The sequence below is a fragment of the Eretmochelys imbricata genome, chromosome 1 (assembly GCF_965152235.1).
Source record: "Eretmochelys imbricata isolate rEreImb1 chromosome 1, rEreImb1.hap1, whole genome shotgun sequence".
NCBI lineage: Eukaryota > Metazoa > Chordata > Testudines > Cheloniidae > Eretmochelys > Eretmochelys imbricata.
In genome coordinates, this window is record NC_135572.1 from 29962310 (window position 1) to 30207720 (window position 245411).

Here is a 245411-nt window from a genome sequence, read left to right on the forward strand (position 1 = left end):
AGGCACCTTCATACCAGTGTAACTGCATCCACCATAGCGGCTTGTACCAGTAGAACTATTCCAGTCAGTAACAAAAGACACCCCTGTCTGACATAGTTATACTGGTACAATAACTGTGTGTAGACCAGGTCTAATTCTAATATATGCAGCATCCACACTGCTCCCACAGGCACAAACACTATGAACCATAAAGAACCAGAGATTGTGCATGGAGGAGATGAGGGTACAAGGCGTATTGCTGCTGTGCAACAGCAGGGCAAAGTTGCAGTCTCTGTGCTCGGGGGCATGCAAGGGCTGCTCCTTGGTATTCCCCTGGGGTACAAAACACCCCAATGGGGTGGGAAGGAGGCAGGACAATGGTCATGCTGAGGGGACCTATGTGGCACTCCTTTAGGCTGAAGTCTGCCTGGAACTCCCCTCGGGGAAGTGTGGGCTCACAGAATACCACAGGCAGGGCTGTGCTACATGGCAGCCTGAGCCCAAAGGAGGCTAACAACATATTTAAACTCAAGCATGGCTTCTGTGTCTTCCTAAATGTGGCGGGTGACTTCTGAGCTCTAGTTGGCTGCATGCATTCATTCCCCTGAGCCACTCTGACACTGGAGAGATCCATTCTCTTGCCCAGCATCTCATTAAAACCCCTTGCTACTGACAGCGCTACTCCCACAATGTTTCTTTGATGGTGGTTTTAATATAACTCCTAAATTATTTTGTACATAAACATCTGGATGGAATAAAAAATATCCAGTAAATTTCACATACACAAAAATGCTTTTCACCAAAATTTCACAATTTTTATTTTTTTACTACAGTTCCAGAACCATAGGAAAAAATTCTCTCTGGTCTCTGTTTTACATTTCGTACACAGCTCTGAAAACAGGAGTCTGTGTCAGATTCACTCTCCTTAGAGGCATGTGTAAGGCCAGTTTGAAAGTGTTTATTACCAAGAGCCAGGGAACTCCTGGCCACAGTAGCAAATTCTAGCCCTACTCTACATCCTGGGTGTAGCAAAGACCCAGATGTTCGTATGAATAGCTGGTTGTGGGTGAGCTTGGAAGCCAGAGGAAAATGCTCACTCTCCCTGCATGAGATGGCTTCCTTACATTGTCAGCCTTAAATCTGGGGCTGGCTTCCAGTTTAGTACTCTCTGAATGACTGGACAGGCTCCTGCATATTGGAGAACATGCACAGAGTATAGCTCATTATTAAAGGAGTATGTCCTTATAAGCCCCACAGAATCCACAAAGCAACCTGATGTATAGAACAATAGAAGTATTGGAGAAGGTATTTTCTGTTCTATTCCTCTGACCCATTGCTCACTTCTGGGCTTGTCACCTACAGTACTGTAGGCAGAGTAAGGGCATTCCTCCTCCAGACGCTACCCACTTCAACCTATGTTCCTCCCTCCAGATTCTTTGCACGTTTCTACAAACTTCCTCTCCCATTTTCAAACACCTAAGAACTCAGTGGTCACTACAACTACCGCTCACAAGGAAAAGTGATATTAGCAGAGTACTGAGGTATTTTCAGCTTTTTTGTCTTTAGTGGGGTGAGTGGTTTTGAAGAATGTTAATCACACGGTTTACTTGTGCTCTTCATTTCACACACACACACACACACACCCATTATCACCTGTTCTGTTACTTTCATCTGGCACAATCTGATTACCAGCTTTTCTATGAAGAACAAGCATTCCAGACCTTCCATAGGGAACCTCTGTTTGATAGTACTGCGGCTCTTTCAAGATATTTCCCAAGTTTGCCTTCAAATACTAAGTCAGGGGTTATTTGCATCACACCCATTCTTGGAATTTTTTTTTTAACTTGGAGCCTCCTCATTCCCCCTAATAGCAAGAAGGATACTACCACCTAGCATTGCTAATGTGTTGTGCTAATACAAGGCAAATTACTCAAAATGAAAGTCAAACGGTACTATAAAATCATCCCTTAATCTATATTAGTGCTTCTGATGTCAGTCAGTGAAAGATTTGGTTTGGTACTAGAAAGCAGGTCAACATGAAGCTTTGTGTTTGAACTCTGGTCTAAGTTTATGTATTGCCAAGCTCAAGCTTTCAAGAATCATGAGCCAGGCCTCCCAAATTCATGAGATTAATTAATGAGGGCTTTTTTGTTTTTGTTTTGTTTCATTTAAGACTGTATTTGTGATTCATTTTGTTTACTTTCCAATGTCTGGGTCTTTGGATCAAATTTTTAGAGCCCTGTGCAGATACAGAAATGTGTATCCACATCCAATTCGTGAGCCACAAAAATTGTCTGAAGATATCCACGGATTTGCAGGGCTCTAAACAACTCCACAGGTCACCGCGCAACAGTGACGCAGGGCTGTGCCAAGCCCCCTCCCCCCTTCTCCCCAGAGGTCTCCTGCCCTACCGCCTACTCCACTCCCTCCATACTTCCTTCCTCACTCCGGGTAGGAAGGCTACAATCCTGGGCCCTTGTGTGCAGCGCCGCCCTCTGAGCGGGGGGCTTGGATACTCTTGTGCAGCTGCGGCAGCTGAAATGCATGCAGACCAGGCCAGAACAGAGAGTGGCGACAACTACTCTCATCACAGAACCCACCATTGCTGCCCGCTATTTTAAATTACAACCACACCTCTTTCGAAATGACGCTTGGCTCACTCCCTTTTAGGAGTTGTAGTTTACTTCCTCTGTCCAAGCAAGCTGGGGACTAAAACTCCCAGAATGCCCAGGAGGCTATCCCTGCTGCTTCGAGATTCAGAGAGCCAAGCTTGAGCCTGCGGGATGGGTGACAGCTACTTCATTCAGGTGAGTGTATGCTGCAGATCCCTGTGCAGATACAAAATTTGTATCCGCATGTGAGCTGCGATCCGCAGAAATGGTCCATGGATATAAAGCAGATGCCCGCGGATTTGCAGGCAGTTACAAATTTTCAAGCTTTTCTCTGCAATCAAACCCCTTTTTTAAAAAAAAGTAAAAGCTGAGATTCTCATAGAATCCCATGATTTCAGGAGCTTGGACTTTAAGAAAAATCACCAGATATCTAATGAGGCTCATGATAAATTCTTGAGAGTCACCAACAGTGAGCTAATAATGTTAGCAAAAATGACCAGTAGAATTGTCACAGTTCTGGCTCAGTGCTACACCTGGACCACTCTGAACCTGGGCCTGAATCCATCCCCTAAGTCAGAGGTCCCCAAACTGTGGGGTGTGCCCCCATGGGGGTGCGGAGGAACATTCAGGGGTGCACGGCTGGTGCCAGGGCCAGCCCCCACAGAGGGTTGGGAGGGAGCACCACCCAGCTCTGCTCCTGGCCCAGGCCCTGGCTGCTGGCTCTGGCTGCTGGCCCCACATCCAGGACTCCGCTCCTGAGCCTGGGACCCTGGCTGCTGGCCCTGTGCCCACAGGCCTCGGCCCCTGGCTGAGGCTCCATTCCCAGCCCTGCCTGCCTCCATCCCCAGCTGTGGCCCCAGCCTCGGTCCCTTTACCCCTGTCCATGTCCCCCCTCCTCGCCCCAGCTCTGGGGGTGGGGGCACAGACAGAGGTAAGGGGGGGCACAAGGTAAAATGTTTGGGGACCACTGCCCTGAGTATAATTACCAACTGTAGTTAAACAGGAATATGCCTCTTGTATATCTCAAGAAACATACTTTGGCCCATATGCACTTGTAAAAGCTATTTTCCCTTCTCAAAAGCCCACAGATAATTATCTATCTTCCCCTGCTATTAGCTATGACATTTTCAGTTACAAATAGCTTATGCTTTTAATCAAATTTGCATGGCAAGTAAGGCAGAAATGACAAACCTGTCATACCCATGGACTCCTCACCCCACTCTATCTGACCCCACAGCCTTACATGAACAGCCCTTACTCGCATGTATAGTCCCATTCAGTCAATGGCACTACTCACATGAGTAAGAGGTTGCAGAATCCGAACTAAAACTTTCCAATTACTCCATGCATAGACTGTACTTAACCTGCACATATAATTCAGTGATATTAACCAAGACTTGCTTTTCTCTCTTATTGCTAATAATTACATTGACTAATGCCCCCCGTGACAGTGGCATTTCTTGAGGTCTGTATTTGAAGTTGAGATCTCACTCTGCAAGCTCCGAGAATAATGTTTGCTATTTAGTCAATCAGATTCTAAATTGAATCTGGCATGCTGATTTCGCAACAAGAATTCTAAAGTTAAAGTTACCTGAATGGCCATGGAGAATGAAGATAAATGGAAACAGATATACGTGGATTTATTGTGTTGACACTGCAAAGAAATAACATTTAAGAAAGACTCCTTTCCTCTGATCCCCATTATTATTTGAGCACAGTTAGTGCTTTACAGAAGCAGAACTGTTACTGCAGTAAATATGGTAACAGGTAATATCTGCTATCACATACTAATATAAACGATGCCCTTCATGCATTGGCTCTAAGGGACAGGGACAAACACCAGAACTTGAAATTGATTGCTGATATCAACCAATGAGAAGCGTTATCAAATCCTATTGATAATGGTGATGGATGTCTAGATTTGCCTTTTTCTAGGCCACTTGCAGTTAGTGATGGGCTAACACTTAGATTTAAGATTCACATTAGATAAACTCCTAAAAGTCTGTCTATTTGCAGTGAAGTCAGCAGTGTCAAGTTGTTAGAGCCAGGAGATGAATGTTCCATTACCATCTTTACTACTGATTCAATGACTGACCTTGAGCAAGAAAAACCCACTGAGTAGAAGCCTCTCTTGTTGTGGGGGGAAAGAGTTGTTCCTCAGCTCCTCACTGGAAGGAGAAGGTTAGAACTGGGATCAGGATAGTATTTCCCCTGCTCTTCTCCTTTCAAACAGGCACAGTTGTGGATCCATGTAATTTGCTATCACATTCCGGGATGCAATCCAGACTAGAGAGGGGTTGTGTCATCCTCTGCCCTGCAACCTGGAGTGCCTCACAATGCTTTGTTGCTGTAGCTCCCAACCTGGGCTCCTCACAAACAGCATGTTGGTCACACCCTGAGTGTCTGTGTATAGCTGCAGCCTGCCAACAATACTCCAGTCAACACTGGCTTCCGGCAGCCTTGGTTACCACTTGCTGGGTGGCCCCAACACACTCCCAGTCCTGAATTTCCCCCCAAAATGTGTGTTCTGCACTCTCCTGGACAGTTCAGCTATTAGAGCTCCCATTGGCCCTGTACTAGTTGGCTACTTAAACTGGATTTAGCACACACTTTGGTTTAAACACAACACTGGATTAGTTTTGATTAAAGAATAAAACAAGTTTATTGAACTACAAAGAGAGAGATTTTAAGTGAGCACAAGTACAAGGTATTAAAGTCAGAAATGGTTACAAGTGAAATAAAGATAAAATGCTTCCTAGTAGCTAAGATTTAACAAAGTAGACTTCAAGGTAAAATCCTTTCCACATGTTCCCAGCAACACTGCTGACCAAATTCTCAAGTTAGCATCTGTCCCCCGCCCCCAGTCGATAGGGCTGATTCCTTTGTCTTCTTAGGTGAAAGAGTGAGAGAAAGAGAAAGAATACCTGGGGTGTTTTTGCCTCTCACTTTTATAGTCCAGTCACCCTTGAAAGTAATTTTTCTGTGGGTCACCCCTAGATAAAGTTCATTCTCATTGTGAGGATGGAGACGTGGAGTCTCTTGGTGGAAAAGGTTCCATGATGTTGTTTGTTAAAATGCAGATTGATCTATTCCTGCCCCCACTCCATTGCCAAAGAATGGCCACTTGACCAGTGACTGCCTATCAACCCTGACACCTGACTAGAGGCGTTAGCTTGTCCTTTGTCTTTGAGGAACAGGTTTTCCGCCTTCCTCAGACTTGTCTGGTAAACTCATTTCAGTCATAATTTCAGCTGATGTTTATAACTTTATGTATAATGTTGCTACACACACTTCACCATGATATTATTGACCAGCAAGTTATTAGTTTTCAAGTGATACCTCACAAGACATATTTTTTACAAAGATTATTACAGTGGTGTGTAGGGTGTGAATTCAGGGGGCATTCAGTCACATTTGCCTCAGATGAACTTTACAGGCTCTTCAGCTGCCATGCATGCTGCTTGTCCTCTGAGAGGGAGGGTGGGAATATAGCAAAACTGGGCTGGTTTGATCAACGAACTGAGATTGCGACATCACTGACAGTCTCTAACATGCATTCCACTGTGTGCACAACGATATGTCACTTAATTATATTGTTACACTTTTAAAGGGGAAAAAATGTGACTTCCCGTTAACTGGGGATATTTTAGTGTGCCAAGAAGATCAATACAAGACAAAGGACACTGCTCTGAGATTCAGGACAATCCCTCAAACTTCAGTCCCATTAGGAACCCTGTTAAAAAACTCATCTTTATGCATTACCTGAGACTGAATATAAAAACATAGTGCCCTTGCGAATGGCACTTCCAGGATCACATTCTTCAGTTTACAAAGCTGCATCAGTGTTTCAAAATGGCAGATTAATTTACAATGAAAATGGGTCAGACAAGCCATCAGTCAACAGCCTAAGTGGATGATGGTCCCATGTTTGCTGCAGTATCTGCCAAGTAGAGGGAGCAATGCTGCAGTTGAAATAAACATCTTTGAAGGCTGGCATCTTCTATGGTAGGACTGTGCATTCCACTCATGTGCAACCAGGCGGCCTCAGTTGTTGATGACGCTGTTGGAAGTACCGGCTAGGAGACTGAAAACTGTGTTGCAAAATATAATTAGTTATTTTGCCGCACTCAGCAGAAACACAATACAGAGTGCCCCTAAGACACAGTATCATAAAACACTTTGCAGGAAGAATGCATTATGAGCTCCGGAGAGAAGGAAGGTTTAAAAGGCAAGATTTAAAGAGAGGTGTATTCAGTGGTTGAAAACTAGGGGATGGTGAATGAATGCCAAGTAGGTCTCTGGGAGAGGGACTTGTCTGTACAACACCAGCACAACTGGAGTTCCAAGGTGCTACCATAATATACAGAACAATAAGGTATAGTGAGGGAGGAAGGTAAGTTTGGTGGTAGAGTTGATAGATGGAAGATTATTATGAGATCAGGTATGTAAGATGGACTATAGAGGGCCAATCTTGAATTCTATTCAGAGATAACTAGGAAGCCAGTGAAGTTCATGGAAGATAGTGAAGGACATGACTCCATTTCCTAGAGCTAGAGTTTCAGAGTAACAGCCGTGTTAGTCTGTATTCGCAAAAAGAAAAGGAGTACTTGTGGCACCTTAGAGACTAACCAATTTATTTGAGCATGAGCTTTCGTGAGCTGTAGCTCACGAAAGCTCATGCTCAAATAAATTGGTTAGTCTCTAAGGTGCCACAAGTACTCCTTTTCTTAGAGCTAGAGTGTGATCTGCTGGAGTATTGTAGACCTCTAAAGTTTAGAGTAAGAAATTAGGAAATCCCATCATGAGGAAATGTTGGGCTTGACTACACGGTGAGATAAAGTACTCTACGGGATATGATTTCTAAAGTGCACTGACGTGTTGCACATTAATTGGTCTGTGTAGACCCTGTTGGTGAGCTTTAACGTAAGGCTGCTTGAAGCAGAACTATGTTAAAGCGCACTAGAGAACCTTTACAAAACACCAGCAGGGTCTACACAGACCAATTAATGCACAACACATTAGTGATCTTTAGAAATCATAGAGTGCTTCACACCACCGGGTTGACAAGCTTTTTGTTAGTTAATGCAGGAAGACATTGCTACCCACTGCTACACATTTTGTAACTGATTTCTCTTGGCAGTGAACAGTGTTAATAAAAGATCATTTTAAAAATGTTCTGAATCAATGTTACACCTTAAACTTAAATTTTGGTAACTAGAAGAAAAATAAGGAAAGCAAAAACAATTAACATCATTAGGTCTTTTGTAGACATAATAATTTCCCTGGTTTTAAAGGTTTCAGAGTAACAGCCGTGTTAGTCTGTATTTGCAAAAAGAAAAGGAGTACTTGTGGCACCTTAGAGACTAACCAATTTATTTGAGCATGAGCTTTCGTGAGCTATTTTTTATTTCGTGAGCTGGTTTTAAAGACATAAAGTGCCAACAATTCTAGTCTCCGAGCCTCTGGAATCACTTCTTAATCCCTGAAGCCAAATCTGGAACATAACATAGCTGATGTTATGCCAATTCCCATCTTATTAATAGTTTCTTTAGTTGCCTTACAGTCTAAGTCTGTCTGTGTCTGCAGTCTTCTGTGAAAGTTTTGATTCCTGCTGCTCCTCAACCTCCAGCTTTATATCTTTTATATGCAAATAAAAAATTATCTGATTGGCTGCTGAATAATCCCCTTTAGTTCCTACTGTGTTTTTCAGAATCCTGCCCTACAATTCAGTTATGTTTAAGTTATACAAAGTTTTGAATAGGTAGCGCAAAAGGGAACCAAAGCTTAATTTTATGTTACTTTAATCATATAAAATTAATATAATTAGGCCTTATTTCCCACTGACTTAAACAATACAATTACATGGATGGAGTCACACTAGTTGACTCAATCGTCATAAACTATCACTAAAGGTTATGGGACAGATTTCCAAAGAGGAGGTGCCTAACTCCCACTGACTTTCAATGGTAATTGAGCCCACAACTTCCCTTTGTGCCTTTGGAAATCTCTCCCTACAGTTTCAGTGACCAAAAGCAAATCAGCCCCAAGGTGCTATTTAATGATGTTGACAGAGGTTTCATACAAACAGGAGTAAAGACCTCTGGGTTTTGGAGCAGTAGGTATTGGAACATCAAGCTGTAATTAACAATCAAGACAGGCAAAAAAAGACTTTGGAGACTGGGGTCAGGTCTACATTAGGAAATTATAGTATGTATAACTATGTCACTTGGGTATGAAAAATCCACACCCCTGAGTGATGCAGTTAAACCAACCTAACCCACGGTGAAGACAATGCTAAGTTGATGGGAGAATTTTCCTGTTGACATAGCTCAGGGTTGGGCAAACTACAGCCCGAGGGCTGGATCCGGCCCCTCAGGGCTGTGGATCCGGCATGTGGGATTGCCACCCCCATGGCGCCGTGGGCCCCGCGCCGCTCCCAGAAGCGGCTGGCACCATGTCCCTGCGGCCCCTGGTGGGGGGTGAAGAGCAGAGGGCTCCATGTGCTGCCCTTGCCTGTGGGTACCTCCCCCGAAGCTCCCATTGGCCGGGAACGAGATTGCCTACTGTCAAGGTTCCTCCCCCACTCTGAACTCTAGGGTACAGATGTGGGGACCTGCATGAAAAACCTCCTAAGCTTATCTTTACCAGCTTAGGTCAAAAACTTCCCCAAGGTACAAAATATTCCCCCCGTTGTCCTTGGACTGGCCGCTACCACCACCAAACTAATACTGGTTACTGGGGAAGAGCTGTTTGGACGCGTCCTTCCCCGCAAAATACTTCCCAAAACCTTGCACCCCACTTCCTGGACAAGGTTTGGTAAAAAGCCTCACCAAATTGCCTAGGTGACTACAGACCCAGACCCTTAGATCTTAAGAACAATGAACAATCCTCCCAACACTTGCACCCCCCCTTTCCTCGGAAATGTTGGATAAAAAGCCTCACCAATTTGCATAGGTGACCACAGACCCAAACCCTTGGATCTGAGAACAATGAAAAAGCATTCAGTTTTTACAAGAAGACTTTTAATAAAAATAGAAGTAAATAGAAATAAAGAAATCCCCCCTGTAAAATCAGGATGGTGGATATCTTACAGGGTAATTAGATTCAAAAACATAGAGAACCCCTCTAGGCAAAACCTTAAGTTACAAAAAAGATACACAGCCAGAAATAGTTATTCTATTCAGCACAATTCTTTTCTCAGCCATTTAAAGAAATCATAATCTAACACATACCTAGCTAGATTACTTACTAAAAGTTCTAAGACTCCATTCCTGGTCTATCCCTGGCCAAGACCCAGCATACAGACTGACACAGACCCTTTGTTTCTCTCCCTCCTCCCAGCTTTTGAAAGTATCTTGTCTCCTCATTGGTCATTTTGGTCAGGTGCCAGCGAGGTTACCTTTAGCTTCTTAACCCTTTACAGGTGAGAGGAGCTTTCCCCTGGCCAGGAGGGATTTCAAAGGGGTTTACCCTTCCCTTTATATTTATGACACCTACAATGGCATATTAGCAAATATCTCTAACAACCAGAGATTGGAGACTAGACGGGGAAGGTTCTGAGTTACTACAGAGAATTCTTTCCCAGGTGTCTGGCTGCTGGGTCTTGCTCACATGCTCAGGGTCTAACCGATTGATACACTGGGGGTTGGGAAGGAATTTCTCCCCAGAACCCTGGGCATGGGGCCAGCAGCAGAGTCCCGGGTGCAGGGCTGGCAGCCGGGGCCAGCAGTCGGGACCAGGGCCAGGAGCAGAGCAGGGTGGCACTTGCCCCCTCACCTCCCCATGGGGGCTGGCCTAGGCCTCAGCCACACAACGGATGTTCCTCCATGCCCCTGAGGTGGGCATGCCCCATAGTTTGGGGACCTCTGCCTTAGAGACAGCACCTGAGAGCACATGGGCATGAGGGTTTTAGAAAGTATCACAATATCTGCTACTCGTCTGACAATTTCAGCCAATGATCACATGTGCCCCCGCTAAGCACATATCACACACACAAGGAGTGTCCTCCCCACTGAAACAACACTATGGCTTTGTGTCTCAGATCCACAGGTCTGGTACTCTTGAACAACTCTGGGACAGGCCCTGGGAGGACCCCTTCAGAGTGCCAGCCCCCTTTGGGTAACACTCTTTCACTAGGGAGTCAGCCACTTGGCTTCATTGCCTCCATAGACCGAACCTTAGAGCCTTCAGCACCCCTGCTTCACACTGTGAGCTTCCTCCAGCAAGTCCATCTGAGCTGGACACCTGAGAGAGAGAGATGTGTGTACACCCAAAGGAAGCCATACACCCCCAACATCCTTAAACTGGAGTGACTCTCAGCTGGTGACAAGCGTTGTAAAAGCAGAAGGGTTTACATGTGTCTGGAACACAGCACAGAAAGTCCTTGGTTAACACAGAGAACAGAAAGTCACAACATAGTCCATATTGGTCAGCCCAGCCCTCTGACCTTTCTTTAGTCCCCGTCCAGGAGCAACTCCTGCTTCCAGCAGTTCACACTTAACAACCCACCTGGCCCCTCCTCAGTGCTTTGTCCTTGTTCCCACCTGACCCCCCTCCTCAGCCCTTTGTTCTCCAGCTGGTCATACTGGCTGGCTTCCTGCAGAGGGAGGGCCATCCATAGTCATTAGGTGCTAAGTGCCAAATGTCCAGGCAATTGGAATGGTCATTGTGTTCTTGGATTGTCCATGGCATGGGGGATCTCTGGGTCTGTCCTAAGAGTAAGTGACCTTTTCCCACTGCCTAATTAACCATGCACCACATAGGGAAACTGAGGCACATACCCTATTCATACAAAATATTATGAAAATATCCCAACCCCATTTCACACTTTGTGAAAGCAATGCAAAATGACAATACGATCAGTAGTGGCTGCTCATGGCCAAATTAGTGCAGTCACACCTGTTTGGTAGAAGGATGCTTCATCTCTTACAAGCTGTGTCGGGGACTCTGTCCCAGTGTATCTCACTTCAACTCTTCCTTCTAGGGCAGCTTTTCTCTCCTTCAAAGTTGTAGTCCCTCTGGGGTGGGAACATCATTTTTAAGAGCTCGCTGACGTGCGATCTCCATTTCCATTGTGGGATGGCTTCATTGATTTTCCATTGAAATATCTTATCTTTAGAGTTCCACAGCAAGAATCAAATGAGTCATAGACTGTAGTTACAAACACAGGACATTTTTTGCCACCCAAATGATTTCTTCAATGATATTCAGGTACATGAATTAGAAAACCCTCATAAAATTAGCAAGCAAAGCAGTATAATAAAGCATAGTGATGGTACGCTTGGACATACCCTTTATATCACTGGGAAAGACTGAAAGACTGCTAGATACAGCAGCAAAATCATAAATCAAGTTTGAATAAACACACACAACCATTACACTGACCTTATGTTGAGTTGTACTGTTTCTGCCATTAATATCATTGTTGACTTGTCATGCCACTGCAGAATAGGATTTGCAGAGGACTTTTCTAGCTGTGGTAGAAAATAATAAAGTGATACAACACGCGCCTGCATTTTAGAAATAATGGTCCAGACATTGCCATTTGAGAGCTGTACAGAATTCCTTGCTAGCTTCACAAATGAAAGCAGACACGAAAGGCTTTACAAAAAAATCAGACCATTGAAGGGAAAAGCTCTATGTTTTTTTCTTCCGTTTTTTTCTTTTTAAATGAACGTGGTGTTTTTAGGAAGGAGAGTCTTGTGATTAAGGGACTCGGGCGAGAGAGGGGGGCAATCCCTGGCTCTGTCACAGATTGCCAGCGTTCCCCTGGGTAAGCCACACAGCGCTGGATTATCACTACCAGTCCAGCCTGGGTGAGGAGCGGCACATACCTGCTGTGCTCCAGGAGCGGGGAATGCACTATCCTGTGTGAGCCGAAGGTGACAATCTGCTACTCTTCCCTTGTTCAAGGTGCTGTCTTTTTACTGTCGGGGCATTCCCCCTACTCCTGAACTGGCTGGGGGAAGTTGGAGGGAGAGAGGACACAGCTAAAGGCAGGCCCACTACACAGCCCTGGTCACCCACACCCCATCCACCTGCCCTGGAGGGGGAGCAGCAGCTTGGTAGCACTACTTTCCTCTCCACCCCCTGTAGGCTCCAGTGAGGTGGTTAAGCCATGCAGGGGAGTGGAGAGGGTTGCTTTCCTGCACAGCCATGTAAGAGGGCTCTTGAGTGAGCCCTGAATCTCTCTATGCCTCAGTTCCCTCAGTTCTGCCCCATTTCAGTCCCTATCTCTGGAATCTCTCCTTCCTCAGTCTCCCTCCCCATGGCTATTCCTGCTGTCTCTCCTCCTCCTCCCCCGCATGTGCTACCACCTTTCTGAAGGCCTCTGGTTGGGTCCCACCCAGAGACTTCTCTCTCCGTCATGGCCTCTGACTCTCACCCCCTGTAGGGGATTCCTTCCCCTCTCCTCCACAGCTCCCCTGCCCCCCTCATACTTTGAGACTCTGTGTGTTAAACCGCATAGAGGGAACGGAGGATCTCCCCCTGCCTTGGGAGGCAATCAGGTGTTGAATCCCCTGGGCCTCTCTGAACACTCCTAGCTGGGGGAAGGAGGAGTTGGTGGGGCAGAAGAGAATCAGTCACCTGTGCCAGAGCAGAGGCAGCGGCCACGTGGCGCCCTCCATGTTGTGTTGGGATTCTGAGCTGGCAGCCTGCCATAGCCAACTGGGCTGTGAATAAAAGAGAAGAGGCCCAAGCAGAAAGATGGTGAGTACAACTGAGGACTCAGAAGGTCCTAATTCTCTGGTGACCAGCCTAGCTGGTTCCCATTTCAGTAAAAAATGCATTCAGCTGTCTCAGGCTGGGGGGGTGAAAGGCTGCAGAAGCAGAGGACTGGGTCCCAGCTACTCAGGATTAGCCTGACTTGACAACCACTGCTTTCCTTTGCCATGTGTGGAGCTGTCTGTTACACACACAAAGGTGGTCCAAGTGGGCAAGGAGAAGGAGGAGGAAGGTTAAGTACAGTTGCCAAGGCCCAGAGCTGTGCAAAATAGCTATAATTAACTTCCATGGAAGGACTCTGTGTGGATTGGCGGCAGTGGTAGCTTGGTCCCCTCCCTCCCACGTAAAGGGAGCAGGATGTAGTGTTTCTCCTTTTAAGTTATTCAGGAGGGTGCTTGCACATGTTCTACAGATTTGCTTTTCTTCTTTCCATTCATCCAGTGGTGGATGTAAAGCTATTGAACTATTAGACTGGGGAGGGACAGTGGATGTGAAAGCTGGCCACAGTCCCACCAAGCCAGCCCTTACCACTGAGCTTCAAACTAATGGCAAAAGACACGGTGATGGTCACAATGAGAAAACAGTATCATTCCCACCTCATTCTGAGCATGATCTCCTTGTTGGTAGGCATGCACATGAAAACAAGAGCGGAGGGAGTCACGATGGTATCCATTTCCAATTAAAAATTTAGCAAGCATTTTAAAGTCCCTCGAACAAGTGACTATGTTACACATGGATGAACATTGTCAAGTTTTATCAATCCAGATAATATGTTTTAGCTGAGTTTTCTCTTGCTCTTAATCCAGAAGAGAATTTAGAGATTTTTCAAAGGGTGCAACTATTGGTACTACACTGGTTTACAGTGTTGATCTTTTTGAAATAAAAAAATACCACTGAGAAAGGGAAGTGTATGGGTAAGCCACTGGCCAGTGATTCTGGAGATCAGGGTTAAATTCCTAGCTGTGCTACTGACTGCCTGTATGACCTTGAGCAAGTCACTTCCTATCTCCCACCATTAGTCTGGTGTGTCAGTAGAGTGTAAGCAGTTCAGGGTAGGGTCTGCCTCATATTGTGTGTGCGTGCGTGTGTGTGCACGCCACATAGCATTTTGTGTACCTACACACAATTGGGACAGTGGCTCCTGGTTATCAGTATAATGTAAACATATAGTAACACTTCTGAATAATGGCCCAAAACACTTTAGTAACTTTTAAAATGTATTTTTAGTGCCCATGAAACATGAAATCCTTCAGCAAAGCCCTGGAGACACTGGCCAAATTTTTCAAACCTCCTGAATCCACATCTAGGCACCAAACTAGAAGTGGCTTGATTTCAGTTTTACGACTGTGCATTAAATGGTTTTATTGTTCAATAAAGGGATTTTACACCTTCCTGTGAGACCACTGAAACTGGCCTCAGCTGGCGACAGGAGACAGGACTACGTGGACCGTAAGTCTAATCATAGAATCATAGAATATCAGGGTTGGAAGGGACCTCAGGAGGTCATCTAGTCCAAACCCCTGCTCAAAGCAGGACCAATCCCCAACTAAATCATCCCAGCCAGGGTTTTGTCAAGCCTGACCTTAAAAACTTCTAAGGAAGGAGATTCCACCACCTCCCTAGGTAATCCAGTCAGGCAATTCCTGTGTGCCTTGCTTACTGAGAAATGAACTAAGACCATCAGCTCATTTCACCTAGGTCATGAATAGCCACCAAATGGTAACAAATTGTGATCATTACCAGCTTAGACTGGTTTTCACCAAATGATCTAAAGATCACGAGTAAAGATCTTCCAAATTGTGTGTGGGGGGGGGGGGGGATGGAGGGGGTTTCTGTGTAAAATTTCAAGTTGTGGGCAAAAAAACAAACCCCCAAATATTTTGATTCTGAAATGCCACTGTGGTACCTCATAGAAGTTGTAGTTTGAATGCCTTAAGCTCCCATTTGCTATGATAAGCCAGACTCCCTGGTTGGACTACATCTCCCATGATGCATCAGAGTCTTTCCTGTTAGTAAGAGGGGGTGGTGCATCATGGCAGTTGCATGGCTACAGTACTTTGTGGAAGATGAAGCTGAGCTGGGAAGCCTGGCCCATAAAGGAGCATAAGAGTAAAAGTCTACCACGCTACAGGTCTCAGGTTTTCCGAAGCAAGATTTCAGAATTGAAATGGTTTGGTTAAAGGGCAAAATATTTTGGTTTTCAGGCATTCTATTTTTCAGTGACAAAATGAAAATTTCTGCTGAAAACAGATACTTTTCACAAAAAGTTCCATGTAGTTGAAAACCTAATTTTCTGTCAAAAAATAGTAAAGTCCTGATCATCCAGCTAGTCCCTTCACTGTGATAAGTTCTATTGGTTTGGACCATCACTGCAAAACATTGTCTTTTTAAAAAAAAATAAAATAAGGATGAACTTTATCTGTACAGTTTGGAAATCAGCTGTTTTCTATTGCATTTACACTTCTTTCACCATCCGCAATAAGTGCTTCATGTTATGGAATGTGTCTCCAGATTGGTTTGCGGTTTGAACATAGATACCTATCATTACAAGGATAAGCACACACTGCTCTGTGATCTATCTAAAGAGTTATAAAGTGCCCCAAAAACAGTATTTAGCCACCAATGAAATGATAATAGTACAGGAAGCTATTACATGCACTAGACAGAGATAATTTTGTAATATAAGTTCCTGCTGACAAGGAAACTTTCAACAGAATTTGTAGCCTATGTAGATTGTCAGGTTTGGGGCAGGGACTGTCTTCTTGTTATGTTTGCACAGTGCCTAGCAGTGCTTAGCACAACTGTTATGTTTCATTACATACAAACAGAGAAGTTAGACAAAAACATAAAATACTCTTGCCAAGCTTGTAATGTAACATTGTTTTATTTCTTGGAATTCAGAATAACACACAAGAACCCAAAACAGCGAGGGTGGGGGGAGAAAGATCAGGTTGTTTCCTAAAACAGAGAGGCACAACTCATCCCTTCTTTGTCTAGGCTGGCTGGCTGGCTGCAGACTGACTGCTGCTAGGCTCTGTTTGCACATTTCCCAGAGAGTTCCCTATCCTGAAAGTAAGACCCTGAAAGAAAAAAAACACCCGGAGGATGTAAAGTGACAGGTTACAATTTCACTATACCACTACAGTGGGGTCCTGGTCCATAAATAACAATAGCCGGTTACTGGGAAGTTTGGCTCTCAACATGGCTTGTATCAGTATGGGACAGAATGCACTGATGAGATGAACATGGATAGGCAGTGGGGTAGGTGCATAAGCACAAGCACAATTGTGATAGGATGGTGCGTAGATGCAAATTGAACAGTCTTTCATGTAACCGGTTAAGGTGATTGTCCTTCCAATTGGCTGCAGGAACCCAGGTCATAGCTGTAATGTGGACAGGGTCTTTGTTCTCTATTTTTCTTGCATTTTGCTCTGACAGAAAACTAACTCAGTTCTTCTGAACTGCTGCAGATTCCCACTGTGAGTGCTGGAAGCTTTGCCATTCCACTGGAAAACAGGCCACCATGACAATAAAGGGCAGCGCTTAGATACGGGCCAATGGTTGCTCCCATTTTGGACTGACACCAACCAGTGCAATTTTTTCTTTGAACTTAAGTCCTTCTTTAGGGTATTCTATTTTGCATGTAGTTATTTATCTGCAAGTGAACCCCACTAGGGACAGGCAGAGACACCGACTCTAAACAACTACAAAAAGCACACTTAAATGCTTAATCTTTTTCTCTGGGATATTTCTTCACCACTTCAGTTGAATTTACCCCATGTTTGCAAGCTTGGCGATCTGGCTAAATCAGCAATATTTGTAAAGCTTTCTTAGCTCACAACGAATGCATTCTTTGCCCTGTTTGTCAGAGTAATGGAGCGATTATTACTGAGATCTGAGATGTGATTGCACATTATGCGGAGGAGGGTGGGTGGGGGTTGGAGAAATAATGTAATAATGAAATTCATTGTCATGGATAAATCTGTAGGCACACGTAGATGTTTTTCCCTTTCTCTGACCTACTTGGTCCTCACATGTCTGGCTCTGCTGAGACGGCTGTTTATCCTGAGTCGAGGTAATGCAGGGGTCATGAGCAGATCACACTCACTTCATGCCACAAACAGGTTGGCGTTTGTACATCTGTATTTAAAAATAAACCCTTTTTGATTTCTTTCTGCTTCAGCGTGTGTGGAATGTTCACAAGGACTAGAAGCTGATGTCCTTTAGCAGGGGGACCTGTACATTTCTGCAATAGAAGTAGGAGAATTTGTATGGAGCAGCTCATACTTGCATAGATAAGAAGTGGGGGAGGAAACAGAAGAGGTATTTGTCCCATGATCCCAGAACAGAACCCAGAACTCTCCAAAATGCCCCTCATTGCCATATCTAGCCATCCAGTGCCCTCTGATTGCAATGCACAGAAGTTTGACCAATGCAATGCAAGCTATTCATACATTTTAAATATTGATTTTCCTGTCCTTCTATTCTAAATCTTTCCACTTCTACCATTTACTGTTTCCAAATGTTAGATATCTCTTTGTTTTAGGGACCTATCCTGGTCTGTTGCAAATTCGCAGTGTTGGCACACTTCTTACTTTATTTTAACTCTCTTTATATTTTTGTTTAAGTATCACAGTCATTTTGGCCCAGATCTTCAAAAGCATTTTAGGCTCTACTGAAATTAACGGAAGTTACATGTCTAAGTACTTCTGAAGAACTGAGCCTTTCTTCCTAACTGTGGGGCATAGACTCCCTGAACCTTGAGAAGAAGAGAAAGGAAATTCCTTTATACATCCTCTCCATCTAGATTTCAATATCACTGACTCTATAGTTCTATAGTTCCTCTGACTCTTCAAGATGCATGTTTAGAGCCCATGGACCAAGCTGATTTTTTCTAAAACTCCTGAGTGCCTTGTATTTACTACACTTTTGATGAAAGTGGCTCACTGATAAATCACTGGGGGAAATCCTGGAAGGAAGGTCACCTTGGGATTCCTGTTTTTGTGACAAATCCTGAAACCAGGTGAGGTTTACTTGCTTTGGTATTTCTTTCTATACCCATCGGGTCAGGCTCATCAAGGTTTCATGAGCCTGAGCTGAGCTATGCCATCCAAAACTTGAAACCAGGCAAAACACACCAGTTTAGTCTGTTTTGCTTTCATTTTCAAGGTACTCAAAACTCAAAATGAACTCAGTGGGGATCCAGAGTCGTGCAAACCGAAATCACGGAGTTTTGCACAGCCCTAGTGGAAGGGCTCTGCAATGACAGAGACCACCAGGCCAGCAGAGGAGTTTCTATGAAATGGCATTCAATGCTAAAGCCTACTCCAGAGGGGAAAGGCAGGGTAGAATATACAGTCCCCCTATATTCTAACTGTTACTAGAGCCAGGTATTCTCCTTCTGAGGGTACGGAAGCTCTGGACACATCAGAATCTGAAGCGTGGTGATACACAGAGCCTGTTCAGAAGTTGAAGTCCTTGTGCCACAAGGCATAACTCTGCAGTGACTCACTATACCCAGACCTCAGGGAGGTTTTGGAGGCAGAGTGATGGAGAAGCTGGTGGATCCAGCAGTCTTTTTCCTCCCCTGGGCAGAGAGGGAGTTTATCAATTAGCATGCAATGTAGCCCATAGGATAGAAGGATTCCGCACTCCTGTGGAGATTCCAGCCCACAAGGCCATCAGGCATGCTGTGAGGTACAGAATTTAGCTCTCTGTTAAAAGAGAAGAAATAGTTACTTATTACCTGTACAAATATAGAGATGGCTCAAAATGCTAGGAAGAAATGAAGGAAGTAATGAACATTCAAGAAAGCAAAACAAAGCGCCGGAGCTGAGGTTCAGATGGGGCTTTTTTTGGTGTGGTGGGAGTAACCACTGGGTGGAAAAGCAGAAAGAAGCAAACAAGGATTCAAGATGAGTTCATCCCTGCTAAAATCCTACCTCATTGATACACATCTGCGTTTCCATGGCTGTGCAGAGCTGAAACTGCCTTCATCAGCTCTTGTTGTTTTAGGCTTTGTTCGGGGCTATTTGTGCAGTTCCTCTCCCTCCCCACCCCCCCAGTCAGACTCTGTGGTGCACAGGGTCCAACTCAGCCAAAGCTTTATCCAGAAAGCTGCACCCAACACTTCCTAATCTCATAAACAAGAAAGAGATGACTTAATACCCTGGAGCAGAAAGAGTTTTGCAATAACAGTACAGAGGAGGCAATCTAAAAACATCGTTTGTTTCAGTACCAATGCAGAGGCTGTAGATAATTGACAACAGAATGGTATTTTCTAATCCAGTGAAATTACATTTTATTGCAAACTGGCATATACCAGTAATTATTGTATTTGTATAGTAGTTCCAGCCAGCATTTGACAGTGAGCTGATTAAATCACCGAGGTGGAACTGAAGGGTATGATTGCAGTGCATCTAGGCTGATCAGCATTAGCATTATCTGTGATGTCAGCTCTTTTAAAGGTTGGAAGTGCAACTGTCACTGCCATGGTGCTCTCACCCCTTTATGGTCCAAGGAACTACAGTCCAGAGGTGACCACAAAAGAGTCATACTGGTCATAGCGCTATTCACCAATGCGTGTTGCTGACTCTCCTGAGTCTTGTGATAATTGGTGCTGTTTCTTAAAGCCCCAGTTGTCTGAGTCATCTGAATACATGAGGATCTCAGCTTTCATTTACCAAAAAAAGCAAGTTTTAGTCCACATGGCTGCTGAGAAAAGCTGGAAAATGTGACTCCAGCATATCCAAAAGCTCAAAAACCAGAAGACAAATAAAAAGAACATTTCCCCCTAATTTTTTTTAATTTCATGGTTTTAAAAGCCCATTTAATGATTTTAAAACTTTTGGGGTTGGCAATAATGAATACATTTATGTTTGTAATAATATAAATGCATTTTCAAGGATTATCCATTTGACACCTCGAAGAAACCAACACCAGCTGAAAGGACTTTGCTGCCCTAGATGAACTGGAAATGTCTCTTCTACTCAGTCCAATCGACTACTGCACGCTAAGGGACTAAGTACTTCAGCTGGGACCAAGCCTTCCAGCTCAGGTAGCCAGACTTGCAGAGTTGGAGGTCGAGCAATGTGGACATTGTGGCTCAGGCTGGAGTAGGGTGACCAGACAGCAAGTGTGAAAAATCTGGATGGGGATGGAGGGTAAGAGGAGCCTATATAAGAAAAAGACCCCAAAATCGGGACTTTCCCTATGAAATCGGGACATCTGGTCACCCTAGGCTGGAGTTTGGGCTCTAAAGCCTATAGGGTTGGGTTAGCCTGGGTGGCTGAGCTTCTGCCCAAGCCAGAACATCCACATTGCTGTTTTTAGTGTTCTAGCTTGAGCCCTGCTATCATAGCTCTGTCTACCAAGGCTAGGAGGCTTGCTCCCAGCTGCAGTGTAAACATTCCTTCAGGGCCCAGTCTTGGTCCTGCTGACATCCATGGGGGTTTGGCTATCAGCTTCAATAGGAATTAGGTTCAGGCGCTGAATAGTGTATCTGAGCACATAGTGAAAACCTTTCCACATGAATATTCATTTGAATTCTGCGATGAAGTGGGAATTTCTTGAAATATTTTTATGAAGCCTGTGTGTGCCTCAGTTTCCCCTGTGTGCTGTATTGATACCTAAGGGGTGGGAAAGGGCTGTTTGCTTTCAGGGTAGGTGAAGAGCCATAGGTATGGGTGTCATTTGACTATATAGGTCTTGGTCCCCATACTGATGGAGCATCTGAGAAAACAATGGCAAATCCAATTGCCAGGACATTGATATCTAGCAACCAACTACCCAGAGAAATATGGACTTCCCTGCTTCTCAGCAGGGGGGCTGAGCCACATCTCCCCAGCTCAGGAACAAGGGACTGGAGCGGAGTGAGATGGGGAATAAGAGTTGGCTGCTGGAGGTAGCTGGGGTGGGGTTTCTAACCTGGGATTCAGACCAAGGAGGTCGGATGGACGGAGAGACAGAGCTTGGACAATGGCGTTCACTACAGCTTGGCTGGGTGCTGGGCTACCCAGAATGGACTGTGCTTTAACCTTCATTCCTCTGTGCTAACCTGTGGACTTCCTATGCTGTGTTTCAGATGACTAATAAACCCTACTGTTTTGACAATGCTGTGTGAGTGTCACTGCGCACGCTTGGCGAGGTGCATTAGTCCCTGAAGAGTGTACAAGTCTCCACTGGGGTCTGGCTCAGTTGGACTCACTGAACGGAGCTCACAATGCAAAGCAGGAGTTCTGAAGGCCCAAAGGTCTAGTCTAAGAAGGCAGGGAAGCCACATGGCTTATCCTGGAGGAAGTGTGAGATGCCTTGGGGGTCTGAGACACTGAAGGGGGTTCTTCCTAGGGGCTGTTCCAAAGCTGAGGCCATAGCATCGATCCTGTGGATCTGTGACAAATTCCAAAACAAAAATCAATTTAGTCATGTCTGTGGCCATTGTGTTTTCAGGTGTCAATACTTGAGAAAAATTGATTTTGTATTCAAATAGTTGTCAGATACATTCAGTTACAATACTAGGCATTTTAATTTTCACTGCCATCCAGTCAGGGAACAGACTTTATACGATGTGATTTTGCATATCAACCAACACAGTGTGAACTTTGAAATTCAGATACTGAGTATCCCCAGAACTGTCTGACAGCTATTTGTAGAGGGTGAACATCTCCTCAGAGCAGAGAGTCTGCAGCAGGCCTACGCACTGCTTAACACTATTTTGAGCGCTTAAATTGGACAGTGCATAAGCCTTGTATGAACTTTTTGCAGTTGTTAATTTCACCTACGAGGGGGGGAAAATGTGAAAAAAATACGGAAATATTTTCAAATAACTGGTACATTTGAGAATCTCATGATGTATTGATGACTAAAAATTGGAGGTGAAATTTAAAAAAATTAATTATGCACTATGAATTATTCAGTCAGAAACACTAGTCTTTTTGTGGTCTCAGGCAGCTACTTGTACTGTTGACAGTATATCCTATAGCTCTAGAAATAATATATAATCTCATTAGTACTTTTAGAATTTTAAAATTCATATCCCTAGATCTCAAGTTGTATATTCAACTAATTTAAAATATATTAAAAACACATACAAAACATACAACACTCCTACGATTCAGCATACCACACGAGAAACTTGTCCTATCAAAGAATGCCTCTGCTTAAGACAGGCCTTCCAGCTGCTCTGAATGTCAACAATTCAGGCTGTGACATATCAGCAGGAAGAACAAATCTGAAGGTAGATGACTCAAAAGTAGATGACCCCTGAGAACTCTAGACCCTTCTTGTTTACAACAGGACAGGGATGTTAGCTTGAGTTCCTCAGCTGATCTTAATTGTTGTGATTAGCACAAGTAGGGAGAAGGGCTTAGAAGTAGCAAAGACTCAAACCACACAAGCAGCACGCTGAATTTCACCCAGAAATTAACTGAGAGCCACAGAAGAATACGTTAGGTGCCAGTGTTGACACAAGAACAAATGGATATAAACTGGCCATCAACAAGTTTAGGCTTGAAATTAGACAAAGCCCTAGTCTACACTAGGAGTTGAGGTCGAATTTAGCAGCGTTAAATCGATTTAACCCTCACCCGTCTACACGACAAAGCCCTTTTTTCGACTTAAAGGGCTCTTAAAATCTATTTCCTTACTCCACCCCCGGCAAGGGGATTAGCGCTGAAATCGGCCTTGCTGGGTCAAATTTGGGGTATTGTGGATGCAATTAGACGGTATTGGCCTCCGACAGCTATCCCAGAGTGCTCCATTGTGACCACTCTGGACAGCACTCTCAACTCAGATGCACTGGCCAGGTAGACAGGAAAAGGCCCACGAACTTTTGAATTTCAATTTCCTGTCTGGCCAGCGTGGCAAGCTGCAAGTGAGTGCAGAGCTCATCAGCAGAGGTGACCATAATGGAGTCCCAGAATTGCAAAAAAGCTCCAGCATGGACCGAACAGGAGGTACGGGATCTGATTGCTGTATGAGGAGAGGAATCCATGCTATCAGAACTCTGTTCCAATTTTTGAAATGCCAAAACATTTGTCAAAATCTCCCAGGGCATGAAGGACAGAGGCCATAACAGGGACCCGAAGCAGTGCCGCGTGAAACTTAAGGAGCTGAGGCAAGCCTACCAGAAAACCAGAAAGGCAAATGGCCACTCCAGGTCAGAGCCCCAAACATGCTGCTTCTATGATGAGCTGCATGCCATTTTAGGGGGTTCAACCACCACTACCCCAGCCGTGTTGTTTGACTCCTTCAATGGAGATGGAGGCAACACGGAAGCAGGTTTTGGGGACGAGGAAGATGATGATGATGAAGTTGTAGATAGCTCGCAGCAAGCAAGCGAAGAAACCGGTTTTCCCGACAGCCAGGAACTGTTTCTCACCCTGGACCTGGGGCCAGTACCCCCCGAACCCACAGAAGTCTGCCTCCCGGACCTGCCAGGTGGAGAAGGGACCTCTGGTGAGTGTACCTTTTAAAATACTACACATGGTTTAAAAGCAAGCAAGATTAATTTGCCCTGCCATTTGCGGCTCTCCTGGATGTACTCCCAAAGCCTTTGCAAAAGGTTTCTGGGGAGGGCAGCCTTATTCCGTCCACCATGGTAGGACACTTTACCACACCAGGCCAGTAGCATGTACTTGGGAATCATTGTAGAACAAAGCATTGCAGTGTATGTTTGCTGGCATTCAAACAACATCCGTTCTTTATCTCTCTGTGTTATCCTCAGGAGAGTGATATCATTCATGGTCACCTGGTTGAAATAGGGTGCTTTTCTTAAGGGGACATTCAGAGGTGCCCGTTCCTGCTGGGCTGTTTGCCTGTGGCTGAACAGAAATGTTCCCCGCTGTTAGCCACGGGGAGGAGGGAGGGGCTAGCCACATGCCGGGGGGGGAGGCAAAATGCGACCTTGGAATGAAAGCACATGTGCTATGTATGTAATGTTAACAGCAAGGTTTACCGTTAAAGAGTGTACCCATTGTTCTATAAAATGTGTCTTTTTAAATACCACTGTCCCTTTTTTTTCTCCACCAGCTGCATGTGTTTCAAGGATCACAGGATCTTCTCCTTCCCAGAGGCTAGTGAAGATTAGAAGGTGAAAAAAACACACTCATGATGAGCTCATGCTGTCCTCCTACACTGACAGAGCACAGACGAATATGTGGAGGCAGACAATGTCAGAGTGCAGGAAAGCACAAAATGACCGGGAGGAGAGGTGGCGGGCTGAGGAGAGTAAGTGGCGGGCTGAAGAGAGGGCTGAAGCTGAAAGGTGGAGGCAGCGTGATGAGAGGAGGCAGGATTCAATGCTGAGGCTGCTGGAGGATCAAACTAATATGCTTCAGCGTATGGTTGAGCTGCAGGAAAGGCAGCAGGAGCACAGACCGCCACTACAGCCCCTGTGTAACCAACCGCCCTCCTCCCCAAGTTCCATAGTCTCCTCAACCAGACGCCCAAGAACGCAGTGGGGGGGGGGGCCTCCAGCCACGCAGCCACTCCACCCCAGAGGATTGCCCAAGCAACAGAAGGCTGGCATTCAATAAGTTTTAAACTTTTAAAGTGCTGTGTGGCCTTGTCCTTCCCTCCTCCACCACCCCTCCCAGTGCTTCTCTCCTCCACCACCCCTCCCGGGCTACCTTGGCAGTTATCCCCCCATTTGTGTGATGAATTAATAAAGAATGCATGAATGTGAAACAACAATGACTTTATTGCCTCTGCAAGTGGTGATCGAAGGGAGAAGGGGAGGGTGGTTAGCTTACAGGGAAGTAGAGTGAACCAAGGGGCGGGGAGGTTTCATCAAGGAGAAACAAACAGAACTTTCACATCATAGCCTGGCCAGTCATGAAACTGGTTTTCAAAGCTTCTCTGATGCACACCGCGCCCTCCTGAGCTCTTCTAACCGCCCTGGTGTCTGGCTGTGCATAACCAGCGACCAGGCGATTTGCCTCAACCTCCCACCCTGCCATAAACGTCTCCCCCTTACTCTCACAGATATTGTGGAGCGCTCAGCAAGCAGTAATAACAGTGGGAATATTGGTTTTGCTGAGGTCTAACTGAGTCAGTAAACTGCGCCAGCATGCTTTTAAACGTCCAAATGCACATTCTACCAGAATTCTGCACTTGCTCAGCCTGTAGTTGAACAGCTCCTGACTACTGTCCATGCTGCCTGTGTACAGCTTCATAAGCCAGGGCATTAAGGGGTAGGCTGGGTCCCCAAGGATAACTATAGGCATTTCAACATCCCCAACAGTTATTTTCTGGTCTGGGAATAAAGTCCCTTCCTGCAGCTTTTGAAATAGACCAGAGTTCCTGAAGATGCGAGCGTCATGTATCTTTTCCTGGCCCACGCTGACGTTGGTGAAACGTCCCTTGTGATCCACCAGTGCTTGCAGCACTATTGAAAAGTACCCCTTCCGGTTTATGTACTCGCCGGCTTGGTGCTCCGGTGCCAAGATAGGGATATGGGTTCCGTCTATGGCCCCACCACAGTTAGGGAATCCCATTGCAGCAAAGCCATCCACTATGACCTGCACATTTCCCAGGGTCACTACCCTTGATATCAGCAGATCTTTGATTGCGTGGGCTACTTGCATCACAGCAGCCCCCACAGTAGATTTGCCACTCGAAATTGATTCCCGACTGACCGGTAGCTGTCTGGCATTGCAAGCTTCCATAGGGCTATTGCCACTCGCTTCTCAACTGTGAGGGCTGCTCTCATCTTGGTATTCATGCGCTTCAGGGCAGGGGAAAGCAAGTCACAAAGTTCCATGAAAGTGCCCTTACTCATGCAAAAGTTTTGCAGACACTGGGAATCGTCCCAGACCTGCAACACTATGCGGTCCCACCAGTCTGTGCTTGTTTCCCAGGCCCAGAATCGGCGTTCCACGGCATGAACCTGCCCCATTAGCACCATGATGCCTGCATTGCCAGGGCCCATGGTTTGAGGTGTCCATGTCCTCATCACTCTCGTCACCGCGCTGACGTCGCCTCCTCACCTGGTTTCGCTTTGCCAGGTTCTGGTGCTGCATATACTGCTGGATAATGTGCGTGGTGTTTAATGTGCTCCTAATTGCCAAAGTGATCTGAGCGGGCTCCATGCTTGCCATGGTACGGCATCTGCACAGAAAAAAGGTGCGGAACAATTGTCTGCCGTTGCTCTGACGGAGGGAGGGGCGACTGACAACATGGCTTACAGGGTTGGCTTACAGGGAATTAAAATCAACAAAGGGGGTGGCTTTACATCAAGGAGAAACAAAAACAGTTGTCACACAGAACGGCCCCCTCAAGGATTGAACTCAAACCCCTGGATTTAGCAGGCCAATGCTCAACCCACTAAGCTATCCCTCCCTCTGGTATTTCAGGCAGGACTTCACGGAGGGAGGGAGGAGTAAATGAATACAAAACAAATCTGGTCTATTTCTTGTTTTGATCCACTCCATCTGTCTTTTACATCTTTGACTGGCAGCAGACGGTGCAGAAGGACTGCAAGCCATCCACATCTCATGGCTGCTCGGCAGAAGACGGTGCAATACGACTGCTAGCCATCCACATCTCCTGCCTGCTCACCATAAGATGGTACAATAGGACTGCCTGCAGGACTAAAGAGAATGACCTGGTTGAGTCCCTCCTAATTTAGTCCCTGCACCCATATCTGCCCAGGCATTCCTGACCGACCTTACCGAGGCGGCCAGGAGCACCTCGGACATGATGAGGATGGTTTTCAGGCCTATTGTACCATCTGCTGCCACAAGGCAATGGGTTGCTGCTGCTGTGTAGCAATGCAATACCACGTCTGCCAGCACCCAGGAGACATACGGTGACAGTGAGCTGAGCGGGCTCCATGCTTGCCTTGGTATGGCGTCTGCACAGGTAACTCAGGAAAAAAGGCACGAAATGATTGTCTGCCATTGCTTTCACAGAGTGAGGGAGGGAGAGAGGGCCTGATGACATGTACCCAGAACCACCTGCGACAATGTTTTTTGCCCCATCAGGCATTGAGATCTCAACCCAGAATTCCAATGGGCAGTGGAGACTGCAGGAACTGTGGGATAGCTACCCACAGTGCAACACTCCGGAAGTCGACGCTTGCCTCAGTACTGTGGAAGCACTCCGCCGAGTTAATGCACTTAGAGCATTTTGTGTGGGGACACACACAATTGACTATATAAAAAAGATTTCTAAAAAACCGACTTCTATAAATTCGACCTAATTTCGTAGTGTAGATATACCCAAAGGTTTCTAACTATCAGAGGAGTGAAGTTCTGGATTAGCCTCCCAAGGGGAGAAGTGGGGGCAAAAAACCTAACTGCCTTCAAAACTGAGCTTGATAAGTTCATAGAGGGGATGGTATGATGAGATTGCCTACAATGGCATGTGGCCAATCCACGACTGCTAGCAGCAAATATCTCCAATGGCCGGTGATGGGACACTAGGTAGGGAGGGCTCTGAGTTACTACAGAGAATTCTTGCCCAGGTGTCTGGTTGGTGGGTCTTGCCCACATGTTCAGGGTCTAACTGACCGCCATATTTGGGGTTGGGAAGGAATTTTCCCTTGGGTCAGATTGGGAGACACCATGGGGGTTTTCACCTTCCTCTGCAGCATGGGGCATGGCTCACTTGCAGATTTAAACTAGTGTAAATGGTGGATTCTCTGTAACTTGAAGTCTTTAAATCGTGATTTGAGGACTTCAGTAATTCAGCCAGAGGTTAGGGGTCTATTACAGGAGTAGGTGGGTGAGGTTCTGTGGCCAGCAATGTGCAGGAGGTCAGACTAGATGATCATGATGGTCCTTTCTGGCTTTAATGTTTATGAATCTATGTTGAACAGGTGTAATATGCTCCCACCGAGAAACTCTGCTAAATAAGTAGGTAACAGCATTCGGCACTAGCTGAAGTTCCAGTGTGGTCCTCAAGGACAACTCTAAGTAGAGCGATATTCCAGTCTGGAGGTGAAAAAGTCACAGGTGACGGTCATGAAGACCTCATCTGAGAGAAAAGACTACAATCTTCTTGTCAAATGCAGCTGGAGGAAAGTGCACTTATTAGGACATTCACAAGCAACCCTACATCCTGTGAACTATCTACATTGCAAAATTATAATAAATATTAAGTGCAAACATGGTGAGAACCTGGAGTAAATTCAATAATTTGTTACCATTTATATGGCAGCTGTGACATACAGTACTAATGGGAATACCATAATTAAGTCAAGGGTGGATAGCCGGTCATATGACTGAAAAAGACTTTCCATCAACACCAGTGAAGAAGTGAGTTTTAAGTAGGGACTGAGTGGTAAGAGGTAGCAAACAGGGATGCTTGCGCCGAACAACCCAGGAAATTAGTTTCATTAGTGTGGTAGCCAGAAGAGAGAAGATGAAGATCACGTGAGAGAACTAAGAGGTAGAGTATATATAGAATAGTGATTTTATTATTAACAGGAAAGATTCATAGATAATACTGGTGTAGGGTTGAAGGGCTCAGGTGAGAAGGAAATATGGGAAAGGCCAGCTGTGTGCAAAGGAATCTTTTCCTGAGATATTGATAGAGATCAAGTAACTTGCAAAGATGCACTGTTATTATTAATACAAGGGGCTTTCATGAAGGGGAGCCTGAGGGAGAAAAACAGCATTGAACCCCTGCTGACAATGTAACTGGATATACTAAAAGGAAGAGAGAAGAGACCACCTTAAAATTGTAGACAAGGAAGGTCAGATTCTAATTTCAATTAGAGTTAATTTAGTTAATTAATTTCAAGTCAGTGCATTTCACTTGACGTCAGTGGGAGTTTTGCATGGCTAAGGATGGCCGGATTTAGCCCAGTAACGATCCCTATGAGGTAATTTACCGGCCAGTTTGTCTGAATGTACTTTGGGATGGTTGATGAGAGTTGATTTCCTGCTCCTGATATAAGTGCGCTGCAGGGCACTTGAGGGCCATTCCTGCTCCCTTTCTCCAGCTCCAGACCCAGCGTAACCAGTGCCAGTGCACTGCCTTGCAGATGGGGCAGGATTTGGGAAGTCCTGCATGCCCATGTTTTGGGGGCAGGGTAGGAATCTGGGCATGATCAGTGGCTCTGCTACCTATTGTCCCATGACGGATGGGGCTGAAGGAGCAGCAGGGTCTACTACAGTCCTGGCATAATCCCCTGCACCATGATTGGCTGCTTGGGATGCAAGAGAGAACTTAGACCGTAATTATTCCTTTGGTAAAGCCAGTGAGCCCTTTGTGAAGTTGACAAATCTGCAGTCAGTTGGCAAGAGAGTTGTTGCTTGTGGATCACACCTTCCTTCACATGCAGACGTAAGCCCGAGGAGAGCAAGTGCTAAAGATTCGGAGGTGCAGATTGCCTTTTGCTCCTGCCAGTCCTTAGATTTAGTTTAATTCCACTGCCAGATGAAAACCATCAAAGGCAGAGTCTAGCAAATTGTCTTGCTCCCCTCCTGTGAAGGGCTATTTTACTCTACTCACAAAATACAATTTATTTTTGTAGTGTAGCATCAGCTAGCACTGTATAGAGCACTTACCCTTGCTCTTGGTAAATGGAGCAGAAGGCAGGTTGGTTTAGAGGTGAGTTTTAAAGAGAGGAAGGAGCTCAAGGAAAGGAAGCAGTCCCAGAGAGGTGAGGCAGCCTCAGAAAAAGAGCTCTGATTCTGCAGTATGTGGTAGGGAAGGTCAGAACTGGAGGAGTGGAGTGAGTGGTTAGTAGAGGATAGGAACCAGAGATGAAAGCAACTGGTTTATTCTGCAAGCAAATCTGGGGAAGAACATACACCATGATTAAAGGCTGATCTGGCTCTCATTGAGGTCAATGGGGATTTTGCTGATGACTTCAGCAGAAGGAGAATCAGGCCCAGAATCTGGAAAGAAAAATGCATTCACCATTAAGCATACTCCCCTGGGACAACTGGGACAAATCCTGCCCCCTATGCTGAGCGCAAGTAAATGCTCTGATGGAGCGGGTCCTGTGATGACTGGAGTGGAGGATCAGAGTGGAGAATCAGAGGCCTCCTTCTGCAATTGCTCCATGGGTGCTACTGCAGTCTCAGAGCTACAGAAGCATCCACACTCCTGCATCCTCCCCACCTTACAGCGGGACTTGGCTGATGGATCTGCATAGTCATGGATACATTATGTTCTATGTGGCCATGCACTCCATGCATGGGGTACCCATGCCCTGTCCCCCTTGGACTGCAGTCTGTGACCTCTGCATCAAGCGAGCACGGTCAGGATTTATTCCAATGGCCGAGCGTCTCTAGTGTATTACGTAACTCATAGGCATTTTACCATGACATTGATTGGGCTGCAATTCATCCCATACTAGATCTTTGTCATTGTTAATCACACACAAAAAGAGAAATTGAAAAAAAATCTGTTTGGTCAGCAATGTTTTACATGGAACTCATCCTGAACAGCTACTGTAAAACTAGAGGAGAGGTAAGAAATGTAACTGGAGCAAGGGCATTTGTTTGGTCTCGGCACAAAAACAAATGGGCACATCTCTGCTCCCTTTGAAGTCAATGGGAGTTTTGCCGTTGATTTCAATAGGAAAAGCATCTGGACTAGTTTCTCAAACCTGGGATCAATTTTCAATAGGCAGTGATTATGCTCAGAGCTCTTTTGGGTTTCTTGCAGTGGGCGCTTTAAAGTCTGTCCAAGGCTCTATGAGTCCCACCACTGGAGACAGCCCAGAACAGACGGTAAATCAACACCTCTCCCAGCCAGCCTGGCATCAGCCCCCACATAGGCCAGCCCATCTACTTCTGGGGGTGTGCCAGCTGGCTAGCTCTGGATCCCCTACCATAAGCTGGCAGAACCCAAGGGGTGAATCAGACTCCTAGAACATTCACTGCAAATATAAACAATTCTAGGGTTAGCGAAGACTAAATTAAACAGCTGAAAATTAATGAAAAAGAAACTGCAGGAGAAAGTCTACCAGCTCTGTCTCTACTAAACCTTGTAAAATGTTACAGTAATAGTGATAAATATTGCAGCTTACAATACTGTTACTGCAAATGAAGAAGGCCAGAGAAGAAACTAGACAGACAGAAAAATTCTCTGGTGTTGGGGTTTGTTTGCAACTGGAGTTGTGGGTCAGCTCATTAAGGAAATAAAGACCAGCCATGAAGGTCAGATCCAGGTTTCAAGTTCCTCAAAGGTTATGATGTTCAGATCTGGGGTTTTGTCTCATGCCCATCTCTACTTTCTTTATTTGTGTCTGAATACCTAAGACTAGATCTTCTCTGTAGGTAAATCAGTGTAGGCCCGTTGAAATCAATGCAGCAATGTTGATATAAATCAGCGGAGGATCCGGCTCCCTGTTCTTAATGAATCACTCAACCACTCCACAATAACAATGAAAACAGACTTGAACAAAAACATAAAGTAGCACTTGGAGCTTCTGTTGCCTTTCCTTCTGTAAAGTATATGTTGGTTTGTCTTTTCATGGCAGTACACACAGCCAGGGTCCTGCACTCGGGTAGAGCAACCTTTTGTATTTTCATGATTCCAAAAAATAAAAAAGTTGAGGAAAGAAAGGGACTTGTTTACTATTAGCTGCCATTCATGCTTGACATTTGGCCTAATTTTCAAAGGTGTTTTGCACCTACAGCTACCGCTGATGTCAGTGAGATTTGTGGATGCTCAGACCTTCGAAAAACTAGGCCAGCTGTGGGGACATTGTATGTATTTCGTAAAGCTAAAACAATTCAGGTTAAACACTGTACCACCTGGCACAGACACCCTTTGTCTAAGGCTTTTCAGCAGGGCACAGTGAATGAAGTTGGTGGTGTTATTGCTGAGCTGCTCACTATTCTGCACCAGAATGTCTTGATGGCATGCAAGATTGTATAAAGAGATTTCTCACAAGAGAGACCAAGCCCAGAAGCGGCTGTCAATAGAAACACTCGCGGCAGTCAGCATACAGTATATTAAATACTCAAGTTGAGGATTGACAGACTGCTGACACTGGGAATAGTTAGCAAGCTCCTGCTACAGAGACAGTTGTTGTGCTTTGCAACCCTTTAAAAAGCACACACAGAACAAATATGACAGAAGCTACAGCAATTTTATTTGTTTCTCACCCACATCAGTAGTTGTCCTTCCTCTTCTCTTCCAAAAAAATCAGAACAAAAAAACCCCAACACTAGACAGAGATAGTTCGTAGTTATCTGTGTCTCCCACAGGAGCGTCATACATTTAGATACCACCTTCAATCCTGAAAGATCTCCAAGCATTTTACATACTGTGCATGGGGAATGCTCTATCACCAACAAAACTCAGCCACCCCAAGGGTGGGACACAATTGTGCCAATTAGAAGGGGCTGGGGGCTGAATGCCCCCACTCCAAGGTTTTTGCACTTACTCAAAGTCCCCATAGGCCATGGAGCCAGAGGGGCCATGGCTCAACCACTGTTAAGTAGTGTTCCCATACCAAATCAGTACAGATGCTGGTCGAGCAGTGCAGAGCATCGAGTGCGTGGTCACTACACCACTGAAATCTGACCTGGCCACCTCTCGGCACAGGCAGAGGGGCAGCCAAGCCAAACGGTGTTGCGACCTGGCATGGGGGGGTGTCTGTTCTTGTACAGCCGTGCACAGGGGAATCTGCAGAGCACTCGACTCCTGGCCGCACCAACCCATGCATTGTGTGGGTAACAGAGAGGGAGGCCCTGGGTCCAGGAGCGGGGGAAGCAGGAACTGGAATGGGGTCCTGTCACAGGGCAGGTTCCATTCCTGCTGCACAGTCTTGTATACTTCTTGTTTGTTAACACCCCTACGGGATTTATTACTATTATCACCACCATCACAATCCAGTGCAGCAGCTCTATCTATAACATTCTTCAGATGTCAGCCCTTTCTCCAGGGGCAGAGAGAGATCTCACCCACCTGAAATCCCTTGACCCTCAGCTCTATTAGCCTTTTCTCCTCTGTACTTCCTCCTGTGCTTTTTAACTACCCTCCCAGCTGATGGGACAATTATCTCCTTAGTGCCCCTATCCCACAGTCTGCTAGGTAATTAAGTAATCCATTCCCCAATCAAGTCTTCTCTGGGGGGAACTAATCAGAGCTTATGTGCCGAGAGTGCCAGGACAGCTATTAGCTCTCAGCACTGTGTCACAGTCCCCCCAAGAAATTCTGAATTGGTACCACTGGTGGGACAGTGCAGCTACTTACACAAGTTTAGGACAGGAAGTGAAGAAGAAGACCATTTCCAATTGAAAGTGCAGGGGGGCACCTACGGAGGTAGAATATGCCAGCTTTGCCAGAAGCCTGTGACCAACACCCTTGCTCTTGTGGAACGTTCCGTGGGCTCTTTAATACCATAAACCATTAGGAAATATTTCCCCTACCTTTATGTTGTCAGACTTGATGAGCATAATGGTCCCTTCTAGCCTTAAAATCTAAGGGTGAAATCAGTGGGATTTTTCTCATTAACTTTAATGGGGCTAGGGTTTCAGTCTATGAATCTATACTATGCTTGGCATACGGGCAAGTACCCTTTCAAAGGGAAGTATTCCACCTACTGAATCACCAACACCGTTCCAAGTACTCCACGACTCCAGGTATTTCCGACATGCTGGCAATCAGGCAGTCAGATGCCAGGCTGATGAGTGGGGAGAGGTGTTTGAGAGCACTGACCCAGCCTGATGCCGCTGACTTGGTGAGAAGCGAGGGGAGCCCAGCATAATGCGTGTCCTCATTTTTCTCCTTAGCATAATTAATCTTTAATAATTCAAGCAAGTTCCCACAGATGCTTTTTAATTTCACTTTCTAAATCTAAGCTTAATAAAATCCTAACTTGCTTTCAAAAGCAAGTTGGTTTAGGGTGTGTCAGAATTTGTTCAGAATGTGTTTTCTTCCCAGTAAACAAAGTTTCCTTTTATTATTAGCCAGGATTGCCAGGCACAGTGTTCAGACATCTGCGTTTCCCAGTAAATCCTAACGTTGGGTTTGCTGCGGGTTTCCATTAAAGTCAATGGCTAAAGTTTCCACTTACTTCAATGGTGCAGGATCTGGATCTTCAAAAGCAAAGACTTTCCAAGTTACAGTGTCCATATGTTCTATCCTAGTGAAAGTAAATTGAGATCCTTTTAAAACAACTCTACCTTGCCAACTGTCAGCAGCTAATATCTTTGGTCTAGATATTTGCTGATGCCAGCTGCCACACATTGGTCTTGCACAGGTATAACTGAAGATAGGCTCGTTCCAGGTCCTCCATCATTGCCTTGTCCTGTTTCAGTCCCACAACCCTCAGAGTTATCACCTGCCCCAAATTTAATCTGTCTGCCCCAGTTCCAGACTCTCTGCAGAACCCCATGGAAACTATTCTATTGTCACTACTTTTTAGGCACTGTGTTTCTTTCAGGCCAGGATGGTGAAGTGAAATTTTGTAAAAGCTACTCTCAGTTCTCCTTTCAAAAAAGGAAACACATCAGAAGCTCCAATGGCAGAGACAGAGGCTTATGGCTGATGCGTTCTCTCATGCAACAGCAAAATATTTAATTAGTGTTCAAGTAAAACTTAAATTTTCATGTAAAACTGCTACACAACGTCCTGGCTCAGTATTTTGTTGGAGCTACAGCCTTGTTTTTATTTGAATGTAGAGAAAACATAAACCCACATATCTCCCAGTCGTGATCACATTTCATGGCTGTGTATTGTGCCTCTGAAACATTAACTTACCCCTTCCTCCCCACAGCGCTCGGTTCATACCCACTGCTGCTGTTGACTTTGACTTTTTATTAGAAAAGTTCAGTGGTGAACTAAAAATTCCTGAATAAGCTTTTTAAATACGAGGAAAGCTATGCAGCTTAGGGGGTTGGTAATGGGCTCGGGAACCTACATTTATGCAATTAACATTTGTCCATGGTTGAGACCAAGTGCTCTGTGTTTGATGGGTGTTCATTAGTGTCTGTGAAATATGTTAATAATTATGAGGATAGTGATATTAGGCATTTGTTTAGTGCTTTTCAGTGGCAGACCACAAAGTGTTTTACAAAGGTGGGTAAAGTGTAGTTATCTCCAATTTACAGATAGGGAAAAATGAAATATGGAGAGGTTAAGGGTAAAATTTTCAAAAGTGCATTAGGAGACTCAATCCTTTTTCAAAAATGACTTAGGCACTTTGGAAGTTTTCAGTGAGACAAAGGGCTTGTCTACACAAACATTTAGTTCGCAGCAAGCTGGGGCATGAATCTGCCCTGTGCTAGCCTGCCATGCTTCAACTGTCAGTGAGGACTCTGCTGATCCACATTAACAGTTCAGTCATGTGTTTTGCTCTAGTCCCCTTTGAAACAGGAGTAGATCCCATATGACATGTTAATTCATGTCAGCAGGCTCCACATGAACAGTTGAAGCATGGCAGGCAAGTGCGGGGTAGACTTTGCCGTGAGTGAAATGTTCATGTAGACAAGCCCTTAGTCTCACCAAAAGCCTCCAAAGTGCTTAAGTCATTTTTGAAAAAGGATTTGAAAATGGGATGTGGGCACTTTTGAAAATGTTACCCTAGGTGACCTGTCCTAGCTTACATACCACCGCCGAAATTGGATTCACTAGCAAGGAGCCCCACTTCAGAAAGGTTCTGCCTGGATGCACAGGTTTGCCAATGGGAATGCAACTGCAGAATTAGGGCTCAAGTCAATGGCAAAGCCAGGAATAAAAACCTACACCTCCTGACTCCTTTGCTGGTGCACTATTGTCTGGACCATCCAGGCCCTGAGCTAGTAGGCTAACTTCTTTTCCTAGAACACAACCCGTCACCACAACTGACCACATGTGTTAGGAATTTTAACAGAGGTGGCGGCCTGGATGTGCAATGGAACTACCCTCTTATCCACAAGTAGTGATGCACAAGCTGCACGGTGCATGCATAAACAGAAGCTCTAGGTTTCTAGTAGCGCTGACCAGAAACATGGGAGCTGGGACACAACAATAGCTAAAAACTGCATTTCCATTTTCTTGGGCACTTTCCGAGCAGCACTAGTTTCTATGCTGTCAGTAAGCACCCAGCACCTGTCAGGGGCACTTAATGTATTCAAAGCTTTTAAAATTCAAAGGAAAGAGTGGAGCCCCGCATTAACAACCCGCAAGCGCTCGGCGTTGCCACACCAGAGCAGACCAGCAACCCATTGAGCATGGCAGCCTGTCTCTGACAGGAGCTAGTAGCAAATGCTCCAGAGGCAGATGCAAGAAACCCCATAATGAGCAATTTTGCTGCCCATGGGGGAGGGGATTATTAGCTGCCTTGTGGTGGGAAGCATGAGGGTTTATATTCCCTGTAAATGTTTATGCTACGTAATGTGGCTCTGGAGGCCCATCTAGATATAAGCAATACCACAGCACAGACTGCTTTTCAAACATTGCTCACTTCTTTCTTTCCCTCTCCTCATCTCTCCACTGATTCTCTTCAGACCCTTTCTCTCCTTCACACTCTCCCCCCCTTCTCTCCTCCCACTTCAGAGGATCAATCTGAACCCAGGCTGCCTGAATCAAAGCATAACACATCACACATAAGTAGAAGGGATTTCTACATCTGGCTGTGTCTGTAGTTACCATTGGCTTGGGCCCCTTCTGAAGAGAAACAAGACAAACGCACAAATGGAAAAGAAGCAGAGATCATTTCTTCTGGCAAAGGGGCGGCTGCTTGAATTTTCTGTACCTTTGCCCATACTAAAATTTTTACCAGTCGTTTTTAATATAGTTTTTCTCCTGTGATTTCCCATTTCCCCTTCAGTATCATATTTCTGTTCCCTCCCCGTTTTTTCTCCTCTTTTTTTCCCTTTAGCTTCCCTTCCTCCATGCATTATTATTTATCTTATTATTCTCTTCTCTCAGCTCTGGCAAGCTACTCCAAGCCAGCTCTCTCCCTGCTAAGGAGTGCTCTCTCTCTTTTCCACTTTCAGCATTCACCAATATGTCCTCTCTCCCCACCCAGGCCCTCTTGCAAACTGCCCAGCTCTTTACCTTCTCATTCTCTGTCTTCTCATTTACACCTCCTGCCCTACATCTCAACCTCAGGACCCCCCTTCTCTGTACTTTTGCTAGCCCTTTGGCCTAGAATCTATTGTATTAGTCTGGGCCTTAGAAAACCAGAATTCTATTCCTGGCTCTGCCATTAGCCTGCTGGGTGACCTTGGACAAATCATTTCCCACTCTGTGCCTCAGTTTCCCCATCTGTAGAATGGGAATAACAATACTGCTTTGAGATCTACTGATGAAAAGTGCTACATAAGAAAAAAGTAGGGGCTCCCTCTCCCCCTTCTCCTCGACAGCCTGCTAGCACGTACTGTATCTTCCATTCAGGCCCATCAGTAGCAACTAGAGCTGGTTGAAAAATTCCAATTATTTGCATGAGAAATTTCAATGGTTTTTCTTTTTAAATTTCCTGCAAACATTTTTCTTTTTTTATGAAAAAACTGAACCCCCCAAAATGCTGCAGTTTTCAGTGGAAAATTTTTCCCCAGAACACTCAATTTTTTTGAACCAAAGCCAATCAATCTTCATGTTTTTTTCTCATGTTTATGCTCCTCTTGCCTGCGCTGGAGCTCTGGCTGGAAGTCACACAGATGGCTGCCAGTGCTGCGGAGAGAAGTATTCTGTAGTGTCAGCTGGCGGGGTGAAGAGGCAGTCCCTGAACATTCGCTGCCATTCATGCTTGACATTTGGCCTGATTTTCAAAGGTGTTCTGCACCTACAGCTACCGCTGATGTCAGTAAGATTTGTGCTCGGGGTGGCTCTGTCTGCCTTGAGCCAGCTCACCACCGTAACTGTGAGTCCCCTGCTGTGGCTCAAAGGGGAATCTGTGCGGGGGTGGGTCTCATGGGAGAATCTGAGAGCCATCCAAAAATTAGGGAAACAGCTGTGAATTCCCAGGTTTTCATGAAGGTTGGCAGGTTGAGGGGCCTGTCCTCTGTGAAAAACATTCACACACATTCTGAACAGAGTAGATCTGGGCTGAAGAGAGAGCCCCGGATGCCATCTCCCAACCACTACAGAGGTTAGGATCAAACTTTGCAGCGGACTTTTCTCCAATGGGCTGAACTGGAACCCTGGATCTGAGGATCACCAAACTTTTCAGGAGATGTTCCTATTTTGGAACCAGATTTGAATGCAAACTAACTGGCTTGAGCAACCTTCTATTTGAGACAATTCTGCTCCTATGTCAGCTGCTTGCTGTATTTCTTTCTCGGCTGGTTTCTTTTTGCCTTTTTTCTTTGTTTTAATTTCTTAGGACTCAGGAGTGGGCATCTGAAGATGTAATCCACCATTTGTGATATCACTGCTGGCTCCTATGAAATATCATAGCGAACAATATCATGGAAGAGATTGTTACTTTCTTCGGAGCCAATCAGTTGCTGCCCATTGACACATGCAGGATCTCTGCTGAGATGGGGTATCAACTCCCACAGTATTTTATTGCTTTCATTATTTGTATTAAGCCCCAAATAAGATCGGACCATTGTGCTAGGTGCTGTACAAAAGACAGTAAGAGACAGCCCTTGCCCTAAGGAGCGTATAATCTGAACAGACAAGGCAGACAAAGGTTGGGAAGAGAAAAAGAGGCACAGAAAAGTGAAACGGTTTGCTCAGGGTCACACAATAATTCAGCTGAGACTACAGCCCAGGACCCACAGCCCCAGTCCAAAGCCTTAATGAATGGATCGTGCTGCCTTTCAATGTCATACATGTACAGTACCTATGAAATGCACCTGGAGGATCTCTAAATAAGATTCTCCGTGTTTTCCATGAGACATCCAGCAGGGTTTCTAAGCTATGTGGGATGGGTAAATCCAAGGCTAATCATTTTGTTTTTCAATGTGTTTGTCCTGCTTTTTAAAATTTGTATTTCATGCAGACGAACAGCGCTGGACTGACTGCACCAGCAAGAGAGGATGTTTTCTTCATCCATAGAGACAGTGCAGCAGTGGCAGGACAAGCTTCCCCATAAAAGCCTCTGCTAACTTGCTGAGCCACCAGGGGATTCTGTCTGGAGTGGGGGGTGTGGGGGGGTTCCATACCCACTCGGTCTTTAGCCACCCTCTGCTGAGCCTTGCCAGTGAGGAGGAGGATTTTTAGCAGACGGACAGCCTTGTAAATGGGCGCTCCCGGCCTTTTGTTAAGTTGCTGTTTTGCCGAGGGTAGTTGAAAATTCCCAAGGCATTGTAAACACATCACTGACACGAGTTCTCTGGTGTAAGCATATTGCAGTGCCTTGACATTTTCGTTCGTTTCTTGACATTTTCAGAAGGGCACAAAGGGCCTAAAAAAAGAAACAAGCCTGCTCCCAAGGCACCATATGTTTTCAGTTCCAGCCTGCAATGGTATCCTGCATGGTCTTGTTATACATACACAGCAGCTTTTTCCAGTCTTTCTCTCTCCTCCTCCCCCTTTCAAATTAACTGGCTATAACAGCACAAAGCTGCAATGGTCAGAAAAAGGGAAAAGAAAAATGGGCCAGGGGATGCCCTTAGAGCCTTTAGGCTCTGAATTCTGAGTGTGCTGATATATCCCATTAAAATTCCAGTTATCACCTAAGACGGATGCTGAAAACATTTACAGAGGTGAATCACTTTACTCAAGTGAATAGTCCCCTTGCTATAGCTTGGCAGAGGTTGCCAGTCTGGAACAGAAGAAATTTTGTACAATCTTTTCCCCTGCAGCTGTTACTTTATCTTAGGCATTAAGCTGATTTTATAACTCGCTCAGTAAATGATCGTTTCTGTTTGAGGCTTCTAATGTGTCATGAAATTGCTCTCAGCAACTGTTATTTATCACTGATTTTTTTATACAGGTTCTCTTGGCAAATGGCCAGCCTTCTTGCCACTGTTTATTCTGTTCTTAAAACAGTCATGCAAACACAGTAGGGCTAGTATAATCTTCCCTTGATCGGCTAGATCAGGTGTGATCACGGCCTGGCCTGCAAGCCAATGGAGCTGTGGCAAGATGTAAAGGTGCTCCGACTGGGTTCCTAGCTACCACATAGCTGCTTTGGGTGAAGTTATTACAGGCAGGTTGGTAGCACCATCTTTTATTAAGGTTTCTCAACACTCAATTATAGGACCCTGATTTTAGTTGTTTATAACTTAGCCAAACTTTAACTGTTTCGGCTGCTATTTCCTGTGCTGGGTATCTGCCCGCATGATTTTTTTTTTAGAAAATTTCACATAAAAACAGTTCAGCAGATTCAGAGAACAAGAAAATTACGTTATTTTGACCATGCTGAAACAATTTGGCAACCTTTTCTTCAAGAAGCTCCAGCATCCCCACAAGCAGGGACGTGAAATGTGATGGGGAGGGGGGTGGCCTTTATGTCAGGGACGTGCCTTTTGCCATCTTTGTGAAAATCCACCCAAATTAGAAGCCTTTGCACATGCTCAGTGGAGACTTGCTAGAGCTTTGCAGCTAAACTCCTTGAAAATTCTGTCTGCAGTAGGTATGCTCCAGACAAGGGCTGAGCAGGATTTTCTACAGTCTCAGCTCTTGGTTGCTGCAGGAAATTTGAAGTTATTTACTTTGTCTATTTTGACATGTGATGTTGACTGTGTTATAGCGGTTATAAAGCTTTAACTTTTTATCTCTCAATGATAATCTCTCGGGCGGGAGGGAGAGGTATAACTCGGTGGTTTGAGCATTGGCCTGCTAAACCCAGGGTTAGGCGTTCAATCCTTGAGGGGGTCATATAGGGTTCTGAGGCAAAAATTGGGGATTGGTCCTGCTTTGAGCAGGGGGTTGGACTAGATGACCTCCTGAGGTCCCTTCTAACCCTGATATTCTATGAATGTCTACTGTCATTAAATAATTATTGTCTGATCCTCCCTCAATACATTCCCACAACCATGAAAATGTAAATAGATAAAAAATTGAAAAAATACTTAAATAAACAGATTTTATCCATCAAAATTATAAAAAAGTAAAAATTGAATTCTTCCAAGCCTAGTTATAAATTATAAAGGTTGATATACAAACTAAAGCATTGGAATCGCCCCAACAAAATGTATGTTTATTCTATTTTGTTCCTTCAGGTTCATAAGAAAATGAATGTCATTTTTTGTCCAATAATACTTTAGGAATAATATTTTTGGTGATAAGTAATAAATTAAACAGTCTTCAGAGTCTGGTACAGCATGGGATTTACATTTGCCATACAGTTTAGTTTTCTGTTTCCAGTTTTATAGATGTATTCTTTTTTCAGCCAGTTAGACACCTTTTATAGCAGATTTTTTTTATACAGAAGAGGCATAAAATGAATGTCTCTTCAGCGGAATTTATGAAATAGCAGTATTTGTCAATATGGATCATTCAAGGAAAAACCTTAAAGGAACAAAGAACCAGGATGAATCATGGAATCATAGGACTGGAAGGGACCTTGAGAGGTCATCTAGACCAGGCCCCTGCATTCATGGCAGGACTTGGTATTATCTAGACCAGGGATTGACAACCTTTGGACGTGGCCTGTCAGGGAAATCTGCTGGCAGGCCAGGATGGTTTGTTTACCTGCAGTGTCCACAGGTTCAGCTGATTGCAGCTCCCACTGGCCGTGGTTCGCTGTTCCAGGCCAATGGGGGCTGCAGGAAGCGGCAGCCAGCACATCCCTCGGCCCGCGCCACTTCCCGCAGCCCCCATTGGCCTGGAATGGCGAACCGCAGTCAGTGGGAGCCGCGATCAGCTGAACCTACGGATGCTGAAGGTAAACAAATCATCCTGGCCCACCAGCAGATTTCCCTGACTGGCTGCGTGCCAAAGGTTGCCGATCCCTGATCTAGACCATTCCTGACAGGTGTTTGTCTAACCTACTTTTAAAAATCTCCAATGATGGAGATTCCACAACCTCCCTAGGCAATTTATTCCAGTGCTTAACCACCCTGACAGTTAGGAAGTTTTTCCTAATGTCCAGCCTAAACTGCGCTTGATGCAATTTAAGCCCATTGCTTCTTGTCCTGTATTCAGAGGTTAAGGAGAACAATTTTTCTCCCTCCTCCTTGTAACAACCTTTTATGTACTTGAAAACTGTTACCATGTCCCCTCTCAGTCTTCTCTTCTCCAGACTAAACAAGCCCAATTTTTTCAATATTCCCTCATAGGTCATGTTTTCTAAACCTTTAATCATTTTCGTTGTTCTTCTCTGGACTTTCTCCAATTTGTCCACATCTTTCCTGAAATGCAGTGTCCAGTTGAGGCCTAATCAGCATGGAGTAGAGCGGAAGAATTACTTCTCGTGTCTTGCTTGCAACACTCCTCCTAATACATCCCAGAAAGATGTTCACTTTTTTTGCAAAAGTGTTACACTGTTGACTCATATTTAGCTTGTGATCCGCTATGACCCCCACATCCCTTTCCACAGTACTCCTTCCTAGGCAGTCCTTTCACATTTTATATATGTACAACTGATTGTTCCTTCCTAAGTGGAGTACTTGCATGAGTGAACGGGACTGGTATGGCCAAGTAAAATGTAGCAATTCATGGACACGAAAAAGGGGAAATATTTTTATAAAAATGGTGAGTGCACAAATTTAAACTAGATTCCAAAAGAGTCGGTCTTAAACAAATGGAACTTATGCAACCAGCAGCCTCAGCTCTCAGGGATCTTGTCAGTATGGAGAAGTAATATTTTCACAAGGAAGAACTGTTTTTGAACTATGTACCCAATGTGTTTGACAGACATATGCGGTCCTTCCAACAGCAAGCATTGCATGTTGGCTTTCTCCATTTGTATTTTTTTCCCTTGAAGACACATTTATTGTGGTTGCATCAGGGTTACCTCTCCACTTTTTTGATGCTTGTCTCCTGTATCCCACTGATATAAGGCTAATTTTTCAAATGAAACTTCCCCCACAAAAACCTACATTTGGCAACTGTGTGCACATAAAAGCTCCTGGCTAATTGCATGCACAAACTAGAAGACATGCAATTACCCCACTGTGATTGTGTAGATGCTGGTTTTTAAGCCACAAGGGGTAAACACACTTTTTGCTGGTGCACCCTGTGCCCCAGCTATAAAAATGATGTCCTACAAAGTCAGAATATTGATTTGTCCCACTGTGATGGGGTGTGGTTCCCACACTGGGCTTGCAAGAGCTGAATTAGGCCAAGTGGGCCCAATCAGCTAATTAGGCTGCAAACAAAGGAGCTTTAGGCTGGAGGCAGCTAATTAGAGAGAAGCTCACCTGCAAGGTGCAGGTGGGGCTTCTACAAAAGACAGGAAATGGGAAGTAGGGATGGTAACAGGGCAAAGTCTGCAGTAGCTTCCTGAAAGAAGGGAAGAACATTTGGGGGCTGCAGTGATGAGTTACCCACAGCTCCTCCCTGGGAGGAGGGAGTGATGAGACTGGCAAACCTGGAGGTGTGGGGAAGGCCAGGAGCTATGGAAGTGGTTCAGGGAAAGGCAGCAAGGTGCAGGGAATGGACCTTGGCTATTGCGTCGAGGGTCCCGGAGCCTGGAATAGAGGGTGGGCTGGGGTTCCCCTGCCTGCCACTGCAGGAGTGACACTGTAAGGCAGTGAAGCAGAAGACTCCCTGAGACTGCTGGAGAGCAGGAACCTTGACACACTCCCCCTGGAATGGGAAACCACAATAGCGACCTAGCCAGGGGGCTTAGGGTAGCTGTGGCTCCTGAGAGCGAGAGAGGGGCTGCAGAGGAGAAACTGACAGGGCATAACCGCAGGAAGGGGTATTGGCCTCACTGAGCTAATCCCCAGAACCGCCAAGAGGTGGTGCTATCTAGCAGTGAGTAGAGTAAACCTGTCACCCATTATGGTAGGAAATTCTCGTATGACTAATTATTATTTGTTCCTGTTACCTAGAGGCCCATTGTGTTAGACAGTGCACCAACACACTGTGCAACTGTTCCTGTCCAGAAGAGCTTACATTTTAAGTAGACAAGACAAAGGCTGGGAAGGGAAACACAGGCACAGAGAAGTGAAGTGCCTTGCCTATGGTCACTCGACAAGTCAGTGGTAGAGCTTGGAATCCATGTCCCACTTCAGAGGCATCTAAGTCCCACTTCAGAGGCATAACTGGCTCCCCTGATGCCCTGTTCCCTTCAACTGCAGGGGGGAAATCTAGCCTATTGAGCTGATCTGGTCAAAAGAGTGTCCTGAATGGGACTGCAGCTATCATGCAAGCATCATTGTGTCAGGAGGGATAGATTCCTACCACTGTGACAGAAATTGCTGTACAAACTCCCTGGAAATGTTCCGTGTATCACTTAGAGAGAACAAATGCTGTAAACTATATCTTCTAAACTTCAGTGGCAAAGAGCAACAGGTAGCCTCCCATGACTGATTGTACAGTGGTAATAAATCTTACTGCACTTTCCCCCTATACTTGAAATAGCAAATAACTGTGTGGTATCTGTTAGTAAATGTTGATTAGGGAATGGCAACCACCGTTCCCAGCACTCCTCTCTATGGCCAAGTGAAATGTTTTTTCCTCCTCTTATCCCATGTAGATCCAGAATAAGGCCAAACTTGGCTCCTTCTCTGAGTGCATTCAGGCAGCAGTTTTTATGTCTGCAAAACTAGAGTCATCAGTACGAACCAGACTGGGATTAGACCCTTTCTCTTATATGGTAAAACAAACAGGTCTCCTTGAGGTAATAGTCAAAATGACAGTGAAAAATGTAAAGGGGGTGGGGGAGAGACAGTACTGGCCAAATGCCAGTAGCTGTTCACGTCTTTGTTTTTTGTTGATGAAAACCATACCTATCCCAAGGCTGACATTCTTGTAGGCCATATGCATGTGCATATATAAACCATGTATATCCATTCAGAACAGCACTTCTAAGTCAATTCTCCACACTGCTTCGTGACATCTCCCTGTAGGGATGGGTGAGAACCGTGCTGTGTTTGACAAGAACTTGATGCTGTTAGCTCATTTCCCTCACTCAGCTGGCTTTACTGCCACCACTAAGGATTTTCTGAGGTGCTGTTGCTCAATGGTTCTTTCTCAGACTGAGAAAAGTCACTGACCCAATGACTTCAGAGGCGTGTCTCCTTAGGGGGAAGAAATCCTTTCATCCTTTCTTTCCCTTGTGGGCATTTGGCTCTCTACACTGGCTTCAGAGGAAGGTGCAAAATCAGGCTAAGGGTTTGCTCTAACAATATTTCTGGTGATTTTGGTTCTCCTCAAAGGAGCTGGCTGTTTTGTCTGTCCTCTGGCTTTTAAAGAGAAGTTTGATGCCAGCACAAGAGATTCCCATGGATCGACCCCTGTCTGCCACCTGGGGCCAAGCTGGATCTGTTTTCCCCCTGGATGCCCTAGCCTGGGATATCAGTAGGGAACCCTAGAGAGGCCTGTACAAAGGTGACAGCAGCTGGGTGGGAGCCAGGCCCAAAGCCCCTCACTGCACTCTCTGTCATTGACCATGCTCTGTCCAGTGACCTCCATGTGGGGCCTGAGGGGGGAAACAGGTGGGGGAAGTGGCTGAGCTCTGCAATCTGGAGCAGTGGCTGCTGGTGTGGGCTCTAGGACTTGGATGCAGTCCTCCATGTGGCATGTTCTTTATGGCATTGTTCCCCTCAGGGAAAATAGGGACTTTAGGGAGTTGCTTGCTGCTGGAGCTGGCTTTTCCAATCCTGCCTGGTTCCTTTCCTGCCCAGGCAAGGGGAGCCAGGGTGACCCCAGCCTGGACTAAGCTACTGAGACAGTGTCTGTATCTTGACCCTCAGAGCCAACTTCTCCTGAGAGCCAACCCTCTTGCCCCTCAGAGCCAAGCCTGCCCTGAGTGGGCTGCTGAGACAGTGCCTGCATTTTGCTCACCAAAACTGGCCTCCCTAAGCCTGCCTGAGAGAGGGGTTTTTGAGGACATCACACTCTTGGCTGGGCTATGAGGGGGAAACTGTATTCTACCAACAGAGAAGGCTGAATTCTCTGTTGAGACATTCAGCAAAGGAGGGAAAAGTAGGAGACACGGACTCTTGCCTTTTGCCCTTGGTTTTCTCGGTCTGTTTTCTTCCCTGAGTGGCTGCAGCTCACCAGCTGCTGCAAATGCTTCAGAATAGGAAGCAGAGCCTAGGGGGAAAACTTCCCAAAAGGCAGACACAGCTCTGGCACACAGCTGGAATTTACCCAGCCGGATCATTGAGCTGAACAGCTAGTCAGAACTCGAAGTGAAATTATTAGGGTTTTCCTCAGAAGGGCACTGGCCCAGATGTCTGGTGAAGCCTGCTGCCACAGTGAAGGCAAAACAAAACTGGCCCCTCCTTAAGATTAATGGAGCTACACCAGCATAAAAACGGAGTATTGCAATGGTGAATCAGGTCCAAAGTCTATAAGAAAAGAAATGAGAGGATGAATGTTTGTTTTAGTTTCTTGCTAATAAGTGCAGGGAAGAAAATATACATCTGAGTGCTATAGAAACATTCTAGGTTGCTTGGGTTGTATCAGTGAAAGGGAAATAGTTTATCTGGTTTAAAGTTTAGTACAGCAAAATGAAAACATCTTTGTGCTGCTCTCGGAGATTGTAATCTGGGCTCCAATATTTAAATATTTAAACAAAGAACACCCACTCCCTGCTGTTCTCTTCCTGCATGCATTCAACAAATTGCTTCATATTAACAAGAGAATATGAGCCCTGATTAAATCAGTTGGGCCCTGATTGAGAGAGGTGAATGCAAAATCAAATCAGTTATACATAAAGTTTTATATCTACTACCATTTTAAGTTATATCCATTGCCAGCACTATTAAAGGTCAAATAATTACTTCCAAAAGAAACTTTATATTTTGGTTTTACAGACTGCATTTTATGACACATAGGTTCATAAATTTCCCTCTTCCCACTCACCACTGACATGTTTTGCATTTATTAAAAAAAATATCTCAGGGAGATCAATCAATATCTCCGATGTTTAAAACTTGCAAAATAGTCTCCAGTTACATTTTAAAAAACGATTTCTACATTTAGAATTCCTTCAGCTAACCTGAACTTGCAAACAAAATGTGGTCTCATCTAGAGCTGTTTACTCCACATAACACAATTTAGCTGATTCGTCTTTCGTTGCGGTGGTCACTGCCTTCTCCCTTTTGGAGGGCTGAGGTAGGAAGCAGATGGTTTTCCACTGGTGATGTTATTGCCTCACTCCCAGGCTAGTTGTCCACTAGGGAGGTCCCTTTCCAGATGTTTGCCATAAAACCACCCACAGAATCAATCTCTCCCTTCCTCGTTCAGCTTTTCTTAGGCCCTGATTCAGCAAACATCACTATTCAGCGAAGCCTGTTTTAAGTCTCATTAAGTGAACTCCTGGCCCTATTGAAGTCAGTAGCAAATCTCCCAATGACTTCAATGGGGCCAGGATTTCACATATTAATTTTAATGAAAGGATCTGAGGGTTATAGTGGATCACAAATGGAATATGAGCCAATAATGGGGTGGTGGTGTGAAAGAGTCTAATATAATTCAGGGGTATATTAACAGGAATGCCATACGTAAGACATGGGAGGCAATTGTCCCACTCCACTCAGCACTGGTGAGGCCTCTGCTGGAGTACCATGTTCAGTTTTGGGCACTACCCTTAAGAAAGATGTGTACAAATTGGAGAGAGTCCAAAAGAGAGCAACAAAAATGATAAATCCTTTAGAAAACATCACCAGGACAGGTTAAAAAAAACTGGGTATGTTTAGTCTTGAGAAAAGAAGACTGGGGGGCACCTGATGATAAGTCTTCAAATATGTTAATGGCTGTTCTAAAGAAGACAGTGATCAATTGTTCTCCATGTCTTCTGAAGGTAGGACAAGAAGTAAGGGGCTTAATCTGCAGCAAGAGAGATTCAGGTTAGATATTAGGAAAAACTTTCAAACTATAAGAATAGCTAAGAACTTGGAACAGCTGTAGAATCCCCATCACTGGAGGCTTTTAAGAACAGGTTAGACAAACACCTTTTGGGGATGGGCTAGATATAGGTTCTGACTCAGTGCAGGGGGCTGGACTAAATACCCTTTTGAGGTCCTCTCCAGGCTTAACTTTCTCTGAGTCTAATGGGACTTAAGCATATGCTTATATTCTTTGCTGAGTAGGAATGAAGTTAAACATGTGCTTAAAGTTCTTGGCAGAACTGGGACCTAAGTGCAGTCACCACAATTAGCAACAAGGAATAAGATAATTGGAATGATATGTTATTTCTGGTGACATACATTCAGATTCTGTCATTTGCTAATTAAAAACAAATGCTTTTTATAGCTAATATTCCACATCATCACTGCTGTTTTAAATGTCAAAACCAAACCATCTATCAGCTGGTGATAGCACTTTAATGATAATGGAAATAAATATAAGGGACGTTATTCAGAGACATTGACTTTTAGGGGTTTGCATTCACAAGAACATTTCGGGGCCAGTTGTTCCTTTATGGGACTGATCCTGTGCAAGGGCTGAGCATTTCCAAGTGGTGGTCAGTACCTTCAACACCCACAAAAGTCAGTGAGCCTGATTCTCCACTACCCTGCACTCTACGTAACCCTCCCATGCAAACAGCATATTAAACACAACTCTTAATTTTAACATTTTTATACCCACTTGGCAGGGATGTAGATGACTGCACCAGGTACAAAGTGGTGGGGAATCAAGGCTCAGTGGGAGTCGAGGGCGCTGAGCACCTCTCAGAAGACCTCAGGATTGCAGCATTAGGCCCTATATCACTAAACCTATTTGCATAGGCCTAGATTCACACAGAAATATGTAGGTGTTGTGAGGCTGAGTATCACAACACTTAACTTCTAGGTACAAATCATGGGAACACCACTACAATTCAAGCCTGAGTCGCTGTGGGGAGCTCGAGATCCTCCACCTACCCTTGGTGGTGTGCCCTGGGGCGGGGGGGGAGGCAAGGACCCAGGCCAGGGGCTGCTCTGTAACCCCGTCTCCCACCCAGGGCAGGTGGAGGGTCCAGGGCTCCCCACAGCAGCCCAGGGTTCCTGGGCAGCTCTTACCACAGCTTGGCCCTGGCTTCCGGCATGACCAGGAGGTGGGGACCTGGAGGGCGGGAGGAAGAGAAGGGGCAGACGGCGCCCCTTCCCCCCTTGCGGGGGGAGTACAGAGGGGAGTGGGGCTCTTGCATGTGTCCTGCTTTTGCCTTTTGAAAAGGTGGTCACCCTAACCTAGGCACCCTATACAATGGATGGGCAGAGACAAGCAACTTAGACTGTGATTCACAAAAGTCCACATGCCAGGCAGGGAGCTGCCAACAAAAGAGATGTGTGCTAAGCCCTGCCCCCCTCATGGCTATAGGCACCTGTCTCTGCTAGCCACCCACAACTGGGGACCCCTCGCCTAGAGTTGGGGGCCTGTGGAATTTCTCACAAAGATCGGGGGGGGGGGAGTATAAATGTTATATTTTTAGCTCAGTGTGCAGGTACTTACCTGGGAGGTGGGAGACCCCAGTTCAGTTTCTCCCCCTGCCCCCATACGATGTGGAGAAGGGATTCACAGAAGGCTCTGCCACCTCTCAGGTAAGTGCCCTGACCACTGGGCTGTGGGGTATTCTGATGCTGGGCTCCCTCAGTCTCTCCTGTTGAAGCTGCTCCACTGTGGCTAAATAAATGGTCATTTGAGCCAGAGAGAGAGAGTGATTCTGCAGCCTGGTGGTTAGAGCACTCATGCAGGAACCACTTCCCTTTACCCCAGTGGCTAATTAGTGAGTCAAAGTTCAACACCTTCAACCTGAGAGAATGAGGGCAGAATAGCCCCTAGCCCATGGCTTAGGGCACGCACCTGAGAGCTAGCGGATCCCAGTTCAAATCCCTTCTCCTAATCAGATGGCGGGGGAAAATAGGCTATGGGAGGCCCCCAGCTTAAGTGAGTACCTAACCACTAGGCGTCCTTCACCCCTACTTGTTTTGTGTGAACTCACCTACAGGGCCCAATCTGGTAGGTCGTCTCTGAACACACCTACCGGATCATGCCCTGCATGTGAGTCAGATGGCTGAAGAACTATCTTCCCTGGTTTGTGAATCCTTCTGGGGCTCAGGTGGGAGTTAGGCGTCTGGACACCTAGAGAGCGCCAGCAGAGCAAGTACACAGAGATAGAAAATATAGGTGCTTAGGGAACTTTTTACTCCAAAAACTAAGGTGCAGAGTGAATTTAGGCAACTTCAGGGTTCAGCAGGAGTTTTGTGACTTGCAATGGAGCCTAAAACTGGGACTGAGGTGCCTGAACGCCGAAGTACTTTTGTGACTTACCTTACTGGCTAAGGTGTTATGTGTACAAACAAAAGTGTGCATGATTATCACTACTCATTTGCATAAAAAGCTTTAGCCCTCCAGTCAGGAAGAAGAACAATACCATCTAACTTATGTGACGAGTCACCTACCACGAATAGCAAACAGCTGAAGTGCAGAGTTTGCAAACAACCCACTCGCCAGAAATTTGTTCCTACACAATTCAGCAAATACCAGGGCCTAGCTAATTCAAGCGCAGTTCACAAACAAGTGGTGTGAACCAAAAGAGGGTTAGATGTGTCAGATAACTGATTTACAATGAATAATTCTAATTATGCCTTTGTAAATCTAAGTACGCTTTGCTAATAATCGGTATGAAGAAATATTGCGACCCGGTTCTAACTACAGATAGCTGTTTACATTTAGTCACATTTTTGAGTCATAGAGCTTTGAGATACATGAGATCCTGAGAAGATTTCTTTAATGGGAACATAGGCATCTTGACAACACAGCTTGTGATCTTTGTTCAAGTCATTTAGCACAGCATCAGGGAATCTGGTCCAAGCTGTTCATGATTGGGGGTTGGGGCAGATCCAGGACTAGCGGTCAGGCCAAGTTCACATTCATACATAATGTACGTTGTGCTTTAATAAGGGCCTTTTCATACTTCAATCTGCCTCGCTTTGTGTGAAGCTGTAAAGCCACAAGCAGTACTATTTAAAATGAAAAAGGAACAAATAAAATCTAAGCCTCTTGCACTTTTAAGTTCCATCTATTTTTCCAGGTCACTTCATCAAGACCCATTAGAGCTGTAAGTCAGATGTGCAGTGTGCTTATCCTGTGCTGGAGGGGAACTCCTCCCCCCCGAGCGAATTATCCAGTTCTTGGCTTTAGTTTCTCCATTTGCTGAAGGCATATCAAGCCTGGGAAAATCCAACAGCCTTGATTTGCTGATAGTGGAAACACTCTATTTTATTTTTTAACACACAGCTTAAGCCTTTAAAAATGGTTATTAATACCCATCGACACGGGTGGACACTTCTCACTGTAGGATACTGACAAGGGAAACTTCATTCTCTCTCCCAACTATTGAAATGGTACCATCATGGGGTTCAGTACTGCTGCGGGCAGCGACACTGCTCTTCAGAGCTGGGAGGCTGGAGAGCGGCGGCTGCTGGCCGGGCGCCCAGCTCTGAAGGCAGCCCTGCCACCAGCAGCAGTGCAGAAATAAGGGTGGCAGGGTATTGACCACTGAGTTGCTGAAAGGGATCCTGTGTGTACAGTACAACTTCAGGCACGCATCTTGCAAAGACTTCCATGGCTACTTGATGAGCAATCACACTCTATAGAGAAACATGCGTGGGCACAACAGGAAGAAGCGCAGTAGAAAAAGACTGAATGCATGTAAAAAGGTACATTTAAATTAGATTTACATTTATTTTTGATGCTATTACACTTGTTATTTATAAATGTTAGACATTCAAAGTAGAAAGAAACCGTACCTGCCCTCCCACTCCAATTCCCCCTTCCCTCAGCAGTGTCCTCTATTTGGGAACTTGAACTATGGTAATCCTACACTAGCAGAAGTCTGCAGATCTGGGCTGGGAGGCTTGCTCCTAGATGTAGGGTAGCACTGCCCTTAGAGGAGTCTGTGTGTAATGAATTCAAAGCTCAGGAAAGGAGCCATTAAACCTAATCAAGTAACTATTCTAATACTTCACACCTCAGTTGTGCCCCTCTATGCAGAGCTGCACTCACTCATAAGAATATCCAGAGTTTTCAGAGTTAGGATTTAAAGAACAAAATCCCCAGGAGTTTAGAAGCTCAAACTTCAGGGCTTAAACCAATTTCTGACTGATGAGGATTAGGAAGAACTTTCCCTGGGCACAGGTTATCCTGCATTTTCCTCTGAAACATCTGGTACCAGGAGACAGGATACTAGACTAGGTAGAATTGGGTCTGATCAACTACAGAGATCACTATGTTCCATAAATCAATTAAAGCCCCTATGTGATAATTAAGTATTTTCTCCATTTTATAGATGGAGCAGTGTGGCAGGAAAGGGGTAAGTGACTTCCCTAAGGTCACAAAACGACTGGAACTCGTATCTCCTGAACTTGTCCCGTTCCTTGATCAGTCATGCAAACAGGTGACCGAGAACAGATAATAGCATATTTAACTGATTATCTGTATTCACAGTTGTCTGGGGAGAATGTGACTGTCCATTCATGGATGCAAATACATGGGTGCAGTGTATGCACCTGCCATTGAAAGTTTTTTAGTGGGGCCTTTTCTGTGATAAACTATTGTCCAATCCATTCACAAATGAAAAATCAGTGGCATTTTATAGTGAGTGTCTAATAAACTATAATAGGAAGTATACGGCTGGATAACTACAGTATATAAGCACACAGTTGTTTCATATCTTTAAAATGTAACTGCATGCCAAATACATATTACATGAATGTACCAGACACCTGCCAAGCTCATAAACTGTTACAATTTCTTTTTAACCAAGGGCAATATTGCAGTGTCCTTCTCTATAAGGCACTCCTATTATATAGCAAAATATGCACAAAGATCAGAAGAAGATAATGGCTAGGATCCTAAATGTGCTTACAGCATTTGAAAGCTCATTTGATGTTTACTTGCATTGCATAGCTACTGTAATTGTACCTCACTAACTGGGTCTTGTGACCATATCATACAGGTTCTTGCACGTCTACTTAAGTGATTAATGTACTTTCATGTGGCCAAATCCCAAAAATTAGCACACAGGCAGAATAAATGGGCTACACGTAGAGAAGATGCATGGGAATGAAATACAGACTCCTCTGGCTCATCACAAAACCTCCACTGAGGGAGGAGCGGAGATGGTCATGCCTGAACTACACTGAGAACTTTTAACTCTTGCATATGATGGCTGAATACCATGGTGAGCTGCACATAGATTTGTGTTATGTTTTTCCAGAACTAAAGAGCAGCCATGTACATAAACACCCAGTCTGAAATAACACCGAGCTCCAACAGAGCATTTTTGTAATAAAACAAGAAAGAACAAATGCTGAGTCTGCATGTGAGAGCCCAGCAAGCGTGAGTCACTCTGCGCCACTAGACACTTTGAAGTATTTTCCAAAATAGAGAGCCTAACAGCAGCCTGCTTGGAACCTTAAAGCAGTAGTGCGCAAAAAGAGACAAACTCAGTTACATAACTATATACACAAGATATAACACGCAGTGGTCAGTAGACAAACAGGGTATGGCACTACTAGAGCAGTGGTTCTCAAACTGTGGGTCAGGACCCCAAAGTGGGTTGCAACCCTGTTTTAATGGGATCACTAGGGATGGTATTAGACTTACTGGGGTATGGGACCGAAGCCCGAGCCCCACCACTCGGGGTCGAAGCCCTTGTTCCTGTTCAGCTACACTGGCTGGCATATAGGGCTGGGAGACCCAAGGCTTCACCTATTTCCCTGCCTCTGTCCACTCACCTGCTTAAGCAGGTGCACCCCACTTAGGCAGGTACATTGCCCACGTACTTCTGTGCCCCCAGATCCAAAGTCCAGGGAGCTGTGAAGGGTAATTCTTATTCCCTTGTGCAGGCATGTAGCCCAAGTCACAATCTAGACCCATGTAAACATAACTTAATTTCAAAAGTTAATTCCAAGGCATTTGCCATGTGATTGAAAAGATAATTCCCCCAAATAAGATTTTATAACTGCTCCCCAGTCTCCCATACAAGATATGTGATCTAGTGTGATGTGCTTATATTGCTAGTCACATTACTTGAGACATTTAAAACTAACTTTTCCAAAGCGCTAAAAAACAAAGAACAAGCCTTCACTAGACTAGACGATTTAATGGGTCTTTTCCATTTCTGACTTCTAAAACTCAAAGGTCAGCAGAGCTCAGAGTGAGGATTGCTTAATTCATTATAACCACAATGAACTGCCTTTAAGTCCCTAATGATGATGCACCAAACACCAACACTAAATCCTCCTTGTTTACAAGAGCTGAACTTTTCCAGCTATTCCCTTTTTGAGAGGATGTTTCTTTACAGTTGTGGTGCATGACTGACATTTTCGCTGTTTCCGTAAAGGTAACAAACCTGTTGAGTCTCCCAAACTTAAGGGGGTGGATGGGGAAGCAATTTTGTTTTTTGATAAACAAAGCCCTTTTATATTTAGGTACTGCTTCCCAGCAGCCCTCTGCCTCCTCAGGCCTTATTTGCATATTCTTGCAACATTTTCCAGCAGTGCCACCAGTACCATATTGTTGGCTCCCAGACTGGTTTGTGAGAAGCCAGCAACATTAACTTTTGACAAAGCCTTTTGAGGGTGGGAAATCTTTATGCAGCGGCTTTCATACTGGGTAAGTGTTTTGGATCCATCTTATTTCAAACCTAAAACTACTTACCATTGAAGGATTTTTAATTCTTCTTCCTTTCTTAAAGCAATTTGCTTTTCTTTTAACATCAAAATCATGCAGATTATTTTTAAATCCCAGGTTCTCCTCTTTCCCGGGCCTGCTCTTAGCACCACAGCTGCTGCAGTGACATTACAAACCCGCTATGTAATGTCACAAATATTGCAGATGATGTCATCAACACAGGACTAAGACTTCACTGCTGGCTTAAGAGGAAACATAGGCTGGAGTGGTAAATACAAGTTTGCCTAGGGCACAATTTTCCCTAAGGCCAGCCATGCCAAGGGGAGGGGCAATTGGAGGGGGAGGAGGAGTATCATTTCTACTGCACGGTTTCTTTCTACTTTGAATATCTAACATTTATAAATAACAAATGTAATGGCATCAGAAATAAATGTAAATGAAATTTAAATGTACCTTTTTACATGCATTCAGTCCTTTCCTACTGCGCTTCTTCCTGTTGTGCCCATGCATATTTCTCTGTAGAGCTTAGCTTTCTCAGCAGTGGTTGATTGCTCATCAAGTGGCCATGAAAGTTTTTGCAAGATGTGTGTCTGAAGTTGTACTGTACAAGTAGGATCCCTTTCAGTGACTCAATAGTCAATACCCTGCCACCCTTACTTCTGTACCCGTGGTGGGGCTGCCTTCAGAGCCGGGCAGCCGGCCAGCAGCCACTGCTCTCCGGCCTCCTGGCTCTGAAGGCCATGCCATGGCCAGCAGCAGTGCCGAAATAAGGGTGGCAAACCAGTAAACATGCATGCTGCTCTTAGGGCACTCCAGGAATTGCAGTTCTACCAGAGTCGATGTTGGAAAAAGGAAGAGGAAGGAAAAAAATCATGGACATTTGTTCCTGTATCAAAAATCCCTCCAGATGGAGATCAGAGGACCAAGAAAAGAAGTCATGTCTGGGGAAAACCCAGACACATGGTAACCCTACTCAACACCTAATCTCAGCATCCCTAGATTGGGGTGTGGGGGGAGGAGAGTCTCTAAATCCCGGCCCAGATCCCAATGTTGTGGCTCCAGACCATTTCTAATTTTAAAATAAAATCTCTAGATAATAGGGTGGAGGGGGGAACGATTAAAATCCCCTTTTCAACTCTCAGAGGCTTGGAAGTTTATCACAATACAAAAGGAGGGAGGGGCAGGTTAATCGTTCCTTTCTGAGACTTGCATTTGAAATACACATTAACCTAATGAAGTTGTTGGGCGAGATTGTGCCTTTAAGTCTACACAGAAAAAAGAACACCACAGCAGCAAGTCTCAGAGCCCAGCTCAACTGACTCAGGCTCCTGGGGCTTGCAGTAGGCTTAGAGTGACTTCTTTCAATGATAGATGGGAAACAGCACAAGTCGTAGTACCTACATACTTTACATACATACTTTTGGGGAATTCTGCACCAAAACATTGCATTCTGCACCAAAAAAATAAAAATTCTGCACCCAGTATTTTAGAATTCTGCAAATTTTATTTGTCAAAATAACACTACATAATCACACCAGTTTCAATTATTTTGGTGATTTATTTCAAAATACCTGTCAGCAAGTATGTCTGTAACAATACAGACACACACAAATTCCCCTCTGGAGTAGAGAGTTAAAGAAACCCCTACAACAACCCAGTTCCCGCTTCTCTGCTCCCCAGAGCCCAGCCAAGGGGCCAGACACCCACAACCCCTCTGTCCCCAGAGCACAGCTGTGGGGTCCCCCAGCCCAAATACCTGCACCCCTCCCCCGCAGAGCCCAGGGATCCAGAGGGAGAAAAAGCCTGATGCGTGATCCCAGGCTTGTATGGAGTTTCTTGTGCACTGCCATCTCCTTCCCACAGGGCATGCTTGTTCCTGCCACACTGATAAAATTGTTCGAGTCAGTTTTAGGACACAGAGTTCATCTGTGAAAAGCTGTGATTCCTTTAATACTGCTGTAACGCTGCACTGAATCTGGGGGACACTTCTGGATATTATGAATACCAATATTGTAAAATTGCCATGAGTTATGACAGATATGCCATGTCAGATATCTGCAAAAATGTTATAATTTGGCAGATATGATAATCTGTCTTATATATTTGTATCATCTTTGTATGATGAGTTATGGATATGTATGTCTGTATTTCAAACTTGTGCTATGCTTCTGGGGGCAGGGGTGGCGAGTTATATGGGCCCGTGCTCCAGTAATACTCAGGGCAGCGCCCCCCCGCCACAGCACCCACCAAGAGATGACTCCGAATCCGAGAGGGCTTTCTGGAGTCTGGACCTGAGCAGCTGGGGCTTGAGTGAATGTCGGACTCGTGACACCCTGCGCCCCCCCACCCGCAGTCACCACTCCTGCCCCACACTTGGCAAGGGGCAGCCCCATCCCCCACCCCCAGTGAGGCTACAGTGAGGGGCAGAAGCAGGGGAGGAGGCACACACGTGATGGCACCCTCCCCCCCGGCACCCACCACAGGGGAGGCGAGGGGGCTTCCTGGACCTGAGCAGCTGGGGCCTGGGTGAGTGTAATGACACCCTGCCCTGCCCTGCTGCCCGCAGTCACCGCTCCTGCCCCACACTAGGCAAGGGGTAGCCCCCTCCCACACCAAACAATGACAAAAAGTGTTTGCTGCCTCCTGAAGAACATCGCAAAAGAAGGGGCAACATTTTGTTTTAATTTTAGAAAGTATTTGCTTTTGAGGGTTATTGATGCAAGAGTGCTTCGTTGTTTCTATATTCAAAAGAATATTAATAAAGTTGATATTCTTAGTTAAATACATTTTTCTTAATGACAGTTATATTGTGACATATAGGGAAACTGTTAAATGCTTACTGTTTCCAGTCCATTTTAACATTATTTTTAAAAAAATATATTGGCTTACAAGGCAGGTCGGGAGGTGGGAGCAGGACTTGGACCCGTTCTGGGCACCACCAAAAATTATACAAACCTACCGCCCCTGTCTGGGTGACACCCCCAGACAGTTTGGCATCGGCATCGCCTAGCCTGCTTGATGGCCCATTAAGGACCATCAGCTATACAATTGACCCACTGAGAGAAAGTAAGGGATATACCTTATGGTCATGCTTATGGATGGACAGAACTCTACGTTTTCCAACCCATGTGCTGGGCAGCTTGTGTTTGGGACAAAGGAAGTGCAGGCTGTATGAACTATAAAAGGCAACTGTATCTTCTCCATTTTGTCTTCAGTCCTGTTTCGTACCTCTGGAGGAACTTTGCTACAAACTGAAAGTCTGAACAAAGGACTGAATGACCCACCCAAGCTGTGGATGTACTCCAGAGGGACTTTCAATCCAGCAAACTCACCAATACTGCTAGGAACCTGATATATGGACTTTGAAATCTTTGTATGTATGTGACTGCTTTACCATTTAACATCTTTCTTCTTGTTCTTTCTTTTTCTTTATAATAAACCTTTAGTGTTAGATACCAAATGATTGGCTGGCAATGTGGTATTTTGGGTAATCTCCAAACCTCTACTGATTTGGTAATGTGGCTGACCCTCTTAAAGAATTCTAGTAGATTGGTGAGGCATGATTTCCCTTTACAAAAACCATGTTGACGCTTCACCCAAAGAATTATGTTCATCTATGTATCTGACAATTGTGTTCTTTACCATAGTTTCAACCAGTTTGCCTGGTACTGAAGTCAGGCTTACTGGCCTGTAATTGACGGGATCACCTCTGGAGCCCTTTTTAAAAATTGGCGTCACATTAGCTATCCTCCTGTCATTTGGTACGGAAGCTGATTTAAATTACAGGTTACAAACTACAGTTAGTAGTTCCGTAATTTCACATTTGAGTTCCTTCAGAACTCTTGGGTGAATCCATCTGGTCCTGGTGACTTATTACTGTTTAGTTTATCAGTTTGTTCCAAAACCTCCTCTAATGACACCTCAGTCTGTGACAGTTCTTCAGATTTGTCACCTAAAAAGAATGGCTTAGGTTTGGGAATTTCTCTCACATCCTCAGCCATGAAGACCAATGCAAAAAATTCATTTAGTTTCTCAGCAATGGCCTTATCATCCTTGAGTGCTCCTTTAGCATCTCAATTATCCAGTGGCCCCACTGGTTGTTTAGCACAGTGGTTCTCAAACTAGGGCTGCCGCTTGTTCAGGGAAAGCCCCTGGCAGGCCAGGCCAGTTTGTTTACCTGCTGCATCTGTGGGTTTGGCTGATCACGGCTCCCACTGACCGTAGTTCGCCGCTCCAGGACAATGTGGTCTGCGGGAAGCAGCGTGGACCGAGGGATATGCTGGCCGCCTTTCCTGCAGCCCCCTTTGGCCTGGAGCGGCGAACTGCAGCCAGTGGGAACCGCGATCAGCCGAACCTGCAGACGTGGCAGGTAAACAAACCGGCCCGGCCCTCCAGGGACTTTCCCTGAACAAGCGTCGGCCCTAGTTTGAGAACCAGTGGTTTAGCAGTCTTCCTGCTTCTGATGTACTTAAATATTTTTTTGCTATTACTTTTTAAGTCTTTGGCTAACTATTCTTCAAATTCTTTTGGCCTTCCTAATTATATTTTCATACTTCATTTGCCAGAGTTTATGCTCCTTTCTGTTTTCCTCACTAGGATTTAACTTCCACTTTTTAAAGGGTGCCTTTTTGTCTTTCACTGCTTCTTTTACTTTGTTGTTTAGCCCTGGTGGCGCTTTTTTGATTCTCTTACTATGTTTTTTAATTTGGGATATTGAGCCTCTATTATGGTGTCTTTAAAAAGTTTCCATGCAGCTTGCAGGGCTTTCACTATTTGCGCTGTACCTTTTAATTTCTGTTTAACCACTTTCCTCATTTTTGTGTAATTCCACTTCCTGAAATTAAATTCTACAGTGCTGGGCTGCTGTGGTGTTTTCCCCACCACAGGGATGTTAAATTTATTTATATTATGGTCACTATTACCAAGCAGTCCAGCTATATTCACCTCTTGGACCACATCCTGTGCTGCATTTAGGACTAAATCAAGAATTGCCTCTCCGCTTGTGGGTTTCAGGACCAGCTGCTCCAAGAAGCAGTCATTTAAGGTGTCAACAAACTTTATTTCTGCATCTCGTCCTGAGGTGACATGTACCCAGTCAATATGGGGATAATTGAAATCCCCCATTATTATTGAGTTTTTTATTTTTATAGCCTTAATCATCTCCCTGAGCGTTTCACAGTCACTATCACCATCCTGGTCAGGTGGTCGGTAATATAGCCCTACTGCTATATTCTTATTATTAGAGCATGGAATTGCTATCCATAGAGATTCTATGGTACAGTTTGGTTCATTTAAGATTTTTACTTCATTTGATTCTACGCTTTCTTTCACATATAGTGCCACTCCCACACCAGCACGACCTGTTCTTTCCTGATATATTTTGTACCCTGGTATTACTGTGTCCCACTAATTATCCTCATTCCACCAAGTTTCTGTGATGCCTGTTATATCAATATCCTCACTGAATACGAGACATTCTAGTTCACCCATCTTACTATTTAGACTTCTAGCATTTGTATATAAGCACTTTAAAAACTTGTCACTTTTTAGCTGTCTGCCATTACATGATGTAACTGAATGGGACTCTTTTTTTCACATGACTGTTTCTCATCAGATTCTACCTGTATTTTATCATCTTCCATCCTCTCCTCTTTACTAGGACATAGAGAATCTCCATTAATAGATCCTCCCCTAAGGGATGCCTCTGTCCGAACCACGTGCTCCTCCGCACCTGTCGGCTTTCCCCCAGCCCTTAGTTTAAAAACTGCTCCATGACCTTTTCCATTTTAAGTGCCAGTGATCTGGTTCCATTTTGGTTTAGGTGGAGCCCATCCTTCCTGTATAGGCTCCCCCTTTCCAAAAAGGTTCCCCAGTTCCTCATAAATCTAAATCTCTCCTCCCTACACCATCCATGCGTTGAGACCTTGCAGTTCTGCCTGTCTAACTGGCCCTATGCGTGGAACTGGAAGCATTTCAAAGAATGCTGCCATGGAGGTCCTGGACTTCAATCTCTTACCTAGCAGCCTAAATTTGGCCTCCAGGACCTCTCTCCTATATTCGCACCAGGCAGGCAAGTCACCATGAAGTTCTCTGGTCATCACAAACCCAGCTATCTATGTTTCTAATGATTGAATCCCCCATAACTATTACCTGTCTCTTCCTAATAACTGGAGTTCCCTCCCCGGGAGAGGTATCCTCAGTGTGAGAGGATATCACATCACCATCTGGAAGGAGGGTCCCAACTATGGTATGATTTCCCTCTGCTCCAGTTGGATGTTCTCCTTCCCGGAGTCTTTCATCCTCCTCCACAGCACAGAGGCTGTCAGACTGGGGCTGGGACCATTCTATTGTGTCCAAGAAAGTCTCATCTATCTTCCTCTCTGTCTCCCCTAGCTCTTCCAGCTCAGCCTCTCTGGTCTCCTACGCCCATACATGGTCTCTGATGGCCACAGGCTCCTTGCACCAAATGCACACAAATGCCATCTGCCCATAGGGCAGGTAGTCATGCATGCTGCATTGGGTGCAATAACCTGGATAGACCCCACTCTGTTGCTGGACTTCTGCCTGCATTCTCTTTATATTCCTGCAGCTCGTTCCTTTGTTGATTTTTTTTTTTTTTAATCAGGGGGTGTTTTTGGCTTTAAGATTAAAGAATGTTAAAATGTATCTAGCCCCTCCCCCCACACACACTCTCCCTCTAAACTCTCTCACAAAACTCCCCTGTTAGCCATTCCTGTAAATCACCACGCCCTTTTCCACTCTGATCTAGGGGCAAGAGAAACTAGTTAGGTTCTCTGCTTCTGAAGTGAATATCAGTATCAGTGAAAAACTGCTGAAAAAATTTTACATTAGTAAAGGATTTTTCCACTTTTGTGAACACTCATGGATGTAACCTTCTGTTCTGATTTTCTCTATCTGTCTGATCCTCCACTTTGGCTGTTCTCCATCCCTCTGAAAGACAGACTTCATTTTCTTTTGTGAATTTTCATTGTCTCTCAGCGTTGTCTCTTCTTTGTTGTTTTGCTCTGAATTTTATCCTGTAATTCATCTAAAAAGAACTAAATTAAATGTTTGTTTGAAAAGTACTTTGCTTTTTACCATGCTGTATCTACTGAGATCTATACCTGCAGTTAGCTTGGCCCAGGCTGTGATCCTGTCAGTTCTCCCAAACTATGCAACACTGGACCAGCATAGGATGGGAGGGTTCCAAGAAACACCAGCTTGTTTCTGGACGTGGTGCTGGGGATTCAGTAGGAGGTGCTCTTCTCTCTGAGTCAGCATTGACCCAGTGTCCCAGCGTGCTGCCAGAGAGCCCCTTTCTACCACTGGAGGGGATATTTTAGGTATAGTGGGGTGTTATTAAGATATTGGGTAAGATTTTCAAAGGCACCTTAGAGTTGGATGCCCCGTTCCCTTTGAAAATCCACCTAACTGCCCTAGTGATTACCTGGGCTGGATTTAAAGCATAAAGGAAAAATTTACATTGCCTATTTAAAACAACAAATGCAAAGCTACCATTGCCCATTTCAGAGGAGAAGAGCAGGTAGAAAGTAGTGATATAATGTATCTGTCCTCCCCAACCTCCTCCTGTCCCCCATTCCGGCCACCCGCCTCCCTGTTGTTCACGCCTGTAATCTGAGTCATTTGACTCCTCCCTCTCCCTTGCCCCACACGACCAAGCTGTGTCCAAATCCTGCCACTTCTTGCTCCATAGCATTTCCACACTCTGCCTTTTTCTTTCAGTGTATATTGCTCAACCTCGAGGTCTGGCCCTCCTCATCTCATGCCTTCACTACTGCAACCTCCTCCTTTCTGGCCTTCCCGGTGCTCAATTCACCCCTTCTCAGGTCCATTCAAAATGCGGCTTCCACAATCATCTTCCTGGCCTGTTGCTCTGACCATGTTATCCCCCCACTTCTGTGAAAACATTTTAAATTAAAATGTATTTTTCAGTCCCTTCCTTCCCACCCCCTTCCTACATACACATTTCGGGGGGACTGATCAATAGAAACATGGATACAAAATAATTAGGTGAATCAAATAAAATGTCAAAGGGGAGATTTAAGTATGATCCATGGGTATTTCTTCAGCAATATTAAACGTTAGCTGACATTTTTTATTTCCAGGATTCAGTAGCATCAATACATCAACATAGTGCATAAAGATCATTCGAGATACCTATATGAGCTCCTTGCAATCTTTAATTAATTTAACCTCACAGCATCCCTGTGAGGTAGGGACATGCTATTATTCCCATTTTACAGATGGGGAATTGAGGCATAGAGAGAATAACTGACTTACGTAAGGTAACATTGTGCAAGGAATTGAACCTGGATCTTCCAAGACCCAGGTTAAAACCCTAACTGCTGGACTTCCTCTCAAGAGCCAGTTAATATGCAGCCAAGGTGCAACTAATTTTATCCATATCTGAGTTGCTTGCTTAAATACCTGTGGCCTGTCTGTATACGGTGTTGTTGCAGCTGTGGTGAGTCCCAGGATATGAGAGAGACAAGGTGGGTGAGGTAATATCTTGTATTGGACCAGAAGTTGGTCAATAAAAGATATTACTTCACCCATCTTGTCTCTGTGACCTCTTAAAAAAATCTAACAAAGTGCCCCTGTGGTCCACATGCAAACATAATCCACTTTGGGGTGCCACATTGCAGGAAAGATGTTGACAAATGGGAGTGAATCTAGAGGAAAGCATCAAAAATGATGATAGGTTTAGAAAATCTGACCTATGAGGAAAGATTGAAAAATTAGGCATGTTTGGTCTTGAGAAAAGAAGACTGGGGCAGGGGTGGGGGGGAGAACCTGATAACAGTCTTCAACTATATTAAGGGCTGTTATGGTGATCAGTTGTCTTCCCTGTCTACAGAAGGTAGGACAAGACGTGATCAGCTTAATCTGCAGCAAGGGAGATTGAGGTTAGATATTAAGAAAAACTCCCTAACTGCAAGGGTAGCTATGTACTAGAATAGGTTACCCAGGGAGGTTGTGGAATCCCCATCACTGGACTTTTTTAAGAACAGCCTTTTCAGCAATGTGGACTGCATGCATAGTTGTACAGTACCTCAAGGGGCAACATTCAGAAGCAAAATGATATCTTCCATGTGGCATGACCTCACACATACAGTGTTTGCAAGGTCATTCTGTGCTGAGAGAGCCATTTTGAGAGCAACATGGCATCCTCTGCACAGTGTCACCTTGCACGCACCTTATGTGTGAGGTCACACTGCGTGCAAGATGCCATTTTGTAGAGCAAAATGGTGCAGAGCCAGGCGCGTTCAGGAGCTAGACAGAGTTTTCCTGAGGGCCAGATCCAGACCACAGGCCACCAGCTGGACCAACCTAGATCACTTGTCAGGGATGGTCTACGCATACTTGGTCCTTTCTCAGTGCAGCAGCCTGGACTAGGTGACCATTGGAAATCCCTTCCGGCCCTACATTTCTATAATTCTGTTATGGAGTAAAATAAAAATTTAAATAAGCTGATTCAGTTCATGAAATGGCAGAAAAACCTATTTTAGATAAGATTATAATTGCTGGTATATGTCCTACCTCAGTACTTAGCTCAAGAACAAATTCACTACTGTGCTTCTGAGATTAGAATCTTTGGCTGGATTAGAAACATAGAACTGGAAGGGACCTCAAGAGGTCATCTAGTCCAGTCCCCTGCACTCAACGCAGGACTAAGTATTATCTAGACCATTTATTGGAATTTATTATTAGAATCAGACTTCTTTTTAAGTCCCATGCATTATATTATTGATACAAAAACCCCGATTGCTGCTGTCAGTTCCTCCAGCTGTGTTATAGCTGTTGGGAATGTTACAAAGACACATGAGAAGGAAATGCCTAACTTCAGCATATATTGGTAGTTATGTATGTAGATATCCAATACGTTCAAAAGCACCCATCCAGGGTCCCAGGTGCCTTTGTCATGTTCATCAAAATACAGTAAATACATCAGATAATTGCAGCAGCCTCCCCAAAGCCTGGAAGGGGTGAGAAAACCCCACCCCAGCCACATAATCTCAGCATTCAGTGCATCCCTCCCCAAAAGTCTATGAAAAGAGATGGGATTTTCAGTGTCCCCTCTAGCTCATAGATATGGGCAATTTCAGACCAAAGGGAGAGCATTCCAAAGCTGGGCTATGCTCCCCCATGGAGAACATCCTGGCAGGGTAGTTCCCTCTCTTAAGTTCTAAGAGGCCTCTGGCTCCAGTGTCTCTGGTGATCTCAGTTGCAGCAGGATGGCACAGGGAGATGCTGTCTCTCAGGTAGGCAAATTCTAGGCTATTTAGGGCTTTATAGATCAATATCACCTGATCACATGCCAGGCAGCTCGGGCAGAGGTTGGAGCACTAGAGTCATGTGCTGGCAGTATGAAACTCCAATTTATGAGCAAGTGCTGCATTCTTCACAACACGCCTCCCTTTACTGACCAGCATGGTCTCATTGGTGTAAATGAACAATCCTATATGCCTGGCTATGACAGAAAACTAGCAAGGATCATGAGATGTCAGAGCCAGGGGTTATTTTACTCGGCAGAACCTTCTCTGCAAGGCTCGTGGGATTCCACCATCTGCTTGAGGTTCACTTAAAACTTTGTTTGTGTTGAGCAGGGAGCCAGCCTTGTGGTCTCTAAGGACACTAATGGGCAAAGCAAACACCGTACTTGGCATCGTTCCAGGAACGAGAACAAAGAGGCAGGTTGTAGAGTTGTTTTTGAACAAGAAGATAGTGAGAGACCTAAAACAACAGGAAAGCCAAGTTGTGCAAGACTGTACAGTGCGTCCCCAAAAGCAGTAAACATAATTAAAATGATTTAGCTTGTAGCAAAAAATAAATGTGTTACTTATGTCCACACCAAAAGTCATATCTGTGTTAATGCATCTTCTACGGCATGTTAACCCTTTTGTAACATGCAAGCCATCTCTGCAGGAATAATCTCTTTCTATACACTGCGTAGCCAGTTCAGACTTTTTCCTTTCTTCACCAAAGAAAAATCTTCCTGGCAGTTTCCTGTTTCAACAGATAAAAGCTGAGGAGTAAAAGATGGTTTTCAAAACTATATAACAAATTTTCAGTGACTATTTCAGTTAGTGACTACTGCAAAGCTGTAACCATTTAGCCCGCTAAAGATGTTCCCAAAAACTTGCTCAGCATGATAACACAGGGCTGAGAGCCAAGGCTGAGGTAATACAATAATTACTTTACCAACACAATAGCTGAGCCAAAAGAAAAATGCAGTCCAAATTGCTTTTAATTGAAAGTGCTTATTGAATTTTAGAATAGCCTGACCAGGCTTTGAAGACTTGTTTTCCCTTTCCCCCAGCTATACCTCCGACATGACTATTCCCATTAAAATGGGCTAGGGATATGGCAAAGAAATTCCATGTGGAGATGATTGCTGAAGCAAAAATGAGTAGGAGGTTAGGACACCATACAAATGTTTATTATTTATAGCATTAAAAGCAGGCAGAGAGTACAGTACAAAGACTAACCATGTACTTCAGGCCAGATCAACAACTGGCATAAATTGGCATAGCCTCGTTTACTTCAGTCTACAGCAGCTGGGGATCTGGTCCTAAGAGAGCCACCAAAGAAGGAAGAATGAATGTAAAGGCTGCATGAGAGACAGAGACTATAGTCTGAGTATCCTCTGTAACAGGCACCATCAGAACCGAACACAAAATGAAAGCTGTCTCCAGCAGACTCCTAGAAATTTAAACGCACAGTTCAACTGACAACAAAATTCTTAAAAAGAAAAGGAGTACTTGTGGCACCTTAGAGACTAACCAATTTATTTGAGCATGAGCTTTCGTGAGCTACAGCAGTTTCCACGGTATGCATCCGATGAAGTGAGCTGTAGCTCATGAAAGCTCATGCTCAAATAAATTGGTTAGTCTCTAAGGTGCCACAAGTACTCCTTTTCTTTTTAAGAATTTTGTTGTCAGTTGAACTGTGCGTTTAAATTTCTAGGAGTCTGCTGGAGACAGCTTTCATTTTGTGTTCGGTTCTGATGGTGCCTGTTACAGAGGATACTCAGACTATAGTCTCTGTCTCTCATGCAGCCTTTACATTCATTCTTCCTTCTTTGGTGGCTCTCTTAGGACCAGATCCCCAGCTGCTGTAGACTGAAGTAAACGAGGCTATGCCAATTTATGCCAGTTGTTGATCTGGCCTGAAGTACATGGTTAGTCTTTGTGTAGGCAAAACATAACATCGCCCTTTTGGGTTTCACATCCTTCTCTACTCCATAACTATAGACTCTTCTGTATCCTGTAGCCTCAATTACACAAGTAGGGGACCCACTTATGCAGAGTAAGCGAGAGGACAATCAGACACTTGGTCTTATCTGTAACTCCAAATGCTTTGGTTTATCTCAGGGGCCCATTTCTACTCCCCCTCCCCCCACCATCACTTCTCCAGCAAGATCCAGTAACAATATTACAATAATCTGACGTTCTAGCACCATTCAAGCTCACGGCAGAAAGCCCTTTTTAAACAATCGTTCATTAAGCTGTACAACACCTGTGGGAATAATCAAGGCCTTGCCTACCACTGAAAAACAACTGCTTCTTGGTGCAGCTACACTATCCAAGTTCAGGACAAGAAGTGAAGAACATCATTTCCAATTGAAACCACAGGGGGATACTGAGGCAGGAAGAATGAGTTAACAACTAAGTTAACAACCCTCGTCTTACAGAGAAGTCCTATGGGATCTTTAATGCACACAGCTGGTCTGGGCCTTGATTTTAATCTTAGCGGAAAGACAGCCAGTTAGCTAACACCATGCTGGGACATTGGGTTTGGTCAGGACCAGACTATAGAGCACTCACTGCTGAATCCTCAACACCTCCTCTGTTGTATTTAGATATGCATGCTTGGAGATCTCTCACTCTGGTACTGAGTCAGCACCATGTGGGCTCATTTGTGGGAGCTAACAGGTTCATGGCATAAGTAGAAAGCAATTAACGATACACCAGCCCCTTTCAGGAATCTAGTCCTCATCCTTGCCCATGAAAGATTTTCTCCTACTGAACATTTGTCTGGGCTAGTTTGAAAGGTCCCCAAAGCACTGGAGGCATCCCCCTTATCCCTTGGGTGTCTCCTCCACTGCCTGACACGTTCCCCTGTCTTGCAGCTCTCTTGATAGCCTGCACATTGCCTTTCATGCTGTTGTTCCTCGCATTAGAAGCGACACCCTGCTTCATACGCCCTTGTGGGTAAAGCTTTGGCTGGATCCCTTAAAAAGAATTAGGAGAAAGATCAGCCCCATATGATGTCAGAACACTACAGATGCTGCAGCTGTCAGCCTCCGTGGCTGGAGGGTTGTGATTACAAGAGGATATTTCATTTCATGTGTCGGTACTTACACACACAGTGGGCGTTGCAGTGTGTTTCTTGCCTCTTTCACAAGTGCCGGCCCTACCAAAGCGGCACTGTCAAGGACTAACATGGCGGGATCAGAAATGCAGATTGGCTCTGTTTGTAACGTCATGCCTGGGAGTCCTCACTTCTGGACATGGTATTTCCAGGGAAAATATTGCAGCACAGCTGTTCAAAATCACTGCAGCTAGGTGAGAACATGGGGGATGGGAAGAGATGTCTACAAGTGCTGTGTGAGTACAAGAATCATGACAGTAAGAGGAGATGGCTATTGTCACTGATTATAGGGAGCCTTTGATTAAGATGCTAAAACTCAGTCTTAAATTAGACAACTAGCTTTACTGAATACAACAGATTTACTGCAGGTCTACACAGTACTAACAAACTCCCAATGTATCCAATCCAGCCAGCCGTAGATCTTGTCTTATGTAAAATCCGGGACACATGGTAACATTTACAAAAGCCCCAATTTTAGAAGTGACTTAAGCACTTAGAAGCCTAAGGTCCATTGACTTTCAATGAGATTTGACTCCTTAGTAACTAAGGGCCAGAGCCTCAAAGGTATTTAGGCACCTAACCCCCATTGATTTCAGATCTCCTAAACGCCCCTCCCCCCCAAAAAAGGTTTGTGGGTATTAAATGATCACACACTGAAATGCTGCTGTATTTCTTTGCATTCCTAGGCTGGAAGCAGACAATCTGCAAGTATTCGTTGACAGGTGCCATTCTGTGGATTGCTGTATGGCCTGAGCAGAACAGCTCACATGGTTCCAAAGTCTTGTCTACACTAAACCATGTTCCATGGATTGAGACTATCCCCAGTGGAGGTCAAATATTGACCATGATTCAGCAGCTGTGCTTGTTTTAGCTCCATTTCCCTGACCAGTGGTAACGGGAACCCTATTGGTCCCATCTACACTACAAATACCGGGCTAGGACAGTGGGTAAATCCCTGAGACCTTCTAATAACAGTTTTCTCTTCCTGTGTGGATGGAACCAAACCATCAGATGGCTGGAACCATGCTAAAGCCCTGAAAAAACAGGGTTGTGTTCTTATTGTTCTGTCACATGGTTAGAATACAGTTTGGGCCTATCCATACAGGTAAGGCCAAACCATGTGATAAAACACTAAAGACACTACTACATTTACACTCGGTGATAAAACACGTAGTGCAGTGAGGACTAAGACATGGAGCCCACACGCTGTGCTTGGTGGTTTTCCATTTTAGCATTTCAGAGGGGTTTGTATATTACACTAGAAAAGAGGTGTGGGCAATGCTGTTGTAGCTGGGTCTAAAAGCTTGTCTCTCTCTCCAACAGAAGTTGGTCCAACAAAAGATATTACCTCACCCACCCTGGCTCCCTAGAAAGAGCTGTCAGATGACAACAGGGGTCATCCCCAACATAACCGTTCTCAGTATCTGTTACAGAAAGAATCACCTTCTTCCATACAGCACGTTATTCCACCAGAGGGCCTAGCACACTGTATATGAAAATGGTTTGGCCTGGAGCTTGCACCATCCAGTCCAGTGTGGGGGAATGGCAGCTGACACCTGTTGTCAGTCATAGGGAAGGCTATGTTCATGGAATCCGTGACTTCCAGAGTCCTCCGAGACATTCTCTGCTTCAGCCCCTGGGGCTGCAGGACTCTGGAGCTGACAGCCAGTGGGGCCCCGGCAGGGTTCCAGCGACAGGCAACAGCCTCACGTGGTGGGAGGAGGCTGGGGTGTCCCGTTTTCTCTTTGGAAAATATGGTCAGCCTGCAGCTCCCAGCTGCCGTGGGCAGAGAGGGAACCCGACAGACCCCAGCCACCATGGTGGCTGGGGAAACCATGGAGCCGCAGCAGCAAAAGTCACAGACAGGTCACGGCTTCCGTGAATTTTTTTTATTGTCCATGACCTGTCTGTGACTTTTACTAAAAATAACCATGACAAAATCTTAGCCTTAGTCATAGGTCACTTTCCTTATGCAGACAGGGCTTCTGATGCTGCCTGCGTGGCAGCCACTTGTCACAGAGGGTTGATGACTTCTTGTGGAATTCAAAGCAGAAGGGGCTTTAAAACACAACTTATCTCAAAGGGGATTAGGCAGGCAATTGCAACAAATTATACAAGTTGCTAGTTTACTTGGGTATAAAAGGGTTGTCATTGGATAATTCCCGAACATGGACTGCTGCCTGCTCCCTCAATGCCTTGTTTGATCATCAGGCAGAGATGTCTTTTCAGCTCATTGCTCAACACTGCAGCTGGAGCCATCAAACCTAAGGTGATTGCACTTCCTCTCAGATAATCAAGTCAGTGTTTGTTCAACAGGCACGGGGTTTAGCAAGGGTGCTCCCTGCTCTTCACTTAGACTCACAAGTGAAATGTCCCCTCTCAGCAGACTGAAAAGAGCCCAGTCAGTATTTCCGTGGAGGACCTAAAGTTCAACTCCAAAAGGTTGCTTCATTACTGGAATGCCAGCAACTTCCCAAACTGTGTGTGTCTGTGTGTGTGTGTGTGTGTGTGTGTCTGTGTGTGTGTGTACACATATGCCCACACATATAGAAAGGAGGGATTCTACTTAGGTTTTTTCTTTATACTTTTGATGTACAAAATGAGTGTATAAAAGAGCAACCGTTTTTTAAATGTTAACTCAGTTATACAAGCCAACCATCCAATCAAAATATCAATCTGTCCAATATTACATATACATTATTATTACACATCTATGGGGTTGCCCTCACCATGGTATCTAGGTGATGATTATTACAATGTTGCTGAAAGCCTCATTGTGCTAGCCGCTGGGCATAGGGGTAGTAAAAAACTGTCCCTGCCCTGAAGAGCTTGTAATCTAAACAGACAAAACAAGGATGGGAGAAGGGATCCCCTATTTTCCAGATGGGAAATTGTGGCATGTATTAATAGGGGGTGGCCCCCATCAAAGTCAGTGGAAGTTTTACCATTTGCTTCAAAGGGGCGAGGATTTCATGCCAAATGCCTAATCCAAATCTCATTGAAACCATTAAAAACGCCTAATGGGCTTTGAATCGGGCCCCTTCTTGGTCCATCTTGCAAGGACACATACGAAGTTCATGACAGAGTAAGGACCTGAACCTGAGTCCCACATCGGTGCCATCATTTCTCCAGGTACATTTTAATTGACTCCTAAAGCTAAAAAAACTGTACTCAGAATTTGAGTGAATAAAATAGTTGGTCATATTATTGGGCAGAAAGACAGTACAACTACTGGTTCCCTCTAGCACTGTGATCTAAACCAGCGAAGGGCATCCCACGATAAATGTCCAGCCTTCTGGTTAGGAGGGAAAGGAGTATCGAGTGCAGTGAAGAAAAGCTGGCAAACTCTTTGCTGTTCTGCTGCTCTCGGTATCATCTTCTACCAATCCATCCCCTTCCGAGTGTTTGGACAGAGTGTGACGTCACAACAGCAAGCAGAAGGCACACACAGGGATGACAGTTTAAAAGCAACTAAATGTGAAAGAAGGTGGGGATGATATATATGGAGATTGGGGAAGGATTAATTACAGCAAAGATAAGACACTTGGAATCCTTTCAACTTCTGCTCTGTAACATATAAAGAGGGCTATGCAAAAAAAAAAAACTCAAACAGAGAGAGAAATCAAACGGCACTTTAAACAAGCAAGCGGAAAAGTTGTGGCTGGAATTAGGATTTTTTAACAGGCTGCTTTAAAGAGGGACTAGTAATGGCATGAACCTTTCACCACCTGTTCAGACTGAAGCCAGATCAGAAGGGGCTGAAAGGTGCTGCCACCTGATGGCTGTCCCATAGCACTTTTAAAATGTGATGAGTGACAACGTGTCACCTCCTCAGCAATAAGAATGGACATTAAGGAGGTACTTCCCAGCTGGAAGAGAGAGAGATGTAGCTGCCAGTGGCAAAATGACCACTTTCGGGCTGCAGCTGCTTGGCTCAGCCAAATTTAAAGAGACAGTCCCAGAAAGGCATGCTGGGAAAACAATCCTGTACTGTAGGGAGAGTTAGAATAGCACATGCTGTTGGGATATGGGCTACTTTGCTGTTGTGCCTGTCACTATATAACAGGCTAGTCTAGTTATTAGTGGAGAGGTGGCCACACTATACCCCCAAAAGGACTATTGGTTGGCACCCTGATTGGTTGGATTAGCACCAGCAGTGAGGCTAAGAACCGAACAGGCATGGAGACTTCCATGAAGGGAAAAGGGGTCAGTGGTTTTAACAATTATATATTCAACCACGGCTAGAGGCCAACACGAGAGAGGCCCCCATTGTGCTAGGTGCTGTACAAACATATAGGAAGTGTCAGTCCCAGCTCAAAGAGATGGCCATCTCTTGGCGCTCAGTTATTAGGCTGCTTTTCTTATTCACTAACCACCCATTTCATGTACATATATGGCCCCCCATTGTCATAGTATGTGAGCACCTCACAACCTAGGATGTATTTATCCTTGCAACACCCATGTGGGGTAGGGATGTGCTACTGTTCTCATTTTATATATGGGGAACTGAAGCACCCAGAGACTAAGTGACTTGCTCAAGGTCACAAATGAAATCTGAGGTGGAGGAGGAAATGGAGTCCAGGTCTCCCAAGGCTCAGGATAGCACTCTAGCCACCAGAGCATCCTTCCCATTAGGTTCCTACTGTAGATGGATCTAAAAGACAACGCATACCAGTGGTCATAGGTTGGGGTGGCCAACCTGAGCCTGAGAAGGAGCCAGAATTTACCAATGTACATTGCCAAAGAGCCACAGTAATACGTCAGCAGCCCCCCATCAGATTCCCCATTTCTCCCAGCGCCTCCCACCCACCGCCGATCAGCGCCTCCCTCTCCCTCCCCCACCTCCCAATCAGCTGTTTCATGGCATGCAGAAGGCTCAGGGGACAGGGGAGGAGCGAGGGCATGGCAAACTCAGGGGAGGGCGCAGGAAGGGGTGGAGTGGGGGCAGGGCCTGTGGCAGAGTCGGGGATTGAGCAGTGAGCACCCCGCAGCACAGTGGAAAGTTGGCACCTGTAGCTCCAGCCCTGGAATCGGTGCCTATCCAAGGAGCCGCATATTAACTTCTGAAGGGCCGCGTGTGGCTCCGGAGCCACCGGTTGGCCACCCGTCATGGGTGCTGGAACTAGGGGTGCTGCTGCACCCCCTGGCTTGAAGTGATTTCCATCATATTCAGGGTTTACAGTTTGGCTCAATGGCTCCCAGCACCCTCAGTATCTAGATTGTTCCAGCACCCCTGAATACCAGGTTGACAAGATGAACAAGTGGACCAGTGTGCAGGCAGTAATAAAAATATCAATTTTGTTTGAATTTTAATCCAAATCAGAAGCCATTTTGTATTTAGGAGGCAGCTAACCTACGTGGTTCTTTATCATGTAGCACATCATGCAGCACAAGTAATGCCCTCGCCAGGAGTGGGAGCTGTGGTTCTAACACAATTAAACACGGCTTTAGTCTTCTTACCGCTCCACCAACACACTTTGTCCCTATTACAGGTGTGGGAGTCAGAGTGTACAGGGTTAATGAAAGCCTATTGAGAAACGTGTTAGTGGTCTCACCAGACTGCGCTGGAAAAGGACTGTGGGCATAAGGCTCATAGAGAAATTATGACCATAAATGAAAAATATGGAGTCTGCTCCTGCAAACTGCTCCATGCAGGCAGGGCCTTATTGAGGGCAAGGGGTTCTGCATGGACACAGGAGCGTGTTAGGGAGCAGTTTGCAGGATCGGGGCCTTCGATCAGATTCCCTCATTTTTGCCATTTTGAACATAACCTAACTTTGTTTTTGGAAAATGCCCAGCCTTCCCCTGCCCCAAGGGTAGACACGCTAATCTTCTTGCTCTGCACTTTGCTTAGCTCTTTGCTTGTTAACTGAGTAATCTGTCACCAGCCACTAGACGCACAAAAGATGTGAGCTCCCAGCACGACTCATAGAATCATAGAAGATTAGGATTGGAAGAGACCTTAGGAGGTCATCTAGTCCAACCCCCTGCTCAAAACAGGACCAATCCCAACTACATCATCCCAGCCAAGGCTTTGTCAAGCTGGGCCTTATCTCCTCATCTCAGTGAGATGTGAAGTTTAGAGCCTAGAGTTAGGACCATCTAAAAGATAATATAATCAAACAGTCTAGAAGGAACATTCAGCAGGAATCAGATCTTTCTATTGCACTTTAGGGAGGAGGTTGGGGTTACTCCATCTCAACACACTTCCTGTTTTAACTCCCCACCCCAGGCTGCCTTCCCTGCAGTATCAGCAACATGCTTGCTTGATCTACAACTTTAAAAAGTGCATATGTATTCATTTAACTTGCTGTTACCCAATGAATCCCCCAGCCTGGGATATGTGGAGTGACAAGGTTTGTGCCTGTCCCTCGGAGACTCCCATGTGATGGACGGGGGGATCCATCCACGTTTATCACATGCCTGGGGTACTCCAAGGGATTGCCACACCATCACTATGATAATGATCTGTCACGTCTTATTCTTCATTGCAGGGGCCAGTAAATCACTTCCATGGATGTCCCAGAGTAGGCATGAGGGCAGGTGAATGGGCTGGGGGAATGGCTGATGAGCCACAGGTCCAGGAAAATAAAAAGCAGGAAGGACCTCTCCATAGAACTCCAGAGGAAGACAAAGATGCACTTGGGCCAAACGTTCCAGTGGGAGGGAGAGAAAATGATGCCTGCTTATGAACAGCAGGATTTACCTGTCTTTTTAATACCCATTTTAATTCCTAATGGGTTCTGTTCCCTGAAATGTATGAGCAGAGATCAGTCATGCTTGTACGTCCTGCAGGTCCTGAGAAGCATACAAATACTGCTGAGCTGTCGGATCCAGTCCCAGCCCACGTCACATGCTTTGGTGCCTCCGGGGGGAGACTAGAAAGGATGAAAGGGGATCACGCACAGTTTATTTGTTCTTTCCCAAATAATGTGGTCACCTTTGCAAGTCTTTCAGTTCATGTCATTAATTATTGAGCCTCTCCTTATTCCCTCACCTCTCACCCAGCAGCTTCATTTTATTAGGTGCATTTATTGCTGACGAAAGGTGTCAGATTATCAGCCCCAAAGGCTCTGATTACCCACACAAGTACCATCACACGATACATATGGAGCAGCATCATTTTCCTCTGCCATTGCTAAAGACCCAAACACAAAAAGATACAAGCCCCAAATGACTCCGTCACCCTACAGCAGCATTTTCAGACTCAACAATACTAACCTTCAGAAGAACAGCGCCAACCCGCCCCCCGACCACTACCTACCAAAATCCAAATGCTACTTAAATCTCTAGACAGAAACCTAGACATACAACATGCAAGTTGCTGGAAAATCTGGATTAAAACTCACAACAGTATCCTGCTCCCAAAATATTAAGTAACCAATGGGGATAGTCTCAGTTTTTCATCTAATGTCCCATTGTCTAAGGAACTTCTTCCAGGACACCTGAAATGTCCCAGTTTTTCATTTCAACAATCAGACCATTTTTTTAATAGCTATAGTTTCTTCAAGATATATTTTGAAGAATTTGCTTTGTATTTACAGGAACTAACAGTCCAATGGAACTAGGGTTCAGTAATGGACAATGTTGGGAGTGAAGAGAGAGTTGAACGAATGTAGATGTTGTCCGATCTGTACTTTAGCTCAAAAATGTATGTTCAGTGTGCCATAATAAACTCACTCCGATGCAAGGCTAAGGGGAAAAAACTTCCTCTCTGAGAAATGTGCAGAGGTTGCCATTGAGTCAGAAGCTGCCAGTAGCGACACTCACATGCATTTTTTTAAGAATGTACTTTTGTGGGAATATTTCACAACCTTCAAAAAATGTCACCACAAAAATGACCCACTTTTTGCTTTTTAGGTCACTGTACCTAAACAAAACTTCTTACTAGCAGATCACCATCCCAAACCCTGCAAAATAGGCAGGACGCAGACAAACATTCATGAATCATGACTCCTTGAGACCAGAACACAGCAAGAACATGGTTCTGCTGGCATTGGTGGATGGCTTTCTTTTGGACTTGAACAGAAAACCACCGGCCACGCTGCTGCTAGTTCGGCAGTCAAGCGGCTTGAAAAATTCTTTGTAATAAAGTTTTGTGAGTGTACAATTTAGTGTCCATGACCATCAGTCCTTGGACTTTCCATTGAGACTACCAGCTAGGGTCTCAGCAGTGAAGGTACTTTGGACTGGAGACAGCTAACTCCTAACTCATTCTGCATAAGCCACTGTCTGGCTGTTAACAACTTTTGTCAGTATAGCCCTTGGTCACATTGCAACTGGTAACTTCTAGGTCTGTAAAGACCCATCTAGTCTTGTGCCAGTTGAATAACATACATATAGATTTTACATATCTGGTCAGAATGAGCGTACCTTTATTACACCTCCTAGTAAGTACAGTAGTGGGGATATTTAAACAAGATGGGCTGCTATAAACAGCTAACATACTGAAAGACTCAGTTCTGAAACCAATATTAGCCTGAAAACATTATCTTGACATAAGGAGACATAGTTTATCATTTGTATGGCTAAAAAGGGGATACAGAGCAACATCTGTGTTCTGTTTGCTAATTTTGCTTTGCAAATATATTCCAGCAGTACAAACCACAAAAGAGTCTTAAAGAATAACAATTGGTGGCAAATTAAATACAGAACAAACAAACACTGAGCTATAATTGATTCCACCCTCAGTGAGGTGGAGGGACAAATTCTTTACATAGTTATCCCAAATGTTACTTGTTTATCCAATAATGTTATTTATTGTTTACCTACAGCATCATGGTATTTACTCTGGAAAAAGTCTGCTTTTAATGCCAGAACTGTTTTAGGATATTCAGAAATTAAGGGCTTTATTCTGACCTCATTTACACTACCGTAAATCAGTGGTAACTCCACTGACGTTGTTGGTTGAGCTACACTACTGTAAAAACCATTGTTAATGAGATCAGAACTCAGCGCAGAATGCCTTTCAATAAGGATACTTAGTACTTACATAACTTCCCTGTACATCTTGAAGGTGTTTTGCAAAACACTGGTTGTGTGACGTTGGGAATTTCCCTCTCTGTTCCTCAGTTTTCCCTATCTGAACATTGGGATAATGACACTCGCTAACCTTTTTAAAATGCTTTGAGATTGTGACAGGCTCCATCAGGCCTTCGCTGCTCCATGCTGATGGAACCTGCGCCCTGATATCCCCTTGCTCAAGCCAAGCTACCAACAAGACTTAGTCCTCCAGAAGCCTAGATGGCCAGGAGGAGACACTGACCAATCAGGAGCCAACAGACCAGTTAAGAAGACTTGCTTGCTTTTTCTCAGGAGCAATGCTCAGTGAGACTGGGACACAGGAGGAGATCCTCAGTGCCAGCTCAGAGCCCCAGCCCCAGCCCCTGGTCAAGGCCTGGCCTTCAAGCACTGCAACTAAGCGCTTGCCATTGAGGTTTTGTTTAGAGGCTCAGAAAGCCACATTCTGAGTTTATTTTTATTTAACTGCGTAGAGACTGTCGCCGAGCTTACAGCACATGCCATCCTACTCTAAGCAGGCAGCCACAACTTATGGACTTAGGCAGGGAGTGCCTGCAGTATCATGCTTGGCAGTGCAGGGGGTGCTACAGAGCAGCCCCACCTTGGCAGAGATCCATGGATGAATAGCACCCTGCATCTGCTAAGCATTAGTAATTGAGGCCTGGTCTACACTACAGAGTTAGTATAATCCACACACCTCCTGAGTGTGGTGTTCTCTCCCATCTAGTGGCACCGAGATCACTTAGAGAGAGAGGTACAATGAGTCTGCTCTACAGCCTTAGCTAAGAGTCAGTTGGCTTTTAGCTCATGCAGTAGAGACTCATGCACGAAGCTCCAGAGGTCCCAGGTTCAATCCCGCCCGCCGATGACCGGGGTCTGTTGGCGTTACATTAGGTCGACGTAAGGCAGCTTACGTTGACCTAATTATGTCAGTGTCTACACTACAGCCTTTCTTCCGATGATGTAAGTGCCCCACAACACCGACGTAATAACTCCACCTCCGCAAGAGGCATAGCACTTATGTCAGTATAGTTAGGGTGACCTAGTGTCCACCTAAACATTGTGTTACTTCATCAGCTGTTGGCTGTCATTCTTGTCAATTTCACAGCTCCACTCTGCAGCAGATGGCTCACAGCTGGAGCTTGACGAGAAAGGCTGGTAGGTCCCTACTATGAAATTGAGCCCCAAACTTGGCTCACAGCTGTCTCCCTACCCAGCTGGAGCCCCCATCACCCACCCTGTGGTGACAGCCCCAGCTCTGAGCCTGTTGCAGAACTCATAGCTCAGGCTGTCACCCCAGGGTGGATGGGGGGGCTCAAGCTCAGAGCCTGGCTACCTCCCAGTTGCTCAGTTCCCCACGGAGCTAACAAGCTGGAGCCCAACTGCTGGGGAGTGGGGAGCTGAGAGCCCAGGAAGCAGCTGGGCTTCCAGCTGGGAGCTCCATGCCTACCTGACAGGCTGGACTCTCAGGCCCTCTCGCTGCCCCTCTTAAGTCAGTGCAAGCGCTCCTGGTGAGGACGCACACCACCAACAGAAAGAAGGTTATGTGGATATGAAAAACCACAGTAATTCCTGCAGCGGCTGTATGTCAACTTAAGTTTGTAGTGTAGCCATGCCCTAATCCTCAGATTGCCACTGGGTGAAGGGAAGTTTTATTATCCCCATTTCACAGAATGGAAAGTGGGACAAATTGGTTAAGAGAAAAAATTTCAAATATGGCTGCCTCCCTGTAGGGCTCTAACCCCAGTGTGAGGCAGCTGTGGGGTGATTTTCAGAGCAGGTGAGTTCCTGCACTTCCCGTTTCCCGCACAGTTAAAATGGGCTGAGTCAGTGGTGCTGAGCAGCCAGTTTCCACTGACAAAGTGAGTCAGTGGCATAGTCAGTGTTAGAATGTAGGAGGATTCTGATTCCCCGCCTGAGCTCAATCTGCTCGACCATAAATGAATAGGGAGCTGATCTCACACACCCACTGGAATCAGTGCAGCCAAGCCAGGATTTTCAAAGAAGCCTAAGAGAGTTGGGGTTAGGGTGACCAGACAGCAAGTGTGAAAAATCGGGACAGGGGGTGGGGGTAGTAGGAGCCTATACAAGAAAAAGACTCAAAAATCGGGCCTGCCCCATAAAACCGGGACATCTGGTCACCCTAGCTGGGGTCCTTGGTATCTTTGAAATTCTCAACCACAATGCCTAGCACACCCTGTGGAGGGAAAACAAAGTAGCCTAAATGATCATAGAATCACACAAATTATATATGGAAAAGTGCAGCTGTGTCACAGCCATACCCCCCTGTGCCAGCAGCTTTGTCCCTTACTGTGTGTTTTCTGGGGCTTTGTCCAGTCCACTTTTGAATATCTCAGGCAATGAGCTTCCACCAGCAAGTACAGAGAGTGTCAGTGAAAGTGTCTCTTTTTTTTCCTAATATACATTCTCTGTATGTTAGACGGACACTATTCGGCCACACCCCCAACAGAAATCCATTCCCATGCTGTCGCTCAGAAAAGCAATGAAATTCCCTGCCCCACAAGAGTGGCATGAGATCATATCTTGCCTCTTAAAGGGCACCATACACGACACATTTTTGGTGACAATCACAGATTCTTCCTTCCATAGATGGCTCTCTCTAAAGAAGCCCCACACAATAAAACCCACCAAGAGAAGAGCTGAGAATTCATCTCACTGGGATGATGCTGAAATGCTGAGGTATTTGGTACCTAGGTAACATGGCAACTGGCACTCTAGATAGAAAGAAAATGCCACACCATGTAACTGGTGATAATGACAATGGCTAGTACAACATATGGGTGGAAGCCTACTCCCTCTCATACCACTCACATGGCAACATTTGTCCCACAGCGTGACAAGGCACTCAAACAGAGTGGTGGGATCACTCCAGCACAGGAAGACTCTATCTCTTATTTTTATGCCTCTGGGAAGACTACTTAAACAACATGATAGGAATAACAGAGACTTGGTGGGGTAACTTACATGACTGGAGCACTGTCATGGATGGGGAAACTGTTCAGGAAGGATAGGCCGGGGAGAATAGGTGGAGGAGTTGCACTGTGTGTAAGAGAGCAGTATGATTGCTCAGAGCTTCAGTATGACACTGGAGAAAAGCCTGTTGAGAGTCCTTGGGTTAAGTTTAGAGGCAAGAGCAACGAGGGTGGTGTCGTGGTGGGCGTCTGCTATAGACCACCAGACCAGGAAGATGAGGTAGACGAGGCTTTCTTCGGACAACTTACAAAAGTTTCCAGATCACAGGCCCTGGTTCTCATGGGGGTCTTCAATCACCCTGACCTCTGCTGGGAGAGCAATAAAGCAGTGCACAGGCAATCCAGGAAGTTTTTGGAGAGTTTTTTTTGGGGACAGTTTCCTGGTGCAAGTGCTGGAGGAACCAACTAGGGGCCATGCTCCTCTTGACCTGTTGCTCACAAACAGGGAAGACTTGGTAGGAGAAGTAGAAGTGGGTGGCAACCTGGGCAGCAGTGACCATGAGATGGTCGAGCTCAGGATCCTGACAAAAGGAAGAAAGAAGAGTAGCAGAATTTGGACCCAGGACTTCAGAAAAGCAGATTTTGACTTCCTCAGGGAACCGAGGGGCTGGATCCCCTGGGAGGCTAATATGAGAGGGAAAGGAGTCCAGGAGAGCTGGCTGTATTTTAAAGAAGCCTTTTTGAGGTGCAGGAACAAACCATCCCGATGTGCAGAAAGAATAGCAAATATGGGAGACGACCAGCTTGGCTTAACAGTGAAATCTTCAGTGAGCTTAAACACAAAAAGGAAGCTTACAAGAAGTGGAAACTTGGACAGATGACTAGGGAGAAGTATAAAAATGTTGCTCGAGCATGCAGGGATGTAATCAGGAAGGCCAAAGCACAACTGGAGGTGCAGCTAGCAAGGGATGTGCAAGGTAACAAGAAGGGTTTCTACAGGGATGTTAGCTACAAGAGGAAGGTCAGGGAAAGTGTGGGACCCTTACTGAATGGGGGAGGCAACCTAGTGACAGATTATGTGGAAAAAGCTGAAGTACTCCATGCTTTTTTTGCTTCCATCTTTACAGACAAGGTCAGCTCCCAGACTGCTGCACTGGGCAGCACAGCATGGGGAGGAGGTGAGGAGCCCTCAGTGGTGAAAGAACAGGTTAAGGAGCTGGACATGCACAAGTCCATGGGGCCGGATGCAATGCATCTGAGGGTGCTGAGGGAATTGGCTGATGTGATTGCAGAGCCAATGGCCATTATTTCTGAAAACTTGTGGCAATTGTGGGAGGTCCTGGACATTTGGAAAAAGGCAAATACAGTGCCCATCTTTAAAAAAGGGAAGAAGGAGAATCCGGGGAACTACAGACCAGTCAGCCTCACCTCTGTTCCCAGAGAAATCATGGAGCATGTCCTCAAGGAATCCATTCTGAAGCATTTGAAGGAGATGAAGATGATCAGGAACAGTCAACATGGATTCACCAAGGGCAAGTCATGCCTGACCAACCTGATTGCCTTCTATGATGAGATAACTGGCTCTGTGGATATGGGAAACATGTTGGACATGATATATCTTGATTTTAGCAAAGCTTTTGATATGGTCTCCCACAGTATTCTTGCCAGAGAGTTAAAGAAGTATGGATTAGATGAATGGACTATAGGGTGGATAGAAAGCTGGCTAGATCATCAGGCTCAATGGGTAGTGATCAATGGCTCGAAGTCTAGTTGGCAGCCAGTATCAAGTTGGTCCTGGGGCCATTTTTGTTCAACCTCTTCATTAATTATCAGGATGATGGGATGGATTGCACCCTCAGCAAGTTCGCGGATGACACAAAGCTGCAGGGAGAAGTAGATACGCTGGAGGGTAGGGATAGGGTCCAGAGTGACCTAGACAAATTGGAGGATTGGGCCAAAGGAAATCTGATGAGGCTCAACAAGAACAAGTGCAGAGTCCTGCACTTAGGATGGAAGAATCCCATGCACTGCTATAGGCTGGGGACTGACTGGCTAAGCTGTAGTTCTGCAGAAAAGGACCTGGGGATTACAGTGGACAAGAAGCTGGATATGAGTCAACAATGTGCCCTTGTTGCCAAGAAGGCTAACAGCAATTGGGCTGCATTAGTAGAAGCATTGCCAGCAGATCGAGGGAAGTGATTATTCCCCTCTGTTCAGCACTGGTGAGGCCACACCTGGAATATCGTGTCCAGTTTTGGTCCGCCCACTACAGAAAGGATGTGGACAAATTGGAGAGAGTCCAGCAGAAGGCAATGAAAATGATTAGGGGGCTGAAACACATGACTTATGAGGAGACGCTGAGGGGACTGGGGTTATTTAGTCTGCAGAAGAGAAGAGTGAGGCAGGATTTGATAGCAGCCTTCAACTATCTGAAGGGAGGTTTCAAAGAGGATGGAGCTAGGCTGTTCTCAGTGGTGGCAGATGACAGAACAAGGAGCAATGGTCTCAAGTTGCAGTGGGGGAGGTCTAAGTTGGATATTAGGAAAAACTATTTCACTAGGAGGGTGGTGAAGCACTGGAATGCGTTACCTAGGGAGGTGGTGGATTCTCCATCCTTAGATATTTTTAAGGTCAGGCTTGACAAAGCCCTGGCTGGGATGATTTAGTGGGTGTTGGTCCTGCTTTGAGCAGGGGGTTGGACTAGATGACCTCTTGAGATCTCTTCCAGCCCTAATCTTCTATGATTCTATTATCTGGCACCATGGCGGTGGGCACGGGCTGACAACCAGAACAGAATAGAATTGCTACCTTTCTGAATCATGGTGAAGTTTAGCACTTTGTGTGTATCTCTGTGTGTGTGCACTTACTCATGCTTCTTGAGAGTGGGAGGGGAGTTTGTTAGCCACAATGCCATTCCTTAAAACCTTCTTACATTTGAATGTACAAGTTTTGTGACTAACCAGAAGCCAAGGAATTCCCTTTTTTTTTAACATGAACAAATATCTCATGGTAGTAAAGTTGAACAAAAGCTCCACATTTGTTTCTCCTATTGCGGCAATAAATTGTGCTGTCAAGCTGTCACAGAACCTGATGTCATCACAGACATGAAGCAAGGATGAGTTTTAAAGGTCATCTCTTCTCTTGTCATTCTGGTGCAAATTTTCCCTTAACAATGTAAAAGCACCAGAATGCAATAGGGAAACAAAACACTGACATGAAATGGACAAAGACAACAAAGTTTTGCTCTCTTGAATGAGAAGCTTCAGCAAAAAGGACTGGTTGCAAAGTAATGTCCTTCCTGACATCCCTGATGCCTCTGACATACCCAGGGCACAGCTGCTAATTATGGATTCAAACTTCGCTTTGATTTGAAGAAGTTGCGATTGTTTGTAAAATTGTTCAGGTTAGTCAGGAGGACTTTGAACAACTTCAGACAGACATAACAAAGAGAGGGAAGCAGGAGACATGAGGGCAGATTAAATCCAATGTAGATGGGTGTTTGGTGATGCTCATTGGCAGGAACGACTCAAATTACACATGGATGGTTCCAAATAGCAGTAATTGTGCCTGGGTTGAGAAACTAAGGGCCAGATTTTTAAAGGTATTTAAAAACCTGTGATGAAAGTGGACCTTTTTTGGTAATTTTTTTTATAAAGCCTGTTTGTGCCTCAGTTTCCCCCTATATTTTGCATTGCTACCCATTGCAGGGGAAAAGGATTGTGTTTGCTCTCAGGGCAGACTAAGAGACATAGAATCATAAGACTGGAAGGGACCTCAAGAGGTCATCTTAGTCCAGTCCCCTGCACTCATGGCAGGACTAAGTATTACCTAGACCATCCCTGACAGGTGTTTGTCTAACCTGCTCTTAAAAATCTCCAGTGATGGAGATTCCACAACCTCCCTAGGTAATTTATTTCAGTGCTTAACCACCCTGAAAATTAGGAAGTTTTTCCTAATGTCCAGCGTAAACCTCCCTTGATGCAATTTAAGCCCATTTGCTTCTTGTCCTATCCTCAGAGGTTAAGAAGAACAATTCTTCTCCCGCCTCCTTGTAACAACCTTTTATCTACTCGAAAACTATTATCATGTCCTCTCTCAGTCTTCTCTTCTCCAGACTAAACAAACCCAATTTTTCCAATCCTCCTTCATAGGTCATGTTTTCTAGACCTTTAATCATTTTTGTTGTTCTTCTCTGGACTTTGTCCACATCTTTTCCTGAAATGTGGCACCCAGAACTGGACCCAATACTCCAGTTGAGGCCTAATCAGCATGGAGCAGAGCAGAAGAATTACTTCTTGTGTCTTGCTTACAACACTCCTGCTCATACATCCAGCTGATGATGTTCAATTTTTTTGCAACTATGTTACACCATTGACTCATATTTAGCTTGTGGTCCACTATGACCCCCAGATCCCTTTCCGCAGTACTCCTTCCCAGGCAGTCATTTCCCATTTTGTATGTGTGCAACTGGTTGTTTCTTCCTAAATGGAGTACTTTACATTTGTCCTTATTGAATTTCATCCTATTTATTTCAGAACATTTCTCCAGTTTCTCCATAGGTGTGTGTGTGTGTGTGTGTGACTTCCCTGTCTGGGTGGAATGAACAGAGTCATTACGGAACTGGCTGAAATCAACCCAGATCAACAAGGGAGCCAGAGAGACAATGGAAGCTCTAACAGCTCCTGGATTTTTCCACCTCTCAGCAGGAAGCTGAGCAAAGACCCCAGCTCGAGAACAAATGACTGAGAGATGTAACATGGGAGGGGGGATACATGTGAGCTCTGAGAGAGGGTTTGGAGCTCTCTCACCTGGGAACTGACACAGGCCATGTCTACACAGAACTTACATCCTTAAAAGTTTCGTTGCTCGGGGCAGGGTGTGAAAAAACACACCCCTGAACAACAAAAGTTTTAATGATGAAAAGCGCCAGTGTGAACAGTGCTTCCTCGGCGGGAGATGCTCTCCTGGTGATGAAGCTACTGCCCCACCCATTGTGGGTGGTTTTATTTTGTCGCTGGGAGTGCTCGCTCCCGGCCATAAAGAGCGGCTACACAGCACACCTTACAACAGCACAGCTGCAGCAACACTGCCGTACCGTTGTAATGTGCACAGTGTAGACATAGCCTAAGGAAGGAAGGCAGCAAGAAAGAACCTGAAAATGGAGTTTGCTGGGCTCTGGGCTACCCAGAATGCTACGCTTTAAACTTCATTTCTCTGTGCTAACCTAAGAACTTCGTAGGCTGTGTTCCAGTTGACTCACAAACTCAACTTTTGAAAATGCTGCTGGAGTGTCACTGTAAATACCGGGTGAGGTGCATGAATCCGTGAAGAGCACACAAGTCTCCGACAGGAGTCTAGCTCCATTGGATTTGCTGAATAGAGCTTATGCTGTGAAATAGAAGTGCTGAAACCCCAGAGGTTTAGTCTCAGGAGGCCGTGAGTCCAGGTGACCTGCTCTGAAGGAAGGACCGCTTGGGTGTCTGGCACGGTGATGGGATTCTGCCAAGAGATTGTTCCATGCTGAGGGTGGAGCATCAGTCCTGTGGTTCTGTGAGAACACCTAAAGATGCAGATTTTCAGCAACGCTGTGGTGTTTAATTTCCTTGAAATCAGGTGCCTAGGCATTTAGTGGAATTTTCTAAAGCTTCACTAGACACTTAAATACCTTTAAAAATCTGGCCCTAAGTAACTCAGTTATTTACTTAGTAAGCGAATAACTAAGTTTCAGACCAAAGCATATTTTTTCAGTTCAGTCACTTAGGAGAACGGGGGGTCAGATGCTTGGTTGATGTAAATCAGCATTGTCAATGGAGCGACAGAGATTTACACGAGCTGAGGATCTGGTTTGAAGGTGCCCCTAATGTAATCTGAGGCCACTAGGGCCCAATCCCACAGCCCAAACTCAGGCAAAACTCCCACTGAAGTCCCATGGATTTCATTGAGAAGTCAACAAAATTTTCATGGGAGTTTTACCGAAATAAAGGCTGTAGGATCTTTTAATTAAGCTCTTTAGGGCAGGGACTGTCTTTTTGTTCTGTGTTTGTACAGTGCCTAGCACAATGGGATCCTGGTCCGTGACGGGGGCTGGCAGGTACTAGGATAATATAGATAATAATAATACAGTTTAGCAAACTTCTCTGCTTTAATGAGGTGGAGAAGGATACTCCAAGACATAAATCTGAAATCCCTGCATACTTCTGAAGTACATCTAGCTTATACCTATACTGTAACTATATTGGCTCCTGTATTCCCTGGTATAAATAGCAACGATTGCCTTAACCCCAATCAAGGACCTTCGAAAATACTACTGTTGTTTATTATTAAAAAGCCATCTTCATTTCATTCTCTTTGCTGGCGCTAACCACATGTTTCAAGTTTGGAAAACAAACAGCACATACTTCCCAGTGATGAGTGTTTACACAAGGTCCAGCGTATCTGTGTAAAGAATAATCTGTGAACTCTGTTTGGCCTTTTGGGCAGCCTTGTTTCCCTTCAGTGTTGACTTGACATAATAGCTAGCCTTGACAAAGGTCTCTTCCGTACGTCTCCTGGGGATTTCTGTTAATGACTAAAGGGATCACAGCTATAGCGGGCTGTATCCTCTAATGAGGGCGTCTTTGGCTCTCTTCACACCAAATGCCTCAAGATGAACAGCAATCAGCTTAATCACCATACCTTTGTGCTTAAGCTTTTAATAACATCATCATAAAAATAATACTTAGTACCTTTCATCGAGGCTCTCAAAGCACATTACACAGGTGAGTATTCCTAGCTCCATTTCACAGATGGGCAAACTGAGGTCCAGAGGGTCTGTGACCTTCTCAACGCCCAACACAGCTGGAGTCAGAGCTGGGAATATTATTGCTGTTGTTTATTATTTGTAATGCACTGATGGTGTGCTTGGCACTGTAAAAAACACAGAAGAAGACATGGTCTCAGGAGTTTATAGTCTTAGGACCAGATCCAAAGCCCATTGAAGTTATTGGAATCTCTCCTGTTGATTTCAGTGAGTGTTGGATCAGGTCTCAAATGGACTGACAATTATAACCAAATTCTAATGGATAGATTCTTTGATTTTAGTGCCAGGAAGAACCATTGTGATCATCTAGTCTGAGTTGCAGTATGACACAGGGCTAAGAGTTTCACCCAGTGATTCCTGCGTTTAGCTCAATGCGGTTGAGCTTGAGCCTGCTTTCTAGGAAGACATTCATTTTGATTGAAAGATTTCAAGTAAGGGGGGGATCCACCACATCCCTTGGTGATCTGTTCCAATTGTTAATTAACGTCACTGTTCAAAAATCGCAGCTTGTTTCCAGTTTGAATTTGTCTAGCTTGGAAATGGGTGGTTTCCAGTATTTTGATGAAGCAGGTTTATATCTAGGCTGGACAGAATTCAATTTTATTTTTTTATAGAATTTTAGCAGCTAATAGTGATGTTTATTTTTAAGCATTTTTATCAGTTTGTAACTATTTAAGTTTTCACAGTTGTGGGAAATTATGGGCAGGTCAGGCAATACTTATTTAATGATAACAGACTTTGAGATTCAAAAAGTTAAAGCTTTATGACAGTTAAAACACGAATTATCAACATCATATGTCAAAATAGACAAAGTAAATATCCTTAACTCAAACTCTAAGGAAAATGCTCATTGAGAACTTATTAATTTGCCCAGCTGTACATTTTGATTATTATCAATAGAAACGTGTTTTCATTGGTTTGGATGTGTATGGTGAAATTGACATTTACCAACATTTAACCAATAAAAATCTACTCCTTCCAAGCCTATCTATATCTGTAGGCTTCAAAGAAGAAATATACTTTAAAAATGGGATATGAATGCAGAGGGAGAGAGAATAGAGGGTTAGAATCCAGATATAGAGCTCAAGTCTCCTAGTTCCCAAGTCCCTTGTTTAACCACTGTGTGACTGGTTTGAAAATGCTGAAAGAATTATGCTGGAAAAGATGCCTTAACTGCCCCCCCCATCTTTTTCCACCTGTTGCAACCATCACAATGGCTTCTTTGAAATCCAAATGCTTCCAGTGACTCATTTGGAAATGATGCGTTTCAGCTTCTAAGAGTTGTGCTAAGTGAGAGGAAAAAAATAAATGCTATATTTTTTCCACCTTCAAATACATTTACGTGGTAAATATCAGCAGCAAGGATTGTGTTCTGGTGACTGCATGACTAAAGGTCTTTAGCTTCATCTTTCCACTTCAGCAACTTTCCGGAGAAGTCTCTATAGAAAATCTTTCTTCAACACCATATTTTCCATTTTGCATTGTGGCCACCCATAAGGACCTCGATCCTGCAAATATTTGTGCAATGCACAGCCAGGTGTGCAAGTCTGTTGTGCTCCAGGACAAGTGGAGGCTATGTGTGAGGTTCGGTAAAACTAGATGGAGTGTGAATCTTCACACACCCTCTGCGCTCAATCCCTTACTCACAAGTACACAGGGGGAAAAAAGAGGTGGGGTGTAAGCAGAGAATGGTCTGACAGGGGCTTATGGATGATCCTCATCCAAAGCTCACAAGGTGCTTAGTAACAGATGTGATCCTCCCTTCCACCAAGATGGTGGAAGTCAAGGGAAAGATTCTCATTGACTTCAGTGAGTTGAGCATCTGGCCTATTGGCCTTCCACAACCTGCAGCCATGCAGCAGCACTCCCTTTAATGCAGAACTGGGTTCCCCATGTCCTTCTCAGCTGTTATTACTTTGCATATGCACACACTGACCGATGCAGGAAGGCACCTAGGGCAGTGGTCCCCAAACTTTTGAGGGTTGCGCCCCCCTCCTTATCTGTTTCCGGTCCCCGACCCCGTCCCCCTGCTGCCCCCAGAGCTGGGGCTGGGAGTGGGGCCATAGACAGGAGTAAGGGGGCCGAGGCTGGGGCCGCATCTGGGGGTGGGGCTGGGACTGGGAGCGGGGCCGGGGCCAAGGCTGGGGGGGTGGGGCAGGAGCGGAGGCAGGCCCCACAATCTGGGGACCTCTGGCCTAGGGAGTTACTACAGTAAGTCTCAGCACACCCAGAACCAGTGGTGCCCCTTCTGACTCTGTCAAGGGTCCTTCCCCACTCTGAACTCTAGGGTACAGATGTGGGGACCTGCATGAAAGACCCCCTAAGCTTATTCTTACCAGCTTAGGTTAAAACTTCCCCAAGGTACAAACTTTTACCTTTTATCCTTGGACCTTATGCTGCCACCACCAAGCGTGTTAAACAAAGAACAGGGAAAGAGCCCACTTGGAGACATCTTCCCCCCAAAATATCCCCCCAAACCCTACAACCCCCTTTCCTGGGGAGGGCTTAGTAAAAATCCTCACCAATTTACATAGGTGAACACAGACCCAAACCCTTGGATCTTAAGAACAATGAAAAAGCAATCAGGTTCTTAAAAGAGAATTTTAATTAAAGAAAAAGTAAAACTCTGTAAAATCAGGATGGTAAATACCTTACAGGGTAATCAGATTCAAAATATAGAGAATCCCTCTAGGCAAAACCTTAAGTTACAAAAAGACACAAAACCAGGAATATACATTCCATTCAGCACAACTTATTTTATCAGCCATTTAAACAAAACAGAATCTAACGCATCTCTAGCTAGATTGCTTTTTGCCCTTTACAGGAGTTCTGACCTGCATTCCTGCTCTGGTCCAGGCAAAAGCATCACACACACCAACAGAACCTTCCCCCCCACCAGCTTTGAAAGCAACTTGTCTCCTCATTGGTCATTTTGGTCAGGTGCCAGCGAGGTTATCCTAGCTTCTTAACCCTTTACAGCTGAAAGGTTTTTGCCTCTGGCCAGGTGGGATTTTATAGTTCTGTAAACAGAAAGGTGGTTACCCTTCCCTTTATATTTATGACAGACTCCATTATTACTAATCAAGCACTTACCTCTGTTGCACCTATGCCAGCAGCTCTGTGCATCCTGCTCCTGCCTGCACCACATGGATCCCACTCCCAGAGAGTGGACAGAATAAGCAGAAAATAATAAAGAAACTCTTCAGTAGTGGGGAGCAGGGGTGTCCCCCGAGAACTGACTGTGCTGCCAAAGCTCAACCGAGGGCTTGTCTGCACTAGAAAATGCCAGCTAGTTGGAACACCCCCTTTAGGAGTTATATTAACTAACTTGATGCTAACCATGACTTTGCAGTCAGTCCCCCAACCTCGCAGGCTCCAGTGCAGGTGGTGTGACGAGGCAGAACAGAGCATATGGTGTGGGGGGAGATGTGCCCGTGACACTCACTGCTTTAGGGATTTGGGCTGCAGCACAGCCCATAGATAGCCCAGAGAAGGCTGTCAAAAGTCCAGTAGCTCCTGGGGCTGCTCTAACTTACACTGGAAGCCATATTGGCTCACACCGCAGTCCAGAATCTGGGTGGCACAGCAGTGGTTTAAAGTCATCTTTGCCCTCAGTTCCCCTGGGTCCCTCAGAAAGTGTAGTGCAGAATCTGCCCCACAATCGTGAACACAACTTGTTTCTGTCTCCACTGAGTCAATGTTATGGTCAACACCTTATTTCTCTGCAACCGCCTTCCAAAGGTCTCAGCTTCTGGTTAGGCACCTACATGAACAGGTTTTTCTCAACAGCAATTGTTGGGTATGCACTTTTGAAAATCTAGTCCAATAACCATGGGCTCGGTAGCAGATTCAGCAGAAGATCTGAAAGTCTCAAAGAGGATGGAACTTGTGGTCAGAAAAAGCTGAGTCCATTGGTTGGACAAAAATGGGAGGACTCCCAGAAAATATTTGGGTTTCCTCTTAGATTTAAAATAGTCCAGCTCATTGGAGGGCTTGAGAAATGCTGTCGCCCAAAGTCCAGAAGAATGAGCTTCCTTTCCCCCAGACCCCCGACATCCCAAGTCTGAGGCAGCAACAAGAGCTACAGAGATGCTACTGACAAATCTGAAAGCTACAGAAGAGTTTAGTTGAGTTAAGTAATTCTCAGTCATGAATCAGCCCCTTAGGGGACCCCTGAGCTAGACAAAGTGGAAATCCGCCAAAGAAACAAACAAAACCAAAAATGAATTGCTCAGGAGAAGGGAAAAAGGCCAACCCTAAGGTCAAAGGAAAGAAAGTGAAGATCCAAAGATCCAAGAGGAAAGCAGCAGGTTGCATTAATAGACAGGCTGCTGAATTAGGAAGAACAGGCTTAAAGCCACTTCTAACTAGAGACAGTTCCAGGCTCAGATAGTCTTACCCTACACTCCAGATAAAGTTTATAGTTAGCCTTCCTAGGGCTTTTCAATACACAGATATGGAAGAAGTTGAGGTTCAATAAGGCATAAATGGCCATCGGTTGGAAACGGGGTTTCTAGGGTTAAAAAAAGGGGCAATGTGCTGAAAGGAACTTAGGTCCTAGTTCATTCACGCATTTAAGCACCTGTTTGAATCCATCCCTATTCAGCAAAGCTCTGCAGCCCAGGGGTGGACAGCTGATTGGAGGCTTTAAAGAGTTACATGGTAGGTCTTGCTGCATGCAGAAATTCTCCCTTTCCCAGCTCAAATGCTGAATCCTGTACAAATGCTGTCTTTCACCACTTCATCTGCCCTTTCCTAAGGTCCTTCTCATGGTGTCTGCGAGCAGCTGGCTGGTTAGTTTCGCTGGTGCAAGGTGTTTTGCTTCTGAATTTTCTCGTATTTTTCACCAAACCCACTTGAAAGAACACTGTAGAGATAAATGATGCTTTAAAGGGACTATCATGCAGACATCCAGAGTTATTTTTCTGCCCACATGTTCCCTTTAGGGTCTGACTGCACTGATGTACCGAGTGACTCATCACATCACCTTTCACAAACAGGTTACTGAGGACCACTATCACTGCCTAGCTGCATAGCGCACTAGGTAACAACCACCATGGAAAACTTTCCTTTAAGTAGGTAGCTGCCTGGATGAGGATTCAAACTATTTAATGATACTGCAGTTTCTTTTTTTTCTGCATTCACCAACCCCGTTTGTTCAATAGCTTTCAATCAGTTATTTCAGATTAATCGAATGCTCTCATTGACCTTTACTTTTATCCTTCTACCAGTCTCTGCACCAAGACATATTAGAGGACACAGCCTCAGAACAGGTGTTTTGCATGAAACCCATTTCCAAGTCAGTACTTGTTGGAATGAATGTCGCCTTTTGAAAAAAGCAGCTTTGGGCTAGATTGTGCCTTCAGGAGATCAAAGGACATTGTCCAAGCCACATCATCTCAGGAGTGGCTTAGGGAGGCACTGTACCTTAGTCACCCATCTGAGGCACAATTCCTTTCCTGCTTTCCCCTTGCTCCAAGAGGGCAGCAACAGGCTGCTGGCCTACACTGGCAGAAAATTACAGTATAATACCCACACCTAGAATAGAAATCAGAAGCTAGGAATAGTAGAAAATTGATAAGGGAAGCAAATGGACACAAGGGGAAATCTATGGCCAGCAGAGTTAAGGACAACAAGAAGGAGTTTTTAAGGAACTCAAGCTATTTAGCTTAACAAAGAGAAGGTTAATGGGTGACTTGATTACAGTGTATAAGTACCTACATGGGGAACAAATATTTCATAATGGGCTCTTCAATCTAGCAGAGAAAGGTAGAACATGACCCAGTGACTGGAAGTTGAAGAAAGACAAATTTGGACTGGAAATAAGGCATAGTTTTTAACAGTGAGGGTAATTACCCATTGGAACAATTTACCAAGGATCACAATGGATTCTTCACCACTGACAATTTTTAGATCAAGGTTGGATGTTTTTGTAAAAGTTCTGTTCTATGAATTATTTTGGGGACATTCTATGGCCTATATTGTCCAGGAGGTCAGAGCAGATGATCACAATGGCCCCTTCTGGCCTTGGAATCTATGAACCTACGAACCACCACCACCACTCCCACAGCAACTGCTCAGTTCTGCCAGCTGGCACATAGGGGGCATGGTCAAGACTTCGCCCATTTCCTCACTGACCAGCTCCAGGAGAAGGGGAAGTGAGTGAGCATGTTACTCCTATGTGCTACATCCCAAGATCCAGGTAACCTATATCAGACACATAGATCAATTTTCTAGCAGACAGTTTCACGGGCTTTTTGTACTTCTTAAATCTTCTCATATCAAGTAACAGGACATGCTGTAACCCACACTGCATCATAACAAAGCTTGAATTGTAAGCTTTTTAATAACACCTGATTCTGCTCTCGGTTATATTGGTTGTACACTGGTGTAAAGCCATGGATTGAAGTGGAGTTGCTCCTGATTCACATCAGTTAATGTGAGGGGAGAATCAGGCTCATTATTGCTCCTTGTTTGGTTGTTCCCTCCCTCCCTCCTGCAATTTATTCTTATTATTCTTTTGAAATAATTGAAAACCCAGCAGTTATTTAAGAACTACCCAGGATTACTAACTCATCACGTACACTGCTATTCTCAATGACAAATGAATCCCTGCTATGAAAGTCCACAAAACGATGCCATAGTGAAAATCTGATAAAAAAAAAGCAAATATCACTTAGAAAAAGAAATACATACATACATACATACATCAAATTATCAAAATGAGTAGAGAACAGTGTAATTTGGGATTCTTAGCATATTACTATTATATTTTGTTTCCAACAGAATGTGCTAAGCAAAGTTTTCAGCAAAGGACGTAAGCGCATGCTTAACTTTAAGCACATATAAGTTCAGGCCTGTTCAGCAAAGCACATGCGCATGTCTGTGGGACTTAAACATGTGCTTATAGTTAGCACATGTGCTTTGCTGAATCAAGGTCAGGTGCAGTATTAAAACAAAGGCACAGTTCCTGTCTCAAAGTGTTTATGCTCTAAAAAGACCAAGCTGAACAGAGAAATGGATGGCAACAACTAACTGAGGTGACCACGTGGCAATTGACTCCATTCCGATAATACAAAGTCTGAATTGCATAATGGTGTATGGATTTTGTTGGAGGTCTTTTAAAGAAAAGTTGTATAGACTGTCCCAAGTTACCCTGCATCCTAGTCAATATCAGCTTGTAGGCATTGTGGTAGAAGCAGCTCTTCAAGAGGGATTGGAAAAAGAAACGGGTAGCGGCTTTGTGGATGCGGTTGGCAAGATGTAGGGGGTGATGTGGAAGGAAATGCAGAGGTGTGTTGTGGGAGAAGCAGACAGATGGCATGTCAAGGCTGGCAGCATTAGCAGAGTGGAGGGGACACATGGAGCGAAGTGACTGGGACCTGGATGGACAGGGTAGAAGAAGATATATTATGCAGGGCGTTAAAGGCAAGGACAAGAATGCTGAAGCAGCAGAGGAGGAGGAGAAGGTGAACTATTGAAGAACTAAGGATAATGGTCCACAATGCATCCTTGGTGTAACTCTATAGACTTAATCTGTGATACACACGGCTCAGTGTACACATTCTATGTTCTAAAGTAAACAGAGAGTCAGAAAAACTTGGCTCCAGTCCATTCCACCCTCCCCTTCTTCCCCTTGCCTTGTCTCATTGCTATGTTGCTTTTTGAAGCTAAGTGCTTCTCCTACGTCCTGCTTTCTCCCTCATGCTGAGCTATCCACAGACTGCTCCAAAATAGGCTCCTAAGCCTTCCACCAGCCTGCCCTGAAATATGATTTGCAAAGTGCTTTTTTGCAGCATTTCCAAAGAAAAGATTGGAATTCAGGCACCGACAGCTGAAAGTATTCCAAGGAAGGCCTAACTTGCAGTACTTTCATTTGGCAGAGAAATGACTGTAATTCCTTGAAGCTTGACACACTCAGATACAACAGGGATGGGGCCCACATGAGTAAATACACAAGTAGGTAGGTAGATTCCTCTATTTCTCTGATGGGAAAAGTGATAATGAAATCAGAAATTATTTGTGCTTTTATTTTTCCTTTTCTGTGGAAGGAAATATTTCTTCTTCCACAACCGTCCATTGCTAACTTATATCTACTCAGTGTTCGACAGCACAGCATGAAGACTCTCAGCAAGAGTCCATAATATACTAACATGAGCAGACTGTGTTGAGTAAACATTTCCAGTTATGCATCTTTTTCACGAACAAAGTTCTTGCTACGATGAGCTCCCTTTGGAAGATTTGCTTTCTGAAGAGTGCAAGAATTTGAGACAGGCTGTCACCTCTGGAAAATTTCATGGCAAGTGGGGGAGGGCTGCTTTTCTTCAAATGTGTTTGCTGTAATTGGACATAGGAGCTCCTGCTCAGTTGTGTATGGAAGTGGATTTCATAGCGCCAAAGAATGAAGGGTACTGTTGCAGTCCACATTCTGATCCCAGGCACACCAATGTAGAGACAGAGTAACTCTTGACTGTATGGTAACACCCATTGTTTCATGTTCTCTGTGTATATAAAATCTCCCCACTGTATTTTCCACTGCATGTATCCGATGAAGTGAGTTGTAGCTCATGAAAGCTTATGCTCAAATAAATTGGTTAGTCTCTAAGGTGCCACAAGTCCTCCTTTTCTTTTTGCGGATATAGACTAAGGTGGCTGCTACTCTGAAACCTGTCTTTTGACTTCTGTAATTGAGGTTGTAACTGAGATCAGAATAGGTCCCACACACTGCTGTTTACAGGCAAAATACAACAAGCTACCATTGCCAGACAGTGCCATTAAGTGCGTATGAAAAGTATATATAAAAATCTGCATTAGATTAGTAATTTAATAACTGATTGCAAATTGTGATGGCTGGGAAATAAAGAGAATTTTGGAAAACGTAAGGTTAGGTTGTAACTACAATAAAAGCAGGAAATGAACAACAATAATAGTCTAAATGTTGCGGGGGGGGTGGGGGGGGAAGTGCATGACTCAAAAGTCCTGCACCAGAAACTGCTGTAAGCTTCTACACTTGTTAATATGATTCAAAACAGATTACAAGACACTAGACAAATGCCAAGTTCAAAATCAAGTAAGAGCTCGAGACTAAATATAACCCTGAATTTCCAGACAACTATTGGAAACGGAATTGAAGGACAAATGCTATCCTGGTAGGATTTTCTTTACCCATTCCTCATGAAGGCCAAAGTTATCATGCTTGCCAAGCAGGAAGGCAACGTTTGGACTTGACGTGTCTGCAAATTCAAAGCCTGTCAGTATCTGCCCTGTTGCATCACTGGAATGTTTAAGGCAATTTGTTCAGCACTACACAGCTCATCAAGTGCGGAAAATGTCCATCCACAAGAGCTGGGAGAACAAACCATTATACTGATTGAAAGGGTGGACGTGAGTTTATAAATATCTGTTACAGGGATCTGTTTGTAGGTGGGATTTATTGGCTCGCAGTGAGAGGAAGCATGAGCCATTACTGGGTGAAATTCACCACTGTTCAAAGGGCCTATTTTGAGGTGGTAACATGGGCGGTGCAAAAATAGGCTGGGGAAGGCTGTGCCTCCCCAAACAGCCCCGTATGGCCCCGCCCACCCTCTGCCCCGAGGCCCCCTCCTGCTGCTAGTTGGCCCCAGGCCAGCCAGGCTGCTCCTCTTCCGGGAAGGGAAGCCTGCTGTGGCTGGGGCAAGGGCAACTGGGACTTGGGGTGACTGGGGCCGCCCAGCACTGTGAGGGCCCCAGCACTGGAGCCACGCTGTCAAGTCCTCCAGGGCTCGGGGGTGTAAGGGAGAGGAGCTGTGTACCACCACCCGTCTGGTGCTCCAGGGCTGGGGAGAGGTCCATGCACTGCCCACCAGGCACACTGGGGCTGGAAGCACTCGGGCAACCTGGCGCTGTGGGCGGGGGGGGGAGGTTGGTGGCTGCAGAGCAGGGGCCTCTGGGTTTGGGGAGGAAGAGGGGGCAGGGCCTGGGGCAGAAGGGGTGGGCCGGGCTGGGGGCTAGCCTCCCTGAGTGCGTGGTTCACCACCGCCCATGGGTGGTACATAGGTCATGTGATGATCCCTCTGCATGGGGTGTCTTTCACTCAGGGTGCTTAACCCAAGGATAGGCAGAGAAGGCAGGACCGGGGCAGAAAAAGTAGAGTTGAAATAATCAAGAGCTGTAACTGTTTTTTAAACAAGTTTCAGGGTCAGAGGTTTCCTGAACATTCTGGTGGGTTTTAGATTATTTTTTGTCTTTTTTTGTCTTCTAAGGAGAAAATAACCTACATTTTTGCAGGATGCACATCAAAGCCTCCAGTGCCTTAGGGGCACAGAAGCTCTCAGACCTATGGCTTAGTAGAAAAAATTGCCCTGTGGAACGCACTTGGAAATGCTGAACACTTGAAGCTATTACTGAGGACTTGATCTTGGTGGGAATTGATACAGGTAATGTAACTGATATCCAAAATTCATACCCCAGTAAAAATCAAGCTTGTAAATACCTCTATGCCAAGATATGTTGGGAAACTATCCTGGTGCGAGGAAGAGTGGCAGCCTGTCATTTCTTCTGACAGAGAAAAGAATGAGAGGAGCCCAGTGCTGGTTGAGTTTTCTTCGAGAATGCTCAGCATCTTCCAGTGAGTGACAGCCACAGCTAGAGATGCAAGAACATGGCCCAGGCAAATCTTTAGACGGTCTACAAGGGTGTTAATTCACTGCGGTTTTCATTATGTACCCCCCCTGTGTTCTGAGGACCCCCCCTCGCCCCCCCGGTTCGCTACTTTAACTTTAGGCCCCTGAAGAGCCACTAGATGGTATCTGACTTGAGTTACTACTGATTTGAGTTTCATAGATTCATAGATTTTTGAGGCCAGAAAGGGACCATTAGATCATCTAGTCAGACCTCCTGCATGTCTCAGACCACAGAAGTTCACCCAGTCATCCCGGTAGTGAGCCCAATACAAGTGATTACAAACAAGAGAAATTGAGCCATCCAGTCCCCCTAATAAGTCTAGTTCAGAAAAGGGAGCTGAGCACATAGAACCACATCTGACTCAATTAAGACCCAATCCTGTTCCCATTTCGGTCAATGGGAGTTCAGCATTAGGCCCATAAATTTTAGTAATGGAACAATAGGTAAGTCCAGTATTATTATTATGTATTATGCTGGCAAACTGAGACTCTGTCCAAGACCAGACCCCACTGTGCACTCCTGGGGAAATTCTGAGCCACTACGCATGTGCATAATTAATGTGCTGTGCATATTTTTTATTTTTTTGTGTGTGCCAGAAAATAACTTCAGCTGGAAAGTTTCTGCAGTTCCACCTTTTGCCTACCAGAGGGCACTGTGGTGCTGGAACAGAGCCGTTGCTCCCAGCCGGCTAGGGAAGAGAAAGCATCTGCAGTGTCTTCTTCACAGTGTCGGGCCAGGGGTCACAGATGGGGGTCATAAGGGCTTCTGGGGGAGGACAGACTGGGACAGGGGCTGAATGGGAGTGGAGGCTCAGGGCCACCGTGGGACGGGGAAGGAGGTGCAGGGCCACCTAGGGACAGGAGGTGGCTGAGTCGGGGCACAGAGACACATAAGGATAGGCAGGTGCAGGGACACATGGGCGTGGGGGAGGGGGTGTCTAAGTGGGGGTGGAGGGACACATGTGGATGGGGCACATATGCCTGACTGAATGGGAGAGGCTGGGGTCAGCCAGGCTCTGCATGGGGGAAGCTTCCTAACAATCCCTCCCCACCCCCAAAAAAACCTGCTCCATACTTTTCCCACCCACACCCAACAACCTTCCAACTTCACACCCAGGCTCCTTCCCAGCAATTACTTCCCTCTTCCTCAGCTCCTCCATTACCCCTGAAACCCCCAAGCCTTTGCACTGCTTCTGAGGGGTGCAGGAAATACAGTTCTGTATTGTATTGTAAATGAATTATTACTCAGTGTTCTGTATTAATATGCCTAGTAGGGAATCTATTTGTCAAAAAACATTTCCTGAATCTTTTTTTGTTGTCTGTATTTTTACGGACATACTTGCTGTCAGGTATTTTGAAGTAAATGACCAAAAATAATTGAAATTGGTGTGATTATATTGTGTTATTTTGACAAATAAAATATGCAAAATTTTAAAATATTGTGTGCATAATTTTTAATTTTTTGGTGCATAATTTTTATTTTTTTGGTGCAGAATTCCCCAGGAGTAACCATGTCAAGCACTGTAAAAAGCATAGTAAGCAACAATCCCTGCCCTGAAGAGCCTAACAGAAGAAAGACACAGGGTGGGAGAAAGGGATATTATTAGGTCCGTTTTACACAAGGGAAACTGAGGCATAGAGAGATTAAACCCAAGGTCACAATGGAAGTCAGTGGCAAAGCTGGCAATTAAACCAAAGATCTCCTAAAACCATATCAAACATATTAGGCAGGAAGAGCTGTTTATTCTTAACTCTCTAAACAACCAACTCTGCAAATGTTTCTACAACAATTAAAAATAGTAAACATTTTAATCAGACGTGTTCTCTGATATTCAAGAATGAACTCAAATCTCACAACACAAGAACCACCCATTGTCAGCATATTTCAATAATAAGGCCAGGGCAAGTGAAATGTCTGGTCTAACTTTGAAATGCCTTCCTTCTCCACGCTCTTCTTAGAATTATAGACTTTAAGGCCAGAAGGGACCAGTATGATCATCAGGTCTGACCTCCTGCTCATTGCAGATATGGAACCTCACCCACCCACTCCTGTAATGAACCTATAATCTCTGGCTGAGTTATTGAAGCCTCAAATCATGATTTAAAGACTTCAGGTTACAGAGAATCTACCATTTCCTCTAGTTTAGGCCAGCACATGACCCATGACCCACAGTGCAGAGGAGGCAAAAATAAAAATAAGAAAATCAGACCTCGGAGAAAATTCCTTCCCAACCCCAAATATGGTGATCAGTTCGACCGTAACATGTGGGTGAGACCCACCAGCCAGACACCTGGGACAGAATTCTCTGTAGTAACCAGATCCTCTCCTATCTAGTGTCCCATCTCTGGCCGTTGGAGATATTTTTTCTTCTTTGCAAACACATTGCAGGTGTTAAATGTCAAAGCAGTGATTTTCCATGTGCTCTGTTAAATGTTTTTCCCCACTGACATGAAAGGGAGAAACATGTCCGTCTCTATCGATATCTCTGTTTTCTTTTCTCCCCTTCCTGTGTATTTCAAACAGCTCATTCACATTTCCCAGACCTAGAACTATACAGCAGCACTAAAAAGTATGTTTTTGATGGCCTCTTTCAATGGCCTGGATTCTGTGTGCCTTACGAACGGGCTTTTTTATTCACACTGTGTGCAAGCAGCAATGTCAAACAGGCGTCTGCCAAGGAGCTCTGGTAGTGATGTAATTCACAAGTACAAAGGCTGAGAGGTGTCATGGGAGACTCTCCGGGGCATTGTGTTGCACTACATGTTTTGTGTTCACCACCTAGTTCCTCTTAGTCCTTTAAAGCTGCTTTATCCCATTGACCTCCTCTCCGTTTACTTTGCTAACGAATCCAGAAAGCTCTTTATTTTAGCAAGTTGGTTATAATACTACCAATGCCAAGGCACGTACAGTACTCATAGAGGCAACCTACAGAAAGGCCCAAACCCCAATAGGCTAATATTTGAATGAAGTCACAAATAAATGCAGCACTTTTATCTGGTGTGGAGCAAAATGGCAACATTTTCTTTCTACATACTTATCTGACCCCCATTCCTAACCTTGTGATGCAGAGAAGTGCTGTTATTCCCATTTCACAGACGAAGAATTGAGGCACAAGAGAATCTAAGTGACTTACCATCCAGGAGGTTTGTGGCAGAGCAGGAAATGGAACGTGGTCTCCAAGTTCCTAAGCTAGTGACCAAACCAACGGCCCATCTTTCCTTTCTAGCCACAATTGACCTCAAATTGGCAAAGCACTTAAGTGCAAGCTTAACTTTAGGCACATGCTGAAAGTCAGTGAAGTCAATGGGACTTAAGCCTGTGCTTTGCTGAATTAAGCTATTTAATGTATTTCTAATTATATTCATCTTGTCATATAAGTGTTGTGTGGTATTAACTATTGACCTTTATGCTAAAAATTATGTTAGCAATTGAATATACCAAAGAATTTACAGTAAAGATTTGACTGGCTTATGTTTTCTCATGAATGCACAATACTAGGGTTGTTGTATGAAACAGCATTTAAGACAGACCCTTATGGATGGGTCTAATTTAATAACAGTTGATAAGCTTTCCATAGAAAGTGTAAGCCAGCCTATAGCAAGTAAGAGACAATGATATCCCAGCTCTAAAATTGCTCAGTTCTAGGGTCCAGTTTCACAAAGGTACTTGGGCACCTAACTCCTATGGAAATCAGTGCCTACGTAGCTAACTGAGAAGCTCGCCAACTCCACCTAGATCCTGACAACATCCTGGACCCCTCCCACTCAGATTTCAGGCCAGAACACAAACATGGACTAGGCATGGTGCTGTTGTCCATGGCTAAGAGGAGATCATCATGGAATAAATTGCTTATGGAGTTTGTGGAATCTCCTTCATTAGAGATTTTTAAGAGCACATTGGACAAACACCTGTCAGGTCTAGATAATACTTAGTCCTGCCTTGAGTGCAGGGGACTGGACTAGAAGACCTCTCGAGGTCTCTTCCAGTCCTATGATTCTATCAGTGCCAAGAGCCAAAGATCCCTACTCATGTTGGACCTCTCCACAGCATTCGACTGGCTGACCAGAGACTTCTGCTGTCCCACCCCAGAAGTGGGGAGGGAGAGCAGGCTCATGTGGAGATGGCTGTGACCATTTCTCTCAGACTGCACCCAAAGTGGTCTGTTGAGACCCTGCTCCTCCATCTCCAGAGCTCTCAACTGAGTCACACAGATTCATGCTATCCAATATTCTACATGCAGCCAGTAGGGGAGATTGTGGAACTGCATGGACTTGAATGCCAACAATAGGCCGATGACACCCAGCTCCAAGGGTTTGTCTGAGATCAGCAGCTGGATGTAGATGAGATGACAGAATCTGGAAATACTAGGGTGATACTGGTGCGGAGAGGGAAGCACTTTGAAGAATGCACCACCTCCATGGCATCACCCTCCACCAAGGCAAATGGCCCTAAAATTGTTAAGCTGGTCTACAGCCTTGGTGTCCATCTACATTCTTCATGTCCATGTCTGCTGGAATTCCAAATAGCCACAGCCATGAAAAATGCCCTTTACCATCTCTGGCTGGCAAGGTGACAGTTCCTCCTTCTTTTGGATTCAGCCTTATTCTCAGTGATCCATGATCCCCAGCCTCGCATATTAAAATTCTCCATGCTTAGGAATGAACTCACTAACCCTAAAAAATCCCAGATCCCAGCAACTCAACAGGCTACCAAGAGCACATGAAGCCTGTGTTTCACTCTCTTCACCAGTTCCCTGTGGAATACCGGGTGAGATGTTTTGGTTTTGGTTCTCATCTTCAAAGCCCTTCCTGGCACTAACCCAAGTTACCTGAGAGATTGCCTCTCCCTCAATAATTGTGATCTCCCAGGAGAGCTCTGTTCCAGTGGAATAATCAAACTAAAAGTGAAATTTGTAAGGACAGCAGCCAGGCCCACAAATCTGGAACTCACTCTCCCGAGAGACCAGAATAACCCTGAACTTCACACTTTCGGAGCAAAGTGCAAATCCCACTTTCTTTGGTTGAGTTTTCCCACCATAAATCCACACTGAAAAATAAACAGTTTGACTAAGTCCAGTGCCCTGTGCACTTTATAATTTTTAGACGCACTCTGACAGCACAGTGTTGGAGGCTGTATAAAACTTGGATGTGGCAGATTAAAAAATTATTTGGAAAGGATAATATTCTATTAAATTCTGTTGTTTTTAGAATGGTTTCTGTAGAACTATACTGGCTCCATCCCTATTAATTAAATTCTATAGGATTCTTTCTACAGTGCCATGTATACCTTCCCCTGGTGCAACTTAACCAATGAAACAAGAGGGTTTTCTAGTAAAACTTTATCAAAGTGTTATTGAATGCATGTGAAAGCAAAATTACAATAATGATTGGGTTAAATTATGTACTTTGCACGCATTGGCAATAAATCCAGATTATTGGGCTCTAAAGGTTGCCAGAAAAGGCTTTGTAGAATACCATACTGCTAAAAACTTAATGAGTTTTAGTAGAGAAGAACATAATTCTAAAGTTCAGCAGAAGGTGTATGTTTGTATGCAGTGACTAAGTGTATGTGAGTGGGAGGCAAATGCAGATGGTTGGAAATATGCTACTACTGCTAAACACATATGATGTTTGGTAGTTTATAGCAGAAAGCAGGAATTGTCTAAAATACGGCAATTCAGTTACTAGTTATTGTTGTGATACTGAGTCATGTATCTTCAGAAGCACTGAATCCCCCCAGGAACAAAATTTTCCATTCTTTCTGAAAATGAAAGAGGTCATATTAAGAATTAGGCTCACAGAGAGTTTGCAGAAGTATAAGAGGAACAAGACAAAGGGAAAAAACAGTTCAATAAACCACATTCCGTAAATTTTCCTGTTAAAAGCAAAGGATGCACAAGTTGGCTAGAAAGCAATTTGCTTTTGGTACATAGAAAATGAAACTTAAGTACGTTCCCAAGTGGTTCTCCATTGTGGCTCAGTCCTGTCTTCTCTTTTAGCTGGCTTTTAGACAAGTAGCTAATTAGGGAAATGACTGTCTCACTTTGTGTCTTGTACTGCTCCTGGATTGGTTGTTGCTTATTGAAATTACTACTGATTGGTGAGTGACTGTTCAGTAAATCCAGCTTGTGGAGTTTCTAATTCTAGCCGATATGTTTTCTGGACATATTTTTACCTTTAGTTAAATAATCCTTCACCGTAGGGGTTGAGAAGTCAGTTCTACAGCTCTGCCCAATTAACACAATACCCAGCTGAGGCCCCTCAAGGGGAATGTTTTGGAATAGTTGAGTGGCTGATGCCATTAATGGGAGACCTGTTGGTGTGGAGGGGGAAATGGAGAGCTGGCAATACTTGATGGGAAGAGCAGTGGTCTGGAGTTCTCAAAATATGTTCTCTCACCCCTTATCAAAAATTACACTACAATTAGCTTAAAAACTTGAAAACTTAAAAACTTTTCTTGTATATTACAGTAATTGTTAAAAAATGAATAATGTTAATAAATACATAGGTTTGATGAAACAAAGTACAGTAGTTGTACTTATGTGCCTGTGCTTAATTTGTGTTTTCGATGATTTACCTTCTAAAAAAATCTCGCATGTCTCCCACCCGCAGAAAGGTCACCTCGCACCCCCAGAGGATGTGTGCACCCCAGGTTAAGAACCACTGCACTAAACTGATAAGATCTGCATTTTAATTTAATTTTAAATTAAACTTCTTAAACATTTTAAAAACCTTGTTTACTTTACATACAACAATAGTTTAGTTACATAATATAGACTTATAGAGAGAGACCTTCTAAACACGTTAAAATGTATTACTGGCACGCGAAACCTTAAATTAGAGTGAATAAATGAAGACTCGGCACACCACTTCTGAAAGGCTGCTGACCCCTGGTGTAGACACTTTTGGTGTCACACTAAACATCTTTATTAGCCACTACTCAGAATATTCTAAAGACAAATTAATTTTCTTTGCTCAGTATTTATTAGTATACTAGTGTTGTTCTCTCTCTGGCCCAATGACTCTTTAAGTATTTATCCAAAGTGGAACAACTTTAACAGGAGAGACTGAGGGAACCCCGCATCAGAATATCTCATAGCTCAGTGGTTAGCGCTCTCCTGTGAGGTGGGAGACTGTAGCCAGACAGCCAGCCCCCCACCCCCTCAGACCAGCATTGCTGGAAACACAGGAGGAAGCCGGAACAGGGCACTTAACATATATTCCAGCACAGCCTTTGAAGCTGTGAAAGCACAGGTGTGCTGCTACAGTGTGCCTCTGGGAGCAGATACAACGATTAAGCTCACAGCAGGCAGAGGCCCTGTGACAGACATGGCTTTTAGCCCCTACTAACTAGCGTGATGCACACACACCAACATCCTAGTTGGGAAAATATTTACCCTGATAAAAGAAATGTCCAGTAGTCGACACTTATTGTTTCTCTCCCTTGCAAGTGTAAACTACTCTTGCGAAAGCTGGCGTCACCCAGACAGACCAGCCTCAATTTGGCATAAGAAAGGAGAAAGAGAATAAAGGAGTACAGAGGTATAAGTAGGGGACCTACAGCACCATGATTTTTGAGTGCTTTTCACTATCTATCTGCTGGTCAGATAAGTGACAGCCTCCCAAGGCTTCTGCAGCTAAGAGGGTCCCTACGCCTTGTCCCTTATTCGTCTTTCCGCGGAATTGAGTGACCGATCCTGGCTTGGCACCGCTGGAATCGAGAGATGCAAGGAGGGTAAGAAGCACCCACACCTGATCTCCTATCTTTAGTGTACACATATTTTGAAATAGAGCTCTATACTTTGTTTTCTTTCTTTGGGATTGTGGCTTCAGTTTTGTAACTTGTTTGTGTGTGTAACATCTCTACATTTAAATAAGTAGGCACTAGCAATTTTGTAACCACATGATTAGAATCTAGCTTAATAAATTTTGGTAACCATTTATGCATAAGCCTGACTTGTTTCTCTGGTTTACTGTAAAGCAGCCAACACAATGAAAGAACCTCAGCCGTTTTGGCTCTAAAGCCTGGCTATTAGGTGAGAGTACTAAGAGCCTAGCGTTGAGTTGTGCCGCCTCCACGGGGCAAACTCTTGGGGCACCTGTCAGTCAATCCTGGCTGCCCGCTGCGAAGGAGCTGTGAGCTCTAGCAGTTAAAGTCACGGGTGTGGAGAGGCTCTTAGTGCTGCCATTGGGGCACCTGTCAGTCAGTATTGACTGCCCGCTGCGAAGGAGCTCTGAGCTCTAGCAGTTAAAGTCACGGGTGGTTAGGACCTTGGGGCATCCATCAGCCTAGCCCGGGCTGCCCGCCGCGAAGGGACAGTGCGTCGTAGCGGTTAAAGTCACGGATGGTATAAACGGGCATAGCTGGCACCTCACCAAACATCCTTGGCCGTCGGCTAACAGAGACCCCTGTTCAAATCCCTTCAGCTGTGGGGGAACTGAATTTGAATCTCCCACACCCCAGACGAATGCACTAACCACCACTGGCTTTAAAGTTATGAGCTGAGACGTGGCAGCGGCACCTCCTCTTCCTCCACCCCAGCTTTGTGTGGAGCCCCTGCCTCAATTACGCTCACAAGAAACAACTTAGGTGCCTAAGGCACCTGACTCCAGGAGAGGGGTCCCCCGTTGTGGACTGCTAGCAGAGGTAAGTGCCTCAGTGCAGCCTAGACACACCCTTCTCCTTGGTATCGCCCATTGGCTAACTTAGACAGCTCCCCAACTAGCATGCTGGCTTTGTGGATTCTATTCTAAGGGGCCTGCCTCTCCCCACTCATTGTACGGGGAGTCTAGGCACCTAACTCTGGCTTTGTGGATTACAGTGTTGTTCCTGTAATTTTCTAGGTGCCTGAAAGTTAGGCTTTGCTCAGTGTCACAACACCTAAGTCCATTTGTGGATCCAGGCTTAAGTCACTTTTGAAAATGGAACCTAGGTGCTCTTGAGAATTTTACCCAATAGCTGTCTTAAAAAAACTAGGAAATAAGGTATAATAAACATTGTCAGACTTTTCTCTGCATTTTCATAGTATGAAAATTATCTCACATTGTTAACAGATTAGCAAGGAAGAAGTAGGTGACAGGTCACTGCTTCATGCCCTGTGTACTTGAAGCTTTCTTCCCAAAATAGCTCTTGAAAATGCTTCTTTATGCAGAAACATTCCAATTACAAACCCAGCGACTATAGTTAAAGGATTACTTTCCAATGCTCTCTTTCAAATTAAATCTAACCCCTATATTACATTTTGCTTACTAGTTAGATTGTTAATACAAAAATTACTGTCTCTTTCATAGAACTGAAAACAAGGAGCAGAAGGTATAAAATTGTATGAGTATGGAAGTAATTCCTGACGACACTCAATCAGAAACATTAAAACTTAGGCTAGATAGCAATTCTCCCACAATACAAGCATATATTTTAATGGTCCACATGAACTAACACTATTAATTTTTCATTTACCATGTGTAGGTTCCAGGGTCAGGTCTTCCAGCTCATAAAACACACATACACACTATACAAAAATGCCCTGAACAACATGTGGAGCTGCTGAGGAAAAGGCTTGGTTGTTTAATAATCTGGTTATCAGAATTGAAGTCATTATACCCTTAAAGCTTTAAGACTCAATTCAAGTAGACCCCTGAGTTCTTAAATGATTACCTGAATTATATCCTTTGTTGGCAAGTCCACATGATCTCAAATATTTCTACTACTACAATCAATTTGTCTGGGAGATATCTGGATCAGAATTATGTCAAAGGGAGAAAGAAAGAGGAAACTAGTCAAGCCTAATTAGATTTAGTGCCAAAGGGGTACTGCTTTTGCCTATATATACTGAACCTGGAAATATATCATTTAAATTCCAAAATTATTTATTTCCCTGTTAACTTATATAGAAACTGACAGCACAGTCCAGTGGCTAATGCCATAGCCTGGGCATCAGGAGACCTAAATCCAATTCCCAGTTCTACCATTGCATTGCTGCTTGACAGTGGACAAGTTACCTCTGGGCCTCATAAAAAGGATATATTTTTCTCCAAGTACAATGATTTAAGATCTATGGCTGAAAAAAATCACTATTTAAGTGACAAGGGTTGTTGAATTACTACAAAGATTTTTACTTTGTTATCGAAAATAGCTTTCATATTTTCACTTTATAGATCTACTAAAACAGATCTAGAGAATATGGCTATTTAAGCAGCCAAGGTGTTTTCATTGCGGTGACTTTGGAAGGACAGAGAATTCCTAGTTCCCCAATGAAATCTCTTGTGTAGCTGCTGATGTGTGCAACAATACATTGTACAGCATATGCTTCTGAGAAAGTATGTGGTTTAAGCAACATCTAGTGGTTAATACCGAACAAGCAGCCATTCACATTCAGCTCAAGGCTCATTTTTAAAATTCAGTGTTTAGGTAATAAGGGCAAGGACTTGGGTAAACTCCACAATATGCTTTCTGTAATCAACATTTAAAGGAGAATTTGCTATAAACAAAATTTCATGTGGACATGCTCTCACTGTCACACTGTCTGGAGTGGCTCACAACTCGGAGTGCCTCCGTGAGGCCAAACTGTCAAAAACAGGGTGGACACCCCAAACTGGTGATATGTTCTATTATTAGATTTCACCAACCCAATAATAAACGTGAACTCCCAAAGCACTACAGTAGTCTTATAATGGAGTCACAGACAATCCCCTTAGACACTCCTATCTATCTTGCCACCCAGGCAAGCTGAACTCTCTGATAAATGGTCATTTACACCAAAATCACAACAATATTCAGATTATACCCAGTCCAAGAGACCAGTTACTCACCAAGGTCGATTTGCATCCTCGATCTCACACCAGACAACACTGGTAGCCAATTCTACAGTAAACTAACTAAAGGTTTGTTAGCTGAGCAAAAGGAATGAGAGTTATTGAGAGGCTAAAGCAGGTAAATATATATGTACAGAAAAGGAGTCCTTGTGGCACCTTAGAGACTAACCAATTTATTTGAGCATGAGCTTTCGTGAGCTACAGCTCACTTCATCAGATGCATACCGTGGAAACTGCAGCAGACTTTATATATACACAGAGAATATGAAACAATACCTCCTCCCACCCCACTGTCCTGCTGGTAATAGCTTATCTAAAGTGAGCATTAGGTTAGGCCATTTCCAGCACAAATCCAGGTTTTCTCACCCTCCACCCCCCCACACAAATTCACTCTCCTGCTGGTGATAGCCCATCCAAAGTGACAACTCTTTACACAATGTGCATGATAATGAAGTTAGGCCATTTCCTGCACAAATCCAGGTTCTCTCACTCCCTCACCCCCCTCCAAAAATCCACCCCCATACACACACAGACTCACTCTCCTGCTGGTAATAGCTCATCCAAACTGACCACTCTCCAAGTTTAAAACCAAGTTAAACCAGAACATCTGGGGGAGGGGGTAGGAAAAAACAAGAGGAAATAGGCTACCTTGCATAATGACTTAGCCACTCCCAGTCTCTATTTAAGCCTAAATTAATAGTATCCAATTTGCAAATGAATTCCAATTCAGCAGTTTCTCGCTGGAGTCTGGATTTGAAGTTTCTTTGTTTTAAGATAGCGACCTTCATGTCTGTGATTGCGTGACCAGAGAGATTGAAGTGTTCTCCGACTGGTTTATGAATGTTATAATTCTTGACATCTGATTTGTGTCCATTTATTCTTTTACGTAGAGATTGTCCAGTTTGACCAATGTACATGGCAGAGGGGCATTGCTGGCACATGATGGCATAAATCACATTGGTGGATGTGCAGGTGAACGAGCCTCTGATAGTGTGGCTGATGTTATTAGGCCCTGTGATGGTGTCCCCTGAATAGATATGTGGGCACAATTGGCAACGGGCTTTGTTGCAAGGATAAGTTCCTGGGTTAGTGGTTCTGTTGTGTGGTATGTGGTTGTTGGTGAGTATTTGCTTCAGGTTGCGGGGCTGTCTGTAGGCAAGGACTGGCCTGTCTCCCAAGATTTGTGAGAGTGTTGGGTCATCCTTTAGGATAGGTTGTAGATCCTTAATAATGCGTTGGAGGGGTTTTAGTTGGGGGCTGAAGGTGACGGCTAGTGGAGTTCTGTTATTTTCTTTGTTAGGCCTGTCCTGTAGTAGAAAATAAAAAATAGGTCGCTATCTTAAAACAAAGAAACTTCAAATCCAGACTCCAGCGAGAAACTGCTGAATTGGAATTCATTTGCAAATTGGATACTATTAATTTAGGCTTAAATAGAGACTGGGAGTGGCTAAGTCATTATGCAAGGTAGCCTATTTCCTCTTGTTTTTTCCTACCCCCTCCCCCAGATGTTCTGGTTTAACTTGGTTTTAAACTTGGAGAGTGGTCAGTTTGGATGAGCTATTACCAGCAGGAGAGTGAGTCTGTGTGTGTATGGGGGTGGATTTTTGGAGGGGGGTGAGGGAGTGAGAGAACCTGGATTTGTGCAGGAAATGGCCTAACTTCATTATCATGCACATTGTGTAAAGAGTTGTCACTTTGGATGGGCTATCACCAGCAGGAGAGTGAATTTGTGTGGGGGGGTGGAGGGTGAGAAAACCTGGATTTGTGCTGGAAATGGCCTAACCTGATGCTCACTTTAGATAAGCTATTACCAGCAGGACAGTGGGGTGGGAGGAGGTATTGTTTCATATTCTCTGTGTATATATAAAGTCTGCTGCAGTTTCCACGGTATGCATCTGATGAAGTGAGCTGTAGCTCACGAAAGCTCATGCTCAAATAAATTGGTTAGTCTCTAAGGTGCCACAAGGACTCCTTTTCTTTTTGCGAATACAGACTAACACGGCTGTTACTCTGAAACCTGTCATATATGTACAGGTGAGTCAGTCTATAATTTCAAAAGGTAGCACAGATGTAGTAATCTGCCAGCTTCCCAAAAGTCTTAACTCTGGGGATCTCCATCTTCTAATTCAGTTATTCTGCCCTGTTAGATCCAAACAGTCCAGAGTTGAAGAAATTTGTTCCTTGTGTCCACACTTATAGCTTCTTCTCACAGAACAAGTTAACCCACAGAACATGTGGGCTCTTTGATGATGGAGTGGGGAATGCATTTAGAGTCTTTGATTTCTGATCATCACACACAAAGAGCACTTGCTTTGAAATTGCAGGAATTAGCACCTTCCTGTTATAGTTTGACTTACACATGGTTTCCTTATGTTTGATCAGTCACTTAGGTATAAGGTATATACAATATAAATGTTTGCTATTTCATTCTAAGATGATACAGATAAGTGAAAACAATGCATGCAACATCCCATTAGTTTTCATGAGGTTTAAACACCAAACACATTCTAACATATTCAACAACTACTTTCATCTATACAAATACACAGTGAATTGGCCTGGCATCCAGCTGCAAGTTTGTCAGTTTTTTATTGACGCCTACACCTTGGCCAGACCTAGCACTCAGCTCATCAGTGTCGGCTCATCACTATCTTCAGTGTGACTTTAATACAGAATGGCTGAAAAAGTACAACAAGTGATATTAACAGTCATACTCCACAAACAGGAGCAGTCTGAGGAACAAGATTTCTTTAACCAAAAACAGCAGGGGAAATTCACTGACTTATATTGGTTAAGTCATTCCCTCTTGCAATCGGCACTTCCAGAAGAAAGCTTCTTACACAGGAAGTGGTCACATCTTCCCAGGCAGAGGGCTTGGGTGAGCAAACTCTCTCTGGGTTTGTGGATATCACTATTTCACCAGTAACAAAAGCAAAATTGCTGGGAGATACTAAGCTAAATTAAGGATTCCACTATTGCTGCTACTGATTTTTCTGACCCAGCCAGAGGTGTGGTGGGAAAGATGTCCAAGTTTGTCTACTGTGGACAAGCCTTAGTACATGGTCCCTTCCGGGCCAGCCTTTGTCTACACTAGAACAAGCGTAGTGTTCTACCTCTTTAACTGTAGGGTATCATTAAGTGATACAACCCCCCTAGACATGGTTATACTGGTAAAACTATGCTTGTAGTGTTACAAACTTATACCATCAAGAAGGAAAGAACAATTTCAGAAAAAAAAATCACACTCCTAAGCAAAACAGTTGTATTGGTAAAACTTGAAAGGGAAGACTAAGACTAAATGTGTCAGACTGGAAGAGGACCAGGAATTGGAGAAGTTTAACTCTAGCCTTTTTTGTGGTAGTGTGAAATTTTGAGTGCCTAAATGCAAGAGGGGAAAACTAGAGATGCTGTGAAATGTTAAACTTATGCAAGTATGTGCCTGAGATAGCTTATCTCAAACTACTAAGTCAAGTTCACCAAGCGCAGCTTGCTCTAGATCAGTTGTTCTCAAACTTTTTATTGGTGACCCCTTTTACACAGCAAGCCTCTGAGTGTGACCTGCCCGCCTTATAAATTAAAAACCACATTTATTTATATTTAACTATGATAAATGCTGGAGGTATTCTCCCATTCTGTCTCAATGAAAATGGCATAGATTTCCTCCTACTGTATTTTAGTTTTATCTTCTCTGAACCCTGAGGGACGGCCACAGCTGGAGACAGAACATTGGATGGGGAGGACCAGGGCTCTGAGGTGGTACCAAGCACTCTCTCAGCTTTTTCTGGCTGGTTTTTTGCTCACATGCTATTTTTAACAGATCACACCATATGTAGGGTTGGTAAGGAATTTTCCCCCAGGTCAGATTGGAAATGACCTTGGTGGTTTTTCATCTTCCTCTTCAGCATGGAGTGCAGATCACTCGCCAGGATGATTTGGGTATATCTCAGTTCCCTGCCATGGCAAGGGCCTTGAGGACAGTGCACCTCAGTTCCTCCTATTCTCTGCCTGCAGCACACAAGTCTAATCTCTTGTGGGCTGTAATATTTTGGTCTAATTCTGATTGTGGGAGTTAGTGCGTGGGTGCTGGACAGTGTTGGTGGCCCGTGATATACCTGATCAGACTAAATGATTGGGTTGTCCCCTCCAGCCTTAAAATTCTATGACTCTACAATAATAAAACTAGTGTCTTATTTTGAAGAACATTTGTTGGCCAATGCATAAGAATGCAGGTAGACAAAGTGAGGTCAAGTTACTTGTAAAGTAAACAAACTCCTGTCTTGCCTCAAGTGGGTCAGTGGGATAGAATGCTCTTTTCAAGTGAACATTTATATTTTCCACACAGTTTCTTCTGTACATACATACTAAAGAGTCATGTTTTTTTAAAATACTCCTTTTCCATGATGCAGCTTTGCAGCAGTGCTTGTTCAAGATATATAAGCCACGTGAGTCGTAGCCACGAAAGCTTATGCTCAAATAAATTTGATAGCCTCCAGAGTGCCACAAGTACTCCCGTTCTTTTTGTGGATACAGACTAACGCAGCTGCTACTCTTAAACAAGCCACATTTACTTTGCCCACAGCTGTCAAGTGTTGGGCTCCTTGGTAGAAAAGCTTAAGGTAAAATGCTGCATTCTCCACTGTTACTGTCTATTACACTAGTTTTACAGACCAGTCAAACTTCAAGAACACAATAAAAAGGGACATGTATAGAAAATAAGGATGCTGTACAAAACTTTTTATTCTGCTAAAGATTACAGATCTGACAATTTGCATTCACTATAACTTGTTTTAAAAAAAAGTGTAAATTCAGTGCTTCTTGGAGGTGCTGCAGACCGCCAAGACTGGAGATCTTGTTTATACACAACTTGCGCCAATTTAAAATCAGATTTCATTAAACAATACATAACCCTGTACAGGCACTTGTAATTGGATTTTTTGATTCATCCTGTGACTCAAGTTTACTTATATAAGCTATATAGATATGCCAGGTTTAAAATGAGTCACATCCACACATGCAACTCACTCAGCTTTAAAAAATCACATAGAGACACAAGGTAGGTGAGGTAGTATCTTTTATTGGACCAACTTCTGTTGGTGAGAGAGACAAGCTTGTGAGCTACGCAGAGCTATTCTTCAGCTCTGGGCCTGACCCAAGTTTGCACTAGCCTAAGAGTATTATTCTGTTGAGACTGGTTTCATTGTAGCGATGACAGGACTTGTAATAGCAGTGGTTGGCGCCGGAGCTGAGCCACGCCAAGTAAACATACTGAAGATTGTGAGATTAATATCAGAGTCTTTCCAATGATGGAATGCGGGTCACTTTAAGCAGTTTCAAAACTCACAGGATGACCTCACATTAGTTCCAAGATGCTATACATTAATAAGCCCATCCAATTCGTTTCCTATAATGATGTGGATGGTTCATATATGTAAGAGTTTAGTGTAAAACAGTCTAAGAAAATCATAGAAACACTATTTCGGAAGGCCGATGCTAAAGGCAAAGTAAACTCCAAGAAAATATCTTGTTCTCTCCACAGAGAGCATAAGATGATAAAATGAAGTAACCAGCTTTTTGAAGGTGAAGCATAAGGAATTGAGAAATAGCCTGCAGTTTAATGAAGCCGCTCTATCAAAACTAAGTATGAGGAAATTGTCAATTTGGAAGAGAATCTTTTAGTTAAACATGCCCAATTTTATAGCATCTCTAAGTTTTTGTTGAATGCTTAGGAAGTCTCACTAAGGGTACGTCTACCCTACAAGCATTACTGTGACAACTGCAGAGCAGAAGCTAGAGCCATTGCAGTGCAGACACTTACTTCAGCAACAAAAGGGGTTTTTCCCCTTTGCTGCAGCAAATTCACCCCCTTGAGACAGTAGCTAGGTCAAACGAATAATTCTTCTGTCAACATAGCTACATTGCAGAGGGTGTGCAAACTGCATCACTCAGGGCTGTGAAAATTAAGTTGGCCTAAGTTTTAGGTCTATACCAGGCCTATTTCTCTTGAGTTAGACATGTAGTCGCTCCCCTGAAGTGGCTCCATGCATTATCACATTATAACAGAGAATAGCAATAATATATTGAGTCACTAAAGTAGGTAATTATTCAAAAACTATCACTTGTTGCAATTTGAAGAATGCTCCATGTATGCAATATCTATGGCAGCTTAGTTCTTTGAACAGATCCTTCACAATTCCCCTCAAAAGTGGGACTGATGTTGAGTTCTGGTTAATGTTTGGCACTACGGATGTTTAAAACAAAATTATGACTTTCTGAGTAATATAAAACAGACAACTAAATGTTTTGACAAGCTTTTATTGTGAAATATTGGATTTAGAAAAAGGTACAAAATGTCAGATGTGTGTCAATACAGGATTTCAATAGTCTATAAATGTGGACAACTGAATAGCTTCACTACAGGATGCATATTTAGACATACTATCTAAAAAGAGACTGCAATATTCACAGACTTAAAATACATAAATAACTTGAGCCAAAGTGGCAATCACCTGTCAATGTTAACTGACAACTAAAAACAGGCTAAAAAGCACATTACAGTACAATCAGTTCCTTATGTCAATGCTCTACAGCTCCAGGATCGCATTCGTCAGGACTGGGATTTGATTGGCTAGTTTACAAACTTTAAAAATTAAAGTTAAGTTAGGTTACAGAATAAAGAGATCAAGTATTTAATTATAACTAAATACTGTGAAGCCCCTAAATGTTTTTAGCACTGGGATCTATAAAATTCAAGTATAATATTGAACTTTTTCTTAAAAAAATTTTATATTGCAGCTCAAGGAGGTTTGAATAAGAATCACTTAATGGAATAATTCTTCAATTTGATGTGCATGGTTCTGAATTGGTTTTTAAAATCCACATGCACCATGGACTGGTGGCCAGTAAACTGGAGAGAAAAGCCCCCAGTATCAAAATATTACTCTGAACTAATGAAAGTCAGAAAAACTCCTAATTTTTTTTTTAAAACTCTCTCAATACAACTAACATCCCAAGAGGATAGCAGCAGCATTTTCTACCCTAGCTGTATTAATAAGTTTATTAAAGAACAGTTTTTATAAACTTACAAAGTTGATCTTCATGTACAAAAAAACCAAATACATCTTCACTGTATGAAACAAGCTAGCCTGCTTTTTCCAAATTAAAGTTATTCGTTAGACTAAGTCTGTCTAAACTGCTGAAGTTGTTCACAATTCAGTAGCATCTGGGTAGACAGCCAGAGGACTTTAGATTCTAGTCCTCCAAGCAGCAAGGTGTCACAGACAATAAAGCTAGCTGAAGTGCAAGCAGCTCCTGAGTCACCAAATCAATGTCCACATCTGAACTGGAGCTCCCATCTGACAGACGACTATTCCAAGTATTTGCTTTCCTAAACAGTGTACCCCCAGTTATGCGAAGTTGTTTCATCCTACTAAGACACTTGTACTGATGTCCATTAGGAGCAGAGCTAAAACTGAGCTAACTAAATGTAAAAACAGAAGATTCCATTCGAGGGGTTGAACAATAAGTTTTCATTTGACACCACATCCATTCCCTTTATTTATGTACTGACCATTACAGTTTTGGCTACTGTTTTCTCGATGTATATCTTTACATAAACTAAGTACGTGTCAATCTAGTTACTTAAAAAGTGACCATAAGTTACAACTAAGTACATTTAAAACCAAGACAAAGTGAATATGCAAGTTTTAAAAATAAAGTAGTGAGTATTAACTATACTGCTAATTTTGGGATATAACACTGGGAGTACAATGCTTGCTGTGAAATTAAAAAAATTAGTACTGGGCCAACAGGAAAAATACATAAAGCATTATCGTCTAGTGTGGCAAAAACCATATGAATTGTTTATTTAGGAAGTGTTTGGCATAATAAGCACTAACCAGACTCAACAAACCCCACAGATGCAATCTAACAAGGTTAAAGAAGTCAATACACACTATCCATCAATTAGCTAGTTCTTCATGCTGCTTCAAGCACTGCACTAGCAACTTTGATCTTTGTTTTTGATTCCTCTGTACACACATTTATATATACACAACCATTTATTAAACATGATCTTAAAACAAAAATGTTATGTACAAAATACCAACATTCCTATAAATAAACAGTTGGAGAAAGGCACTTGCAAGAAAAAAGTCTACAGTAAGTCTTACAAAAAAACCACACTTTGCCTCTGGTACTGTACAATAGATAATCTTTCAATAAATTCCAATCACAAGAATGTAAAACACTAGTTACTCACTTGTTATCACTAAGAATATAACTGTTACAATTGTATTTACACATATGTATACATCTTTTGAGTTTCATTTAAGAGCACCATGATTTCCAACCTAAATGTCCTATATTTTAATACAAAGCAAAAGAACAGTTGCCAGAACCCAGTGTCCATATTCCTATTCCAAAAGTGTTGCCCTTGCAGATTTATAAACTTGAAACTGAACTTTTGGCCAAAGTTAGCATAGTTTAAGGGATTCAGTTGCTGCTTTGAACTCTGTAGAAAGTACACCTATTTTGTTATTGCATGATGTGTTTTAAAGAGAGCACTGCTGTATTATCCCTCTGCAATTGTTAAATACTATTGCTGGCAAAAAAGTTCCCAATATAAAAAAAATAAAATAAATTTCTTCAAGCCAGTTGAAGTACTTTATCTGAACAGTTTAACTAAAAAGCTGCATATTAGTTATAAAAATGTGTAGGAAACATGCCGACTAATCTTGTGTGCAAAAATATTTTTCCACTACACAGGATTTTAAGGGCTTCACAGAATTACTCAAATTTACATTGAGTAGTAATCCTCATTTAAGTAACCAGTTCCTCATGGAGATGTTAGTATACTTCCACTTTTATCAAACTTTTTACCCTTTGACAACGCAGCAACCTGTTTGAGTAGTTCTCTGTTTTTGGCCTGTAATATAGATAAAAAGAAAGATTTATAGAAACACTCTCTTCTGTTTAAACATAACAGAAACACTGTTCAAAAGTCCTAATAGTTACTCTTAATTCCAGTACTATATCCATCAGTGACACACTGCAGAAAGATCAACAAACTTCTTGAATAGGAGGGAGCAGTTATTCAACAATGCCATGCACAACTGTCTTGCTGAAGTTATGAAGCCACCCTTGTGTAAAACTTCTATTCCTGAGAATAAATCAACATAACAGCAGAAGTTTTCAGCATAGCTCAGGTATTTAAGCTCCACATCTTCCACTAGCTTTATAAAGGAAGACAAAGCCAAATCACTCACACGGATTTGCAAAAATCAATCTACTGCATTGTAGATATTTCTGTTCATTCTAGAATTTATAAATTGATTCAGGTTTTCCTGCTGCTTAAAACAGTTGTACTTTCAATGTAGGTTACATCATTGCAAGATTAACCTCTTGCACTGCAATAAAATTGTGCAGTTATGCTAGGTCATTATACCACACAGAACAGGTATATCAGTGTTTCTTAAAGTATGAGGTATGCCCCTTGAGAAGGGGGGCATGAGGAACTACCTGGGGGGAGAAGAGAGGATGCGCCTCAGTTGCTCTTAAAAAGTAGCTATCTAGTGGTTACGTTTGAAAAGAAAACTGAAGATAATGCAGGTGTAACTCAGGCAGAGAGAGAGAGTGAGAACCTGAAACAGCTCAGAGAGGGTAACTGATCCATCCATTTCAATGACTGGTAACTCATGCAAGGATGACAGTGCACAATGGTTATATTTAAACTATTTCATTTCTCAAAGCAAGTATACAAAATATTTTGACACCTATTCTATTAAAACTATTTAAGTATTTACCTGCAGTTGTTCCACTGTTTCCTTGTGAGCTCTTTCCATACTGTTCATTTTTGTCCTTAAATTAGACTCCTGGTACTGAAAGTCTGCCTTCAACTCTGTCAACTAAGAAAAACAATTCCTATAAGGATATTTTGGAATGCTACCTCATATGTATTTTTAATTAACTTAGATCCATAAAATAACTTTTTTTGAGGCATAAAAGTCTCTCGGGGACACTGACTACTTTCTTCATTTACTGCTTCTTGTGTTGACAGCTCAGCAAGGTTAAAAATATCTTACAGCACAAGTCAAATATCTCTTTTACGTGTGAAAGTCCCATTTGGGAACTGGATATGGAAGACTAGTCCTTCAAAGTATTTTCAGATGTTGGATCACACTGATTTACAATACTTAGCTTTATTTTCAGCCATGAGACTCATCTGCCAGGCTTTAGCTATGACACTGGCACAAAGCTGGTTTTTGGGCAACAAATCTGAAGTACAGTCCAAAACTGATGTGCCAGTAGAAGAGATTTTAGAACACATTGATAAGTTAAACAGTTATAAGTCACAAGGATCAGGTGGTATCCACTCAAGAGTTCTGAAAGAACTGAAATTTGAAACTGCAGAACTACTAACTGTTGTGTGGAACCTGTCACTATAATCAGGCTCTGTCCCAGATGACTGGAAGGTAACTACTGTAAAACCATTTTTTTTAAAAAAGGCTCCAGAATCCTGGCAATTACAGGTCAGTGAGCCTAACTTCAATACCAGGCAAACAGGCAGAAACCATAGTAAAGTTTTTCAGAATGATCATACATAGATGAACAGGATTTGTTGGGGAAGAGTCAATGTGGCATTTGTAAAGGGAAATCATGCCTCACCAATCTACTAGAATTCTTTGAGGGAGTCAACAAGCATGTGATCCAACATGGGTGATCCTGTTGATACAGTGTACCTGGACTTTCAGAAAACCTCTGACAAGGTCCCTCACCAAAAGCTCTCATGGAAACTAAGCAGCCGTGGGATAAGAGGAAAGGTCCTCTCATGGATCAGTAAGTGGTTGAAAGACAGGAAACATGATAGGAATAAATGGTCAGTTTTCACAATGGAGAGGTGAACAGCGGGGTCCCCCAAGATCTGCACAGGGACCTATGCTGTTCAATGTATTCATTAATAATCTGGAAAAAAGACAGTTAAGTGGCAAAGTTAGCAGATTATACAAAATTATTCATGCTAGTAAGTCCAAAGAGGACTGCGAGAAGTTAGAGGAATTTCACAAAACTGGTTGACTGAGTTAATACTTAATCCTGCCATGAGCACAGGGGGACTGGACTAGATGACCTCTGGAGGTCTCTTCCATTCCTATGATTTGATGACTGGACAACAAAACAGCAGATAACATTTGACATTGATTCGTGCAAAGTAATGCACACTGGAAAAAATACTCCTTACTATACATATACAACGATGCATTCTAAATTAAACGTCACCATCCAAGATAAACCTTGGAGTCACTGGGGATAGCTGTCTGAAAACTTCTGCTCAATGCACAGCAGCAGCCAAAAAAGCTAACGTATGTTAGGAACTATTAGGAAAGGGATAGATAAAATATCATAATGCCACTATATTCGAGGTGTGGGGACACCATGGATTTATACTCTGTCCAGTGCTGGTTACCCCAGCTCAAAAAAGGGCCCAGTGAAAAGTTCAAAGAAGGACAACAAAGATGACCAAAGATATGGAATGGCTTCCGTACAAGGAGAGAAAAACGGTTAAGACTCTTCAGCTTAGAAAAGAGATGACTAAGTCTATAAAAATCAAGAATGGTTTGGACAAGTGAAAAGACAAGTGTTATTTACTCTTTCACACAATACAAAAGCTAAGGGTCACACAATGAAATTAATAGGCATTAGCTTTAACACAAACAAGAGGAAGTACTTTTTCCACACAGTGCACAAGTAACTTGTGGAACATGTCGTGATGGTCAAAAGTATAACAGGGTTCAAAAAAGAAATGGATAAATTCATGGAGCATAGGTCCATCAATGTCTATTAGCCAAGATGGTCAGAGCACAACCCCAAGCTCAGGACAGCCCTCAACCTCTGACTACCAGAAGCTGGTGTGGAAGATGGGTGAATCACTGCATAATTGCCTTGTTTTGCCCCCCTGAAGCTGTACTACGGGCCATTGTTGGCTACAGGATACTGGCCAAGATGGACTATGGTAACAGTTAATTAGCATAAAGCTGTAATTTACATGGCAAATATCTACAGAGACATAATAAAATGATTCTGAAGAATAAGTCTATTATATCTCATTCCTAAACGGAGAGTAAATTCCAAGAGATCTAGAATTGCCACTGCAAACAGTACATTGATTGGAGAATTAAATCACAAGTGAAGTTTATATAGGAAAGTTACTTATCTTTTAATTCTCCTCTAAAGACTAGCTTACAGGTTTCTTGCCCCTGGCTCTCAGATACCAACGATGAAACAGGCAGAAAAATGCTCTAGAGGTGTATTGATCCCCAAAGGCAGTGGGCAGAAGTACAAGCCATGTAAGACCTGCAGTGCCACCCTTGGAGCCTTCTAGTCAAGTCTCATTTATCAGGAAGCGAAGCCTCCCAGAGCCAAACAAGCCAGTCATAACAAAAGGGTTGAAAGAGCAGTAACCTTACAAAGATTCCCTTCCACTCTGAATGGAGCTGGGAAAGAGAAAATTCTGCAAGATGACATCTTCAGGGATGCAGAACTACAAGTAATTCCTACTCTTCCGACATACCAGCTACGTAATATTCTCAGAACAGAATTTTTTCTAAATCTCCTTTTGGAACCCAGATACTTGTAGGCAAGCAGACCTACAGAAATCCATTCCTGATGCAATAGCTCTTGCTACCTTGTCACTTGCATATAAAAGAACACCTGCACCCAGTACTGGCTCAGCCCCACACTTTTATCAACCATCTTTGAGTTCCTGGTATCTGTCCTGTGGACTACATTCAGTCAGCTCCCCAGTAGTTAATATGCCGTTGGGCCATGAAGGCCCAGCAGTTTCTGATGTGTAGAATAATTGTCTGATGTATTCTCTAGCCATGGTTGTCTTGACCACCAAGCTTTTCACTGGGATGGGAGAAACTGCTGGCAGAGTCCTGGGCAATATGTACTTCTCAGCAACATTTGAAGCAAAAGAAGTCGTGTGAGTTGTCTGACACACCTTTGCCAAGTGGTCCAAAATAGGATGCAAGAGCATGGCCACTCAATTGGATGGAGGCTCTTGTTCCACGTATGTACTAATTGTTGCCCTTCTAAATTCCTGGACTGGTGCTAATCCAGATCCCACCAACTTTATGCATTAGAGAAAGTCAAATCCTTACAGAGCATGTCTTGTTACTCCTTCAGTTAATCTGTTCTGCATCCAGGAGGCAGACATTGTATCCTTGACCACCATCATGCTTCTATTAAGGCAGCAAAGTAGTGAGCCAAAAGGGCACTTGGAGCATTAACCATCTCAAAAGGCATCAACAATGGCTGTGCCCAGACTCTCAGCACAGGAGCTGTGGGGTTTGTGTACTGCTAGTAAAGGCCAGTACTTTGTTTGTTGAAAGAGCCAATCCTGGGGTACAGTATCCAATTCAGGCTTATTTTGATGAAGGATCAGAGGCAAGCATTAGTGATGGCACTACACGGTACGAAATCACCAGGAGAGACACGGCTAGGTTGCTGAACACACCATGGAGGCTCCCCAAAGCAGTCTTCCCTGTCCTGAACCAATGTGAAGAGAAGATGCCGTGGTCTTATGATGTGAAGGTGCCCCAAGTCTTTGGAAGTGATGAGTTGGAGGGCAGGTGGCTCTCTTCTGGCGTCTCCTGCTAATTATTTGTTTGAAAGAAAATTCAAAGTCTGATGTGACAAAAGTCAGTACCATAGACATTGAGCACCGAGACCTTGATTTGTGGTAGAGTCCTTGGATTTGGATGGGATGAAACAGAATTTTTTCCCCCCAGGGGAACTAGTTTGCTGGGCTTAGAGGGAAACAAGGCATGGCACTGCAGGCCTAGAGTCCAGGTGGTCAGAGGCTGATTAAGGCTTATATTTTTATATTTTTTCCTTCAGAGCTAACCAGGCTGACCACATGCTGGACTTATGGGAGTCTCTGGAGAGTGCCTTAAGGAGGGCTTAAAGAAATTTCTCAGTGCTTGGGTGCACAAGGCAAATATCTTTAGGCCCTGCACATATTGTCCCACTAGTTTGAATTATTAACTCCCAGGCTGAGGATTCTGTGAATATGATCATTTATAAACAGACCTTTCAGCCATACAGGTACTGTATGGAGGTATGACTGGTCTTCCTTCCCACCCAGGTGCTGAGGAAATGGATGTTATTCTGAAAGAAATTAATACCTAAAAAGCTTTGAAGTTCAGAGAACTATGAGATGCCAAGAAAAAGGTTCTAACAGTAATACGAAGGAGCTGAAGCACAAGTTGCCAAAACAAAAAAAACTCAGACCAAACAGAAGTTTCTCTATGATCCCCAGAGGCTGGCAACCCTATCAATGCTCCTAGAGAAACAGAGGCCACAGGGTAAGAAAAAATTTGAAGACAAAAATATATTCATAACAGTTAGGTACTGAGAAAAAGGAGTACTTGTGGCACCTTAGAGACTAACAAATTTATTTGAGCATAAGACTTTCGTGTAGCTCACGGAAGGTAACGCTCAAATAAATTTGTTAGTCTCTAAGGTGCCACAAGCACTCCTTTTCTTTTTGCGAATACAGACTAACACGGCTGTCACTCTGAAACCAGTTAGGTACTGAGTGTTTAAGAGCTGAAGAGGTGCAGGGCTATCAAGGTCGAAAAGAAACTGAAAGGTTCTGAAAGTAGTGGTTAAGGCATGGGATATCATACCACCACTAGCTGAGGACTGCTTGTGCTACTACTTGCTACTTCTCACCTAAACCTTGGGGAGTTCCAGCTATTTTGCATTAAGGAGCAGAGACCCAGGAATGAGAATCCTGCACAGAGGAAAGTGAATTTACATTTTCAAAAGTAGACTATATTCTGTAAAACATCCTCTGCTCCCTAAACTTAAAAGTAATGAATAGCCATATTTAAAATGGCTCGGCTAACAATTCTGAAACAAGGATTTTGCAATTACAACATTAAGTGACAAATAAAATGTAGCAGAAGACTAATCACTGTCTCTAACGCAAGTATTGTCCTCTGCCTTGTCAATCATTCAAATTGCGAGCTGCATTTTGTCTGTTCTAATCTACACCAAACTGGACCTCCTAGCTAACATGATTAGCAAAACATCAGCTCTATCAAATATCCTCTTGGTGAGTTATGGAGAAAATTGGACAAATGAAGAACTGTATTAAAGCAACTCATAGTGTGTATATATACACACACTGTAAATGTTTAGCTACAATATCTACTCACTGGTAGTCTTAGTTATCTGATTATAGTGCTTATGTAAAAGGACTAATTGCACCAACAATCACTATTCTAGAATTAAAGATAAGTGTTCTGAAAAATGTTTGGAACTCAAATCACCACCAAGTTACAAGGACATGAAGTGAGAACAAAGTGGGACATATGAACATTCACGTTAATAAATGGGACCAGCTAGATTAAGTACTGCATTTGCTTTCAGCCAGTTATTTAATTCAAACTGTACTGCAGGGAGAAACTATGTGCAAAGACCAATGACCCCAGAATATAAAAACAAAGTTCTCAGCTCAAGCAACAAAATTCAGTTTAGTGTTTTGCTTGTAAAAAGGGCACAAATGCATGTCACTGTGTGCCCACTTTAGACTAACAATAGGAGTACAACCTTCCACACACTGCTCTTTTTGTGTTTCACCTAGATCAAATTTAAAGAGAGTCAAAAGGTAGTTTCAGTTTCAGACTGATTTAAGGCCTCCCACTGACTTCAATGGGACTACCAGAAAAGGTAATGGTAGCTTTTGTATTATGAATTGGACTGCCCAATTCATTTCAATTAAGCCACTGAACAGCTAGAGATAAGGACTTTCTAAGCATTCTAAAGTGGTCCAGATTAATTAGTTTAGCCTCAAAGATTCAATATACCAATACAAGAACCTAACATTGCAGTCCCAACAGCACCCATTTACACCAAAGGACACAATCTTAAACTGGTCAACAAATCAGTTGCTTAAGAAATGAGCTTCTAATAAAAGTTTGGCAAAATTAAAATATTTGGGGCTGTTTTTAAGACAGTAGGCTGCCTGAAAGGTGAGTCTCTTGTATACATTTCACACTAGTCATTACGTTCAGGGAGAGTTGCCTTACAGCTAAAATACATCCAAGCTGTGTAAGTCTGCTACTTAACTTTTTAAAAGGACAATTTGGTAACGTTGCAATGTCTAGTCACAACACAAATTTTTGGTATTAATTTTGTTTTAACATTCAAACACAATTTAAGTTGACAGCTCCTTGAGTCTACAAGATACAAGAAAAAATTTAATAAGGTCTTATTAAGCAGCTGTAGCCTTTACCTTTTTATCTTTTTCTAAGATAGTCTGATCTCTTTGCTGCAAAAGACGTTTGAGTGACATCACTTCTTCTTTCAACTGACTTATGAGGACAAAGTTGTCAGTTCCCCCACTGTCTGCTGACTGATTTATAGAGCTACTAAAATTAAAAAAAAAAACCTGTTACTTGTAACATCAACAGAATAACACATTTTTCAAAGTTCAAATTGCTTAAATTAACAATTCCACAAACATCCTTAAGGACTAATGCAAAAAAAGTATGTACCTGACAGAAATGGATGCAACTGGCAAATTACCTTACTAATGGCACACATTACATACACCTGCAGAAATATAATTGAGTATTAGCTTTGAGGGGGTCAAATTCTTCTTAAGTGAAGCAGCCTCTTTGTACATTATTCCAACTGTTGATCAGAGACAGAATAAATTGTTCAGTCTCACACATTTAGGTCCAAACACATTTTCTAGATACTACATCAGTTTAAAGCACCAGATTCAAAATCTGTGTCCTTCTGAAAAATCACTGATGTCAGAATATTCTTTGTTTGATAGCTATGGCCTTATGCTCTACTTTTGCATCCCTTTTCCCAAAGCAGCTAAAAAAAGGGACAGTGTCAGCTTTCTACTGATAAACTCTCAACTGACTAACAGCACTCTGCCATAAAACCCTAAAAGTTACTAGGATGAAAAGTGTAATTTTTCGCCTTTCTAATCTGCCAAATAAAAACAGCAACTGGCAGCAAACTGATGGTCTACTTAGTTCAACTATCTCAGCTGTAGAATATAACTTTACCTATCTCCATTGGATGGCTTGGATTCCAGTTTGGGTTTTTTCTTTGGAGTTTCATTCTGAATAGCTGCAGAGGATTTATGGCTGAAATCAAACAACAAATATGATAAATCAAAAGCAGTAGAATGGTCTCATACTGCAGAACTGAGCAACCTACTACTATTTACATATGAAATGACTCATACACAGAGATTAGTCTTGAACAATCAGAGATGCAAGTATGAAAAAAAAAATTACCTTTCAAATAAAGAATACAAGATTCATTTGCTAAAAAATTCAGAAATGGGCAATGCAATTACCTCTGTTTCCACAGTCCCTGATCTTGTTCTGGACTTAGATTGCTGATTCTGAAATACATGTAATTAATACAGGTCAAATTCCATAACCACTATCTGAAACTGAAAAAGCATCCATATCTAAGTTTTGTGCAGCAGAGCAGCTCAGTTTATAAATTTGTAATTGGATGGATAATTAGCAAGGCACTTAGTAAGCACATTTGGGATTACTCCTCATCAAGGCCAGGCTCATTTGAAAACAGCCTTTAAACTACTGCATGCTATCATAAGGCACAAGGGGAAGCGTTAGGGTTGACAATTCAGCCTTGGTTTTAGTATTTCCCTACTTCTGCAAACATTATTTTAATACTTGGCAATTTTGAACAGAACTTGTTTTTTCAAATACAAGTTGTACCTTAATTCATTTCCAAGGTAAGCTGACCGGAGAGCACAAGTGAAATGGTTATGCTCAACGTATGTGCAACTTAGATTGCATTGGATGAAACTGAACTCCTCAGAGCCCAATTGAATTCATTACACACTTTAAACCTGCATGTGCACTGATCTACCAACAATACTAATAAAATTGGATAGGGCAAGTTGGTGGGAAAACACAGAGGCGGTTTACACAGGAAGGTACCTGTCAATTGAAGTTATCAACTCTGTTTAAGTTTGGAATTGTGCATTTTAATAAATACAAGCAAATCATGCATACACACTGAAGCTCTTTTCTTTATGACACCAGGAAGTTATCTGGAAATGTTTTATTTATTAGACATTTATCATGCTCTCATGAATTAAGATTTGAGCAGTTATATCTTGGGTAAGTCAAAATGGATTTTCACCAGACACTATAAAGGTACCTATCCTTCCTACTATTCACCTGCTTGCCAAAAGTCACTTTCTTTTATAATGGGAAAATTGCAATTTATTCCCCCCTCCCTGGTCTTCATTTTCAAGAGCAGTTGAACCAATTTTCCCCTCAAGCTTTTTTTTTTAAAACGTAATTTTTGATTAGATCAGACCTGCAAAAGTTTCAGCTTAGAAGATAGTAAGAATGTCTTGAGCAACTGAAAAATGAAGTGTATAATAAAAATGTTTAGGGTGGCCTTAGGAATCTATGCACTTCAGCTATAATTTTTCATTGTTTCAATCTAGGAAATACAAAATGTTATAAAGAGGTTCTAAAGTAAAACTATTTCCAGCCTACAGATAACATCTGTATGATTCTTACACAAGCATCCTTTTAACAGAATGGTAAAACAAAACACTAAATCCTTGAAAGCAGCTGCCTACAAAGACTAATAAGTGTTTACAAGTGTACAAAACTAGAGATACATGACAAAAGAAATTGGTCCACTGTTTAAGTCACAGCAAGACAGCTGCAAACACTCTGAAGCATGATTAGAGTGGCAAGTTTAAAAGAAAAAATTAAAATGACAATAGCATTGCCCTGCTACTGACATGACAGCCACCCAATTGTAAGGTCTGAGACCTTTTTCTGCAGCCACATTAGGGGAGCAGCTGACATGAGATAAAAAGCAGAAAAGAAGTCACATCCTCACATTCCATCTAAATTACATTAACAATGAAATATCTGTTAAGATGGAGATCTTGTCCTAATAGTACCCACCACCACCAGATAAAAAAACAGATCTTAAGATGTTTAAAGAAAACTTTGCTTGATAGCATTCTGTCTGTCAAGGAATCACTTAACAGTTGTGACTATGACATCTATATTTATTTTTTGTTTTGCCTTTATGGTCTTTACTTCTCTATTGTTTATCTGTATGGTTTCTGTCTGTTTCTTTGATTGTTTCTGTATGTTGCATGACTAATTTTGCAAGATTTAAATCAACTAAGGTGGTGTGGTGTGGTATGATTAGTTGAAAAATTGTTTTGCAATACATTAGGACTGGTAAAAGACTTATTTTGTAATATTTTAGTTTAAAATGACTGGTTAAGGTATAGCTAGGGCCCTACCAAATTCATGGCCCATTTTGGTCAATTTTACAGTCATAGGATTTTTAAAATCGTAAATTTCATGATTTCAGATATTTAAATCTGAAATTTCATAGTTTTGTAATTGTAGGGGTCATGATGCAAAAAGGAGTTTTTGGGGGGAGGAGGGGTTGCAAGCTCATTGTAGGGGGGGTGTTGTACCACTACCCATGTCTGTGCTGCTGGTGTCGGTGCTGCCTTCAGAGCTGGCTGGCTGGAGAGCGACGGCTGCTGGCCAGGAGCCCAGCCCTGAAGGCAGAACAACCCACAGCAGCAACACAGAATAAGGATGGCATGGTATGGTATTGCCACCCTTACTTCTGTGCTGCTGCCTTCAGAGCAGCCACCACTCTCCGGCCGCCCAGCTCCAAAGGCAGCGCAGAAGTAAGGGTGGCAATACTGCAATCCTCCCACCCCCAGCAACCACCTTTTGGATCAGGATCCCGTTTAAGAAACACGGGTCTCCCCCATTAAATCTGTATAGTATAGGATAAAAGCACACAAGAGACCAGATTTCAAGGTCCGTGATGCATTTTTCATGGCTGTGAATTTGATAGGACCCCAGATATAGTTAAGCAGGACTCAAGTTTAAACTATATAAAGGGGTCCAAAACGAAGTTCTTTGGAACCTAACTCCAGGACACAGCCCAAGATCACAGCTGCCAGACCTCAACACCCTGCCAACCATATTGTGCAGAAGTTGGAGGAGTCCCAGATGACCTGATCCTGACTGGCCACCAGGAAAAGTTCATTTGCCTTATTGGGAGTGGTGAGCACTGTATGGTGTGTGTGTTCATTCTGTTTTGGTAACTATTAATAAAGAAACTAAGAATATTACTATGCAAGGCTCTTTCACTAGTAAAAGGCTCTGCAAACCTGCAGAAGATTACTCCCTGAGCCCTAGGAACAGGGTATGGGTGGCCCTGAACCTTAAGAACTGAGTAAGGGTAGGTGCCTTTTGCCCTAGAACGGGTGGGGGTGTCTAAATTAACCAAGTTACACCTTGAGCCCATGGAAGGGTAAGGGTGGGGTGCCTTAGGGTAACACCATGAATGTCAGTCAGCATTGGATATTCTGGCAAGAATTACATTTACTATAATAATTGGGGAAAATCAAAGGTGACCTGCTTCTATCCCGAAGATGGTGCCATGACATCATTTATCTACTCTTCAGATAAGTAACCCTATCAGCATTTCTAGACTTATGGGCAGTTTCAACATCAGCTGGTAATTAGACTGCCAAAAGGTTTTTTTCTACTAAGTTAACTCTAGTCCATTCCATTTATAGCAGTACTGAGACTCTGCTGGATTTGTGGAATAAATTCACAAAATGTTATTCCGATTTTCAATTCAGTAATGTAAACAGCTACTTTCATTTCGCTACTAACCCTGTCTCATAGAAGTTACAAGATTTTTCAAGTTCCATAAAGTTTCAGAGTACTTACTTGTGATGGCTGCTGCTGTGACGATGATGGTGGTGGTGGTGATGGTGTTTCGAATGATGCTGGTCTTTCTCAGCAAGAGACGAGGATGACGAATTAGAATGTGAAGACCCTAGGCTCTTCCTCTGTTCCTTTGTCTTCTGCAGTACTCTCTTGTAGGACAGTGTGCAAAGCCAACACAACAGCTTCCCATCAACCTTTTAGGAAAAAATTCACAAAAAGTGGGCAACTGTACTTAGTACTAGGAGAAATATCTCTGGAGGAAAAAAATCTTACTTCATCTATTATCCCTGTGTAAGTCAGTCTTAAATTGGTTTGATTAGAATTCTTTTGGCTAGATTACCACTACTGGGACTCCAGAACACAGATTTTATTCTTTAATATACACAAAAAAAAGTTAGAAATATACACAGTAACAGTCCATTTTTGTGCCACAATATTTTTTTCGATACACTGTGGGATGTGGCAATGAAGGCCAGTAGTTACCTTCTACAATAAATGACATCAAATGAAATCAACTCAATATAGTGCATCATTTTTTCTAGTTAAGTTACACTTCTGAAAAGTGAATCCTCTCCTCTTCAGCATTTTAGTTGCCCTGTAAAAATGGCTACAACAACATGTGTTGGACATATATCAAATATTCCTCCCCCAATGCCAACCCCTCTCCCCACCAAAAAAAAAAAAAAGAGGAAAATCCCTACTCCTAAGTAAATTTTTACTTTAGGAATGACGCAGCCACTCAAGTCTTCTTTACTCAGGACAGCATCAGCCAGCCTAAACCAGCTGCAATACAAACCAAGTAAATTATTTTGTAGCAGTTAAGGAGAAAAGAAGTCTCTTGTTGACAGCACTGTTCTGGAGTTCAATTAAAAAACGTGCTCACCCATAATGTCATTTCACCATCACTTTCTGGACAAATGGTTTTGGCAATTGCCCCTCTAAGAAATTAAAATACACAGGTCTGTGGAGAGCAGTCTCTTTCCTCTCTTCAGCTATATTCTATGGTTAAAAGGAACTCTTTCAAACTGAAGGATCGGACAAGGTGGAAGTGACAGATCCAAGCTAAGGAAATTTGTAGCGTTGAAGGTTAGGGTGAAAAAAAAAAAAACAGACTACTCAACTGCCATGGTCAGATTATTTTTAGCTTGTAAAAAAAGAATGAATTTATTCCAGAATAAGTCAATAGAGAAGCATCAAATCTCCATGACTCAGAAGTTTAATACAAAATGCTGTGTCAGATCTTTGTTAGAAAGCCTAATGAAATTCTCTTTATACCACATTGCTATTTGGGAAATTAACGCCTGCTATTTTTGAAGAGGGAAATATTTCAAATTGTATCTTTCGTTTTCAGACCCAGCCTTTACAGTACCACCACAACAAAGCATACCTTCCTTCTTCCCTCCTCTTTGCGATCAAAAGCACATTGCTGCTTGCACTGTTCACATGTCTGAGGTGGTCCATATTTCTTTTCTGAATTTGTGCAACGCTGGCATTTTGTGCCAATAAATGCTGCAATAATATTACAGTACTGACAAGGCTTGGGCTGAAAAACAATGGAGAACTAGAAATTAGTACATTTTAAAATGCTTAACAAATTAGCACTACAATTATTAAAAATAATCATGCTTCTAAACTAGTCTTTAGAACTTGAAGTTAAGAACAGGAGGAAAATTTGATATTTAAATCAATGATGGCCCTAATTTTTTTGGTTTGTTTTAAAGTGATGCTAGCTCAACTGAGACAAAAATAAACAGTGTTTTGCACACAAACTAGCCTACATGCTCTGTGAAAGAAGTGCATAAGTTTTTTTGGATGTTGCCTTCTCCAATTTATAAGGTCAAACATTTTTTCTGTCATTGAGAAATCTACCTAAATCTGAAAAAGAGTAATTAGATCATTTGCACTTCTCTGAAGGTTTCTGAGAACGAGGAAGACCCTTCAAATAGCCAAGAGACTTGAGCACTGCAGAACTTCAGAGCACTGCAGGTACAGGCTTCAGATATAATGCCTGCTCCTACAACCCTATGGGGAGTAAAACAAACCTTCAGCTAACTAAAGGTCAGTTAATGGAGTTTAACCTTTACTATAAAATGAAGCCAATAAAGACACACAATTAGAAACTAAAATTAATCAGTTTCTAAAAAATTCCCTTCTAGTTCATATATGACCTTATTTTGCTTCGAGGCGGTTTCCTTTTTTGATAAAGTATTGCCCAAGTGTTGGTGCATCTATATGATGCTTGGTGAGATGTATTACAATCCTTTAGAACTTCCAAAAAAGATCCTACTTTATCCAGTTTAAGTTTACAAAGAGCTGGGTAAATTACATGCTGGTAATTTTTAAACTGAACTAGTCCAATAAATTGAATCTCGTGTAAAAATGTGTTAATTTAAGGGCATAGTTTACAAGATTTAAGTGCTTCTGTTCACATGAGAAATTGCTATGCATTACCAACACCTTCTCTAAAAGCATACAGTGCAATTTAACGTAAATACTGTTCATTAATATGGATTCTATTATTACACGCAAATCTTTTCTAACACAGCACTAAGTTAGAACTAAAGATGAGGAAATATAAACCATTCCTACAGTAATATTAACCAGCCCACATTACACAATTAGAATTTGATGGCATACTTGACAGCACAGTGGAATCAACATTCCTTCAGGAACCTTCATTTTTGTATTATGTTAATAATGGAACCTTTATAGTGCATAACCAGATTTTCACCTTGAGTCGCTCATTAAAAAATACCAAGGGGACACTAAGTCTCTCGGATAGCTAGCAGCATATCTTGTCAAGTGAGCATTTATGAAAACATGCAGGGATTTACCACGTACATATAAAATGCACACAGACTTTAATTTCTACTACATGTGCAGGATGAACAAGTTTCCATGATTCATAACTATCAAACTTGGTTGTGAATTACCCTGAATTAATGGTTTCAAACTGAACCATTTTTTAAATTTTGTGAAAAAGTATGTTAATTTTTATAACTGGGGAAAAAGACTCAAATAGCTGAGGGTTTTTTCCTTAAGCTTTTCAGAGGATTTTTCTTAGGTCAGAGAGTAAGAACAGAAACTTTCATTCCAAAAGATTAATTTTTCAGAAAGTGTGAGTGTGTGTGTGTGTGTGTGTAAAATAGTGTCTGTAACTGAAAATATTTTACAAACTGAACTAGTAATAATCTAAATAAGTTTATAATACCAAGATACATGCAACTCTTTGTAACGTCTTTTGCATTTATAGACAAACTGAAACTGAAATATGTATGTATATTTGACAATGAACTGCAAACTCACCGTTCCAAACTGCTTCACGTTTTGGGCACATTTCTTGCATATTGTGTTAGTTTTGCTAAAGAGAAGATTTTGCAAAGTTGAATTTAACAACAAGCACAAACTTTCAAATTCTTTCCCATATGCAATTACCATATAATATGCATGCAAATATAAGCTACACCCAATGTCTACTTAAAGACAACCAGGTATGGAAGGAGTCTGCCTTCTTTTATGTTTATATAGTACATTTGGGACAGTACAGAAAGCAAGTTATTGTGGCTGTTTAATGCCAACTCACAGAATTCACTTCCAAAAGCCTAATATTTTCATTGATAATTATATGCATTATTGCAACACGTGATTTAAGACACAGCATTCCTCTGAAGGTATTATTGATAATCCACAGCAATGTTTGTGAATTTGGGATTTTAGCCACACATGAAGGAAGTGTTTTGTGTCAACTGAATACTCCTTCCTGAAGGCTGAAATAGTTTCAGAACACATACATACCTCTCTTGTTGGAATTCTGATCGGCAGTAAGTACATTTTACAATGGGATGTGCAATTCGACATTCCTGAAAGAAAAAAAGTCAGTAACCATTTATCAAAGCGAACAACCATGACATTACAAGTTAGTCTCATCTGACTTCTTAACATACCTTTTATATATTGTTATTGTATACATCCATTGATGTTTGAGTGGTTAAAAAAACTACAGAATAGTTTTTCCTACAACTTGCTTTCCGCCATTTAGTTTTGTAGCAACTGTCTGATGTAACAGATTCAATAAAGAACATACCCCCTTTTTTCCACAGGAAGCAGAATGCAGAAAGTGTGACGGGACTATGAAGTTTATCATAAAATAGAAAATGATTTCTGAAGTATTTTACAAGTAGGGATGTTTAAAACCCACCATTATCATTTTCTTCCAGGTACAGCTAAGCAGAGGATTAGCGTGACTAATGCTCAACACTGGTGTGAGGGTGAACATAAGTGCTAATACATAACCATAGCCCAGAAGTGCCCCTACGCCCTGGCCAGCCCCAAATGGCATTGCATCCTGGCTCACTCAGACTGTAGCTCTAGGCAAGACCCATGAGCAGAGCCAGACACTGGGGGTGTAACTGGTTTTGTAAAGTGGTGCGAGAGCTCGAGTTGGCTCATCCCTTCACCAGGGCAAAAAGGCCCCTTTGGGCATCACCCGAAGCTGGGGAACTTCCTGTCCTGAACAAGGTGCAGCCTCAGCATTACAGACGGGACAGGCAGGGAGCGGATGTGGTAGAGCCAGAAACCCTGTGCCCAGTAACAGCCCCACTCAGCCCCTCTTCTTCTTCCCCCGCTCAGGCCCCCCCTTCGCCTCCAACTTCTCCCCCCGTCCCCAGTGACCCCTCCTCCCCCCACCCTCAACCTCTGCTCAGGTCCCCCCCCTTCTGCCCCACAGCTCCCTCCCCCACGTCTTCCTCTCAGCTGCCCCCGCAGCCCTCTCCCGAACCACCCCTCACGCCTACCTGTCCCGCCTCAGCCCCCAGGCGCACCCCCTCTCCCGTCCCCCCGCCACCCTCCCCGCAGCCCCGCGCGGGTCCCCGCCCCCGGCGGACCTTGCAGAGCTGCTGGCCCTGGGAGAGCTCCTCGAAGGGGTAGCGCTGGTTGCACTTGGTGCAGGCGTACAGAGCCGGGGCCGCCGCCGCCGCAGCCATCCGCGCCGCCGCCGCCGACAGGGATGGCGCGAGCTGCGGGGAGCGAGCCGGGCGAGGCCGACGGCAACGGCTCAGGCGCGCCAGTAACCCTCCGCCCGTGGCCTCCAGCCGTGCCCGCTGCGCCGCTAGGCCCCGCGCAGAGCCTGGGCCGCCAAGCCGCTTCCTTGTGTCGGCATCGGCGTCGCCCCGCTGCCGGCCCCGCCCACGCGCCCCCCCCAGCCAATCGACGCCGCGCGCCAAGCCAACCTTCAAACCTCGTAACCCAATGGCAAACCCCGCCGCTCCTGCCGTAGCCAATCAAAGCTCGGCTTCACGTCCTGCGGCTGCCGTTGATTGGATCTCTTTCTCCCTCCCTCAGTGGCTGCTCCGATTGGCCTGCTCAAGGCCTGTTCTGATTTCTCATTGGCTAAGAGGACACGCGAGCATTCTGACAAAGACCATCCTCTTCCGCCGCCCGCGATATGTGCCTGAGCAAGAATACCTTATATCAACAACAAACCTTGACGTCACTATTCCTACTCGATTCGGTTGGTCGGATCAAGCGATTGCGAACGAGGCTACGCCCCTTCCGTCAAACCTTCGCCTTCTATTGGGCAAACTGCTTTCTTTATCATCTGATTGGATAGCTGACATGTCAATCAAACGGCGGATTGTGACGCACGACGTTGTATTTCATAGGGGGTGGGACCTATGCTGGGCAACCCCATTCTTTCCTCCTCATTGGTCAGTTGCTATGTCGGTCAAGCAGCGCCTTGGTGGCGTAGAGGCGCCTCTGGTCCTGGAGTGGGGATGGTGGCTGTATGGGTGTCGCGGCCTTAAAGGGGCCCGCACCGCTTGTGGCCGCCCCGTGGGGACATGGCGGCGGCTGGTGACCCCCAGCACATGGTGAGACATGGCGACGGGGTGGGGGCGGTTCTCTGTGCACCGGTATGAGCCGGGGGCGAAGAGCTCTAAGGGCTCGCCGGGGGGGCCAAGCTCCTGTCAGCCTCGCCGCGGGGAGAGGGGCGCAGGATTCCCCCCAGCACGGGCCTGGCTGTGGAAGCCCCCCCCCCGGATCACCTGAGAGTCCCCTCCCAGCACGGATCCCGGTGGGAATCCCCCCGTCCCACCCCCAGCACGGATTCTGGGAGGAGTCCCCCCCTGCACCCCCCCCCCGGCAAAGACCCCCCTGGATCACCCCGCCCCGCCCCCTCCTGAGCAAAAACACCCAAATTGCCTCCTGCTCTGTTCCTAAGCCCAGGCCTGGCGGGGAACGACTGCTAGAGTCAATCCCCTCCTTCAGCACAGTTCCTGGATCCCCAGGATCGCTCCCCTTCCCACTCAGGGCAGATCTTGGTGGGAATTCTCCCCACCCCCTCCTGAGCACTGACCTGGGTTGGTTGGAGGGTGGAAGAAGGTGCCCCCGAGCACCTCCATGCCTCCTGTAATGCAAATAAATAATATTCATAGCTTTTGTATATCTCTAGGTCTCCAGCTGTTTTTTACCTGCCCCTCAGCAGCTTGGAGCTGGCTAAAGAATTCCGGGAGGGTAACATCATGGTGATGCTGCATGGAAAGTAATAAACTAATGGCACATGTTTACTTACAAAGGGCTGCAAATTTCTAATAAGAAAACTCGTAATATTTTGTGTGTGTGTGTGAGCAATGCAGAAAAATTTACAAATCTCTGAGTGTAAAACCTCTCTGAGGTATTACTGGTTTTTAGTGGGAGTATCTGTATTGCACAGCACAGTCTGGTATCTGTGGCCACCAGAGAAGTAGTGGGGACCAACACAGTTTGATAAGAAGAGGTGTTTACATTACTAGAAGCTGAAGCCAAAATGACTGGTTTCAGAGTAGCAGCCGTGTTAGTCTGTATTCACAAAAAGAAAAGGAGTACTTGTGGCACGTTAGAGACTAACAAATTTATTTGAGGATAAGCTTTTGTGAGCTACAGCTCACTAGCTCACGAAAGCTTATGTTCAAATAAATTTGTTAGTCTCTAACGTGCCACAAGTACTCCTTTTCTTTTTTTGAAGCCAAAATGTAATCCAAGCAGAATAAATTACTAAAAGATATGGAACATCGAAAAAACATGTTTGCAAGAACAAGTGAAATTTTAAACTCTAAATGTCTTCAGTCTAGTGCATTTCTATGACAGGTCTTCTGATAATGCTTCAGATGTTAAAAAACTGGCCCTTTTAAAAGTGTTGCTGTTACCTCAAACTCTGGTATAGTGAAGAGGGTAAATTCCCATCTAAAGGACTTTTCTATACAAAAGAAATAGAATGTTGTAATAGGTTTTTTTTACATTGAATTTGTATTTTCCAGCACTTTCTGGTGTTTGCCAGGGTTGTTGGTTTGATGATGATTGCTCTAGGGCTCATCAGAGGCTCAATTCTGCACTACTCAATCTTAAAATTAGGGATTTGCTTAAGAACCGGGCTAAATCAAGGCCTAAAACCCAAAAGAATCACAATCTAGGGACCAGAAAGGTATGTCTTCGCTGCAGCTGGGAGAGAGATGTAGGCAGACTTGCGCTTGCTCAGCTCAAAGTAATGTGCTAAAAATAATGATGTAGACATAGTAGCTTGGGCTCTCAAGTTTTCCTGGCCCCCTGGCTCTGAACTTGGAGGTCAGGCTGAGCTGCAATGTTTACACTGGTATTTTTATTGTGCTAGCTTGAGTCTGTCTACCCAGGCTGGGAGGTTGCAGTGTAGACTTACCTCAAATGTCCCCACATGCATCTTTCCCAAGAAGCCTAGCTTAGGGAAGCATAGCAGGACCCTCCCTCTCCCTACTCTGACTTCCATGAGAAGGGGAGAGAAGAAAGCATGACTGTTGAGGGGAACACAATAGGACAGAACTGGGGGTGCTGTACAGGGCCATAGGCTACCAGGCCAATGATCCTAGAGAACTGCCTGGACAGTGAAACTAGAATTGCCATGAGAATGTGGTTTCCCCACATGTTTCTGGTCTGCTGTCTTCATGGCTCTCAGAAGTGAAGTCTGCTCTTTTTGCTAGCAACTGCATTTGTGAGAGGAGGTGCAACTGCTGGGAGGGCGTGGCACATGTTTTCTGAGAACTTCTGGCAACGGGCCATAAACCATTAGATGAAAGCACTATTCCTACTTCCTGGGCCACAGGTTAGAATCAGCTGCCCAGGATGACTGAAGCATGGGCTATGCTTAAAAGTTAGGTTGATGTAGCTACAGTGCTCAGGGGTGTGAAAAATCCACATGCTGAGCGCCAGAGCTATGCTGACCTAACCCCTGGAGTAGGCGCAGTTAGGCCCATGGAAGAATGCTTCTTTCGACCTAGCTGCTGTTGACTGGGGAGGTGGAGTTCCTACAGCGATGGAAAAACCACTTCTGTCCCTGGAGAGAACCTCTACGCTGCGCTGCTACAGCGGTTTGGTTACAGTACTTTAGTGCTGTTGCAGCCCCTGTACTGTTGACATGGCCTAACCCTGCTTATCTTCCTCCGGTTAGTCCCTAGGTGGGAATTCTGAATGTTATTTCTTCTGACGGGACAGAAGTCCGAGCAACAGTCTTGGTCACAAATCAGAGAGAGGATTGAATAATAAGTGTAATCTCAAATATACTGTTAAAATGTGGGTTTTTAAAAGTGAAACCCATCCTCAGTTGGGGGTTTATCTGTTAGAATTTTAAATGTTGGTGGAATGAAAAGTGACAATGCCAGCTCTTCATGCTTTGGAATAGCAAGTTTCTGGATTTAGAAAAGCTCACCCTCAGAGTGTTAGGCCATGTCTACGCGACAAAATTATGTTGACCTAAGTTAAATCGGCATACGGCCACTGCAGTTATTACGTTGCTTGTGCGTGTGCACGCTACGCTCCTTGTGCCGGCGGTGCATGTCCTCACCAGGAGTGCTTGTATTGATGCAGAGGTCAGTGTGGAGCAGCTCCCTGAAACCAGTAACAGTTGATGTAAGTAACAGTGTCTACAGAAAGAAAAGGAGGACTTGTGGCACCTTAGAGACTAACAAATTTATTTCAGCATAAGCTTTCGTGAGCTAGAGCTCACTTCAATTTGTTAGTCTCTGAGGTGTCACAAGTCCTCCTTTTCTTTTTGCGAATACAGACTAACACGGCTGCTACTCTGAAACCAGTGTCTACAGAGACATTGCATCAACCTAACTACATCGACCATGTCTCTACGCTGTTCAGGGAGGTAGTGTTATTAAGTCAGCCTAGCGGGCCAGTGAAATCAGCGGTATTGAAATTTAATTGTAGTCACATCCAAAGGTAGGTTGACGTAAGCTGCCTTGCGTCGACTTAACCGTGTAATGTAGACCAGGCCTTAGTATGGTGCTGAGTGACTCCTCAGTGCTAATGTTTTTTCTCTTGTGAGAGCTCAGTTGAACTCACTATTAGCTGCTTATTCTTAGCTGTACAGATAAATGGATTTAGCAATAAGCTATTTAGAAGCATTCTAAACTTAGTTACTTGTGCACTGCATCATAACCTCTCTGTGCTCCTTTCTGAGTAATAGGAGCATAATTACTCAAACTGTTTTTTCACAGAGTACCTAGAATAGGTGCTTAAACTGAATTGTACACAGCACTATTCAGAGCTGTGGCTAATGAAGGGATAGTAGGATAATTCTTTTCTTTATAGGTTTTTATACCATGCTGAACAATGTACTATCTGAGCACCTTCCAATAGAGCATTAACCACTACACCTCTATCATATGTTGTTTGTTCTCTCATCCTCTCCTCTGAGGGTAGGGTGACCAGACCAAGTGCGAAAAATCAGGACGGGGGTGGGGGGTAATAGCCTATATAAGAAAAAGACCCAAAAATCGGGACTGTCCCTATAAAATCGGGACATCTGTTCACTCGTTGCCCTCCAAGAGGGTGGAGTGTCTTGTTTTGGTAGAGTTGGGGTTGGTTTTTTTTAATGGGTAAATATACCTGTTGCTATGTGTTTCTATTAGAGGAAGCAAGGCCAAACAAATGTGCCTTGCATTTGGAGTGGAAAGCAGTGAGGTTTGTTATGGTTCTTGGGGGTTTTCTTTCTGCAGTCTTGGACCACCCCAGAGAAGTTTTTGTTCCCCACCTAGGTGAGCTTTACTCTTATTGCTGAGAGTTTCGTCGTCCCAGAGGAGCAACAGTTTCAATCGCAGTGTTCATCTTAGAACTTTAAACGGACTCTGAAGTATCCTGGGCCTAAGCCAGGGAGCGCTTTGAAGAGAAGGACCGAGAACTTACACTTGATTAGAAATTCTACTGGAAGCCAGCGTAGAGATTGTGGTGCTGGTGATGTGTGATGGGCTCATGGTAGCCTGTGTTGCTGAGGAGACACACTGCAGCATTTTGTATTAGTTGACGTTTCGGAAGTGTCAAAGGTTACTTTCATGCCAAGGTATATTGCATTGCTGTATTCCAGCTGAGAGATGACAAAGGCATGAATAACTGAGGCCAGGTCTTTGTCTGCTAGGATGGGATGGAGTCTTTTAGCCAGCCGGAGATGGTAGAAAGCATTACTCGCAGCTATTGCCTTGGGAGAGCTCGCATCAGCAAGGAATCCAAGAGGACTCCTAGACTATGGACTGAAGTGACCAGTTGAGGATGTAAACCTTCAATCAAAGGATTGTACAGTGGCTGCAAACTCTTCAGAATACTTTCCACTCCCCACCGGTATCACCTCTGCTTTGCTTGGGTTGAGCTTCAGCCAGCTGTTCTTCATCCATGAGCTGATCTCATCCACGCACTGCTGAGCCATGTTAGTGGTAGTGGTGTGGTTGTATGTGAAGGATAGGTAGAGCAGTGTGTGTGTCATCTGCATGCTGCAAGCACTTGCGTTCATGTAATCTAACCAGGTCACCTAGTTGCTGCACACAGACTGGAGAGAGAATTGATCTTTGTGGAATCCTACAAGTTGAGGGGTCTAGTGGTGAAGGTGCAAGTTTCCCATTATTACTCTTCGGGTATGTCCCTCTAGGAAGGACTCTCACCATTTTATCACATTACTCCTGCCACTTCTCTCAGGTGAAATAGTATCTCATGGTCAGTATCAAATGTTGCAGAGGAGTCCAGGAGGATGAGAATAGATGTTTGTCCTCTGTCCTTTGACAGGAAGAGATCATCCATCATTGCCACACTAAGGCTGTTTTGCTTCTGTATCCTGATTATACTGGGTCTAGAATGTTGGCTTTAGTTACACAAACTTGTAGTTGACCTTTGGCTGGCTTCTCTATGAGCTTGCTCAGTTTTGACACTGGGCAATGGATGGCTAAGACTGAAGTATCCAGGGTGGGCTTCTTCAGTGTTGGTTGGACTTGCGTGTGTGTGATGGAAGAAGGGAAGATTCAGTCTCTGAATATGGTGTTAGCAAATTTTGGTCAGGAATGGTACCTGTTCACGATTCTCTTCCACAAGCCAGGAAGGGCATGGGTTGGATTTACAGGTCTTGCATCGGGACTCCTTTATGGGGTCAAGAACTTTCTTGATGAGTGAATGTATTGAACTCTGGGAAATGCAGGCGGGCTGTTGGTTGGTGGGTGCAGGCAGTGTGGATACATGCTGTTTGAGAGAGCTTCTCAAATGTGCATGATATTTTCAGCGATATGATAGTTCCACACAGTGCTTGGTGTTCAGCTCCAGTCTAGGCTGTAGGCACTCAGGATTGATGAAGTGATTTACTGACCTGGAAAACTCCTTGGGGAGGGATTTGGGAGCCTCAGTGGAGATTGATAGAAAGGGGTGATCTTGTCCTGTAATTAAGGCTACATTTTAGTCACAGGTATTTTTAGTAAAAGTCATGGACAGGTCACGGGCAGTAAACCAAAATTCACGCCCGTGACTTGTCCATGACTTTTACTATATACCCCTAACTAAAATATGGGTCAGGGGGACACAATGCTCTGGGGAGGGCAGTCTAGGGTGTCGCGAGTGCTGGTGGGGGAGTGGCTCAGGACCCCTGCTGGTGCTGGGGGGAGGCGTGCGGTGGGGTGTGGCCTGGGACCCCTGCTGGTGGGGGGAGGGGTGCAGGCGGCATGCAGATCGGGACCGCTGCTAGTGCTGGAGGGGGGAGGGTTGGCATGGCTGGCAGACTCCCTACCTGGCTCTGACCGGCGTGTCCCTGCAGCTCCTAGGGGAGGGGAAGACGGGGGGGTTCTGCACGCTGCTCTCGACCCAAGTGCCAGTTCTGAAGCTTCCATTGCCTGGGAACCGCAGCCAATGGGAGCTGCGGGGGTGGCGCCTGCAGGCAGAGCACGGAGCCCCCTGGCCCCTCCGCCTAAGAGCTGAAGGGACATGTTGGTGGAAGCCAGGGAGCGCCCCCCACAGGTAAGTGTTGCCTCGCACCCCAACCTCCTACCCCAGCCCTGAGCCCCCTCCCACACACCCAAACTGCTGCTGGCCCAGGGGTGCCTGGCTCAGGCAACCCCTGAGCAAGCTCCAGCCACTGCAGAAGTCACAGAGGTCACGGAACCTGTGACAGACTTGCAGCCTTACCTGTAATACAGGCTCAGCATAGGCTTTGAGGGATTTATTACCTTTCTTCCTGTCTGAATCAGCCTTTGTCTTCTGCATAAGTACATGAGTTGCTGCCCCCCTCTCTTCATCTGACACAAGGTGTCAGAAAACTAAGGGTGTCTGTGTGGGTATGAGGAGGAAGGGGTCATTTGTAAGACAGCGTGTTAATGGCAGAGGCCAGTGCAGAATGATGATTATTCCACAGGTCCTTGACTCTTCATCCTATGACTAGAGTACTGCTGCCATTTAGCAGGCTTTGGAATTGGTTGCAGTTCATGAGCCTTCGTGGTCAAATCAGGATGACTGGTCTTTTTTGTTGCCCGAGTCATTGGCTTGCTGAGGCGATGGTCTGTCCAAGACTGTGTAATGTCCTCTATTTTGATATCTAGGCTGAAGATCAGGGTATGAAAATTATCTATGTGAATCTGTCCCACCCTGTATTTGTGCTATCCAACATAAGACAATCCGATTGCTATTTCTTTTCTCTTAAAAGGTACTGTACCTAGATACTGCCTGCAGAAAGAAACTCCACTGCAAAATTCCTAGGCAGCTTTGCGTGTTAGGAATGTAAAGGAGTTGGGTGCCAGCCCATTCATGCCTGGCTCCAAACTAAAAATCTCATGAATCCTTTCCCACTCCACTTCCCTCCCTGCAGACTCTCTTCATCTCGCGCTAACCTCCTCTTGCTGCCTTTATGCAAGCTTACCACAGTTACTATCTGGAAGAACTATCCTTTGCCTTTCTGCCTCCTGGGTTCTCCATTTCTTTATAATCTCATCGAACTTGTGTACATCCTGTACAAATCTAATCTAAAAAGGTGTTTGCTCCCTTTCTTATACCTCTTAATTTTTCTCCTCTTAAATTTAAGAGTATTATTTATGCTATGTCTACACTACGGACCTTACAGCTGGACTGCTGCAGCTGCACCACTGTAGGTCTGCGTAGCCGCCCTAGGCTCTCCTGCTGAGATAATTAAACCACCCCGAACAAGCAGTGGTTGCTATGGCAGTAGGAGACGCTCTCCTGCCAACATAGTGCTGTCCACACTGGTGCTTTTTTTTGGTGCACCTTATTCACTCATGGGGGTAACACCCAGGAGAGGGAACAGAAGCTGTGGTTGGTGAATATGGTCCATGAGTTAGACTGACCTTGATGGAGGTCCCTCCATTTTTATGTTCGTTTTTGTACATTTCAGGTTGCATTTCCTGAAACATCACATGCAAAAGGGGTCCTTCCCATAAGAGTTCCAAAATCAGAAAAAAGATTAAAAAGAAATAATGTTACAAAAAGAATTAAGCCAATCTCATGTTTTTTTTTGTGGGAGATGGGGAGTCTGTCATGATGTTTGAGTTGAGGTTGGCCGTACTGTGATTTATTGGAGTGATGAGTGCTGTCTTACTGCTGTTGTATAAGCTTTTCTTGAACCTTTTAAAATTCAAATATCCAAGTCTGTGTAAAGCTCACTATTTTTCAGTAAATTACAGAACATCTGGAACAGTTCAGTCCTGTCTCAGTTTGTGGAGTAGCATATGAAACTGTTCCTTGGCCACATTCATAAGTAAAATGTACTTGACAGCATGATATTATTTGGACTGTGGTAAGAAATGTTTGTCTGAACTATACAATGGTTAACACTTCAAGCTGGGGGTTGTCAACATTGGTCCAAAGTGGATGGTTATGTTGACTCTTCATTGCAACATTCAAACCAAGATTAACTGAATGAACATAATTTGTAGCCAGATTGTTCTCAAGGGAAATGCAAATAAGTAAAGGGGGCAAATATTTATTTTGCTTTATGGGATTTAATGTCCAAGTGTTTAAATAGACTATCTGAAAAGAAAAATTATGCCTGTTGGTGGCTAGGTACCACTTAAGCAAATAAAGAAAACTGCAGTTGATTATATGTCCCTAGGCTTTTCCATGCAAATATGTTTTTCTGAATCCTGAAAACATGTTTATATATGCTGGGTGCCAGTATGCAACCAGCCTGTCCCCTTCAGTTGTGGGGCGTAAAGGGACAAAAGTCTGAATGCCACTGGTGCTAGGGCAAGTATAGTGAAACAAGGGAATAAAACAAAATAAGTTCTTTCTTTTTCTTATTTATATCAGACCCTATTTTTGCGATGAGTTAGGGTGAAAATGAAGCTCATAGTCCCAGGTTGTGGGGCAGGAAATCTGGCCTTTGCAATGTAATTATATTATTAATCTCTCTTCAGTGCTCCTGAAAATCAAAATGCATCTGAGCACTCAGTCAGTAATTAGGAGGAGCTGGGGAGGAGAAATGTGAACTATAGCTGGAATAATTTGCCATTTCCCCTTCCCAGGCTCTTCAGAGGGCATCTGTTAGCCTCTCCCCATACTTCTGTAGTAGAACCTGAGGGCATAATAAATACCATATACATCTGATTCTCCCTGCTTGTTGCAATTAGTGACTGGAAAATGAGGGTTGCCAGTAACAACTTTGTTTCATTTTTCAGGGTACTCTACGTGGAAGTTGTAAATCTGCATCAGTCACAGATGGACTCTCTGCAGCATCATTTGTAGATTATCCGAAATACAAACCCTTCATTAATGCTGATTTGCAGCGCTCCCCTGAGAAACCAGTAATTCCCTATCCAGAAAGTAACAGCAGAGGTAATATTTTAGTCCAGCATCTATTGCCGTGGGATGTAGGTGCCATGTAACAAGCATAGAGCATGCCCACAAAGGGCCGTAATCTCATTGTCTCTCCTGCTTTTACCCAGGGGAGATGTAGTTTAATCTCTCCTCTCTTACATGTCATTTCTCTTTCCTTAGTTCCTCCTGTTTTGCCCTCCTCACTGTCCCATTATGGATCTGTCTGAGGGTCACAACTCCCAGTTTGAGAACCCCTGCCATAGCTGGAGTCCCACAGCTGAGAATCTTCTACCTCCTGTACCTGAAAGTCTGACCTTGAGCCAGTCAGGCTGCACTGAAAATAAGTGTGATTCCCTGGATGGATGGGTAGCTGGCTAATGACCTTATAAAGTAGCCTCTGATGGACATTTGGTCCTTCCTCCCCAACTCCCCCAGTGATTAGGGCTTTAATTTTTGCTCAGAAGTGGGTTTGAAGGAGAGGGGAGGTGCTCGGTATAGGGGAAAAGGCAGGATACAAAAGGTAGAAGGGGAAGAATTGCCAAGGGAACGTTTAGAGGACACACAAAAGCACTACACGTGAGGGGGGATGAAATGAAATGAGAGCAGAGTTGTATGGAGGGGTGGATTTGTGAAGAGTTTGAGCTTCCTGGGGGGAAGATGGAAGAAAGGGAAGGATTAAGCTGAACTTAAACCATGGGATTCAAACTCTAGGTTTTATAAAGTAGCATAACGTGGTTGGAGTGGCTGTGGTAATGCACGTTGTAGTGCAGTCCGACTTGGGAAAGGCCTGGTCCTTAATGGCCAGTGTGGTAAACTCCTCGCACAGAGTGCTTCTTAAATGTAACGTGCTCTGGCACATAACCTGCTTTCTGCGCTGATAGTGCTGTTGATACATAATTAAAGGAGCAATGTGGCCGAAACATAGGAGTATTCGGTAGTGCAGGAAGAGCTCTCCTTCTAATTATTGATGAAGGTGTATTTTCATATGTTGCCTAGTGGTAAACTGAAGCCAGGGTGTGCATCTGGTAGTAATCCATTTTGGTTTTCATTGTTCAACACTGAAGACCTGTTAACTCCAGAACGTTGAGTTGGAAAATACTCTGGTAGCAAAAATGTGAGAGGTGGTTTTTTGTGTTTAAATTCAAAAACCATGCTGTGTGATCTGTACCGTAATTAAAAAACAAACAAACAAAACTCCAGTCTCTTGCTGTCGCATTGGGAACAGAGCCATGCTGTCTGTAACCCTGTGTGCTTGTGAGCTCATCTGAATATTTAGCTATTTTCCACTGACTGTTTGTGTCCATATTTTTAAATGCTACAGTTTCCGTAGCTGTAATGTAAAAAAAATGTACACCCATGCACTTATCATTCATTTATATATTTATTATTATTTATTAACTAGCTACTTTAAGAGTAACAGTGTTTTTTGTCTGTCTACCATTCTACAATTCAGTGTTTGACGTCTTTGCTTTAGAATTTGCCCACTGTACTGTAGTAACTGTTCTTTCCCTTTTGTGATGTTATACCAAGATGTCAATATTCACCCTTGCATGTATTAATCTTTTTAATAAATGCATCTGCTTTTTCTTCAGTGTGGGTTTCAGTACAGAGGTGTCATGTTAATGTGACTTTAACCATACTAATCTTCAGATGTGGTTTCTGTATAGATGTATTCTGCTTTAATGGGACTGCACGTGGGAGTAAGGGTGTGGATCCCTTTGCAGAATTGGGGCCTGTATTAGACAATACAGTGGAGATCCATAGTACCTCAGATGGGTTTCATCTCAAAATGATGCAATTCCTTTTTTGAGGTAGTTGACTGTCTAAAGATTCTGTGGGATAATTGGTGGTTGAAGGAGGAATTTGAATTAAGAGAAGGGTGCAAGTGAAGTGGGGAGGGAGTTCCAAATCTAAGGGGAAAAGGGGCAAAAACAGCAATGGGAGAAGGATACAGAAGTGGTACCCTGAAGGGCAGCTTAGGAGGAAAATAGAACAAGACTGTGGAGAAGAGGATTTTTGCAGCTCTTCTCACTCGTGTTAGCCTCCCTGGTTGCAGTGAGTATTCACAGTGTAAACTAATGCACCAGTTGAGTCTGTAGCCACGCTAAAATGCTAGCGAGTAATTCTTTATATGGGGGAGGGCAAACTACAGCCCATGGGCCAGATCTGGTCTGTCAGGGCTCTCAATCTGGCCCGTGGGATTGCCAGCCCCGTGGCGCAGCGGGTCTATGGCAGGCTCCCTGCCTACCCTGCCCGCGCTGCTCCCGGGGCAACATGTCCCTGCGGCTCCTGTGGCGGGGTAGAGGGCTCAGTGCGCTGCCCTTGCCTGCAGGCACTGTCCCCTGCAGCTCCCATTGGCTGGGAATGGGAAACCGTGTGGCGGAGCTGCCTGCCCCATCCTACCCCAGGAGCCATTGCCAGACATAGCCACTTCCAGGAGCAGTGCGGGGCCAGGGCAGGCAGGGAGCCTGCCTTAGCCTCGCTGTGCACCACTGCCACCCCAGAGCTGCTTGAGCTAAGCACCCGCACCCTGAACTCCTCCTGCACTCAACCTCCTGCCCTGAGCCCCCAACTCCTACCCTGAGCCCCTGCCGCACCCCTCCTGTACCCCACCCCCCTGCTCTGAGCCCCCTCTTGCACCCAAACCCCTTGCCCTGAGCCCCTTCCTGCACACTGCACCCCCTCCCACAGCCCACACTCCCTGCCTCCCGCACCCCAACCCCCTCCCCAGCCCTACATTCATGGCACTGCATACAATTTCCCCAGCCCTATGTGGCCCTCGGGTCAAAAAGTTTGCCTACCCCTAGTTTATATATGCTGTTGGGCTTATAGTGGGGTATCAGTCTTGCACCTTACTATCACTCCAGGTCCAGCCGCCTTCTACCTGTATGATCGAATGAGAGATGCGGTCAGCAAATCTGTTGTTGATTTTGTTAGTTTAAGGGCAATTTCTGTGGTGTGACTGAGCGCTAGTTCCACTTGTCCTGGATGTCTTCAGCGCAGGTAGAGTTGAAGGAGGGAGGGGGAATCAACCTCACCCAGGAAAGATAGCCAGTGACTCTTGTGATATTGTCAAGGGCCAAAATCAACTTGTGGGTAAAGGGGCCTGGTAGTAGGGGCTGTGCTGTAGAAGTTTCTCCCAAACCTCTAACTGGTTTCAAAACTGGATCGTCTGAAGCAAGTTTGTTCAGGCCAATGCAGTCTGGTTTACCAAGTGCCTCAAGCTCTTTGAAACTATTCAGCTGAGACTGTTTTAAAATTAGTTAGGACCTTGGGGAAATTTCCCCTGTATTGACCAGACTTAAGGGATATGGGTGTTGCATGGGCCTTGGTATGTGGAGGGAGTGTGGGAAGGTGGCAAGAAGAGGGCATGGTTGGCATTTGTTAATATATTAACACATTTTAAAAGAAACCCTTTAATACTCAGTTAGTTATCCCTTACTGGCATGTAATGAGGATGTCTAATTCAATTATAGCAATATTTTCTGCTCTGAAGAATCTTCAGGAGAAGATTCGCCGACTAGAACTGGAACGGATTCAGGCAGAGGAGAATGTGAAACACCTGAGTAAAGAAACATCTGACTATAAGAAAGTGCTAAATGAGCAAATACAACAGAGGGAGCACTCCAAGACGGAGGTGTCCAAGCAAAATCAAGGTTGGTTCGTAGGTAGCCTTTGCATGGTCAGGGTGCTAACCATACAAACTCCACCCAAGGTATCTGACGGGTTTAGTGTGTTGCGTGGGAACATTCTGCCAGGAATGAACTGTTTGTGTATTGCGCCCACAGAGACTTAGGGCTTGTCTACACTTAAAATGCTATAGTGGCACAGTTGCGCCTTCACCGTTGTGGCATTTCAGCACGGACACTACCTACCCAGGAGGGGTTCTCCCATCAGCATAGGTAATCCACTTCAACCTAGCTACCACTTCTAGGGGATGGAAGAATTCTTCCGGTGACCTAGTGCTGTGTACTCAGGGACTTAGGTAGGCTTAACAGCGTTGCTCGGGGTGTGTGGATTTTTCACACCCCAACTGATGTAGTTAAACCAATTTTAATTTCTAGTGTAGGCCAAGCTTTAGGGCTTGTCTACACAAGGAAATTGACTGGAACAGCTATTGCAGAATAAACTATTCTGGAATAGCTCCCTGTGTGGACACTCTGATTCTAGAATAAGAGTGTCCATGTGGGGAGTTATTCCAGAATAGCTATTGCACTTTAAATTTATACCCTACATTATTCTGGAGTAATTTATTCATGGGCTACGTCTACACTACCGCCATAAGTCTACCTACACCACGCAACTCCAGCTACGGTATTCACGTAGCTGGAGTCTATGCACCTTAGGTCGAGTTACCACGGGGTCTATACTGCAAGTGGTCAACATGAGAAACTCTCCCGTCACCTTGCCTTACTCCTCTTGTCGGGGGTAGAGTATAGGGGTTGACTGGAGAGCGATCTGCTGTCTCTTTGGCAGGTCTTCACTAGACCTGCTAAATCAACTGCTGGTGACTCGATCTCAGGGTGTCGATCCTGACTGTAGTGTAGACCTAGCGATATACACACTCCCTTAGTACATTAGGCCTTGTCTACACTGGGAAAAGGTTACCAACATTTTTCTGCATTATTAGAGCTCCGCAAGGGCTGCCAATGGTGGAACATTTTGATCTTGTTATGAGTGTAGCCTAAATTCAGCAGGATTGGAGTGAGGAGTTGAGTGTTCACTAATGTCCTTGGAGATGACGAGGTGAAGTCACTCCCTGAAAAACAAATGGAATAATTCCGTTGTGCTCAAATGAAGCTAGTGGTCTGTGATACATACGTAACGGTTCCTGTTATCGTATCTTGTATCTTATTTGTCATAGAGCAGGATTTGCAGGATTCTGATTACTTGCCTAGTTGTAGAGACTGTACATTGTGAGTGTGAGACAATTTACAGACATTCCAGCAATTAGCACCAGGATTTTTCAGATGAAGTGGCCAGACTGATTTCCTCAGAGTAGGAAAAAGAGGTGTTGGTTGTGCCACTAAACTAGAGAACTGTTTTGAAGATGGGTGTGTGTTTTTGTTTTGTTTTGTTTTTTTTAAATCCCAGCTTACTTTTTCTGTTCAGCTATGGAGGAAGGAGTGATGTCCTAGTTCATATGAAAGCTTCCTACAGGTTTTACTCTATTGTAGAGCCCTGTGTGAGACTCTTTTTTTTTAATCCCAGTCCCATATTGCTCTGCAATACCCACTCTCTCTCCCATCCACTCTCGTATTGTTTCTTACATTTTTATCCCCCTCCCATCTGCAAAAACCTTAAATCCTGTATGAGAGTCAGATTTCCCTCATGCTACAAAAAAAGTCCAGTTAAAATAAATATATTAAAAAAAATATGGAATTCAGATACAAGTTTTACCACTACAAGAATAAAACAAATCTTGCTTAAGCCAAGTAAAAATATACTTTAACTGTTATAATAGACATCAAATCTTCTCTCTCAAATTTAAGCATTAAAAGTTTTGTTTGTTTTTTAAAGTATTTGCTTGCAAATTACCATAGTCTAGTGTGTTTTTGTTTTTTGTTTGTTTGTTTGTTTGTTTTTTGGCTACCCAATCTTGCCCATAACAAAATATGTTTTACCCACTCCCGCTATTATGGCAGCGGGTCCTGTGGGGGACACAGAATCCTAGTCCCACTGCAGGGCTTTGTTCTACTGGATGACTGGTGTCAAAGAAGGACTTTTATACCGTGAGCTCTTTTGGGGCAGAGACTTTTCCTTTGTTTTAGAGCAGCGCTTGGCACATTGGGGATGATACCGGAAGCGAATTAACTGACTGATTTCACATTTCCACTTTCTCTGATATCTTAGAACTATCTTCTCAGCTGGCAGCTGCTGAATCTCGTTGCAGACTTTTAGAGAAGCAGTTGGAATATATGAGGAATATGATAAAGCATGCAGAAAATGAAAAGACAAGTGTCTTGGAAAAACAGGTAAATTTACCTGCTAGTTGTACTAGAGAAGTTAATGAATTAAGGTATGATGTTGAGTAATCATTGTAATTCTGGCACCTTTAAATGTGATTATGCTGCTTTAACTATCTTTAATCTAAATAAATTAACAATAAAATTCTCTGCTCATATCTGCCAGTCATATTGCAACTGATATTTTGCTTTCTCCTTATGAACACCTCTCTTATTGAAGACAGTAGATGTGCTCTCACAGCATAATACTGAACCAATAAATCTTGAGCCTTCGTTCCCTCCAATGACAGATCCATACCTCTGGGGCAGTGCTTAGCCCTACCTGCAACCTCCCAGCCCCAACTCCTTATCTATAAATAATAATTTCCCGCTTGCAGATGTTTACATCCTTAAAACATTTGCAGAGACTTATCCTAGTTTCCTCATTGCATTATGTGATGCATCTGCATGTTCTCAGACTCAAGGTTTGGATGATTGTGGTGGTGCATTTCTAACAGTTTTTTGCTTTTTCCTTTTCTCTTTGTAGGTCACTTTAGAGAGAGACCGACTTCTAGATCAATCTCATGTTCAATCTAAATTGGAAAAGCTGGATTTGCTGGAACAAGAATACACCAAACTAACTGTAATGCAGTCTCTAGCAGAGGTCTGTCTTTCCTCCTGCATACCAGATCAGATTTGTCTTGGTCATGAGTATTGAGCATATATTGGTCCTCCGCCAAAAGATCACTAATAGAGCTGAATGTGTGTCCTGCAGGAAATTCTGATATTTTTAACGCTTTTAATGCAAATCATGTTGTAAAGTTGAATTTTTTTTTTTGGTATGGAACAAATTCTGAAAATTGTTTCAACATTTTCAATTGAAATGAAACATTTAAGCCTTCCCAAAATTGAGAGGTTTCATTTTGATTTGTTTAAAAGACCCCAAGCTCTTCATTTATAGTCATTTCAACATTAAACTGCATTTTCTTACTAGGGCATGTTGCTTTATAGGAGTTGTAGTTTGGGAACCCTCTGTATCCATTCGCTCACTGACCAGACTGATGCACCACTAGGGTTACCACCTGGCTGGTATTTGACTGGCCTGGCCAGGTTTTTTTATGGATTTGCCAGAAAAATAATTTAATATGCCAGGCTTTTTTTACGGTGTGTCTAAAGATTTGCATTATTATCACAGTGCACTGGGATATCTAATCTTAAAAGTTTGTGTTACTTAAAGATGCTGCAGTGTCTGCCCACCAGCACACCATATGCATGTATGAGAGGGTCTGAGTCACATGAGAGTGAGGAGACATGTGATGTTACCAATCTTCTCTATATGTGTTCTCTCTCTCAATACTATAAATGGCTCGGGGGCGGGGGGGGGAATGTTGTGAAGTTGTCTTGTGGTTGGAGTTTGGGGTTGCAGAGGGATGGCCTTGTTGGGGACCCATCATTTCAAAGGTGGTAACCCTCTGTATCACACGCAGCGTTATCAGAGGCAAATCTCCATTGCATTATGGAAGATGTAGTCCAGCCAGGGAGCTTGGCTCATAGGAGAGAATGGGGGCTTGAACTACAGTGCCCAGAAGGCAACACATTGATAGGGAAACAGTTTATTTTATGGAACTATTTGAAACTAAACATTTTGGGTCAGTTCAACACAACACAATATTCTGATTCAGGTCCAAGTGACCCAAAACTGAAATATTTGTTTTCTTGATGAACTTAGATATTTTGAGGCAACATCTAGTTTTTGTTTTTGTTTTTGTTTTTTTTCCCCTGTGGAAAATCTGAGCCAGGAAGTTCCGATCAACTCTAGTGACTAAGGCCTTGTCTAGACTACAGAGCCTTTGCTGGTATAGCAGTGCTGGCATAGCCCCTGCTGGAGATACTGTGTAAGACTGGAGTTTGTCTGCGGGCAGCACTACACTACCTCCCATAAAAACACTAGCCAAGTTGACAGAGGCACTCTTCTATAGCATAGTTGTGTTTGCAACAGGGCTTTGCCAGCGTAACTATCTCAGCTAGTGTGAAACTTCATTGACTTTAATGCATAAAACAGGCTCTTAGTTTTCCAGTGACTTTGCAAGACACTAAAAATCAGACTGAATAGAGAAACTGGATGTGTGGTTTATTACAACAATCTCTAATCCATTAACAAACTCCTCCCCCCACCACAACCCACCTTCTCTCCCATTTCTTTCCCCCTATGTCTGGTGGGGTGCCAAACAACCTGTCCCACCTTGTCTTTAGCTGTGACAGTGGGAGTACCTTTCCCAGACCTGAAGAAGAGCTCTGTGTAAGCTCGAAAGCTTGTCTCTCTCACTAACAAAAGTTGGTCCAATAAAAGATATTACCTCGCACACCTTTTATTCTCTAGTGTCCTGGGACCAACACAGCTACAACAATACTGCATAGACTTAGTAATGCACGTAACTCTGTTGGGGCAAAATGTAATATTTAAAAAAAACTAACAAATATGCTTCCATTTATATACATAGCAATTGGAATACGTTTTTGTTTTTTTTCTGATGACAGTTTGATTTTGGATTATATTAGGGTGCAGTGTTTAATCTTTGTGAAGGTTAGGTCATGTTCTAGAGCAGGGTGAGCAAACTTTTTGGCCCAAGGGCCACATCGGGGTTGTGAAACTATATGGAGGGACGGGTAGGGAAGGCCGTGCCTCCCCGAACAGCCAGGCCCCTCTCACTTTCCACCCCCTGACTGCCCCCTCAGAATCCCCGACCCATCCAACCCCCCCTGCTCTCTGTCCCCTGACCCCTATCCACACCCCCACTTCTAACCACCCCCCGGGACTCCCAGGCCTATCCAATCCTCCCTGTTCCCAGTCCCCTGGTTTTTTACTTAGAAATATCAGGAATGTGAAGTCTGGTCTTTTCTGGCTTTGCTAGAAAACCACTTGGATGTCTCTTATGGATTTTTGACCTCTGTCGTTAATTTATGGTCAGGATGTTCAAAGACCTCCATTGTCACAAATGTTTGAGGCATTTTCATTACAGATGTTGAAAATAAACCCAAAATATGTTTGTCTTCATTCTAACTTGTACAGTATCTGACATAAAAAATTTGTTAGTTCTTTAGCTGTCTCTTTGGCTTGAGACACTGGACAATACTTAAATTTTAATGTAAAAAAACATGTTAAATCATTTTTAGGCCTTTTATGTATTTTTTAAAGGAGGGCAGTCACCTCATTTTTTCCTCTGTGTAGGTTATACCCTTCACTAACTTGCTCTAGACTTTCAAGCATTGTAATTGTCTTATTGAAATAAACATGGGAAAACCCAGTGTGTTCACCTTTAAATATTCAGGCCTGCTTGTACTTGTTAAAGACAGATGAGACTCATCAACAGTTCTTCTGAATCTGAAGGGAATGTTCAGTCTAAAACAATGCACTGAACTATTAGTTTTAATTTTGTTCAAGTTTCTGTTTTAAGACTTCAGAAAAAAGGAACCAGGCATTCCATCAGTAACAACATTTTTCTTATTGAACTTCAATTAGAAAAAAATGAGAGAACTGGAACAGAAGCTCAAAGAGGAGGAACATGCAAGGAAGCTTGTGCAGGACAAGGCAGCTGAGGTAACCAGCACGTAATCTTTCCTGCTATTTTATTGTGTGTTGCAAGTAGCTCGCTCTCTTATTAAACTTTCATTTAAGCTCACTGATAGGGTCTCTAATGTGCAATGTAACGAAGAGCTTGTTGCAGTCTGGCTGGTGATGGAATCCAAGAACACCAAAGGCACCACTTTCTCTTCTCGCCTGTTCTTTTGCATGAAATGGTGGAAAACTTTCTCTCTGGCAGAGCTAGAAAGTGGGGAAGGGTGAAATTTTGTGACTTCCCCAGTCGTGTCAAAAAGAGGGTGTCTGGTAAATTATAGTTTACTATAAAAACACGAACTTAAAGTCTGGTGTTTCCTTCAGATAATCTCCAGATGGTATCCTCATCATCCTATTACCAGATCTGGCCAGTGCACCCAGTTAACTGGATGGCTTTCAACTCCAGCTAAATAAAATTCAATGGACTGGGTGGAGCTTTTCTTCATTCAAAGCTTCCAAATGGTCTACTGTCCCGTTCCTTTCCAAGGCTTCCTCGCATGCTTTTACATGCTTCTTCCTCAAGCCCTTTTTTCCCCTAGGAAAGATCAGGACTGCTGCTCTTCCTGAGTCTCCACATTGGCAGACATTTGAAACACATCCTACCCTCTCCTATCCAGACTGAGGAAGACAGGCTTTTTATACCAAGGGTGCTTTAACAGCCTGCCATTTCCAAGGTTACCGAATTATAAGTCCCAAAGAAAGCACTTTTGTGTTTAGTAGATACCACATCACAGGACTCAGCTGAGTTAGCTCTGTTTGGTTCTGCTCTGAAAAGTTTAATAGAAAATGATTGACTCCCTAAGGGTGACTGTATAAATAGCATGGTGGAGGTTCCATGTTTGTGTCAGAATCCATATGGCATTTGCTCAGTGTCCAAGTAAGAGTTGTGTTTTTTCAACTGCTAACCCTACAGACTCAACCTGGACTCAGCGTAAAGCTGAATTCTTTCCTTTTCACGCATCCTTGGGGGCCATAATAAGCATCAGTTACATGGATACGGCTGTATTTGAAGGCTATTATAGTTGGATGGTTATAACTAAAGGCAGAATTTGGCCTGCATCTTATTAGTGGGACTCGTTAATGGTGATGGGGGGGAGGGAAATCCAGGGCTACCATTCAGCAGTTTAGGGAGATGTTGGCACAGTTAACAGGGAATCCCACCATTCGAAATCTTTTCAGAACACAACTATGCTTTAAGTAGATCAAGGAAAAAAATTGAGTCAACACTTTACAATAACTATCAATGTGTAGAGGACAAAAGGATACCATCAAACCAGTAGTGCCTACAAGAGACATAAACCTCTCGGGCCAATGACCTTTTTAGCTTCGGTGCCATGTACATCATTAGCACGCAGAGGATTATTTATTATAGTGCCACAGAAGCAGGAAGGTGACACTGAATGCCAGCACTGATGCTTGTGGAGAGATTGAGGGGTTCTCACATAAATCCTGCATGTTCACTTGTGAGATGGGAGTGGGTGGCTGGAAATAATGATTTCTAAAGTCACGTCTTAGAGCTTTCGAGGAAAAGAATTAAACTTTTTTACATGGATCCATTTGCATAGTGATCACTCTAAACCTCAACTCTTTCAGTAAAATGTGGAATGTATTCAACACAAATCAACCAGAGTGGAAGGAACTGGGATGTCCTCAGACATGGCATCATTTACTGAATAGGCAAGGCCAATATTTTGACAGTCAGCAGTGATGTAAAGGAAGTGCATAACTGTACTGTTTCACACTTGCCTGCAGGGAAGTGGCTTGTGGCTCATTCAGTCTCTCATTACGACTGGTAATTCTTCTTTGAGCCAGAATCCATGGTGGTAGTTTAGATCAGAGGTTCTGAAACTGATCTGTGAGCTTGATGTTCCATCCATGCACTTTTCAATAACTTTTTAAGGGGGTATATGAACCAATAAAGTTTTGGAACCACTGGCTAGATGTACTTAGTGTCACTACTGTTGCTGAACATTGCAGTAATACCTAGAGACCTCAACCACACGGGCGTACTGTTCTAGGCATGTACAAGACCTACAGTAAAGGACAGACCCTGCCGCAAAGAGCTTACTGACTAAATTGTTCCTTGGCTGGCCAGTCCCAGACTTCAGGGTTTGGTTGTTTTAGGTTTTTTTACACTTTCCAGTTGTTTTAAAAAAAAATAATAATTCCCACTATTCACAGCTTCAGACAGGACTGGAGACTAACAGAATACTGTTGCAGGCAGGAACACCATCAGTTCCTCCAAAGCCAAGGAAAACAAAGAAGAAAGCCAAGCAGCCAGACAAGGTAGCATGCTGTCATTGTAAATTGTATCGGGAAGGAAGGAGAATGGGGTGGGTGGGAGAGATCAGATATCTGGCGATCGCTTTTACTAGAAAGCAGAGGGGGATGGGTTTGACAGCGTCACTTCTAATGACAATTTCTCTCTTCTTAGAAACGCCCTCTTACGAGACATTACCATGCACAGCCCCACTATAGGCTGTGTCTGGGTGATGTGCCATTTGTAGCTGGAAAGGTGAGTGGGATTAATTTTGAATGCCTACAAATAGCAAGCTCTGGAGAATTTTACACTTGGAGTACAAAGTTAGTTCAGAAGACGGTGCTCTGGGTCACAGTTGCCAACGTTCATGTGGACCCCGACTTTCACAATAAGCCAAAAATCAAGCTAATCCCATTTCAAAACAAGGCCAAAATAAGACCATCCCTAAGAACCCCAACACTGTGACTAGATTCCCCCTGCGTGCAGTCTGGGACTGTGGTGGGTCCGATGTGCACCTCTGACTCTCTCCCAGCCTTGCCCCTGCTTGCTGGGAGCTGATTTAAAAAAAAAAAAGCTACTAGCCAACAAGCAACTCACAAGCCAATTAAGCCAAAAACAAGTCCAATTTCTGCATTCTCCCCTCCCCTCCACAGGTTTGGCATCTTGTTTGGTGCTCTCATGACACCTAGGTGGTCAGGCTACTTAACAGTTCTATTTTCCTTCCATTAACTTTTAATTTTCCCTCCGCCTTTCTTGCAATGCTCTGTTCTGTCTTCTGTAACACTGAGCTGGCATGGTCAGAAACATCTCCCCTGCTCTCAAGGCTGCTAGTCAAACACTTTTCACAAGCACTGATTGACTCCTACACAGATCTCTTCTTAAAAATAAGTCACTAGCAACAACAAATCAAGAAAAAAAAATCACAATTAGGACTGTTTCTAAATAAAATGTCCTACAATATCTCTCCTGCTCTAGGTTTGTTAAGAGATCTATTCACATCTACTTTACTTTTTTCCCCTTCAGTCTACTAGTCCCAGCCATTCTGTTGGAGCCAATGTACAACATGTGTTGCATCTAATGAAACAACACTCTAAAGCTCTATGTAACGATCGTGTGATCAAGGATGTTCCAACACCTAAGCTGACTGGCAACTCATCTCACACCAGCAAAGGCAGAAAGTCATCTCTTTCGACAGGCTCCTCTGCATCCCAGGAAGAGCTTTCTGAAGTGTTGCTGACTTTGCAGGATGAATTTGGGCAGATGAGTTTGTGAGTCCTGTGATTAAATTACAAATGTGGATGCCAGTGATTTTGGTTTGGTGTTGAGAATTCTCTGGAGGGAGGGCAGGGTTATACAGCCATTTATCCAAAGATGATGCATGCTTTTAGGCAGGAGTGGATCAGGATTTAGCTCTCTTCAATCATGGCAGCCTTTTTCCCCTGTAATGTTGATTAACATTCAACTTCAGTTATTCCTACACACTAATACTGCATGGCTCTTTGTATTTACAAGCAGCAGTTCCAAGGGGTGCACCTCTGAATTCATTCATAAGACATCAGACAAGTGGGTAAATGTGACTACCCTTTTGTGAGAGCTGCCTTGCTATTCTTTCTGCTAAAATAGTAATCTAGTTATCAGGATCTAAACTGCTTTGCTAGTCTCACATATCATCCATCGTAGGAGCACAGACCTGAAATAGCAGCTAATGCAAATGAACCAAGAAAATGCAGAATGGGAAATAGGACTCTCTCCTCAGACTTGACTGAGCACTAAGACTATGGCTATAGGAGGCCACCCATGTAATCTTAAATTAGTAATATTTAGGTCTAACTAATTTTATCAGTCCTCCAGTATAGCAGCAGAGGCTCCATGTATGCATTTCACATGGACAGTGCTCACGAGCAGGAACGTTACAGACGACTGTTATGAAATATATTGAGACAGTTTCTGGTTACTAATAATACGCCTCCCTGGACATGTAATTTCTCAGGCAAGTGGACAAACATTGTAAAGTGGAGAAAATCATGCCCAAGCTTTTTTTCTGTCTTTATGTGTAAGTGATCACCTACAGCTAGGAAAGCTAATCCAGGAAACACCAACTGGTGGCCTGAAGGAAGACCTGGAGCGGGAACTTGAAGCATTGGTGAGAAGAATGGAGGCAAAGGCAGACCAAATAAGTAAAGTCCGGAAACATCGGACACGGGTAAGTCAGTTGCCTGCAGTTGCGCTGTAAGGCTTCTGTAAAATGATTATTTTGAGGAATCTTTCAATGAAATGCTGCTATAGCTGAATTTGGAAGAAGCAGACATGACCTGCCTTTTGTGCTCGCAGGAGAGCAAACCGTTTGTACATGGGGGAAATCCCACAGAGACATTTTGCAAGTTGTCAAAAGACTTACAACTAACTTATTTTCCTCAGTGTATGTTGGTTTTGGTCACCCAAACTTTACTTAGGAAAAGGTCTGGGTTCCCAGGGTCTATTTTCAGTGTTACACTAAATTTTTGGACAGTCCTCCTCCTGCATATGCTGATCTATCTGGTCTTGCTTTATAATTCACATTTCACAAATATTGGAGGGAAAGTTAAAGATAGATACTTTGATGAAAGATTTAATCCCATATCTGATTGTTCTTTCTCCGCTCTTCCTTCATTTTACTGACGTTTGCTTTGCCCCAAAGGTCAAATGTAGTATGTCAAGCCTATTCAATATACACTGCTGTGAAGCATATCTTTGTGTAGTTTTCAGCCCCCTCATCTCCAGCTTTGACATTGTGTGCTCTAGAGATAGAAACTTCATCTGCCTAAAGTCAAAGTGTTGAAGACTTTAAACTGCAGATGTCCTCTGAAATCAAAGGCAGTTGAGCATGTTTCCCACACATTTACTAGATCAGAGGTTCTCAACTCCATGGCCCACCTGTACCAAATAACTGATTTTCTGCATATAAAAGCCAGGGCCAGTGTTAAGCCCATGCCACAGGGGCCCTCGTGAAGCTACATTGCTCAGGCTTCAGCCCCAGGTGGCGGGGCTCAGGAACCTGGGCTTCAGCCCCATGTGGTGGGGCTTTGGCTTTCTGCCCTGGGCCCCAGCGAGTCTAATGCTGGCCCTGCTTGGAGGCCCCCCTGAAAACTGTTTGAGGACCCTAGGGGGCCCCGGACCCCTGGTTGAGAACCACTGAGCTAGATTTTCAGTCAGATGACTGAAAAATTCATAGCCATTAACCTATTCTGCAGAGGAATGTCCGTGCCAGTGGAAGAAGTTAGTTTATTAGTTACTCCTGTCTAGAAACTGAAGCAGTTGTTGCAGACTGGCAGGCGTAGCAGTGTTGACATTGTATGGCAATATGAATGGTTCTGCATGAGTACTGTATGCCCCTGACTAGTAAAAAATTTTCCTGCATCACTGCAGTATTGAGAGTCGCATACTGTCCTATTTACACATCTTTACAGCTGATGCCAATTCTTCATACCACCAGTCTTTCTTTTTTAGTGCTCTTGAAAGTGATACCTCAGGTAGCTGCTTTCTAAGGACAGTGATTGACCTATACAATCTGTATAGGTAAATGGAAAACTTAATTTTTCAGTAATCTTTGGGAAAAGCTGGGCAGTGACTATGTGGATTGGAGACTTAAGTCAGCTGTAGGTCAGTTCTTACCCACATGTCCTCACGATTGGGAAACTCCCCTAGACTCTGTTAGACGTGTGACTTTTAAAATAGCTAATAGTAATTCAGATCACAAAATCTCTGATTCCACTGGAATCAATCTCCATGTTCTTAAAGGTTTATGACATTGTGCACTTGGCTATAGGAGTAAGTATTCCAGGAGACTGGCTGTCTTGGTTATAGAGCCTCAGCTTTCTATCTGAGTCACAGGCATCCGATGAAGTGAGCTGTAGCTCACGAAAGCTTATGCTCAAATAAATTGGTTAGTCTCTAAGGTGCCACTCGTACTCCTTTTCTTTTTACAGGCACAAATGAAAGAGGAGATTTTAATTCCATTGGGAGAAATGGAAGAAATAAGTAAACTGAAGCCAGGCTGCTCTTAATATTTCTCTCTGGGCTTTCCTTTCAGCTAGAGAAACTCAAGAAAGAGTGTAAGTCCAAAAAGTCTTGTGCTGATGAAACACGAGACAGCCGGAGTGGAGTTAGTGAGGTGAAAGTAACAACCACCGTGACAACCAGGGGAAAGGATGCTGGCCCCATCAAAGTAAAACCGGGAGAGAAAAGCCGGAAAAACCTTCAGTTGTTGCGGGACATGCAGAGTATACAGACTTCGCTTCAGAAAGATGACATCAACTGGGACTACTGATTTCTGTACCGGTCAATAGTTTCCTTAAACTCCACCAGTCTGAACTTTACTTCTCACATTTCAGGTCTAAAAGAGATGCCTTTCCTACTGTGTGAAAGAGACTACTGTATACGAAGTGCACTTTTTAAATGTAAACCCCCCCATTTTGCATCTGTAGTTCTGATTTATTATGGTTCTAATCCATGCACAACACAGATAGGAGAAAGTAAGCCTCATTTCTACTGTATCTAACTACTGAGTTATATACAACCCTCCATTATCTCCCCCTTTGTCAGCTGTACCCTTCCTTCCAGCCTCCTTCTGCCATGCCTGCTGCAGGATGTTTTATTTCATTGTTCACAGGGGTGGCTTGCTAAAAGGTATGTGTGGTTTCATAACTCTCTTCCTGTTGAATTCTTCTGTACGGGGCTGCTTAAAGGCATATCACCATTCGAAAATGAAACTTTAGTCACAAGTCTAAAAGGTGTTAGCAGTTTCTGGAAGTATGCACAGTTGCTGTCAGCACAGCCTTTGAGAACATAAGAAAAAGCAGGAGAACCTCATAAGTGTTTTGTTTAACTATCCAGTTCCTGGTCTGCTGTCTTCCATTAGCCAATATTAATTGCAGTGGACACTTCAACTCACTCACAAAGAAACAAAGTAATTATCTTTTGAAGTAGTTTTTCTTACCAATTGACTCATTTAATAGTAATGAATAGAGAAATGTGCCTTCAGGATACTTTTTCACTTAAGTGTGATGTGGAACATTGGGATAAAATCTATCATTTACTAGTGCACTTTGGCTGGAGCAGTAAAGCGTGGACATTTTTAATTTGAAAGTGCCTCAATCATGCCATTCAATGCTGGCAGCTTGCTTAATTTTAACTTGAAATATTATTCACTTTGACTTGGATATCTGCTTTTGTAATGGTGCAGGTAAAAGTGCTAAATGACTTGCACACCTCAGTGAATGTTATTTATTATATTAATAATGTAAAGAATTTCATAGTAATGATGTGTACAGAAGACAGACTCAAATTACCTGTGTCTATAAAGTTTTTATGATTGGAAACCAATAAAATTAACTTGCAAATCTGAGTGAGGTAAGTTGAAATTTCTCTTTACTAACTATCTAGCTGTGCCTTTTTCCTCCTTTGTAAGACTGATACAATTTACTCTTTGAATTGAATATCAGACTGTTTAAAAAAATCCTGCCCCACTAAAACTCACCTCAAGCACTGCCTGAGCAAAGGTGTTAGGGGGCACTAGTAGAGAGGAAGGATAGGTAAGTAGTGAAGATGGGAGCCTGGCACTTGGAAGACCTGGGTTAAATTTCCTGCTCTGCCACAGGTATCCTTTGTAACCTCAGGCAACTCCTTCACTCTCAGTGCTTCAGTTTCCCTACCTCCGAGAGGTATTGGGAGTCTACATATATTAACACTGTGAGGTGCTCATGTTAAATATTTGCCAGCTCAAAATTAGTTGAGATAATGGAAGAATTACTACTCACAGCTAAAAGGAAAAAATCAGCCCAGAGATTGTTACTGGGACAGTAGCCAAAGGAAAACACTCCCTTTGAGCAGGAAGTTGCTCTGGTCACATACAAAGCAATTATGTTACAATAATTCTACAACTACAAAGCTTGAATCTCATCAGCAAAACCCCTTTGCTTACTGAGAATGCCATATATACGTATCTCCTCCACTGTACTTTGACTTCTGAAATTGTTACTTTTCAGTGATATGACTGACATGTCAACATTCAGGTCTTTTGTTTTATAACGAACAAATACTGTTGGGAGCGAGAGCAGGGCCCCAGGAGAAAAACTACAGCCACTTACCACGTAGTATTAACCTTCAGGAAACAACAATGCATACCTAGTGAAACTGCCAAAGTGAGAGTAAAGAGGTAAATGACTATTCCAGAGAGGTTCTTATACTGCACTGTAGTATCTGAGAACCTAAGACAGACCCATTTTATATATTGATGGCATCTGAGGGCAGGCCAACAGTGTGTGTGTGTGTCTCTCTTGTGAACTTAAAGCAAGCTGTACACTCCCCATACATCATATGGTGCAAAGAATCAATATATCCTGATTAAAAAAAAAAAGTCTCATTAAGGATCATGTTACCCTAACTAACATTCAGTGATGTTTACACTTCATCTAATGCTAGGCCATCCACAAGAGAGAAGACTTCAGCCTAATGGATTGACATAGCTGCGGAAGAGGGAGGCACACAGTAAAACACAAGTAGCTTTCCAAAGGAAATGACACTGCCTTAGAGGCAATATACATATGCTGACTGCACAATATCTGCCAAACTACTCTGATCAAGTTGTGTTTGTCTGTATCTGCAAAAAGAACAGGACTACGTGTGGCAATTTATTTAAGCATAAGCTTTCGTGGGCTACAGCTCACTTCATCATATGCATAGAATGGAACATATAGTAAGAAGATATATATACATACAAAGAACATGAAAAGGTTGAAGTTGCCATACCAACTCTAAGAGGCTAATTAATTAAGATGAGCTATTATCAGCAGGAGGGAAAAAAAAACTTGTTGTGATAATCAAGATGGCCCATTTCAGACAGTTGACAAGAAGGTGTGAGGATACTTAACATGGGGAAATAGATTCAGTTTGGGTAATGACCCAGCCACTCCCCGTGTCTATTCAAGCCCAAGTTAATGGTATCCAGTTTGCAAATTAATTCCAGTTCAGCAGTTTCTCACTGGAGTCTGTTTTTGAAGTTTTCTGTTGCAAAATTGCCACCTTTAAGTCTGGTACTGTTAAATTCCAATTTATTCATGATGACAACAGCACCTCCTTTGTCAGCCTTTTTGATTATGATGTCAGAGTTGTTCCTGAGGCTGTTGATGGCATTGTGTTCAGGACGGCTGAGGTTATGGGGCAAGTAATGCTGCTTTTCCACAATTTCAGCCTGTGCAGGTCAACGGAAGCACTCTATGTAGAAGTCCAGTATGTTGTTTCAACCTTCAGCAGGTCAAACTGCTGAACTGGAATTAATTTGTAAACTAGATACTATTAACTTGGACTTGACTAGAGTCTGGGAGTGGCTGGGTCATTACCAAAATTGAATCTCTTTCTCATGTTAAGTATCCTCACACCTTCTTGTCAACTGTCTGAAATAGGCCATCTTGATTATCATTACAAAAGTTTTTTCTCCTGCTGATAATAGCTCATCTTAATTAATTAGCCTCTTAGAGTTGGTATGACAACTTCCACCTTTTCATGTGCTTTGTATGTATGTATATCTTCTTACTATATGTTCCATTTTATGCATCTGATGAAGTGGGCTGTAGCCCATGAAAGGTTATGCTTAAATAAATTTGTTAGTCTCTAAGATGCCACAAGTACTCCTGTTCTTTTTACTCTGATCAAAACATACAGCTGCATATGGAAATGAGAGCTAGAGGCAAAGCTAAAAAGCCCTTATAAATAGGTTGACTTTTGCTACACCCCCCCAACCTCCTCATTCAAGTGCATATGCATGTATTTGGAAAGACACGATTAAAATGAAAAAAATCAGTTCAACAAAAGTAATCACCAGAAAATTGACTGTTTTCACCCTGATTTCTACAATAAAGTTATTAACATTGATTTTGGACAAAGTTTAATTGATCATTGTGCCGATGACAATGATTCTTTGTTCTAAGTCCACTGTATTCTCTTCTCTGACAGTGTAAAAAGTTATTAAGCTAGTGCTGAAATATGCTAGCAGGCTACACACCTCCATCAACTGACGGCTACTTTTACATGGCGATTGTAATACATGCAGAAAGCTTTCTTTGGTCGATACGCTTACTGTCAACGGAAGAGAAGTAAAACAGTCAGTTTGAATTTTAAGCACATCATCATGATCCCATACTGAAATACGGAAATAACTATTTACACTTACCTAAGCAAAATTAAATTGAGTTGATCCCAGCACGTGTTGCACTTGCCCTGTTTTATATCATTTACTTTGCCAGCTCTTGCATCTGAGGTGCATACACACAAAAAAAAATGCAGAAACTATGGGGATCTGTTTCCCACCCCCTCAGTAATTAACATCTGCTTCATAGTACTGAACTGGGTGAAAATAAGTGACGATTCCAGGTGAGGGGGATGGAGATAAACTTGGTCCCAAAAAGGACAAGCTGAGGGATACGAGGGGCTCATCCACTACCATGTCCTACAGGTAGAAGCTGCCCTTCCTGTAAATAAGGCATCACTTTGCAGTATTGGGTATATACCTAAAAAACAAGTCTGTTTCTTTTAAGTTCCACCTCCATGACAGAAGTAAAGTCACAGAACTTGGCCTAGCTTCCTCTGATGTATACCAGTGATTGGTTCTTTCCTATCTATCTAAATAGTAAAAAGCATTCTATTATTCAGGTCCTATCAGCATCTGTTTTTCAGTGACACGTTGGCAAAACAATTCAACTGATAGTTATATGTATATTGACATTGATAAGTCAAGCTATTCAATGGCTATATTCTAAACGTTTGAGTCAGATATGAATTCTGCAGACTGATTTCTTACTTCAGTCTCTTTTCGTTTCTTTTCAGCAAGGTGGAGAATTTTCATTGTCCTCCTCCTCTGTAGATACTTTGCTTACAGAATACTTCCTTCCAAGCAATAGTTGCTCATTCAAAGCAAAATGATTTCTAACAGCTAAGTCAGTGAGAGCTCTAGGTTTTGTTTTTAGGTGACAAGTGCAATTAGTTTTAGCATCATCTAGCCACCAAGATAATTGCATGGGATCTGCCCTTTTTTTAGCTTAAGCTTCCTCTAGTGCTACAATACTAATAAATTACCCTGGAGAGAAATGTAATAAATAAGGTGGTTGATGTCTCCAAGACACCAGGATCTAAATTCAAAGGGTTTCCTATTAGAGCTGCCCTTTTAAGGTGGTCCTGGGAAATACTTAATAGAAGTCCATATTATACAACTGTTTGTACAGGAGTGACACACTGTGCAGGAGAGCCAGCTCTCTCCGAGGATGAGGTTGATCGGTTGGTAATCTCTCTCTGGAGCTCCTCTACTTTCTTCTGCAACTCAGCCCGTTTGGCAAGAAGTTCCTTGTATCGACTGTGGACAGGCTCCTGCAATGCAAAGGAACGTGCAGCTGAGTGACAATAAAAGGCTGCATAGGCCAAGCCTGCTAAACCACTAGATGTCATTACTGCCTCAGTTGCTCTTTGTCCATTTTTTAGTTTGTAGGGTATAAGGGTTATGCCATCCTCTCCTCTTACCCACAGCGCATAAGCAAATTAATTAGCTGTTCTGACTTCCACATACCTTGCCACTTTTCTGTCACCGGCACTCTCACAGCCTGCTAGTTCCAGGGCCCTGATGCTTCTTGGCCTCAGTGGCTGTATTTTATTTACAAAGCTGATTTGGGAATGAGACAAACTAGCAGGGTAATAACATAAACATTGTGAATTGTAAAAGCTGAGACCTGCAGATCTCTCAGTCACCTCTCCCCTTGGCATCTCAATGCTGCTGATAATTAATTCAGTAGATGTCGAATAAGGGCACTTTGGAGATTCTTTTAAGTATCTCTATCTTGTTCTAAATGCTTAAATACACTGCTTCTGATTTCTAGTGACCAAGATTTTCAGAAGTGAATGCATAAAGTTAGGCCCCAAAGTCTCTCTTTACGCATCTAGGGCAAACATTTCCAAAGTGCCTCAGTGATTTGCGAGACTAAGTCCCATTGACGTTCAATGAGGCTTGGGTGCCTGAGTCCCTCCAGTAAGCGGGACCTGATGCTTCTGAAAATGCTACGCCTGCTCAAGTGATTTGATTTCTCAAAGTGCTGAGCGTCTACAGCTCCCAGGGATTTCCAGTCCACTTACCTGGGAGTCTAAAGTCAGACACCCAGTTTTTAAAATCCTGGCTGATATTTTTAAAACTAAAGTTAGGCACCTAGTTCAATTACACACGTTGCAGGTACATTGCTTGCAATTAGGTTTTGTTTTTAAATTTAAGCTGTGGCAGCTTGGGCTTGGAAGGTAGTGCAGCTCCCAGGTGCCAAGGTGACTGGTTCCTTAGGAACATCAGAGGCAAGATTTTTGACACACACAGTATTTTAGAAACAAAATGGTCACCTGTGGTTTCATCCTTGGATTCCATCTGATGTAATATCCCACCCAAAGCTCTAGGTGGCGCATGCTGGCCACAGGATACAAGACATGGTTGGAGTAGCACACGTACAAGGGATTAGTGAAGTCTTCAAGTTGGCTATTGATGTAAGACCACAATGACAGTGTCTTTTTTGGAAGGTTCTTTAAGGAAAAAAATAAAACCTGTTTTACATACCCAGCCATATGAACACTAGTATTTATCTGCACAGTTTTGACTATTTATACCAGCATATACATATGTTTACTATTAATAAAAATCTGGCTGCCTTTTCATAACTAAAAAAAAGACATTGTATGCTTTTTTCTAGACTATAAACACATGGAGGCAGGCGTATACACACTGTGGCATGCAAACATCCCTTATTTCATCTCAACCTGCAACACAATCAAGGGAATCATCATTGGCACAAAAAGGGGAAGGCTGCCTGGAGAGGAGATGGGGTTTTCTGAAGCTGGAATGACAAATGTTCAAGCCCCATGTACACTGGGAAAACTGGGACACACAATTCACCAGCAATGCGGTTTTAATAGTGATTCTGACCACTGTGTTGTCAAATTCAGCTCAGTGCACATCTATGCAACACAGCGATTAAACACCATAGTCCTGACTAGACTACAACCTCCACTGTTGCCATCCCCAGGGGAGAATTACAGATGCCATTTTCCCTAGTGTAGATGCAGCCTTTGTGTAATTAAATGGTGCTTCCAGCAAGTGGAGACTGAGCGAGCGCCATTCGTTTTCCTTTTGATTTCAGGTTGGGGTTGTACATGTAACTTTGGCTTAGTGTTTTAAGTCATGCAAATGTACCCAACATTCCTCCGCTTGCACTTTGGGTCTTGTAACTGCTTTAAGCTCTGCCAAGGTAGGCCAGGCTAGAGCACGGAACCATCCGATGTAACAAGGTACAGCCACATTCCTCCCAGTAGCCGGCAGTTCCATTCTCTCCAAGGAAAAGGGCACACCTGGCACCCTGTTACTGCCATATGGTCTGCTGGGTGTGACACGGTAGGACTGTGCACACATTTTAGTTTATACAATCAGTGTATAAACTTTCTAGTATTCCTGGGCAGGGAGTTGAAAGGATGATTTTATTTGAACTTTTGATAAACATCTCCTAGGCAAGTGATAGCTGTTAAGACAGAGGCTAATGGTTGAAGGTGCCTTTAGAGATTCTGAATACGCTGAAATGTACACAAGTCTGAAGTACAGAAATTAAGCTCTGAGTAGTTTACACCAGTTTACAGGGGGAAAGAATCCTGAATGCCAGCGTTCAGCTGGAAGACCTGTTAGGGCCAAAACTTGCTCCCACTGGAGTCACTGGGAACGTGAACAATGCCATCAGCATCATTCACCCATTTTAGGAACATTGAGGAATTGCATTATTCTTGGAAAGAGGTGAGCCCTTACCTCCTTCACCCTCTGCTGCTCACTGCTACACAGGAAGGTCCCAAACAAACAGCTGTACAGGTGGTCCAGAATGATCATCAGGAAACAGTCATTGAATTCAAATGCGGTAGGAAACTTCAAACACAACCAGGAAGATTGCGTGTTTATTTTTGTTAGTACATTGCTTGTTGCTAATAAACACACACACCACTATAACAGTCAATTGTGTTAGTTAATGAGCTGAATATACCCCCTATGCATTTCTAATTTCGGATTTGTTTGTGTTATTTGGCTGCCTCTGTCTCCAAAATCATATTACTACTTTCTGAGAACAAACGCTTTGCTCAAAAATCTGCTTTACATGTGCAGTAAGGAATTCTGAGCAAAAGCCAGAGGCCCGAAGAGTCTGATCACTGCATTTATATACACCCAGAGCTGCTTAAACTGGAGCTTGCAGTTTATGCAGGTCTCTAATGCCAGAACTTTAATGAGGTTATGAACAAAAGGGTGCCGCAGATATAAAATAAACAAACTCTAAGTAGGAGTGAAAGCTCTATCTATTTAAATGGAAACAATTCACGCATCCAATTGGAAGTTTTCCATGAGGCTGCAGCAGAAGGCCATGAAACCAGTTCACATGTTGGGAATAGGTCGTGGGAACCTAGGAATTGCCATCACATGCAAGGCCTTAACATTGGCTGAAGCCTCTAGGTGTACTGTAATACACATGTATAACAATAATCTGAGCTGCTTGGAAAACAGATACAAAACTTCACTACATTTTTCCCCCTTTTGTTTTAAAAATAGTTTTTCAAAATTTAATCAGAACTTTTCTGAATATTGAATAATTCTGACTCGCTCTATAGAAGGTGGAAAACCTGGGGGGGTGGGGGGGGAGTTGTGAAAACTGCATCCCCATTTTTTTTTGAGTCAGGGCAGAGCTATGCAGTAAGGAAGGTGGGCCGGATCTGGAGTTGTGTGCGAGCGTGATATGGTGTATGTGTGGGTGGGTGAGGGTGCAGTCAGAGCAGGGTCAGGGGACAGAGAGAAGTGTGAGGGTGGGGTGGGTTGAAACGGTGTGGTGCGGGAAACAAGGGGACAGCAGAAAATCTTGTTCTGTACCCCTTACCATCCTGTCCTCCCTGGCTTCTGAGCCCTATTCCCAAGGCTAGATGATATAACAGGTCTTTTCCATCTCTGATGCCTATGCGTCTACGTCATCAGCTGCCATTCAGTCCATCCCAAACACCTACTCCTCCCAAGGAACTTGATGAGAGAAGGATTAAGACGACCACTGAGAAGGATGCTTTAGCAACATCCAAGAAAGGGACATGCTGCCACCTCTCCTGTTTGGCGACTGAAAAGTACCATCTAAAATGGCATCCCTGTTCACCATTTTTATCATAGGTCGTTTTTTTCAATGGTGTCTAGGCACCTTTGTCTAAAGGATAAAAATACAACCTACAGGCCCTGGCGCAGAGGCCAAGTGCAGAGTGGACACAGCGGCATGGCTCTCACTCTAAGCCCCTGGAGATGTTCCCTCCAGAGCAGAAGAAATTTAAGTGGCCCTGCTCGTACAGTACATGGTCTGTGGGTAAAGGAGACTCCAGTGCATAATCATTCACAATTTAGGAGCAATGCATTCACTTTTAGAACATGTTAAAGTGAAACAAAACCCAGCTGTCTTCAATCCCGTCTCCTCTCACACAATTAATGCCACTTGGGGAAAATAAATTTTTCAAAAGTCACAAAATGATTAAGGAGCTTAAGTCTGATTTTCAAAAGTGTCTTAGTCACTTAGGCTCCTAAATCCCATACGGATTAAATGATGACAGTTAGGCTCCTAACTCACTTAGTCACTTTTGACAATTATACCCAAACAAAAACAGAAAAGAACAAAAAAGCCACACAGAGGATGCTGTATTTTAATTTCAAAGTTGAACAGCAAGATTACTGGCCAGACACACCCATCTAAGTCCTGCATAAAGCATGTTTGCAGCTTAGAAATTTACCTGTCTTGTCATTTGCCAGACACAATCAATGAACTGGAGAAATACGGGAGATCTGTCTGCATCTGCATGATTCTTATCTCCATGGCCAACTCTCTGATGCAAAACAAAAAAAGAACATGAACTAATACAGTGCTTCACAAAAATAGCTTGGATTCTGTGTACCTGGGTTACCAATGCAGCAGCCCGCAATAGCTGTAAGATAGTCTAAAAGTGTCCTGATTTTGCTGTGTTTATATTAGTAAGTGCAGAAGTTCTGGACAGCTAGTCCTCTAGTATTTGAAGTGAGATCATTTCTGAGGGACATATTAAGTGCACTTAAGAAAGAACTAAAAACAAAAGTGATCTGAATAGAAGCTCCAGATGTTATTCCGACATGGATTTCATTTACCAGCTAGAGTTCAAACTAGACTAGAAAAAGTTTAAACTTTTGTTCCTTTCAATTATATATATCATCATCCTCCTCTTCAATCAGTAGTACAATATAATGGAGCCAAGCGTTACACAGAAACACAGCCCCTAATGATAATTATAACATAGCACTTCCTAGCTGCCAAGCCCTGTACAAACACTTGCTCATCCTCACCACCCCATGAGAGGTAGTTATGAAAGTGCCTCTAAGAAGTAGGCCTCTGACACTGACCTGGATGCATGGCCTTGGGCAAATCACTTAAGGTCCCAATTCAGCAAGCACTGAAGCCATAGAGGTCGTAGAAGACTTTTTAAATTAAAGGCTGGGGGAAGGCTGAGAGGTGCGGAGGACCACACGGTCTGGATGGAGACATCCATTAGGGGAGGATTTATTAGAGGCGGATAATCTATATCCCTACTAAAGAGGAGAGGATAGAAATTGATAAAGTACATGTAGGAAGTCCAGAGAAAATTCAGATGAAAAAGAGTCCCATTCAGTTACATCACATGAAGGCACGCAATTGTACCCAACTTAATATTGACAACTTTTTATAAGTGCTTGGATACAAATGCTGATGTCTAAATCCTAAAATGGGTGAACTTGAGTGCCTGGTATTAAATGAGTATATTGATATAATAGCCCTCACAGAAACTTGGTGGAATGATAATCAATGGGACACAGTAATACCAGGGTACAAAATATATAGGAATGACAGAATAGGTCTATGAATGGTGTGGCGAGAGTGAATAGAGAAGTGTTATTTACCTCTTCATACAACACAAGAACAAGGGATCACCCAATGAAATTAACAGGCAGCAGGTTTAAAACAAACAAAGGAAGTACTTGTACATACAAGTACATACAATGCACAGCAAACCTATGGAACTCATTGCCAGGAGATATTGTGAAGGCCAAAAGTGTAGCTGGGTTCAAAAAAAGAATTAGATAAGTTCAATGGCTATTAGCCAAGATGGTCAGGGACACAACCCCATGCTCCGGTTGTCCCTAAACCTCCGTTTGCCAGAAGCTGGGGCTGGACGACGAGATGGATCACTCAATAACTGCCCTGTTCTGTTCGTTCCTTCTGGAGCACCTGACATTAGCCATTGCTGGAAGACGGGATAGTGGGCCAAATGGACCATTGGTCTGACCCAGAAGAGCCACTCTTCTGGTCTTAAGCATGTAGGTAATAATAATACCTCTCTCTTATAGAATACTTTTCATATGTAGATCTCAAAGTGCTTTACAGAGAAGATCAGCATCGTTATCTCCCTTTTATAGATGGGACTAATCATCTCCTTACAGTTTAAGCACATGGTTTACTGTTTTGCTGGATTGGGCCGTCAATCACTCGACTACCTCAGTTTCCCCACATGTAAAACGGGGGATAACATCACAAGTAAGAAGATGGGAAAACTGTTAAGTGACCACCCAAGATCACATAATGAAATCAGTGCCACAGGTAAGTATTAGATACAGTATTAGATCAGATAACATTAACCAACATCAACTGACTGCAATCTAAGGACAATGAGCAAAAATCAACGAGTGAGCTGTAGTTCATGAAAAATTATGCTCAAATAAATTTGTTAGTCTCTAAGGTACCACAAGTACTCCTGTTCTTTTTGCGGATACAGACTAACACGGCTGCTACTCTGAAACCTGAAGGATATAATGCTTTTCAGTGCCATTCACCTTTACTCTGAGCTCAGCTCTGATCAAGTAACATTGATTAAAGGAACATATATAGACCTTTTGCCTATGTCACTAATCCAGTGAGATGCTCTTCATTCAACACCTAGCAACTGAATCTGCTCAAAAGGCTATTGACTCACCAGCTGAAATCTGTGCCCAAAGCTCAGCCATTCCTTCTCCACAAGCACCTCGAACCCCCTTATTGTTCGATAGTAGCCATCGAGAATGAGCATGGACAGAGAAGTGAGCTGAGCTGTTCGGTCCCAGCCGTCGCTGCAGTGCACAACCACAGAGGTTTTCCCCGACTCCACCTTATCAGCAATCCGAAGAGCGCCGGCAAGAATTAGCTGAAACACAGACAGGGCACTAGTGAAGTTTCTCCATAGAATATGAACTACAAGTGGAGAATTGCCGGTGACACCACTAGACAAGACAAGGGCCATGTCTAGGGACTTTTGGAATCAGGCCCAAGGGCCATGTCAACACTTTTGGAATCAGGCCCAAGCTTCACAATTGTAACTGAGACAGGAGCTTGGTTACAGGGTGGTTATGCCCTAGTGAGGTTACAAGTTGTAGGGTAGACATGACTCTGGAAGTGTCCCAGTAGCCAGATGAAATACTTGGACAGTCCAGAATTTAAACCCAGTTCCCTGGACACAATTAAATCCCATCTATGCTAAAATTTTAATCCTGTTTTAATCATGTCAGGGAACAGCGCTGCTGTAACCAAGTCCCTTGTCTCGGCTACAGCAGTAGTGTCCATGGGAAACCTAGATTGGTTGTATTTTCCCACAGGAAGAAACTGTCGAGCCTGCTTTTCCAAGAACAGTTCTGTACTATCCTTTTTTCCTGTAAATGCATAATTTCAGGGAGTTGACCTTTATGTGCTAACCCTGCAAATATAGGTAATCTAATTTTGTCAGATGAGTGAGACTTGGGGCTTGTGTACATAGGGAAACTGGCTGGTATAGCTGGAATAATTATTCCCACTGTAGCTAAACTGGTCAATTTCCCCATGTAGACAAGCCCTTGTTCCAAGTGTTAGTGCAGGGGTGAGCAAACTACGGCTTGCGAGCCAGATCTGGCCCCTCGGGGCTTTGGATGCGGCCTGTGGGATTGCCACCTCCGCGGGCTCCGCGCTGCTCCGGGACGCGGCCACACCACATCGCTGCAGCCCCTGGGGGTGGGGGTGGGGCAGCAGAGAGCTCCGTATGTTGCTCTTGCCTGTGGGTACCTCTCCCAAAGCTCCCATTGGCCAGGAATGGGTTACCGTGGCTAATGCGAGCTTCGGGGGAGGTACCTACAGGCGAGGGAAACACGTGAAGCCCTCCCCACTCCCCCGACTCCCAGGGGCGGCGCGGCGACATGGTGCCAGCCGCTTCCCAGAGCGGTGCGGTGCGGCGCAGCCCCGGGGCAAGCATGCAGGGAGCCGGTCCTGGCCCCGGTGCATGCCGCTGCCACCCTGGAGCCGCTCTAGGTAAGTGGTGCTGAGCCGGAGCCTGAACCCCTCCTGCACACCGCACCCCAACTCCCTGCCCTGAGCCCCCTGCCGCCTCCTGCGCCCCAACCCCCTGCCTGAGCCCCCTCCTGCACCCTAACCCCCTTCCGTGAGCCCCCTCATATGCCCCGCACCCCTCCTCTGCCCCAACCCCTTGCCCTGAGCCCCTTCCTGCACACCGCACCCCCTTCCACACCCCGCACCTCAGCATCCTTGCCCCGGCCATGCAAGCAATTTCCTCACCCGGATGTGGCCCTCCGGCCAAAAAGTTTGCTCACCCTTGTGTTAGTGCATTGGGCATTTTTACATTAATAGGTTATTCACCCCCCCAAAACAGCTATCTATAAACACACGCACCCATAGAATACTGATTTACTCTGGCTAAATATGTTCTGCCAACTGAACAGCTGACATCAAACTATTCAGCTGTAAGGAACAGTGCAGGACAAACAAGATAGTGTACTACTCTTCCCAAAGATTTGGCTTGCTGCCTCCTACTTTTAGACTTGAAACTACTGGCTTTCCCTGGGACAACTGTGTAGTATGTACTCACATACCAAATTCACATTCTGGAGAGGAAAAACCCTTGCTGATTTTCAGTGAAACAACAACATAGGATAAAAATCGTAGGCCAAATCTAGCAAAAATCTATGTTAATGTGGCAGCTGAAAGCTTCTTATTTATACATAAATGGCTTTTTCTCTCTCTCTCTAGAGCTGTTTGCAACTGGGAGCCCTTAATACCCACCTAAAGCAGGGGAAGCTGATGGTACTCAGCACTTTACACAAATAGGCCCCTCATTTCTTTCTCTCTCTTGGTTTATCAGGATTATAGAGAATCTTATTTTAAAAGATTTCCTTCTGGGGGATGAAAACGACTTAATAATTCATCTGGTGCCATTTATATTTTCTCCCATACAAAGTGAAAAACATATATTTTTAGTGCAGATTACTTTTATAGAGAGTAAGAAAAACAAGAATGAAAGAAAGAACTAATATAAAGTCTCTGTGAGACAGAAAACTTGGACTTTGGCCCCAATCCCAACATGTGCTTACCTATATGCATGTGCTTAACTTTACTCATTATGAGTCCCAATGAACTTCCCATTGACCGCAGTGGAACTCCTGAGAGTGCATAAAGTTAAGCACATGTGTAAGTCTTTGCAGGATCAGGGTCTTATTCTGTAATATTCTGAGTCTGAAATGAAACACAAAGTAGCAGCTGCTTCGCAGCTGCCCCAGGAGTAGACAGACTCTTCTGCTTTTATAGAAGTAGAAAGTAGAATGACCCCTCCTTTCAGTTAGATAGATACATACATCACGGATACTAAAACACATGCACACCTTGATATGTTCCAGCCAATGAGTCGATTCCAAATTGGACAGCCAATGAGTCTCCTCAATGTTAGGATATACAATCTCCTTCAGTTTTCTCAATGATTCTCTCATAACATGAATATTGTGAATGTCCAAGAAAACTAATTCTGCATTCTGATAGGCATCCTCACTTTCATAGCCCCCTCCTTTAGCCTGGGAAACAAAAACAAACCCATAGAAAATCATCAACAAAATTGTGTTTGGTCTTTCAACCCAGTAGCATTTACATATCAAATAATATTTGTCCTGTATTATCAAAACAATTACAAATAGGCTATCAAAATCCTGATGAAAGAAAGCAGGAAACAGACCTATGCATTGTATTCATTTTACAAACAGGGACAAGGCTATTCCTGTACATAATCTTTAATAGATTTTTCCTGCAGAAATGGTTTTTCCTTAATACTATAATTTGTACCTATGTTAAACTGCTGAATATCATATACAAAGGTTAATTTTTATTTTTGATAATTATTAGTTACCACCGCTGAAGTTACAAATTCATCAGACTCACTATGCTACAGTCTGGCAGTCCCACTTTGGGATCCTATGGGAAGGGCTGCATTTTTCCCACTGGTAATTGTCCTTTAAAGGGTGATGAACATAGAGAAAATCCAGATCCTAGGCAGAAAAGGGATTCTTGCATGTAAACAAAGCCCGATATCTATTGTATGCTACATAACAACATTAAAACACGGGTCTGGTCCTGGGCTGCTTTATTAGTCATTCCACTGACTGTCTGACTCTGATAAATCACACGACAGGTCATCACATTTTCAAAAGCGACCATGGATTTCAGATGCCCAGCTCGAGGTGTCTCAGGCCCTATTTTCAATGGTCCTGAACATCCACAGGTCCTGTTAAAGACAATATGCACAGAGGGTGCTCAACACTTTCAGAAACAGGCCCAAGCTGCTGGGCACAGAAAAACAGAAGCATCCAAGATTCAAGGTGCCAGAATCTCTGTTCTGAACAAAACACCCTGAACTAAGCCTGTTCTTAAACCCTCTGTGGCTGGCTTAGAGGTCTTTTCTTCCTCTACATTCTGAGGCCCTGATCCTGCAACTGGATTCATGTAGGTGGATCCTTCCACCTACACAGAGTTCCACTGACATCAGCAGGACTCTGTGTAGGTGGCAAGGGTCTTCCTGCACAAATCTAGCTGCACAATTGGAGCCATTGTCAATGCAACAATTCTACCACGGCAACCCCATCTTCGTCCACACGGATAATATTAAAGGAGGGCAGTAGGCTAACTCTGAATTGCAACATCCTCTGCTGCTGAGAGAGCACATCTAACCTTATTGGCTACGGCATTAACGCTAGGCCTCGCGTCAAAGATGAAGATTTTATGGGACTGAGCATTGGAATCCATGATGGACTGAAGATACTTTTCATCCTCTTTGCTTCGCTTTCCACTCACTCCAACCATCGGCTGGCTACAGCGCGTGATCGTAGCTTGGCTTTCGGGATGAATCCATGACAAAACCTTTCACAATACACAGGAAAAAAATGGAGACAGGAATTCAGTAGGATAGTGAAATGATTGATCTGTAACTGATTCTGTTGGATCCATTCCTTGTATTTGGTTTGGTTCCAGAGGATTGGACCAAATTAAGTCATGACTAAATTAAAGTGAAAGCACTGTCCTGTATTTTGTTCTTTAACTTCTGTACGTTCCCAAATCTGGACCCACTTACAAATGTAAGAATATGCTTAAACCTGGCTTTTAAATGTAGTACAGCTAATTCTCCTGTCATTCAGTTATGTGCTCAGTAAGACACACCCTTTTTCACACATGCCCATTGTGCTGAATTTTGTTTTAATTTTCCCCATTTAAACTGTAAGCTCCTTTGGGCAGGGACTTATCTTTTTATATTCCTGTGAAGCAAATAGCATAATATTGGCTTGCTGCTGAAATAATAAAGGTAATGTTTATGGCATTCCTTATTTATAACCTGATGTTAATAAGAGTCTTCCTCAACCGTAATATAAGACTTCAGAAAAAAAGTATTCAGTTACCCCCCAAAAATCAGAAAAGGCAGAAAATTTTGAATTAAACGGGCTAATTTTGTATCCTAGAAAATTAAGTTGTATTGCAGTCTGGATTTAGTTCAATTTTCTTATCTTCTTAGCACTTCAGTTTAGTCTATGTCTCTTTCATGAAAATGCTGCCTTCAAACTCCTTGCAGAAGTCTTCCCGTTGCATTTATTATCCATCAACCATTTGGGTTTGCTCCCTGGCATCCTTTGTCTGATCATTGCATTATTTATGGTACAAAGGTCTTTATAAAACCACATCGACGTTATCTTCCTCTGTTATACTCACTGGTATGCGACCCCTTGATCTGAAAGATGCCACTCTCTTTAATTCTTCATCGGGAATATTCACGGGCACGACTAGAATGGCAGGGTATGTATCACACAGCTCGTAGCGCTCGTTTATCTTGGTTATTCTCCAGCTTTCATTGGGAATTCCCTGCATATGAAACAGTAGTTAAGAAAATCAACTACTACAGGGTCCCCAGCCCAAGGAAAGAGACCAGCGGACTTTGCCGTCACTTCTAAGAATTTAAATTCAAGGGCACATACAAGCGCGTCTGTATTAAGGAAGGAAACGTATGGCAGCAATGCCAGTTGTATGAAATGGCCAGTTATCTCTCTTGTCTTTGTGATGGGGTTGGTAAAGTGCTCCCCTGCAAGAGGGACAGTGATTTAGCTCATGGAGACCAAGCAGTGGAGAATATCAGTGAGGGCGGGTAAAACTACAAGACCCAAATCCACATCACACACGGAAAATACATTGTGAAACAGGTGAGGCAATGCTTTGACAGCAACTTTCTCCCTGCTCCCATTGTGGCCCCTAACGTAACTGGCTGCAGGAACAGAGCACAGGACAGGAGCCGGCCAGCCCAAGCTTCTCTTCTTCTCTGTCACTCAGATCAACCTTGGATGGCACCCCAGTGATGCTCACAACACGCACCCCTTTTTGGTGAGTGGGGATGGGAGCCACCAGACAAGGTGGAGGAGAGACCAGAAGGGAGAAGAGTCAGTAAAGCACATGGAAATGAGAAGGGGGGAGACAGACAATGGAAAAAGGAGAGAGAAAATAAAGGAGCAATGTTAGTAACTGTGTCAGGACATGGTTCAGAGGACGTGGGATTCCCATCAACCAGTCCCCCATGTCAACTGGGGCTTCTCATAAGGAACTGACAAGCTCTGGTTTAGGGTGTCCACACACCAATGCTGTTTTGACACAACTGTTTTGGTATGTGGCTGCACCCAGGAATTCTGGGATCCAGAAGCACTTTTTCCTATAGCACCCTGTGTAGCAGTTGTGGAACTAGTATGTAATAATCTAAGAATACTGAGATGGAAGAATTTTATGAACCCTGAAAGGGACCTGGTCAGCAAGGTGAGGTTACTGTACAACTATGGTGGGTTATTAGAATTTCCTGTATGATTGTACTGATCTAACTTGTACTGGGAGCAGTGGAATGTTTATTATATGCCTGTAATACTTGAATTCAGTGGGGGCTGAGCAGGAAGTCAACACAATGGCTTCCCAGATAAGAACATCCTGGTACACACTTGGAAGAGAACGAGGGAGGCTATGAGTTGCAAGGACCCTTCCTACCTCCTGTCTCTGTCTAGCTACATGCCTTGTTTTCCTAAAGTGGGGCATTAGCAGATCAAAGGGCTATAAACAGTTACAAAGGGACTGGATTCCTGTGAAGGGAGGTGATTAAAGGACTGAGCAAGATTTAAAGTGACACTCCCTGAAGCAGGGAGCAGGTCAATGAGACTTGACAGGGAGACAAGCTGACATACAGAGAGGTATAGATGCCTGGAAGGGAGATGGTTTATCTTCTCCAGGTAGGCTCGCACCACTTGCAGTCCCTGAACTCAGGAGCATAAAGAGCCGCATCTGTGCAGAGTCCCTGCACGAGGGCACAGGGAGGAAAGCAACTTATGCCCCCTCCATTCAGGGACCAGACGCTATCTGCCTCATAGTATTGGCTCATGCTATTCTTTAATCTCTTGTTACTTACATTCACATCATCTAAACATGCAGCATATGGACTTTTAGTCACCTGAATCACGCCCCCTGTTGGTCACATGGTGAAAATGCAGGCATTGAATTAGACCGGATGTGAAGGCCACAATCCCATAAAGCACATGTGCTTAAAGTTAAGCATAAGTACTTTCCACTGAAACCCAAACCACTAGTCTCATGCTTAAAGTTAAGCACGTGCTTAACTGCTTTACTGAATCAGAGTCTAATTGAGGGAAGATTCTACACTAAGCCTGATTTTGAATCGTTTTTCCATCAATTCCTGTTTTCCCTTCCTAGGAAATGTTCCCTTTTAAAAATCTGTTCTCTTTCTCTACCTTTCTGCTTCTGGGCAAGCATTGATGCTCTTCCCTCTCCAGCACCGCTTCAAGTATCTTTTCCTATTTGTTTGTTCTGAAACCTGCATGCTGAGATTCTACCACGCATCTAACCAGAGCATAGTATCATTCCAGCACACCTTCCTTGGGGAAACATCACACATTTCGAGCTTCGAACCCCTTGTAAGATTTTCCAATTGCTCCCCACCTTGTTTGAAACTTGAAAGCTTTACGTTATTCCCAAGTCATCTAGAAGCCTTTTGGGCTTAGCGGAATTTTACTCATTTGGCAGTTCTGTTTCATATTTTGCCAGTCAGCGTGTAATAAAAATCAGGGAGCGATTTCAGTTTGAAATTTAATTTGCCACATATGATCTCAATTACCAACTCAGACCCAAGCCTCTCTCAGGTCCTTTTGTTCTCTACACGTTGTTTATTATTCTCCGTCATTTTATGTGACTGATAATTTTTAATAAGTTACACGCTTCTCTCTTTCCTCAGGGACATTTACAGAGTAGTTTGGGGTTCACTTAGCAGATCCTTCCTCATCTCCAGGATCTCTATTGTAGCCATCTCCTCTAGATCATTTATGCAAATTTGAAGAGATCACATCACATCCATGGTTTCAAACACATCTGGCATTGGCAACCCTATCCTCCTCCAGAAGTCAGACCTTTTCTGAATGCCTGACAGCTGGCTTCTACTTGTTGCCCTCTACTCCCGCATCCAGAGAGAAAAGATCCACTTGGTCTGTGAGATGCCAATTAAGATGCAAGACCATGGGGTCCCTGTAGAATCAATGCACTGCTTGTGCCAAAACCAGCTCTCCCAGAATTTTTTTTAAATCCATTCCAGAGGTTCTCTAGATAACACATACATTTTGCCTCTGTGATTTCTGTTCACACTTCATATGGTCACAGATAGGTAATCTCATTATCGAATTTGCTATATTATCCCAGTTTTGTTATAGTATGCACAAATCCCAGTACCATGCCAGGAACACAATACTGATTTATTAATGGACAGTTATTATTTTAACAAGAATATCATATTATTTACACATTATCCGATGCATTCAATAAGATTCAAGTAAAGATTCAAAACAAGGATCAGACACTTACTTATACAGACCCAGACAATGAGAACATCCAGAGTTACAAACAGCAATAAATAAATAGATCGAAATACCCCAAAGTTTGGCAAGGGACAAATACCCTCATGATTCAGGACCTAAGCAAACCTTCCATCACAGTCAGAATTCAGATCATGCCTTGTCTTCACTGCAAAACCCAAGTGTGTTTTTACACTGAGATAGCTAACTCGATGTAACATCCTAGAGGAGACAAGGCTTTGTAATTTTTACCTTAATGTAACTAGTCAAGGTAAACCCTAGGCTTGAGGGATGGGGGGGGGGGGGGGGAGAAAGATGGTTGATCTCAATTACATATATACCTGTGCGTTGTCTCCCCTCTGATTTTACATTGAGAGAGCTATCTCAATGCAAATAACCCACTTTTCTTGCAGAGAAGACATAATCCTAGGAAGAAGTTGGTAGGGTTCCCCCACACTGCGCCCTGAATGTCTATACTGCAATTTTATAGCCTGGCAGCCCAAGCCCCGCAATCCCAAGTCAGCTGACCCAGGCCAGTATGGCCACACCATGGGTCTTTTATTGCAGTGTAGACGTACCCCTAGAGTTCGTTACCTCAAGTTAACTATTGCCAAGTAACTCAAAGTAGTTAACACCTTTGTAAAGGCCAGTCTGGATACACTCCAAATCTTTGTTCCAGGCTATGGACATTTGTACCTTACCCTGCCTAGGCTGATCCCTTAAAATAGCCCCCAAGACAATGTACAGTATATATTACAATATTTATATGGATTTTCTCCTTCCAACTTCCTACTTAAAACATTTAAAAAAAACTCTTTAAAGAAACATTTTTTATTTAAAAAGAAAAAAACCCTTAGGAAACTGTAAATGTCTAGAAAAAGGATTAAAACTAATTAAAGCATGATGGAAAAACCGTAACACCGATCATTAAATAGGGGCTGATCTACACTGAAAACTTACATTGGTATAGCTGTATCTCTTGGGGTGTGACAAACCCTCTTACCCCTGGTGTAAATAGTGCTAGTTTGAGAAAAGAATTCTTCCATCGACCTAACAACTGCCTCTCGGGCAGGCGCATGAACTACAGTGATGGGAGAACCATGGTCGTGGTTTTAAGCGTAGACATACCCTAGAAAGTTCAATGGGCTTGTGCCTATACTAGCAAAATTAGCACTCATTTCAGCAGCTGCCAGCACCTCTGTAGCCGACAGTGTAGACAGAGGCCACAGGTGTTTTTACCGCGTTATCAGGAAAATAGCAGCAACCTGAGTCCCCTTTACACTAATGTTTAAGGTGTTGTTACTGCCTGTGGGGCTGGACCTCTGCTGTCAGTTACTGAAATATGCTGACCACTGCCCTGACCCTGCAGACACTTCTGAGTTGGGTTCTTCCTCCTTACACACCATCAGTAATTCTATTCCAGCCAAGACCTTACCTTCCAGAGAATAACGTACAGGAGCAAGGATGTGAAACGAGCACCTACCTGTCTTCTGTACTCCAAAATAGGGTCATACATCTTCCAGCCATTTTCAGGGAAAACCTCTCTGTATTCAAATGCAAAAAGGGGCTGAGAGAAAGAACATTTACCATTAAATACTCAAAGTTCATTTTCCATGTTATCTGACATCTCAGATAATAACCGGTGACTCTTCTTTTGTTTCTACGACACTACTTTTCTTCAAGCCTTTGTAAAGTAATTGACACGCCCGCTCTACAGTGTAATTAACACACCAACGTACATTCCTCCATGTTCATTATCACACTGATCTATTACCTCCTACATCACAGGGACAAAAGGTGTTTATTATTAAAAGAAAATGACTTGTGTGGCAAGAAGGCTCCTCTCACACATTATGTAGAAGTGCATCCTTTACTAAAGCAACAACTGCATGGTCATCACATCCTTGAACGGACCAGCTGTTCTGCAGATGCGAGAGTAGTCAGCCAAATATTGACTGTGAACCTCTGACAGATTTCATTGTATCCTGAACATTTTGCTCCATTACAAGCATGTGAGCATCAGTGAGAAAAGTCCCCACCCAAGCTTCTCAAATAATTGTACAGTGACACAGAGGAGTTGCATTTCCTTTACACATGAAGAATATACTATATTTCAGTTACAAAATATGGCATGATCCTGCAACTTCTTGCAAGTGGATGCAGCAATCTGTCTGCACAGAGCCCCGCTGAAATAAGTAGGTCCCACTCAAGTGTGGCACAGGGGAGTTCTCTCACTGATACTCACATCAGTGGGTCTCCACAATGCAGGCACAGAATGAACATGCACACAAAGTTGCAGGATTGGGGAATTTATGAAATTTGCTCAAACAATTTCATGTAAAATGTGACAAACTGCTGCTCTAACTGCCATGAAATCAATGAAAAGACTCCCATTGACTTTAGTAGAGCAGGCTTTGAGGCCGTACGGGCATTTAATAACTATTAATAAATAATAATAATAATTTACACTTAAAGAATACTTTCCATTTAACATCGCACTGCTTTACAGATATTAATTAATAAAGTCTCAGCACTCCTGGGGAGTAAGCAATTTATTATTATTTTAGAAATGGGAAAATGAGACAAAAAAGTGACTTGCCCAAGATCATCTTGGAAGTTTGTGACAGATACAGGAACAGAATCCAATCTCGGGACTCCTGCTCTTGGGCTTTAATCACTAAACCAGACCGCCTGTCGTTTCAACACACCTAGAATTCCAGAAGACCTCGATCTAAGCAGCATTTTGTCCACATAGGGTACGTCTACACTGCAATTAAAAACCTGCAGCAGGCCTGTGCCAACTGACTCGGGCTAAGGGGCTGTTGAACTGCACTGTAGATGTTCAGGTTCTAGGACCCTGAGAGATGGGAGGGTCCCAGAGCTCTGGCTGCAGCCCAAGCGTCTACGCTGCAATTAAACACCCTCTTAGCCTGAGCCCCTTAGCCCAAGTCAGCTGGCACAGTGTAGACATACCCAGAAAGGATTTAATATAAATAAAAATAGTGCTGTGCACCAACAATCTGCATCTTCTGGTAACAGCAGGAGAAATACCTACCAAATTATTGGATACTGGAAAAGCGTATTTCATTAAGTTCTCAAATATGGATCGCCTAGTTCGTCCCTCAGGTTTATGAGCAAACCGTAAGTTTCGAATGTCCTAGAAGAGGATATAAATGGAGACTGTGACATCACCTCTTTGCCTCTTCCCTGCTCCACATCTCTGGATTATGATTTCTAACAAAGGGAAGCTTTGAGCAATGGACTGAGGCCCCCCAATCTTTTAGGTGATGCAGAGAGACTTATTGCAAGCTAGCAGATTTAACATCACTGCTGTTATCTTGGTCTACAAACTCTGAAATCAACTGTGATGTATATGATGTACTTTAACCATTTAATAACTCTCTTCCCTTTTTTTATATTAATAAACCTTTAGTTTACTAAAGGATTGGCTACCAGTGTGGTTTTTGATAGGATCTGAAGTATATTTTGACCTGGGGTGGGTGTCTGGTTCTTTGGAACTAGATCAACCAAACGTGTGATTTCTGGTTTTAATAATCATTTATCACAGAAGTCTGGTTAGTCTTGGTGGTGCATAAGGGGCTAGAGGGCCTGAAGGGAACTGTCTGTGGCTCCATAATAACTAGTATAGTATTTTGGAAGCATACATTTGTCACTGGCTTGCTGAAATTTTATTATAGAGTGTACCACCAGTTTGGGGAACAAGCCCTGTTTTCTGGCAATCTGAGCTTAGCACGCTTAGCTGTGTCCCATACCAGGCAGCGGGACACCTTCTTTAAAAAGGGTTTCAGAGTAGCAGCCGTGTTAGTCTGTATTCGCAAAAAGAAAAGGAGTACTAGTGGCACCTTAGAGACTAACCAATTTATTTGAGCATAAGCTTTCGTGAGCTACAGCTCACTTCGAAATCTTCTCCCCAGGACCACTTACCTTGCATACAATCTCCAGCCCATACGAATTCTCACCACGGCTGGAAGCACCCCCAATTTTCTCCACTCTGTTGATCACACCTAAAGAAGCATCTAGGACAAACGGTGGGTCCTGGAGACAGTTGAAATGTATTAGTTTAAAAGGAAAAAACAAATAAACCAACCACCAAAACATATAACCGCTATTTTTACAGTCATAACGGCAGGTCCAGCGCTTCAGAACATACAGAAGACAAAGGAATCAAATGGTTACAAAGCTTACCCTTTCCATGCTTTTGAAATATAGCCTGTAGTTTGTAACAGTCAGGGTTCCTCTTACAGCTCCAGTGAATGGGCAGATGTAAGTCACATCTTTGGCTAATAAGTGAAAGAAAGAGAAACGCAGCTAGTGCAAGTTTAAGGTTAATCTATGGGAGCAAAAACCTAATAGTAGTAACTTACATTTACAGTTTTGCAACTTTTACTCACATGGGCAGTCCCACTGAAATCAATGGCACTCCTTGCATGAGCAAGTGCTTCCAGGTATGATCAAGGGTTGCACAATCCTGCCCAGATTTATGAGTGCAATTTCCATTACAGTTATAAAATAAGGGTTCAAAGTAAAGGCTATTTGTGCTCTGGTATGAAGCTGAACCTGCCTACAAATACCACCATGTAAGCACATCTCTAGGTTACACACATTGCTTTCAATATCACTGTCTAGTCAATACTTATCCAGAAATAAGGTAGAAGTTTGCAAAGGAAAGAGTCTCTAAGTTTTTGCAAAAATCATGCACCACACTAACACAAACACTGTGGAACAACTGTGCAATTTTAAGAGACATTTGTTTTATTACTAGCATGCAAAAAAAATATCAATCCTTTGATCTTTGTATGGGTGCATATGATGAGATGGACAAAATGTGTTGTAAATTCTATAACTAGAAAAAAGAAGGGGGGGGGGAATAAAACAGTTCACAAAGAGAAGAAACCAGAAGTTACATATGGCTACACAGTTGATTCATAAAAAAAAAAAAAAAAAAAAGATTACTATTAAAGTTTATTAAACTTTAAAAACTTTAAAAACTTTATTAAACTATTAAAGTTTATTAAACACCTTAATCAGGACTGGGGCCCCCGTTGTGTTGGAATGACACAAACATAGAAAAGAGACCATCACCGCCCTGAAGGGCAAATAGCTAATGTTGTGTAAAAATCAGCATGAAACTAAACATTGATCCTGGTCAGTGCTATGATACCAATTCATATATCGTCATAAATGCAAGAAGCCACTTTTCCCACAGCTGCTTTTCGCATGCGTAGGTCCTGATCCTTCAATTAACTCTGAGACAGTGAACTTCTGCATTTGATTGGTACAAATCATCATAGTTCCATTGGCTTCAATTTACCCAGCTGTGGATCTCACTGAAGGAGTTTATTTGCCAACTGCCAATGATTTTAATCTTTAATTCAGCAATAAAGTCAATCTGCCACAAACGATTATTTTTTGGTTTGAGTGATGACTCAAAACAGTCCCCTTCTGAAAAGGCGGTCAATGCTTCTCATTCATTCTAGGCAAGAGGTGCTGCTGGCTCTCTACTGGGAACACTTCCCGTAGCAACCCTTCTGTTTCTTGTCAGTTAAAAATGCCAACAGTCAAGTGGCTTTTTACCCGCCCCCCCACCTTCAGTCATTGCCACGCTACGTCTCGTGTCACTAAAACACTCTGCAGGCTCTGTGCAACAGCACTGGCTTGCAGCACTCTGCAATGAGAGGTACCAGCACTCCTTCACCATCAGAGGCACAAACAATCTTTTCAGAAAAGGCTTATTGACTACAGCTGCCAAATCCAAGCAGTTTGCAAAGAACAGACCTCCTTTAGAAACTCCAGCTTCAAAACCCTACTGGACCCATTTGTCACGGCATGTGACTCCCAGTGAAGTCAGTGGGAGAGCTTGCCTGGCAGTCTGGCAACAGAGCGTGGCTGCCACGTGGGGATCACTGGGTTCCCCAGGGTGCCTGTGTTGGATGCCGGGTGGAATAAGTGCATTCAGCTCAAAGGTCGATGGGGCAGGACAGGGGTGTGGTCTCAAGCAGTCTGTGTTGCTCATTACTGACCCCTTAAGCCAAGTCAGAAATTACATTGATAAGTTCCTATACTGACAGGCTAGACCAAAGGTGGGCAAACTACGGCCCCACGGGCCAAACATCCGGCCCGCGGGACCCTCCTGCCCGGCCCCTGAGCTCCTGGCCCAGGAGGCTTGCCCCCAGCCCCTCCCCCGCTGTTCCCCCTTCCCCGCAGCCTCAGTGTGCCACGCTGCCAGCACAACGCTCTGGGCGGCCGGGCAGCGCAGCTGCAGAGCCACGGCCTGACCCGGTGCTCTGGGCGGAGCGGCTGTAACGCCACCAGCCACCGGTGCTCCAGGCAGCGCGGTAAGGGAGGAGTGGGGGTTGGATAGAGGGCAGGGGAGTTCAGGGGCTGTGGTCAGGGGTCGGCGGTGTGGATAGGGGTCAGGGTGGTCAGAGTGGGGAACAGGGGGGTTGGATGGGGCAGGGGTCGGGGAGGGGCAGTCGGGAATGAGAGGGGGGATTGGATGGGGCAGCAGGGGTCAGTCAGGGGTGGGGAGTCCGGGAGTGGCCAGGGGACAGGGAGCGGGGCGGGTTGGATGGGGCAGGAGTCCCGAGGGAGCCATCGGGGGCAAGAAGCAGGGGGGTCTGATAGGAGGCGGGGGCTGGGCCACTCCTGGCTGTTTGGGGAGACACAGTCTCCCCTAACTGGTCCTCCATACAATTTTGGAAACCCGATGTGGCCCTCAGGCCAAAAAGTTTGCCCGCCCCTGGGCAAGACAAAGTCCTGATTGGTTACTTGAGGGTTCTTGGAGAGGGTGGAGGCGGGGGTTGGAGTAAACGAGGGAGCAGAGAAATTTTTGTGGGAAAAAATTGTTGAAAATTGCAACCTGTTTTCTCACTGAAACTCTGATCAACCATTTTGTTAAATTTGCAAATTTTGAATACTTTTGGCCAGTTCTAATTAAAATAATAAATACTTAGTTCTTACAGAGTGTTTTTCAACTACAGATCCCAAAGGCATTTTACAAAAAAAGAGGAAATATTTGAAACCAAATAATAGGGAGGAAAAAAAGCATCTCGGTAAAGTTTCTAAAATAGTGAAGCAAATCTAAACCATTTACAGGGCAAAAAACATTTTCGAAAATAAAATCTACCCCTATGGAAAACTTCTATACAATGGAATAGGAATGAAACCTATAGGGGTCTACAGAAAGGACTCAAACTCAATAGCACTGAATGGAAAAAGGTATCTCAGCTATGGAATCCTGTAGATTGGTTTAAAAATTCTGTAATTCCCTATTATAACCTTTAGCACATGCCATCTTTCTGTATTTTGTTTTTAATATCTATATACTCTGCAGTATATTTTACAAACAGATACAAATACTAGTGACTCTATATTTAAATGGCTCCCTAGGAGCTCTCCAGAGCATGTCTACTCAGCCAAGAAATCGGAGGAGTTGTCCTTAGATTTCCTAGGAAATGTCTGCAACCCCTCAATAGCTGAAGATATTTAACAACTACCCACATGTGAGAAATAACATGCACCCATGGGGGAACACGCTGGTTTAAATGTCAGTCTCCAGCCACTGATTATTACTGAACGTTTGGAGTTTTTGGGGGAAGGACATGAACTTTTCAGCAACAATCTATTCTTCCAAGACTACATAAGGTCATTTTTTAGGGGAAGGGAATGAGGCAAGGGAAAAGACCAGCATGGCAGGTCAACTATCCATGCTGTTATTTATGAGATGTCCCATTTTAGAACCCCCGAGACAAATCAAAGCATGCGAGGTTTGGTTAGAATTTCATTCCATGGAATTCATCAGCAAACCTACTGTGCTCAATCACATCAAAGAGCCTGAATGAAAAAAGCCAGAACAAAACGAAACCCAAGAACCCTAAGATTGCAAACTTTCCAGTTGTCTCAGTAAAAGGAAACACAGACAGGTCTAGACACCGTCTTGCAGGACAAATTTGAGTACTAGGCACACTGTAGTTAGTTAGCCTTGCCCATGCCTGTGGCTGACAATGACTCCATTCAACACATACTAGGGATTATGGAAATTTGGTCTAATCAATAAAAAAAAGCAATTAGAGCCATGCTCACATACCCATGTCTTTAATGGTTTCTCCTGGCAACAAAGGAGGTTCTTCCATTTCAGCCAATTTATTAGACTCCCTCAGGACCTACACAAAAATACCCCAGAAAAAAAATGAATTAAATTAAATGTTCATATATCAAAAGTACTTACCCTTTTGATGTAATGCAATTGGTCAATAATATCAACAGTAATAAACCCTCAGCACTCTGATAGGACCTTCCACCTGGAGATCTCAAGGTGCTTCACAAATATGAACTGAGTAAGCCTCATGAGATTCCTATGGTAACTATGATTATCCTCACTGTATAAAAGAACTGAGGCACAGAGATTAATGGCGGGATTTTACAAAGTACCTAAGTGACTTGGGAACACATGCTCCACTTTCAATAGGGCTTGTGTTTCTAAGTCACTTAGGCACTTTTGAAAATCCCACCCCAAGTTATTATTATTTATTTGTATTGTCATAGTGCCTAGGAGTCATAGTCCTGCACCAGGACCCCCATTTTGCTAGGCACTGTTCAAAAAGACACAGAACAAAAAGATACTCTTTAACCCAGAGTTTACAGTATAAGACATGAGACCACAGACACACCAACAGGGGAGTGCAAGAAAACAATGAGACAATACTGGTCAACATAACAGGCAGTGCTCATGGCTCACCAGCTGCCTAACTACTGTCAATTTTTTGGTAGGCATCATGGCAAAGGTGGGTTTTGACCAAGTGACTTTACCAAGTCATACACCAGGACAAAGTCCGAGTTTGCAACTCCCAGTCCTTGCTATGTCAGGGGGTTGGAGCCCAGGAGTGAAGGGCAGAGAACCATCTATGTTATCTTTATGCCACCTGGGGGTTCCCCCTGCACAGGAGAATCCCCACTCCAACTCTCCATCCTCTTGGGCACAGTGGGAGCCGCACAAAGGGACCAGAGTGAGAGCTCAGGTCCTGGCCCAACATTCCTTAATTACTTTCCAGCAGATGTGGGGTGTGCATGCTTTTGACCATTTCCCTTTCAACAGAAAGGGACACTTGGTTCCGTGTGATGTCACCATCACGCACTGATGCCTGTGGCATCTGAACCAGGACAGATCTTGTCATCTGAAAAGTTTTGTTAAGACAACATGCATTAAAGCTCACTACTGCAGATTGAGGGGTGGCTGATGTGTCTGTGCAACCCCAAGTAAACTTTAGCACAAGTTAGATCCATTAGCAGGCAGGAGGAGGACTGTTAAAAAAGTTAATGAGCAGCCATACTGAAAGTGGCACGAGAGAGTGGATGGAAACATTTACATTCCCTTTTCTGGAAAATAATTTTCTTGCTATCGGTGATCAGATAGGAAAAGTACAACAGTACCAAGTTATCTGCTTGAGAGACATCTGATAGATACTAGCTGTCTACAGATGCCAGTTTTCCACCTTTTAAATACACTTTTAGAAGGGCTTATTTATCAAGACGACCTGCTAGTGCAGAATTTCCTTTTCCTTGCTCAAGTCACAGTTTTGACAGCCCCAGTGCCTACCCATTCATTACCCTCCTCTCTCCTGGTCCTGCTCCCTTTTGTGCATTCCACTTAAAAACCTCTTTTTAGTTCCTGAGTAGTAGTCTTCATATCACTCAACTCCATTCTGAGTGTTCCAGCAGCAGAGAGAAACCCCCCCTCTGAAGTGTGACCAAGCACTTCAGAAATCTCGACCCACTCCTGTTTCCCTTGCACATCTAGTGGGCCCAGTTCAGAAATGATTTAAGCGGTGGTGATTGTGACAAAAATTGTGTTTAAGCTAACTCCTCCCCCCCCCATCTGTTTTTCATGCCACCACCCTGCTCCTCCTGGTGTATATGTTACATCAAATCAAACCCTTTACCAACATGTGATTTCCACCACCATTTATTTCATCTATAAACATGATCAAATGGACCAAATTATTTTCTTAAACTGATTTTATTCCAGTCCAATGCTATCGACTTCAATGGAGTCGCTTCTAATTTATACTGGTGTAAGTGGGAGCAGAATTAGAACTCCCACTGAAGACAATGGGCATAAGTCTACAAGAAATGCCTGATCTGGGTCAGCGTGATCTGGGTCACTTATTACAAATGCCTTGTCACACTTAAAAGTTTTGCTGTTTTAGCTACACCAGCATAGTTAAAGTGGAAGCCTCTCCCCTCCCCCAGTGTAGACACAGGCATATCGGTATTCTGGTTCAACTAACGCGAAATAAACGATACCAGGATAAAGCACCTTACACTGGTATAACTGCCTCTACAAAGGGAGCTTATCTACAAATGCCTATGCTGGTACAGCCCCCTAGTGGAGACAGTCCAGCATAGCTAATCCATCTCCCTGAATGACAGAGACAAGGTAGGTGAGGTAATATCTTTTACTGGACCAACTTCTGTTGGTGAGAGAGACAAGCATGGCTCCGTATGGGTATCTTTATTCAGGAAATATCTGGAGTATGAGCTTACCCTCAGAAGAACTGCATTTTGTTTTGATATGTGGTTACACTCAGAACTGCAAGCTTGTCTCTCTGACCAACAGAAGTTGGTCCAATAAAAGATATTACCTACCCACCTTGTGTCTCTAATATCCTGGGACCAATATGGCTACAACAACACCACATATCAGCTACACTGACAAGAGAGAGACACGCACACATAGCAAGTGGGGACGGGATAAGGCAGGAGGAAGACTTTTGTTTGTTTGTTTGTTCAAACAGAAAAGAGAAAGAGCTGTTTTTATTTGAGATCAGGAAATCCCTGCAAAGGCAATTCAACAAGCCTGCCTGTAATTGTGCTCTGGAACCTCACAAGTCTGTGGTCAACTTTCATGTAGGATCAGCCAATGGCAGAACTTCAGGAAAAATAACTTTCCTGCATTCTGCAAAACAACACCCAGAAAAAAAAGTATGTTCCAGGATTTTCTGAGAAGAGATTTACGCATGCAAGAAAAGACTAACAAAATCAAAGACTTCTTGGGAAAGAGGCAATTTTTTTTAAAATGCATTAGAATGAGGCTGTGAAAAAAATATGCAGCACTGTCTTTATTACCAGCCAACTCAGCAAGTGCAAAAGTAAAGAAATGCAACTTGTCCTATTATTATGTCCAATTCTGCTCTCGGTCACACCAGAGAAAACTTGCAATAACTTCACTGAAGTCAATGGGTTGACTCTGCATTTACTCCAGCGTGACAGAGCAGCTTTGGGCCAATTATTCTTTATAATTTCGGTATTAATTGACAACTTCATCACGGGAGAACATCATTACAACACAGATCACCACACGTGTACACAACATTATGCAAAACACAGGAAAAGCTCCCCACCCCTAAACAGTTGGCGATTTAAGGGTTTGATGCTTTTAACACTTCTGCCAGAGGCAGTGCTTACTATCCGATGAAGTGAGCTGTAGCTCACGAAAGCTTATGCTCAAATAAATTTGTTAGTCTCTAAGGTGCCACAAGTCCTCCTTTTCTTTATTCTCCCATTGACATTAACAGGACAGTGCCCAGTAGTAAGAATGAGCAGTACTGGGCCATAATACAGGCAAACCAAACATGAAGCTGGGGAGAGCATTTCACAACCCCACACTCATAGAGGAATTGACAATGAGCTCCATGTAAGGAGATCACCCCAAAAAAGTGGATTCTAAACAGGATATTGATGGAGAAAAAGGAAGAGGGCTTAGTACACAGGAAAAAGGAAAGCCTGCCCCAACCATTGGGGCAGAAAGCAGTTACGAAGCTGGCAGTGGGAGGAGACAAAGGGAGGAAATCTCAGTTGTTTATACACATAATTTTTTTGTGTTGTTTCTACCTGACTTCAGAGCAGCAAAATCTGCACAGTAAATCATCAAGAAATGAAACCCAAGGCCACATGGTCTAATCTGGCCTGTGCACTTGAGTCCTGACTCCAACCGTCATCTCCTTGTGTTACACAACTTAAGGGGAGGTTACAGGTTCCCATGTGAAACTGCTATTTAATGGCTACTGCAACATTATGGTCAGGATTAACAGCCTCCTTTTACAAAGCTAAACTTGACCTTTTTGTCGGTTTTCCCATCCAGCTAATCCCCTCCTCACTAAGCCCCCACCGAAAAGGTTTTAAACAACAACAACAACAAAACACACACCAAAAAGGACCAAAATGGTGGCACTAACATGGCATTTGCAAACCATCACTCTGTTCGCTGTGCTTATACATTATACCCATTTCCCCCACCCTGTGGCTGCCAGTCTCAGTTGGCCCTCAGAATACCAGAACAGACATTATAAATAGTAATAATCCCTTTTGCATTCCCAATCTCTAAACTCTCACCCATTCGTTTTTCAGAGCTCCCTGTCAATTTTACATTGCTCAATGGCCCGTCACTGACAGCTGGGACAGTATGTGTGTGGGGGGAGGGGAAGAGGTGAGCAGAGAAGGGAGTGGGCTAAAAATGGATTTAAAAAAATTAATCTTCCAGTTAACAATTTATTTGCTGATAAAACATCCATGGATTCAAAATCTAGTATCAAAAGGCCAGTAACCCTTTAAGCTCCCTCAGTAAACTCTTTATCTAATTAACTACTTTAATGGGTTATGCAAGGAAATCATATTTCTGATTATTACAGCCAAAATGTTTTTGAAAAAAAATGCAGTTCTTCTGAGCGTAAGTGCGTACTTCAATTCTGTCCTGAATAAAGATCCTTCCCTGAATCTGGGCCTTATATCATAAGCTGTTAGGACAGGGACGGTCTCTTACTGTGTGTCTGTGCAGCACCTAGCAACACAGGGACCCAATTTTCTGGATACTACCGTAAAGTACATAATAAGAGAGAGCTTTCTTTTTGCATATGTGATGTTCTTTAACCCCCCAGAATGTAAAAAGCAACAATGCTCTTATACCAAGAATCTAAAGACACTCTCTCCTGACAGAGTCTAAAGCTTCTGTGACCTTAAGAGCCCCTGAACGCCAACTGACAAGGGCTCACCGAACACACTGTTGTCAGGATATCTAGCCAAACAATGTCTTATAAGGTAGCATATAAAAACTGGTGACATGCTGGTCACAAATATCACTGTGGGATGCATGTACGGGTTGTGTATATAGAGTTGTGTATGTGGACTGGAAATACATTTTGAACGCAGCTGAGAAACAAGCCTGCCCTAGACAAAGGAATGTGGATTTACCTGCCCACATGGATCAAGCTGACAGACGGATGAGAAAATAGCATGGCTTGATTACAAGCGAAGGACAATGAACATATATTTGCATCTAAGGTAAACACTGTGGTCAAGCTAATTGAGAAAGCAAACTGACCAGAGGATGAAGGAGGGGCTGGGCACCTGCACCCCGAAGAACAAGCAGCAGGGAAGAGGAACTTTGTCTGGATTTACCCATCAAAGAACACATTTCAAAGATTTTCTGGACTATAAAAGGGAAGAAAGGGGACTCCTTTGTTACCCATCACTTAAGGGACAAAAGGGGCTGTGCTCTTGGAATCCGTGACAGGAGGATCCCCCAACCATGTGGGTTGCGGACGCTGAAAAATGACTGTAGGTGCAAAATTGCCTGAGACCAGGATTGTAATCTGTTAAATTTTAGACACTAGGAAGCATGTTTTATACATAACTATTTTCTGTTTCTATTCTCTCTGCTTAGTATCACTTAGTTTGCTGGTCTTTATTAATAATCTTATTCTTGTTTTATAATAAATCCATCTCAGTGCTATTACATTAAAGTAAGGTGTGCATCCTGTGTCTTTGGAGTCAGCGGACTTGGCAATTTCTATGATAGGGCTGCAGAGGAATGCTCTTTCAGGGTGTTCAGAAACTGGGGTTCACCTGCAAGACAAGGTTAAGACTGACAGAGTCTCAAGGGGTTTGCTGGGGCAGTGGACAGACTGGTGTGACAGGGAGCTGACACACAGAGTTTAAGCTCCAGCAAAGCTCTCTCTTGCTGAGGCAGGAGGTAACACAGGGGCTTACAGTTCTGGACACCGAAAGAGAGTATCACAGCCTCCTCCCCTATCTTCCTCCTTGATCTATCTGCTACCTTTGCACAAAGTTAGTCTTTCCTCCTGAATTTACTGTTCTCCACTGCCTTGTGTAGCTTTTCCATGGCATTTAATCTTTCGAGTGAAACTCCATATGACAATGTTACCACAGTGTATGTATTAAAATCTATTCTTAGCTCAGAATACTGTAAAATGGGTATTAAAGGATCTCGGGGGGGGGGGGGGGAGGAGGAGGAGGAAGTGGGAGTCTCCTTGCCTTCGCTACAATAAATACCGGAGGCCCAATTCTGCACCATTGAAGTCAGCGAGAGCTCTTCACTCGCTCAAATGGTTGCAAAATCAAGCCCTGGATGCTTATTTAAGAACAAAATAATTGATCACTGGTGCATTAATTTCTCCACTAATCAAAACATTTCCTACAGAGACAGAGCAGATTTTGAGGGCATTGTTTTTCTGGAATTTTGCTAGCAAGATGCTTCTGTTTCCTTAATGCTAAATTAGATCAACTATAAAACAGTAATTACGTTTACTAGATAAATCCCACAGTGCTCTGCAAATATTGTACATCTTCGGAGAGATTTTCAGCTGTCATTTAGGACTATTTCAACAGCACTTTGGAAGGATTTTTGTGCTATGTTTCTTACTGAAAATGTAATAAATTATAAACTGAGTGAGTAAATGGGCTTTTGTTGATTACTTTAGAATCACTGGGGATACCATGATCAGACTATCTATGGAGCATAATGGCAGGACAACTGCAGGACTGAGCCATAGGGCCTTTTCTGGGGATTAATGACCAGATGGGCTGAATACAACCATTCAGCCCAGCATGTCATTAATCCCAGGGAAATGCCTGTGTCTTAATCTTTTGGCTGTTACAAGTGAAAATGGAAATTGAACAAAACACCAAAGGCATATGGATCACTTCAAAATGGTACATCCAAGGGATCCAACATTCTGTACAATGGCCAATCCACCCACAGGAATTATCTCACAGCGTTCCATTCAGTTTAGAACAGAACATCAGGCTGTAGACAGTCTCTCAACCTGCTTTAAGATAACAAAACTCTCATTCCAATTATAATTAAGCCAGAGCATATTAGGCTGTGCTTTTCTCTGTTCTGGAGGACCACCATCTGATAAAATGTACAATGCAAGTGCCTTCCAGTGATAGCTTTCCAAGCCTTGAACGAACACAAGCAAGCAAGCAAAGTAAATAAAATTCACCCTCTGTTGCATCTTGTATGTTTCATGTAAGCATAACAAGGCTTTAAAAATCCACTTACCTACTTGCCACTGGTTTGGAGAGCTTTAAAAAGGTTTATGGCCAGAAGATTAGATCCTTTTTAAATAACGAAGGCCACCAAGGAAATGAAGATGGTTTCCAGTGGAGGGGAACATAGTTTCACAGCAGTATTTTCCTGGTTTATTTTTGTTTTGTTTTTCTTGACTAACCTCTCCACCAACCCCCACAGCCCCAGCTGTGCAGGGCACTTCAGTCATTTCTTGGGCTGTAGTAATTTCTGGGCCCTTCAAAATGACATGTGAATGTGAACGGAGGGTTAGAAATTCAAAGGAATTCATTGTTGAGGGCCACCAAATGGGAGCTGAATGGTCTCCTGTTTCTTTCCAAGTTTTTGTGGCTTGGTGCCTCCAAAAATTGTCTCAACAGCCTCCTACAGCAAGCCATCACCTACTCAACACGTCAGCCTTCCCTGGCACAGAATATCACAGAAAATATCTATTCAAACAAGTCCAAGATTTTTAATACAGAGCTTTCTTTAGCTCTAATGGTGTCTTGGGAGACAACTGTTCTGTTCATGAACAACAGATACCCAATATCTTTTGACAGTGCAGTGGCCTTTCTGCATCCACTTTTTAATTATTTTCCATTTGTTAAACAGATTCCTAGAGTGAAAGGTTAAACCATTAAAGCTCCCAATGAAAGAAATAAACTAATCCTAAAAATGCACATTAATGAAGTTCAAAGCTCCAGTCTGAGGCAGACAAGTTTAACTTTTGTGAATGAGCTGTTAAGTAACATAAAATTAAAAGTAAAAATCAATGCTCTGGTTGATTGAGCAGAGTTTATCACATTTGTGATACACTCTGCTAACCATGGCAAATAATAGAAAACTGGCTTTCAGATCAAAGTACTAATTTAACTTAGGAGCTAGTGTTGAGTAAAGTAGGAGTCCCAGATGTGAAATGACAACTATTTGTCTACAATCATGTACCACTCGCAAAAAGAGGAGGAGGAAAAAATAGCTGTCCCAGTGCAAAGACAACTAAACCCACAGAAAATCAAATCTTAGCAAAGTATTGAATGCAGTCACCCTTAGGAAGACTCTTATTAGAGTACACTCCTGCACTCCTGCTGGCTTCTTGCTCCAGCCGACTGAATACTTATCTTCTCTAGTTCTACTGAGCAGAAAGGAGAATTCAGGAACTTTGCAGCTAAGAAAAAATCAGCAGTTGGTTAGGAACTTGGAAATATCTGAGGGCCATTTGCTTATTCTCTTTAGGTTTCCATTCCTTATCGATGACAATCCAAGATTCCAGAGTTTTTTCTGTATTTTACATTAGTTTACATTAAAACATTCAGGTATATTAAAGTTAGCCACTTCTGCTGTCTTCTGACCAGATGAGCGCTCTGGGGATATTATTTTCATCTAACAGACAAAAAACTGACCCCGTCTGGCTTTTTCCCCATCTAATTTGCATTAAATCAATATTCTGCATCCTGAAGTTTGGCTGGTGTATGATGACAGAGGTATAAAAAGAGGGTGGGAAAGACATGAAAAGGATAATCCTGCTCAAACAAGCAAAATCTTCCCCATCACAAGGCAATTGTAAAAAGAGATGCCAACTCTCATGAAATATTCCATATTTATAGCCCTGGAAACTTGAGCCCTATCTCAGCAAAAACACTATTGCATGGGCAGGGGCTGCTCACTCGTCACCAGCGTGCCATTCCAGAAATGAGTGTGCCTATGGGTAAGAGCATAATTCAGTCTCTGTAACCACTCAGTCCTTCGCATCTCTGTTCATCGATAGCTTATTGTTTCAGAGAAGAAAGCACGTCCAGTTCCCACTCCAGCCTGTTCTCCTGCAAGATGCAGGACACAGTTTGGTGGGGGGAATGTCCGTCCCATTTGACCAACTTTATAGTCTATTTAGGAAGCAGAAAAAGAGGAGCAAGAGAAAAACAAAACTGCTGTGACTGGCTGCTTCCCAAAGGCCTTGCCTACATTAAAGAGGCAAGGTAGGTGAGGTAATATCTCTTATGGGACCAACTTTGGTTGGTGGGAGAGAGTAGCACATCTGATGAAGACGCTTTAAGCTGACAGGAGAGCTCACCCATCAACTTAATTACTCCACCTCCATGAGAAACGGTAGTTATGTCAGCTGGAGAAGCTCTCCCGCTGACATAGCACTGTCTGTACTGGTACTTAGGTTGGTGTAACTTATATTGCTCAGGGATATGGATTATTCACACCCCTGAGCAACGTAAGTTATAACGAAGTAAGTGGTAGCATAGACAAGCCAAGAGTTGTCGTCAGGTCTGGGAAAGGTACTCCCAGCACCACAGCAAAATGTAAGGTGGACCAGTTTCTTTAGCATAAATAGTAAGCACATGTTGTAAGGGACTGTTTAAGATAGAGCGACCTGTTAACACCTCTGCAGTCATAGGACAAAAAGAGGGGGTTAGTGGGTTGCAGGTTATTGTAATAAGCCAGAAATGAATTGAAGCTCCACTTCATCACTCTGCTAGGCTACATCTACACTACAAAGATAAGTCGACCTATGTTAGGTAGACTTACAGCTACCACATTAATTACTGCAGTGGCTGATGGCCACACTACTCTCATGGGGTTGGTGGTGCACATCCTCACCAGGAGCATTTCCACCAGCCTAAGAGGGGTCGTGTGGGGAGCTACAAGCCTGGTTTCTCAGCTCTCTACCAGGAGCTTGGCTGCCCCACAAGCTCCCAGTGGACTAACCCCTGCCCCCCAGCTCTCCATTCCACACCAGGGTGGCGGTGGGGGATGAAGTCACTTGGGGCTTCTTGCCTCCCTGTTCCCCGCCAGGAGTGGGGGAAGCCGACTAGGCTTCTCACCTCCCCATTTCCCACCAGGAATGGGAAGTGGGGGAGAAGCCTCCCAGGGCTTCTTGCCCCCAGGGAGCAGAGTGCAGCTGCCCCAGCTTCTCAGACACCCACCCACTTCCTGCCGGGAGCAAGGTAGCCTTGTCAATTTCACGGCTCCAGAGATGTGAAATTCACAAGATAGCCACCTTCCCAGCCAGGAGCTGAGGAGGTGGGGAAGCCACCCAGGGCTTCTTGCCTCCCTGTTCCCAGTTGGGAATGGGATCCAGCCACCCAGGGTTCTCACTCCGGCTTTCAGCAGGAGCAGGGTCCAACCGGCCAGTTCTCCAGGGAAGTGGGGGACAGCTGGGCTCTAGCTGGCTTTCTTGTGAATTTCACAGCTTCAGGGGAGCCGTGAAATTGACAAAAACATTAGCCAACAGCCAATGTAAGGAATGCAGCGTGGTCCTAACTACACCAACATAAGCCCTACACCTCTCATTGATGTGGTTTTATTATGTCAGCATAGCAAGGGTTACATCGGTGGGAGGAGCATTTCAGTGTTTACACCTCCACTGTTTTGCTGACAAAAGCTGACTTTTGTTGACAAAACTGTGTAGTGTAGACAAAGCCTTTGAAACTAAAAATCATGGACTGAACAGAAGCACTGGATTTATGATTTCTCACAACAATCTGTATCCCACTAATCCCTTCTTTTTGTCCTATGCTGCAGAGTTGTTAACAGACCACTCTACCTTGAACCGTCCCTTTCATTATTTGCTAACTAGTTATGCTAACAATCTGTTCCATCTGGCATTTTGCTGTGACACTGGGACCTCTCCCAGACCTGAAGAAGAGCTCTGTCTGGCTTGAAAGCTTGTCTCTCTCACAAACAGAAGTTGGTCCAATCAAAGATATTATCTCACCCACCTTGTCCCTCTAATATTCTGGGACCAACACGGCTACAACTACACTGCCTACATTAAGGCAGGTTTGCACAAGTGTAGCTGCATCAATGTAGTGATACTGGGACAAACCTCTGTGGAGACAGTCTGAGCAGCACAAAGTGCGGGATTCACTGGTGTAACTTAATCTGGGGTAATCCCCACTTTGCAGCATGGCTAACATTCGGGGTCTGCACACTGGTGTAACTACACTGATACATTTACTCCAGGGCACATTGTTTTAATGTAGCTAAGTTCAGAGGGTTAAACAAAAAATCCTTCCAAAGAGCTTTTCCTCCCTCTCCCTTTTCTCTCAACCCGTTATTTAACTCCTCCCATCCACCCACACCTTCATTCAATATCTTTGATGCCTGTCTATGGCCTGGTCTACACTTGGAATTAGGCCCAATTTCCACCACCAGTGCAGCTGCAACAGTGTAAACCTCTAGTGTAGATCAGGACAGTCATGTTTGAAACTGGTTGCGCTTACCCTGGGTTCAACTAAGGTTAAGCTCCGCCAGTGAAAATAGCAACTTTCCTTGTGTATGACTGGAGTTTATAGCAGTGCAGTGTAAATGAACCAACGGCTGCAACTGGGACTAATTTCAAGAGTAGATCAGGCGTCAGTTAGACCATTAGCTCTTCGGGCAGGGACCTTGTCTTTCTGTATATCTACAGAACCCACGTATGGATTGATATAAATAAGAAGAATGATAATAAGAAGGACACCAAATGTGATGTGGACATCTGTATATTAATATATAAGAGCCCAATTTGGTGACTCTTATTCCCATAGAGAAGTACTTGCTTATTCCCATGTGTAGGATCACTGCAGCTGTATGAGTAAAGGTTACTGTCAGTAACTAATGGTTGCAGAACCAGGTTCTGAAGAAATGGAGCCACTGGCATGTGGAGGCATGGGTGGGCAATTCTGCCAACTAATATCATGTGATACTATTTGAGAGGAGTCATCATAAATCCTTCACAAATGCTTCTCTGCTCATCACCAGTTCGCATTCAGCTCAGGTCACTTGTGATCAGTAGTCATCATCATCAGTATCTGATGACTGTTCATAGACTATGCAACATGATTTAACGGTGGTCTTAGTCCAATTCTTTGTGGAGAAGAGTACACATCACAACAATGACCCTCACAGTTAGCATTAGCTGGCTTCTCTTTGGCAGTCTCAGCAGAGCTTTTCGAGGACTGATTTGACCTAAGTCTTTGCGTGTCTGGAGATGTCAGTGCTGAGGCCCACTGGCAGGGCAAAGGACGGAAGCTCGCCCTGCTACTGCCCATGCTGCATCTCTTCTGTGCATAAACAGAGGATTTCACTGTTCTAGGCTTTCAAGATGGCACCTTTCACAAACACTAAACTCCCTTCAAAACTGAAATAAGAGCAAGGCTGGTTATGTGCATATTTAAATGAAAAAAATATGCTTTTTCATAACTCCAACTCTTGTCAAACATATGCTGCACATAACCAAAGCCTTATACATTTCCTGTGTTGGCAGGGAGATGAGTTGGATGATCTTTGTCATCACTAACATCAGTGATTTATAACAAAGGGATGGGGAGATCACATCTTTCTTCTACATGTTTTTCCAACATGTCATATGTTACAATGAGTCACACAAAACTACTAGACTATTATATGCTGAAACTATGGTAAAAGAATGTTAAAGCTGAAAAGTCAGTCTCTTTGTGTTATGGTAGTCTTGCCCAAAATCACATAGAAAATCTGTAGATGACTCTGCCGGGCCCCAGTCTGGTCCTTAAAAAGAAGGAAATACCTTTTTCTTGTCTTAGAAATCTCTCTATCCATCCTCTGCATTGACAGAGGCAGGAGCCCTCTAGAATAAGTCATATGTGATTATCTAATTGAAGACTTTACCATAATGCATACATACAAGGGGGTGGAATTAAGGTTGCATAGGCAACTTTAATTCTGGCATTTTCTAACTTCTGATTGCTTGACTCTGCAACCTTAACGTTCTTTTCATAAAGTGTTTTCTGTGTACATCCACAAAAAAGACCTCCTCCATTTGAGCTAAAATAATAATTAGCAGTGGAGTAGCCTGTTATCCCCTATGTGGACCAGCCAATAGAGGGGAATGGGACACACACTTTGCCAATGACTTGCATAACTGTTTGAAAGACATCAAAGGAATGTTGTGAATAAGGAATCTTGGATCCTATTCCTGACACTGGAGGGGAGTGTGGTCAAGTGGTTGCAGACAGCAAAGCCAAGCACATACATTTGACACATTCCTTTTGAAAGAAGTGTAGCTAAGCAGCTAAGACATGGGTCTACCATACTAGAGTCCTCCTGCCAGATTCTAGCCTCTGCTACAGCCTCTGTATAACACTACAGCCTCTGGGGATGCTCTAATTTATGCCTGGGGTCATCCTGGCCCTCAGATTGGTAACTGGTTAAAAGATAGGAAACAAAGGGTAGGAATAAATGGTCAGTTTTCAGAATGGAGAGAGGTAAATAGCAGTGTCCCCCAGGGATCTGTACTCGGACCAGTCCCATTTAACATATTCATAAATGATCTGGAAAAAGGGGTAAACAGTGAGGTGGCAAAATTTGCAGATGATACAAAACTACTCAACATAGTTAAGTCCCAGGCAGACTGCGAAGAGCTACAAAAGGATCTCACAAAACTGGGTGACTGGGCAACAAAATGGCAGATGAAATTTAATGTTGATAAATGCAAAGTAATGCACATTGGAAAACATAATCCTAACTATATATATACAATGATAGGGTCTAAATTAGCTGTTACCACACAAGAAAGAGATCTTGGAGTCATTGTGGATAGTTCTCGGAAATCATCCCCATTCAATGTGCAGCGGCAGTCAAAAAAGGGAACAGAATGTTGGGAATCGTCAAGAAAGGGATAGATAATAAGACAGAAAATATCATATTGCCTCTACATAAATCCATGGTATGCCCACACCTTGAATACTGTTTGCAGATGTGGTTGCCCCATCTCAAAAAAAGATATATTGGAATTGGAAAAGGTTCAGAAGAGGGCAACAAAAATTATTAGAGGTATAGAACGGCTTCCGTATGAGGAGAGATTAATAAGACTGGGACTTTTCAGCTTGGAAAAGAGGCAACTAAGGGGGGATATGATAGAGGTCTATAAAATCATGAGTGGTATAGAGAAAGTAAATAAGAAAGTGTTATTTACTCCTCATAATACGAGAACAAGGGGCCACCAAATGAAATTAATAGGTAGCAGGCTTAAAACAAACACAAGAAAGTATTTTTTATGCAACACACTGTGAACCTCTGGAACTCCTTGCCAGAGGATGTTGTGAAAGCCAATACTATAATGGGGTTCAAAAGGGAGCTAGATAGATTTGTGGAAGTTAGGTCCATCAATGGCTATTAACCAGGATGGGCAGGAATGGTGTCCCTAGCCTCTGTTTGCCAGAAGCTGGGATTGGGTGACAGGGCACGGATCACTTGATGATAACCTGTTTGTTCATTCCCTTTGGAGCACCTGCCATTGGCCACTGTCAGAGGACAGGATACTGGGTTTGATGGACCTTTGGTCTGACCCAGTATGGCCGTTCTTATCAGACTAGAACAGGGCTGGGCAAACTTTTTAGCCCAAGGGCCACATCTGGGTGGGGAAATTGTATGCAGGGCCATGAATGTAAGGCTGGGGCAGGGGGTTAGGGTGCGGGAGGGAATGCAGGATGTGGGAAGGGTGCAGTGTGCAAGGGGCTCAGGACAAGGGGTTGGGGTGCTGCCCTCACCTGCAGGTACCACCCCCCGAAGCTCCCATTGGCTGCAGTTCCTCATTCCCAGCCAATGGGAGCTGCCGGGGGGTGGTACCTGCAGGTGGTACCCAGGGGCTACAGGGACATGGTGCCAGCCACTTCCGGGAGCAGCACGGGGCCAGGGTAGGCAGAGAGCCTACCTTAGTCCTGCTGGCCCGCTGGATTGCCAGCACTGTGGTGCAGACTGAAAGCCCTGACAGGTCAGATCCGGCCCGTGGGCCATAGTTTGCCCTCCCCAGCCTAGAATCAGGGAGCCATGAAGGGAAACCCGGCCCGAGGTGACTTTGTGCAACTTCTCAGTTACCCTATCTGTAAAAATTATGGGGAATGATACTTGCCTATCTCCTAAAGTAGTCGAGGTATGAGGCCTCTCTCAAGAATATGTGTTGGAATATGCACCAAATTATGCAACATTAGTCAGTGGAGGAGCTGAGACTAAAAGTGTTTGGACTACAGGGGTGTGAATAGCAGTGCGCACCGAAGTGCTGCACTATAATGCTGCAGGTGTGAATTAAGAGGTTCCTACTTCACATTAATATAATCACGTTTGAAGAGGACTACATGGTAACATGAACTAGGAACCTGTTAGTTCATGCCTGCAGCATCCACACAGGGGAGTTACGATGCACCACTGTGGTGCGCACTGCTATTTACACCTCCATAGTCCGACTTGTGGAGCAGTGTAGACATGCCCTTCGTCTCCTCCTAAAGCCCAGCACACCTTCTCCTAAGCCTAAAGGGGAGAGATGGCAGCTTCTGTACCATCCTGGCTGGACTGAGATCTAGCTCTGTGTCTGGGAGTATGCTCACTGCAGTGGGCATATTAAATAGCTCGATGCAGTTGGAGCATGCTCAATGCTGAGGGACTATTCAGAGATTTTGGGAGCAAGACTCCAGCAGCATATACAAATGGTGATTTTCAGAGGCTTGTAACTTGAAGAAATGTAGGTGGTTTTACATAGAGACAGGAAAAGGCACCTCCCCTGAACTCTAGGACAATTCCCCTGCTACATTTCTCAAACCTAATTCTCGGAAACAGTTGAAATAGCTTTTGCTTAAAATAATAATAATGAAAAAAAACCTAGCCTGGAGCAGAATGCAAGTAAAGCGGAAAGCAGAAAAACGCAGGCTGAACAGTTAATGTTTGGCAAAGTCATAAGCCACTGGAAACAAGGGACTGCGATGAGAAAGGGGTCACCAATACAAAAAGTTTGAAAACCACTGCTTACAGCATCTGGCACTGGCCGCTATCAGAGACAACATACCGGATGAGATGGGACTTTGATTTTGAACCAGTGTGGCAATTCCTATGTACCAGTGCTTCTGACCCTCACCTGGCCCCTTTGGCTTCAGAGGAGATGACACTGAGTACTCCCCTGCTACATGTTTTCCCCCTGAACCTGTCATATAGAGAAGTATCAGGTGCATGCACGGTGCGCCCTCTGATGCATACAACATGTTGCATGCACCTGATACCAGAGGTTGCATGTACTTGATACCATGCACGTTGTGGAGCCATGCACTGTGGGGAGACGGCACCAACAAGGCATCTACGGCTGAAAATAAGCTAGGGCTTTAACTCTGGTGCCAAGTACTCGGTTATTCATGGTCAAAAGAACTAGAGCAAACAATTATCCTGGGAAATACTTTGTTCCCCGGATGAGATGCACGCACAGTAAAGCGACTCTTTTCCTGTACTGGCTTCACATTGTGTGACCAGAGGTGGTACCTTGGGAGGTGGTACCTTGGAAGTGAATTCGATCCTTTTACCAAGAACTACTCCAGAGTTTGAATGTGGTAAACTTCAGGCATTTTCCTATGAGTGAAGAGCTAAGTCGAGGTGGTAATCCCTAGGGAAGTATCCGATAAGGGTGACAGAGCACTAGTTACAAAATGACTAGTGAGATGTACAATAGCTAAACATACATGATTGTAAGCATTTGGGGGGATTTTCCAAAGGATCTAAGGGATTTAGGAGCATGATCCCATTATGCTCCTAAGTCACTAAGGTGCTTTTTAAAATCTCACCCTAACTATACAAAACATCATGGGATTTCCAAGGGATTTTCACTTTGAATTAATTCTGTTCCTGTCCAGTAGCAGGTTGACGGCTTATACATGTGGCAGGGGGAAAAAGTGCATTCCCTACATCAGATTCTAAGTTTCTTTAGTCAGGAGAAAAATCCAACAATGCTTGCAGCTTAATACTGCCAACTACAGCAGCTAAACATTACTTAATGTTGGATTTATGAAGTGAAAAATTCTGTAAATTGCAGCGAAAGGCAGATTTAATCTTAGATCCAGGTATCAAAACATTTACTATAAAAACCTTTATATAAATTATTATGAGATGCGTCAAAGACTTAAGAAGAATACTGAAAACGTACACTGTAGGAATTACTAGTAATAGCCTCTCTTGCCCCCTCACTCCCAAGACACACACATACAGCATTAAATTGTTGCCCAGAGGAAGTCTGCAGGCCCAGAGACACCAGAGAAAAGATTTGTGTTCCCCCCTGTGGACTCCTACAATTCTGCTAAAAATTCCCCACAGAAAGCACTAGTGCAAATTGCCTTGCTGAAGGACAAAAGAATGTTTTTCCATTGCCACAGAGATTTAATTTCTAGAATTGAGCTGACTAATACGCAGAGCAAGAGATCAAGCAGAGGTAGGAGTGATAGATCCATATAGCAGCTTATTCTAGCAGTGATGCTTTAGTTACACACCACAAGTGCATTTTCAGGGATTGACAAAATCACTTCAAAATCTGAAAGATGCTTTTTTAAATGCTCCTACAATGCACCCTCTTTATAAGACCATCACAAGCTCCCAAGAATTTTGTGTCTATTGTCTCCCATGTAAACTATTCCCACCACAGAGACAGAAGATTTTCAGAATAGAAAATAAATAAGATGCTCCCTCAAGTTCTGTTCAGATCTCAGGACATCTACTCTGGCTTGTGTGACACTGCACAGCTGTGGCCAAAACAGCAAACAAGATGTTAGGATGCGTAAAAAAATGGGACAGATAATTTTCAAATGCCTTTGTATAAGTCAGTAGTGCAGCTTGATCCGGAATACTGTGTGCAGCATTGGTCACCCCATCTCAAAAAGGATATTGCAGGACTAGAGTGGTTTCAGAGGGTGATAAGTCTGATCAAGGGCCTGGAAAAATTCTCATATGAACACAGATTGAAAAGATTGGAATTGTCTACCTTAGAAAGGAGATGAATAAGAGGGGACATGATAAAACTATATTCAATGGCCTAGAAAACGGAGATCAGGAGCTTCTGTTCTCTCTGTCTCGTAACACAAGCACAAGGGGACACTTGGTGAAATTAAAAGGTGGGAAATTCAAAACCACTGAAAGGAAATACTTCCCCCCCGCCAATGTGCGATTGAACTCATCGCCACAGGAAGTCACCGAGGCCAAGAACTTAACAAGATTCCATAAGGGGCTGGGCATTTATGTGGATATCAAGAACATACAGAATTATCAAGGATAACAAATTTTGTGGAAGGGATATTAAACCTACTGTTTCAGGGCTTATGTCAGTCTCTAACTAATGGCGATAAGGATGGCAACAGATTACCCCACCTCTGCCTACTGTGTAGTGATCTACTCCCATCCTTACACCTTCCTCTACACAGGAGTTCTCAAACTGGGGGTCATGACGCCTCAGGGGGTCGCAAGGTGATTACATAGGGATCATGAGCTGGCAAATCCATGGGGCTGACAGCGCTGAGCCCCGTTAAATTAAATTAACTCTCCCCCGTTTTTAATTTATAAGGGGTGGGGGTCACACTCAGAGGCTTGCTGTGTGAAAGGGGTCACCAATAAAAAAAGTTTGAAAACCACTGCTTACAGCATCTGGCACTGGCCCCTATCAGAGACAACATACCGGAAGAGATGGGACTTTGATTTTGCTCCAGTGTGGCAATTCCTACGTACCAGTGCTTCTGACCCCCACCTGGCCCCTTTTGGCTTCAGAGGACATGACACTGGTTACTCCCCTGCTAAGTTTTCCCCCTGAGCCTGTCGTACGGAGAAGTATCAGGCTGGGATGTGGTTCCAAAACACAGATGGGGAAAGCATGCAAGTAAAACAATAAGGTCTTTCTGGTGGGGTGCAAAGAGAAGGGAGAATGATGTCAGAGAGCAGCAATCTCCCCTTCTCCCACAGTCCCAACTTTTACGGTCTCCTCTCCAGGCACGGAGCCCAAGCATCGGGAATCCCCTACAGAGGGACTGTCAAGTGGTCAGTCAAAGCAGGGGGGGAATAACGCCATGGAGGTTGTCTTCTCACCTTCCACAGGAGATACATCCATGGAGTGGAAAGGGACCGTGTGTGTGTTATAAAGATGGCTGCACCTGAGACTCCAAGCACATCAGAGGAAAGCAAAGCAAAAAAAAATCTATTAAAGTAAAAATAGCAACAAAACCCCTTCTTTTATAGACAGATAGAAAAATCAGTAGCCATGAACAGAACTTTTTCTGTTTTAAGAGACCCCAGATTCAAACAGTAAAAATAGCTGCATTCATACCTTCATCTCTCGTAGAACACCATTCTAAAATCGGCAAATAATGGAGGGTTAGCACTATTTGTTCTATAGCCCTGTGCTACTTGGGCTGCTTATGAAAACGGAGAACAGAAAGGGGAAACATTAACGGTAACAAGAAATGTCCTGTAAATGCTGTAACAAGGAGGTTTTGCATATAGTTCTCTTGACATCTTGGGAACTCAAGACAAGTTATAAAGCTACATCGAGGCATCCTATTTACAACTACTTCTGTTCCATTTGGAGCCAGTGATCAAGGTGGACCTCCCTAATGACTATATGAACACTCTGTATCTAAAGTAACTAAAGTAATAGACTCCATGAGCCATTTGATAACCCCTGAACTGGACCATCCCTTGGGCCCACTGTGAAACATGTCCTCATTCGTTGGCAGAAACGACAAGAGCTGCTAGCATAGCAGGGGGCTAGACAGCCGTGCAGAATGTCCTACCCAACCTCCCTGCTGTGGGAAGGACTGAGCCCCACTCCCCATCCTGAATAGGGAGGAAGTACCTACTGATAGGTTTCCAGAGCATTTTCACCAATTTTAAAGGTGTGCAGAGATTGGTATCTGTGGCTTCTAATGCCTTGTCTACACTACAGTTTTGTCGATGCAAGTTACGCCGACAATCAAAAACCAGTATAATTACATTCACACAACACTCCACCTGTCAGCAGAGCGCATCTACAGTTGGTGTTCTAGCACTGACAGAGAGAGCAGTGGACTGTGGGTATCTATCCTACTGTGCTGCTCGTCACCTTCTGCAGCTGGGAATTGTGGGAAGGTGGAGTGGATCGCAGTGCATCATAAGCATGGGTTCAATGTCCCATGATGCAGTTTTTTCCATCCCATCATTCCACGGGCTTCCAACTGCATTTCACGGCATTTTTCAATGACCCGTTTACTGCATGCCCACCATCTCTGTCCCACAGCTCTCCACTGTTGTTGTCACTGTTATGAAAGCATCACGACTGGCCACACAGTATATCAGGAGCACTCAATCTGAACAGGAATCAGAGTGCCACTGTGTGCCAGAGAAAGAAACAACACCAGATTAATTTTGGCATTCACAGAGCAGCTGCACATGGTGGACCTTCACTTTTGGGCTAGGGAAACAAGCACTGAGCGGTGGTATCGCATCTTTATGCAGGTCTGGGATGATGAGCAGTGACTGCAGAACTTTTGGATGCGGAAAGTCACCTGGAACTGTGTGCATAGCTCGCCCCAGCCCTGTGGTGCAAAGACTCCAAAATGAGAGCTGCCTTCTCAATGGAGGCAATCACTGTGTGGAAGCTGGCAACTCCAGACTGCTACCAGTCGGTTGGGAATCAGTTTGTAGTCGGGAAGTCCACCACTGGGACTGCATTAACACAAGTGTGCAGAGCCATTAATTGCATCCTGCCATGAAGGACTGTGACTCTTGGCAATGTGTGTGAAATAGTGGGTGGCTTTGCAGCATGGGATCCCCTAATTGTGGTGAGGCGACAGATGGGATGCATATTCCAGTTTTAGCCCTGGACTATCTTGCGATCAATAGAGGGCATCAATAGAAAGGGGTACTTCTCTATGGTATTGCAGATCACTGTGGCTGTGTCATTGACTTCAATGCGGGATGGCCCAGGAAGGTGCATGACGCACGCATCTTCAGGAATGCTGGCCTGTATGAAAAGCTGCAAGCAGCGGGTTTCTTTCCAGACCAGAAGATTCCAGTGGGGGATGCTGAAATGCTCAGTGATCCTGGGAAACCCAGTGTCCCACCCTTACTCCCATGGCTCATGAAGCCTTACATGGGAAATTTGGACAGCAGCAAGGAGCACTTCAACAGCAGGCTGAGCAGGTACAGTATGACTGTAGAATGTGCCTTTGGCAGATTAAAAACACCCTGGGGCTGCCTTTACAGCAGGTTAGGCCTAAATGAGGAAAATATTCCCATCATAGCGGCAGCCTGCTGGGCACTCCATAATATTGGTGAGGCTAAGAGTGAAAAGTTGCCCCTGGGGTGGAGCATGGAGGCAGATCACCTGGCAGCTGATTTTGAGCAGCCAGACACTAGGGTTATTAGAGGGGCACAATGGGAGGGGCTATTCGAATCAGGGAGGCTGTGAGGCACCATTTGGACAATGAGCTCCAGTAATGTGTCTTTCTATATAGCACTCTGCCATGCTTTGTTAACTTGCTGTCTTGCAGGATTCCGGACTCAGTTCATGATCAAATTGCCAATGTGTATTAATTCCAGCAGCAACCACCGTGTGTAGGAGACAAATAAAGATTGGTTATCTTTCAGAGAGTATGTTTTTATTAAACACCAATTAACAACACACACAAAAGGCTTGGTGGGAAGGGAGATAACAATAAAGGGCAGTGTAAGCTCTTATAGCTGCATGTAAGTCCAGCTATCATTTTGGAATCTGTCCAAAGGAGTTGAGTGAACAGGGTACCGAGACAGGCTGGGACGTTACAAGGAATTTGTGGGAGGAGTTTGGGCATGGCATGGAAAGCAGTTCTGTATCAGCTGGGGGGGATGGACGGGGGGGCAAGCACACATGAATTCAGCCTGCAGCATGATTAGAGACTTCAACATCTCAGTTTGCTCCTCCTTTCTGTCCTATTTTATAATTTTCTTTTGTTTCTCTCTATGCCCTGCGTTCTTGTTTTTTGGCCTCCGAGGATTGGAGCACCTCTCGAAACATGTTCTCCTTGCTCCTCCTTGGTCTCTTCCTTATCTGTCGGAGGCGCTCCACTGGTGTGTAGGGGGTTCCTATGAAGGCCACATCTGCAGAAGTACAAGAAACAATAAACAGAAGCATGATTGTTAGTGCATGCACAGCATCGAATCATTATAGTCAAATGCACTTTTTTTTAAAATATGAATCAGTTTATCACTGTCCCTTGGCAAGCACACAGCTCGACGAACACCCTAAACATGGTGAGTTCAACCGGGGGGGAGGGAGAGAGCACTGAAGATGGGGCAAAGGATCTTGGTGTTTTTTTAAGGGGATCACTGCAAGCGAGTAGGGACAATATTGTAAATTCTGACACCGTTTTCCATAGGCAGGGGTCACTGAAGCTCATAAGTCACTCCTGAAGTTAAGCAAGGATGCATCTCCTCCATGCATGTGGCTTCAGACAAGGTCCCTATGCCGCCCGCCTCTGTGCCACTTTGGTCCCTGCACAAGTGATTGCCGATTGGTATGGGAAAGTTTTATACAATGGCAGGAAGGAAAAAGGAAGCTCTGCCAAAGAACCTCCAGCAGAGATTGGAGAGTACCTCCAGGAAAGTTTCCTAGAGATCTCTCTGGAAGATTCACATGAAATCTCGGTGTGCATTAACACACTGTTCCACCGAACTGCTTAGCTGCACAGGGAAATGTGAGGCACATAAACACAGCTAATCTTGTATATTTCTATCCCTTTACCCTCTTCTAGAATATATAGAGCAAAGGACAGCTCTACCTCATGTAACCAAGTAACATCAAAAGATCACTTACCAGACCTCTCCTCTCCTGCCTCATGTGCACTAGAGACGGACTGCTGGGACTGACTGGACCCCTCCAGAGTGGAAAAAAGGTCCCGACTCACTGCACCACCAGACGACCCTGCCATGTGCTCCATATCATCCTCCAACTTGACTTCCTCATCCACAACTTTGTCCTGGGGGTTGAGTCCGCTGTCCGCTGTCCCCAGCCCTGCCGAAGTATTCACACGGCTCTTGGCGGCGGAGGTGGGCTTGCCACTGAGGATGGCGTCTGGCTCGTTATAGAAGCAGCAGGCTTTCACCACAGCACCAGATCAACGGTTATCTTCACATGATACCAATGTGTGTCTCATTTGTAGCCCTTATCCAACACGCCACGAGAAATCTGCCTATAGGTATCTAAGTTCCTACAGCTGGAGTGGAGCTGGGACTGCACAGCCTCTTCTCCCCACAGTGCCAGCAGATCCAACAACTTAGGTGTGCCCTAAGTGGGAGAGTGTTTACTGCGTGGATCTGCCATGGTAAGCTGGGAAGATGCAATGTGAGCTGTTCACACTAACCAGAGCAGTCAGGATGGGCATTGTGGGAGGCCATTTACAGCAACATAACCAACAGCAGTGTCTCCACTGACGCAGCATTTGGTCAGTTCCTGGAGAAAGGAATTCGCAAAATTAAGTGCCCAATTAAGAAGCACTTAAGGAACAACGCATCTTGGAAGGCTCCAATCACTCACACCCCCTGTAGTTACTGTCCTTTGTTCCAGTTTCTTTCAGGTATCCTTGGGGGTGAAGAGGCTATCTCCTTAGCCAGCTGAAGACAAAACGGAGGGGTCTCCCATGGGCTTAAACAGACTCTCTCTTGTGGGTGGAGACCCCCTCCTCTCTCATATGCAAAGTCCAGCTCCAAGATGGAGTTCTGGAGTCACCTGGGCAAGCCACATGTCCATGCATGACTCAGAGTTTTTATAGGCAGAAGCCATTGCCCATATGGTATCTTGAACGTCTCCAGGAAGACTTCTTATGTGGATTGGAGCCTTCCAAGATGCTTCTTAATTGGGCATTTAACTTTGCAAATTCCTTTCTCCAGGAACTGACCAAATGCTATACTAAAGTTATTTAGAAATCAAGCCAGTACACGGCCAATATTCATCACTTTGAATACAAAAATGATACATGCATAGAAATAGGATTCATAGATTCAGTAGATCATAACCTTTACATAGATATGTTACATGGCATATGTAGCACAGAACATATTCCAGTTATGTCATATATCCATAAGCATATTTCCATAAAGCCTTATGGGAGGCACCGTCACAGAGGTGATTTTATTTTGTCGGCAAAGTCAGAGTTTTTCGACAGAGGAGTGTTGTAGTCTGTACACCTCTACTATTTTGTCTACAAAAACTCTGTAATGTAGACAAGGCCTAACTCTCTTACTCCCTGCCCCTGGGTTACAGTAGGGGAAGTAGCATTTGGGGGAAATTAGGAATTGTAGTGTGTGTGTGATATAGTTGGTGTGAGGACTGTAAAGATTATTTTGATTTTAAAAGCCATCCCCCATCCTTCTAAATAAGTCTGTACATTTTGGCTGAAGTGTATATAATGTGGCTGAGGTGATGCTGCCATGGTGATCTTATTTTTGAATGTGTGTTTAAATACCCATCCCTAATGTTGCATTTTATGGGGGGAGGGGAGAATCTATTTATTTTTTATAGAAACACAAAAGGATGCAGTTAAGTACTAGCTATTGCAGCAGAAATCATTATGCACTAAAAAAAAAGAAAAGAAAATCTAGAACAAGGCTGGGTTCTTTGAAAATATGCTCACTCTTACTGGCCAAAAACCTAAAAGGGGAGGCATATTTAACTCCTTTGCCCTCTGGTTCTGAATTAATTAAATGAGCCATTGAGAAAACTCTTCTGTCTTTTTTGTGGTCAGCAAAAAATAAAGATAAAACAAAAAAAACCTACAGATGTATGAAACTTGAGAGGTCATATCTGCCAAGACAGCTGCCAATGTTGTCACTAAAATAAGGTAAAGCCACACCACTTCCGGTAAGAAGAGAAGCTGGAAATCAAAAGGTCAGCTAGCAAGGTCCAGGAGATGGAAAAGTACCAGCATACAAACCAGATTTCACAATCTCAGATTTAGACACAGATGCAGAATTCCTTCCATAATAATAATTGCTTGAGAGGGAAATATTGGGAAAATTCATTCTCTGGTGCAATCAAAACACAAGGGATCAAAAGTGGTATTAATGAAAATAAGACTGGCTGTTTAGTAAACTTACTGATAATTTCCTCCTTTCATGACATGGGCTTCGTTAAAGCAGTACCACTAATGGGCCCCCTTCTCTAAGGTGCTGAGTGACCTCAACATCCAATTCAGTGAATGGAAGGTAAAAACACCAGGCACTTTAGAGAACTGGATCCTAAAAGAGCAGTATTTAGTAATCTATTAAGTACTGCTTGATTTTCCATTTGTGGAAGATAATCTCCAAGATAACAGTAGGTGTCTACAGCATTTTCAATGGCAACAATACTTGCTGATCTCCATTAAACTTGTGCATGAGGACAGAAAAGTAGAGTAACCATTTAAAGAGAATTCTTTCAGTTGAGGAAAAGAGGTCCAATAGAAATTTCTTTTTCATGTCCATTACTGCTTTTTCCACTCGTCTCTCAATCATTTGTGTTGTCTTAGCCCAAGAATGAATACATACACACAGAGACATGCACACATACAAATCAGACATTGGTTAATTTAAGTGGGAGTTGTACGCTCTGAATTGAGGGAATGAATAAGAATTTGATATAAGTGCAGATAAACTTGTAACAGAGCTTCCAATCTTAGGCGTGATTTAAGCAACGAGACCAGGAATGTCTTGTGATCTGGTCCCAGTTCTGAAAATGAATAAACCACTTAACTTCCTTATTTCAACATCCCTATTTTACAGTGGGGGAAGCTATATATTTACATATTTATCCGCCTCACCAGAGTGTTGTGAGGATGAATTCATGAGTGTTTGTGTTGCAGATGGGGATCCTCAGATGGAAGGTACTAAAGACATGAAAATCATCATCAGAAAATACGATATGTTTAATATGTTTAATTTTCAAACTGCAGCCTAATGTTTAACTACAAATGGCTGAGAAGCCTCAAAGGGTCAAGCACCTTCTTCAAATGGAAACAATCAAGTCCTTGTAATAGTAAAACTAGGGGATTTTCTGTTAGCTGTGGAAAGATACCAGTCATGGAAAAAATTACACTTGCCAAGACAGCACTGAGACTAAACTTAACACAAGCCACAGTACAAAAAAGACAAAGGCCTGTGTTGCTTTTGCCAACTCTTATGGTTTTATTGTGAGCATATGGTGCTTGTTTTACAGCTCCAGTTCCTGGAGTTCTGTGATTATGAGAATCTCCGCTTTCTTTAAAAAAAAAAAAAAAAAGTTTCTAGACCTTATATTTGCAGACAAGCTTGAGAACATGAAGGCTGAACAGAAAAAAAAATAAAAGGAAATAAGTGAATCCCTATTTTTTAAAAAATCCCATGATTTTTAAGGAGGACGCATGATTTTTTAATGCTTTTGGCTCTTCTTTGGGCAGAGACCATGTCTTCATACAGGTTCGCAGAGCACCTCACACAATGGGCCCATGATCTTGACTGAGGCATCTGCATGCTATTGTCTTATAAATAAATAAATACTGAAAATTATATTAACTGAACTACAAAGTAGTGGCCATACTTTGAAAGCTATTAAACGGTTCTACCATTATAGGTACATGAAAATCTATTTCAAACCAGTACACACTTTAAACAAATGTGTAACCGGTTTCAGGTACCAAAATAAATGGTCTGATTTTCGAAAGTGCTGAGCACCCTGTGATGGAATACACTCCTGTGTTCACACTCTACACGCCATTGCAATAATATTTTCCAAAACATGCCTTGTGAGGTATCATTTGAAAACTAATAACTCACTGGTCAGTAATACCATGATGAAATGTGCGTAGCAACATTATGTGTAAACTCAGGAATTCCCCCTGAATAATGTTGGTAACACATGTTGAAACCCACATAGCCCCAAATAGGCAGAACTGGTCAAGCCAGTCTTAAACAAAGAAATGTGTGTTTACCTCAGTTTGCATATAAGTTGTAAACAGGGTCCTCAGACAGCAAGATGGGGAAGACAGGAAACAAGAAAAATCTACATTTCAGCAAACAGAGGTGAGAAGAAAGAGTATGCGTCCTCTTTCACCCTCGCCTTCTTTACTGTTGGAATGAACTTTAACTAGGGGTAAGGTAACCCTCAGGAAAATGCATTTCAAAGGGTGACTGAACTATAAAAGTGAGGGGCAAAAACACACCAAGTTCTCTCTCCCTATCCATCTCTCTTTTTCACCTAAGACAACAAAAGAAACAGCCATTGGACTTGGGGAGCAGATCTTGGCCTGAGCGTTGGGTCAGCAATGTTAATGGAAGAACGTGGTAAGGGACTGCACCTTGAACCAAGTCTAATGTGTTAACTTTAGAACTAGGAAGCATTTTATATTTATTTCTCTTGTAACCATTTCTGACTTTATGGCTTATATTTTTACTCAATTAAAACATATCTCCTTGTAGTTAAATAAATGTGTTTTATTATTTTATTAAAATAAATCCAGCATTGTGAATTGTTTGGATAATTTCATTTAAGGTAGCAGACTGTTGTATGTTGAGCCCCGCAGAGAGGAAATGGAACTAATATGTCTGGGTTGTCCAGGAGAAGCCTGGACAGTGCAGAACACACAGTTTTTGGGAAAAATTGGAGACGGGGAGTATGTTGGGATCACCCTGTAAATAGTAACCGAGGCTAGTGGAAGCCAGAGTGTGGCTGGTGTTTGCTGTCAGGCTGTTGGGGTCAGAGTTGCTGGACCAGGGCTGTTGCCATACACACACACTCGGGGTGTGATCTCCATGCCGGTAGGCGGTGTGTGAGTGGCCCAGGTGGGAGCTACAGCAGCAAAGCATTGTGAGGCACCCCAAGTTGCAGGGCAAGTGGTGACACAGCCCCTCACTGGTCTGGATACTCCCACAAATCCCACTGGCTTCAGTATGAGCTGCAGGTACATTTCAAGATTCCAGCCATCAGACCACTTATTTAGGTGTCCAGTTATGGATTTAGTTGCCTGGCTCTAGGTACCCAAGTTTGACATTTTGATTTAAGAGGTCTTTATTGGAGGAGAAGTCTATTTTACTGGGAGTACCAGCTAGTATTTGTCAGTGATCATTGCAGCACAGGCTATTTTAAGATAAATGTTAAGAGCCAGGTATTTCAAGATTTCAGTGCTCACAAATGGGGCCAGATTTTCAGAGGATCAGCTTCCATCTAGGCACCAAAATAAGGTGCTGTGGGAGCAGCTGGGTGCTGAACCCTTATTTAGGTAGGCTGAACCCTTGGAAGCTGAACTCTTTTGAAAGTCTGGTCCCAAATGTGGGGCCACTACAAGACTGTTTTTCCAGTAACAAAGGAACCAATGGTGTAGAGATCAAACTAACTCCTATTTCAGTTATTGGGTTCCGTGTCCCTCCCCAGCTCCTGCTAAATAAACTGTGCTGTTAATCTGGAGGCTGAAGTCTTACGCCACCACCAAACAGTAGACTTGGGATCTCACTGTAGCCTCAAAAAAAGGGAATACATACCCTCAGATCTGGAGAAAAGTTGTCTGTGGAGGTGGAGACTGAATCCGATGACACAACCGAAGCAGATTTTGTGTGCGCTGACTGGTCCGAGTGAGAGGTGGAGGTACTACAAAGAGACAAACACACATCAGACTTGTGCATTTCTGAGTCTAACTAAAACAAAAAGCCTCAATTTCAAACATTTATATAAGAGATGTCACTGTGTTACTCCGAGATAAAAAACAGACAGGAACCCGAGTGCAAGACACCCCCTGCCTGACCACAGATTTACCATGGAAGTAGGGAAAATGAAATCAGGACAAATGAAAAGTTTGTTCCATCAGTTGTAACTTTGTCCCTTTGAATGTTGGTATAACTCTCATGCACTAAAACAGGCTCTTCCCCAAGATCCTCGGACATCCCTGCAGCACTATTTGACAAACCATAACATCATGGCATCATCCTGTTTTTCTATATTGCCTCTCCAGTGGCTGTGCATAATTATGGCTGTGCATAATTAAAATTAGTACTGTTGCACTGTATATTCACACTGCAATTTTCCCTATAACCTTAACAGTTTACACCTAGCATCAGCACTCCTGAAATGCTGTGCAACTGTAGCAAAAGATCCTATCTCCAATGGTACTCACAAAGGTCCCAATGCAGCAATGAACTCCATATGGGTAGAACCTTGTGTCCACGTGGACCCCCACTGATGTGGGGCTCCGTGTAGGGAGAAAGAACCTGCACACGTAGCTTGCAGGGGCCAAGCCTAGCTTTGGCCAGGGGCCAAAGTCCAGCCTTAGTGTCACCATCAACTGTTGTATTAGCTGAGCATGTGACATCCCATGCTGGAAACATCTAGGTGTAGGCTTTCTGATAGGTCCGGAGACCTGTTAGTTGTCTCACAGGTTGTTTTTTCCCTGCTACTTGACTCTTTCACTGGTAAAAAACAAACAAACATCAAATTACAAAAACATTCAATTTCCCTGCTTTCAAGTCTGGGGAAATCCTATACTGGTGACATTAAAAAAAAAAAGCAAGGGATTACTACAGCAAATGTGGCTCTGCCTAGGAGTAAATACTTTGGCTACGAGGATAAAAATGCAATGGTAACTTTTTATCCTAACACCAGGTGATGAATACTTATTTTCATCTGAAGTTTCAGAAATGGACTCAAGAAATAAATTATTTAAAATAAAAAGTTAAGACAAACAATTCAATGTGGTTTATTTACTGTAAACCATTGAACTGCCAATCAGTTTGGAAATGAAGTACACCTCTATCCCGATATAACGTGGTCCTCAGGTGCCAAAAAATTTTACCACGTTATCGGTGAAACCGTATTATCTCGAACTTGCTTTGGCCTCGAGCATTTCCGTTATTAATAGTCAGCAAATCATTTTTGTTAGAACTAACACGGTGCATGCAGTAAATAAATCTGTTCTACAATGGTTAAATTGTATCTCCTTTCTCTAATTACAACAATTATTTTATAAGCTTTTTTAAAAGATACAAAGAACAGGAGTATTTGTGGCACCTTAGAGACTAAAATTTATTTGAGCATAAGTTTTCGTGGGCTACATAGAATGCAGAGAATGGAACATATAGTAAGAAGATATATATATATATATTCACATACAGAGAACATGAAAAGGTGGAGTAAGAGGCTAATTAATTAAGATGAGCTATCATCAGCAGGAGAAAAAAAAACTTTTGTCGTGATAATCAAGATAACCCATTTAGACAGTTGACAAGAAGGTGTGAGGATATTTAACATGGGAAAATAGATTCAATATGTGTAATGACCCAGCCACTCCCAGTCTCTATTCAAACCCAATGGTTTAATGGTATCTAGTCTGCATATTAATTCAAGCTCAGAAGTTTCTCGTTGGAGTCTGTTTTTGAAGCTTTCCGGTTGCAAAATTGCCACCTTTAAATCTGTTACTGAGTGGCCAGAGAGGTTGAAGTGTTCTCCTTCCAGTTTTTGAATGTTATGGTTCCTCATGTCAGATTTGTGTCCATTTATTCTTTTGCATAGAGACTGTCCAGTTTGCCCAATGTACATGGCAGAGGGGCATTGCTGGCACATGATGGCATATATCACATTGGCAGATGTGCAAGCGAACGAGCCCCGATGGCATGGCTAATGTGATTAGGTCCTTTGATGGTGTCACTTGAATAAATATGTGGACAGAGTTGACATCAGGCTTTGTTGCAAGGATAGGTTCCTGGGTTAGTGTTTTTGTTGCGTGGTGTGTGGTTGCTGGAGAGTATTTGCTTCAGGTTGGGGGGCTGCCTGTAAGCAAGGATTGGTCTGTCTCCCAAGATCTGTGAGAGTGAGAGATCATTTTTCAGGATAGGTTGTAGATCTTTGATGATGCGCTGGAGAGGTTTTAGTTGGGGGCTGAAGGTGACAGCTAGTGGTGTTCTGTTATTTTCTTTGTTGGGCCTGTCCTGTAGTAGGTGACTTCTGTAAAAGATACAGTGTATTAACAACACAGGTACTACACACTGCTAAATGCAACCATGTGGGCTAGGTTTCATCATACATCAATCGTTTGGTCTGCGTGTAATGCTTAGAAAAATGCAAAGTTCACATAAAATATCAGAAAACGCTTTTAATTACACATCCTTACAAACTGTTGTAAAAAAGGATTTTGGTATTTTAGCAAATAGGAGCAGGGGCCACTTTGTCACTTAATCTACATATATCATAGTTGGCTTAGTAATATGAACTGTTAACTATTAAATAGTTTGAAAACATTTTGGAGATGGGAGTTCTTACTTATAGAAAAGGTTAAAATGAAGCTAAAAAAGTAAAGTAACCAAGTTTTAGAGACATTGATAAAATGGTAAATATCTTTTTTTGGTGTACAAGATGCTTTCTTATTTAAGATGCACCCCTTCAAATTTTTTTAATTTAAAAAAAAAACCAAAACTTGTTATACTTTGTTGCTTCATACTACTGCGAGCCTTCTTCTTCGCCAGGTCAATTATGGATTTTAACTGCAGTATTTGCAGTCTATCCATATCCTGGCTTTCTAGCCACTTAAGACCAATCTCTAAGCCTACAACCGCAACAGCAGCTTTGGGTGGTAGCTCCGAGGGTTCTTCTTCACTATCCTCAGGGTAGTGAGGACATTTTCTGAGGCACCAGCTGGTTAAGGGGCAACATTGTGAATTATATCTACATCTGTAAGTCGTTCATAGGTTGGACACATAGCATCCATCTCCATCCACTCTTTACAAATCCCACTTTGAGCCATAAATTCCCTGTAGACTCGTTCTGCCTCCATGGTCTCTTCTTCTGTAAAACCTTCAAAGTTGTTCTCATCTTTGTCTTCTTCCTCATCTTGGTTGTCATTGTTTTCAGCACTTTTGAGACCACGATGCCAACATTTCTCTATCACTGAGAGAGTGATTCCTAGCTAGGCTGTCTCGCCTAAGTTAAATACATCCAGCAAATTCAATTTCTTGATTACATCCGTTATGCTACTGTTGTCCTCAACAATTTTCTTTACTAAGGCTTTACGACAGTTCATTTTAAATGTGGATATAATGCCTTGATCGAGGGGCTGTATTTTGGACATTGTGTTCTTAGGAAGGTAGCTCACCTTTATCTTCCCGTCTTTGCTGGTTAAGGTCTCAACTGGGGGGTGGGCGGGACAGGTGTCAAGTAGGAGCAATGCCTTTGGCTCCAGGTTTTGTCTGCGTAGGTGGTTCCGGACAAAGTATTCTCTCCCTTTTATTACCTTAAAACCTTCGGCCTTTTGTTCTTCGGTCCTAGAAGCAAGTGTTCTATCCGGCAGCATACGGTAACATAAGCTGGTTTCATCTGCATTATAGATTTGCTCTGGAGCATAGTCACCCTCGATGATAATCTCTTGTAACTTTAGCAGGTATTCGTCGCAAGCTTTTATATCTGCTGAGCGAGTCTCTCCTGAAATTGTGACTTGCTGAATGCCATGACATTTTTAAAAACGATTAAGCCATCCACTGCTAGCTTTAAATTCGTTACCCTGATGTGCAGAAGCATCCTTGCCCAAGCATCTAAAATCAAGATCCTTCTTCAATTTCTCCGCTTGTTTCCTTATAATGTCACCGGAAATTGGCATGCCATCGGAGCGTTCTTGGGTAAACCACGTAAATACAGCTCTATTTAGTTGGTTATCCTGGACAGTTTTTAGGCACTTCCTTTCCAGGCCTTCACTTTCATCCAGTTAAACTAGCATTGATCGTAATTTTTCCTCATCTTTGATCCACCCTCTTAATGTTGATTCCAAACACTCCTAGTTCTTTTGAGACCTTCGCTTGGCTCATTCCTGATTTCAGTCTGTCCAAAGCTTCCACTTTTTCTTTGACTGTCCATGCCTTTCTTTTCTGTGGCTGTGAACTACTTGCCATCACGTCAATGGTATTTTAATATTAATGCTAACAATTTTTTTAATTGTTTAGAAAATGTCAGCACAGAGTTACATTTCCAAAATACAACTAGTGAGACAACTTAAGCTTAGTCTATACTGCACACAATTTAGAAACAAGATTAAAATAGGTGGGAGAGATGAGAATGCCTAATGGGACCATGGGCAGGCAACATATGTTTACCCCTGCCTTCTCATTGTTGCACATTCGTTCCACCACTTTGATACATGCACATTTGTACAGACAATGTACTGTATGTATGTAATTGAATACAAGCCACATTTTAAAAACAGACCATGGATGGTTTTGTAACAACTTTAAACTGGCAAGGCGACAGCAGGTTAGTCAATGATGAAGTTAGACTGAACTCTCCTTTTTGAAAAATTAGTCATGGTTATAAATACAGAGGCCATTTTTATTATAATGGCCGATAAAAATAGCTACCACCTTGCACATGGTTTTGTTGTCCGCAAAACGAATTTAAACTTTCAATGGTCTTAAACTATCAACGGATTTAAACTGTCAACGTTATAAGTTTAATTAAGACTTGCAGACAAGTCTGTTTTTTATGCAATGAAGATCGGAGTGAAAGTTTAAAAATGTTGTAAATGTGCTTTTGATTCAAGGCAGGCTTGTAAAAACATACATACTGAATATGTATGCGGTAATCATTAAATGTATAAACTGGAATTAAACAGAATAAAAGTACTGTATGTTGTAGACGAGACAGAAAACCATTTTTACTTTATCGCGTTATATCCAAATTCATGTTATATCGGATAGTGTTATATCAAAGTAGAGGTGTACTTAGTCCTGGGATACACACTAAGGCAATGCTGTATTTTGGATATCATCATAGAACCACTTGTAGATCCAGTGCTTCACAGACGGTAAATGAAATAAAGTCCTGGAAAAAAAATAATGTAAAGCCCAACCCCACAACACTCCCTCACTTAGGCATGGCCTTACTTGTGCAAGGCCTTGTCTACACAGCGTGCACTGATTTGCTTATACCAGTTTAGTTAAACCACTGCAAAGCTCTTGATGGACCCTCTTAAATCAGTTTCAGCCTGGTTTATATCAGTTTGGCTTGCACCTTGCAAGTATCCACCCAGGGATTTACAAAGATTTAACTAATTTGGCTTAAAAAAATAATCATCATACCGTTAGTTCATCTGGTGCGACTTTGTGTGTGAACAGATCCTGAGTAAAGGTTCACAGGATCAGGTCTTTAGACAGACATCAGCTCACTGGCATTGTTTGCACCTTGGGCACACAATGCCACCTCTTCTAATTCTCCTTTCCCACCACCAATACAGACTCCTCCCCATCAGCATCAACATTTCAGTAATGGGAGTCAACCCATAAAGTGTCACTTACATGCAAAAGTCCTCATCATTAATATCACTTCTTGTTCTCCTTTCTTCAGTTCCTTGCATTTGAGTCCAGACCGACATTGTAGAGGCCAGATTCTCTACTGCCTTGCATTTTGTAAGTAAAATGCTACCAATCTGGCTGGTAGAGTTTTAGACTCATTTTGCACAGGGAAAAATGACTACCTAAGGGATACGGCAGCAGACATTCAGTTGAGTTTGTAAGTGCATTTTCGTATTTGTTCATCATGCTTAGTCCCAAATGGTTTTTAATGCAGAAAGTGAAATGCACATTTGAAGTGAAATTTTCAAAAGTGCCAGTCCATCGTTGGCCTAACACTGCTGACATCAGTAACAGCAGAGCTAGGCCAACGTGAGCACTTTTGAAAAACCTACCCTGCATACACAGGAAACAACACTCATGACATAGCTGGATTAGGCAGCTCTGAAGAGTATACATAGGTTGCATGCGTTTGGCTCAGTGCCTCTATTCTCCTCATCATTAATACTGAACTGAAATGAAACTAAGGAACAAACACTGACCTAACAAAGAATTTAAACTCAGTTGGCTCAAGACATTCTTCCTCCTATCAGTATCTGTCAGGTTTGGGTTGACATGGCTCCGCTGAGCAAACTAATTAACCTGATGTCCCTTTACACACCACATTTATTACCTTCAGTGGTTTAGCTAACCTGGAGTTCTTCTATTGCCAATGTGAAAAGAAACTGAAGCCATGTGACCTAATACTCCTTGAAGGAAAAGATAGTTTTGCAGCTAACACACAGAGCAGGAATGAGAAGAACTGAGATCTGTTCTTAGGTCTGCCACAGGCCTTCTGTGTGATTTGGACGAATCATTTAACCTCTCTGCGTTGTCGTCTCTCCAACGTATCAAAGCCTTTGTCACCCTGAGATTAGACCACTGTACGGCACTCTGCTTGGGCCTATTCAGAAGCTTAGGCTGGAACATGGCAGACTGCCGGTTATCAGGGCCGGATTTCCAATTAGGTACAGTAAGCATGTGCCTAGGGGCGCCTAAAAGTTAATACATACAGCTCCCCTGCAGGCAGCCAGGTTCCTGGCACGGGTTGATGGCTGCCCAGCATGTGGGACTGGAGCAGGGTGAGCGTCCGAGTCAGCCTGCCTGGGGGTGCTGTGAGCCCCGGCCCATCGGGGAAGCTGCTTAAGGTGCTGGGAGCATCCCAGCCCCTTCCCAATCTCGCCCGCCCCCTGCCTCTGCCCCATTCAGGGGAGAGAGAGGGAGGGGTGTGGCCAGCACCCTATTCACCTGCACAGGCACAGCCAGAGCATGGCTGCTGCACCGTGCTGCGTAAGGGATGGAAGACACCCAGGGACCATTTGCCTTGTAGAGAGGTACAGTCCCCGCCTTGCGTCTCGCCTGGGGCAGGTGGGCTGTGCCCCAGCTCAGGCGGGGAGCACTATGCGTGGCAGAGGGTCTTGTGCTTTCCCGGGGAGGCTGTGTTTATACTTCTTTTCATTTAAATTTTTTACAGAAAACACCAAAGTCAGCTGTAGGCAGGGGGAAGGACATGCTGAAGATGCTGTGCCTAGTGGCGCATAAGGTGTAAATCCAGCCCTGCCTGTTATGCGGTGTTTTGCACTGGGAGCACATTATACCAGTGTTCTAGGAGCTGCACTGGCAGCCTGTGGGCTTCTGGGTTGAGTTCAAGGTGTTTGTTTGAACCATTAAATGACATGGGTCTAGGCTACCCAACAGACCCCCTGGGGCTCTTCTTGCTCCACACTACTGCAGTTACAATCAGTGGAGGCACTCGAGGTGGAGATTCCTTAATATGGAAGAGAGAGAGCTGCTGCCCGGGCATTCTCTATGAGGGTCCTTAGCTTCTGCAATGAACCTTCATTCCCAGGGATTTGCTAGCCTTCCAGACCCACTGTGAAACTACCCATTTTTGCAGATATTTATGGAGGGGCTGAGATGAGGATGTCAGGGAGGAATTTGTTACCTGGGGAATAATGGCAATATGGGATGGAGGTGATTTGTGGCTGTGGATTTTAATGGTTCTGTGTAACTGCTGGTTTTGAAAATTGGAAAGGTCACCCCAAAAATGGGATGGCCATGTATGTGTGAGAACTCTAACAGCTAGACCTCAGCAGGTGTAAATCAGCACAGTTCCACTGTAGTCAACGGGGCTACGTCACCATGTGAGGATCTGGCCCCATATAAACAAACGTGTGAAACGGGGATAATTCGATTTCTGACCCCTCATAAGGATGCTGCGCAGCTACATTCACTGATGTTTTCAAAATACCTGGATTTCTTCGGAAGCGCTAAATATTATATTACTGATCCTTTAGAATGCACACCTCAGTCTCCCAAGTACCTCCTAACTAGTGCTCACCCCAAGCTCCAAAACCCAGCTGCTCTGCCTAGTCCCTGTTTTGCTACCACTATTAACTGGGAACAGAGATCCCTGCAGTGATTCAAAGGCACTTTTGGGGAAATGACCAAGAATGACTTTCCAGGGTATTCTTGCTATTTTGATCCTAATTTTTCCCTGCAATCACAATCAGTTTGGGGGTATGCCTACCACCGATGTACAGTCATACTCCTCATCCAGATAATTATATTTTACATTGGCAGAACAGTTAAACGCATTTCTAAAGGCCAGGTTTCTAACTATAAATTAGACCAAGATTTGTCCAGAGGATGGAGTCAGCAATGCCCTCTTCTAATATTTACCCTCATTATTGAGCCCTGGACTATGGGGAGCAGATATATGCAACTAATAAGGGAATTATAATGAGAACTAAATTCAGTGGCTCAGCTGTTGGTAGGGTGCTGATCATTACTAGGATTACCCACAAGAGCCTAGATGCTTTCCAAACATAATATGCAGTCCCTGCTCCAAAGAGCTCATAATCTAAAAAAGCAAGCCGCATAGGAAGGGTGAAGGACAGAAATAAAACATATAGTGATTTTAAAAAAATGTATCATCAGTTATTTGCTTTGCCCATTTATTTGCCCGTTATTAGTTCACATTCTTGTAGAAGGGATTGGAAGGAGGAGGGGGTTTGGGCCCTCCAGACTCGTTCAGTAAGGGCATTCCATGTGTGGAAGAAAGCATTGATACTATTTTGGAAGAAGCAGACGATCTGGCAGTGTGAGGATGGGAAGATGATGCAATAAGGAATAAGAGCAGATAAGGAAGGAAGGGCATAGAAGCTGAAGTTAGTCTAATTATGAAGGACCTTGAAGGCAAAAAAAGGAAATTTAAACTCGATGCAGATTGCCACACTGTTTAAGCAGTAATGAAATTTCACCCCATATAGTACCTAGTACTGAAATAGTCTGAAATTTAGATTTTTCTCCAAAGGAAACAGATATCCTAGGGAAATTCCAGAAAGGTTTCTTCTGTGAAAATAAAACCTATGGGTTTTTTTCACATCCCAAGTATACAACATAACCTTTCCTCGTAGGTCACTGGTTTTGAAAATAAAGTTGTGGCAACAAATTTTAATCGATTTATATGAAGCTCAAGCACTGACACAACTTTTGGCGAGAGTAAAGTCATAACACTACTTTGTCCCTCTGAGAAACTGTGTAAGACGAATCAGTTATCAGGACTTGCAATTACTATAGTGGTAATTTCCTAAGCAGCATCTTAATTGTTTCCACCTCTTGATCAACAAAAACACAGAAAAGCATACATGTGGCAGATCAATAGCCTCAACCAATCCTGGGCAGCTTGGGGTGGGATGTTTCCCAAGGAAACCATCCAAAACTTTATTTTTCTGCTACACTTGTTCGGCCTCTGAAGGGCTAGAGAGGGACAGATGCCTCTGTCTCTCCGGAAGAAAAAATAATGGCCAAAATTTTCAAACTTGGGTGCCTAAAATTAGTCTCTTAAATCCTTATTTATGCTCCTAAATATAAGTTTGACCTGATTTTCAAAGGTGTGGAGCATCTGCAATTCCTAGTATACATAATGGGATGAGTGAGGGTGGTCAGCACTTCTGAAAATAGGGCCACTTTCATTTAGGGTGACTGAATAACGTGTTAGGAGACTAAATTTGGTACCCAAGCTTGAAAATCTCTGCCAGGCTCATTCTCATGCGGAAAGTAAGCAAAATAACCTCATAGGATGCCAGACTGATTCTCCAATGCTTTCTTTATGAATGTTCCTGCCTGCTGCTGCAACAAGCAGCTGCTTTTTGCTTGCAGAAGCATGCCAGCTGCTCAGATATTAATTGGTATAAGCTGCTCACACATTTTCACTGTATCAAACTGTATTATTTCTTTTGGCAGCCACTGAACTGATATGGAAAACAGGTGATAAAATGCAGCACCGTGCTAGGCTGTTTCAGCTGCAGAGGTCACAAAGGAGAGAAGCACTGCAGAATATACTTTCCATTTCCTCTCTTCCTGTTTTTCTCAAAGTTTCTCTTTATGTGCAATCCTGAAAATGCAAGGTGAAAACTGCAAATTAATCATGACTAGTGGCAAAAACAATTTAATTTAGAAATTCCAGATGCCAGAAAACTGGCATCCAATTGGTTTGAATTTTGTAGTCGGGCCATGCATAGGAGCACTTCTAGTACCTCGTGTACTTTCTTTTAAAGCATAAACATACACAGTTATTGAACACTCCCAGCTCATTTTCAACATCCAAGATGGCAACACTTCCCTGTCAACACTCTTCCCTGTTCCTCTCTCTCCTTCACAGAAGGAAAAAGAAATACTGAAGAAAGTTTGGGTCATATCAGAACAGAACCCAGTCCTCTGAGATATCTCTACTCTGCTCCACCCAGCCAGTGCTGGCCTGAAGACAAGAAGTCCACCTTGCTGTTCAATCCAGGTTTCCTATTTAGCAGCTCACTAAGGGCCTAAACCCTCATTCACGCAAGGATCCCAGTGACTACGCAGTAGCCCCTTAATGGCACAATTCTGCAAAGCACTTAAACAGATGCTTGCTTTGCCTATCGGCAGGAGTAGAGTGCTTGTGAGTGTGTAAGGGTTGCAGAATAGGATCCCAAACTACAACGTTTAAAGATTACTATTTTAATTGATTTGTATGACCCGAACACCTAAAAGCCAAAACTGAGATTCAGGTCCCACCGTGCTATGCACTGTACATACACAGTACAACAGACAGTCTGGGCCCCGAAGAACTCTCTCAGCCTAAACCAGGGGTTCTCACAACAAATTTTTTGGTGGCCTCAGAGTGCAGCCACCAACTCTGGCTGTGACAATTTTTCCTAAAATACTTAATTAACTTTAGGAAAAACAAATAAATTTGCACAGGTACATGTCCAAATCATTGTAATCTATCTACGTAGGGTTTTTTTTGTTTGTTTTTTTACATATTCAATAATAAAAATAGTGTACAGTTGTCTCTATTCTTTATTGGACCTACACAGAATACAAACATAAATAAGGTGCTTTGACCATTCTTGTCATTTTTCTTATTGTTTATGTTACTTTTTTTGGTTGCTTTTTTTTTTTAAGACTTGCTAGCTACTAAGTGTGCTATGAAAAGTGATATTAACAAACATACAAATATCACCTTTTACAACAGACTTACTCAGCCCCGGCAAGCCCAGGGACAAATTAAGCCTTGGATGGAGAGGTAGGTACAGAGGCAGCAGGGGCCAAGGGTGATGGGGCACTGGGGGAGGCAGTGGGGGGCAGAGGTGATGGGGGAATGAGCTTAGGACCAGAGCCCGTCACCACACAACCAGGGAATGGAGCCCGAAGCACCGTGGCTGGAGCCTGCCACCCGAGGGCTGAAGCCCAATCCCACTGCCTGCCTGGGAAGGTGCGGAACTCACTGGCTGCCTGTCCCTCCAGCTTGTGTCCCTCCAAAGGGAGACACGGCCCAACCACTCCTGCTGGCCCCTGGGAAGGGGCCGCTGCTTTGCATCCACCCCACCCCCCTAATCACTGCCCAGGAGGCTGTGGCTGCAAGAAAGGCCCCTGGTGGCCGCATTTGAGAAACACTGGTCTAAAAAGAGAAGATGGACAAAGGAAGCATTATCTCCCATTCATCGATGAGTCAGACTTGAATCTTCACAGCAAAATGGACCAGAAAAACAGATTATCCTACCTACAACAGAATGCACATACAGACAGCAACTTAATCTATTATACTTTTATATAAAACGTACACATACAAAAGCTCAGCATACTGTATTTATACTGTACATGTACTCAGTATACAACTGACTACATTTCAGAGTTACCTAGAAGTCATGATTTCTCTGAAGATTGTCAGACACCTACTTTATCTTCTGCTTGACTTACACATCTCAGGAAAAAAAGCCACAGACAAATATATTTTTGAAATAAGAAAGAGCCAATTGGCGGGTGCCCTCTGGCACTCAGAAGAGGCAGACAGTTATATAACATAGGACTGTAACCTTCCCCTTCAAAAGATTTGGCCATGTCACAGTGCTAAACAATTTTAAAAGAAGCCATTTCAGCACACAAATCATTGTGCATGTTTGTGACAGACTTAAAATAGCCCCCGCGATACTTGCCTGAATAAGAAAGATTCACTTCTGTTGCCAAGCAAACCAGGGTTTCAATCTGACTTCAGTGTTCCAAGCAAAGAAAATGTCACTTTCTATAAAGTTGATCCTTTTAAGTAGCATCCTGAGCTGAATATATAGTACATGTTTTCCCATGAGCAATAAAGGGAGTGCCCTATATTTTGACCGTGAACAAGCTTTTCTAGGAATGCAAATTTTGCTCTCAATAGTTACACAATGGACTAGTCTCACCAGCACTGCTCATGGTCAATTAGTCATTCTTTTATTATTATTTTTTTAACCAAAATTCACAAAAGGCCTGCAGCACTTGCTAAACAACAGGCCGATTGTCTGAAATATTAGCAAGGTTCCAAGGATAGAAAGCCAACACCCAAAGCCTAACTGAAAAGCAGCACATAATTAACAACAAGCAACCCTCAGTATCACCCTTTCCTGAGTCAAACAGCCCAGAAGGTAAAAACAGAAGAATACAAGTGACCTAGGCCCAAATCAAAAACATCATGTGGAAGACCGACAACATCATGATCTGTATCCATGAGAAAAACAAAAGAGGAATCCGCCTAGTAACATGGTGCAGGATGGTACTCAGCTGCAAAGGAAAAGCCAAAATAATATTCTTATCCAAAAGATTTTAGACAAGTACTGGGAATACACCACATTTTACCTCTGCATCATCGGTTGAAAGCCCATGTCAGGAGGGATCAAAATTTCTTACTATCTGAAAGCAGATGGATAACCCATGTGAAGTGACTCAGCTGGTCTTGATCCACAAGGAACTGGACCAGTGCCTGCATCACTGATAATTTCGGTTGCAAACTTAGTAGCGATAACAGTGAACAATGGGCAGGGCAAATGAATCGCCATTCCCAAGAAGGAAGGGCGAGAAGGATCGTTGGATGGTTAAGGCACTCTCCTAGTACTTGGGACACCCAGGTTCAATTCCCTGCTTTGCCACAAACTTCCTGTGTGACCTCAGGCAAGACACTCAGACCCAGATTTGTAAAGGTATTTAGGAGTTGCCTAGCGTTGTGTGACCCAGGTGATTTAGACACATAATGCCCATTTTGAAAAGTCACTTAGGCACTTAGGAGCCTAGGTCTCACTGAAAGTCATTAGGATTTAGGCCCTAAAGTCCAGCCCCAAAGTTATTTGGGTGCCTAATTCTCATTGAAATCAATGGGTGTTAGACACGTAAATACCTTTAAGAAACTGGGCCTTCGTCTCTCTGTGCCACTGTTGCCTATGTGTAAATGGGAATAATGGTCCCAACCTCACAGGGATTTTGTGAGGATAAATATATTAAAGATGGTAAGGTGCTCGGATATTATGATGAGGGTACCAGATAATTCTCCCTGCCACCCCAGTAAAGAAGGAGGCACACTGTTGTGTCAGTGTAGGGAAACCTAAGTTGGGCCTGTTTCCCACACTGAGGTTTTCTGTTTATAGGGTTTCCAGTTTGGTCCCATTTCTAATCACTAAAACTTCACTTTACATTTTAAGGGTGGAGGTTCAAAAACATAGACTGGGTATGTAACCCAAATTACAGTCCTCGTACGTTACTGTCAACTCAGACAACACTGCCTGCTAAGAGTTTACTCAGTTCAGTCCTGTCTCACACAGCGGGCCATTGCTAAAAGATGGTGGGGGGAAGGTACTGTAAGGGTGAGAAAATCTATAAGTACTCGGTGCTTTCCAAAGATGCAACGCAGCAGAGGGCAGTACTGAACTCTGAATCAAGGTTCCCCTTGGGAAAAGAAAGTGGAGGTAGTATTTCAGAGTCAAGAAAACAAACACAGCCTATTTAAAAAAAAAAAGAGAGAGAGAGATTGTACTATTTTGCACAGGTTTCTCTGAAGAGCAGGGATAGGGATGAAGCCATGGCCAAAATGCTGATGTATTCTAGTGATTCCCCAGAGAACAGTTTATTAGGGGACCTTATTAGTCAACACGTTAGAACAGCCCAGTGCATGCAAGGGAAAAAAAAAAATTAGAAACTGAAACTAACCGATGATCTTAAATCTTTACCAAGTAATAATTAGGGCAACAAAACTTGCATGAACTGGATCAAGAAAAAGACCAGAAGACTTTGTACTTGTTGGTAGGAAACCAAAGGAAGATCGTCCAAATAGGTTGAACAGATAAAATAACTTCTTATTTGTAGCGCAGTATTACCTAGGAGTTCCAGTCATGGAACAGGACCCTATTATGCTAGACGCTGTACACACCGATTTAACAGTAAGTCTATATACCTACCATAACTCAGTCCTTATCCTGTTGCATTCCTTTCTCTAGTTTTAAACACTCGCGTAAGAAAATAACTTGCCCTGTCAAACATGCTGTTTATCTTTCATTAAAAAGTTAGTAACTAAAAATACCAGCAAATGACTAATCATTGACATTTGTAATTCCAGACTGGGATTAATTAAAAGAAAGAAGAAAATGTACTTTTGAATACAGCACGTAAATACACCCCCATTTGGAGAGTCACCTATTATCTGGTAGAAATCCTCCAACAGGATACCTAGATATTCTCTAGCAGTCAGATGTTGAGATGCAGTGTGCTCTGACTGCAGATGAAGCCTGGAATAGGGATCAGAAGCCTACTTTCTAATCCCAGGTCAGCCACTGAACTGTTACGTGTCCCTCGGTAAATCAATATCTACTGAAGATGTGGGTGCTCAGCATTTCTGAAAATCAGACCCCATAGTCCAGATTTCCAAGTGTTCAGCACCCACAACTGAGACCAGATTTCTAAAAAAGCCCAACTCCCAGAGGTACCTAAATAAAGATTTTTTAAAAAGAGCTCAGCAGCCAGCAGCTCCCATTGTGATGCATGGTCAGGATTTCAAAAGAGTTTAGCACTCGACATACTGGCCACTTCTGAAGGTGTCTAAATGGTGTTTGGAAAATTTGGTTCTGTCTCTCTCAAGGTGGGCACCCAAAAATGGAGACATCCAAAATGAGTAAACGCTTTTGAAAAGGTGAGTCCCCAACCTCTCCATATATCAATTGTCACATCTATATACTGGGGATAATCTTGCAAGATTGCTCGCCTAACAGTTAAGGCTGTTGCATCCATAAATAATGGAAGTCATGTTTGCCCCACCCAGAAAAGCATTTATTCTGCTAAAGAAAATAACTACTCATTTTTCCTGAGCTACCTAAATAAGAAAAATAAAGGTACTTAAATAGTTCTTCCCCGCCTAAAAGAGGAGAGAAAAAAATCTAAGGCCAGGGCACCTCTTCTGCTGAGTGGAGGTAACTTCTTTAGCAATGTAGCAAGGGTTTTCCTTGCTTGAGACCACTTGGAGTCACGGTCTGGAATCAGAACATATTAACCTAGAAATACATCCACCTACTGCACTGGAGTGTAACTGTCCTATCACAACCAAGGGAGAAGATGGTTATGATCCTGCCCCCATCAGATCACCAGAAGCTATATTGATGTTGCTAATGCTGTCCCTAGCCTGAAGGTGGGAATAGGCAAAACGGGATGGATCACTTGATTACCTGTTCTGTTCATTCCCTCTGACACAACTGGCAGTGGCCACTGTCGGAAGACAGGATACTGGGCTAGATGGACCTTTGGTCTGACCCAATATGGCCATTCTGATGTAATCACATAAGTAATGGGTCACAGCTGATCAGCTGCTTGACAGCAGATATTAGCTCATAAGTTATGGCATCCAGCAGGAAACTACTACATTTTCCCCCTCCCATGAAGGGCTCATCCAGCATCACACTGTTCTGGGGACATCCCCTCCAAATTCCTGATTGGGGCTTTGGAACAACCACAGAAGAGACTGCCTGCCCCTCCCATCGTGGGGCTCCCTCCTCAGAAAATTCTTCTGAGGTTTTACACAGCCCATTGCATGCTGGGCCATGACTTTCAGAGGTTAGTGAGGTGCTCTGGGGATACATCTCCAATAAAGCTTATACTTACATAGTTACGGTGGCCCAAATCCACAGAGGTATTTAGGTTCCTACCTTGCACTGAAGTCAATGGAAGTGAAGAACCTAAATACCTTTGAGGATTGGGGCCTTTGAGCTTCTATACATTGATGTAAGGTGCTCCCAGTAATGGGGGACACAACAGCTGTCCAAGGAGCTGAGATCCTTCCTTCTCAATAAAGCTGTGGGACTCCTGTTTTCAATTATAAGGAGAGCCTGAATTTCAAATCTCAGCTTACTCTGAAGAGTGACTTTGTTAAAAAGACATTGCAGAAGTTCTGGATCAAATGTGTTCAGTTTACAAATAAAAAGATGACCTTTGGGTTTGTTTGCATTTCTTCAACTGTCAACCCGGCTAACACAACATGAGGGTCAAGCAAGGTTCTTTCTATCTCGCAAATCATCTCTAGTAAGAAGAGTTCAATTACATCTGTTGAGCACATTGGCTTTAACTTATGTGCTCAACACCACCTGGGGAACCTCTATTTGTCTTCAATTGGTTTGCACAGGTGTAACTGACTAAAACACAATAAAGAAGTCTGTTTATGAGCCACAAGATGGAGTAGAATCCAGCTCCCCCTCTCTCAGCTGTGTTGGCTCTACAGGACTAACAAGTATAAAAAGGAATGAGGATTTATTTTTCTCATCAAAGTCAACAGATGACTCAGTATACAGAGATCTGTAAAATGGTGACATTTTTACATAGTCACTTTATTGATTAGAACAGCACTTCAAATGTTATTTACTGCATCTGGGGGGGTGGATTAGAGAACCACTAGCTCTTTTGCTCCATAAGGTAGGTGGGAGGTTGGAAAGGAATGGAAAAGAATTAATGGAGTGTAAAAGACTAGAGAAAGGTAGGAGAAAGTCCCACCATTACATGGCTAGATAACTAAAAACTATCTGTCAAAAGAAAATAGAGACAGTAGACAAAAGGAGAAACATGAACATCAAAAATTCCACTGAATTTTTTTCTGGGTCTTGTTGAATTTTTTAAACCAACGCTTGCAGAAGTGTAGTGATCATTACAGCAGTTAAAAACAGATCCACCCTTCACTTTTAACTGTCTTAAAATACACTACTGTTTATTGGGAGTGAAACAGCTAATAGGATTCCTCATTTCATTTATTCCCACTTCCCCTCTCACTTCTTGTGCTCTTCCTAAACCACCTACTCCTACTTGAGATTTTCCTATTTATCAATCCAAGTACTACATTAGCTCTTTTGGCCAGAGTGTTGCACTGGGCACTTATGTTCAGCTTACTACACATCACCACCACAAAATCTTTTTCATGTCTCTTTATACAGCACCAGACACACTATAAGCACTGAACAAACAATAGCAGGAAAGTAGGTCAAGAGAAAAAGGATCATGAAGGAGAAGCCAGGAGCTTACAGATCCTGTTGATTAGGCTGAGAGTGTGTGTTCGGCTTTTCCTTATTTTTCAGAATCAGTTCCTGTCTTTGTACAAAAAGAAAAGGAGTACTTGTGGCACCTTAGAGACTAACCAATTTATTTGAGCATGAGCTTTCGTGAGCTACAGCTCACTTCATCAGATGCATACCGTGGAAACTGCAGCAGACTTTATATATAAGTCTTATATGTAGCTCACGAAAGCTCATGCTCAAATAAATTGGTTAGTCTCTAAGGTGCCACAAGTACTCCTTTTCTTTTTGCGAATACAGACTAACACGGCTGTTACTCTGAAACCTGTCTTTGTACAGAAGCTATAAATGAATTAGAAAAGAAGGACAATGATAAGAAAACAGCAGAAGTAAAAGTTATACTTAATTAAAGGAGCACAGCTAACAGGACAATAATTTAAAGGGAGGAAATGATGTAAGCAACTACTTCTGTGAGCAGGACATATACTTGAGATGATGGACCACAGACACCCTTATGGTGTCCAGCCTTGTGTCTGACTAAACAGAAGATGGAGGGATAATGTTAACCAAAACCCAAGAGTTCTTCTTATGAATTACCATCAGTGGGCAAAATATGCCCTTAACAACACAATGCTGAGGCGAATTGTGAGAGCAGCCAAGGGTCTATAGGGCCAGGAAGTAGCAGCAAATTATGTAGTTTGACAATAAAAAAGGTAATTCTGAAGTATAAGAAGGCTGGATAATTATTTTTTTAATTGTAAATCATCTGTAGTTAAGAAAATTGTCAAGCAAACATATTATTAAACAAAACACAAGCATCCATCTCTAAAGAAGGCAGCACAGTTAAGCAAATAGGACTGGGAGTCAGGGACCGGCATTCCAATCCTACCTTTACCCCTAACTAGCTGTGTGTCCTTGGGCAAGTCACTTCATCTCTGTGTGACACTGTTTCCTCTTCCCACCCTCTGTCTACCTTGTCTATTTAGACTCCAAGGGCCACATTTTTAAAGGTGGTTCGGTGTCTAAATCAATGGCAGTCAGGCACCTAGGCACCTCTGAAAAACCCACTAGGCACCTAGCTGGCACATCTGCAAAAATATCTTTAAAAAGCTAGCCCCAAGCTCTCAAGGGCAGAGATTCTCTCTCCCCATGCTAATTATAATACAAGAACTAAAGAAACAGATGAGTGTCAACTGTATGAGTGTCAGTGATTCCCAAACTTTTCAAAACTGTCACCCCCTTTTAGGCTACCAGTATTTTCACAGTTCCCTCCCCAAATCCTCAGCCCCTGATAATGGACTTTCCCTATGATACAAACGAATTATAAGACTTTATAATCCATTCATTATGTTAGCAACATACACAAAAATGTACAGGTGTACAAATTTGAACCCAAATATATTTGTTTCAATTAAGTGTAATAATTTGTCTTTCACATATTAACATTAATGATTAATAAGAATGGAGGCGCCTGTCTGGAGTTGTTAACTGGTTCTAGACACAGAGTGAAGTCTCTCAGACACAAAAGTAGCTCATTCTCAACACTCAGCCACCGACTGTATTTATTTCTAATGGCACGCATTCTTGAAAATCCTGCCTCACATATATATGAGGAATCAAAAGGAAGAAGCATTCTCACAGCCTATGAAAAAAGTGATGGATATTTGTGCTTCACTGACCACCAAAACCGGCAAAAAAATCTTCAATTTCGAATTGTAACTTCAATGAGTCATCACAAGGCAACTCAATCCACCAATGTGACACATCTGGCAGCAATGTGGTTTTGGTGTCTAAAATTCAGAGAGAAAGCCCCCAAGGGATTACAAATTCATCTCCTTCCAATGTCAGCCTCGTCCTCGGAGAAGAATGCTTGAAATAGGACCTTAAGTTGCCGTCAGAGTAGGTGTCCACAGGGCCATAATCAAGATGAACGGGGCCCTTAACACCATTTACAACTATTGTTTCAGCCAGTCTGCAGATTAAGGCAGGCATCACTGCATCTGTTTATGCTCAATTCATGTTATCAAAGTTATCAATGCAACCATAAGAGTAAGTAGTATAATTATTTTAAGAAAGGGAAGAAAAGGGAGAATGATTGTGACTCTCCAGAGGTTGCAATCCCCACTTTAGGAACCCCTGAGCTAAAGTACAGCTGTTAGAACTATTTGTATTCTTCATAAAATAGGGTTAGAATATTAATTGTTATGTGACAGTGCACCCCATAAGGCTTTATGGAAATATACTTATGAATATATATATGACATAACTGGAATATATTTTATGCTACATATGCCATATAACCTTTCTCTGTAAAAGTTACGATCTACTAAATCTATTAATCCTATTTCTATGCATGTATCATTTTTGTATTCAAAGTTATGAATATTGGCTGTGTACTTGCTTGATTTTTAAGTAGCCTTAGTAAAGCATTTGGTCAGCTTCTTTAGAAAGGAATTTGCAACTTAAGTGTCCAGTCAAGAAGCACTTAACACACAATGGATCTTGGAAGGCTCCAATCCATATAAGAAGTCTACATGAGGACGTTCAACATAGCACGTGGACAATGGCTGCTGCCTGTAAAAACTGCGTCATGCATGGACATGTGACTCGCCCATGTGACTCCAAAACTCCATCTTGGAGCTGGACTTTGCATAGGAGAGAGGAGGGGGTCTCCACCCACAAGATAAAGTCTGTTTAAACCCCTGAGAGACCCCTCCATTTGGTCCTCAGCTGGCTAAGGAGATAGCCTCTCCACCCCCAACGATACCTGAAAGAAACTGGAACAAAGGACAGTAACTACAGGGGGTGAGAGTGAATGCTGGACCCAGACTAGAAGGAGGCTAGGGGAGGAAGAGTAGGGCTTTCTCTCTTAATTTTAGAAACAGTTTGTTTTAACAATGGTTAAGCCAAATTCTGTTTATTTCTGAGTTAAAGTCATCAAGAAATTCTGAAGTCAAAACTTCAGATACAAGGTCACTGTAAACTACAGATTCCAGGGCCGTGAAGACATTCCGTGGTGAGCTAAGACACTGCAGGGAGCATGAGACCTAACTTTCGCAGCAGATATATACATTTCCTCACCATTAAAATGACTAGGGTTCTTGAGTGAGCAATAAATCTTTCCACCTGTGGTAGGCCATCCAACATTTTTGGACTGTGCCTCAAAGGCCTTTCATTACAACAAAATGGACTTATAGAAGGAATCAGGATTTTTTTAAAAAGGCTAAATGCAAACTATCCAGTCTTTACAGTTCAAGACAACATCCACAAAAATGAGATGTTCTGAGTTCTAAAGTTATTTCCTTTTGCAGTTAAGCTAGCTTACATGAAGTAGTAGTAAAACAGATCGACATGAAAAGAAAGCAGAACCACCAGAATGAAAGAGCTAAGAATTTAAAGTATCAATTCTCAGAAGCAAGGCAAAGAATAACTTGAACTCTGTAGATACAGAGCTCTAGAATAAAGGAATTGGTGGAGGTTGCTAGCTGGTATGATTCCCCAAGGCACGTGAATGCTCTTTGGTGGGAGATAGTTGAACACTTCCTTCCCCCCACTAGTTGCTAGTCTCACCCCCATCCATCTGGCACAACAACAGAACCCAGAGCTGGAGATCTATTCCAAATACCTTTTAAAAATACTGTGTGATTGTGACGGGTTGGGTCACAGAAACCCCTTTGGGAACTGCCAACTGATGTGCTTTGACTACCCCGAGCCCGCTTTCCCTGCCAGCTTAGGACTTCAGTGCCCTGCCTGGTTTGAGCCAGACCCACTAGCCTGCTGCAAACCCAGACCCAGGTCTGAACTACGTCCCCTGAAAGCTGCAGGCTTAACTGAAAACAGCTTAAGAAGTGCTCCTGTCTCCAACACCCAGATGCCCAGTTCCCAATGGGGTCCAAACCCTAAATCCATTTTACCCTGTACACAGCTTATACAGGGTAAACTCATAAATTGCTCGCCCTCTATAACACCAATAGAGAGATATGCACGGCTGTTTGCCACCCCACGCCCCCACAAGTATTAATACATACTCTGGGTTAATTAATAAGTAAAAAGTGATTTTATTAAATACAAAAAGTAGAATTTAAGTGGTTCCAAGTAATAACAGACAGAACAAAGCGAATTACCAAGCAAAATAAAATAAAACATGCCAGTCTAAACCTACTGTAAGAAAGTGATTACAAATGAAAACCTCACCCTCAGAGATGTTTCAATAAGCTTCTATCACAGACTGAATGCCTTCCTAGTCTGGGAACAATCCTTTCCCCTGGTACAACCCTTGTTCCAGGTGGTAGCTAGGGGATTTCTCATGATTGCAGCCCCCTTGGTTCTGTTCCACCTGCTTATATATCTTTTGCACAAGGTGGGAATTCTTTGTCCCTCTCTGAGTCCCCACCCCTCCTTCTAAATGGAAAAGCACCAGGTTAGAGATGGATTCCAGTTCAGGTGACCTGATCACGTCACTGTAAGACTTCATTACCCACTTGCCAGCACACACTTATACAGGAAGACTTACAAGCAAAACAGAGCCATCTACAGTCACTTGTCCTGGCTAATGGGAGCCATCAAGATTTCAAATCACCATTAATGGCCCACACTTTGCAGCCAAATTCAGTGACATATCATCATGGGAGAAGACACAGGAGAAAGACTCCTCCATAACAAAGAGAAAAATCACTAACTCCTTATCTGTGCTGTTGACAAAGATTCAACCTCACACACTGCAAAAGGGAATAAATTTTTATGGCCATGCTCGTCATCGCCTTCTGCGTGCAACAGAAAGCAAACTGGTTCTTAAATGTTCTTCTAGGTTGTGGTAGAAAATAGGCAACAGATTTTGTTTATCCCCATGAAGAGTTATTTCTGCAGGTTACTCACTGGAGTAAAAGCTGCATGAAATGCACACATAACAGGTTCTATTAATAATAATATCACCTAGCTCTTACAAGGTGCTTTTCATTAGTAGATATCAAAGCACTTCACAATCTTTAATGCATTTATCCTACAAACCCCCCTGTGAGATACGAAGTTTTAATATCCCCATTTTTAGAAAATAAGGGGGAAGGGGGCAGAGGGCTCCCTACATTGCCCTTGGCTCCAGGCACCGCCCCCCACAGCTCTCATTGGCCGGGAACCGGGAACTGCGGCCAATGGGCACTTCGGGGGAGGTACCTGGAGGCGTGGCAAGGGCAGGGCACAGAGCCCTGTGCCCCCAGGCGCCACGTGGGGACGTGGTTCCGGCCTCTTCCCGAAGCAGCGCAGCATGGGGCCAGGGCAGGCAGGCAGAGAGCCTGCCCTGGCCCCGGTACGTGCCGCTGCCACCCCAGAGCCGCTTTAGGTAAGCGGCACCGGGCCGGAGCCCAAACCCCTCCTGCACCCCAACTCCCTGCCCTAAGCTCCCTGCCTGCACCCGACGCCCTCCTTCACCCCAATTCCCTTCCCTGAGTCCCCTGCCGCACCCCATACCTCTCCTGCACCCCAACCCCCTGCCCTGAGTCCCCTGCCGCACCCCTCCTGCACCCCAACCCTCTTCCCTGAGCCCCCTGCCACATCCCTCCTGCACCCCAACCCCCTGCCAAGCCCCATGCCGCACCCCGCACCCTTCCTGCACCCCAACCCCCCTCCCTGAGCCTCCTCATACACCCCACACCCCTCCTCTGCCCCAATCCCTTGCCCTGAGCCCGTTCCTGCACACCGCACTCCCTCCCACACCCCGCACTCCCTCCCGCACCCCAACCCTCTGCCCCAGCCCTTCATATAATTTCCCCACCCAGATGTGGCCCTCGGCCCAAAAAGTTTGCCCACCCCTGCACTAGACCATCCTTCCATTTTAAAGTACATAGAACGTCAAATACCATTGCTGACATATCCCACATACTTCACTACAAAGGAAAAACTAACTCCCAAAAGACTACAGTATCATCCTGATAGCACTTTCTCGTTCAAGTACCTTTACTTATGTGAGTTCTAGGGTATGCACATGTGTTTCCAGAAACACATCTTATGTACTTACAGGCTTACACAACTGACCTAACTTCGCAATCAGATCTAAGAAAGCTGTACGATAAAATTATGTCAGGGTGGGGTATAAATGCATCATGTCTGTCAGGTCATCTTTCACCTTTCCAGTTTTTCTAATTTAATTTAAAATGGATATTCATGCTCCTATAACCCAACAAGTTTTCGTGTTTTCATAGGTAAGAGTTGTGAATTTTGATTGAATTGTATCTGTATTCTGAAAGGGATTATTACTATTAAATAAGAAAGCCAGATTTATAAAACTAATTATGGCACCTGCACAGTACACTGTACTCCCACACCATCCCCATAAACTGCCATGCCATATACTGAGCATGTGGGCAAGACCTATCAGCCAGACAACAGAGAAAGAATTTGCTGTAGTAACTCAGAGCCCTCCCCATCTAGCATCCCATCACCAACCATTAGATTTGCTGCTAGCAGCCACACCTGAGCTTCATGCCATTGTAGGCAGTCATGTTATCCCATCCTCTCCATAAACTTAACAAGCTCAGTCTTGAAAAAAGTTAGGTTTTTTTGCCCCCACTGCTCCCCTTGGGAGTGTGTTCCAGAACTTCACTCCTCTGATGGTTAGAAATCTTCATCTAATTCACCAGACCTAGGGCTGGAATGCCTCCTTAAGGTGGAAATCAAACTCTCAGCTCAAAAGTGTAGATATACCCTCAATGATCAGCGTGGAGGAGAAAGCGTCTTGATTTTAATGAAGAGGGGACAAGAGCTGGACCTGTGGGAGGGGAAAGGGGTGTAAAGTGAGACAGGGAGCCCAAAACTGGCACTGGAGGCTGGCAGGGTATGGAGAGAAACTGGGAGTTGGGTGACTGGGATCCAAGAAGAAAAACTAAGGGGTACACTGGGAGCTGGGGGGAGGCAGGAAATGAGATTAGATGAGGAGCTGGAGAACTGGGACTGGCTGGGCAAGGGGACTGAGAACCAGTAGGGAAGAGGAGAGACTAATTTGACAAGGAGCCAGAGGGGAGGGGGAAGCTCTGTGATTCAGCAAGGGGGTTGACTTCAAGCCAGGGTGGGGAAGAGAGAGCAAATGAGGACCTGGGAGGAGGGAACTGGAAATGGCTGGGAAACAAGATTGGGTGGACTGGAGACTCCAGCAAGAAGAGACTTACGCTCCCCTCCAGAGCCTGGAATGGCACCCAAGATTCCTGAGTCTCACCATTCCTCTGATGTCAGCAAACATCTGTAAAACCCACTGGCAAAGTGTCCCACTCCCTTTTAGTGCTGGTCCACAATAGAGGATGACAACCTACTAGTTCTATCAGTAACTCAGTTAGTTCAAGTGGAAGGGGTCCTTGTGGGAGAATCTAAAGGTTCCAACCTTGCTGATGATCCCTATAAGTGTAAATATGATGCCACATGATAGAAATTCTGTTTTTTTCTACTTGCTTTTTTGAAAACCTAGGAAATTATACAGAAACAATAATAAAAGATTATTAAAGTTGTTACAGAGACAAGGTGGGTGAGGTAATATCTTTTATTGGACCAACTTCCAATAAAAGATGGAATGAAGTTCCAGTGAAGTTGATCCAATAAAAGATATTACCTCACCCACCTTGCCTCACTAATATCCTGGGACCAACACGGCTACAACACTGCAAGCAAATTATTAAGGATACAAAGTCAAGTACTCAAAAGTTAGGAACTGCTACAATATGAATGGTCAAACACCGCTATCAACATATCCCAGAAGCATCATTACTGAGAACTATACAATATGAGTGCAATTTTGTAAACACAAAAACATACACAATCACTTCTTATGGGATCCAATGGATTAACCACACAGATTTTTAAGTGCTGAATCGTATAATTACACAATATTCGTAGAGGTCTTACTGATTTTCAAACAAAAGTTATGTTTTAAAACAAGTGAAAATTACGCATTTTCAAAAAGTCTTTACAAAACATCAAGCAATCACAAAAAATTGGAAGTTTTCCAACTAGTTACGAGGGGATTTTCTTTTTCTTTGTCCATTTTTTTTTAAATCAACACAGATTCAACTGCAAATCACTACATTAAAAATATATGTGCTATGCCTGATCCTCAATTTCAAGCTTCAGTGTGAGCCATCAATCCAGGCCGAATGCTTCAACCCACCTCCAAGGACAAATGTCAAATCACGGAGCCCTGCCCTACATGGGACCTCAATCCCTTTTCCCCTGCTGGGTAAAAACTTGCACCAGTTCCATCGCTTTTATCCACTGTTACTTTGCTTTGTTGGCAGAGGGTTTATTTGAGGTGGTTGGTTTTTTTAAGACCCATCAATCACTGGACGCAAACCCTCCCTTAAGGGCTGTTTACGGGGGACCACCCCAGATCACCAACGTACCCAGAAACCTGATTTCCACCCCCACCTCCCAAGAAACTTCAGCCCAAATGAAGCAGCCCCCGGTGCAGGGATGTGACCGCTGGAGACCGGGCGCCCACAAGCGAAGCAGGGGCGGAATATCCCCAGCCAGCCCCCTGCCTGTCATCTAGCGGGGGAGAGGGGGATCATTACAGGGTTTGCTCAGCAAAGACTCCCCCAGAGACAACCCCGGGAGGGGGGGGGGCGGCTTCCTTCGCGGGGCCACGCAGGCCCCGCGGGCGGCAGCTCCAAAGCCAGGGCCCGGCCCCGCTCCCGCGGGCGGCGGCTGGCGGGGGAGCCGGGGTACCTGGAGAGCGAGTCCACGCTGGGCTGGCGGGCTGCAGCCGGCCTGGAGCCCAGGCTCTCGCAGCTGGAGCTCTTCTCCATCGCGGGCGGCGGCGGCGAGCGGGGCGTGGGGAGGGGCGGGCGCCGCCGGCGGCCGCTCAGGCTCGGGGCCCGGGGCCGGCTGGCTGCCCGCGGGCTGCGGCAGGGCTGCTGTGGTGGGGGCGGGCGGCTGCCATGTCCGCCCGGCGTGCAGCGCGAGGGGGCGGGGGAAGAACCGGCCTGGCCCGACTCGGCCCGGCCCAGCAGCCCCGCCGGTGCGGAAGGGGAGGAGAGACGCCCCCCTGAGCCGGGCCGCCGCTAGGGGTCTGGGACCATCCCACCCCGCAGCCTCCCCGCTCCCTCCCGCCGAGCCGCCTGCCCAGTGCCCTCGGCCAGCCCCCGGGAGAGGGGGCCGGGGGTGAGCCCCTCCATCCCGGCCCTGAGGAGGATGGACGGAGATCCAGGCTGGAGAGCAGCCCCTCCCGCTCCCCGCCCGGCGGAGGCGATGCCCGAGGCAAGGGGCTGGCGCCGCAGCAGCAGAGATTGAGCAGAGGGAGGTTGCGGCTAAGCGGGGTGGGGGGAGGCCTGAGAGAGCAAGAGGCCCCCCTCCTTTCTCACCCCCTGGCCAGCAGTGCAGGGGGGTGGGGGGAGGACGGGGGAAATAATGATGCTTCGGAAGCAGTGGTCGCAGGGTGGGTTGGGACCATTGCAGTGCTGGAGCCAGACCAGCCTCTGCCCAAAGTCTCAGTTTCTGTGTAGGGCAGACCAGGAAGAAAGGCAGGAGGAGGGGAGATGGGACCCCATTCATCCCTGATGCCTGTCATAGAATCCTAGAATATCAGGGTTGGAAGGGACCCCAGGAGGTCATCTAGTCCAACCCCCTGCTCAAAGCAGGACCAACACCCACTAAATCATCCCAGCCAGGGCTCTGTCAAGCCGGGCCTTAAAAACCTCTAAGGATGGAGATTCCACCACCTCCCTAGGTAACCCATTCCAGTGCTTCACCATCCTTTGATACCAAAGGCCTTCTGTCAAGGGATTAACTCGGCCCATGGGGGTGATAAACAGCCGCCATCAAGTTGCTAAGAGGTGAGGGTGGAATGAACACATTGCTGGAGACCACCGGCCTTTCCCCTCTCCCAGCCAAGACAGAAGGCGCAGGGGACAGAGACTCATTGCTGGTGATGACAGCAGGAACTGGGTATGGGTAGGATGCTGCTGGAGGGGGGCCACAAGTCTGGAGACCATTCCCTGTCCAGCAGAGCAGAAAGAGGAGAGAGCCCCAGGGATGAGCCAAAAGATGGATGGATATGGTGGTAACAAGCAGAAGGAATTAGGCCCAGGAGGCCTGTAATTTTCTGCTTGGTGGAGTTGCTGGAAAGCCACTTCAGAAGCATTTCTTGGGGATTTAATCTGTGATGTGTTATAACCTTCTGAAGAGGTTGTGAGCGGGCCATCTGTTTAGCAGGAACTAGACAGCTGACACCTTAAAGAAGAATTTTAACCCTAAGGGAAACATTCAGATCTCTTACCAAAAAAAAAAAAAAAAAAGAAAGAAAGAAAGAAATGAAATGAAACCTAACAGCCAGTCACGCTTCACTCTTGTCTATCATTTTTTGCCTTCCACATTTGTTAACTATTGTAACCCTTCTGCTCGTCAGAGTTGGCAGCAACAAGGGCCGGATTCCATATCTAGGGGTTCCATTCCAATAACACAATGCAAAACCGGCTCGAGCCCCCACCCAGTGACCTGGGATGAATATATACCATGCCCACTGGGCGCGTCCAAGAGGCAATATTCCCCCTCTGGCAAACAGAGTCTGAGTGTAGCAAAAAGCCTTTTAATAACAGAGAGAAACAATGTGGCATTATGTTGGGGAAACACCACCAACAGGATTCATAACACAACCCATGA

At 43.7% G+C, this 245411-nt stretch overlaps 3 protein-coding genes and 1 long non-coding RNA gene across 12 annotated transcripts; 2 read left to right on the forward strand and 2 right to left on the reverse strand.

Annotated features, from left to right (window-relative positions):
- Positions 1-114762: 114762 nt before the first annotated feature.
- FAM76B (family with sequence similarity 76 member B) lies at positions 114763-134427 on the reverse strand. Of its 3 annotated transcripts, none has more exons than XM_077808454.1 (10): positions 134154-134427; positions 133066-133130; positions 132577-132631; positions 130658-130813; positions 129271-129464; positions 125850-125897; positions 125554-125634; positions 124764-124896; positions 118267-118368; positions 114763-117389 (listed from the first exon to the last, which is right to left on the reverse strand). In XM_077808454.1, the coding sequence occupies exons 1-10, from the start codon at positions 134250-134252 to the stop codon at positions 117300-117302; spliced, it is 1023 nt and encodes a 340-aa protein (XP_077664580.1). In that variant the 5' UTR covers positions 134253-134427; the 3' UTR covers positions 114763-117299. The 3 variants fall into 3 exon arrangements, with proteins under 3 accessions (XP_077664580.1, XP_077664570.1, XP_077664588.1); XM_077808444.1 differs by having other exon boundaries at positions 124764-124899; XM_077808462.1 differs by lacking the exon at positions 114763-117389 and adding an exon at positions 117396-117623 and having other exon boundaries at positions 124764-124899.
- Positions 134428-134985: 558 nt separating this feature from the next.
- Positions 134986-161552, forward strand: CEP57 (centrosomal protein 57). 2 transcript variants are annotated; one of them, XM_077808422.1, is made up of 11 exons: positions 134986-135137; positions 144210-144366; positions 147825-148004; positions 150202-150323; positions 150841-150957; positions 153814-153891; positions 156091-156195; positions 156344-156424; positions 157193-157437; positions 158228-158372; positions 160239-161552. In XM_077808422.1, exons 1-11 carry the CDS (start codon positions 135108-135110, stop codon positions 160473-160475), a joined length of 1497 nt encoding a protein of 498 aa, XP_077664548.1. In that variant the 5' UTR covers positions 134986-135107; the 3' UTR covers positions 160476-161552. The 2 variants fall into 2 exon arrangements, with proteins under 2 accessions (XP_077664548.1, XP_077664556.1); XM_077808430.1 differs by lacking the exon at positions 156091-156195.
- LOC144260013 (uncharacterized) lies at positions 150966-153615 on the forward strand. The gene is made up of 2 exons (XR_013344980.1): positions 150966-152858; positions 152906-153615. It is a non-coding gene; the product is annotated as an uncharacterized LOC144260013 (long non-coding RNA).
- Positions 161553-165366: 3814 nt separating the features above from the next.
- Positions 165367-243559, reverse strand: MTMR2 (myotubularin related protein 2). 6 transcript variants are annotated; one of them, XM_077805521.1, is made up of 15 exons: positions 243480-243559; positions 217132-217237; positions 188596-188671; positions 184695-184789; positions 184434-184544; positions 183544-183645; positions 181972-182055; positions 177316-177465; positions 176287-176475; positions 174954-175139; positions 172253-172459; positions 170009-170101; positions 168018-168131; positions 166574-166750; positions 165367-165565 (listed from the first exon to the last, which is right to left on the reverse strand). In XM_077805521.1, the coding sequence occupies exons 1-15, from the start codon at positions 243557-243559 to the stop codon at positions 165404-165406; spliced, it is 1932 nt and encodes a 643-aa protein (XP_077661647.1). In that variant the 3' UTR covers positions 165367-165403. The 6 variants fall into 6 exon arrangements, with proteins under 6 accessions (XP_077661647.1, XP_077661663.1, XP_077661677.1 ...); XM_077805537.1 differs by lacking the exon at positions 181972-182055; XM_077805551.1 differs by lacking the exon at positions 176287-176475.
- Between the last annotated feature and the right edge of the window lie 1852 nt (positions 243560-245411).

Excerpts from the sequence above, each read along its gene's own strand:
- MTMR2 (XM_077805521.1), bottom strand. The coding sequence starts at position 243,559 with ATGGAGAAGAGCTCCAGCTGCGAGAGCCTGGGCTCCAGGCCGGCTGCA. Across the intron at positions 177,466-181,971 it reads TTTTGGAGTACAGAAGACAG|GGAATTCCCAATGAAAGCTG; the intron begins GTAGGTGCTCGT and ends TTTCATATGCAG. Across the intron at positions 172,460-174,953 it reads ATTGGCTGGAACATATCAAG|CTAATTCTTGCCGGCGCTCT; the intron begins GTGTGCATGTGT and ends TCTGTGTTTCAG.
- FAM76B (XM_077808444.1), bottom strand. The coding sequence starts at position 134,252 with ATGGCTGCGGCGGCGGCGGCCCCGGCTCTGTACGCCTGCACCAAGTGC. Across the intron at positions 133,131-134,153 it reads AGGGCCAGCAGCTCTGCAAG|GAATGTCGAATTGCACATCC; the intron begins GTCCGCCGGGGG and ends TTTTTCTTTCAG. Across the intron at positions 132,632-133,065 it reads TCAGAATTCCAACAAGAGAG|CAAAACTAACACAATATGCA; the intron begins GTATGTATGTGT and ends TCTTCTCTTTAG.
- CEP57 (XM_077808422.1), top strand. The coding sequence starts at position 135,108 with ATGGCGGCGGCTGGTGACCCCCAGCACATG. Across the intron at positions 135,138-144,209 it reads CTGGTGACCCCCAGCACATG|GGTACTCTACGTGGAAGTTG; the intron begins GTGAGACATGGC and ends TTCATTTTTCAG. Across the intron at positions 158,373-160,238 it reads TCCGGAAACATCGGACACGG|CTAGAGAAACTCAAGAAAGA; the intron begins GTAAGTCAGTTG and ends CTTTCCTTTCAG.